Source organism: Myotis daubentonii, chromosome 10, assembly GCF_963259705.1.
Source record: "Myotis daubentonii chromosome 10, mMyoDau2.1, whole genome shotgun sequence".
NCBI lineage: Eukaryota > Metazoa > Chordata > Mammalia > Chiroptera > Vespertilionidae > Myotis > Myotis daubentonii.
In genome coordinates, this window is record NC_081849.1 from 40934487 (window position 1) to 41222844 (window position 288358).

The 288358-nt window shown below is 37.1% G+C and overlaps 2 protein-coding genes and 1 pseudogene across 3 annotated transcripts; 2 read left to right on the top strand and 1 right to left on the bottom strand.

The window, feature by feature from the left end:
- Positions 1 to 8574: 8574 nt before the first annotated feature.
- SEMA3E (semaphorin 3E) lies at positions 8575 to 237530 on the bottom strand. 2 transcript variants are annotated; one of them, XM_059712173.1, is made up of 17 exons: positions 236830 to 237530; positions 112806 to 112966; positions 101594 to 101653; positions 98771 to 98890; positions 61647 to 61740; positions 51194 to 51313; positions 49377 to 49519; positions 48264 to 48378; positions 47533 to 47602; positions 43862 to 44006; positions 41314 to 41536; positions 38647 to 38738; positions 36365 to 36406; positions 33936 to 34102; positions 29954 to 30021; positions 28440 to 28579; positions 8575 to 12758 (listed from the first exon to the last, which is right to left on the bottom strand). In XM_059712173.1, the coding sequence occupies exons 1-17, from the start codon at positions 236942 to 236944 to the stop codon at positions 12306 to 12308; spliced, it is 2328 nt and encodes a 775-aa protein (XP_059568156.1). In that variant the 5' UTR covers positions 236945 to 237530; the 3' UTR covers positions 8575 to 12305. The 2 variants fall into 2 exon arrangements, with proteins under 2 accessions (XP_059568156.1, XP_059568157.1); XM_059712174.1 differs by lacking the exon at positions 36365 to 36406.
- Positions 94841 to 96479, top strand: LOC132242892 (importin subunit alpha-1-like). The gene is given in 2 exon segments (XM_059712172.1): positions 94841 to 96436; positions 96439 to 96479. Coding segments are annotated over 2 exon segments (1587 nt in total). The 5' UTR covers positions 94841 to 94890.
- A 30731-nt stretch (positions 237531 to 268261) lies between the features above and the next one.
- LOC132211636 (U2 spliceosomal RNA) lies at positions 268262 to 268415 on the top strand (annotated as a pseudogene).
- The last annotated feature ends 19943 nt before the right edge of the window (positions 268416 to 288358 follow it).

Genomic DNA, 288358 nt, shown 5'->3' on the forward strand with positions numbered 1-288358 from the left:
TGATTCCCTTGGCCAGATCAACTCAATGATTGAGTGTGACAGGGACTCAGGGGTCTGGTCATTTCTCCCCAGTGCTGAACTCCCCATTGGGCTTCCTGAAACGTTTTTGGAGGTATACCACAGTCAGAGACTCTTTTTCCCAAATACTCCTTCCCTCCTCACTCTCTTCTCATAAATTTCAGACCTGTATCATCCTCTTATGGTATTTACCTGGCTGCTTCTCCTCTCTCTACCTTTTATTTTTCATAAGCATTACCTCCAAAACTTTCTCTCTCTTGCACTTCTAATTCCATCCTGGTTCCCGTTCCCCAGAGGACCTGCACTGACTCAGCTCCTGATGAATTTTTCAAGAGCTAGGTATGGAGGGACATTTGAAAACTATCTTCCCATATCTAAGGAAGATGCACCTATCCGCTACAATGTCTTACATTAAGGCGTTGATGAGAAAGAAGAAATATTTTATGTAAGGGAAGAGGAAAGAAAAGTAAGAAAAGAAAAGAAAAGAAAAGAAAAAAAAAAGAAAAGAAAAGAAAAGAAAAGAAAAGAAAAGAAAAAAGAAAAGAAGAGAAAAACTGTTCCTGGCATGGAGGATTGAGAACAGGAGTGAGATGTAGGAGACACTAAGTGTAAGGTATGTATATGAACCTTTTACTGGGAGAAGCACTTTGACATGGAACATAGTGTCCATGTTCCCGCTGGGTGTGGCAAAAATGCAAAGCCTTGACCGCACTTTCCTTGACCATTTCTCAGGGTTGTTATTAGTAGCTAGTAACCTTAAGAGATGCAATCTATGCTCCCAGATCAAAGACAAGCCTTAATGTAAAAGCAGCTGCTTCCTCAAGGTCTATGTTCTTCAGCTGTTAACCCCATTGTGTGCCATTTTGTGTCACATGCATTTAACTTGGGGGACAGGAGAAACCAGTGCCAGTGATATACTCATGCTGCTTGTGTTGTGAATAGTTAAAGTACTTTGTCTCTAATCCAGGGGCTTTGTGTCTTCTTCCAGTACCTATAAACTGCTATCTTATTACTTACAAGTAGGGGAAAATCTCAGGCTATCTTTTTAACTTGTAAGGAAGGCAAAATCTCTCCCTATCACTTGCTTTAAAGCCCAAAGCATGGGAAAATGGGTGACAGGAAGAGGTCCCTGTGGTTAGAACCCATATCTCACCTGGAAGAGTTAGAGTTGACTGCCTTACAGATGATCCATATAAGTACTAGGGATTAAGTTTCATGAAAGAAACCTCGTGGCACAGTGGGAGAGTAGGGGGACAGTGTCATGGAAATTAATTCACAAAGTTCAGATGAGTCTCCATAATTGACTTAGTTACCAGAAATTCTTATGCTCCTTGTGGATGGAAGTGATAAGTAGTCAAGGGTGTTGGCCAGTTGACTTACCAGATGAGGTGAAGTGGTGCACAGGTGGACTATCTGGGCTGAATATTTCATGAGTGTCCTAGCCAGATCCAGTGTCACCTTGCACCAGAGACTTTGGAGGTGAGTTTGAATCATCAAGACCTTGAAAGAAAATAAAATGCTTTTATGCCATTATAATTTAACTGAAGATTCTAGGAACCCCAAAACTCCTAAAGCAGGGCTTGAATATGAAGACACAGTCATTCACAATGACAAACGATCACATGGTTCTTCCTTACAATATACCCTTGGGCACTCGACTTCTTAGAAGATCTTGGGGGGAAGATAGCACATGGTCATCTGGAACACTGAGCTTTAGCGTCCCAAAAGGACTTTTGACCACCAAGAAAGAACTGCCAAAGTCATTTCATCAGAGCAAAATGAAATCAAAAGTGCTAATGTATTTTTCCTGATACCTAGATTCCGAGGGTGTGTGAGAAAGGCCCGGGCATTGATAAAGACAGTAAAGAAACAACAGCTTTTCTCTGCCTATCTCTGTAATGTGAGTGAATTTATAGCTCCATTTTATAACATGCCAGGAGTTGAGAGTATTAAGGTAAAAAAGTTTTAAAGACTAGACCAATTACAAAATATATCTATACATTTATACATGTATATGAAGAATTGGAAGGATAATGACATGGAGCAGGAGATTGATATTAAATAAAAGCCTGAATTGGAGCAGTCCCTTAGTGCAGATTAATTTTTTACATAATACGGGAGAGAGAACCTTGCACTGTACTGAATACACCATCTACCACCTGACTCAAACATAGTAGACCATGAACATATATATGTAGTATATAAAATAGTAATCTTAATAAAGTGTCTCAGTCTTTCACTTCAGATTTTCTGAAAACATTTTGTAGTATTTATTCTATGCTAAACTATATCAAAATGTGGTAAAATGAATGCAGTTATAAAGTCTACTGTTTAGAAATGCTTTGACTGCTAGTCTACATATAAAGCTGACAAACCAAAATAAATAAATTCACAGTGTTCCAATGTGTGCCTTCTTTAAATGGAATTAGTTGAAAAAAATGACACATTCTCACATTTAAAAATAAAATACAAGCTAATTTTCAGATTGCTACCAAAAATATATCTGCAATATCACTTCTAATAGAGTAAAAGTGATACAGTTAATATCTATTTATGCACAAGTTTTGGAGACTAGTTTATATTTGGCATATTATTCTACTTATTATAACAGCCTGGTTAATAAAGAACATGATAATCAAATAGCATTTCAAATTTTAGAAGATGACATTCCAATAAAATATATTAGCTCTAAGAATATTTTGCATACAATTAAATCTTTGAGAATGTAGATGACATTTATGATTAGGTAACACAGAAAATCCTTCCCAAAGAAACAACAGGTTTTATTCTTTGAAAACTAGTTTGGTTAGCTCAAAAATATACTAGCCCTAAGGAAATAATATTGTAAACAGCAATTGAATTACTGTGAGAGCCCCACAGGAGTCTTTTAAATTGATATATCCCTAAAGGACTTCATCTATATTAACTAGTCTGAGTTCTTCTTTGAAAGTTAAGACCACATTGGGCAGAAAGGAGGAAGAAGGCCTTGGCATGGAGGAACTCCAGGAGTGGCCGATAGAAATTGACAACAGGCATGAAGGGGGCTAGAGAAAATACTTTATTTTTTATTTTTTAATATATTTTATTGATTTTTTACAGAGAGGAAGGGAGAGGGATAGAGAGTTAGAAACATTGATGAGAGAAACATCAATCAGCTGCCTCCAGCACACCCCCTACTGGGGATGTGCCCGCAACCAAGGTACATGCCCTTGACCAGAATCAAACCCGGGACCCTTTAGTCCACAGGCTGATGCTCTATCCACTGAGCCAAACTGGTTAGGGCTAGAGAAAATATTTTAAAAGTTGATCCCTTTTCCCGAATAAAGGGCAAAACAAATATAGGAGAAAAATGCATGAAAAGGAATTTTACCTCCAATTCTATTTTTTTCTTATCCCTACGACCACATTCCTCCTCTGTTACTCTCATCTTTCAACCAAGTTTTGAACTTTCCCTAAAAGGCTCCATTCTAAAGCGAATTAATTAGCTCCTTCCCTTCTTCCCCTCATTTCCTTGCCTTACCTCTACTCTATCCAAAATGTCATTTTAACCTTTTCAAGTGGCCCAGATGGCTGTTAGCTGGTTGACTGGTTGCTACTGCTGTGTGAATTCTAACCCACTCAATTCTACAAGTTATTAGTATTTTAAAGAAGGTTCCTTAATAAATCAAAGACATCTTTATTTGATATAATTTTTAAGACTAGATTAAAAGGCTTTCACATATACAGAATGTTGCACATTTGGGGGCAGGGGTATCTCATTAAGTCTGGGAAGTTAGCCTGGATCAACCAGCCTAAAATTTCTATAGCTGATTACCTTTATCAAAAAGTGGCAAGTCAATTCAATGCAGGAACTGTTTATTTCAACAAGTGGTACCGGATTAGTGGGATAACCACATGCAAAGAAATAAATCTTGACACATACTTCACAGCATACACAAAGTTAATTTCAAATGGATTATAGATCTAAATGTAAGGTAAAGTTATAGAAGTTCTAGAAGAAAATACTGGAGAAAAATCTCAGTGACCTTGTGTTTGGCCAATATTTCTTAAACACACAAAAAATGTCAATAAATTGGATTAAAAAACACATATTTGCTGCTTATAAGACATTGTCGCCCAAATAAATGAAAACACTTAATGACTGAGAGAAATATTTATAAAATATATAACTTACAAAGGCCTTTTATCTAAAATATATAAACAACTCTTACAACTTAATAATGAGAAGACAGACAACTCAATAAAATGGACAAAATCTTTGAATACTTATGTCACCAAAGAAGATACATGGATAGCTAATAAGTACATGCAAAGATATTTAACAGCATTAGTCATCAGAGAAATGAAAATTGAAAACCACAATGAGAGATCACTATACACCTGGTTCAATGACAAAAATAAAGACGATTGAACATACCAAGGGTTGGTGAAGACATGAAGAAAATTGAACTCTCATACACAATTTATGGACTCTAAATTGTATAATCACTTTGCAAAACAATATGGCAGTTTCATCAAAATTAAATATACAACTACACAATCTAGAAATTCCTCTGCTAGAGAAATAAATGCTGTGTCCATACTTACACATAAATGTTCCATTTTATTCATAACTAGAGGCCCGTTGCAGGAAGATTCCTGCAAAAATAGGGCTTCCTGAGACAGGAGCGAAGCAGAGAAAGGAGCGAAGCCCATCGAGGAGGGCTTCGCTCCCTTCTCCGCTGCCTTGCTCCCTCCCTTCTCCGCTGCCTCACTTCCTCCCTTCTCTGCCACTTCGCTCGCTCCCGTGTCCGCTGCCTCAGCTCCGCTCCTGTCTCTGCTACCTCCGATCCATTCCTTTCTCCGCCGGGTGGCTCCCTTCTGCAGTGCTTGGCTTCCTTCTACACTGTCTTTAGTCTTTGCTGGGTGTCTGTGTATGCAAATTAACCGCCATCTTTGTTGGGCTAATTTGCATACTCTTCTGATTGGCTGGTGGGTGTAGTAAAGGTACAGTCAATTAGCATCTTTGTCTTTTATTAGTGTAGATAGACAAAATTGAAACAACTAAAATGTTCATCAAATTTTTGTATACCCATTATACTAGTAGTGGAATGGTACTCAGTAATAAAAAAGAACAAAGTACTGATACATTCAACAACTTGGAAGAATATATCCTATCTAATAATAGACAAACATGGTAATTAACTGTACCTCCGACATGCTTCCCATTGGCTAATCAGGGCGATATGCAAAATAACTGCCAACCAAGATGGCGGCCGGCAGCCAGGCAGCTGAAGCGAACATGAGGCTTGCTTGCTCCAGTGATGGAGGAAGCCAAGGTTCCCCGCCTGCCACAGCCCAGCTCTGAGCTGCACTCTAAGCAACAATGTTGCAATTATAGAACCTAAACAATCCCCAGGTACCTGCTTTCAGCCAGCCGGCCTTGGAGCTGGAGCCGCAACAAAGTTTCAATTACAGAAGGTAAATAAATCCCAGAATAAAAAAAAAAAGAAAAAAAGGAGAGATTGGGAAGTTCAGTTGCAGGCTTGGCCCGCTTGAAAACAGCCCTCAGCCCCTCATCCAGGCTGGCCAGGCACCCCAGTGGGGACCCGCACCCTAAAGGGGGTGCAGGCAGCTTGAAAACAGCCATCAGCCCCTCATCCAGGCTTGGCCAGGCACCCCAGTGGGGACCCCCACCTTGAAGGGGGTGTGGGCAACCTGAAAACAGCCGTCAGCTCCTCACCCAGGCTGACTAGGCACCCAAGCAGGACCCCTACCCTGATCCGGGACACCCTTCAGGGCAAACCAGCTGGCCCCCACCCGTGCACCAGGCCTCTATCCTATATAGTAAAAGGGTAATATGCAAACTGACCCTAACAGCAGAAAGACCGGGAAAGACTGGTCACTATGACACACACTGACCAACAGGGGGCAGACGCTCAATGCAGGCGCTGCCCTCTGGTACTCAGTTAGCTCCCACATGGAGGCGCTCTGCTCAGCCACAAGCCAGGCTGATGGCTGCCAGTACAGCGGTGGTGGTGGGAGCCTCTCCTGCCTCCTCAGCAGCGCTAAGGATGTCTGACTGCAGCTTAGGCCTGCACCCCGTTGGCAAGTGGACATCCCCCGATGGCTGCTGGGCTGCCAGTGGGATGTCTGATTGCCTGCTTAGGCCCAATCCCTTGGGGAGCAGGCCTCAGCCAGCAGATGGTCATCCCCCGAGGGGTCCCAGACTGTGAGAGGGCACAGGTGGGGCTGAGAGACCCCCCCCCACCCCCGAGTGCACAAATTTTTGTGCACCGGGCCTCTAATATATATATGCCATCAACCGAACTGACACTCAAAGCAGAAGCTGCCCCCTAGTGGTCAGTGCGCTCCCACAGCCAACCATCCACGGCCGGCCAACCCCCTGATGTCCCTCTCCCCCTGTCGGCTGACCCGATTGGCCCAAAAGCTGGCCAGGCCAAAGGACCCCACCCATGCACTAATTCGTGCACCGGGCTCTAGTCTGAAAATAATTATGCTGAGAGAGGGGAAGGGATCTCAGTCCTAGAACCACAAGGAACAGAATTCTCCCAATTACCTGAATGAGTTGATTCTTCCCCAGGTCTCAGGCAGCTGGTGGTTGATGTTGTTCTTTTGAGATCCTAAGCAGAGAATCCAGCTGAGACATGTTATGTCCTGACTTCTGACTTCTGAAAATCATGTAAAATAAGAAACTCTTTAACCATTCTTTCCCAACTAGATTGAATTGATGGAATAATCTGCAAGGGATCATCCCGTTCGTCACTAGTTTTTTTCTGCTGTTGTTGTGGTTGTTGAAAACAGTTTATAATTCACTTTTCTCCTTTCCTAGAAACTTATTCTGATTCACAGAGAAGAAATCACCTATGATTGAGAAACACTTCTGAATGTCCTGCCTAATTGATAATAAGCCAGCAGTCATAGCGGAGAGGCCACTTTTCATCACTTTTTCCAGATATCACTACTTACTACTTTAGATAACTGCAGATATTTTGGAATACATGTAGGATTATTTTTTTTTCTGATTGTGCTTAATATCTCTGCTTTTCTCTGTTCTTTTCTTTGTGCAGTAGTCTGCCCACACTATGAGAAAATACCATAGACTGAGGCTTTAACAACAAGCATTTATTTTCACAGTTCAGGAGGCTGGGAAGTCCAAGATCAAAGTATTGCTCTCCTGGTGAGACTCCTCTTCCTGTCTTGCAGACAGCCGCCTTCTTGCTGTGTCTTGTTTGTTTCTTTGTTGTTAAATTATTTTCTTTTTCTATATAACATCTATCATTGCTGCTCCTTTGAATCAAAGCCTGGCTTTTTGATGTCATCCTGACAAGAAGTCTCAAGATTCATAATTAGAAGTACCTTCTACAACATTCCAAATTTTGAAAAATATTTTAAAAGCTACACTCTTGTGTTTCATGCTGCATAAAGTAAAAAAAAAAAAATAAGGTTTTGAGTTTTTTCCAGTGGCAACTGTCAACAAATTCTTAGAACAAACGTAATTCAATTTTTATTTACCCCTATACTTAATGGCAGCATTAACAGTTCTACACTTTATAAAGCACCTGGTCTAGTGCCCAGCCTATGGTTTTTGAATAAAAAGAAAGGTGCATACTTTTGTGTTTTTATTGATTTTAGAGAGAGAGGGAGAGAGATAGAAACATCTATGAGTAAGAAACATTTATGTGGATTGGCTACTTCCTACATGCCCCCTGCTGGGGATCGAGCCCACAACCCTGGCATGCGCCCTGACTGGCAATGGAACTGTGACCTCCCCCTTTTATGGGTCAATGCTCAACCACTGAACCACACCGGCCAGGCACTTTGGTTCTCTTTGAATAATAGGTAAGAGATTTCTAGTCACCACAACTGTTTCTCTACTTTTCCTCGACTAGTAGTTAAATATGTATCAAAAAAGCAGTTTTAATGGGTTCATCGAATATTACTCTAAATGGAGGCCCTATATTATGAATGAATGCAAGTGTAAAACAAGTATAAACAGTTACCATTAATGGCATTGTCATATCAGAAAGCTGCCAGAAACACTATGCCAGAGCCTCGTCTTCCTTCCAAGCATTGTAATTACCACCATCTTACTTGAAAACAGCACTCCCCAAAGTGAGAATCATTTAACACTAAATCTCATTTAAATGACCTCTCCAACGTCTTATAATAACAGCAGATAAAACAATTAAGCTACCTTAAGAAAGAAGTTGAGGCTTGCCAAAATCGTAGACATCCTGCTGGTTACCATTCTAAAAGTTTCATTTTCACTCTTTCTTACCTGGAGAATGTGGTTTAGAAAGGAATCTGGCTGCTGGTCCTAGGAACATGATGCCTAAACATAAACCCAACTGCTGCAATGTAATGAGATGAATGGCCTTGTTCCTCCTTAAGAAAGTTGACTCACGTATTTACAAGGAAAGAGAACGGAATTGTTTCCTAACTTCTTAAGAAAGAGTGCTACTCTAGCATTGTACGGTTACATTTCGGCTTGACATGTTGTGAAACTTGAATTCAACTGGCAAAAAACTTAGAAAACACTCCTCAAAAAGCATGTAAGGATTTAGCAAATATTTATTTATCATCTATGTTAAACTAAATGGAAATTGTACATAATGGTACAGACGAATGATGCAGTGCACAGTGGCAAATCCATGTGACAGTCAATGGTCTTCGCAGCTTGCCACCAGATGATAAGTCTCATGGCTTATAATCCGTGAAAAGAAATAATATGGCACATGCTGTTATGGACCCGGGCAAGCACATAAAAGGAAGCCATACAGACAAGAATATGCCGATATAGTACTCTAGCTTATAACTAAGCCATTTAGACAAAGAGAATATATTTGGTTTACAATGAGAGCCAAAATATAATGCTATCTTCCCAGAAAAATAAAATAAACATGCCAGCTTAAATAACACACTACATTCAAAAGAGTGTTCGTGGAAATCTAGTATTTATATCTGATTTAAATGCAACAGTGCTGTCCTTAAAAATGAGCACTGCTTTTGAAAAATTATCTCGATGTGATACTCCGCCGTAAGAAAAAGAATGACTTCCCACTGCATCATAACCGCAGCACTTCTTTGTGATCTCAAATACCTACACAATGCTAAGTAATTTTCTTTATCAGGCTAAACACAACTCATTTTTAAGGACAATGGCTGCTGTATCTGTTTCATGCGAAACACCAACACTCAAAATGATTTATTGTATTTTACAAATTTTACAAATGTTCATAATCACTATGAAGATTTACAAAACCCTACACCCTATAGCAAATATTAAGCACAATAAAAACATCAAAAGTACTCAACTAATTTGGGGAAGGAAAAACTCTCATATATATGGAATTGCCACTTACTAAATAGGCAAAGTCTTTCTTCCAGAGCCCTCATTAATATCTATTTCTATTTTTAATCCCTGTTTCACCATGTTGATAGCCTTGTGCTGAAATATTCAGTAATAAACACAAAAGAAAAATTAGCGATCTAGGACGGTAGGCATGGAAGAGGCGTCGCAAATCACGACATAAAATACCTTCCAGTTGAAATCCTCCCTGCTAACAAACCTGCATCTGTAGCTCAATGGGTGATGTAGGTGTTCACTGTGATGTCAAGGCTCATCCATCCACAGGTACCCTCTCAACCGAGAATAACAGAATAGGCTGGAGAAGCAGGAGACAGTCCCTGCCTGGAGGTGCCCCATTTGAAACTAGGGTCGGTGGTGATGATTCTTTTTCAGCTGTCTTTTCCCAGAGGGAATCTTTCTCCCTCACTGAGTTTGTGTCTGGAGAAAATGAGGTGGGGTTGGGGCAAAATCTGAATTCTTCCAGGTAGTTAGGCATGCCTTTCCCACGTTCAAGAAAGAGGGGATAAATATCAATTCATTTGTGATTTTCCAAGCCTGGACATTTCTGCAATGAGATTCTGAATTTGAGTTTTAATCCCAGAAAAAACAAACAGAAGACCTGAAATGTGTTTTTGTGGTACATTTCAGATTCTCAAGGACAGAGCAACATAAATTGCTGGCTTGTCCTTTGAGAGGGCAATGCATTTTTCTTAAAGTACATCATGATGTGTGCGTGTGTGCACGTGGTGGGGGGAGTGATGGAAGTGGGTGTGTGGGGGGGGGTAGAGAGAAAATTGAAACAAAAAGCACATGTATATACATATACCTGTATATACATATATATGGAATTTAGTGCTTCCACTGAATTGTGTATTTGAGTCTTCAAAAGCTTATTTGGCTTGTATTTATTTTTTCAGAATCAAGTTTAGCATTTTACGTAAAATATGTCTCTTTTCTGGTTAATAGTTTTAGTTTAAAAGCATGTAGGTCCATTCAATTCTTGACACATCATAGAAAAGTTATTTTCCTCAGTTTTAGTTATCCAGTTGTCAAATATTTTAGTTCATAAGTGACATTGTCACTATTATTAACTGGTTGTATGTGTGGAAATTAAAATGATAACTACTTATGCCTTATCTGCCATAACTTTTTTCTTAAATTTCAAATACAGGAGAAAAATCCTGCTTTCCCTTCTCTTGTGTTAATGGAAGAATATTTTCAATAAATTGTGTTTATTGACTTATCTGTTCACTTGGAGTGTTTTGGACATAACCTTTGCTAAGGGTCTTGTAATCTGTGGTTATGGTTCTATTTTTCTACATCTGGCAGCTTTACTGAAATATATCTTTTTAATGCAACTTTCAATACAGTGTTTCCAGTTAATATTGGTGGGCAGCAATGACCTCCAGTGGATTCTTATGTACATAGCAACTGAGTTTTTCAGAGAATGTTTATTTTCAATATATTTGTATCGTTTAGACCTTTTGTAGCTGGGCATTACTGAATGAACTCTTTAAAATTTCTTGAAACATTTATGTATTTGGTAATTTTAGAATAAAATGGAAAGACATTACAAGTTATCAACACTTGGACTTTCCTATTTATACATCCTCTAAGCTAATTTTGAAAACTAAAATGAATATTATTCAAGATTAACATTTAAATAGTCATACTTGTTTTTATATGTAATCCACTTGCTTTTAATTTCTATTTAAATGAAAAATCTTAAAAATTATATTTTAGAAAGGTAATTGCTACATAAAAGAGAAGAAAAAACTTCAGGAAATAAACATTTTCAATAATAAAATCTCCTGATACTATTTATAAGAGAAAAGTAAAAGTGCTCTGAACATCTTGGGAGTTAGGCGAACTCATGAAATAATTTTCCATTTGTTAATATAAAATAGAGGAAAATTTGACATCTCAGAGCAAAATGCTTTAATATTTTTTTCAGAAATAAAGATTATGTTTCTGGAATATATTTTATATTTCAGGAAAGATTACTTAGAAGACATACAATTTAAGTTTTTATAGAGCTTCAGTGCTATAATATCATTTTTGTCTTGTGAGGTAATAAGTTATTAACATCTTAAAGCATGACATAAGCATTAGTGCATCGTTATTTCAGTTAGTTTTTTTTCTAAAAATGGATTAGATATACTACTGAGAAAGTTCCAAATCTTTACTAGACAAATTGTAGAGGAATATACTTTTCTACCAGAAGAGGGCGGCAAAATTTTTCAATAAGAGTTCTAACTGTACGTCCATCTGTTTTGACATTCTTTGAGATCTTTCTGAGAAGTTACCTTCACTTAATTCTTCTCTTCACTTTATGGTGCAATGAATGTTTTATGAAGGGCACAATTGTCAAGGTGACAACAATTTTTCTTTCATGGTTTACAATAATTACAACACACCTTGGCTCATGGCTTTGACAACACTAATACAATCATTTTAAAAACATACAGACAGTTAACATGAGAATATTAAACTATCTGATACTATGTGTGGAGGAAAGGCAAAATTCAGAAAGATTAAAACATTTATTTTTATTTTTCCATGATTATTTAAATCTCAAAATTTTCATCAATATTCCCATTATCTTACGTCTAGCAAGAAGAGTAAAGTAATAATTGCCTTGGAAAAGCAGTCAAGTACTCAAAACTACACCTATCGTCACTTTTTGATAAATATAATGTGAAACCATTGAACCATACACTTATTTAAAAAAAAAATTAGTTAACTTATATGATGTTTAACCAGTCAAATGAGTATGTAGAATAATTTATCATAAGACCTCTTAGTCATTTCTGTATTACAGAAATATCTTTTTAAAGTAATGCAAAGAAGTTGGATGAGTTCTCATTCTTTTTTTTCTTTTGCTTTTAGGCTTCAAATATAAATTCTTCAGAATCCAGTGGGTTGTTTCACCTCCTCAGGAGTCCAGAGTGTGCCTGGGCAGGCGGTAGTGCTCTGCTTTGGGGCGGAGCTTCTTTTCCTGTGGGTTAGCATACTTCCACTTGGACGGTGACATTTTATGCTTTTTCCTCTTCTTATCTGTGCACCACACCTTTTCACAGTATTCTTCCACTCTCTGGAAGTTGCTATAACCAATCAGCTGCAAGAATTCCTTATACCATGGCTTTGCTCCGTGCGGGATACTACTGTGAGCTGGACAAGGCATCTTGGGAGGCCTGTCCTCTTCGTAGTCTTTGTTAAACATTTCCTCCACGCGCTCCTCTTCTACGACCTCCAGGGTGATTTTGCGGACAGTGTGGACAAAACTATGCTCTACTGTCTGGCAAAAATATGTACCAGCATCCATTTTGCGCACCCTTAGGAAGAGTAAACCGAGGTCCATCTTAACCACTCTATCATCTGTCTTCACCTGCAATAACAAAAAAAAATAATGACACTGGACTATTATCCAGAAGAATATTATACCAACCTATAATGTATCTTTATTTTGTTCATTTTCATTATAACATGATGAAATAAATGTCATATATATGAGAGAGGGGAGGGGGCCTAATTAAATAAATCAGTTCTCCCTCTCTCTGAACTAAATTATATTTGAGGTCACTTTAAGGTCATTTTACATCCACATATTTTTAATATGTTTTTATCGATTTTAGAGAGCATGAGAAAGGGAGAGGAAGAGAGAGAGAAACATCGACGAGAGAGAACCAGTGATTGTCTGTCTCCTGCACATCGCTTACTAGGAATCAAGCCAACAGCCCGGGCATGTGTCTTGACTGGGAATCCAACCAGTGACCTCTTGTGCATGGGTTGATGCTCAACCAACTTAGCTACACTGGCCAGAGCCATCAATATTTTTTAAGAGCAAAGTGAGTGAGCTTTCAATTATTAGAAAAATATTCAGTTCTATATAGCACTCAAAGTTAAAGTGAAATGACAATTTGTAAAATTTGTTTAATTTCTTTTTTAATGGAAAGAATTACTAGTTGAGGAGTTCTTGTGTGTTTCATGTAAGAATGACAAATGTTACTACAAGGATTTCTATTTAGAGAGCTGGACTACCTTCACCCTCTCCCATTCTTAAAAAAAAAAAAAAAAATCTTATCTCTTAATTATTCACCTCTACATTTCCTTGAGCTAAAAGACAAACTGTTATATGTTTTCATGTGGCCCAGGATCATAGGATGCTGGTATAAAAGTGATTTACACTGTACTCTCTGATTTTCCCTTTGACAATACAAAACAAGAGCAGTATTCAACTTTGATTTACACTGTACTCTCTGATTTTCCCTTTGACAATACAAAACAAGAGCAGTATTCAACTTTGCCAATACAATAGGGCATAGCAGCCACAACCGCAACCACGTTGGCAGTAAAGGCCATTCCCACAAGCATGTTTTTGAGCCAGTAGTAGGTCCTGGCATGGCCCACCAGGCTCAGCTCTCCCAGGCCTTGGTCAGTTTGGCCATGTCCAAAGTTGCAATGTGACTGACTCATCATACATGATTACTCATGTGCGGTCATGTATATAATTGGTGATAATGTGGAAAAATGGCCTTAGTGCTAGAGTGAGAGTTTGTACCGCAGATGGGAATGTTAGTGATAAATTACAAGGCTCCCTGGGGCATTCTGTCAGCTGTGCAAGGTAAATTAATCACTCAGAAGCTTCAGAGTGACATAGTTGGATGACAAAAGGAGCTCCATATGTCCTTCATAGGTGCTTCCCTTGCCTTGGAAGGACCAGGCCTGGCAGACAAAACGCTACAGTCATTCACTCAAGAAGTTCTCCAGTGAGGGGCCAGGAAGAGCCCTCAAACCAAAGCTTTTATTGTACATGGAAACAATAAAACCTAAAAAGTAGGTTTTACTGAGAATCTAGCCTTAGCACCTGCCACAACCCATAACTCTTAAAGGACTTTGAGTTGCTCTGCTCAGTTTAACTGGGCCTTTTGCCAATTTTCCCTTCACCACTAGCTTTCTCCATGTATTGCAACCCGCCTATGACCACACCATGCTTCTCATGATACTGACTCTGAAGGACAGCATCCATTGTTTTTAAACTTGTGGCAGCATTTGACATAATGGACTGGCCTACTTCACTGTCTTTTTTTTTTTTCTGTGTAGTACAAGCCATTATACTGTCCTGGGACTTTTCTTGGTGTCTTCTATAGATCTCTCATTTCCTCTAAGGCACAATCCTCTGTCCTTCTCTGATCTCATGTTTTATTTGCATCCATTTGATAATTCTTCTATTTCCTAATTTCAATCAGCTTCTTTAAGATGGTACAACTTGCACATAGATAATCCATTGTTGTTGTTTTTTTGTTCCCTATAAATTAAGAAACACTAACCGAGACTTATCTGATCCTTCATTATACACCATTCAATGTCTTTTCACTTAGACTCCCCCCCAATTACTTATTTCCCTATTTCTGACAATTACATCATCATTCTTCTATAGATACTTCAGACAGTCACTCTATCTGAAAGTGTTTATCATATACAGGGTGTCCCCCCAAAATGTATACATACTTTAACAGCTGATAGCTCAATTTTGAAAATTAAATGTATTTTAATAAACACTGCCTTTATAATGATTCAAAGTCTGCACACATTTTTTGGGACACCATATATACTTCTCTCTCATTATTATCCTCATATCCAACAGATCTCAAATTCCCATCAACATTTCTTCATTGGTGAGCATCAGAAACACCCATTCCATTTTATTATTTTTGCTACAATGCTAGGCTCATACTTCATGGCCTGTTCTTTGACCTTATCTCATGGCAGACTCTCCCCAAATCTCCCTTTTTTTCTGTTCTTGCTTTCATGCCCAGCTGGATTCTGTTTCAGAACCTATAATCTTGTCTCTGTCTAAAGAAACATCCCAATGTCTGGCCTGATTCCTTCTCATTCAGAAAGGCTGACCTAAATGTTCCATCTTGAAACAGGCCTCCCTCACACCCCTATAAAAGTGTCCTTATTTCCTCCTTATCATCATTTCACTTGTTAACTTTTCTATGCCTGAACAAGCATCGTTATTTGCAAATATAAACAGCCCTTGCATTAATTTTCTTCTGATTGGTAGCTTTACCCTTTATTTCAACAAATGAGTACTATTTTACTCTTCTTCAAAGTTCACTTTCTTTTGTCACGCTCCTAATTGGGTGGTTATTCAGACTCTCTGTTGCTTGCCTGAGCAGGTGAGAATTGTCCAATTAACCAGATCCTGCCTTTGTAAATCTATATCCCAACAGCTCAAGATAGAGCTTCTCAGACTGGGGTTGGTGGAATAGTTGCATTTCTGAGATCAATGAGTTTTCTATAAGGATTTCTTAGATTAGTGTGATTATTTCCATTCTAATCAATATACATTTTAAAACTATATTTGGGATCATGTGGAAGATCCTAATTGTTAGTATTTGTGTTTATCATAGATCTGATCCACGTTCAAAGCTTTGAGAGTTTCCAGCTGCTAAGGAGGACAAAGATGGATTTAATATGTTAATGATATGTTCCAGCCAAATGAAAACCAAACAGCATCCTTATGTAGTAATGCATATAAAAAGTTTTGAAGTCACTTGAATAAAGTGTTAAGGGGATTGAGTCATCACATGGCACACAGTGCTATAGGCAGATGTTTTATATATTCACATACACACATATGTGGTAGTCTGCGTCCCATTTTACTTCCACGGAGATACCTCATTTCAGTGGAAAAAAAAAATCATCCAATTAAATATACATTCAAATGATGTATAAATTTGCTTATATTTTATTTGTAAATATGTTTGTTTTTTATTTGAATAAAAGTTACAAGTATATAGGATGCATTTCTGGTTTGATTCTTGTGAACATTTAATAAACATTTTAATACAAGTCATGCTACCGGCCCAAGAACAATGCTATAATTTATGGGCAGGTAGTGGGGACAACTTGCAGAATAATAGAGTCAAATCCTCCTCTTCATAACTCCTCCTGCTTTCAGTTCCCTGTCTTGTGATCTAATTTCCCACTTCCATGTCTTATTCCTTCTTCTCCTTAGTAAACTCCTTTCTACCGTTTGTCAATCCATTTTTAAAATTTCCTGCCAGGCTTACACTTTCACATCTTAAATGAGTACTTTCTTTATGGCCCAGATATATGTTTTGTTTCTTTTTGTAACTCAAAAGCATTCATATTTGTAGCATACAAGATGGTATTTATAATCCTCTTCAAATATTTTTTTCATGTAAGTTTCATCTCTTTAATACAGGGTGGGGCAAAAGTAGGTTTGCAGTTGTTCATGTGGAAAATAATACAATCTATAATAATATAAGCGTAATATGCTAATGAGACTGGACAGCAAAACGACCTTCCGGACTTCATTTCGGACGTCCTTCCAAACGAAGCCATGGTGGTGGGGGCCAAGGCAGAGGTGGTTAGGGGTGACCAGGCAGGCCAGCAAGCAGTTAGGGGAAATCAGGCAGGCAGGTGAGCAGTTAGGGGCGATCAGGCAGTCAGGCAGAGGCAATTAGGGGTGATCAGGCAGGCAGGCCAGTGGTTAGGGGTGATCAGGCAGGCAGGTGAGCAGTTAGGGGCGATCAGGCAGGCAGGAAGAGTGGTCAGGGGTGATCAGGCAGGCAGGCCAGTGGTTAGGGGTGATCAGGCAGGCAGGCCAGTGGTTAGAGGTGATCAGGCAGGCAGGCAGAGTGGTCAGGGGCGATCAGGCAGGCAGGCAGGTGAGCGGTTAGGAGCCATGGACCTGGGTTTAGGTCCTGACCAGCAGTTGGATATCCCCCAAGGGGTCCCAGATTGCAAGAGGGTGCAGGCGGGGCTGAGGGACGTTCCCCCCCCCCCCCCGTTTATGAATTTCATGCACCAGGCCTCTAGTAATCTATAATAATAAAAGCATAATATGCTAATTAGACCAGATGTCCTTCCAGATATCCTTCTGGATGACCTTCCGGGCAAAGACGGGGCTGTGAGGGAAGCCTGGGTCCTGGGTGCCTGCCGACGGCCAGAGGGAAGCCCGGGTCCCAGGTGCTAGAGGGAAGTCAGTGCTGGAAGCCAGGGAAAGGAAGGCCTACTCTTGCACAAATTTCGTGCATCGGGCCTCTAATTAATAAATAATAATATAAGAATAAACTCTGTTTACTCACAACTGTAAACCTATTTTTGCCCCACCCTGTATAATAAGTTTCATAAGGGCAAAGACCTACCTCTTAATTATTATGATTATTCCATAATGGGTAGAGTGCTATGAACATAGTGAAATGAAAACTTATTCATCTGTTCAGAGTATACTAGCAAGACAATGAGGTATACCAATAAGGATATAGTAATTCACCAAGTAATTCACCATTTCTATGTAAACCCAATAAGGATTTGGCTAGGAAAGAAGCAAGCATAATTTGAGGAACAGTGAGCAACTAGTGTAAAGGGCTATGTATGCTTCACAGATACATAGGACAAGCAGCTCTGGGAAACTGCTTCACCTGAAAGCATCTGCACACAAACACCCTCACTGGATATGATGATCCTTGGTTCTCTCTCTGCTAAATCTCCCGGGAGAGTGAACCACACAAGAGAAAACATAAAAGTCACCTAGCTCATATTCTGGCAAATAGCAATCAGTTCATGAAAGTGTTTTAAAATAAAACAAAAAGCAAAAGTGATATAAATACAAACCATTGATCTCTGGATAAGAGTGCTTTAAAAAAAATCTGTCAAAAAAGAAGGAATTTCTTCCATTATCAGAAACCCAAGCTTAAGAAACATAGCCTTGTGTGTATGTATAAAGTCCAGACGAGTTTGAAGATGTGGAAGCAAGATGACTATAATGGGAATTGTTCTACCTCATTTATTTGCATATTAGAGATAGGGCCTGTCTCAGAATTCAGGTCTCTCCTCCTGGTTACAGTGAACCATAAATTCAAGAATAAAAGTAGTGTTAATTCTCAGATCTGGATGATTGTACACTGTGTAGATTAAATCACCTTGAAAGTTAAGCTTGACTTCCGCAGCCTATGAATTCCTAGAAATAATAAATGACTTAGAGATTTGTATTTGAAGTCCTTCCACGATTTAATCTTTCCACTTTAGTTAACATGGGTACCTTCAACTTCAAACCCTGATTACAGAAGTGTTTTTCATCCAGTTGTTCTTTTTCTGCGTCTGCAGACCAGATTTACTTGGTCAATAAGATGGTACATAATACATCATTTTATCAAATATTCTTATAGGTAATATAAAAACATACAGAATTTCTTACTGGAAATGGTTTTAATATTCTTAGCTATAAAGATTGATTCAGTATGTTTCATAATGTCAAATAACAAAAGTAATTGAACAAAGAACCCTGCACATCTGGTAGCTGGTCAGGAAGAAGCCATGATTTCCATGTGTCTCAACTATATGGCTCCATACTTTTCATAGGCCTTGAACTGGTTTAGTTCAGAATATATTTAACAATGAAATCAGTTTCAGTCAAGAAATAAAGACTAACAATTTATATGTTTGTTTGTTTGTTTATCTGGCCTGTCTTCAATTCAAAAGATTTTTTGGTGGACTTACAGAAATATATTGTATATGACAGCATAAAAATAAAAAATATCTATTATTAAAAACACTTTCCAATATGAACCTGCTATATGAGAAAGATGATTACCCAATAGAGACAGGGTGAGTTCTTAATAGCTCATTTAAGAAATCTGTTTCACTATATAGAAAACAAAGTTGTATTTATACTTCAGATTAAAGATCCAAATGTGAAAAATTTATTTCTAACAAAAGAAGATGATGAGAGGAAAATTATCATAAATAAGAACTCAAAACCATACTGTGAAAAAATGTTATATTAAAAAACACCAACTATATCAAAGAAGAAATTTTAAACATTTATATTCAAGAATGGATTAAAATATAGAAGATACAAAGAATTCCTGAAAGTAAAGAGAGTTATATGAGAAAAATGGGAAAAAGTATATAAACAGGAAATTAAGAGAAACCCAAATGCTTAATAAGTATTCCAGTTATGTTCAATTAGTAATAGTAATTTTAGAATGCAAATTTAAAAATGATACTACCTTACACACAGAAGAAAGGAAAAAACTAGAAAATACTAAATATTGGTGAGGATGTGGGGAAATGGGAGCTTTGAGAGTGAAAATGGTGAAGAAATTCTGGAAAGTAAGTCAACAATAATTAGAGAAATGAAGGATTTTGATAGTTAATAATGCAAAAACTTACATGCTGATCTATACGTTATTATTTGCAGAGATGATCATTAAAGACATAGTAGTGGGAATTGATGACACGTTTGGTCCACTCTGAGGAGAATGGATCAATTAAGAGCAATGAATGCCTGCAATGTTCAATTAGTAACAGAAACAATGAACTAGAGACACACAACAAGAGTGATAAGCCATAGAAACACAGTGTTGAGTTTTAAAAAGTAAGAAGCAGCAGCATAAGATCTATAGCGTATTTATTTTTATGGCGCATGCAAACTCAAAATGTTATATACTCATTCAATATACAAATGTAGTATCGGATACCTTGCAATCATTACAATGATGTATCTGAGGAAGCAAGATGAAAGTGGAGAAAGGTGGCTCAAGAAAAATAAAATCAAACAAGAGGGGACTTGTGTGGACAGATCATGACAATGTGCTGTGAATAAAGGAGTATGTTTAACTAAACTATGCATCTGAAAGTAAAAAATAGGAACCAAAATGCAAAAAACAAACCAAAGATAAAAACAAACAACAACAAAAAACCCTTCAGTTGTTTGTAATGATTATCCTGGTGTGACAACCAATAAGTTTGTTTGTAATCTGTTCATGCTTGAGGCTTATACGGTCATATGATTATATAACTACTTAATTATATAATAAGTTTAAGGGTATTTTTAAAAAATTTTCCACAGATAAGAATGTCAGGATGATCAGGATGAAGGGAAAGTAGGAGGACAGAGGATAAAAGTAAAGCTAATGTTTGAAAAGAAAAATGCACATCATAAAGCACTAAACAGCTACTATCACTGGAGTACAACTTCAATTCTAAATTGCCTAGTGATCAAAGGCAAGAAGAAAGTATGATTAATTCTAAGATCTAAATGTCTCTTAAATATATATTTAAAATTATTCCTTATAAGAACTACATATTTTCCTGGCATGGAGGCCTGAGTGAAATCTCTTCTCTGTTTTCATAAAATGAGAGGCAGGCATCCAACCAACAGCACTACAATAAATTCATTTCCTTAAGATAACACCTCAGGGTCATGTGAGGACAAGGTTCCCAAGTACAGTTCAATCTGAGCTATTCTATGGGCCTAACAAATGTGGTACAGATACACAGTTCTAAGCTGCTATATTTTTATTAGAGTATATTTTCTGTTCTCTAGAAGACTATATGAAGTATAATTTACACGAGAACAAGAAGAATTGTTAAGTGAAAGGAACTAGTATTTTTGAGTAGCTACGCTGTGCCTAGCAATGGGTTTGCTACATTACCATGTTGCTTTGTTTACTGAGATGCCCAGAGTTAGAGGGGTTTCAGTAGGATAAAACATAGATCCACATTTGATTCCATAGATTTAGGAAAGTATGTTTACTTTTCAGAGATGTTTTGAATTCTCTTTGAATGTAAAAAGAAGAAAGTTCTATTTAAAAATCTAGATTCATTTCTATTTTTAGAAAGTTGCTTTATAGTTTTCATTTCATACAATAGGAACTGTCTTTGTCATTGTGAATGAAAAAGTGAAATTAATGTGTTATACAGCTAATTACTCCAGAACTAAAATATGGGTAAAAATACTTCTCAATGCTTCAAAATGTAAATTTTGAATATTTATCTGTAAAGAACTGTTAGTTCAGAAATGATGAGAATATTTTGGACTGAAATAGAAACATCAAAACTACTAAATATGTTTCGAATGAGGCAAATAGTTCATGCACTTCATAATATGAAAACAAAAAAACAAAATAAATTATATCAATGTGGAACAAACCTGATGCTTTCAGTACATGTGTATAAAGAAAAAAATGAAAACGTATGTCTGTCATTGATTTCTTTAGACTTCCTGTCATGTGTGAGCATTGGTGAAGGTCAAGAAAATATGAGTCATTTTAGCAAACAAGATTGTAAAATAAGGATGTGCTGACATAATACAACTGCAACATGAAAAGATGTAAATTGTATATTCCAGTTTTTATGTTTTGCTTTTACAAGAGAAGCTGTCTCCATAATGCATTGAATCATCAATAAAATTATGTTTTAATTAAAACTGTACACATATAGCCTGGATGCAATAAACACGAAGTTAGCTGGAAGGAAGTGCTGATTGTATGTGATCTGAAGTCAAAGTTGAGAAGTGACAACTTTTGGCATAGAGTTAAAAAAAAAATTGAGAGTGAAGTTGAAGTTTTGTAGATTTGATATTAACTTGCATTCAGTCTCCTGAATTTTCCATAATAAATATGCACATTTGTGCATAATTTAAGAATTCTATACAATACCTATAATTAGCTATTTTAAAGTGAGATACTTTATTTTTAGGACTCTTAAACACACAAATATATTTCCCTTAAATAGAGAATCTACAGTGGAAAGATCAATGGAGGACCAAGGGGAAATAAACTTTCCATGCTTACTAAAAGATAAATTATAATGCTGGTCTTAGGGACCAGAGCTTACTCACTTGCCTTACACTATTTCTTGCTGATATTTCTCACATATCGGGGGATGTCAGAGAGCTGGTTTTGTCCCGATCCTGCAGGCCAGGCTGAGGGACCCCACTGGTGCACGAATTTGTGCACCAGGCCTCTAGTCTTTTATAATCAACTAGAGGCCCGTTGCAGGAAGATTCCTGCAAGAATAGGGCTTCCTGTGGCTGGAGTGAAGCAGAGAAGGGAGCGAAACCCACTGAGGCGGGCTTTGGTCCTGCTCCCAGCCGCTCTGGCTGGGTTTCCCCTCCCGCCTCCCACCTCTGCAGCCTTGGCTCCGTTCCTGTCTCCACTGCCTCTACTTTGCTCCCTTCTGTAGCTCTTCGCTTCCACGTTGTCTTCAGTCTTTGCTCCCAGCCAGTATATGCAAATTAACCGCCATCTTGGTTGGGTTAATTTGCATATAGCCACTCTGATTGGCTGGTGAGCATGGCTTAAGGCATAGCAAAGGTATGGTCAATTTGTATGTTTGTCTTTTATTAGTGTAGATAAGAAAACTACCAACACTCCCTGAGAACAGAGGTTAAAAACACAAAAAACACAATTTACTAAAAAAATAAAATAAAATAAATGACCAATAAACAAGAACCCATGTTCAACTTCTCTAGTAAACAAAGAAACAAAAATTAAATCAAGATATTTTTAACCATCAAATTGACAAAAATTTAAAAACAATAACTTCCAGGGTTGGTTATAGATGAAGTAAATAAGTACCCACATTCATTGTTGGGGTGTGTGTACATTTCTACAGCTTTTTTTTAATGAGAGTAAAACATACTAGTTCAAACTCTGCATGCTTATATTTAACCCTTTAACATATTTATATGTTTCAGTCTATCAAATTCATATCTAGGAAATTCTCCTAGGAAACTATTTATAGATATGCACAATATGCACAGAGAGATAAATTGAAATGTTATTTGTAATAGCGAATGGCTTTAATCAACATCATGCCCAAAAAGGATTTGTTAAATTCATTGTCATGTATCCAAATGATAGAATATCTCATTTCCATAAAATAGTTTTAAATAATATTTAATATTAACACTACAGTAGATAAAAAGGCACATTTATGTGTATATAATATGATTCCAACTTTGTTAAAAATTTTGAAACACATACACTTACATGCTACCTCTCTATATTCTTGAATCATGAATACTCCACTATTGACCATCCAAACATCCTAACAATGAACATGTAAATCAATTTTATTGCTTTTCTTTTACTTCAAATATCAAATGCATTCAATGCTATTTCATAAAAATAAAATGTCTTTTCCATTCCTGCTAACACTGTTAGTTTTGGTAAAAAATCTTTCAGTTGACTATTGAAATACCTTCTTAAATGGTCTTCTTGATATCTAGCTTATCCTCCAAGCCTATATAGCAGTTTCTAGAATAATGTGTAAAAATAGATTATCTAAGGTGTTCTTATTGGCTACAGAGAAAGTGAAATGTTTCCTTGATCTCTCTACTCATTTCTGCATCCTATTCCCAGCCACAGATATACACATACCATACTGTTTCTCACCTCTACCACATATGATTATATTAGTTAACTTCTACTCATCCATTTGAGTAGACACGACTCAAATATAACCTCAAATATATTCTTAATACAATTACCAAAGTGATCTTTATGAAACCAATTTTTATTGTTGTTAATCCTCACCCGAGGATATTTTCCCATTGCTCTTAGAGTGGAAGGAGAGAGAGATGGAGGGAGGTAGGGATGGAGGGAGGGAAGGAGGGGAAGGGAGGGAGGAAGAAAGAGAAAGAGAGAGAGAGAGAGAGAGAGAGAGAGAGAGAGAGAGAGAGGAGGGAGGTGAGAGAGACACATCAATTGGTTGCCACTCTCATACACACCAACTATGGCCAGGGATCAAACCTGCGACCCCTCAGTGCATGAGCTGATGCTCTTAAAACCAAGTTTTGATCATATCATGGCTCTGCTGAAAACTACCCAATGATTTTCTACTTACCTTAGAGCAAACAATAAAGCCACTCTATAAAATGTTACAAATCCCTCCTTGAGCTGCCCTTTACCTACCCTATGACTCACAGTTATTAGTCTCCCTGGTGCTCATTCTCCTCCAGCCACACTGACCTTCAACCTGATGTTCTTGGAATATATCAGGTGCATTGGTACCTCAAGGGCCTTTGTACCATCTGTTCCCATTGTCCTAAAAGTTCTTCTCCAATGTGGTCATGTGGCCTATTACCTCCCCTCTTTCAAGTCTTCTTCTAAATATCACTTTGCTGGTGAGCTTCCATGATCACCCATTTAAAAAATTGCAACCTCTCCCTGCGAGTAATCTCTCTTGCATTTTCCTACTTAGGATCATCTGATACATTAACCATAATTATTATTTAGTAGTATTGTTGTTGGTTGTCATTATTATTATTATCATCATCTTTCTCTGTTGTCCAAAATACAAGTTCTATGAAAGCAGAATATGTGGTAGGTGCTTTATGGTAGATGTTCAATAAATAAGTTTCAAATGAATGAATAAGGCAAATGAATAAATAAACCCAAGAAAATGAGATAGAGTGCTCTGAGTTTTATATCTACATAGACTCAAATGATAGAACACACTTATTTTGACACAGAATTGTTCTTCTACTAACAGACATAGAGTAGAAGTCTGAAAAGATTAGAAATACATTGATGTGTATATCATATACTAATGACTCCTAGTATTAATGCTTAGAGTGGGAAATGTTTCGGTTAATGTGCCATTGAACATAAAGATAATGGCAGGTTCTCAGACATCTAAACACGGTGTTACTGGCTTTGCGCCAAAGCTGTAGCAGTATACACCACTAAATTCTGATGGAAAAAAATATAGCTATATCTATAGCTACATCTATAGTTACATCTATAGCTACATTTATAGCTACATCTATAGTTACAGCTATATATCTATATCTATATCTGTATCTATACATCTCAAGCTGACACCAGGAGCATTTTTTTCAGAAATCAAATTCCAGAACTTCGGCAGTAAACTGTTTTCCATTTGGCCCATGTCCCACAGCATCCCAAACTGTACTTAGAATTCTGATTTCAGAAGGTTGTGTGGTTTAGTTTAAAGAACATAGATACCTGTATTTGAATCTACTTTACTAGCTGTGGGTAATCAGGAAAGTCTGTGTCTCAATGACCTCATCTATAAATACATTTTTAGAATAAAATGATATAGTCTAAAAATGCCAGAAATACCTGGTCCAAATCTGGGGTCTGTCTTTGTTTATGAGCTATGGCTCTTTTAGTTTTGTTTACGAGCTATGCTTTGTTTCCAGCTATGTTTATGAGCCATTCTGACTGTTTATGAGCTCTGCTTCTTTTAGTTTCCGCATTTGTAAGATGAGGCTTACTATGTCTCATGTGCAGTTGTGAGATCTAAGGATAACCAGGTAAGGCACCTAGCTAGCATGGTTTCTGTGTGCAGCAGACACACATTAAAGAACAGCCCCATCTATCAAGTCTTTTCTGCTGCCTTTTCCCTCCGTACATCACAATGACTGACTCACCACGATTAGCCAGGTCATCAAGCCAAGGAAAAAATGCTCCTTTATGAAGTACTAATAAAGTAGACTTTCAATAAAAATTTATGAAATAAATAAAAAGTGTAGAGATTATGTTTCATATATGGTATTTAAGGAAGCAGGGAACTATAAAGTACATTTTTAAGAGGAAATTGCAGTAATCCAGTTTAGAAACTAGACAAGTGAATTGTTAGATGCTATCTAAAGCATTTTTAAAGATTCATTTCAACAGAAATATCCGCCTGAATATGTGTGTCTGTGTAACTTCAAAGGGCTGAAATTGGATTGCAGGCAGATACTCCAAACTCAAAATTTTAGTTCAGTAAAAGGAAGATGTACATATGACAATCGATTTTCACAGAGACTCTGATTTGACTACAAATAAATGCCTTCTCGTGGCTTACAGTGTGCATGATGAGCCTTGATGGCCACAGTCAGGTGCTCTCAAAAGCATTTCCAGGGTCAAGATTTGATAAAATAATTATCTTAGCTGCCTCACAGTAACTGTAATAAGTACAAAATGGTTTTATATACAACTCTGAACTCAAAATCTTTTTAAAAATACTCTAAACAGACTCTAAAATATTTAAAAGGTGCATCTGCTTGTGTATACAGCAGACACATTCAGTTTCTGTTGATGTCAATTTTGGGTGTTTTTTTTTTATTTTTTACTTTAGATTGTGAATAAATCAGATTGCTATGTCTATAGAAATTAAGTTCTATCTTAATTTCTTCTAGCTAAACTTTTAAGGAAGAAAGTACATTCAAAAATTTAAATATCAGTGAATATATCAGTCAGGGCTACTTAAATGTAGTTGAAAATTGGGACTAAAATATGGGTAAATCAGAAATTATATCAACAATGTGAGAAAGAAGCTTAAAAGTGAACATTGTGATGGATGCAGCATGTCAAAATTACTTGTTAAAGATTTCCAAATAAGACAGTTTATGGTGAATTCCAAATTAGAAACAGAATAATCTGAATAAAGAAAACTAGATGAAAAAATTGCTTCTCTGACTGCTGAAGCCATTCAACTGGATAATTACAGAATATTCTCAGGTCCTCTCTTGCCAAGTGAGTTATGATGGAATTTAAAAACCAGTTTCACCTCAAATTTGTGGAATGGAAAATACGTTAGTGCTAAGTCAATAATTTACATTTTTGGATATGCATTTATTCTTACGGCATTGTAAAATTTAGGGGGATTCTCCTTTTCAGGCTGCCTTTTTTTTTTTTTTTTTGCCAACTGTGTAACCACATCTTGAACTTTTTTTAAAAAAATATATTTTATTGATTTTTTACAGAGAGAAGGGAGAGAGACAGAGAGTTAGAAACATCGATGAGAGAGAAACATTGATCAGCTGCCTCCTGAACACTCCCTACTGGAGATGTGCCCGCAACCAAGGTACATGCCCTTGACCGAAATCGAACCTGGGACCCTTCAGTCCACAGGCCGATGCTCTATTCACTGAGCCAAACTGGTTACAGCCAGATTGCCTTTGTATATAATTTCTAGAGCCTTTGTTAAGTTGAGGCGACTTACTCTATAATAGCTATACTAGGAACCTGGGATTTACAAATGTAATCATGTTTCAGAATGTAGTGTATAATTAATCCTGTTGGATTTTTAGTTTCACAATAGGCTAGGGAAAAAAGCATAAAAAGTCAATGTATCTATATTTGGAGTCAATAATTTTGGCTTCTAATGACAAATGTTTGGTCTCTAGCGCCACAATGAGGTGGAAATTCCATTCAGTCACTCTCTCCATTATGCACTTATTAGCTCTCTCTTGTGTCCCACGGCAGGTCTCTAGAATTTCTTTCCCTTATTCAACGGGCAACCTTTTCTTTACAAGCACCACTTCTCCAATATTCACCAACATCTATTTTCCATTAATGTAACCAAATTTTCTTCTACTTTCTATTTTTATAACCTCACTTTTGTTAAAATTGAGCTCAAATCCTAAATCAACATCAACAAAGATTTTTTTTTTAGGTGAGGGGACATCAACAAAGATTTATCTGTTTCTCTGCTTCATGCCCTTGACCTCTTCCTATAAACAACCAGCTCCCTAGACTTGCATTCTTTTATCCAGTAACTACCTCCAGACTATTCTGTATGTATGTTTTCAATGCTGCTGTCCTCCTAAACGTTGCCCAAATTGTTCTTCACTCATTATTTAAATGATTATAGAAACATAAGCTCCGCCACTAAATCTGGTTAATAAAAAGAGCTGATGCCTTTCTTTTGTTGCCTGTGGACTACGGCGGAACCCCAGTGTCAATGTGTCACACAAGTTTAACAGCTTTATCAAACAACCAGTTTAATACCGGCTGCTATTGTTGTTGTTTCAATTTGATTATCCATAAGTCTTAGATACAGCGTCAATGGTGTTTAAGTTTGCTATTTTTCTAGAACATTGCCTTGGGAAGTACAAGTTAAGAGCATCATTTTGATAATATGGCACTAAAATCATGAAGCTATAGGTTCCTCCTGAATAAAAATCTAGCCTCCAGGATCTAAATTATATATATAAACATATGTATATGTAAATTATTTATATTATATTTAATTCAGACGTATATAAAAATCTATCTGTGTGTTTGAAATTGATATATAAGGGGAGGCCAGGGGATTGTCAAGGGCAGGGAAAAAAAAGGAAATTGATATATAGATATAAAACATACAATAAATAACCCCACTTTTTAAATGACATGTATAGCACAAGAAGACTGTTTCTTTCTAAGCATCCAATAAATAAGCATCTATTGGCTAATTGCTCACTATATGAAAGACACCATGGTGTGAATGTGCAGCTTTGACTTACCTCCTCCTTTCTTGTGTCATGTCCTTTCTGTACAAACCAGATCACTTTTGCTTGCAAAGACCGTGGAGTGCATTCCAGCAACGTACTGTTGTTCTCTATGCCATATGCCAGCCGCTCTTCAGTCTTATCCAAAGCATCCCCTACAATAGGAATGTTAAGATCAGCCTTGAGACTTGGATTTTATTGGTAAATAATATTTCTAAAAGATTATTCATTAGAGCCCTGAATAACTCTCATTTATTGCTAATTTCAACGCAAGGTAACTTAAATGAGTTTTTTAGAGTTAGTGGGATACCAAAATCTCGACATTAAAGACACAGCAGGATTTTGGGTGGGACAGGAGGAAGTAACTGGGAGTTTGGTTTCACAGGATAAGACAATCAGGAGGACAGTAAAAGGATGCATCAGTGTTAAATTAGTCATCAGTGTTAAATATATAGGAAATCAGTGGCAAGTGCTTAGCAAGGAAGGTAAGACAAGGTGAGCAACAAATGTTCAAGCAAGGCATAGGGCTCAATTCACAGTTACATGAGACAAAAGCAGACAGCAGAAATCGAGGTGATAGGGCTCTATGTAAACACAGAGTGAGTGGCATCTTGACAAGGGATTGTACTTTTCCAGATATCGGGCTCTTGCAGTAAGAAAAGGGTATGAAACTAAACTAAGGATTTTGTGAACAAGAACTTCTTGATTATAAACTTTATCTTGGATCAGAAGGGCTCCCACTGAACTTGAACCCAAATTTGCACACAGGCAAGTATACCTCACTGCAGTGGGGAATAAAAGCAAGTGGATTTAATTGTTGTTGCTTTAACCAAGGTCAACTTCAACAGCTAGATCCCAGGGCTTTTTCCCTATGCCTGTGTTCTCACCTTTAACACTGACCCCTACGTTTCTCTAAGATTAAGATCCGCTTTTCTCTAGCCAATATTCTCAGAGACTTACGTCCTGCACAAAATCCTGAGTCAGCTTAGGGCCCATCAAGCGACTACTGGACCACAGTCTCTAGAACTGTGTATAAACACCTCTGGTCTCCAACCTGGTGCCCCTTCCTTCCGTGACTTCCTGGTGAAACCGGTGACACTAAGCACAGCCCGTGCACCAACCACCATCACGGTGTGAAGAGCCGCAACACTGTTCCTACCTACCCCTGTTCCTCAGAACCAACATCTGCGCAGCCAACCCCAGCTCTCAGCTTGTTCTACTTCAGCGAAAGAATCACAGTTTTTCTACTTTATTCTATCCCAAAACTTAGTAGGTAACTTAACACAAGTTAGAGCACTCTTGACAAAAGTGGTGGTAGTACTAGTATATAAAACTTCATTTACTGAATCAGAAAAGATTATAGGTCAAATTCATATTTTAACTGCATGGAAGAAAAAAGAATACTTTCAGTAACACTGGGCTTATATATATCAATCACAAAGAAAACAAGGACCCTTTTTAAGAAATGTGCGATATCTCTTCAATGTACATTGTAAGTAACCCATAGCAATCAATTTCCTATGGATTACCGACAAACTGCTGGCCAAAGCACTGCTGAGCTGCGTTTCCATGCCGAACGTCTTGTCTGCGGAACCGCCTGAAAGAAAGTAAATGCATTTAGATGTTCAGATTTCCATTTTTCCAGACTTTAAAATAGAGCCAAGTGCGTGAAAGATTCAAGTAGCACTCTGCTACTGAAAGAAATTGATCAGTCACACAAAACAAGGATAAAATCTGAGTTTCATTGTTCTCAATATTTCCATTGAATGTTATTCACTGGATAAGATCCTTATAACATTATTCTTTAAGTGTTCACATCAGTTTGAATTCTGGATACTGAATCAATTTAAGAAAGCTCTCCATCTTATTAAAAATTTAGTTCAATAAGAAGTCTAATTTTAAATGAGTGTCTTGGGTGGTAAGGCATGTGTGCAGAGAAAGGAAGTAGAATTTGAAGCAGAGTATTTGAGTAAAAAATACATAAAACTCCTTTATAAAATAGTACATGTAAAAATGGTATTAGAATCCAAATACTTTGTTCTATAGCCATCATAATCAATTAGTCCAAACACAGTTGCTAATCAAAAGGTAACCAATAACATATTTAACTTACTCTTTTATTCAGACATCGTATATAGAAATTATATGCTGCTATTCAATGTGGTGGTGTGTTGTACATTTTTAAGAGGATATCTTGCAACTCTATTAGAATCAGGGTCACTTCTAGCATAGTTTCATATTTTACAGACTGTTTAGATATATAATTGAAAAATTATAACATTATATAACATTATAGAAAAATTCAGAATATATATATATATATCATGTTTTAACTTTGTAAGAAGCTTTCTGAGGGATTAAATAATGGAAATTATCATTATTAGTATTGGAATTCTAAAATAAAGATCTTCAGCATATTAATTCAGATTATAGATAAAACAGAAGTATTCCATAAAGGCAGAATACACCACTTTTCTAAAGCATGGCATTTCCCCAAAACTGTGGGGAGAACAGAAGGCAAAGCAGAAGTTTTACCCCAGAGAGATGGTGCGGTTTCCTAAGTGACAATGAGAAGCTTTAGCCATATGCAATGATAAAATTTGGAAAAGGGAACCAGATTCAAACCCCAATGCCACCGCTCACATGCTATACGATCTTATACATATCGCGTTCATTCTCTGGTCCTCTGTGCCCTCCTTTGTAAAACAAAATTGGTCTGACCTAAAGCTTATTTTAGTTTCAACTTCTTTTTTCATTCTAGGTTCCCTTCACTGCCTCTCCATAATGATAATGGAACATTATTTCAAGATATGGAGTACATTCTTACATGTGAGCTCAGATCTTAGTTGACAACTCATTACTTAAACAACAATTGTTTAAGTACTTCCCTATATTGAAAGCTAGAGCAGATGAACACTTCTAGTCATTTTTTAGAATTATGACCTATGTATAAACGCATGTTTTGTTTTTAAATAAAAATTGTTGATCAGCAAACCTTATCTACAGATCCCAGATTTTACAAAGTTAAGATTAAATCTGCCACATGAATTAATCTATTGAGCTAAACTGAAAATAAAACTTGACAAACAAGTAAAGAGCAAAAGTAAAAACTTTCATGCTTCTATATTAATCCCTACTAACATCCATAGCTATTATACAACTCGTGGCAGCTCTAGGTGAGATTTTAACTGCTTTTGTTAAGTGCTCACTACACTGAGTATTTCTTTGGTACTGGGAATACAAAGTGTTGTGAGCAATGATGGATGAATAATGGAGCAGAGTAAATCACTGATGTGAAAAATGGTTCCCACTTTGCAGAAATAATGATGTGTCATGTGTATTATACAAGTGACATGAAAATAAAGGAAACTCCAATCAGATAATTCTAGACAAGCAATGTCAATACTAACCATGCAAAAATTTCTTTAAAATCACTGAAAAAAATGCATTCTAAAAGAAAGATTTCATTAAGCTTTCATTCATTGTATACTCTCCTAATATAGCTGTCCCTTATTTCAGCACTTAAAAAGGAATGTAAATGATCAGGAGTTTTAGAAAGGTTATCCAAAGTTGCCTTTTATTCTCAAGGTTGCATATTTTCCTTATGTCTCTTGCCTCATAGAAACTTTTTAAGAGAACCCTGGAAATAGACAAATTACAAGAGCAAGGAGAAGAAAAAGACTTAGCTCTATAAATTTTAGTGTATTTTGGAAGACTATTTTAAACAAGTGGTTTTGATTGTATATCAATCTCTTTTTTTCCCCTCTGTTGACTCATTTTCACTCTATGAATAGAAAAGTATTTATTTTAGTGACCAGTTTTTAATTTCTGCTGCTAGTCAGGCCTGAAGCAAAATGATCTGCTATAAAAGCAAACTATGTTCCCTTCATGTGCTGGAATTTATCCAAAAAGTTCTCCTCCAGGGGTGAGTGATGGTTCAAAAGAATCTGACACCCCTGAAAGATCTCCATTACATGTCACTGAACTGAACTAATTCATTCATGAGCACGGCTCCTGACTCCAGCATTTCACTACTTCCTGCCTACAATTTTGCCCATTCATTTAATTTTTCTAAATGACTCTTTTTGTCCACTCCTTTTTAAATATGCTACCAAGCTTTTGGTTGTACCACCCTTATAAGAGGTACCATATACCAAATATGGTATATGGTATTTACCAATGGAAACGGTTCAGTTAAAGTTCTTCATCACTATTCAATGCCTAATAAAAAACCTTGTTACTCATAAGGATTTGATACAAGGTTTGTAAACATTTTTGTTGTTTACAAACCTTGTATCAAACCCTTATGAGTTGAATAATCCATTAAATAATATATTCAAATAATAACATGGCTATATCTGTAATAATGGTTTTCAAATATGAATAATACTTTTTAAAAAATCAATTAATTTGCTTGATTCTTTAATAGAGTTGGTAAATTATTTAGTTTATTATTTATTCTTCTGAAAGCATCTTTTCACTCTCTGTTAATCATATCATTTCATCTACTCATTGAAATGTTAATTTAGCTAAAGCCAAATTAACAAAAGTTTTGAATTAGTGACTAAGTTTTTTTAAATGAGGTTCTATTATATATGTGAACCTATAAAGAACACAACTATATTAATTGGGCTAAATTAAATTTTGAAAAAGGTTTAAAGAAAAGTAATCCAAAGTGAATGAGTAAGAATAATTGAAGTTTGTAAAAATTGCTTTTCAGCAAGGAAATTGTATATAGTTCTATGTTTTTGCTTTTTATTATCTTTGGTCACTTTATTAAGAGAAAAAGAGAATTGCTTGTTCTAAATAAAATAGAAATATTTTTCCTTATATTTTACCCCAAAGAATTTCATAAAGCTTGAGTGAAGAAAAATTTTTATTCTTCAAAATACTTGCTACACCTCAAGATCTCCTCTTCTAAGTATCTTGAGATTTACCTTCTTTAAGAAGTGGCAATGACCTTGCTGAACTGTAGGCATTAGAGTTTGGAAGTCTTTAAGTACCTTTCATTTGTGTTGAATTAAGTCACATGTTTCATTAATTATACAGGTCATGAATTTGCTTAGTAGTTAAAATATTCACTTTCAAAATGAAATAAATGAAGACCAGCTGGTTGAGAGGACATGGGGCAAATGCAGGATGTATTTTAGAATTTATTTATTTATTTTCCTTTTAAGTCTTTGAATCCCTCATGTGTGGTGGCCTGCCATTCCCACATTTTAAACTGGTTTCATGTCTTGCAGCAAAAGTTTCAGAAGGGGGAAGAGCTGATTCAAACCTGGGTAGAAAAATAAAAATCTAGTAGTATGCTCAGCTCCAGTTTCTACACAATATTGATGGGTGTAATTTTCGGGAAAAATTTAAGTTTTCAAACTCATAAATAAAATATGACTAAATGGTTAATTTAAATAAAAAACAACATAGTATTTTTGTGGAATGGGTTCAGAAGAAAAAAAATGTGTTAGAATGTTCCTAAACCAGGGAAGTACACATTCGAGGACTCTGTCTCACCTTTTTGCATGTGTGCCTGTTGGGTAATACCGGGAACAGGATATGCCATCCCAGGCACAGTAAGGGTCTCGAGCCAGGCAGCAGTCAGCACAAGCACTTCCATACAGGTCACACTGATGGAATCTGACTTGGGCCACAGCAGAAGCAGATCCAACATACAGCTGTTGCTATAGATTCAAAGAAGAGAGGCCACTAGCAGAAATTAATGGACAGAATTCTCACTGAGCTCTTACACCAAGATTTTCATATTCATACACAATTACCTCCTTGAATATTCACTTAAATGAATGCAATAGATAATGGAACATTGGTACTTTAATTTCGCCAAGATATGAAACTTAGACTTGGATGCATAACTAGCAAAATTGCTAGATTGATTTCAAAGTTCTCAAGAAGTTGACTGTTATTTTATCCATTGTCTAAGTAGAGAGACCCTTTCATCTCCTAACATTATAATTCTTTTTAGAAGCTCTATAGGAATGTTTTGTAAAAGATTAAATTAAAAAATGGACTATATTTTTTTTAAATCCTCACTGGAGGACATGCTTAGAGAGAAGAAGGGGGAGAGAGGTAAAGAGAGAGAGATAAAGATAGATAGAGATAGAGACAGAGACAGAGACAGAGACAGAGACAGAGATAGAGATAGAGATAGAGACAGAGACAGAGATAGATAGAGATAGAGATAGAGATAGAGATAGAGACAGAGATAGAGACAGAGAAATATCCATTTGAGAAAGAAACATTGAACCATTCGCCTTCCGTAGGTGCCCCAATCAGGAATTAAACCACAACCCAGGTATGTCCCCTGACCAGGAATCAAACTGGCAACCTTTCAGTGCCCAGGATGATCCTCAACCAACTGAGCCACTCTGTCTGGACAAAAATGGTATATTTTTGCATTTAAAAATTTTTGATATCATTGACATGTAACATTACATTAGTTTCAGGTGTGCAGTGTAATAATTTATTTTTATATATATTGCTAGTTGATCACCACAACAAGACTAGTTAACATGCCTCACCATACATAGGTACAATTTTTTTATTCTTGTGATGAAAACTTTTAAGATCTACTCTCTTAGAAACTTTCAAATATTCAATACATTATTACCTATAATCACCATGTTTACATTATATCCCCAGGACTTAGGTATTTTATAACTGGAGGTTTATACCTTTTATCACTTTCACCCATTTTGCTCACCTCCCACCCCATGCCTCTGGCAACCATCAATCTGTTCTCTGTACTTATAAGCTCTTTTTTTTTTTTAAATTTCACATCTAAGTGAGTTCATATGGTATCCACGTCTTTCTCTGACTTATTTCACTTAGCATAATGCCCTAAAGGACCATTTATGCTATTACAAATGGCAGGATATTCTTCTTTTATGGCTGAACCATATTTTTATGGACAGAACTCTCTAAAATGCTAACACATAGTGTATACCACATTTTCTTTATCCAGTCATCCCTCGATGGACACTTTGGTTGTTTCCATGTTTTGGCTATTGGAAATAATGCTGCAATGAACAGGGGAGTGCAAATACCTTTTTGAAATAGTGTTTTCCTTTTCTTCAGGTATATACCCAGAAGTGGAATTACTGAAACATATGGTAACTCTATTTTTAATTTTTTAAAGAACCTCCATACTTTTTTCTAAAGTAGCTTCACTAATTTACATTCCCACCAAGAGTGTACATCGACATATAACATTTAGAAGAGTGATGTAGACATACATAGAATGACATGGAATAAACTGAAAGATATGTTGGTAAGTAAAAAGGACAAGTAGCAGAACAATTAACATTGCATGTTCCCATTTTTCTAAACATAAAAGGTTATTTTACTAATAAATATGAAGAATACACGCAATTGTTTATGAGAAATTTATACCAGAAACTAGTATCAGTGAAATGGAGGGGAGGGCCTGGATTCCGTGGCCCAGTGGTTGAACCAGGAGGTCATGGTTCCATTCTAGCCAGGGTGCATGGCTGGGTTGCAGGCTACATCCCCAGTGTGGGGCATGCAAGAGGCAATCCATCAATGATTCTCTCTCATCACTGATGTTTCTATCTCTCTCTTCCTCTCCCTTCCTTTCTGAAATCAATAAAAATATATTTTAAAAAATGGAAGGGAGGTTTGTGTTTCACTGTACAAACCTTTTGTGTTACTATTATTTTTGAAAAAACATTAGCGAGAATATATGGAATAATGTCTTGTAATTGTATATGTAAATCTATTCAAGTCTACCTGTCTAAGAAGAAAATATATTACATGTGAATCACTATATATTTTTCTCAGAATAAAACTATAACTTGTTCAGATATAAGAACATGTTCAGATATAAGCTCTTTATCCTTTGACTTTAACTCAAGACATAGAACACACACACACACACACACACACACACACACACACACACAACTTACTCTCTTTGAAGAAATTTCCATAGAAATAATAGGAACTGGATCCTGAAAAATTAAAAAAAGTTTCCTTTTTCAGAAAGAAAATATAGGAACATACCTTACTATGGTTATCAATCACCTAAATCATATAATATGTGAGTAGTTCTATGTCAAGAAGTCTATAGCTTTCATTTTAGTAAATCGATAGACAAATACAATATTAAAATACAGCTTTCTATTTAAAAACTTTTCTAAAGTAGTGGGACAGATATGTAGTTGAGAAAAGTAGTGGATAATTTAAGCAGCTTACCATTTGTTCTTAAATGTACTTTTTATATTTGCATTTGAATATTGTTCATGCTTTGGAAACTCAAGTATCTTTAAATAGAACAATCAAGTCAGAGTGTTCTTTCTTATAAAAGTAGTTGAATCATTAAAAGTAAAAGTTATTATGTCTTTGAACAAGTGTTATTGCTAATAAGCCAAAAACATTAGTAAAAATTATGGAATAATGTCACGTAATTATAGATGTAAACCTACTTTAATTGACTTATCCCAAGCCTAAACAAAATACTTTTCAATTGGAGCTATTGTGGTTAATAATAATGAACCCAGAATACTTTGAACATGATGAATAACCTCTATGTTTTAGATTTGAACCAGTTAAAGTACGATCTAGAACATAGCTTTGAGAGCCTATGTGTTATTCTAGGGATGGTGATTAAGACTAGAGTGTCTTTAAGGAATACCAAAAAATTGATCAATTCTGCAAGTGGAGAAGCAATTGGCAGGTGTGTTTCACTCTGTGGATGATTTTCCTTAGAAGAATTATGTTATGAAAGAGAAAATTTCATGTGTCAATTTAAAAAAAATTTAAACTATAGAATCCTAAATGCATGTATGCATGCATTCAGGCAACAATATTTCTTAAGGTTTAATATGAACAAGATACTGTTGTGGATGCTGTTACTATGAGCATTATGGTCTCTAATGTGAAATGAATTCTTACATAGAGGTCCAATATGAAAAATAAACAATAGCATAGCTGAGCTGGTTGAAACAGAAAAATGTTTAGGTTCGGGTTTAGTTATGGGGAATCTAACCTCCAAGACAGCCAGGGTGAAATGAACTGTTTTTCATCCATAAAATATTTTGGTATATGTTCATTACATACATAGACAGCCAATCATTCTTCATTATGTATAGATTGTGTGTCTGCAAATTTGCCTACTTGCTAAAACTTATTGGTAACCTCAGTATCAATATTTGTGGTGTTCTGCAGTCATGGACCTGTGTACGCAGCGAGGCAAAAAGTTTGCGTTGCCCAATGTGCACAGTCCCAGCTGAGGTTGATCCAAGCTGCCTTCTAGGTTCAGCTCTCACATTGTAAACAAGCGTCCTTTTCATGGTTTATTTGTTGCCACGTTTTTCACATTTTTGTGCTTTCTGTTGGTGATTTCAATGTTTAAAATGGCCCCTAAACATAGTGCCGAAGTGCTCTCTAGGGTTCCTAAGCTCCAAAAGGCTGTGTTGTGCCTTATAGAGAAAATACGTGTGTTAAATTAACTTTGTTCAGGCATAAGTTATAGTGCTATGGGCCACAGGCTCAGTGCTAGCTTATCAACAGTATACACTAAATAAGGTGGCTTTAAACAAAAAACGCACATTATATATTGATCAGTTGACAAAAAGTTGTGACTGGAGACTCATGGGAACCTAATCAATATTTCCCTAGGAGCAATGATCAGTAGTTACTAATTCAGTGTTTACGGCCTCTTTAAAGAATATAACTGCCACAAATATTGAGACTTGACTCTGTGTGTGTGTGTGCGCATATATACAATTGTATTATCATGTCTAATCTTTCCATTACTATTTTGAATTTTTTCCTTTTACAGTAAATTCTGTATAATTGATATGCTATAATGTGCTTATCACACCACAGTGTCCCCAGTATAAAACCTACTGTTATGTTTTAGTTGTCAGTTTTTATTCTACATTTGTACAAGATGAAACTTTGCAATAATCATTCTGGAATTCATATGTGGTTTAAGCGTTATTTCTTTAAGTCACACTCCATGCATTAAAATTCTTCTCATGTTAGGTAATTACTGGCCTCTTCATTTGAAGTCTTTGAAAATAAAATAGATGCACCAGGATTTTAAATCATTCCTCAATTCAAATCACTCCAAATCCACAACGTATTTGTTAGAAAAAAAACTGACATAATGTCTTTTCTATTTACAACTCACTTGGAATTGTCTGCAATGGATAAATGTTGGCTGAATTATTTTTACTAAAAATACCTTGAATATCTGGAGTTCTTCTAGAATTACTTCTTCCATTGATTCTGTTTCTTGGTTGTAAATGGTGATTACTTTCAGCACAATCCCATTATCTGTTTGGGAAAAAGGGAGAGAGAGAGAGATAAACTAGAAGTTTTGTCACATTTCGTCTTCAAACAATTCAAAACCATATGTGATGAAGGAAAATTCATTACCTGAACCTACATTTCTGGTAAGAAACTTTACTTTAAAACTTTACTTTAAACACACTATGGAGATACACACACACACACACACACACACACACACACACACACTTTTATTAGAAAAGTGTCAAGTACACACTATTGAGAGTGTAGTATAAGGAGCCCTCCGACACTAATCATTTAGCTTCCATAATTATCAATAATTTTGCAAATTTATATTCACATTTTTAAATTATAGCTTATTTTTATTATTCCTGATATTCTGCACTCGTTGTTTACAATGAAAAAGCCAATACAACACTCCTTTGCCTGTAAAAATAATTTGGTGTAGTGCTGGAAATAAATCAGAAAAAAAAACCCACTTTGGAATTACTGATCTAAGAATTTCTGTGGTGCTTAACAACTTGTTCAAAACTTATCAACTCATATTTAGGTTAATAATATTTGATTAAAATAAAAAAAAATAATTACCTGTATTGTATACTAAAAGGAATACAAGTAATCATAAATTGTAAGGCCAAGCATATTCCATAAATACCCCACAATTATTACATCAAGCAAAAACAAAGATTAAACTCAAATTATTAATTTGCCACTAGTGATTTTGCAATAAGGACTCTCTCTATAGATAGATAAGTAGATAGCTAGAGAATATTAAAGCATGTGCCTGGGAAATTTTGGGGGGAATAACTATCATTTGTGGGCTTTTCCTCACACATTCATTAAATATGTTCTTTTATGTTGAAAAGCTGTGGTACAATATGATTACATCTGTGAGTTAAACATGGTTTGCATGATAACATAAGTACATTCCTGATATTTCTGAAATTCTTTCAAATAGCTTTGGTTAATCTAACAAGAAAGTATGTCTAAAAATGTTCTTGGACTACTTTCCAGGACATTTAAAAATAACATACTTTTTTCCATGATTAATTTTATCAAATATGATCTTGCTTATAGAATGAATTTTCTTTCTTTTCTTCCTCCCTTCCCTTCCCTTCCCTTCCCTTCCCTTCCCTTCCCTTCCCTTCCCTTCCCTTCCCTTCCCTTCCCTTCCCTTCCTTCCTCCCTCCCTCCCTCCTTTCCTTCCTTCCTTCCTCCCTTCCTTCCTTCCTTCCTTCCTTCCTTCCTTCCTTCCTTCCTTCCTTCCTTCCTTCCTTCCTTCTTTTCTTTCTTTTTTTCTTTTTTCTTTCTTTCTTCTTTTTCTCTGTTGGATGTCACTAAGACTGAATTCATGGCCAGGTAATTTTAAGTTTGTTAAAGAAATGTGATGCTTTGTTAATCTTTATCCCACAGTGCAGAACATATTATTAACATTACTCTCCTAAAATAAATGGATAAAACATAGCCAGCACCAGAGATCCATTTGTGGAAATTAGATGAATGTTTCCTTACTTAAATATTTGCCTTTTTAAAAGAATATGACTGCAAAAGCTCAAGTACCAATATTCATATCAGACCCCAGTTCCTGATCTGGTCATATGCAATGTCTCTTTAACATAATATGTCTTTGATTAGAGTTATGTATGTAGCATGCTTACTCTTCTAAATAGCAACTGCGGTAGCAGTTACTATGATGAGTATGAAAAAAGAAAGAATCGATTATTTAAGAAGCTTTTTAAATGACTATAGAATTTTAAAGTACTTGACAGAATTTGCTACATCTTACTCTGAATGCTAAAAGATTCCAGGTTCTCTTCCACTAAATCTAATGTATGGCATTAATTGTAATTTTATATTTACTTGAAATTTTACTTTTAGCATTTTTGTTCCAGTTTATTTTATGAATGCAGAATATTATAGCTTTGGTCTAAAAGTTTACTTCCATTATGAGTAACACTTGGCCTGTTTGGTACAAATGGTTGATTCTGATAGGGCCTGATAAACATTGCTGTGATTATAGGTTTAGGTGAAATGATTGTCCCAAATGTTTAAAAAATCTTGAGATGTTACCAAGCAGCCAGGTTGGCAACGGACCTGGGAAATGGCAAGACAAGCATCTACATACAGCCCTGACCTCCTCTGTGAGAAGTTCTCCTTGGAACCGGCATTGTTTACTAACACCGGTGATTTGTTCCTTCATGTATGCATTTGTTTAAATGTATTAAGTATTGACCATGCATCACAAATTAGGTGCTGTAACTGCCCCAAATCCTCTCTTCCATTGCCGCAAATAAGCAATGTGTAATAGGCTAATGGATCAAAAGGAGTTTGTTTTTGTTTTGTTTTTTTGATAGGTAGTTTAAAAAATGTTAGGTAGTGTAAAATTAATAATGTTTCCATGGCTTATGCATATATGCATATAAGTTCTTTGGTTAATCTCTTCCTGCCCTCCTTTCCCTCTGAGATTCAGTGTGTGTATGTGTGTGTGTGTGGGGGGGGGGGGTGAGGGGAGGTATATCTGTAATGCCGTCAATAATAAAGATAAATTTTAAAATATTAATAATGTTACTGATTATCTGAGTCTTTCTAATCGCTTTACCTGTCCCAATAAACAAGACATCATACTGGCCATCCTCTGCTACTACTTGATCCACGGCTATTTGTCTCAGGTTATATTTCCCATCTGTTTTCACCAGTATTGGCCTTTTATGGGCAGGTTTTATGGGCTGGTACATAAGTGGATGGCTTCTCGCAAATCGGATAGCGTCATCGGGATAGTCTTTCGTAGTTCCGTACCTCCCTCCATTCACTTTGCTGGCACACTAAAATACAAGTGGATGAGATTATTTTTTTGACCTTAAACCTAAATAGCAAATTTAAAATCAATTTATGAAAAGAATTAGAAAAACTGTATGTGCTTGATTAACTGCATTTAGAAACATTTAGTAAGGATATATTCTTCACTACAGAAATGAAATCTACATTAAAAATTGCAAGGAGATTCCAAATTACTTTAAACATACAACACTAGAAATACACAGAGAAGAGTGAAATCCTGGAAAAGTAAAGTATATTTAATCCTGGTTTAGTTTGAAAGTGGTCAAAATGTATAACATCATAGATATTGTAGTTATTGTCCCTGTTTTCTGAAATTAACTTTTTCACAGTGCAAATTAAATTTTGAAGGTAATATATCGTTCAGAGAAAAGCAAAAAATCTTTTTCTCCCCAAATTAAGGATCACAACAGCACAAAATAGCTTTCCCATTCTGGAGACTACGATGATATGATTGGTGATGGCTCCAATTGGCTCACTGACTATAGAATTTAGTGCTGTAACACAGAAACCTATTCAAATTCCATCATGATTGGTTAAGAAAAAAACCCTCTGTTCTTCTATAATCTGTATGAATTTGTATTATTTTGAATGGATTAGACAGAATAAATTGAGAAAGCCAGAAATATTTGCTAACACATGTCTCAGTTCCTTAATCACCGCCTCTAAAAATAAACGAACAGCAGCACCTTCGATTACTTCTTGGAATACCTTTAGCTGTTGAATCATGCTTGTCATTATGTGCTCCCTCATTTTGCATATTTTCCTCCAGAATCAGCAGCAATTGCAATGATTATCTTGATAAAGATTTTCCACTTTACAGTATAAATACAGTAGTTTAGTAATCAGATTCTGCAAAGAGGGCATTTTTAACGGTTTGTTTTAAAAATTGAGGCCACATTTCTTAATTTGGCCTGAATTTTTCACTTGAGTGTATACTTTCATGATAAATAATTGGAAACATTTTGGACCAGCCTGGAAGCGATTCAGTAACCAGTCACTTCCTCCAAATCTCCTTTAATACCATGTGGTTGCAAGAAGCATTTCCAGCAAAGCCACAGAAGTGGGTTTTCTCCATTTAAATTGTAATTTCAATCAATAGAGTGAAATAAAATATAGTTTATATCTTACTGGAAGCCATAATTTTAAGCTAGTGAGAGGGAGTGATTGAAATGGCAAAGCCTTACACTTGTTAATGGAGGTAAGGTTTGTTTCCACTTTGGATTTTGGCCCTGCAGAAAGATTTCTACTTGACTTGCAAGTACTTGTGGAATCAGCATAGTGAGGGGTTTTCACCAGCTGCTCCTAAAAAAACAGATTTTTGACTCGCTGACAAATTAAGTGCTCGGCATGGCTCACATCGCACATAAAACGATCATACATTTGCCCATCCTAGTTGCACACTGGATACTTGATACAAAAATCATCATCATCACCATCACCATTGCCATCATCGGTTTCAGATATGTGTGCAATTAAAAGCACACTAGCTGAATGGCTGGTGAGGGGGGATCTTGGTAGCACCGGTTCAGAGGCAGGCAGTGGAACTTCCTGTTCGCTACACCTCTTTGCATTGCCACTTTTTTCCTAGGAGCCAGCAAGAATGGTAAATGAGATGCTGAGGGTCCTGAAGAGGCAGAGAAAAAGCTACATTTAGATATGCTAATGTGAGAATCTAACAGTGGTTCTCAACCTTCCTAATGCCGCGACCCTTTAATACAGTTCCTCATGTTGTGGTGACCCCCAACCATAAAATTATTTTCGTTGCTACTTCATAACTGTAATTTTGCTACTGTTATGAATCGTAATGTAAATATCTGATATGCAGGATGTATTTTCAGGGGTCGCGACCCACAGTTTGAGAACCACTGATCTAGGAGAACATTTGGCCTAGGGAACTTAGAACCCAAATATTAGAATACAAAAACGTCTCCTGCTTGGAAAGTACATGTGGCACTAATTCTTCTGGAGAGGCTGGGAGGAATGCTATGCTCCTCTGATGGGATGTTTCTGTGTTCACCAGTACCCTTAAAAAGAAAATGTTAGTTGGGGTTACTTAGCCAAAATGTCCATGATAATACATAGTTCATCATCTTGCTAAGATGTACCCATCATAGATTCTTTCCTTTAAATAACAAGGACACAACTAGAAATAAGAAGTGATTTTTCTTTGCCATTAAAGTGGTGAAATGTATTTTAGGTGTAGATTTAACTGTGTGATGCAAAGTTTTGTAAAACATCTGAAACAGTGAACAAAATATTTCTAAAAGCCTTTAAAAAATAAGAATGCTCCATTAAATGCCCAAACTTACAGAACCAGGCCTTGGATAAGGAACTTTCCCTTCATAGAGTGACCAGTGGTATTCAGGTCCTTCCTTATGTGCATATGGTCCGTTAAAAGCTGCCCGGATGCTAGACATATGATAGACACATATAGCATGTCCTCGAAAGATATTGCTGGGGAAAAAAAAAGATGATTACTATCATGGAAGTGACTAGGAGGTCACCTAGTCAAACCCTCTAGACTACATAGATAAGAATGAAGTCTTTTGGTTAAGAAATGTCAATCAATTAAGCATAGAATATTCTAGAAATATTTACTATTGCAATATTTCAAGTATTAAAACTCTAAAACTTAATATTTCTATGCTTATTTTTATAATAAATTGAAAATGACATTGTTAGAATCATAAAAGTACATAGTTGTGTCACTTCGCTTTGTTATTATTAAATTTTATATTTTGTTTTATCATTTTTATTAAGAAAGATAATTCTTTGTTTTGATATTTAAAAGATTAATATTTTAAAGTTAATATTTTAAAAGATTCATTCCCAAGTTGAATTATTCATTTTAAGGTTTCATATCCTTGTATGTTATTCCATATTCCAAAACAATGCTAGAGTAGAAAGATGACTGGACTAAACTAGATTAATTTGTAGAAAATTATTTAAATTATATAGAGCCCAGATTCTTTACCTTCAAAACTAGCAGCAATTGAAATTATTTTCTAGATAAAAATTTCTACTTGCAAGTCATAAAGATAGCAGTTGACTAAGTATGACAAGTTTTATGGGGGGCACATGTAATAAAATTCAACAAAAGTACATTTTTAAATGATGTGCTTTAAAAATCTGGCCCCTTTCTTAGTTTGCATGACCTGCATGAATTCTCACATTTCCCCAGCCCCCTCATTGTGAGAATCAAAATAATGTTTGTGAAAGTGCTTTGCAAGATGCAAAGTTCTTTATAAATAGAACAGTTCCTACACTCTGAGACACCTGCAGAACAGCAGTTATGTTACTGTCTTAGGACATCAATTCACACCTTTTATAGCACACCTTGAAGCAATTGGAAATGCCTATGATAGTGATAAAAACAGAGATAGTCTCCCAACTCATGTGGCAATAAACCTTTGATCACCATGCTACGAATATCAACCCTTACATTAGGTAACAGCTGGGAAATCATTTTCTTTGATTTATGTATTTATTGAATAGTCAACATTGAAATTATGGAAGAAAATAATGTCTTATCTTTGAAATCTAGACAGATCTATTATGTTATCATTTAGGAAAGTAGCTTACAAACTGATCATACTAAATCATAGAAAACTATACTGATTATTCTATAGTTTGTATTTATCACATAAAGCCATGAAATTATCATGCAATGCATAAATTCTGCACTAGCTTAAGGGAGAAGATGAAGTTTTAAAAAGTTATGAATTTTCTATGGGCTGTGATAGCTACCAATCTATATTAACCACTTTTCTTTGCATCAAGGAACAATTGATAGCGAAATTGTTTCCATGTGTCTCTGTTGAAGAAAAGGTCTCCTTACAATAGCAGGAAACTTGTCCGAAGAGCTTTACTATTTATTTATTTTTTTCAAAGTGAGCGTATGAAATCACCTGCTAAAAACTAAATGAAAGCTTTGCGGAGAGACACTAAGCAAGTAAGTTAAACACGATTAGATCTCAGTTTAAGGCAAATGCAATGCAAAAAAAGAAACTATAAGTTATATCATCTGATCCCTTTCTGGAGAATTGAGGTGTAGTCCTTATATCTCATTCTAGTCATCTTACCTACACTCTGCCTTATTTGGAAAGACACTTGGAAAATTATAGATGAACTTTTAACCAAACTGATTCTAATATTTTTTCATGCATGTATCAGCATGTGTGAACAACTATTTGATTCATTTTCCCAGCACTCTTCAAATCATACAAAATATAAAAACATAAAAAAGAAAAATAATAGATTATAAGCCCTAAACAGGAGCAGCTTATTTAAATTAAAATATAGAAGGCAAATTTCAAACATGTGTTCTCTGTGACTCTACATAGAAGTAGGACAACCAGAGTAAAGGGTGAATAACGTGCTTTGTGATCAAGAAAGAAGGACTATTTCTTTTTTAAAAAATATGTTTTTATTGATTTTAGAGATATTTGAAGGGAGAAGGAGAGAGAGAGAAACTTTTATGTGTGAGAGAAACATTGATTTGCTGCTTCCTGCACGCACCCTATTGAGGATCAAACCAGCAATTCGGGCATGTGCCCTGACTAGAAATTCAACCAGTGACCGTTTGGTGCATGGGACAAAGCTTAACCAACTGAGCCATACAGGCCAGGGCACAAGGACTCTTTCTTGAAGGTGCAAATCGACAAGGATTGAAAGAGAAAGTTGTTTGAAGCAAGAGAAATGGATAAATAAAACCCTATGATGGGAACGAGTAAAGCAGACACTGGGATTCTGTCAAAGTAGCATCAGGGAGCTTGGAGGAAAGAGTTCCAAAGCTGAGTGGGTAACAGCTGATAGAGAGCTTTGAAAGTCTGACATGGAAAATTTTATATGATAATTAAAACAACTATTCTATTTGTTTCCTTGCCATTGGAATCAAATTCACAAAGAAGTCAGACAGAAAAAAGACAAAAACCATATGAGGTCACTCATGTGGAACAAAAAAGAAACAAATGAACAAACAATGAGTTGAAAACAAACTCATAGATACAGATAACCAAATAGTGGGTACCAGAGGGGCAAGGGGAGAGTAGGGCAAACTGGGTAAAGAGGGTCAAATATGGTGATGGGTGACAATTAGACTTTTGGTATTGAGCACATTGTAATGCATACAGATATTGAATTATAATGGGGTATACTGGAAACTTACATGCTATTATTAACCAATGATACCTCAATAAAAATGTATCCTAGACTCCATAGCAGCGGTTCTCAACCTGTGGGTCGCGATCCCTTTGGGGGTCGAACGACCCTTTCACAGGGGTCACCTAAGACCATCGGAAAACACATATATAATTACATATTGTTTTTGTGATTAATCACTATGCTTTAATTATGTTCAACTTGTAACAATGAAATTGGGGGTCACCACAACATGAGGAACTGTATTAAGGGGTTGCGGCATTAGGAGGGTTAAGAACCACTGCTCTATAGCATGGGACGCATATCTTATAAACTACATGACGAAAACACTTTGCTGTGGATCAGAGAGGGAAACAATTAGGATACTGTGCATAGGAAGATGCTGGGATGCTTCAAACAAAAACTAGTAAGGATCTGCCCTGGCTGGTTTGGCACAGTGGATAGAGCGTTGGCCTGTGGACTAAAGGGTCCCGGGTTCGGTTGCAGGCTCCTCCCCGGCCTAGGCCCTGGTCGGGGCTCGTGCAGGAGACAACCAATAGATGTGTTTCTCTCACATTGGTATTTCTCTCTGTCTTTCCCTCTCTCTCTCCCATTCTCTCTAAAAAGAAATGGAAAAAATATCCTCAGGTGAGGATTAAAAAACAAATCAGGATCTGGATTGAGATAGTGGCTTTAAAAATGAAATAACAATTGTAAACATAGGATAACAAAGAGAAATGAGAAAGACAACAGGTCAATCGTATTTCCAAGTAAGATACACAGCAAAGAGGAAGGCACGTTTTGTTTCAGAATGCTTTTATTGGCCATACAGATTTCTCACCTGGTAGTGTTGAAGAGTCCAAATATCAGTGGGTTCTTATGATCTCTGGTATGCAGCAGAAAAACATCCTCTGAAAAATTAAAGATCATTACATTACTTAGTATTTTTAGTCGTCTTTGCATGTAAAGAAAATCATTATAGATTGTATGATATAAATTTTCATGTACGGCCATACAGCAATGACCAACTCCCAACAGAGTGAAACACTTGGCTGTTCAGCATGACTTTGAGCTGAGCTTCAAGGAAGGACTAAGCAGTGCTACCCCGCTAATGAGAGGGTCTCTCTTTGGTCCTGTAACTCTGTAGAGCTGGCTAAAATGAAAAGAACAGAAACTTGCCCCTAGATGGTTTTCTCTATGGTTAGAGTATCAGCCTTTGGACCAAAGGGTCATGGGTTTGATTCCCAGACAAGGGCATGTACCTCAGTTGCAGGCTCATTCACTGGCCTGGGTCAGGGTCAGGGCACATGTGGGAGGCGACCAACTGATGTAACTCTCTCATCTCTCACATCGATGTTTCTCTTTCCCCACCTCCTCCCTCCCTTCCACTCTCTCTAATAAACTATGGAAAAATATCCTCAGGTGAAGATTTAAAATAAAAAAAAAGAAGAACAGAAAGGTGCTCTCAGATAGAAGTCAAACACTGCAGACTTCTCATCTGCGCTAGAGACAGTGAGGGTTATAGATCGGCATATACATCAATGAGTTAAATTTAATTCTCCCAATATTTACCTAGTTCGTCAAAATATGTATCAATTCCATTCAGTCCTGGTACTGAGCAAACCAGTCTCGCTTTTAGGAAAGTGCTCCACTTATTCACCAGTATTCTCTGGCCTCCCACATCATTCTGTGAAAAAAAAGCAAAAAAAGCAGGTAAGTGGGTACCTAAAGAGCTTTTAGCAACAACAGATTTTGCAGTATTAAACAAACCTATAGATTTTTCCTTTTCTGCGGAAACTTTAGCATAAATTTCAAATAACAGATGCAATTCCCCATAGTATTTTTTTTTAGGTTTGCACATTCTATCTGGTCAGTGTAGTTTCACGCTAGTCCTTTAAATATACTTTATAAATATTAAACAATGTTAATAGAGTGGTCTCTCCTAAATAAAATAGTGGCTTTTATAGTACAGTAATCTTTATTATTTTATTGAGAAATAAACAACTTATCACATAAACATAGAAGCATACATTCCTTTCTCTCCTTTAAAAATGAGAACTACAAATATGCACACATAAACACAAACACATAATATATAAATATATTTGTAAACACATACATCATGTGTATACAATGACATATATACAAATCTCTACTTAAAAATACTCATTAAATATCTTCTTAAATATCAGAGTACCTTCACATGTGCAATATTATTAGCATTGTCTCAATATATATTGCTACTTCAATTGGTTTTAAATGTTCTCAACCTATTTGAATATCCAACAAACTACAGATTTTTTTTTCTACAGAATCAACCAACTGCATGGTTGAAACATACTTATGTAAATTGCTTAGAATGCAGACTAAGAAAATTAAAACTACTTTGCTTAAATTATTTTTTTAAAATGGAGCTCAAACTTCCATGAGGCAAGAAGTACAGCTTAATTACAGACTATTTCTTTAGCATTGCTTTGAAAATGGGGAAATTATACAAAATGCAAAGCTCTCCTAAGAGAAAACTTTCACTAGCTGAAAAATAAAGATTAGATTGTAAATATAAATTTTAGGCAGCCCACAGAATAGTGGAATATATTTTAAAGTAGAAACCTACTATACCATTAACAAAGCCCTGACCATAAATTGAGATAAGCAAGCTTAATGAGAGAGAAATGCATTTCGCACCATGCAAAGTCGCCCCACTCTGGTGTAAATTGCATGGGCATTGTTTTCCGCCTCCAGGGCCTTCTCAGTAAAAAAGAAATACACTTTGTTGTCATCTCGATCTTCATTGTCAGGAATCATATATGAACCTACAAATTTTGGTTCTATAGAAGGAAAAAATAAAAGAAAATTGAAATAGTCATTACAACTAAATAAGTTATTTTAGTCAATAATATATCACATGAAAGCTTCAGTTTAACTTTCATTATTTATGAAGAAATGAAATATTTTCCTTAAAATTTTATATTAAACACTAAAAATCATGAAGATATTTCCATTTTATCTGCAATAAACTGTTTTTTTTTTTAAATTAGAGGACAATTTAATTGGAAAATAAAAGAGTCAAGGTGAAGAAAAATTTGAACACCATACATTATAGACTTGAAATGCATTCAAAGGACAGATTGGAGGCACCATGATGGTAGCCTCCATAAATAATTTATTCCCAGACATAAAAAGTGAATGTAAATATATGTAAATATTTTAGTGAATAAGTCTTTTCTTAAATTCATGAATTATATAGTAGTCTAGTTCATGGAAGACCATATTAATGCTAAGATAGAAAATTTGAGTTTTTGTGTTTGTGGTCTAAAAGGTGTGAGTGAATTGCCTGGTTGGCATGACTCAGTGAGTGAGCATGAACCTATGAACCAGGAGGTCACAGTTCAATTCCCAGACAGGACACATGCCCAGGTCGCAGGTTCGATCCCCAGTGCAGGAGGTAGCTGATCAATGATTTTCTCTCATCGTTGATGTTTCTATTTCTCTCTCCCTCTCCCTCTCCCTCTCCCTCTCCCGTCCTCTCTGAAATCAATAAAATAAATAAATAAAAATAAAAGATGTGAGTGAATTTTGATTGATATGGTAGGTCAAATATTTTAATAATAACATAGTGCTAATAATACTATGCACTTTAAACCTTAATAAAAAAGCTGAAAACAATGAAAACGCTCATCATAAAATGACATTTTAATCCCCGGGTGTACCACTGTGCCAAAGTATTCCTTACAAATAATTATGTGTGAATGAATGGCTAGTGATTTTCCTAACTTTTTGTTTCTCTCTAAAGTGCAATATAATCTAGTTAAAACAAACAAAGCAATCAAATCATCCAAAAGGATACCAATTGATAAAACAACTTATTGAGTAAAAGATTTTACTTTTCATATATCTGCTTTGTTTTCTCCATTTCAATCCTGATTTCTCAACACTGTTATAAATGAAATACAGATTTATAATAAAGGCAAATCATTCTGCTATAAAACAATTTACACATATCCTCTTACATAACAAAAAGGTAATATGCAAATTAACCCTCACACTCTCACAAGGTGGCTGCCTACAACCCGGTCAGCAGGGGGGTTCGTGAGGGACGAGCAAACCACTGAACAGCAGGCTGCGTGGGGTGACCAGGCCAGTGAGAGGGTGGGAGGAGGAGTTAGGGGCGACCAGGCAGGCAGGTGAGCAATTAGGAACCAGTGGTCCAGGATTGTGAGAGGATGCCGGCAGTCAGACATCCCCCAAGGGGTCCCGGATTGGAGAGGATGCAGGCTGGGCTGAGGTGACCCCCTACCCCCCTGCATGAATTTCATGCACCGGGCCTCTAGCATATAATATTTTAGTTCACAAATATCGCTGGTTTAAGAAATCCTAAATTTTAAAACCCCTAAAATCTATAAATTACATTTGGAGTTATTTTCATCACAATGGCAAATTCCCCATGATTTCTAGACTTGTGTTCAATTCCGATGGACATACTCTTTTCTCCTCAAACCTACCTTTCAACAGGCGCTCATCATCATGCTCGGTGCGGATGTGGGCCAGTCGTCCCATGCTCCGGAAGATGGCAGCGTCTCTGCCCCAGTAGTCACTGTAGAGTCCAGTAAACAGTTCACTGCCTACATGGAGACATCGGTGCAAAAGAGTCAGTGCTTGTTTCTGGATCTGAGGGCCGTGTGTAAGCCCCAATTACATAAAACCACATCTAGGTTTACTATGAATACAACCTTATGAAATTATTGTTATTGTTAAGGGCATGCATGGTATAGTCAGTCTGTCAGTTTCAATCCTGACTCTGCCACTTACCAGCTGTGTGAGCTTACGTAAGTTGTTTAACCTCTCAGTTTCCTCATTTATAAATGAAAACACTCAAAAGGGTTAAAAGTAAAGAACTTAAAAGAGTAACTGGCACATGTTCAGACCTGCATAAGCATTTCATAAATAACCTGGTTTGATCTTATTTTACTAACCTTCTTTTAACCTTCATATCAGGTTATTATGTTATTTATTATTATGATGATTATTATTGGTATTTTATGTGAGTCAGCTAACTCAAATCCATTTTGTAACAGGACATTGTTTCCATCAACATGATTTTAATGTGGAAACTGCCAAGTCTGACAAAGTTGTATATTATCCAACTAGTTGCCATTTAATTTGTAAGTTTGTTGCTTAGATAGTAAAGCTATGGAGTTCATAATTTAATTGATCAGTCAACATAAGGATGAAGTTAGCTGCGACATGTGGTGGAGGTTGCAGACTTAAAATCAGACTGAGGAATACATAAACGTATGCAGTATCTCAAGAAATGACAATGTGTCTTTGGAGATAGCAGGAAAGAAAGACATTCAAATAGCTTATGAGACGAGAAAGAAAAAGCTCAACAACTAGAGAAATAACGTAAGGATATAACTGGAACCCCGGAAAGACCACACCTTTCAAGCCTAAGGACTAGGAGTCCTCTTTTGCCAAAGTGGTAACAAAAGGTAATCCGTGTGCTCATCACTGATGCCAGAGGATTGGTCTGGGCCTCTGCAACTTTGATGCCCTTAATCTCTGATTAAGAAGCAACTGATAGCAGATCATTGGAAATAGCCACCTCAATTTAGGGTGCTAAAATTATTTTCTTAATGAGTGTCATATAACTGTGGTCAAGTATAAAAATACAGAGATGATGAATACACTACACTTAAAGTATTAATGCTTTTCTGTTAAATTTGGAATGTGTACACATGGCATGTAAAGTGCCTCAAAATTTAACAGAATTTAAATGAACTCTATTTCCAGTTTCATATATGTTAGCTGTATACTCAATTTTAGAATTTGGATTATTTAAGGAACAGGTACAAAAAATTGGCCCAAGTATGTAAACAAAGTTTGAAAGAACCTGAGTGTCACATTTATAAGTTTTACAATAAAATTTACATAATGTAAAATTTACATTATTTTCAAGGTGAATCCTTTAAAACTTTAAAAAACTTAAATAGCTTAAATTTATTTGTAAGATTTGAAAAGCAATCAACTAAGTTATAAATGGGACACTTTGTAAGGAAATTCATTTTCAACTTGAGTTAACTAGTATACTCTTTAAAAAAGTAAAGATTTTTGTTATACCAGATTTAGAAATAGAATAATGAGATATAAATTGAATTCAAAGACTTAAGACAAATAAGTTTTTATAAATGTAATTATAATAAACTGTTTCATTTACAAAAAGGAGAAGTAACTCTGTTTTACTGTTCTCAAAATTCATTATGGATACTTAAAAACTATATAGAATATAAATACACGTTTCTCACAAAGAAATTTACTTTCAAACTATACATACTATTTAAAAGAAAGATAGAGAGAGAAGCAACTGGGGTAGAACATTAATAATTAATAAATCAAGGTAAATGGTATACAGGTATAAATCTTATTCTCTTTCAAGTTTTCTTTGTATTTAAATTTTTTCAAGATAACAAGTTTCATAAAATAGCTATACTAATAGAGTTTACCCTGTATGCTGAGAGGTGTTTAAGAAAAATAAGAAAAAGTGAAAAACAAAGATGCTTTACATCTAGACTTAAGAAAATATAAATTGATAGAGAAAATTCTATCAAAATTATTTAGTCCTGGCTGGTGTTTCTCAGTGGTTAGAGCATTGGCCTGTGCTCTGCAGGGTCAAGGGTTCGATTCGTAGTCATGAGCTCCATTCTTGGGTCGCAGGTTAATTTCCAACCCCACTTGGGGCACCTGCAGAAGATAACCAATCAATGTGTCTCTCTCACATCTATCGCTCTCTTCTTTTTCCTCTCTCTCTCTCTCTCTCTCTCTCTCTCTCTCCTCCAACCTTCCTCTCTCCCTTCCACTCTCTTTAAAAATCAATGGAAAAAATATCCTTGGGCGAGGATTAACAACAATAACAAAAAGAAAACCTCAACTCTCTTAAACATATTCTTTGGTAATAGAAGGGGGAAGTAAGCAACATAATTTATGTCAAAGTAACTAGTGCTGTTTTCACCTGAAATTTTAAATCCAAAAGTGAAGAGAAAGTATTTTGAGATGAAATGCATTCAGTGGTGAGGGATATGAAGCATACGTGGGATTCTGCACTCCTTGAACGTGGATAAGAGTCATGCTGAATTCATTAAAAGGCCTTGGGCATCATCACCTTTATGGCATTAATGAATGAGTTGGCCATAAAAGAGTTAACTATTGAACCTCTAGAGTGAGAATTTTTTTGATGTAGCTTGTTTCTAATTATTATACTTGATTACATTTCTCATATAAAAATAAATAGGCCATTTTTTAAAATTTTCCTAAATGTCACTTATTTTTCTAATATGGACTGGGCTGAATGTTTAATGTATAAGGAGGACAAGCTTTCTTAAAAACCATGAGTTTTCTATTTCATAAGTTTTAAATATTTAATTCCCTAAAATATTCCTAGAACTTTCATACCTGAAATTGTTGTTATTATGGGAAACTAATCTTTATATTAGTTCTCGTCCATTTTATTGTACTCCGCTCAATTTCGGACATTGTTTCAAAGTTCTACTTTGAAAAAAAATTAAGTAAATTCCATAAAGTTAACAAACAAGTACCTCTAAGAGCCACTAGATGGCAACCCTATGATACCAAAAAATATTCAGGGCAGGTTTTCTGCACAAAGGAATAAAAGATGATATATTACCACTTTTACCCAATTTCCCTTTTTTGTATCCAGATAAAGAAAATAGTTTGTGAACAACTCGAATAACACAATATGAACTGCATGACTTAAACCTCAAAGAAGTTAAACAGGTGCTCAAATCTATATGCTATGTAAACCGAACCAAATGTGTTTCTACTAGAAACATTAGATTTTCCTCAGAAGGAAAAGATTCTCCTTTCATATCTTATTATCAATGTGAAGAACAAAATAAATCCATACTAACAGATAATAATGACATTTGGTCAAATACTCCCCTAAGAAAAAATAAGCACTCTAATGAAAAATAATAAACTAGAATAAAAGTTTAGGCCCAAATGTTACCTAACAGTAATTAAATGAGCAAAAGTATTCACCATCATTATAATTAATAGTAGTTATAATAAATATATAGTTTCCAGTTGAAAACTTTACTTTAAAACTATAACAATTTGGCATAATTTAGAGAAAATCTGTGAATCAATATGTAGATATTTTACTGACAGCAAAAATAACATCTGGATCAATCACATTTTCATGAATTAAAAAGAAAATAGTGCCATATAAATAGTAAAATAGGTTTTAGAGTTTCAATGATAATATCAGAACTACCCAAGCTTTGGTGTCCTATGTCTATAGAGACATGCTATTTAATAACTATTAGCTTAGCCAAAAACTGGCATATAATCTATCTTGATACTCTGAATATATATAACCACTTGATTTTTATGCCATGTTATTTTCCATTGTTAGAGTATGAGCTTCTGTTGGTAACTGCTGTTTTGTTGATTTTAGATGGTCAGGTGTGGTTATAATTAAAAAATAAAGCACATCTGCAGGGTATTTTGACAGGTGACTGTCACTTATCATTGTCATGCTCAACAATAGTCTCTATGTACAGAGACAAGAAACCTGGCAAACTAAGCCTCCAGCTCGAAATCTGCTGTTTGACCTTGGCACAACCGTTCAATGTCTCATGGTCTCAGTATCTGCAGGATCAGAGAGATCTACATGTGATTTCTTGAACTGCTAAGTTTTTATGGTCTCTCTGTTGCACACCTCCTCCCCCTTTTTTGTTTTGTCCTGTTGTTGTTTTTGCCTGAAATTCTTCACCTCCTTTCCTACTTCTTCTCCCAGTTACCTGGCAATTGCCCACTTTCTTCCTTAATCCTTCCATGACCAAACTTTTGTTAGTATCGTCTTAGCTTAGTATCATCATAGCCGGTGCCTATGTCCATCATATTGCTTTCTGACTATATTTTATTTAACTCCTTATACGTTTGACATTATGCCTCACTAGAATGCAGACTTCTTGATGTGTCTTATATATTCTTTTGTACCCAGTACCTTGCATGGTGTCTGGAATACAGAAAACACTCTATAAACATTTGTTGAATCAATGAATGGCATAATCCTATATAATAAAAGCCTAATATGCTATGTCCGACTGTTTGTTCCACTGTTCAACCAGTCGCTATGATGTGCACTGACCACTAGAGGGCAGATGCTCTGACCAGTTGGTTAGCTTGCTGTTGGGGTCCAGCCAATGGGGACTGGAGAAAACGGACTAGACACTCCCTGGAGTCCTCCTGCAGTTCCTCCCCGGCCTCTAAAATATTTCTTCTAATTAATTTCCTTTCAATGTGCATGAATCTGTGCACTGGACCTCTAGTGAACTAATAAATGAATATATCCAAACCTCTTTAGGTATTTAAATAAAGAAAGCAATGAAATACAATAAGAAAAACTCAGGATAACATTCTGATTTTTCAAAACTTCTTCAGGGGAAAATATCAAAAGAAAAAACTATTAGGTATTTATATGAGTTAGAGTTTTTCCTTGAATTTTTGCTCCTCAAGAGGCCTTGTTATTTAATTATTTTAATTCGTGAATATAAGGGTTCTATTTTCTTCTATTACTTGTCCCCAACACTTTCAGCCCCCCCAAAACTGTGTCTACACTAAATTGTTTATATGAACAAATGATACAGCTATCGACTCCTGGCAATATATAGAAACAATTCCACTGTAAATAATTATAAGTTGAAATGCATAATTAAAATACTTTTGTATATAATACTTTTTAAATAATACAAGCTCTATTTGAAGGGCTAGGTAAGAGTACTGCATTGCCTTAATATTTTATGGAACTTTCCACTTGCTTTGTTCGTGGACTTTTTAATCAGCCAATTGGAGACTTTACTCACCATATTGAAAATATCGATCTCAATTGTTTAGTGAGAAAAATTCACGGTAGTTTCTCATGCCCTCTTTATCTTCTTACGGTTTACTTAAGCATTTCTTCTATTTATGCTGTAAATGTCTCCAAATCTAATGTGAAATACATTTGCCTCATGGAAAGCAGACGGTTAAAGACTGATTTAACTGCCTCATTTCATAACTGAACTATATAATTTTGTTAGAAAATTATTCTACTTTAGATGCATTATTTTGCAGAATGACTATGACATGTGTAACTGCAAACAGAAACAAAACACACTCGGAAGATAAATACGGGTAAAAATGATCCACATAATCCATCATCCCAGTTCCCCCTCAATTTGCTTAGAATGCTGAAACGGGAACGAATGTGTTGTGTTTTGTTCTTCGTTATGCAGTTGCTGTGCAGGCTTCTTGTTTGTTTTCCTTTGGCAGGTCACCAGCACTAGCTATCAGTGTTAAGAAGGTGGCTCCTGAGGCCTGAATGAAGAAGGAAAATGTTCTGAGCCTCTTTATTGGCATCTGCCAGCACCCAAGGCAGTACCCTGAGATTTCTTGGTGGCAAACCGGTGAGATTGATACTGACATGGTCAAATGAGATTCCTAAGGGAGAGGATGTCAATGGGGAATTGAAGGGTGGAACTTCTTTTCTTATGACTTTTTATTTTGTTTTGAAGAAACTTTAAGCAAAGTATTCAAATAGGTCCTTGGGGACTCACGGTTATGGCCAGAAGCAACAGTGAGCATGTGGATACCTGGCATTCTGCCAAATCTGAGAGCAGCAGTCTGTGATAAGAAATTACAGATATTCTTTAGGGATGGAAACATGGTAAGGGAGCAACTTTAAGTCTAAGTTTCTATAAAGTTGCAATGAATTCAAGACACAAGCCAGCACGTTCACTTGTTACAATTATAGAGGCTGTAATTATGAAGACATATTTTACCTTCGTTTATTTTTTAAATTTATTTTTCTATATTATTAAGTTATATTTTGTGGGAAGAGATCCATTTATAACTCTGCTCTGAATTATATTTAAAATAAACATTTATGATTAAAAAGGTCTTAATGATATTAAGAGCTTGAAATAATCAGTTAATTTTTCCCTGCATGTATTCCACCTCCTTTTCATTCAATCAACATCTACCTTTAAGTAACAGAATTTGTAATGAGGAGACATATTCACGAAAGTCTCATTACTACAGATAAAAGTGCAGGAAGAAAATTTCAGTGGCTGTAAACTTTGGTCGATTTATTTCCTGAAAATACTAATACAGGACAAAAAAAAAAAAACATAAAAAGAAAATTTTAGTGAGTGTGAAATATCTTATTGGTGGTTACTTGTTGAAATAATTGTTAGCAAGTCTTTAATTTAAGGAGTATCTTAAAAATAGCCCAACCACAAAGTTCATACTTTCAAAGCAAAGTGGTGTTAAAAGGTACAGGGCAAATTAAAGTGGTCTATCCCCCCGAAAATAGTAACATGTAACATGAATGTTAGTACACCTCAGGTGTGGTAGGTATTAAGTTATGCCTGGAACTGACAATACAATTTGGCTCAGAATGAAATGCATTAAAAACATGGTAATAGAATGGACAAGGCAAAATATAAGAGAAATCATAAAGTTACCATAGATGTTATCAACATAAAAAGGAGGCTATTGCAACAATGCATCATACATCATTGATTAAAAGGGTCAGCTATTATTTTTCCTTCTGGCCAAAATAACATATAACATACAGAAAATGTCTCCTGAATTTTAATATTGTGAGTTACCAAACCTACAAATTTAGTAGCAAGTAAAACACTAAGTATCTTTGGATGATTTGAAAGGTATAGGCAAGTGATGTAGCAATTCATTTACTAAATATTCATTGTTTCAACAATCTTTTACAAACAAGGTTCTACTGTCTTGTATACTTAAAACTACTTTAAGTATACTATTATTAATCACAGTAGGGGATAAATGTGGTTAAACATTTAGAAATATTACTCCTAGGATATGAACTTATATGCCACCAAAATAAATTATATTAATACTGAGTGACTTTTGATGAGTAACCCTAATTAATAGATGCTTTCATTTTTCATTTTGATTGGGTTCTGAACATACAGAACATAGCTCAATAAGGAGCTTGTTTTACTCTTTAACTTCTGTTTCACAGAGAATCATTACAAGTTATTAACATTTTACTAATAAATTACAAGTTTAATGAAAATGTATTTGTTAACTTGTTTCACCTAGCAAATAATCTTCATTCTATATTCAATTTTACAGTAAGATTTTACTCTATGTCAATGGAATCTAAGGGAAGTGAAATAAAAAAATGTATGTAAAGTTAAGAAATTATAAGAATGTCTCTAATTTGCAAGCACATTTTTTTTCGTTGAGAGCCCTGGTAGTTTTATGAGTTTTGTTACAAATTCAAGTTGTTGTGTTTTCTTTTGTTTTCTTATCATGAAAGTATATCTTAATGTGAGCAGGCATTATATGCTAAGTTTGACCTATGACTAACAAAGAAACAAAGAAGGAGCAATGGTCTCAAGATGGTCATCGTTTTGCTAGCGTCTTGTCCTAACCCATCAGCAGCGAACACGTGTGGTCAGAAAATACCACATTAATGCATTCTTTCCCTGTCAGAGTAAGCTGCCTTGAGCTTGCCAAATTCCAACCCAGGTAGCTCCATTTTTTTTTCCAGCCCAAATTCCTGCTGCTTTTTCAATTAGATAAGTTATTTCTACTTCCTCTCTTTTTAAAGAGTTGCTGGCTGACACAGGTTATCAGGTTTCCATCCGAGTGGCTGCTGCATTTCCACACTGAGTGAATGATCTCTCAGAGGTACTTTGGGATGAAAGCTTGTGGATAAAATGTGAAGAATTATATTTTTACTTCTTCTCTTTGGAGGGATTATTCTATAACGTTCGTGTTTAGCTTGGAGGGCCCTTTTGATTTGATTTCTCTTCTGAATAAGTGAAACAGCCACCCAGACGGTAAGCATTTCACATTTCAGCAGAGTGTAATTCGATTTGGAAGTTCCATGAAACTCACTTGGAAAAGTCTCTGCAGTAATATTTCCCTCTTTAAAAAAATCGGTTTTAAATTTCTTGTTTCACGCATAAACAAGCTCCAGGGAGTCTGAATGGTGAGTGGAAAGGTGGGAAAAGAAATTACTTGGAACAATTTAAATAAATCATTAAAAACAAATGATGTTCTAATCTTTTGAGGATTTCACTATACAATTGCTGTGTAACTTTTTCAAAAAAATTCTTTTATTGATTAAGTTATTACATATGTGTCCTTATCCCCATGTTACCCCCTGTCTAACTTTTGACTTTCAATGCCATTTGTAACATTCTTATAAGTAATATCCTAAAATTTATTTTGTTTGTTCGCTTCTTTAGGAACCCCAGTGAGTGTTCCATTCGGTCAATATTTATAGGAGTCTTTTCTGTACAAGACATTGTATGGTAAAAGAAATGTGACAGTCTCTTTCATTCAGACATTCAAATCTTAAATAGCTGCAGCTAGAAATCAATAAAACATTAGGAAAAGTTGTATGAGTCTCTCAAATGCATGTAAATTAACTATATGCTGCTAATCTACTAGGAATTTCTCATATTTACAGAGCTGGCATTCTCGTTCCTATGGTTTTGATTCCTACTAAGTCTGAATTGATGTAGGCAACACTATTCCCATACTAAAAACCTCCCTTCTTAATTATTCTGTTTACTTACACATACTACACATGCACACACACACGCAGAGGTTAACAGAGGAACTCAATATATCTTAAAAATGTTTTCTTTACAATTTTATATTCTTTAAAAAAACACATCTCTTTATTTAAGCCCCTGATGAACTTAATTATTATGTGAAATTCTCATCTTACAGCCCTTTCAAATTGTGAAGCTGGAATCAATGAAATTTTCCCTATTAATTAAGGCTAACATAAGATGGAGAAATGTAGGACGTGATATAGAAAGCCCATCAAAATCTATTGTCTGGGATAAGTTCAGGCAACACAAAGCCTGTAGAATGCACAGAAACATCTATATCAGCTCTAAATCAAGCATAACATATTTTGATTAATCATCGGGGGGGGGGGGTGTTCAGTTTTACCATTTATTTCAAATAGGAAGTCTCTCCATGTTTTTTATACATTCTCATTTTCTGAAAATAGGCTGGCCTTACATTAGCATGTAACTCTAAGTGTTGCAAATGACATAATAGGAATTTGTACATCGTTCTATGCCTACGTCAGAACCTCTCAACACTGTAAAATCAGAATGATCCCTAATAGCACCTATGTGACCTGTCAGGGACCACCCTCTTCAGTCTTACAACTGGGAACTCATCTGTCTGTCTGTACCATCATAGTGCTGCAGTTTTTAAGAAGTGTGCCACTTTAAATCCCAAATAATATAAGAGAAAAAAAAATATTGTGCTGTGTTTTAAGTAAGGTTCTTCATCGAATTAAATTGAATCAAACTGAAATCTACAGACATGGCCAGCTTGTTCTATTATTCCAAAGTGGACATTTAGTGGTCATTTGAGCTGGTCAACTTCTATTGCTTACACTCTAGATTAACAGGAATTTTTATAAATAACTTTGAAGTTTTCAATTAGGATGACTTTCTGTTGAATTCTACTGAAACAAAGAAAGGCACCAAGAAAAGACTATTAAAAGGTCCCATAAAATCATGGAAAAACTAAAATATAAAGAATTAACATAAGTTAAAATAGTTTATCTGGCTAAATTTTTATAAAATATTCATATAATTGAATTTTGAACAATACGTGGTACAATACAAAATATCTTATATCAGGTGTTAGGTGACAATTTGTGTTTTCAGAATGAGACACCCATACTTCAAAGCTGTTGCACTTATTTTTACAATCAAATTAGCTCAAGTTAGCATGACTTGAAATTTAATATCATCACTCCCAGCACAAACAGATAGATATGACAAAGCAACATGCACAAGGAAATTCCAAAAGAATACAACTGAAGTTTCAAAATCGATAAGACTAGCATCTGATGTCTGCTGCAGCAATAGTTACCAATTAAAGTGGAGATGAAGGAGGAGTTGGGATCAAAAGGACACCTGCCCCTTCCTCTCTCAGACCTGTGTGATTCCAGGTGAAACAGGGGATCCTTGAAAGAAAACCAAAAATACCAACTTTAATAAGAATTGCTTCAATAAACATATTAACCTTAATTATTTACAAAACAGGTACTGTAAATAGGGCACTGGACAGTAACATCAAGTTATTTAGGAACAAACTTTATAAATAAATGCATGGGTTTTTGCAGTCTTATATGGGTTTTCTCACTCCTCCTAAAAAGTATGCAGGTGATGAAATGAATGAAATTAGTAGTTTTTTTGTTTGTTTGTTTGTTTTTTATTATTAGTTAAGGTATTACAAATGTGTCCTCATCCCCCCTATTAACCCCCAACCTCCCTCTCGCCCCCCCCCCGCCCCGCACACTCATGCTCCCATCCCCCTGTTGTCCATGTCCATTGGTTTGGCTTATATACATGTATACAAGTGAAATTAGTAGTTTTTATCACTTGATCAGACAGTTTTAATTATTCTGAGATGTGTCAGTTGAATATTCCAAAGGAATGAAAACCTGCTGAAAAAAGGTCACTAAAAAGAAGATTCAGTGATACACATGGAAATGGGCTTTTTTTCCACAAGACCATTATTGATTTTTTTTCAAATAGTCTGTAAAGGAAGTTAATAAAAATTTCCATCAATAATCTGAAATATTTATTTACAATCATTTGTATTCTTCATCACATATTCTTTGTATAGACATCTAAAACTTAATAATTTAGAGAATGGTTACTGCATAATTGTTTGAATATATTAGTGTAAATAAGTGTCACACTATGAGCAATATTTCAGTCTGGCTTTACACAAATGAGGTATTGAAATCAACAGTTCCATGAAAAACTACTACTTTATTGGTTCCTATTGCAAGCACATCACCACAGAAATTTTCTTGGAATGTTCTCAGATTTCAAAATTTTCAGTAGAAGATTTTTTTATAGTTACTCTCCATTCGTTGTGCTATAGATGGTTTGGATAAAAGAAATTCAGCTTGGGAAAGTGACAATAACATTTAATATTGAAAATCTGGTAGGAAAAAATTACAGTTGACCCTTGAAAAACGTGGGGTTGGGGCCTCCCTGCAGTTGAAAATCTCCATAGAACGGTAGTCCGTCGTCTTCATCCTCAGATTCCCAACCACAGGTCGAAAATACAGTTGGTGCTTGATTTTCAAAAGAAATCCAGGTGTAGGTGGGCCCGTGCAGTTCAAGCCTGGTCTACTCGAAGGCTAATTGCACTTTGCAATAGAATATTGGTGACCCTGCCCATTGTGGCATAGATGAGTAGCCTTTCCCATATGTGAATCATGAACCTATAAACAATCCTAGATTCCTGAGTAACCCCCGGGAATTGCACGCCCTTCTCACAAACTTGATCTTTCCTAGCCGCCCCAATTACCCCACTTTATTGTTTCTATCCTTATGTCACCATTCTTACTGGACATGCTTTCCTCTCTCTCTCGATGATATCTGCCTTTCCAAAGCCTTTCTGGTAAATGCAGCGTTCACCTGACCCCTGTAACCCTCCAGACATATCCTTGGAATTGAACCACAGCCTATAGAACAGATATGTCCTCTTGACCTAGAGTGTGACTAAACTGATATTTTAAGCAAAAAACAAGTGTTACCTCTTTAGACACTTTACATAAATTAGTAGAGTGCAAGAATCCTAATAAATCATTTGAGCCATTTTTGTGTTCACTTCCATACAGATAAAAATGTGTAATGACATGACAAGAAAACGTTTATTCAAATGAGATATAATTATTGGCCTACCCAGCTAATACCAATGCTGAAGGGCTTTCATTAAATTTGGGAAACAGACCCATAGCATTACACAGAGGAGGAAGGATCAAGGCTAGGAATATAACAATTGCTCGTCACTGTCACTATATAAACATTTGGAAAAATAGGTAAGGTATAGATATGTTCTAAGATAGTTAAATGTCCAAATGCTTGGATATAAAGCTGTTTAAGGGATATACTGAACATCTTTTCTTTTTCTTTTTTTTTTTTGAGCTTTTGTTGCATTATTTTAGAACAGTGGCTTTCTTTACCTCATTAAGCTGCATATGACAGAAAGACACACTGATCCAATTCACCTTAATTCCTAGGACTCAATAGATTATTTCTGCAACTTTATTCAACTGAGGTGTGAAAATTGTTAAAAAGAAGTACAAAGAAAATATTTACCATACTGAGTAGCACTAATACTATGATGGAAAGCAGGCAAATTCCAAACTTTTATTGCTTTATTTTGCATAGATCAAGATAACTTCAAAATTAACTACAAATTCAAATCTGAAGTTTCTCACATTATTTTGAAAGTTCAATGTGGTCTTAAATGCAGTATATAATTTAGTGCACAATCCAATAAAATACTAAAATGCGAGTAATATAATTTTCTTCCATGAAGTGGGATTTAGCAACCAAACCAACCAGAAAACCTGAGGCATGATGACACTGTCAATGACCCCAAAGGAATCGAGTTTATGGTTCAAATACTGTGTAATGTTGGTGTTTAACCCTATTGAGATTGTTGGTCACGACTTACACTGGCTTCCCATTATCTGTGTTTTAACAGCTGGAATTTCTGCCTGAGTTATGTGGCTTAAATTTACAAGACATCACTAGCATTAACAGCGTGGGCTGTGCTTTTTGTTTCGGTGTGATATGGAGACATTTTTCAATAGATCCTCCTGTGCTTGAGAGAAAGCAGGACATCTAGGTTACAAATGTTCACAGACACATGTGCTTTTCAGAAAAAAAAAATGTTTGTAAAGAATAAATGGTATTTCTTCCCAGGAGAATTTTCCCTTTAGGCCTTGAGGAAAGTCCTCAGAACTCAGCAAGCCTATAGTAAGTTATTTCCCATAGGTGTGAGTCCCTGTATGTCAGGTGTTAAATACCAGTAAAACAAAATGAGAATTTCCCATCTGTAGGATGTCAAAAGTACATTAGAGCATTACAAATACTAAAAAACAAATAACCACCTATTATATTAGCTATTTCTAATGATTAGAGAAAAAGTTAAATACACAAGGCTCATACACATATATCTGTCAACAATGAAAACAAAACAAAGATGCAGTTTTGGTACATAAATGTCTAGAATAAATAACCATAATATGCACTTTATTTATTATTATTCTTTTTAATCCTCACCTGAGGATATTTTTCCATTGATTTTTAGGAAAAGTAGAAGAGAGAGGGAAAGACAGAGAAAAACATTGATGTGAGAGAAACACATTGATTGGTTGCCTCCTACACAAGCTCCAACAGGGCCTGGGCAGAGGAGGAGCCTGCAACAAAGGTACATGCCCTTGCCTGGAATCAAACCCAGGACCCTTCTGTTTGCAGGCCGACACTCTATCCACTGATCCAAACCGGCTAGGGCCATAATATGCGCTTTAATTCTTAATTGAATAGCTATTTAATAATCTGTATCACAATTAAATTTTGAATATGATTTGCTTCTTTTTTTATTGTCTAAAGTTTTACATATGTCTCCTTTTTCTTTACCATTTGTTTTTATTTCACTTTTTTATGGCAAGCAATAAAAACATTTATTAAAAAAATATCTGAAACATGTCATAAACACTGAATAAACAAAGAGGGAAAAAGTACAAAAAGGGGATAAAGTTGTTAGTAATCGTTTTGCATTTTAATTTCTTTTGTTTTCACATTTTTTCTCTAAAAATAATACACTTTATTTTTTAATGCTTTAAAATTTAGAAAGCACTCTTGATGAGTCCCACCATCCAATCAAAACTCAGTAGCACAATCTGATAGATTTTCTTTAAAAGTTCAATACATGATAATACCCACAGCACTTTAACTACATTGTCCCTTTGGGAAAAGTGAATTCAATCTTCCTATGCTCTATAACACTAACTCCTACTTAATGAGAAAATGATGTTGAAAAATTATTTTGCAGATATTCTCCAAGACTCCTCCAGGCAAAGCTTCTCTCATGGACTATGCTATGCATCTTTCTGCATTATCCCCCACTGCACTGTGATTATGTTCATATGAATAATTCAACAAACACTCAAGAAGCCTATATGTGCTAAGTATCCAGCCAATATTGAATTTAAGAAGCATGATCCATACTACTTAATTTAAACCCCATAAAAATTAAGCAAGAAGCCTTTCTAATTGCTAATTTAACAAATAGCAAAGTCAAAATGAACAGGTCACTAAAAATAATTTATAGCAGTCTAAGTTTTTTCATTAATCAATTTATTAACTATACTTCAATATCTAGTAACTAAATTTTAAGAATTGAATTAGACAAATACATTATTTCAATGGCAGAAATAAAATTAGGTCTTTGATACTATTTTCTCTTAAACTGGTAAAAGGTCAAAGGAAGAAAAGAAGGACAATGAGAATAGGAATAGTAATAAGAATTAGAATAAGGGTCAAGATGTTTTACAAAGAGAGTTAATCCAAAATGGAGATAAGAAAGGTTCAGATTTGATCTTAGTTAAATGCCATAACTAACCTCTTTTAACCTCAATTTCATGAGTTATGACAAAGAAGAAATAATATTTTAATGTGGTATCTCCTATGACTATTGTGAGAATCATAGAAAGAAATGAAGATTAAAGGCCATTGAAAAACTACAAGAACTAGAAAATTTGAATATAAGAAAACTGATCTTTTAAAAATCCAAGGATTTGAAACTGGGTTTCACATAAAACCCAATGGTGCATAACATTGATTTCATTCAACATTTTGTTTTTGTTGTTCTACAATTAACTTTAAAATCTTGCTCTATATTATAAGAAGCCAATATGGTATAAGAGTGTACATTAATATGGATAGAATTTCAAAGAACTATGGATTAATGGTGGATTATTCAATAAGTGGGTGTTTGGACAACTGGAGTGCCATCTGTAAAAAAAGTTTGTTACCTCATGTCCTCTAGCCCTGTAAACAAATTTCAGATCAATCAACAATTTAAACATAAGAAATAGGATTATATGAGGAATAGAAAAAGGTATAAAAATTTTGCATATACTCCTGGGAAAAAAGGCCTTTTAAAATCATAAATAAAATCTGGAAGACATAAAATAAAGAGTGATAAATATTATGACAAAATTTTAAAGAAAAAAATACTACAGGGAAAAACAAAATTTTTCCCCCACTCAAATAAAAACCAAGGCTTTCTTTTTTGCTTACTTTATAATGAACTCATACAAATCAAGGAAAGACAACAAAATAAAATTTTTAAATGTTGTAAGGCCATAGATGTATAAAGTAAGATAGAAATATCTTTTCATTCTAGAAAGCTATCAAAACTATTAGGGTTATATCACAAAGGCTAAGATGTCAACTTGAAGAAGTATCTACTTTCCAAGGATGAGACAATTTCTTAATCACTAAGAATAATAACTGAAAGGGATCAAAATAAGCCTAAACAAGCCCAAGAATATAAACAGCTAATGCTGGTAATATTATTTAGAAATATCCTTTAAGGCCATATTAGAAAATATCATATTATAATAAATATCTGGTTCTAAGATTAAGATATGTATTTTAATTATTTGAAAGATGAGCACACCCAATCTTCTTATAATTATAGCAAGGATACTGATTTGATTCATTTACCTTATAATCATCGGTGTTTGATTTTGTAAAAAGTCAAGTTTAATGTGAGAGAAAATTCATCACATATAGTCAATCCCTTTCTGGACTACCTAGTTATTCCAACTTTAAATTTACAACTCATAGTGAGACTAAAGCAACATTTCATAACAAATTACTCGAGTTGCTTACTTGGAATCTCTTTACATAAATGATACACTATTCAAAGCAGAAGTATATGAAAGAAGGCTGACAAAAATAAAGTTGTGCAGTAATTGGCATCACAGTCTAGATTTCATAATTTCAGGTCCTGGTTAATAAAATGCCAACAATTTTAGTGAATATAACTATGTATGCCTATTTTTTGAACAGTTGTGAACCTGCTATCAAGTACAGATATTTTAGGGTGAATTTGTAGAACAAAAAGCGGTAGTAGTAAACACTTGTTCAATGTAAGCTTCTGATTTCCTATATATACTGTATGATAAAATAACTGGCACAGCGTGTCCAATAAGCAGTTGAATTGAACTGTACCTGTTTCATAGATAAAATATATGATTTAGATATTTTATTTGTATATGTAATTATATGTATATAATAAAATTAAGCATTTACTATGCAAAATATTAAATGAGATATTAATATGAAATTATTTACTATTAAATTAATATTTATTAAATATTAAAATATTAAATAGGAGAATGCTAGAAATAATGAACAAATATTTATGTATACTTTCAAAAATTTAACTGAAGAATGGAGGTCTTTAGACATTTATACATGGCAAGAAATGGACCATACTGACTCAAGTTAGCTTTATGATCGAGACTTCTCTTCTGTACTGCTTTTCCTGTCCACCTTCCCTGGGTTTGACTATTTTCACTGTTATTCTGACCACACACAATGAAACAAGAATCAAAATTCTTCTTTGAGGACAAAGCAGCTTTTTATAAAACTATGAATGTCTACTTTTCATGGGAAGGAAGTCATAGCGCCTCTTTAATATGCAGACAGCCTTCAGAGCTATCCCTCATTTCTGTGTCCTTGTTCCCTTTCACTTGGACACATTTGAAAACTCAATTCTATGAGTGTTCTTACTACTGACTGAGTCATATATGATCACAAAGGATCACAGTCCTGTGTGAGAAAGTAAAGAATTGGTGGTAAAAGGAAAAATAAATCCACCATCTGCACAGTGAGAACTGGACAGCTGCAAGGGAAAGGACACTTGTTGTAACAAATGATTTGCCATTCCCCCCTGGCTGGGACCATACAGCTCTTGGAGTTAAGTAGTATCAACAGAGGCAATTATGGAAAATAGGGTTATGGTGCAATGTCTTTCATGGTTATCAGAGGAGTCTGGGCTATGTGATTCCCGGCCTTTTCTCATGGAAAGAGTAAATATGCTTATAAAAAAATGTATCCGCACTGTGGTAACCTATGTAGTTAGAGATGAGTATTCCAGAATTATTCTCCAAGCTGATAATAATTAAACCCTTTCTGATTTTACATTGGCCAGTCTAATCTGCTGGATACTTGAAATGGGAAACCCCGCCCCCCGACCTGGTCCTCAGTATGACAGTGTGTGCGCCACCCTTCTTCTTGCATCTCAGTCCTCCCTTTATCAAACCACAAAAATTAGCTTATCACACAAAAGTAAAAAGGGATGCATGCATATCTTAGCATGTTTTTGTATGATTATTCTGGAGGCTCATGCCTGTACATATAGAATAAGTTAGAACTATAATAAAATTAAGAGACAACCAGCATGTTTGACGAGGACCACATGACCAAAGACAGCAGAATGCAGAATAAACAGTACCTAACATAAGCTCCGTATGACATCATTTCAGTGTGCACTTCAATTCAGTGTACGCTGTAGTCCTGTGTGAACAGCGCTGTGTTAGGTGCTGCAAAGGTAATAATTCATTTCTGAAGAGCACTTAACAAGCTACAAAATAGTTACCTAAATGTTCTTATTGTTTATGAAAAATCTTTAAGTTATGTATTTAAAGGTAGTGATGCTCCAAAAAACATCACAGGACAGGAATTGTGTCTTCTGGACTCCAGGTAGGGAAATACAGTTAGTACAATGAGTACCTCAATGTGAAAGGTCTTATAATGAGCTACACAGAATGAGGAGAAGAGGAAATTAGAACCTAATTCTAGTTTTGGGGTTAGAATGGTCTGGGTTGAGAGAGACAATGGTGATATTCTGGGATGTTTTTCTTAAGAAAACCAAAAATCAGTGGATTGAGCTTCATATTAGGAACACTACATCTCAAGTATTGTGCTAAAAACATTATTTAGTTGTTTATTTATTTTTACTACAACCTCATGAGACAGATAATTTTATCCTCATTTTACAAGTAAAGTTTCCGAAGCTCAGCAATATTAAACTTAGTCAAAGTCACACAGCTAGCAATGGGAAGATCTAATGCCAGTTTCTTACCCACTCTCCTATAAGAGGGCATTTTAGAGTTAGAACAAAACATTTCATTCAAGGCTTAGATGAAGGGCTGGGGAAAAAAGAAGTGAGTAGCTCTGACTGACTGCAACCAGACTTGTACAGGGGAAGTTTAATAAGCGGGAGGGAGAGAAGACTGAGGAAGTACATTAGAGCCAGACTGTGAAGGACACCGGCTTTCGGAGATAAGGCATTTAGACTTCTTTCAGTCGATGTGCAGGGGTAAATCATGAATACTTTAAAAAGGCCTATTGTTTCACAAGGTTCATTTGACAGCAGAGAAATAGCTGGATTGAAGAGCAATGAAAACTGTAAGGAAGTTAGTGGCGGTATTCAGGGATAATAATGGTTCTGGCAGGAGGAACAGAGCCGGAATGGGTTGGAAAGTTAATTTAAAGATACAGCTGAAAGGATTTCACCACTGACTCAACTTAGAGAAAAGCTAGGTTGCGGTAAGGAGCACAGTGAAAAGGAATGAAAGGAAAGGTGCTTAAGGAAACATGATAAATTTCATTAAGAATGCGTTTGACTAACAAATTTGGATACTTTTTAAATGACAGGGAATACCAGAAAGGCAATATAGGAGATAAAAAAAATGTTAGGACTAGGAATTCAGATTTGTGAAAGGGCATGTGATGGCAATTGTTGATGCCAATGGAGAAGATAAAGAAATCAGATGATGACAACGCTGCTGCTGGTGGTGATGCCGATAGCTGACAATTATATAACTCTTACTGTTTACCAGGCACTACTGTAGGTGCTTTACTGATATGAATCCAATCCTCGCAACACCCCTATACACGAAGTACTGGAACAAGCTCAGGTGGGAAGAGGAGGACTGACTTGCTCTGTATTACACAGTCAGGAGGAGACTGGGATTAAGCCTACAGGTGTGGAATAGGATAGTAGAAAGACAGATAGAGGTATACATAGATGTAGATGTAGATGTAGATGTAGATGTTTATTTACGAACCACTATCATCAGTTTAGGTTGTTTCTTTCCAGAAAGAGAAAGGTCTAAAAGACACAGTCCAAAGTGCTAGTGGTAATTTATTCTGGGGAAGGGACTGAAGTTGGGAAAATATTGAAAAAAAAAATTTGTCTCTGTATTTTGAATTCCTTACAAAGAAGAAGGCAATGACTTGTATGACTACAAATGTCTGAAATAATATCATTATTTACATGTTAAGTGAATATATCATTAAAGAGAAAAATGTAGACTATATAAATATAAAAGCTGAGAATAATGATTTTTTCATAATCTTACTATTAAGGGACAACCACTGTTGAAGCTATATTTCCTTCCAGTCTTAGTAACATTTTTGATATCTTATTTCATAGAGCTTATGTTGAGCTTTACTTGGGTGTCAAACAAATCTTACATTCTTTCTCCATTTCTTTTAAAAATACGTTTTAACCCCCAGGGCTATGATATTTTAGCTACAGAAACTTTCTTTAGCCCCAAACAGTCGCTGCTTTTAATGCGGATGTCACTGTAGTGAAGAGGTGTCCACCAGCTGGTTTGTGTCTTGAAACAAGGTAAGCATTCTCCACTTAACTATCACTGTGTCCCCTTGATTCCTGTCACTTTTGTCCTGTCACATATTTAGCTGATGTAAAATTTGTATTATCTCAACTGGGATTTGGTCACATGAGGGGAGAGAAATGGGGTCCTACAGAAAGTCCTGAAAGAAAACACCATTAACGCAGGTTTTGTTTACTTTTCTTCTTTCTTCTTGGGTTTGCCAAAGCTGCTACACTGGGGTTCAGTTTCTTGAATGTCTTTGTTTGTTTTATAGCCTTTTTGCACGCAACTTTATGTTTAGGCCGGCCTCTATATCATGTAAGTAACGCGTTGTCATTACTCGCCAGATGTTCCTGGCAGGGTCCTGAGAATCTGCCAGGAGCTTCTCTGCAGTGCGTAGGATCATCAAGCAGTGCCATTTGATCCTAAGCACCTTCCTCCAATCTGGTGGCGTCTTAGCTGACCAAATGTCCTTGGACTCCCTAGCATGTGGTAGCCCTCTCCTCCTTAGCAGCATACGCTGATACAAGTTTTCACTGTGGTAAAGTCCTTTTAGTAATTTCAATAGAAAATCAGCAAGTAGTTGGTTCTTAAGAAGTAGAGGGAATACATTATTATCTGTATAAATCTGGATCCAATCAAGAGACAAATTACCCTACAGTGAGTTAAACAGGGGCCACTGAATACAAACAAAGTGATGATAGGAGAGCAAGGATAAAGATGAACTGGAGCTGAGGAAGGACAGACTGGGAGGGAGATTCAGGTCTCATTGAAGAATGTGTGCTGCCTGCCACTGAATGGTGGAGAAGCTCGTGGTGTTGCCCAGTCAGAGCTAGTGCCCTGTCCCCAGGCCAGCGGAACAACCCTGGGCACACACAGAAAGTCCCCGTGCACAGGGCATCAGCGGAAACTTGGAGTTGACTAGGCCTCCCTCTGCAGATCGCAGCCTGCTGGTAAGGTGTCACGGGTGGGTGGCTCACTGGATGGCCAGCCCCACAGCCCGCAGCCTGTGCATGGGGAGAGGAAAGGGTGTGAGGAAGCAGCAAACTGCACGGTCTGGGGTACAGTACATCCCATATGCCCTCGGGCTCCTTGCTGCTGCTGACCAAATGGAAAGCAGCAGCCAGATGCTAGAGGGGTTTGGTCCAGCAGGCACCTCACCCTGAAGAACACCACAGGGGCTGAGCAGGGTAGTGGTGTTCCTCCTCATGGAGGAAGGGTACTGGATTAAGGAAGGAAGCAAAACTAGAAGCAGGCCCCAAAGGCTGGACTACAGTTTATAACAAAAACCCAATTAAGAGCCTTTTGGGGGCCCACTTAGGACAGAAAAAGTATGCAAGGTGAAGGTATCATCACATCAAAAAAAGTGCTGATATAAACTGGCATAGGTCATAAAAGAGCCATAAAAAACAGACTAGCTTAGCCCCATTACTATGTACCAGTCCTTAGAATAAAGAAGGCTTGCTAAATCCAGCTAAAAAAAAAAGTTTACTTGGACAGCCTCGGGTAGAAATAGTATACAATTGATGCCAATTGAGGTTCCGGAAGATTCCTGGAACTGAAATCAAAGCAGTTCACTATAGAGATTATATAAGAGGTAAAAATCTAAATGATGATTAAGAACTTAGTAGTAGAAAAGGAGAAACAGTCAAAAATAATTAGTCCAGAAGCTGGAAATGTATATCTATCTATCTATCTATCTATCTATCTATCTATCTATCTATCTGCCGGGGTCCAACCCCAGCGGGTCCAGGGGTCCCCAAAGGTGTGGATGGAGTCGGCGAAGAAGGAATGACACAGGGACTTCTCCAGCCAGGTTTGGTCGCCATGTTCTAGTCAGGTTCTCTTGCCAATCTCTGCAGTCAGGTTCAGTCCAGGATCCCCTGCCATGCTCTCTCGCCAGGCTTTGCCTCAAAGCTCCGAGGCCAGTCCCTGTCCAGGATCCTCCGGCATGCTCTCTCCAGCGAAGTTCTTCTGTCTCTAGAGAACGTTCTGTGTAGGTTCTGTGCCTAGGCTCTGTCTCTCTTGGTCCTGTCTTCCAAGCCCTGTCTGAGTTCTGTCTCTTGCTGTCTTGTTCTGAGTTCTGTGTGTTTCTGTCTTGTTACAACTGTATTTATACCAGTTGATTCAATCCTATCAATCTCTATTACAAAGGTTAGGGCGTTTCTTATCTCCATTCCAGGGAGAAAAGATTATGTAGTTTAAGCATGATTGTTCATAGTTAAAGGGATTAACTACCCGCCTGGCACTTAGTTGAGGGGTTTTATTCCCTCCCTAACTTCAGGGGAAAATCCCTACCTGGGGATTTAACCTTTCTCGGAGAGGTGACTTTGGTTAAAACACAGCGCCAAGAAGGTGAGCAAACATATTAAGAACCGTATGCCATATATGCCAGGTCCCTTGAAACAGCAAGGATGGACCGGCTCCCGGCAAATTCCCCCTTTTTTATTTTTTAAAAGCAAGCATTAAAAAGAAAAACCTGAAACGCTCTCTTGTATCCATTTTAAGAGTAGGATTGGCACTTTCTGCTATTACCTGAGTCCTGATCTATCACCTCAGGGAGAGCTTGCCAATCCTGCACTTTCCCGGGGTGGAAAGGCTGCAGTGGAGTTAAGGATAAGGCTCCTTGGGCCTACCTTCTCCCATGCCATTACATTTACCTTTCCTTCCTCAGAAAAGCATGGACATACTTCTTGTCTAAAACGTTCTGTCTGACTGGGAGTAACCTTAATTCCTCTGCTAGCAAGCATATATGTTAAAAGATCAATACAGAGTCTTTTTTCTTTAGACTCAGTATGGCACATCTTCTCAATCTAAGTTCTGTACTATCCACCTTCTTACCCTACTTATCCTCTATAGGGGGGTCTGTAGCACCCTGGTGGAGTCCTATCCGTCCCGAGTGTGGGGTTCTCAATGGGGGGGGGGGGCTTACCTAAGGGAATCCTGTTCCAGGGGTTCCCAAAGGTGTGGACGGATTCGGCGAAGACTATCCACCCTCTTCCTACGGTGGAGTCTGATCCGTCCCGAGTGTGGGGGTTCTCAATGGGGGAGGGGGGCTTACCTAGGGGAATCCTGTTCCAGGGGTTCCCAAAGGTGTGGACGGAGTCGGCGAAGACTATCCACCCTCTTCCTACGGTGGAGTCCGATCTGTCCCGAGTGTGGGGCGCTTACCTAGGGGTCCCTGTTCGGGCGCCATATGCCGGGGTCCAACCCCAGCAGGTCCAGGGGTTCCCCAAAGGTGTGGACGGAGTCGGCGAAGAAGGAATGACACGGAGACAGCGTTCAGTTGATCAGCAGCCTAGCCAGGATCTCCAGCCAAGTTCTGGTCTTGATCTCCAGAGAGGCTCTGCTTCGGATCTCCAGCGAGGTTCTGTAGCCATGTTCCCTCGCTAGGTTCTCCAGCCAGGTTCTGTCTTTACCTGGGTCCCGATCTGAGCTGGGCATGGGAAGCAGGAAGCAGCCATGGGGACAGGAGACCTTCATCAGAAGGGGCGAGTGTTCAAGCCCCTGCACCATTGGGGAGGGGGGTCTGTGCCCCACCTTTGTAACATTTAAACATTAAACTTATTTGAATATTTTTATCAATGTTTATTGATAACTCAAGATCATATATATACCTGCATATGTATAAGTCTATATAAATATAAATAGATAGATAGATAGATAGATAGATAGATAGATAGATAGATATACATTTCCAGCTTCTGGACTAATTATTTTTGACTGTTTCTCCTTTTCTACTACTAAGTTCTTAATCATCATTTAGATTTTTACCTCTTATATAATCTCTATAGTGAACTGCTTTGATTTCAGTTCCAGGAATCTTCCGGAACCTCAATTGGCATCAATTGTATACTATTTCTACCCGAGGCTGTCCAAGTAAACTTTTTTTTTTAGCTGGATTTAGCAAGCCTTCTTTATTCTAAGGACTGGTACATAGTAATGGGGCTAAGCACCTTCCTCCAATCTGGTGGCGTCTTAGCTGACCAAATGTCCTTGGACTCCCTAGCATGTGGTAGCCCTCTCCTCCTTAGCAGCATACGCTGATACAAGTTTTCACTGTGGTAAAGTCCTTTTAGTAATTTCAATAGAAAATCAGCAAGTAGTTGGTTCTTAAGAAGTAGAGGGAATACATTATTATCTGTATAAATCTGGATCCAATCAAGAGACAAATTACCCTACAGTGAGTTAAACAGGGGCCACTGAATACAAACAAAGTGATGATAGGAGAGCAAGGATAAAGATGAACTGGAGCTGAGGAAGGACAGACTGGGAGGGAGATTCAGGTCTCATTGAAGAATGTGTGCTGCCTGCCACTGAATGGTGGAGAAGCTCGTGGTGTTGCCCAGTCAGAGCTAGTGCCCTGTCCCCAGGCCAGCGGAACAACCCTGGGCACACACAGAAAGTCCCCGTGCACAGGGCATCAGCGGAAACTTGGAGTTGACTAGGCCTCCCTCTGCAGATCGCAGCCTGCTGGTAAGGTGTCACGGGTGGGTGGCTCACTGGATGGCCAGCCCCACAGCCCGCAGCCTGTGCATGGGGAGAGGAAAGGGTGTGAGGAAGCAGCAAACTGCACGGTCTGGGGTACAGTACATCCCATATGCCCTCGGGCTCCTTGCTGCTGCTGACCAAATGGAAAGCAGCAGCCAGATGCTAGAGGGGTTTGGTCCAGCAGGCACCTCACCCTGAAGAACACCACAGGGGCTGAGCAGGGTAGTGGTGTTCCTCCTCATGGAGGAAGGGTACTGGATTAAGGAAGGAAGCAAAACTAGAAGCAGGCCCCAAAGGCTGGACTACAGTTTATAACAAAAACCCAATTAAGAGCCTTTTGGGGGCCCACTTAGGACAGAAAAAGTATGCAAGGTGAAGGTATCATCACATCAAAAAAAGTGCTGATATAAACTGGCATAGGTCATAAAAGAGCCATAAAAAACAGACTAGCTTAGCCCCATTACTATGTACCAGTCCTTAGAATAAAGAAGGCTTGCTAAATCCAGCTAAAAAAAAAAGTTTACTTGGACAGCCTCGGGTAGAAATAGTATACAATTGATGCCAATTGAGGTTCCGGAAGATTCCTGGAACTGAAATCAAAGCAGTTCACTATAGAGATTATATAAGAGGTAAAAATCTAAATGATGATTAAGAACTTAGTAGTAGAAAAGGAGAAACAGTCAAAAATAATTAGTCCAGAAGCTGGAAATGTATATCTATCTATCTATCTATCTATCTATCTATCTATCTATCTATCTATTTATATTTATATAGACTTATACATATGCAGGTATATATATGATCTTGAGTTATCAATAAACATTGATAAAAATATTCAAATAAGTTTAATGTTTAAATGTTTGATCATACCTAATTTTGAATTTAAAAAGTCAACCCAACACTAGATTCTTTTCAGAAACAACTTTTATAGACTCATTTAAATTCAAAAAATAGATGAAGATCTGGCAGATAGTATGTTATAAAGAATTAGGTTAAGTAAAATGATGGGCCCTAGCCAGTTTAGCTCCGCATCAACCCACAGACTGAAGGGTCCCAGGTTCAATTCCGGTGAAGGGCATGTACTTCCGGTGCAGGCTGGATCCCTGGCCCCAAGTCAGGGCACATGTGAGAGGCAACCAATTGATGTGTCTCTCTCACATGATGTTTCTCTCTGTGTCTCTCCCCCTCCCTTTCAGTCTCTCTAAAATTCAGGGGGAAATATTCTCAGGTGACCATAAAAAATAAAAAAAAAAGATGAGCCTGTTTACATGTGCTCATATCTTTTTAGTGAATGATTTCAGTGACTACCATCAGGATTATGTTGGGCCATGATGAAACAGAAATAGAAATGGCAGTCTCTTCCCTAGAGACACTCCGGTATTCATATAGAAATTATAATTCATAATTAAAGTTTGTTTTTAAGTATGATGAAAATGCAAAGAGAGAGTAATTAACTTTACCAGGTGGCAGCTGAGATAAGCACACAGAGGAGATGATATATGAGCTCAGTCTTGAAAAATGAGTTAGGATTTTTCACGCAGAGAATACAGATGAGTTTGTTTTTTGTTTTTTTGGTGTGTGTGTGTGTGTGTGTGTGTGTGTGTGTGTGTGTGTGTGTGTGTTTTAAGTAAAAGATCAGCAAGAGCAAAGACATAAGCAAGTGAGAGAATACAGGAGAATACAGTATCTTGTGATTGCCTCCTTGGTCTCTTAGAGTAAGGGGAATCATGAAGGTAGTGTAGAATCTACCTCCTCTTTTTTTGTCAATCTGAATTTTAAAAATTTTATTATTAAAGAAATTGTTTTCTTACGATGTCTCTAGGAAGTTATTTTATGGATGATTTCCGATAGGTATAGGAAATACGAATGTAGAGTGCTATATGGAGGCGAAGACTACGGCTAAGATTTTTGAGCCAGCAAGTAGATAATAGAGAAAGCCACATGAATCAATAAGAACATCAAGGAAAGCTGGCACTGAAGGAAAATTCACCAAGCAGAGAATTTCTGCATCACCAAAATTAAAGGGTTGGAAAGGCAGACTATTCAGAACTTTAAAACTATTTAAAACATAATGGTCCTAAAAACTAAAAGAGGACAGCTTCTATATAAAAACTATACCACCAAATGCTGCAGAGAAGTATCATTAGTTGAGGAGTTAAAGAGATACTTATTTGGCAACTAGACAGTCAAGAGCAATAGAAGAACAGTGAAAGTTGAGGAATTGGAAATGGCAAATACAGACTATGCTGTGAAAACATTTATAGGAAAATTCATGGGAAATTCTAGAGTTAGCAAAATAAGGAAGAAGCTTATAGAGCAAATAGAGGTGAGGCTAAATTTTTGGTTTGTAATTTTTCTTTTTAGAATAAAGAAGTCTAAAAATTTTTGTGTGATGAAAGGAGAGAAAGAAAACATGTGGCAGATTAATCTAATGAAGAAGAAAAGAGATGATAAAGGGCATTGATGGAATAAGTAATCTTGGAGACAAGAGTCCAGTGGTGTCTGTATCTGAGACAGTGAAAGAATAGCATCAAATACTTAAATTTAGAAGTAAAAAGAGGGAAGGCTGTGGGTTTTTACTTTATGTCCTCCATTTGCTTTTCTAATAGAAAGTCGTTTCAAATGCTGAGAGTTAAGAACTAGGAACTCAACACTGGAGACAATATGGGGGATGGGGGGATGTTAACATTGAGTGTGCATTACTATGTACCAGTCCTTAGGGCATCTGCTTCCCCAGATAGCATATCTCAGAAAATCCATACAACTTTGGCAAGCTTTATATTAAAATAGAGACTTAAGTTTACAGATGAGGAAACTGAAACCTAAAAATGATAATAATTGACCCAAAGTCACACAGGTAGTGGGGAACAGAACCCATATTTGAAATTTCATCTGTCCAGTTTCAAAGCCTGTATACTTTTTGCTACATTATTTTACCTTGGAAAATTGGAGGAGAGTTAACAGAGGACTAAAACTATGATTGACTACATGTAAGTGGCTAAATAACAATGGTGACAAGCAACAATCCTTAATTGTCTCTAATTATAGGCAGTAGTTTGGGAGTAGCGGTAGAGAAAGCAAAAGATTTAAATGAACCAGGGTTAGTAGATCATAAAGGTGAATATACAAAGAAAAAAGTAGTTTGTAGTGATGTTTTTTAAATATCACTGCAGTGAGGTCTCCATTATATGAAGAAGGGAGTAAAATTTGGAGAGATGGGTGAACTGAGAGAATAGGAAGATGTCTACAGACAGCTGAGGAGGAGGATCAGTTTGGAGGAAAGAGTGGAAGAATAGTGGAAGGCATAGATTCATGCAGAAGATGCCTGCATAGACACAATTATTACCATCACCATTAATTTCTTTATATGGCACTTCATAGTTTATAAAATGCCCTAATGTATTCGTGCATATAATGGAAAGAATTTGGCCTTGGACAATGCAGCCCAAGTTTGGCCACTTAGTGTACAGCTTTAAGAAGCAAGGTAACCTCTTTTAATTTTCCTCTTTTGTGATATGAAAGCAATAATTCTTCCCTTGTGGGAAGTTATGAGCATGAAAGCACATGGAATATATTCAATATATGGTGTTATATTTATGAAGATTATTATTGAGATGATTTAATTCTTACAATAAGACCGTGAAGTATACACTATTACTTCATTGATATCGAATTTTAGATTTAGAAGATGGCTTCATCTCATTTTACAAATGAGGAAATGGGAGATTAGAGAGAAAAACAGACTTTCCCAAAGAGGTTGAATGATGATGAGGCTACAGCTTATTAATTGTGGTCCAAAATTTTATTCCAGAAATAAAACTGAATCTATATAGTGGTCAATATATATAGACTACCAAAATCTAACAAATGTTTCAGATATGTATAGACATATAAAACAATATTTAATATTTTAATCTTAGAAGAAGGAAGGCTATTGTTGGAGAAAATGGAAAGGTTGACACAGAAACTTCTTTTACTTGGAGTAATCCAAGTGTAAAAGAGAAAAGATATTTAAGAGAGAGAGAGAGAGAGAGAGAGAGAGATATTGGGGTATTTATATTCTCCAATGGCACTGAAGAGGCAGTGTAGAAAATGCTGAAGAAGAATGTAAAGTCAGTTATAAAAGGGGGCAAGGAATGGAAACAACCGAAGTGCCTTGCCAAATTATATTCCCCCCAATAGTCTATATAATAAAAGCCTAATATGCTAAGTGTCCGGTCAACTGGTCAGCCATTCAACCAATCAAAGCGTAATATGCTAATGATATGCTAAGGCTGCTCAACCACTCTATGACGTGCACTGACCACCAGGGGGCAGACAGTCAACTGGTCAACTAGTCACTATGATGTGCAGTAACCACCAGGGGGCAGATGTTCCAACTGGTAGGTTAGCTTGCTGCTGGGGTCTGGCTGATTGGGACTGAGCAAGATGGGCTGGACACGCCCTGGAGACCTCCCGTGGTCTCTGCAGAGCTGGCCAACCTCCTGTATCCCTCCCAGGCCCGATCGTGCACTGGTGGGGTCCCTCAGCCTGGCCTGCACCCTCTCTCAATCCGGGACCCCTCGGGGCATGTCAGAAGGCCAGTTTCAGCCCGATCCTGCAGGCCAGGCCGAGGGACCCCACTAGTGCATAGATTCATGCACCGGGCCTCTAGTTAGGATAATAAAAGGACTTCATTCTGCTTGAATGTGTTATATCGTTTTTCCTCATTTTCTTGTAGGAAAATGATGGTGATGAACAGCACATCAAGAATCCTGTATTCCTGCCGTAACCGGTTTGGCTCAGTGGATAGAGCATCAGCCTGCGGACTGAAAGGTCCCAGGTTCAATTCCGGTCAAGGGCATGTACCTTGGTTGCGGGCACATCCCCAGTAGGGGGTGTGCAGGAGGCAGCTGATCGATGTTTCTCTCTCATCGATGTTTCTAACTCTCTATCCCTCTCCCTTCCTCTCTGTAAAAAATCAATAAAATATATATTTAAAAAAAAAAAAGAATCCTGTATTCCTATTAAATTTCTATACTCTTCTTATTTTCCTCTGTCCAGCTATTTCATCTATGCAGATGCTCAAAATAAAGTTTTCTGGGAAATATTTATATACAGCTATTGAAGAATTTTAAAAGTTAATACAATAAATAAGGAAAAATATAGTTTACTTACTTTAAAATTTATTTTAATTTGCCTTTGGAAAATAAAACCTGATAAAATTCAATTTGCCAGACTGAAAATACATGTCATTTTAGTTAAGCCAATATTTTAATTAGACCACCAAATTTAACTATGTACATCTGTTCTATATCATGTTCATGAATTAGCAATAGCATAACATGTGATTGAATTTTTAACTAATTTAATTTCAGCACACTAATAAAATTCAAGTTAGTTTGCATGGAACCAACATACTCTTTAATCACCTAATGATACTCAAATGTCTTAGTGAAAATATTCTTGAAAACAAGAATGACCAACAAGGTTAACATGTTTTCTCCTTACAGTCATTAATTTTCAATGAATGTCAAATGTATTTTTAGAGTTAGAGAAATTTATTAACATCCTAAGGAATATTTTTTCAAAATTTCTCCTTACTTTCAAAAGAACATTTAAAAACTGAACTCATTTGACATCATTTTCAACTTAAAGCAGACTAATGTAGCTACTATAACACATCCACCATTACTCAATTGCCATCACAGGAGGAAAATAAATCATCTGGATGCTCCAGTATTATAAATGTGAAAATGTTAAACCATGATAACAAATTATTGACATGAGATACAAAAGTTCATATGTAGAAAGTCTCTGCTTTTTCTATGTAATGAACTTATGTTGTGATCACTGTCCATTATCTTGTTAATATACCTTATATAAACAGTTATATCAAAATATATCTCACAGCTCAAATACGGAAATGATAAAAGTGGTTAATTTTTATTGAGTACTTATGTCACTAGTGGGCTAAATTTTTAACTCATATATGATTTTATATTTTCATATTCAAATATTTTATACTTAAATATTACATATATTTATATCATTATCACTATTGACTCTATGAAGTCAATGTTATTGAAATCTTTGTAAAATATCTAGTTAAGTTACAGTGAAGAAATAAAACCTCAGATATTCCTAAATCCAAAGCTTATGCCTTAATGTCTCCACTCGTCCTTGCTAATGAGAACTATAAAACACAACATTTTCTCTAAACTTACTTTGTTGATAAGAAGGTCAATATCATAAATAGTAAATATTGGTTTTATTCTCCCTCCCTGTTCCTATTTTCCTATCAACCCTTTATATCCAACTGTTCTCTTCTATCATTTTTCCCAATTTTATTTTTGACCCTTGTTTTAAATTGTCTAACAGTTTCTTAAAGCAAAAGAAAGGGGTAACAATAGGAATTATCTTCTACTGAGTATTGTCTCTATGTTCAACACCACTGGATATTTTACATTTGCTTCTTCATAAAATTCCTAACAAACCCCATTTGGCAAATGTCAAGCAGCTCTTAAATGGGAACAGAAGACAACAACTCAAAATGACTTAAAATTTCTAAGGCTCAATTAATATATAAAATATGCTCAACCTTATTAGTCATCCGGAAAATGAAAACTAAAACCACAATGTGATACCCCTACACACACATCAAAATGACTAAAAAAGACAATACTCTGTATTGTCTATGGAGTAACTACAACATTCATACATTGCTGGTAGACATAAAGTTGCTACTATAAATGGAAAATAGTTTAGTAGTATTTGCCAAAACTGAACATATGCATCCTCTATGACATAGGAAGTCCACTCCTACAATATACTAAGCAAAAACTTGTACATATGCTAATGAAAGACACACACAAAAATGTTCATAGCACCACAGTAACAGAACAAAAACTCTAACAACCCAAGTGATCAGCAAAAGAAATATGCATAAATTGAGATATATCTATACAAAAAGTACTACACAGAAATGAGAATACATGAAGTATAACTACACACAACGTAGATTATTCTCACTATATTATTAATCAAAAGAAGCTAGACACACTCACACACACAAAATACGTGCTGTGTGATTCTATCTATGTAAAATTTTAAAAGAGACACACGAATTTATGGTGATAGAAGTCAGAGAAGTGGTTGTATAGGAAGAATAGTGACTTTAAAGGGGGAAAAAGAGATTTTGGGGTTCTAGTGATGTTTTCTTTCTTAGTCTGGATGCTGATTACATAGTTGTGTTCAATTTGTGAAAACTAATCATAGGTGTATTTTTTTGATCTGCATAATTTTCTGTATGAATTTTATAAGTTGCCAAAAAATACATATTTAAAGACTGTCTCTGTTCTCTATGCTATGCTGCTTAATTTATGTTCTTAAGACCAGACAAGTAAAAATAAGTATCTATTATTATGTTATCACCAAACCTGTTCAAGAGTTGGCAAAATCTACATAATTAAAAGAATTATGTGTGTGACAGGTTACTTATAAATTCTATCTTATAAACATTTTAACCAGTTTCTTAATTTGGATTTGTTAGAATCTTAGAGGTCTACATTAAAGTATCACTGTAACAACACTCATTCATTCATTCATTCATTCGCTGACTCATTCAACCTATGATTATTGACTAACTGCTAGATTCTAAGCACTTAAGGGTTTTGAGGAAGTTCATAACCTTCTAGTGCTTGAGGAACAGATGCAAATGCCTGTCAGGACCAGGCGGAGATGGCAAACTGGCAGCGGCTGGTGTAAGCCTGCATTGTGCTGTGATGGGGACTGTGGAATGTTGTTCATCACATGCCCCCTATTGAGGAGTGGGGCAGCAGCTACTTAGCACCAACTGATTCTTTTCACATCGGTCCCATGGAAATCACAATCTACTATGTGAATCCAACCGGTTTTCAAATGTAGGCTCTATAGAAGAAAACAAACAGGAAATTCTGGCTGTGACAAACAAAGCACATTTGTGAGCTGAATCAGGCATATGGTGCTAGTTTATAACATCTGATCAAACTGGAGACATGAATGCTTATGGGTCTACATTGATGAGCATCTCATTTGCCCTTTAGATGCTCAACAACTCAAGCATCAGACTCATTCTCTGCTTCACTGTACCCTCAGGATTAGTCGTTAAAAATAAATCACTTGATTACATATTATGGTTCATTCTTATTAAGAAACTAGGGGCCCAGTGCACGAAATTCGTGCACTGGGTGTGTGTGTGGGGGGGGAGTGTCTCTCAGCCCAGTCTGCCCCCTCTCACATACTGGGAGCCCTCAGGCGTTGACCCCCATCACCCTCCAATCGCAGGATCAGCCCCTTGCCCAGGCCTGACGCCTCTGTTAGAGGGGCGACCCCCATCTCCCCCTGATCACTGGCTCTGGCCCCCGCCCAGGCCTAAGGCCTCTGGCTCAGGAATCATGCCTGGGCAGGGGACCCCCATCTCCCTCTGATCGCTTGCTCCACCCCCCGCCCAAGCCTGACGCCTCTGACCCAGGCTTCAGGCCTGGGCAAGGGGACCATCATATCCCTCCCAATCCCCGGCTCAGCCCCCCCGCCCAGGCCTGACGCCTCGGCCAGAGGAGTTGACCCTCATCACCCTCCGATCACCAATCACTGGATCGGCCCCTTGACCAGGCCTGAGGCCTCCAGCAGAGGTGTCAGGCCTGGGCAGGGGACCCCCAGCTCCCTGTGGTTGCAGGCTCTGCCCCTGCCCAGGCCTAACGCCTCTGGCCTAGGCGTCCGGCCCGGGCAGCGGGGAGCTGCAGCGGCCCCGCGATCGTGGGCTCCACTTTAGGCCCAGGCAAGGGACCCCTAGCTCCTGGGACTGCCAGCTTCGACCGTGCCCAGCTCCCATCGCTGGCTCCACCCCTACTTCCTGCTATCACTGGCCAGGGCGGCAAAGGCGCCTGATTCTCTGATCATGGCTGGGGGCAGCTCTTAGCTCCCCCCTGGGTTTCTGATCACTGTCAGTGGCAGGGGGCTTCTTCCTGCTTTCCCTTTCGCCTCCCTGCATTGTGCCTACATATGCAAATTAACCACCATCTTGTTGGCAGTTAACTGCCAATCTTAGTTGGCAGTTAATTTGCATATAGCCCTGATTAGCCAATGAAAAGGGTATCGTCGTACGCCAATTACCATTTTTCTCTTTTATTAGATAGGATACTATGTAGCCATTTAAGTGAATGAGATAGGATTATTATGCCCTAACATATGCCCATGTAGTATTTCTGAGTAAAAATCATTAAAATAAGAACCTCAGATAGACTGTTAACATTTTATTATTATTATACAAACATGCACATATATCAAAAAATAAACATCAGATTATTAACAAAGGAGTGCCATGGAAGAAGTGGGCAAAAGGTGGTACTGGAGACTTTCATATTTTGTTTCAAAATTTTAAGTAAAAAAACAAAACCCTCATAGCAGAGCTCACTGCTCCCTAAGGATCTGAGCTGCTTTAATTAGTTACAGGTCTGGCCCGACTACCAGTACGCCTCTCCTGGTCCCTCATTCCCCAGGGGCCAACAGGAAAGTTGCTCAGCAACACAGTATCACCTGATTACTCTCTTCACCTGCTCTTATCTCACAGGCACCTTGCTGGAGAGCAAGGCTTTTTACACACACGCACGCTCGCGCAAACACACTGCAGAAGGGAGCTGTAAGTGAAGTGTGTTAAGCTGCCTGCCTTTCCAAGAGCTTTCATATAATTATTGTTAGACAAAAACCAGGACAAGGAATCCTGTTTTTCTTCCCAGCAGCAGTTCCTGCCACCAGCTTTCACTATTAAGATTGACAGGAGAGAAAAACGTGGAGGAACAATCCCTCTGTACTGAGGCCACTTTTAAATAACCCGAGGGGTTTGAAAAACCACAAAAATGACAGCCTGCAAAATGGGGAGAAAGCCATGCTCACCTCCCAGTGCCCGGGGATTATAGCACTGCCTTTTCTATCACCTGCACTGAAAAACATTCTTTTCATTTGCAGTAAAGAAAGCATAAAAACAACAATGTAATAAATGGCTGAGTGTCCAATGGACATGATATATCATTTCTCTAAAAATATTGGTTCAATTTCAGTCTTCTAAGCCTTCTTTACCAACTCAAAAGTTTTTGTCTTCTTTTTTAAAGGGCTACTGATATATTGTCTTTTTAGGTAGCTACTACATTAGTGCAAATAATTTCCTCTTGCACATTTAACATTCACTATATATCTCAATGAATAAAATATCTCCATTTTCCCTGCCTAAAAAAAAGAGTATTGCTGTCTGGCAGTTTCTATTTCCATTGATCATAATTTCCATTATATTTCTAATCAAAAATACATATAAACACCCGATCTGCAGAATGAAAAACTCATAGGCTGAGGGCAAAGAAAATATAAACCTGATTACATAGGGTGATACATTTTACCTTTTAATCACTTATTTGAAATGAGAATATAAAAAATTGCAAACATTTGAAAAACATAAAACATTTCTATATATTATTTTCACATAAATGGATCAGAAAATTACAGACCAGAGTTACCCTTTAAAACAGGTGACTTATAAGGTTTATAAAATTATCTTGGTGCAAATTATCATCTGGATATTTTTGTTAACTAGAAGCATATTTAATATATAAAAATTATCTGAGAGTATAAATATTGCTAAATACTCAATGTAAATTTTTATATATTTATTCTATTTAAATGGCTAACAGCCACCTAGATTTTTACACAATTATTTAAAAACTATTACTTTTAACATTTTTATAGGTCATTACAGCTAAACAGACATAAACAAACATGGACCTAACATAAACCTATTAAGAGAACAAACTTGGAAATATTTGGAATTTTATAGGTTTAGAAGCTAGGTGTGGCAAAAATTGACATTAAACAAAATTTGTGAAATCAAGATATGAGTATTTCTTTGGAAAAACACAGACTATTAAGTGCACAGCATATTAATCTCTGTTATGAAAAGAAATACTGCCCTGATTGGTTTGGCTCAGTGGATAGAGTGTCGGCCTGCGGACTGAAAGGTCCCAGGTTCGATTCCGGTCAAAGGTATGTACCTTTGTTGCAGGCACATCCCCAGTAGGAGGTGTGCAGGAGGCAGCTGATTGATGTTTCTCTCTCATCGATGTTTCTGACTCTCTATCTCTCTCCCTTCCTCTCTGTAAGAAATCAATAAAATATATATATTTTTTTTAAAAAAAGAAATACTAATATCAGTCATAAAACTCTGATGGGTTACTTCCCCCACCCCATTGATTTTTAGAGAAAATGGGAGGGAGTGAGAGGGAGGGGAGAGAGAGAGAGAGAGAGAGAGAGAGAGAGAGACATTGAAGTGAAACAGAAACATCCATTGGTTGCCTCCCTCAAGCACCCGACCAAAGGTCAAAGGTCTTGGATCAAACCTGCTACCCAGGTATACCTGTGACCCTTTGGTGCACGGGCCAATGCTCTAACCACCTAGCGACACCGGCCAGGGCCCTGCTAGGTTACTTTTTAAACCTCCTGTAACTGTTACTAGTTTTATTGGCTATCCCAATGAAATTTTTACTCTGTACTATAAGAAGAAACTAAGTTTTTTTAAAAATATATTTTATTGATTTTTTACAGAGAGGAAGGGAGAGGAATAGAGAGTTAGAAACATCGATGAGAGAGAAACACCGATCAGCTGCCTCCTGCATGCCCCCTACTGGGGATGTGCCCACAACCAAGGTACATGCCCTTGACCGGAATAGAACCTGGGAACCTGGAGTCCGCAGGCTGATGCTCTATCCACTAAGCCAAACGCTTAGGGCACTAAGTTTATCTACTAAGAAGCAAATATTAAGTACCTTTGAGGAAAATATATCTGATAAAAATCTATATATTTATAACATGTATGTTTCAATCAATTTTGTATACTTAAGTGTGATTGCCTGAAAAGGTATTTTCAAAATTTATTGAAAACAAAAGGTTCAAACTCTAAAGGATCTATATGGGATAGTATGAAAAAATATATGACTCTAAAAGGCAAAAATCCTATTATGTATAAATAGTCATCTTTGACTGCACATTACAAAATATTTAACTAGTGAATAAAGACAACTATAAAATACATCATTTCTAGTATATGAAGTAGAAATGTGAACTGACTTGGTAAGAACATTATTTGGGTATAGTTTCCAACATATTTTCAAAGGGATTTTATCCTGGATTGGGGTATGTATGAAATCTTATGATTGTATAGCTGATAATATTCCAACTTAAATAGCTGAGCTGCTACTTTCTGCACTAGAGGAAACTTGTGTCAAAACCATGACTGAAAATCAAAAAAGTGAGTTATTGCTTATCTTTGGTGCCAAGCTCCTTTGCATGAGTAATATATTCAACATATTTAAAAATTGATTAAAATAGGCTTTAAATTAAAATACACTGAGAAAAATATACCCTATACTAATTAAATATGGCAGTAATTTATAGTTAAATGCGTATGCCCTCAAGCATAATCAAATTTTTCCATCTTTGGTTAGAAAAATTCTGGAGCTGGCCCAAGATTAACATCCCATAATCTTTATGATTCTTGCATGGAGGAATGTAGCATTCTTTTTATTTTTCATTTTATTATATTTTTTTAATTTTTATTGTTGAAAGTGTTATGAATGTAGGATCCTTTTAAGAGCCATGAGCAAATTTAGAAAAGAATGATTTCATTTTTTACCCTTCACCTTGTGTGGCTGCCTTGCACCCCAAGAAACACCCTCTTAAAACACTAGTACTAATCCAATCCTCCTTTCATATGTAAGATAGGTAAAGGATAGTATTGCAGGCAGAATGCTAATGGCACTCAAGATTCCCACTCCACACAGAGATGTCCGGGTGGGCCCTACCAATCCAATAGGGTGAGAAATCACTCTCTAGATTTTAGTGCTTTATATGGCGGCTGTATTGTAGTTGTTCTTATTAAATAACGTTAAATGACTTCCTCATAGTACATCGGAAAGGCAGATTCTTTTGCTGGCCTTGAAGAAGTCTGCTGCCATGTTGTTATAGGGCCCCGTGACAAGAACTGCAGGTGGCCTCTGAGAGCAAGAGCAGATCCTGGATGGCATTAAGAAAACAGGGACTTGAATCCTACAACTGCTAGGATCTAAATTCTCTCAACAACCACAAGGACTTAGACTATGGCTCTGAGGTCCAGAAAGATCACAACCTACGAAGTACCTTGATTTCAGAGACATGGAAGCATGCGATAGACTGTTGAATATCAGAGGGAAGGGTTGGGGGCGGGAAGAGATTAACCAAAGAACTTATATGCATATACGCATAACCCATGGACACAGACAATAGTGCAGTGAAGGCCTGGGGTGGGGCAGGAGCTGGGTGAAGGGGGGCAAAGGGCAAAAGTGGGGGGACATCCATAATACTTTCACCAAAAAAGATTTTAAAAAAAAGAACTACCTTGATTTCAGCCTTGAGACAGTGGGGTCAGCTAAACAGTGCCTAGAATCCTGACCCGCAGAGACTGTGAGATAGTAAACCTGTGTTCTTTTGGGTATTTGATTTGCAACATAGAAATCTAATACAAATAGTAACATGCTAATATCATTGTGTTAATATCATTGTGTTCTAAGAGAAACTTCAATGGCTAAGTATTAAAAGTGACTTTAATTTTGCAGGAGTTCAAGACCTTGGTCAGTTCTCTAGAAATATATATTTTATGCCTGAATCTTTTTTTTTTCTCTCAGCCTCGACATTCAACACATAATTTCTATTTTCTTTGAATGATGAGTAAATTAGAGGTAGACATAAACTTGTAGTATTTTATGTAGTACTTTTATATTTGCATAGCATTTTACTATTTAAAAGGTACTCTAAGATGTCAGAAAGGATAGCAACAGAGGCATATATTCTATTCTCTGTAAATTCTCCCAGAAAACCATATGAAACAAGTAGAAATGCAAAACGAAAAGATCATTGACAATGCCTACAGCAAAACTAGCTATTAAGGATCTCCATGAGCCCCCAAGTACTGCGAATGAACTACTGGGAACTTTAAACCACGCAGAGTATTAATATCTTGCAGGGAGAAGCAGGGAGAAGGAACCAGTTTTGTCAAACCTGAGAAAAAAAAGAACTCTCAAATTCCCAAAACATATGCACTGAGAGTGTAGCGTCACTTTAGAATGACAGCTGAACCTGGGAGAGATTTGTGCTGCTTTAACCTGCGGGTGATTGCAGGGGTCTGGGGGAGAGATGAAGCCCTGCAAATCCTCAAAATGAACCTGCCCACCCCACTTCCAAGAACAAACTGCAAAACTTTTTCAAGAAAAAGGTAAAGAAGGTCAACGAAAAAGCAACATTCGGATAAAAGACGAAGGTATCAGAGATATCCTAACTCCAAGAAGCTAAGTGGTCATATCCTCTTACTTGACAAATACACGTAGTTTCTATATCCACTGTGCTAAGAAAACCTTCTTTCAACACTCCAACATTTTTATATCCTCCCCTATATTTCTGTTCCTTAACAAGTCTATTTCTGGATTAAATAGGTAATATTACTGCCTTTAGTTTGGCATTTTCAGTGATTTCTTAATCTCCTACATTCTAATTACTCACGACTTGACTAAAACTGCCCTCTTTGTAGCATTAATGATGTTGCCTATCATTTTTAAATGGTTTTTTTTCCCTTTTACAAGTGTGATTCTGAATTTGCACTAACCTGAGTTGCCTTATACTACTCTGTCTGCTCAGTCTGTTTACACTGATATTCCCATTCTACTGTCAACGAAATAATGGCATTTTCCAAGTTCCTTTGATAAAGTGTGAGAGGGAGAGACAGACAGAGAAAGCAAGTGAGAAAAAAATAAGACAGAGAGAGAGAGAGAGAGAGGGAGAGGGAGAGGGAGAGGGAGAGGGAGAGGGAGAGGGAGAGGGAGAGGGAGAGGGAGAGGGGGAGGGGGAGGGGGAGGGAGAGGGAGAGGGAGAGGGAGAGAGAAAATCCTTCAGGGACCATTAACTCCTGAGGGTTCAATAATTCAATCTATTGTGAGATTTAATCTATTCTGATAACATCTTCTCTCAGCTCCAGGATCATTTTTTAAAAAACAATTGCACATGGAAATTGAAGAGTTACAACTGAGAAATACCTAACATTTTTGATGTTCTCACAAAAGCCTACTCTGTCTCCTTAGCTCCCTCTTGCTGTTAAATACTTTGTTTTCCTAGCAGTAAAATGGAATTGGTTTTCAATTCCCTTTCATCAGCGACATCCAATAAAATGTTAGTTACATAAACTCCCCTGTTGGGCAGCTTCTCACATCAGCTCCACACTTCCTGTCCTTTTGTGACAACACTATTAAATATCCTTGCAATCCTCTAATTTCTCTCTGCCTTTCATCTCTCTCTGCTTGAATCAATCCAAAATATTACTAGTGCCATGTCAATCAAACACTGTTCAAGCTCCTTCGTGGTTCTCATGTTGTCTTTAAAATAACTACAGAATGCCACTGTCTAACATTAAAATCCTCCCTGATTTGTCCTAGCTCTGTATCCTGCTGTTTCTGAACCAACTAGACTAATATCTGCAAACCTATTCCATTCGTGCCTGCCTCTAACTTTTTAATCAAACTATTTGCCTTGCCTCTAATTGTTTGTAATTTCTCATTCTCTTGATAAAAATGGAGTACGGGGAATAAATCTCTCATTATCAGATGGCCACAAGTTCCTCTTATGTCATATACAAATGTTTTTCCAAAATGTGTTTTCAATCATATCTAATACCTATATAATTATATGAGAAAATAGTCAATATCACACATATGAAGATGAATTACACGGAGTCCCACTTCTGTTAATGGCAATGCAGCTTGTAATGAACTAACCCTCCCACAGATAATGATGACGAGCTAAGTAAAAACATATAAAAACATTATTGGAAGGCACTGGAGATTAGTTAAGAGAGACAAAGACTGACTTGTTTTTATTTTATTTTTGTTAATCCTCACCAGAGGGTATGTTTGTTTGGTTTTCAGTTTTAGAGAGAGTAGAAAGGGGGGAGGGAGTGGGGAAGAGAGAGAGAGAGAAATATCATTGTGAGAGAGATACATCAATTGTTTGCCCCCCACTCATGCCCCAACCAGGCCAGGCGATCAACCTGCAACCCAGGTACATGGCCTTGACTGGAATAAAACCTGAGACCTTTCAGGCTGAGTCTCCAACCACTGAGCGAACACTGTCCAAAGCTGACCAGTTTTAAATTTAAGGTAACCCACAGTTCATGTTATGAGAAAGGCTACAGTGATGGCAAACCTTTTGAGCTCGGCGTGTCAGCATTTTGAAAAACCCTAACTTAACTCTGGTGCCGTGTCACATATAGAAATTTTTTGATATTTACAACCATAGTAAAACAAAGACTTATATTTTTGATATTTATTTTATATATTTAAATTCCATTTAACAAAGAAAAATCAACCAAAAAAAATGAGTTTGCGTGTCACATCTGACACACATGTCATAGGTTTGCCATCACTGGCGCTAGAATCAAGCAGAGACTTTTTAGATTGGAAAGCCATAGAAAAGACATGTAAAGTACCAGATAAGATGAAAAGTGAGAAGATATAACTGGAAACTGAGTGAGGAACTCTGAAATCTGTGTGTAGATTCTCCCCCAAATCCTTGGCTGACACATGAACTGCATGTGCAAGCAGGCCATGAAAAGCAGTGTCTGGAAAATTGAAAGATTTGTGGCTGCTGATTATCCTAAAAGAGCTCTGAGTCCAGCTGAGTAAACTGCCTGCAAGAATAAAAATCAACTTTTTTCAAAAGATAACAGAATCCAAGATCCAGAATGAGAACATATGATCTATGATGTCCAGTTCACAATAATAATTAATAGACATGCAAAGAAACAAGAAAATATGATTCAGAGTCAAGAGAAAAAGCAGTCATTGCAAACTTACTTTAGGTTGACCCACAGTTTAAATTAGCACACCAAGATTTTAAAACAGTTGTTAAAAATATATGGTCAATCGCTTAAAGGTAAATATAGTCATTATGAATAAAAACTGGGGGAACACTTAGAATATAAATAAATAAATAGAGAAAGTGAAGATTCTAGATCTGAAAAGTACAATATCTATACGAACCATTAATGGGGTGGGCTTAAGAGCATATTAGGGATGTCAGAAGAAAGGATTAATAAACCTGCAAATAAATAATAGAATTTATCCAATTTGAAAAATAGAGGGGGAAAAAGATTGAATAAAAATGGACAGAATCTAGGGTCCCAGGGGATCAACAGGGCGGAGCAAGCAGTTATGGCTGCTCTTAGTCCTACCCTCAGAGGCCCCACTTCTCAGTGTTCCGGCAATCACTGCAAGCACCTCTGAGAGAAAGCTGCCCTCGAGTTCCGACTGATGCCAGACAGTCCAGTTTCTCCTGTATGAGTCTGGGTCTCCAGTGACTTGCCCGGAACAGGAGCTCAGAGCTTGAGACTCCCGCCTGATTGAAAAGACAACCATGTCCTCAGCCGCCAACCCTCTCTGCATGCACCTCTGTACCTCTATTTTACTTCCGCACCGCTCCTCCTCTGAGTCTCGGTATGCTTTTCTCTTTCCTTCTAGTTGTAGGATTTCCACTCAGCCAGCCTTCCTGTGGTTCTGGGTGATGTCTGTTCCGTCTTTTAGTTGTATTTTTGAAGTGGTTGTGCGAGGCAGCAATCTTTGGTGTTTACCTATGATGCCATCTTGGTTTTTCCGCTGTACCACAGTTTTTTAATCCACTTAGTTTTTTGGGCATTTGGGCTGTTTCCAGATCTTGGCTATTGTAAATAACGCTATTAGGAACATAGGGGTGCATATATTTGTTCTGATTGGTGTGCCTCATTTCACTTATTTGGCAATGTGTTTTATAGGTCTTTCAATGACAGCATTGCCTAGTATCAATGTGCCATAGTTGATTTATCCATTTATTTTTTGATATGTTGGTTGTTTCCTATTTTTCTTTATTAGAAACTCTGATAAACGGGTGGTTTTATTTCCTATTTTGTGCTTTTCTGAAGTGTCCAGCTTTTCTACAGTGACTTCTGTAATGTAATTTATATTCTCTTTCCTTGCCATTGGATCTGTGAATGAGTCCAGAGGTTGTTTTCTCAAAGTCCCTTTATTCTTACAAGGCAAAATTAAGTTCCAGAAAAGAAAATAATGGACAGCCTAGCTTAGGTCACATATCTGCTGTGGTACCATCAGTTAAGACCAGGAAAGCAAGGTCAAACAAAAGCAAACCTGACTGCTGGGACCCATATGTATAGATGGAAGAAAGTGGGATGGGTCCCAGAGAATGTTAAAGGTCACCTGAATCCCATTCTACTAAGCTGCATGCTTGAGTGGGGGATCTGTTTGGCTCTTTATTCAGCAAGTAGTTATTGAACACCTTCTATGAGCCAGGCACTGCTTTAGAATGCAGCCAAGCCAAGGAGGCATTAAGCTCACATTCTGGTAGAGGGAGAGAAACCATAAACTGCCAGAAGCCGGTCCATCCTTGCTGCTTGATACAGTTGCTGCAGGGAAGAAACATCTGTACAGCGTATGTTTCAAGGGACCTGGCGTACATGGCATACTGTTCTTAATATGTTTGCTCCCCTTCTTGGCGCTATGTGTTTTAACCAAGGTCACCTCCCCAAGAAAGGTTGTTTCCCCAGGTAGGGATTTTTCCCTGAAGTTAGGGAGGGAATAAAACCCCTTAACTAAGTGCCGGGTGGGTAGTTAATCACATTAACTAGGAACAATCATGCTTAAGCTACATAATCTTTACTCCCTGGAATGGAGATAAGAAACGCCCTAACCTTTGGAATAGAAATTGATAGGATTAAAAGCAACTGGTATAAATACAGATGTAACAAGACAATAAAACACAGAACCTGGCTGGAGATCCTGGACAGAACTTGGCTGGAGATCCTGGCTAGGCTGCTGATCAACTAAATGCGGTCTCCGTCCACACCTTTGGGAACCCCTGGACCTGCTGGGGTTGAACCCCAACACACCGTCTGAGAGCTGAGCAGCTGCTGTAGATATTCTCGCTCACGGGTCTCCTGTGAAAGCCTGAGCGGCTGTGTGAAGCTTCTCCCTTTGTCTCATAACCATGTCCACCAACGAGAATGCTAATCCGCCAGCTGCCCGCCTTAACAGATTCAAGAACAAGGGGAAAGACAGCACAGAAACGAGGCGGCACCGAATAGAAGTTAATGTGGAGCTGAGGAAAGCTAAGAAGGATGACCAGATGCTGAAAAGGAGAAATCTGAGCTCCTTTCCCGATGATGCTACGTCTCCACTGCAGGAAAACCGCAACAACCAGGGCACTGTAAATTGGTCTGTTGAGGACATTGTCAAAGGCATAAATAGCAACAATTTGGTAAGCCAGTTCCAAGCTACTCAGGCTGCAAGGAAACTGCTTTGTAGGGAAAAACAGCCACCCATAGGCAACATAATCCAGGCTGGTTTGATCCCAAAATTTGTGTCCTTCTTGGGCAGAACTGATTGTAGTCCCATCCAGTTTGAATCTGCTTGGGCCCTCACTAACATTGCTTCCGGGACTTCGGAACAGACCAAGGCTGTAGTAGATGGAGGTGCTATTCCAGCATTCATTTCTCTGTTGGCATCTCCCCATGCTCACATCAGTGAACAAGCCGTATGGGCTCTAGGAAATATTGCAGGTGATGCTTCAGTTTTCCGAGACTTGGTTATCAAGTATGGTGCAGTTGACCCACTGTTGGCTCTTCTTGCAGTTCCTGATGTGTCGTCTTTAGCATGTGGTTACTTACGTAACCTGACCTGGACACTTGTAAACCTTTGTCGCAATAAGAATCTTGTACCCCCATTAGATGCTGTTGAGCAGAGTCTTCCTACTTTAGTTCGTCTCCTGCATCATGATGATCCAGAAGTATTAGCAGCTAGCTGCTGGGCCATTTCCTACCTCACTCATGGTCCAAATGAACGGATTGAAATGGTTGTGAAAACAGGAGTTGTGCCCCAACTTGTGACGCTCCTAGGAGCTACTGAATTGCCAATTGTGACTCCTGCGCTAAGAGCCATAGGAAATATTGTCACTGGGACAGATGAGCAGACGCAGGTTGTAATAGATGCAGGAGCACTTGCCATCGTTCCTAGCCTACTAATTAATTCCAAAACTAATATTCAGAAGGAAGCTACAAGGACAATGTCAAACATCACAGCTGGCCGCCAGGACCAGATACAACAAGTTGTGAATCATGGATTAGTCCCATTCCTCATTGTTGTTCTTGCTAAGGCAAACTTTCAGACACAAAAGGAAGCTGTATGGGCTGTGAGCAACTATACAAGTGGCGGAACAGTTGAACAAATTGTATACCTCGTTCATTGTGGCATAATAGAACCACTGATGAACCTCTTAACTGCTAAAAATACCAAAATTATTCTGGTTATTCTGGATGCCATTTCAAATATATTTCAGGCTGCTGAGAAACTAGGTGAAAGTGAGAAACTAAGTATAATGATTGAAGAATGTGGAGGTTTGGACAAAATTGAAGCTCTACAAAACCATGAAAATGAGTCTGTGTACAAAGCGTCACTAAACTTGATTGAGAAATATTTTTCTGTAGAGGAAGAGGAAGATCAAAATCTTGTGCCAGAAACTACCTCTGAAGGTTATACATCCAAGTTCAGGATGGCACTCCTGGGACCTTTAACTTTTAGATTGTACAACTGAGGCATAAAGTTGTTTGTTGTGTACTATATTTGGTATAAGTATGTCTTACTGTTTCTCTACTAAGAACTCTTTTTAAGCCCTGACTGGTGTGGCTCAGTGGATGGAGTGTCAGCCTGTGGACTCAAGGGTCCCAGGTTCGATTCCAGTCAGGGGCATGTGCCTTGGTTGGGGGCACATCCCCAGTGGGGGATGTGCAGGAGGCAGCTGATCGGTGTTTCTCTCTCATCAATGTTTCTGGCTCTCTATCCCTCTCCCTTCCTCTCTATAAAATATCAATAAAATATATTTTTTTAAAAATGGACAGAATCTTGGTGATCTGTGGAACAATTATATATATATAAAAGCATAGTATGCTAATTAGACCAGATTTCCTTTAGGATGGCCTTCTGGACAAAGCCAGGTCCAGGTGCCAGAGGGAAGCCGGTGCCAGCAGCCGGGGGAAGGAAGGCCTACTCTTGCACAAATTTCATGCATCGAGCCTCTAGTGTGTGTATATTTCTTTGACTCAAGCAAACAGAATCAGTATTTCCAGTATATAGTCATTATTTTAAATAATATTTCTGCCTCATTCCCTCTTTCTCCTCTTCAGGGGGGATTTTTATGAAACCTGAATTCACACTAGGAAGAGATTAGAGGACAATAAACATTTTTAGATGCTGAAAGAAAAAAAATGTTACCCCAGAATTCTATATCCAGAGAAAATTTCCTTCAAAGATAAAGATAAAATAAAGGCTTTTTCAGATAAATGAAAACTGAGAGGATTTTTTTTTCCAGTAGATCTGCACTACGATGTATACATGTTGACTTTGTATATATGTATTATATGTGTTTGTATACACACACATATGTATATGTATATCCATGTGTATACTCATATATATACATATATGTACATGCATATGTATTCTTTGTATATTTGTTTATGTGTAAATATTCTGACTGCACTGGACCCACTTTCCTTCTATATCTTCAGCTAAAGTTTCCTATTATATCATCTGCACTGTCTCTTTAAAATAATTTAGTAAATGCACTGTGATGTGTTTGTGCATGCTACTTAACTTTAATCTATCACTAGCGGGGGGTTAGTTAACATTTAAAATATGCTAATCAAAAACCAGCCTACAAGGACACTTAACAGATGAAGTACCTCAATCAGGGCACTCTCCAGAGGCAGCTTAGAGCAAGCACTTCAGATATTGTTAATTATATGTGCACCTGAGTGTTCACTACGAAAGGAAATATCAGAAATAACTTTTCTCTAGAGAAATGCATGTTGTGCTTTATATGCGCTGGCTGAAAATACAGGGTGTCCCAAAATGTATATATACTTTAACAGCTGATAGCTCAATTGTTAAAATCAAATGTATTTTAATGAACACTGCCTTTATACTTATTCAAAGTGTGTGTATGCATTTTTGGAGATACCCCATATTTATAGTCAGAGCTGCCCTCTCATAATGGGGATATGAGAATCTAGAGCGTCCAGCTGCTCAGCTACAGAGTATGTAGAGCTCTGCTTTATCTGTGTCACATCCTAATGCAGGATTCTGCCTTTTGTCCTAAATGAAAGGACAAAGCAGATCCTGACATCGGAATATTGTTTAATACGCTTCAGAGTGGAACTGTGATGTAAGGTGTTTGAAATTGTGCCTAGGATAAATGCAACTTGAGAGCTTACCCAGTTTGTTAAGATAGGTTATATTTCAACCTATTTTTGTTTACTAACAAGCCTAGTGATGGGGTGTGGGAAATGAGACATATAGCTCTCACCCACTCATTCTTAATTTATCAGTTTGCAATCTCTCCCTACCTCCAATTCCACCTCCCTACCTCACTTGATGAAGGAACAATTACAGAATCAACAAGTCTTTTATAAAATACTATATGTAGTAATTGTACTCTTATAAATTTATTTATATGTACATGCATATATAAATCTATATATATGTTCATTCCAGTTTGGTGGTTACATTAATAAAAATTATATAACAACACAATAGAGAACATAATTTCATATTAACAAATACTTTTAAGTGGGCAAATTAAGGAAATGAAATTGTTCAGTGAGTGAATACAGTAAGAATTAACTGGCTCACAAATTTTACGGTTGACAACGATTTTAAAGGCCCTGAGCGATTATTTCTCTGACTCAAGCAAACAGAATCAGTATTTTCTAAATGCCTTTCTCTTTCATCAAAGGAAATCCCACAACTTTTCATTGAAAACAAATAATTCTCATCATTATTTTTATTGACAACAGTAAATGAAATCATCTTACCTCCATATGGTTCCCAACTCTGATGAAGGCACAAAGTGGGTCGAAAGCTCCGGTGCCACAGGTCAGGAGGTGTGTCCTGTTGTAGTGATGCAAAACCCGAACATAATTTGCACATTCACTCTGGAGCAGAAAAAAAAGAAGTGGCTAGTGGAATAAAAATGTTAAACCCTTTTTTATTTTTGCGTTTCCTAACCCCAGGAATTTAAGTCTTCCCTGGCTAGAGGAGGCAAAAGGTGCAGGTGAAAAAAAGACAAGGAGCAGAGGAAGAAGAGACCTGGGTGACGGATGAGCCTTTTTTGTTAGCAGCGATGTAGGACTTCCATTTAATACTGGGAGTGAATTATTTTCATGAATTCTAGTACGCACTGAGAAATTTTAAAAAAACACTGTTCGGAAATTTATTCAAGCGTGAAATTTGAATATGTTCCACTACGTAATTAAGTTAGTCCCAATGTTGTTATTTTTTGAAAGTACATATAAACAATGATTCAGCATAAAGTTAGAAAACCAATAATTAGAAAAAGCGTCTTTACTCATAAGAAAACAGATACAGACTTTAGAGCATTTACAGAGTTTTAATGTTGGGGAAATAAATCATATCTTCAAACATTAAATTACATAAAGCACTTTAATAGAGAATTTCCAAGTAAATAGAAAACTAGCCAATAAAAATAACATTTTATAGTGATTACAAGAAGAGCATAGTTGAGGGATCAGAAAACTTTTTCTACAAAGGATCATATAGTGGACATATTTAGTTCAATGGGGATCTGATCTCTACTACTTACATTGTGGTTGCAATTACTTATCTCTGCAGTTACAGCATGAAAGCAACCATAGACAATACACAAATGAGTGTGGATGCCTATGTTCTAATAAAACTTTATTTATGGCAGGCCACATTTGGCCCAAGAACTCCAGTTTGCCTCACTGGTAATCAACTGGAAGCTTTTTGAGAACAGAATGTTTATTTTACACATCTTTGTATTCCCCAGTTAATCAAACACAGTATCGAATACATATTACACTTAACAAAGTTCTAATACACAATTACTAGGAGAGTTTTATGATCAGTAAGCTGAATGGAAAAATATTTAAAATTGCTTCAAACCAATTTGGCAAAATTAATTCCAGCAAATACCTTGTTGACAAATTAGGTATTATTACTTCATTTAAAACAAATTATTAGAGAAATACTAAACCTTTAAATGGCAAATATTATTTTGACATTGATACATGCAATAATGCATTAATCAGTAGAGAGAATATTTTATGAGGACAGACTGTGGCTTTAAAGGCTCTGATAAGATACTGTTTGGATGAAAAGCCAGCAGAACCATCTCATCATAAATGATTCAGGTTATAGCATTACTGAACTGATTACCCAGGCACATATTTATTTCTTCAATTTCCCACTCATGTAGCATTTTATTCTATGGGTGACCCATAGAGTGGAATAATGTATTTTCCCCCAGGCGTGGAGAAAATATTCTAGTCTCATCTATATATACAAAAGCCTAAGCGACTGTTACAGCTGAGGGACCAGAATGACCAGCCGACCAGTCCCTATGATGTGCACTGACCACCAGGGGGCAGATGCTCAACTCAGATTAAAACATTAAAACCCTGGTAGTCAGTGTGCTCCCGCAGCCAACCTCCCATGGCCAGCCAACCTCCGCTGGTCCCTCCCCACCGCCAGCCATCCTCCTGTGGTCCATCACCCAGGCTGGCAGGCCCCAATCGGCCTGGCCCCAATCAGCCTGGCCCCAATCAGGACTGGGTGAGACAGCCCTGATAGGCCATGATCACCGGCCAGGCCTAGGTACCCCACCCATGCCTGAATTCATGCACCGGGCCTCTAGTATTGCTATAAGTGCCTGCTTTTCACCTGTTGAAACACCGACGCATCTTGACTGAGCCAATTAGCCCACATTCTGGCGCAGCCGGGCTTAGATTGACATAGCCTTAGAGTGTGTTCAATTCGCCAGCATCACACTGAGGACCAAGGCAGCAAGAATGTCTTGACTCATTCCTTGGCTGGGACCCAGTTACTACAGAGAACTGAGTTGGCATAATGTGTGTGAGTCTTTTGCTTTCTTCCTGAAAAACAGGATAAGCTAACTTTCAAAAGGAGATGTGCATGCCTTTCTCCAAAGGTGTGCATGGTGTCATTGGCCAGCTTCGCTGAGCAGGTGAAGGTCACTCCTTCACTCATGTGTTAGTGTGCTCCCAACTCTGACAGGGAGAGTGCTGCCGTCACGTGTCCCCACTCACGCACTGCAGAGAAGCTGTGGGGAAGTGGAATGCTGAACCTGTAAGCAGGAGAGACCCTTCAACAATATGTGAAATATGTGAGGCATATTTACTGCTTTTGCCTTCTTTCTTCAAACTATTTTTTCTTTCTCCTTTTGTTTCTGCATGTTTCTAATTTACTAAACAAAAGGAAATGAAATCTCCCAGAGTGTGCTTAGTTTTTCCTCAAATTAAAACACTACCTACAATTTTTTTTCCCCAAATACATAGGAAATAAACATTAGTATAAGGAATTTATAAAACTGAGTTGATTAATATAATAAAACAAAATAAAAACGAAGTTAGGGATGGCATCTCAACTCCTTTTATTCTAATTCTACATTGAAATTAATTTTTAAATATTGTATATACATATATTGTATATAATATAAGTATATATGTTTGTATATATATTCTTGAGAATAAATAGCATATATAATTTTTAAAGCAAAAAAAGTTAGGGATTCAGTCTTTTGTGATTGATGAGAGATATATTGATGATTTACTTAATTTGTAATGAATAATACTTACTGCATCTTTTCCTTTCATTATGCATTCTTCTATTTTTTGTGCTGAACTGGGCCAGTGTATCTGAAAGAAAAGATAATGTACGATTATGCAACTGCATATAAAAATAAACCACACTAAAAAACCATTTCCTTTTTTCTGCAATTTCACACATTTTCGTTTTGTTCTATTTTCTGAAAGGATAAAACAAGACAATCTCCTTTACATCATTATTTGCATAATAAAGACACTTATCTTTGCGCTTTCACGTCATGCTACACTATTATTTTTAACTGTTTGAAGGTTCACCTCATGTCTCAGTCCTTCGGAGCCTGCACACGCTTCAAGCAGCTGCTCTGTCCCTAACCTACCTCACATAACATCTGCAGTCCAGTCTGCCTCCTAAACCCGTCTGTCCCTTTAAGCCAGGCCCTCCATGAGTTCCCTTTGCATTTTTACCACTTGGCCCGGACTTGGTGTGTGCTGGACTCAGTAACAGTTGCTGCATGAAAGGATTAAAGGATTAACGACCCTACTTATTTATAACGTATCGCCTAATACACTACTTGCAGGTCTTTACTTTTTAAAACATTAACTCTGCCCGTTTCCCACTGGATTCAGGTATTTTTTCACTGTATTTCAAATTTATTCTTCTCTTCCTTGAAGAGAGAACACATCATCCATTTCTCTTTTTATCTACCATTGTACCTCGCACTTTGCTGGGGTCATGGGTAGCAATCCATTCTCAAGTCAACATTTTGGTGAAGGAATAGAAATTGCCCAGCAGAGTAGCCTGGGACTCTCAAGAAATTAGTTTGAAAAATAACCTTTTCTTCCTCAGGTTAAACGTCCTCAGGGCCTAGGTTGAGAAGAGTTCATGTATAGTTTCCTGGTACCCAGTGTCAAGGTTTCCTGTCAGTAGACTCTATTGTCTGGCCTATGCCAGCATTCCAGACTGTTTTTCCATGGTCATTTGTTTGTTCACAAAATATTTCTATTATCTCTCACTGATATCTCCTTCTGCCCTGCCCACCTCCAACCCATGCTGCATTCTGCTGGCCTGGAAGGCTGTTATGCTTATCAACCTACATATTTGATGTTGCTGACTGAATGTGCTTTTTACTTAGTGAGCGCACTACTTAATTATTTTTAAATTAGTACCCAACATTCAAAAATAAGGGCTTTTGCACAAAAACCCATCTTTCTGGTTTCTCTAGAAAAATGTGAAGACAGACAGGCAACAGGCTTGCATTCCGGTGTGGCAACATTCCTCTGGGGTTGAATGTCTGAAGTTTTCAATGGCACAGACACTCCGATTTGCTTCAGACTTTTCTTTTACCTGACTGGCCCCTGTAGCCATTTTAGTGTTTGAAATCTGATATATATGTTTTAATCCCATAGATGATCAAGATTTAAGCTTTTTTGATGCTGTGCCCCATAAGTGCCTACCAGGTTAGGCACTTATGTGCTAGAAGTGGAAGAGGTTTGTCATTTACCGCTTACATCATGTAGACAAATCCAGTCCCTGATACATGAAAAATATTGGGAATTTGTAAAAATGGGGACAACAGCATTTTATTATGATAATCCTTATATGATTACATTTATTATCATTGGCATACACACTCTATGATTTGAATTAAAGGCATATAATGTTACTTTTATGTTCTTGTTGATGTAGTAGCCCCTCCAATTTCTTACTAACAATATTCAGCAGAAGGTGTTATTTTGCTTTCCTAGTCCAGATTTTAAAAATATATGTTTATTGATTTCAGAGAGGAAGGAAGAGAGTGAGAGATAGAAACATCAATGATGAGAGAGAATCATTGATTAGCTGCCTCCTACACACCCCCTACTGGGGATCAAGCCTGCAACCCAAGTACTAGTATGTGCCCTTGACCAGAATCAAACCGGAAGCCCTTCTGTCCACAGGCCCACACTCTATCCACTGAGTCAAACCGGCTAGGGTGAGCATAGGAACTTTTAAATGAAAACAGGGGTGGGCTAGAAGGGGTCAATGAGGGAGGGGGAAGGAGGACATAGGTAATACTTTCAACATTAAAGGTTTTTTAAAAAAAGAAAACACATGAACTTTTATATTTACTAGAAGCCTGTTTCAGGAATATTCCTGCAAGAATAGGACTTCCTTGGGCCAATCTCGCCGCCAAGCCCTGGTGCGCAGGGCTGCACACGGGGGTCCCGGCTGGGGTTGGGGCTTAGGTGGCACACAGGGGCCCGGATGGCAGCTCGCGCCGGCCCGCCCTGCCTGCAGTATGCAAATTAGCCACCATCTTTGTTGGTGGTTAATTTGCATATCATGCTGATTAGCCAATGGGAGGCGTAGCAAAGGTACGGTCAATTACCATGTTTGTCTATTATTAGATAGGATGTTGTGACAGAAAAAAGACAAAGACCAAAAGTGGGATATAAAATAAAATCAACTAAAGAGGAAAGCCCCATGCATAAAATCCTAGAATTAAAGTTCTTTTTTTTTTTAATATATTTTATTGATTTTTTACAGAGAGGAAGGGAGAGAGATAGAGAGTTAGAAACATCGATGAGAGAGAAACATCGATCAGCTGCCTCCTGCACACCTCCTACTGGGGATATGCCCGCAACCCAGGTACATGCCCTTGGCCGGAATCGAACCTGGGACCTTTCAGTACGCAGGCCGATGCTCTATCCACTGAGCCAAACCGGTTTCGGCGAATTAAAGTTCTTGATTGTAGCAGTTAATCAATCAGTGGATCATGGATGATTTGGGAAAAATATCACATTAATACAACAATGAGGAGAGGCACTAACACCATTATAGAGCAGGGATCCTGGCAGTGAAGCTGAAGTTTACAAACTTTACTGAGCCATTATTTGGGGGGGGGGGGTGGAAAAGGGTGAATTTTGCACCAAGGGATAGATTTTCTCAGATAATTTTAAAATCCTTTCTAACTTGAGATTCAGTTTGGTTTTGAATTATGATTTTACTGTGGATGCATACATTATTCAAAAGGATATGCTAGAAAACGTGTGTGTGTGTAAAGAAAATACAAATTCATTTTAGGATCATCTATCATTGTAAAGATTTTCATGACTAATTCATTTAGTGCTATGAATAAATTAGAGAATACCTCATCTGTAATTCAGAATAATGCTTTATATTCTTAACATACTTAACTTATGAAATGCAGAGCTTTTTCTTCTTAGAATAGTATCATCCCTTCTTATTCCTTTTTCATCATCATAAAAATAATTTTTAAAACTGTATTTCCACAATTTCAACATATTATATAGGTTAACCAATAACCTGGGTATTATTTCGTCATTGAAAACCTATGCCAAGTTCAGGTTTTCAATGACAAAATAATATCCAGGCCAATAATAAAACCTCAACATGCCACCCCATGTTCTCCTACATCACTGCTTCATCATGATTATTTCCAGGACTATTTCAGTACACTGGGTAAGGACAATTCTCTATAGCATTTCTGCACATCTACTGACAGCTTTTGTTCCACACTATCTTTTCAAACAGCCTTGGAAGATAAAGATAGAACCTCCTTTCAGGGCAAATGAAAGAGTTGTTTCAGGACCAGGATAATAACAATAATGAATCCCTCTGGGCAGAAGTTGGGACAAGTTTGCTAGCGGTCCCTTTAGAAGACGGAGAGTTTCTAAGCTTGAGGCTGGTTAATTGGGTGTAACACATAGTCACTGTCTGTGCGGCATCTACCTAGGCTGCTCTGCTTCACGCCCGTGGAACCTGAGGGAGAAACGAAAAGCTCACGCTGCATGCTGTGCCGGGGGTAATAAAGTCCTTTGCCTCTGACCCAGGAGTCTCATGTCTTCTGCCAGTATCTGTGAAATGATGACAGGCTAACATGTCTTGAAAGAGAGATAAAATCGCAGACGCTTAGTTCTTGACCGAGAAGAGAAAGATACTACATAACATGATGGTGAAGAATTAAATGGCTTTTTTAGGATTGTCAGAATATGTTGTTTCTAGCAGCAAACCCAAGAATGACAAGTGTACAAAATCATTATTTCAGGTTTTGTTGGGAAACACATGAAATTCGTGCAAGGGCCTTGTCCCACCCCACCCCCCTCGCCCCCCAGGTTTTGTCCTGAAGGACATCAGGTCTAATTAGCATACTACACTTTTGTTATTATAGATAAGTTACAAAGGGCAAGACAGTGACTTCTTTCTGTATCCCTGCCGATGCCCATATGGCACAATGTCTTAAATGCAGCCATTGCTTATACAACGTCTATTGATTCACTTGTATTAACCACATACCTTTATCACATTCTTTGAAATTTACTAAAGGAGATTATAGTCAAGTTTGAAAAATAAGATTCAGCGACATGAAAACATTGTATTTAGTGTCAAATAAATGAGAAAATTAATTTGCAGTTTAATGAGGAAGGAAATTTGTAAGATTGTACCCATAATCCAGGCTTTGAAAGAGAGGTAGGATTTCTGAGGGCAGAGAAAAGGATCTTAACCAGATAACTCTGGGTAGATGAAAGCTAGGGAGAGGTAGAGATTATATTATGAACACTCAACACTGTAAAGTCCAACACATTGGAACTCTCCAAAAGAATAATGTAATTATAGATTTACTCAAGTTGTATTTTGTTGTTGTTGTATTGGTTTGGTTTATTTAAAACAAAATCTCACAGACTAGGGATTGCATTCAGATGTTCATTCAGGTGAGAAAAATGACCGAGAAAGACCTCACTGGAAATAGAGAGTTATTTTAAAGCCATCATGTACAAATGTTAGGAAGGGAAGATAGTAAAATAATTTTCTTCATTTGTTTTGGCAGACAGAATGTCTTTTGGTTCTGCTCCAGAGTTTAGCATCAACAAAACCCATAAAATTAACCTATTTGTTCTGCACAAGACATTTTTAAAGGCAATTAAACAACAGGGTATAATGATATTTCCACATTCTCTGCATCAAAAAAGGTACAATAAGCAAAAGGTTAAATATACATCATTTCATCACAATAGCCCAATATAATTTAATTGTTTCCATGCACATTAAGAGTCCACTTACTATTCTTGCATATCTCAAAGAAGAAAAATAAAATAAAAATTAAATTACAAAGTAATCTTTCCTGGACTCCCTATTGAGTCTCATAATTATATCAGGATTCAGGATTTAACAATTTATTGTTACAAGTAGTTTTGACATGCAAGATTTTGTAGAGCAAGAACAAATGAACAAAAAAGAAATAATTTCATTACCTAAAGCAGTGGTTCTCAACCTTCTGGCCCTTTAAATACAGTTCCTCATGTTGTGACCCAACTATAAAATTATTTTCGTTGCTACTTCATAACTGTAATGTTGCTACTGTTATGAATCGTAATGTAAATATCTGATATGCAGGATGGTCTTAGGCAACCCCTGTGAAAGGGTCGTTCGACCGCCAAAGGAGTCGCAACCCACAGGTTGAGAACTGTTGTCCTAAAGAAAGATGATCTCCTTTGATATTAAAAAATAAATTTATTTAGTTAATATGTCTCTTTTTATGAAATATATTTAATTGACTCAGATGCTATTATAATTATACTTAATATTCTCTTCCTAATTCTATTATTCTAATAAAATATGTTTAAATTTTAGTTTTTCTTTCTATACTTTACATATGTGTATAGTACCAGTGTCCATCAATGTATTTATTATGTCCTATAAATACCATTAAAATCCAGAGAATATATTTTAATAATATAACACATTAAGAGTCATAATAAATGGTAGCAATCAATGGTTTATAAATGGTAGTCTTTAATCTGACCAGTATTACCCTTCTTAGTGTTTATCCTTTTATACTTAATTATAGTGACTGTCATTATTCAAGTACTTTATATGACAGGATTGTAATATTTTGGATTATAGACACAATTTGTACTTGAAATGTTTATACTCCAAAGCATTTGAATTAAAACAATATTAAAACTACACAAATATTATTGGTCTGATGCATGTCCTTGTTAATGGATGATATTTACTAAATTGCCCTCAATATGTGAAATACCATCTTCCATTTATATATAAATTATAGTTTAACTAGAGGCCGGTGCATGAAATTCGTACAATTGGGGGGGGGGGGGTCCCTCAGCCCAGCCTGCACTCTCTTGCAGTCTGAGAGCCCTCAGGTGATGTCCTACTGACAGGTTAGGCCCGTGGGGAGTGGGCCTAAGCTGTCAGGTGGACATCCTTAGTGCTGCCATAGAGGCGGGAGAGGCTCCTATCACTGCACTTGCCAGCTGTGAGCCTGGCTCAGGGCTTCTGGCTGAGCAGCTCTCCCCCTGTGGGAGCTCACTGACTGTCAGGGGGCAGGTTCTGTGTTGAGCATCTGCCCCCTGGTGGTCAGTGTATGTCATAGTAACTGGTTGTTCCACCATTTGGTCGATTTGCATATTAGCCATTTATTATATAGGATATCTTTCTGTACTCAATTAAAAATTAAATTCTAAAATATATTTTTTTGCCTTTGGTGGAATCAAGTGAATAAATAAGAAAGTATAAATATTATTACAAACAAGTGTTTAACAGAGCTATACCTACAGGTATCCAAATTAACTAGTGTAATTTTAGCTTAAAATAATAGTGGAGAGAATTATTTTAGAAAAACAAAATTTGAAATTTACAAACAAAAAGTCTGGGGGAAAGTTTATTTAAAAAATTTATTACTAAATATGAACTATTCTATAAAGTCCCATAAAATATAGCTTAAATAAACAAACATCCACTTTTTCTTTCTTTGTGAAATAAAGAAAATATTATACTCCAAACTAGTTAATAATTGTGATTTGTTTTTTTACAAAGTTTTCATAATTCTCAAATGTGCACAGATTGCAAGGAGCTATACGGACAAAACACAGACAAGCTAATTTCTCATCTGTGGCTGCAGATAGAATGTCCTGGGCTCTCAACCTTTGTCATAAGAAAACAAAGGAGCTCCAGTTCCTCTCCTACTGGTCAGTGATTTTGTCCACCACTATCACCAACATCTAACTGTCCCACTAGTTCGTTAACCATTACTGAAGTGTGGTCATGCAAAGCTAATAAGAACTGATAGGAAAGAAACACCTTATAACAAAAGGCAGAACTAACGGTACACTCAAGACCAATCTGGGAGACATGAAGTTCACACCAAAGCAGTAGCCTGGTTCTCAATAATGTGACAGTGGAAAGAGCATAAGCTGCTAAGACAGATGGATGTGGCTTTAAATTCTAACTGCTACCTGGCTTCATGGCTTTGTACTCTTCTTCCTTCCATGTATCCGCTATGCTGTTGCTAAAACAATCACACTAAAGTCCACTTCTAAATGTGGTATGGGCATATTCAGACTCTCCCACTGGTTCCTGTATTGCCTAGAACAGTGGTTCTCAACCTTCTGGCCTTTTAAATACAGTTCCTCATGTTGTGACCCAACCATAAAATTATTTCCATTGCTACTTCATAACTGTAATGTTGATACTGTTATGAATCGTAATGTAAATATCTGATATGCAGGATGGTCTTAGGCGACCCCTGTGAAAGGGTCGTTCGACCGCCAAATGAGTCGCGACCCACAGGTTGAGAACCGCTGGCCTAGAAGATCATTTTCAATAGCACAGGGGTCACTATTCTTCAGGATCTGGTCACAACCACATTACTATCCTTAACTCTGTACCCTGTCCCCAACCACATGCCCTCACTTCACCTATCTACTTCCGCCAAGGTGAAGAGTCATCATTTCAAACTGCTCAAAATGTCTGTCCTTCTTCCCCTTTGCTCAGTCTATTCTCACCACCAATCTGTCTGAACCAAAATTCCAACTATCATTCAAAATCAACTTAAATTATATATCCTCCAGGAAAACCCCAACCTCCAGCTTTTGTATACTTTCCTAGCATTTTATTTGGACCATACATGAGTTACATGCTATCTATGAAATATATATATATGGCATATGTATACATATCTTCTCCATTACATTATAAATAATTTCTAGCTTATTTTATAGTCTTGAAGCTTAAGCTTCAGGAGTCCTTAGTGGCACCTAATCTTTCATGGTTCTGGGAGGGGCTTTAGCAATTATGAAATTTGTAAGTTTGAATTAATTATATTTCCTGAAGAGGTCCGCCAAATCATACACACTTCAGGCCCCACAAAAATGAGGATTCACCCTTGAGTACAAGGAAGTTATTCGAGTTAATAATCTGTGGCTACATTCTTGCTGGATGGCACCCTGAGGCTTCAATGGCCACACACTATTTTATTTAGCTCCCTAAGATGCAGTTCGTAAAACCTCATCACTCTTCAGGTCTCTTACCCTTACAGAGTTTTTACAGGTCATTTCCTCCATAAAAGCCAATCTTTCCAGCATTAAAGGCCTGAAGGTACAATTAGGCCAAAACAATAAAGGAGAATAAGTAGGCGATTCAATTTCCTCCACTCTAACGGGCAATCACATGCTATCTCTTGGTTTTTGTTCCACATAGGAAGAAACAGCTCAGGAAAATTGTTAAGAGATTGTGTGTACACACAGTCATCTTAAAAGCGTGTTATTCATGTGGATTCCCACTCTATGAGTTAGCTAATCCTGACCCAAGGACAACTACTTCCATAATGCAGATTCTTAATCTCTGGGTGTCAGATCCCTGGTGTATATCTTCTGGATGTGTACAACACACACACACACACACACACACACACACACACACACACACACACCAGTTCCTCAAATAATACCATTTCATTATAATGTTGAGGAGATGCCACAGAACTCAACTTTTGTGTCCAACAATTAAACTGATTTCATTATATGTCTTTCTCCACAGTTCCAAGAACCAACCGAAGGCATTAAGTGAGGATGGTGTGTGCGTGTGTGTGTGTGTTTTATGTGGAGAGAGAAAGAGGAAAGAGAGAAATCAATAATATTTTTTCAGAGCTACAGAGAAAATAAAATTAAAGATGAAGAAAAAAAGAGATTTGGAGATGAACACAATATGTGATTTTATTTCATTCTGATACTACTAAAACAAAAGTAAGAAGTCATAATTCAAAAAGGACAAACAGAACTTAAGTAGAGTTGCCAAAGAAATATCAGCAACAATTTGGAAGTTCTATAATATATAGATGAGTGCTGACTGGCTTTGCACACTAGAAAAGCTAAATACCTGTCCTGGCTGGTGTGGCTCAGTGGTTGAGCATCTACCTATGAACTAGGAGGTCATGGTTCCATTCCCAGTCAGGGCACATGCCTGGGTTGTGGGCTTGATCCCCAGTGTGGGGCGTGCAGGAGGCAGCCGATCAATGATTCTCTCATCATTGATGTTTCTATCTCTCTAACCCTCTTAACCTCTCTATCCTCCCTGAAATCAATAAAAATATATTTAAAAAAAAAAAAACACCAAAAATTTAGAACTGATGGGAATTGATGTGTTTTATTATATTGAGAGGCATATAAAAACTCTGGTACAGAGTTTGGGGAAAATTAAAAATATAAGCAAATGAAAAATAGAGGATAATATTTAATCCCAGGAAATAAGAAAATTGCAAAAAAAGAAAAAAGTGTGATCTATTTTCCTAATTATAATAATGTAAATAATTATTACTTAATTAAAACTTGTGGAATAGCTATTTTGCAATGGGGAACTGATGGTTGAGAGGTTGCTGGTGAAGTGGTGTACAATAACAGAGCCCAGCTCAAGGTACTGCAAGAGAAGAAAATTCACCTTCCTTAAGTTGACTTCTAGTAAATCAACAGGTAGCATCTAAAATCAATGATACAAAAAAAAAAAAAAACCCACAAAAAAACAGTACAAAAATTTTATTTAGAAATATGGGAGTAGGTACCAGAAGAAACAAAAAAATAATTTTAAGTGATTTCTTCTTGGGTTTAGGAACTGGAAGGGATGAATGAATGCTGCTTTTAATCATAAATTTTTAATAAAAATGACCTTCAAATATAAACATCAATCATTTTGACACACAATAATAAATAAGTGAATTATAAAGAAACTAGAGGCCCAGTGCATGAATTCGTGCATGGGTGGGGTCCAGCCAGCCCGGCCCCAATCACAGTGGATTAGGGCTGGGCCTGTAGGGAAGAGGAGTCAGTGAGAGGTTGGCCGGCTGGCCTGCCCTGATCAAGGCCCGATTAGGGCCGAGCCAACTTGGGGGAAGGGCTGAGGGCCATTGGCCAATGGGCCCCAGCCTTGAATGTGGTGGTGGGGGCCCATCAGGGGCAGGGCTGGCCAGGGAGAGGGGCTGCAAGTGGTTGGCTGGTCAACCCTGCCATTATTGGGGTGGGGCTGGGCAGGAGGAGGAGCTGCAGGAGGTTGACTGGCTGGCCCCGCCCCATATTGGGGTAGGGGGAGTGATCAGGGGCGGGGCTGGCAGGGGGGAGAGGCTGTGGGCGATTCAGGGTGGGGCGGGCCGATCAGGGGCTGGGCTGGCTGGGGGGACAGGCCACGGGAGGTTGGCCAGCTGGCCCCACCCCTGATCGGGTGGGTTCGCTGGCCTCAGTGGGCATCATAGCAACCGGTCCTTCAGGTCATTCCGGTGTTATGGTCGCTGGCTATATATATATATATATAGATGCTTATATTTATGCCAAAAAATACTATCATCTAAATATTTCTACACGTTTTATGTAAGTTTGATATGGGCCTGGAAAAAAAAACCCACTTAGCTCAATTTAACTTTGCATAAGTACAGACTTTAAGAGCTATTTTTCTTATCATAGCTAATAGTTTCTCAAAAAATGTTGGACACTTGCCTATTGTAATATTATTTTTAAATCTACCTGGTTTAAAGACCATCCACCTTTATTACTGATAGTACCAACAGAAGTACATGAGTTAGCTATATCCATATTTCTTAAGGCTGGGGTTTGGGGAGTGATAGAGCTTACAGGGACTGCTGATAAATCAGCATGTTCCAAACCCAAGTTTCAGGACAATGGATACGGTGACAAGGAGCATCGTGCAAGAGGGATGTCAAATGCACCAATCTGAGGTCATCTGGGAGTACAGAGATCAGTGTTAAAAAGTGTAATGTTGTATATCCTCAATTCATAAACTTTTCTCAAGGTGATTTCATTTTAATGAATACTTCATTTTTTCAAAAGAAGTATCACTTAGGTACTGAAAAAAAGAATCCTAGTAACACTCACGCAAGATAAGATCTCCCTCACCTCTTTACTTTCCCTCCTGAAATACAGTCTGATATTTCCATACCTCTCTATAGCCATTGCTGATTTGCTCCAAGCTGAGGGAATACACAAGATTCTTGCCTCCCACAAAGAGTCTCTCTTGATATTCATCCAGCAGCATTGTATGGAGATCAAGAAATCCAAAAGGACTATGAAAGATTGATGTTCTGTTTAATTCCAAGAGCTCTGAAATGCAAAAGGAAATGAATGCTAAACACAAGAGAAAACAAAAATACCTTTATAATACTTTTCTCATGGCTCCATTTTTTATACCTATTGGAACTGTGTAGCTTACATTCATTTTATCAGAAATATAAAGGTTGTAAAAAGTATTACTCAAAAAGATTAAAAATACACCGTGCATTAACAATTATATATTGTATATTTGAAAGTTCCTAAGAGAAAAGTTCGTAAAAGCTTTCAAAAGAAAAAAATTCTAACGATGTGACTTGTTGGAGGCTAAACTTCTTGTGGTAGGTAGTCATTTAGTAACATATACACATATCAAATCAATATGCGGTACACTTTAAACAACAATGTTATATCACAACTATATCTCCAAACTGGAAAAAGTTAAAAAATATTTGTGCATTATGTAAAAAATGGAGTGCAACTAGGAATATATTTTAATGTGCAGGAGTTAAAATCTTTTATAAGTTTATGAATCTCAAAACTTCAATTCAGCTTAAGGTATTTACCCTATGTTTTTAAATACAGAAAGAATTACTCTTCACAGTCTTTAAAATGCTGTGTGAAAAACTCCATTAATGACTTTTATATTTACTTCTTTTTGTGCAACAAACATCCCAAATCTACAATAAATATTCCCCTTTAATTCCAGATAAACACCAACTCAGAAATTGGTTTTGAAAGTCATGTCCAAAGTCAAATTGTTCAAGTCCGGAAAAGATCAGGTTTGTTAATACAATGAGGTAACCCATGGTAGCATTCAGTATAGGGGGAATGAGTGATAAACCCGGTGGGGATCTACTTTCTACCACTGTGTTTTGGCTACTGTTATGCATTCTTCCCAACATCAGAAATTACAAATTGTTTGTGTTAACTAACATACATGTAATTTAGGAAGTCAGAATCAGGGAAACACGTTATGTGTATACATTTGTTTGCTTGTTGAAGGTATTTAATTGCATGTAGCAGTTCAGTACTTATGATTGGTAAACGATATATGAGAGTCTTTGATGATGAGAGAGGATATCATCCCCAATACTGATACCATTGTAATTAGTCAGTTATTAATAATAGGAAAGGAGTGAAAGGAAGGTGACACATTGTAAACATGGTCACGTAGGCAGCTTCACTAGGAAGCTTCAATTTCATACTCGCAGGGAACCACTGGCCCATTCCCTACAGGTCCCTGAGGGAAGGGGTCCAACAAAGGGGAGATAGATGCATGCTCAGTGAAGTGGGCGTGACTAGGGAAGGTGCCTGTCAGTCAAACCTGGGGACAAAGATCATTGGTCAGAACGGGTAGGGCTACTGCAGGACCACAAAAATTTGGAAATACATAATCCCCTAAAGAAAAAAAGTGCTCTCTATCTCTATATCTCTATCTCTATCTCTATCTCTATCTCTATCTCTATCTCTATCTCTATCTCTATCTCTATCTTTATCTCTATCTCTCAGCTCTTCTCCCATGCTTTCTCTATAGCCATGTGGCCCTGTGGACCCCACATGCAATGGACTGCTGGGTTGCAACTAGGAACACAAACCAAGCTAGGCTGATGCTGGGCTGGACTGCTCCAACATGTAATGGAAGCTCCTAACATTGGCTTTGATTTTAGTCCGGCTAAAGGCAAAATGGGACTTCTTCCTTGGTGAGGCTGAGGGAAATGCAACCTCGGAAAAGGGACTTAATTATACGAAAATAAAAATCACTCATTCTCCCATGCAAGTCTCAGAAAATTCTTTTTCTTGGGATATCGAAAGAAGCCCACTCCCACAAGCAACAGGTGGGGACAAGGACCTCTTCCCTCCAATAGTAATACCAGACCTTGCAAGCTAGAGAATTCCTGAAGAGGGCTCCCTGGGAAATATTGACAAAATTAGAAAATGACTTCATTTTCTAAAGGTCAATGCCTTTGATAGAATGCATCTGATAGAATGTGGAATATAGGTGACCAGAACATTTCATCCATAGAACAATATGAAATATGACAAATCTACAGGATTCTGCACAATCTTATACTGTTTCTGAGAAAAGAGAGATGAAGTATCTTCTTTTCTCATCTATTACGGATGTATTCACTGTTTATATCTCTACTACATGGATACCCCAAATTCTGTGGAGTGGGGCTAACTTTTAATCTTTAGTTTAAAATAAGCAATACTGCTAAAATTAAATTATTCCTTATAAAAGTAAAACTTGTGGTACTGAGTCATTTGACTATCTAATAAAGAAACTTAGAAGTTCTGAGGAAGAGATGGAGAGAATAATTAGGTGCTTTATTTGGGGAGAAATAAAATAGAAATTTGAGAGATTTAGTTGTTCTTGAATCCTGAAAGACAAATTTGTCAAAATAGAATCATACTTTTTTCCTTCCTTACTAGACATTCAAAAATTGCAGAACATGTGCATTTTAGGAATCAATCCCATAATAAAAAAGCTATCCACTGCCTTTACATATACTCATAGTTTTATAACAGGACTGATAAGTGGATTCTTTTCTAAAAAAATGTTTTCCCAGTTATTCTAATAGGTTGCTAAAATTCCCCAAGTTTTATGCAGTAAAATCATTATCGGCAAGGATGCAATTGATCAAAAAATGGTTACGTATTATTTAACGTTAACAGGTTTCTAAACTCTAGAGTTACCAAATATACTAAGGTTCAAAGCTTAGGGAATAAGTTTGCTGGAAAATAGAGAAAGTCATGAATGGAATCAAATATGAGGATTCTACCCTAAAATGTTGCTACAGTGGATTAGTTCATCCCTAAATTAAAAAGCATGAATTGAAATGTAGAGGAAGCCCAATCAGTAAAGGAGGCACCCCATGAATGAATTCCATTTAGGGATGACCTTGCTTGTTTCCTAGTGATGTCATTAGGCCCTCAGTACCCTTGTATGCACAGAGAGACAAATGAGAGAGGAAGAGAGAGAGAGAGAGAGAGAGAGAGAGAGAGAGAGAGAGAGAGAAAGGTCAATTTCCACTTGATTTTATGACTTGCCAATTTCTGTTGTACTTGCTATAATTCTTATAATCTAAAGGTGGCAGTTCCTATTTCTTTTGTTAGAGCCCTGGTCAGTGTGGGTCAGTTGGTTGAATGTCGTCCCATGCACCAAGAGGTGGTTGTTGGTTCCAATCCCAGTCAGGGCACATGCCTGGGTTGTGGGCTCAATCCAGGAGGCTGTCGATCAATACTTCTAACAATGACTCTGTAACCTATTATATATAAAACTCTCTTCAGGAGCAACTAGGGAAAGTCTATTAGGGGGCTATGTATCTAAAATCAAATGCATTTTGTAGAGCCTCATAACTCCCATTTGACCCAGTGATCCCACTTCTAGGAATATATCCCAAGAAACTAGAAACACCAATCAGAAAGGATATATACACCCCTATGTTCATAGCGACACAATTTATCATAGTTAAGATTTGGAAACAGGCTAGGTGCCCATCAGCAGATGAATGGATTAAAAACTGTGATACATCTACACAATGGAATACTACACTACGGTAAAAAAAAAAAAAAAAAAAAGGAAGGCATTCTTACCATTTGCAACAGCATGGATGGAATTGGAGAGCATTATGCTAAGTGAAATAAGCCAATCAGAGAAAGATAAATATCACATCTTCTCACTCATTTGTGGAATATAATGAACAACATAAACTGATGAACAAAAACAGATCCAGAGACAGAGAGGCACCGATCAGACCGTCAAACCTTAGAGGGAAGGTAGGGGAAGGTGGGAGCAGGGGGAGAGATCAACCAAAGGACTTGTATGCATGCATATAAGCATAACCAATAGACACAGACACCAGGAGGGTGAGGGCATGAGTGGGGGGGGGGTAGGGGGGGATAGGGGGATAAGGACACATATGTAATACCTTAATCAATAAAGAAAAAAAATAACAAGATAAAATGGAAGGTTTTCCCAATATTCAATAGTTGGGCTTGTTATAGTTCAAAATAATTCAACAGCAATAACATCAACAGAAAAATTCAGTTTTATATCAATTTTAATTGTTATTAACTTTAATTCCTATTTTATAAATTGTCTCAAATAACTACAGAATTTTTCATGTTGCTTTCATTTATCAATTCGTGACACTTTCATTCATCTTGCGTTTGAGAAAATTAAAATATTTTTTGTTTCTTGGTGTATACTAAAGCCAAAGGAAGCTCGAGCAGAAAGCTTTTCTCCTCAATTTTTTTTCTCCTTTTAGTTTTAGAGCTAGCACTTTCAGTAATATTATTAGTGATCTTAGTTCCCAATTATAGTCCGCGGACTCGGCATATTTACTAAGCGATGGCTAACTTCTTTATCCCTTCAGACTGCTTCAAGCTGCTTACATGAAAGAATCAGCAAACATACAGGAAGAGGGGGACAACAGACACTCTAATCTCAGGTAATCTCCAGAAAACACAGTGCAAACAATGGACAGGGCTGACTCGGTTAAAAGGAGGGAGCTCATCTTGAGTTCTTCTTCCTCTAAAAATAACATAAATTACTTGGGGGAGGCAGTGGACAAAGAAACAAGACGAAACTGAGCTACACCAACTCAGAGTTCATCCGGAAATTTTCTCAAGAGGGAACTAATTATTATTGCTAAGCTGCATGCTAATTATCAGCTGTCAATGAAGACATACAGAGGATTTAGTCATTTCCTCTCCTGGCCTTTCTTCTTAACCTGCAAGGGAAATAGTTCTAAAACTCATTGACAGCAATATATTACAGAGACAGTTCTCCTCACTTTGTCAAAACATATTTAAATTCCACACCTCCGTGTGTAAATGGGGTGGAGAGAGTGCACATTTTTTTCGGTTCTCAAACAAAAACAGATCTTCAAGGGAGGGATGTTTCCTTCTTGAATGTACACTTCTTCCGCTGTCACCTGCAAACTAGTGATTTCCTGAGACCCATTATTTTTTAATAAATCCTTTTATTCAATGCATATCTTAAAGGGAAGCATTAATAACAATGGAATATGGAAATAACCATTAGAAATTTTCTTCAATTTCTTGATGGTTCAAAAGGAAAGGGCTTCTTGCAACATGCTTCACTGATTTTGACAGACCTGATCAATGATCACTAATGGCTTGTAATAGTGTTGAAACAGAGTAGTAAAGAAATAAGCAATTGACTTTTTTAAGTGCAAATAGGGAATAGTTCAATGATTTGCTGATTTGTCTTTCTAGCAATGGTCTGTGGCTGGTCTTTCATGAATTCTCTGAACTTTTAGATTCTATCTTTCTTACAAGTCAAAGGTCTACAATAGGCATTGGCATTGTGCTGCTCCAAGTTTTCATCATAAACTTCTTCAACAAAAGCAGAAAGACTTGGAATGTACATACGAACAGCCTACATATTAAATAGCCTTTTACTTCCTTGGTCAAGGAAAACAAAATAGTGTCAAAATTTTAAGATTACTCATTTCTGATATATATATATATATATATATATATATATATATATATATATATATATATATATATTAGCCAGTATTATACATGGTATTCTGGCTTACAGGTCTCTGAACTCCTCTATGAACACGAGGTCACCCTGGGCCACGGTTACACAGTATTATTGTCTATCCGTGTACTGTATGTGTTTATGTGCTTGTATTTAAATTATTGAACTAAAAATCATAGAATGTAAAATGTACTACCTAAACGTCAGTGATTTAACAATATTTTTGATTGCCTAATTGTTTAATTATAATTATATTCTAATTTCATTGGAGGACAAAGGAGCAAGTCCTATGTGAATAGCTTCCTAACCTGAATCTGCTTACCAGGGGTACCCTGAACTGGGACCACAATGGGTCATTCATTCAGTGTTCCTTTAGAGTCTTGTAAAGTGTGACATGTTATTCTAAATGCAATGGGAGGGCCTGCACAGGCTTTAAGAGCAATTCTATAACCAGATTTGTTTTTTAAATACCAGTTGGTTTTGAATTACGTAAAGGCCAAAGGGGGCAAAAGTTGAAAGGAGGTTTAAAGACTATTTTTAAAAACTCCTCATTGAGGATATGTTTTTGTTGATTTGAGAGAGAGAGAGGAAGGGAGGGAGGGAGAGAGGGAGAGAGAGAGAGAGAGAGAGAGAGAGAGAGAGAGAGAGAGAGAGAAAGAAACAGGGATGTGAGAGAGAAACATCAATCCGTTGCCTCCCCTACATGCCCCAAGTGGGATCAAACTGGCAACCTAGGCTTGTGCCCTGACTGGAAATCAAACCTGAAACCTTTTGTTGTATGGGACTATGCTCCAACCAGTCAGCCACCTGGCCAGGGCATTGCATAACTTAAAGGTATACAACATAATGATTTGATTGTATTGCAAATGATTACCACAAGAAGTTTAATTCACATCTATCATTTCATACAGTTTTTCTCTTGTGATGGGTAGCTTTAAGATTTACTTTCTTAGCAACTTTCAGATGTACAATAGAGTACTGTTAACTATAGTCATCATGATCTACACACATCCCCATGACTTATTTATTTTGTAACTGGAAGTTTTACTTTTTTAATTTCTTATTTTAAATTTGTTTTTATTGTTGACACTGCTATAGATGTCCACCATTTCCCTCCCTCTATGCCCACCTTCTCGCAGCCCACCCCATCTACTGGCCTTCACCACACTTGTCTGTGACCATGGGCTAAGCAAAATGTTCTTTGGCTAATCTCTTCCCCTTTTATCCACACCTTCCCCTCCCACACCTTCCCCTCGAATATTCCTGAGCCTGTTCCATGTCTCCGTGCCTCTGGTTCTATTCTGTCAGTTTATTTTGTTCATTAGATTCTACATGTAAGTGAGATTGTGTGGTATTTGTCTTTCTCTGACTGCCTTTGTACTTAAAAAAAAAAAAAATTCTCACCTAAGGATATTTTTTTCCATTAATTTTATAGAGAGCGTCCAGGGGAGGGAGGAAGTGGATATATAGAGAGAAACATTGATGCCTCCCACACACGCCCGAACCAGGGCCAGGATCAAGCCTGCAACTGAGAGGTATATGCCCTTGACTAGGAATCGAACCCATGATGCTCTAACATTGAGCAAAACCAGCCAGGGCATATAATGGAAGCTCTAAACTTTTTGAACATATTCACCCACTCCCCCACATCTAAATTTTTATGTTTTTGTTGAAATTCTGTATCTTTTTCAAACTACTTTATCATTGTTCTATAACACATTATATTTTCTTTAATAAATAATGTTACATAACAAAAAACAAGCAAATCAACTAAAATTGGAATTGCATTTTACTTTACCATATACTGATTCAAATAATACTAGTATTTGATATTTTAAATTGTTCAAAATAATATGACTCAATTTTTATATACTATATTGACCCCTCAAATCTATACTTTTTAAACCAAGTGCATCCTTGACATCGCCTTAATAAAGAAACTTCTCCAATTTAGAAAATGAAAAATTAACTCTGGTTTTCTACCCCTGAACCAACTCTGTCAGTCTTCTACTCTTAGTAAATGGTTCTTTGGATTTTGGCAAAAATCTAGTATTTGTCCTGATTCTTTTTTTCCTGAAGTCCACACTATCTGTCCTCAACATCTTCACTACAACTACTCAATTGACCAGAAAAAGAGCCTCCTATTTTCTTGCTTCTGCTCTCTCCCAGTTCCTCTTTTACCCAATCGGTTTACCTCACAGTAGCCAGTGACTTCCTTTAAAAATAGAAATGGGATCATGATGTTCTTTAGATAAAAACCCTGGCTCAGAGCCTGTCACACTCTGCCCTTTGCCCACCTCACTCAGATGTTGCCCCACTTTCTCCCTTGCTCACGCAGCTCCAGGGCATGGGCTGTAGAGCTTTGCCTGCCTCCTCCTTTCCGTCTGCTGTGCCTCCGGACCTCCACAGGGATGGCTCCTCTTGTCCTTTGGATCTTTCCTCTGTGAAGTCTGCCCAGTCTAAGAAACTGGAACTGTCACCTAGGCACTCTCACTTTTATCCTCGCCGTTAATATCCTTTATTGCCTGACGCATACTTGGTTTTGTTTTCTGTTTGTTTCTATTTTTCTTTACTTCCATATTTTCTTCCTCCTCTGGCAGAAAACAGGTTCCATAAGAGGAGTGACTTTTTTCATCCTGGTCACTGATATTCCCAGAGGCTAGACCAGTGCTCGCCATTTGTTTATTAGGCACTCAGTAAGGACGTGTGCAAAGAATGAACTCTAAATCTCAACTACATGTGTGAAGATGGAGATAATAATAACTAATTAGTGGGTTGCTGTAAGAATCAAATGATTCATAGTACCAAATGGATGGCTAATATATGTATATGGATTCCTTCCTTCCTTCCTTCCTTCCTTCCTTCCTTCCTTCCTTCCTTCCTTCCTTCCTTCCTTCCTTCCTTCCTTCCTTTTTTCCTTCCTTCCGTTAATGTTGATAAATTATTGGCCAATGGTATTAAATAAAAATCCCCCCTGCAGACACTGGTCTTTCTTAATTATATTCTGTCAAGTGAACATAGTTTCTCTGTAGTCTTATTACATAGGCTTACAGTAAAATAGGAAATTTTGCAGGTACACGATTACTATGATCAGTGTCAACAGCTAGTCTATTTTAAGTTAAAACCTTGCTTTCCTAACATCAGTAGATTGGAATAATTTTCTATTCTGTCTTTCAATCCACATCCATATCAGCTTGCAAGCGAAAATTAGTCTTTATTTTCTTAGAGAATTTCTTTTGTTTCTTTATCATCTACTTATTTATGAGCTCAATAAAAAAATGCATTATACAAAAACTATCTCCCCTCTACCCTTGACATTTAAATTCGAAGTACCAGAATAGAAGGCAAAAATTCTTTCAACATGTGTGCTGTTACTATTAAACCTTAAATTTCTACGAGTTTTCCAGTATGTAACTTGGTTGTTGTTTTTATAAGAACAGAGACGTCAATTTCTAGACAGGTGCATGGCTTGACATGGTGTTAAAGCATCACAGCTCAGCAGCCTAGGCGTTTCCCTCTCTTGACCTCTAACAAAGATCTTTAGTCTCAACTCTATGAAAATAAAGCCGTCGCTTAACCCATATAATTTAATCCTACAAAACATTCTTTCTAAGAAAAAAAATGACTTCCAGATGTACCAGGAGTTTACATTCTGACACTCTGACATACTGAACATTTGCACCTTTAAAAATATGTCTTTTCCAGACTGACGTATTTCCATAAAAAATGACTCAGGTGTAATCTGGACACGTTCTCTATTAACATGACATTTTCCTCCTAGGTTCATTACTGACAGAATAATAACTGAATTTCAAATCCAGGCAGAATGAAGGTGACTTTATAATCTTTTGATAGTCCATTAATTAAATGGAAGTTGAATCTACTCATCACTATAATGACAAGGAAAATAATACCGATAATACTGTTGATAGGTGTATATCTGGATATAGTAGGAATGAGGCTGTGCGTTATTTGCCATCATTTGATCAGTTTGGAAATGTTAGACAACCAATAAAAGCTCATTTGCTCTTAAATTACATGCCTCAATTACTGTAGCTGCTGCCATGTGAACCGGATGCCACTTAATAGGTAATAGGCCCCCTGGGTGGGTGGGTTCGCTTCAGATGTGGCTAACTAAGGGAAGCATGAAGAGAGGAGGCAAGCCCATGCTATGTGTACAATTCACTGATGACTTTCTTTCACAAAAAGTCGCCTTGGTGACTAAGCTGCTAACAAATTCTTCTTCTGTTTTCCCTTTCCAGCAGTCCTCAAGAAGCACCGATTCACTTCCCAGAAAACCCTGTTGTTTACAACCTGTCACAAGGCAAACAGTACCCAAAAAGACCACCCATGTGTTCTCTGAAAACTATGAAGGGGGGAAAAATTCAGATGAACAGAAAGGCTCTTGGGTGGTAGGTACCACATAAAAAATATCCAATTGATGTCATTTAATTTGCCCTTCACATCATTCCAATATTGAATGCACAATGCTGCCCATTTTATAGAATAGGAAAAGCTCACGGAGAAAGTTAAAACCTTCCTAAGGTCACGTACCATTTGAATGTTGATATTTTTTGGATTTAGTACATTATTTTGCTCATTTTGTTATTTGGCCCATAAACAGAGACTTTGTATAAATATACAGTTTCTTTGTTGACTCAGGTTAGTCATAGGGTTTCCGTACGGTAAATCTCTTAGGAGTATGTTACAGGTGTCTCCCTGACTTCATGCATTTATCAAATAGCATTTACCCATAATAAATGGTCACAGACACCCGTGGAAGTAGGTGTTTCTCCAGTCTGTACCTCAGTCTTTTCTCATAATTTACCCCAGACATCCCCAAGGCTATCTCCTGGCAGCCGTGCTTATGTTGTATAACCTGATTACAACAAACAGAAAAGAATGGGACCCGAAGGATCAGACAATACAGAGAACAGAAGGCGAAGAAAAGGAAACAAAGAACCTCTATTAACGTCAAATACGTAAGAGGAGATAATGTTCTTAAAGATAAAAATTAATTTAAAACATGTACAGACACCTGTGGTTGTTCCCAATTTTTCTGCTGAATATACAATTTATAGGAGATTAAGTTTCCCATTTGTAGGATGAGAAGGAGGAGTAGGTGAGAGTGACTAGCGAGGTTTCCTCTAGCTTCACGAACTGTATCTCATCATGAACTATATCATCTCCAGTTGGGAAAACACAAATCAAAAATATCCAAAGGATACTTTCTAGAACTTTTAAATTTGTAAAATTTTGCAAACCAATGAGAACTGCAGAATTAATTCTGCAGTACAAAGAGATAAGAATTAATGCTGAAGATACAATTTTATATCCGTTGAGTTCTTATGTCAAAAAAGTATGTCATTGTGGGACAAAAAATAACCAATTTATTGTTATTGATCTTCTCTCCTGTACTTTTTGATAAGCTTCAAATATAATGAGGAAGCTATAAATTAAATGTATTCAAACTTCATACTGGTATAACGCATTCATTAAGAAAATGAGAAAATATTAATTAGGTCATGCTAACATTAGGAAAATGAAAAGATTTGTCAAAACCTTTATAAATTATAATGTAATCACCTAAGCCAAAACCTTAGTGCTCAGGAAACAAGTAACTTGGCAAATGAAAACACCTTTCCACATGCTGAGAACAAGAAAACAAATGATAAATTAAAAATAAAAAGCATGGAAAACTTGGAAGACATTTTTATGAGATAAATTAAAATGTTTTTTGTAGAACTCACTGGAGAACTCCAAAGTATAAAATTAGCTCTAGACAAGTAATTTATTAGGATAATAAGATAAAAGAATGAGTCTGGTTGGTATGGCTCAGTGGTTGAGTGTCAACCTATGAACCAGGATGTCATGGTTCGATTCCTAGTCAAAGCACATGCCCGAGTTACGGGCTTGATCCCCAGTGGAGGGTGTGCAGAAGGCAGCTGATCAATGATTCTCTCTTGTCATTAATGCTTCTATCTCTACTTCTTCCTTCCTCTCTGAAATCAATAAAAATGTATTAAAAACATAAAAGAATGACCCATAAATTCTGTCATGAAATTCAAGATCAGGTCCTCATTTTATATTTTAGGAAAGGACTGCCCATCATCTCCTTTGGGAATAAACGGAATTTCTTAAAATATTTCTCCCAGCTGGAGGCAAGAGTAAAATGCAGTAACACATAGGTGTCCTATCCCAGCCCCCAACTTTATCAGAACAGATGCTTGCACCCACATAACTGGCCATCCATCATCAAGTCAAATGTGATTTTACATGCACTTGGATCCCTCTGGCAGGGTCACTGCCCCTATCTGGGGAAAAAATTCCATATGAAATTGGGAACAGGAGGTCAATTTTCTTGTCCTGTCATGGCTAAGAAGAGATAGCCTCTGCCACTGGAAAGCAGCAAATGCATTAACCTCCCTGAGTGGCAGATGCCCTTCAGAGTGATGATGCAATTTCTTAGAATGCTTAAGGTTAGTGACTGCGTTAGTGACTGCAGGATTTATCACTTTAAAACAGCTCTCTCTCTCTCTCTCTCTCTCTCTCTCTCTCTCTCTCTCAAAGACAGAGACAAAACAAAGAATGTGGATGTGGGGAGGGTGATGGTAAGCAGAGGCAAACAGGAAGTATAAAATCTTTCACTTCAACATTTTCTCTCACTTTGCAACAGTGGAAAGAAAAAAATGGTAATTAAAATTGAGATAATGTCAAGAAATGATAATTTTTGTTACAGTTCATATTGACAAAAATAATAAAACTTAATAGACATGATATTGAGGTATTTAAAGCTATCAAGCCCCAGCCTGTTTTTGTAGAATTTATCAATTACAGCCCTCAGTGAAACTTCTGATTTTCTATATACACTATATAGACATTTATTGCTATATCTAAATTATTAAATGCTTACAAATAGTTAAAATGTTTATAATGAGACCATTCCAGAACATTAAAGAAATTAACTAAACGATTGACCGGCAACATAATTTTATTTGACAAAGGCAAGGTTTCGAACTGTGGCTGTTATTCCTAAAAACTCAATTGCAGCATTTAAAATTCTATAGTTACTTCATTCATGTTTTTAATATCCATTGATACTGCATAGAATGTATGACATCTTATAAGGTATTTTATGATAATAAATGATTTAGAGTAAATTAAAGTTTTGGAAGGCAACTAATTAGCACGCTTCCCTTAGTAAATAAAGCATTTTTAGAGGTAATTACCATGAGTAAAATAATAATGAGCCAATTTCTAATGTAAGTAACTATCCTACTTATCTGACCAAGGAGACACCATATTTGGAACCAAAAGAACAAAAAGAGATTCTTTTGATCAGGTAATAGTGAGGTCTCTGAATTTACTATGAACAGAAGCTTAATGTTGTCCAGGGGGGCTGATCTAATGAGCAAGACTACCGATGTGGTATAATTTGAAGAAGGGTAATATAGAGGGCCCTTAGAGTCCAATTATGTAATCCTCTCCTAGTCATGCCTGTCATTAAAGTTTTACAACTTTGATATTTCTGGCCTTCACGAAACCCTATTAAAATTTTGGAACCTCTGGGAGGGATTATACCTTAAACTTTTATCAACTAATAACTTAGCTTCTTATGAATAATTGAACCGGGTCCTGGGTAAATGTAACATTAGATAAACCTAGAGGAGGGGTGTTTTCATGTGGAAAGAAAGAATAACAGCACGTTAGGGGGTGTGTGGGGGTGGTAGGGGTGCAAAGTTGACATCAGTCCAACTTTCATAGTGCTGCCCTAACAGGCCAGGTTTCTAGGTCCTGGCACATATCTTTGCCTTGTTGCCAAAAGAGGGACTCTAGAGCCAACTAAATTGTTCACTTTTGGCCTCGTTTTCTGGAGGCAATCAGACACACTCCATGACATACCAGGGTGTGTCTGAATGGTGTCACAAAAGTCTAAATAATTGGGTCAAAAATTTACTTTGGCACCCATCAACCTGACAGAAAAACATGATTTTAATGGTAAATTTAGTGCTCAGTGTGGGGGGCTGACTTTTTGCTGGTATTGGTGTTTCTGTTTCTTTAAGAACAGTGATTCTCTACCTTGGTTGCACTTGGAAGCTCTAAGAAAAGGCTGATTCCTGGGTCCCTCACCAAGAGAGTATGGTGTAAGGTTTGACATTGGCATTAAAAAAAAAAAAATCTCCCCCAAGTAATTCTAATATGACACAAAACTGAGAACTTCTGCTGTGGAATAATTCTGCTGAAGTTCAGCTATTAGGTAAGCTATAAAAATTGAAAGCATATAATAATCATAGGTTTGTGAACTTGTGGGTTGGTTAAAAATAATTGCTAGGATATCAAACTCGCCAAAATGTTGCAGTCATTATCCAATCTTTAGTCAATAATGGGAGGAAAATGAAACTAATCACTGCTTGGCATTACAGATAAGATCCAGAAGGGCTGAAAAGAACATTCTTAATTGAATATTATAGCAACATATTCATAATGGAAGCAAATATGGCTGTGCCTACATGTATATATATATATATATATATATATATATATATATATATATATATATATATATATATATTCCATGCTGTGTTAGTTGGTATTGAATGGAATGTCCTTCACCTGCCCCATAAGACACCTCTCATGTGATGAATCTATTTTGTACAATGTTCAAGAAAATAATTTTATTTAAGATATCACATATTTTGTATAATGGTTAACTTTGAATATTTCAGCTGGAAGAAAGTTTATTTTTAAAAGATGGTGCTTCATCTCTCAGATTTATGACCATTAAAAGGGGGATAAACTCAAAAATAAATCTCTGTGTTGAGTGCTACGAGTTTGATTTTGAGCAGCTTTCAACACACAGATTTCTTAATAAACTATGTGTGTCTCCTGTCATTTGTAAGGTGTTTAAGGCATTGAGGCAAGAAATCTAGCTGGTCGAGGCAGTGGGCACACGGTGCTGTGTGCAGATGATGTTTTATTGCATTGTACACTTGAAACCTGTATGGTTTTTTGAATTTATCACCCCAATAAATTTAATTAAAAGAAGAAAAGAAATCTAGCTAGTTTAAAAGACTTCATGCCATGTCTAACTCATGCATTGAAAAAATGTGGTGGGAAATTGTATGAAGAGCCTGTCAGTTTTAGAGGTGAACACTTCCTTTGGGTCAGGCGTAAATATGTTTATTTTATAGGGTGAAATAAAGCAGGTCTTTTAGGACACCATGACAGAGATTTGTCAGTGTTCTAATGTCATATTCTCCACTGAAAGGAGTATCAAACAACATTCATGATTACTCGCAATGATTGCCATTTTCTATTCAGTAAATAAGCATTTTTTTAAAAGGTCTGAACACAGCTAGTCTCTGCCTACTAGCAACTGAATGCTTCTAAGGGGTAAGGGTCTAATGAGATCTCCATTTGTCTGTTGAGGTCAGGGTCAAGGTAAAGGTCCCTCTCGCTTCTCTAATAGCAACATTAAAACAGCAAGAAACTGCTGCATATTCTGGTTATTGCAATATATGGAATGTGTTTTGTGAGAACGGAGCAGCATATGATATCAGGGTTACCTCAGTACAAAAGAGAAAGGTCACAATTTGCTAATTTCATTTGTTTTATCCAACAGAAATGGAAAAGAAAATTGTAACTGACTGGAAGGTGAATGCTAGGCACTGTTTAGGCCCATAAAGTAAACTTGTCCAAAAATCTTCTAGTACTAACATCTTCACCCATTTGATTCCCATGATTAATTTAACTGAAGTGGACATCCAGGTTTCTGATTTCTTCCACCTTCCCCAATCCATCCCAGTCTGTATTTAATACAGACTTCCCATTCAAAAAAGAAGAGTCTTTAGACAGGGGCATATAATTAACAGATCTCCCAAGCTGGCAACCCCCAAAAACTGCATGCCTACTGTTCAATTACTCGAGGCTGAAACCTTTGATCTGAGTCTTCATTTATCGGCCTCCACAAACGAGCAACCCCTGGAAACACGGGCGGTGGGGCACATTCATTTTACTCTGAGTATAGACATTGGCTAAAACAAGACAAAAGAATGGGCCTTCCATTCCAAAAAGGTATTATATTTGGTTCTGGTACTCTATAACTTCTAAAGGAAGCAAAAAGGAAAAAATCAGATATGTATATTTTAGAGATAACTGTATTTAATATTAATTTGAGCTTAATAAGAAAGAATAAAGCTTGTCAAATGTCTGTAACAAATGATTTTGCAATTATAAAACTTAGTCTTATTAAATGGTATCTGAAATTATTAATTTATCATCTGAGGTTTGAATACCCAAGGAATATGCTGAAAAGGAATTGGAACCATAACAAAGGCAAAAAATATTGTGAATTGGGTAAATAAGGTATTTTAAATATCCTAATGAGCTATTTCTATACTTTGTGACCATATAACATAATGTGTGCCTTCCTTTTAATTGTGGTGTAGTACAGTAATAAAGATAATATGCATTAATACTATATATATGATTTTTAAAACTTTAATATGTAAAAACAAAAATGCTCTGGATTCAAAGCTTCATTACTAATGAAAGCTGTTTTTGCCTTTCTTAAGGACAAGCTAGAAGAGGAGCTAATTTATTCATACTTTTGAAATAGGAATAGCGAATTTATATTTTTAAAATATCAAAGGGAAGGTACATCAATTATAATAGGAAAGTCTCTATTTACGGAGTGTTTGTTTTAATGAACTGCCATTCATATTTGGTTGTTCTCATTCTTTGTTTTGGGAGTTAAGCCCCACGCTCATGCTCACTCCTTTCCAATTAGTAAGATGTGTCCTGCTTGGTGCTAGGTGCTTACTACACCATAGCTTTCTAGTTTTCAGACTTAATTAAAAAAGTGATAGTGAGTCTTGGCTCAAAATCAAGGCTGTGACCCCTGCAACCATCACATCTCCTTTAATCTCCCACAGCTCTGCTCCCTGACAAATTCCCTGGACAGCATAATTACCCCTTCCCATAACACTTCCAAATGCTCTGCTGGATTCCCAGGGGAGGCAGCACAGAGGTGCCATAAACATGTTAAGGAAGAAGCAAAAAAATTAATTGTTTTTTCTAAAAATAATTATTTAATACAACAATTGTCCAATGTTGATTGCACAGACACATTTTAAAACCTTATAAAGTTAACTGTATATTTTATAGTGAAGGTGAACTTGCCACAAAACGAGTCTATGAGATCCAATTTAGGTTCTTTTATCATTAAAAGCAAAACGATCACTGGGTCTTCTTTAAAAAAATACATCTTTTACATACAACTTCATATCATAAGAAAAATGAATTAGTTGGGTGACCTTAGCATGCACTTTTAGGAAACCAATAATTGCATTGTGTTTTCAGAACTTACAAAATTAGGTTTTCAAATATCATTACCCAATTATATTTGTTTGAAATAAATGCCATACTATTTTGATCCAGCGGTCAAAATCTCTTTCAGGTTTTTGGTACAAATGTACAAAGGATTCAAATTCAGGATTTAACAAGCTTCTAATAGATCTAGCTCTATAACTTGTTGTTAGAGACTTTGTTTTCTTAAAAGTGAAGAAAAGTAACAAAAATTTATTGTCCAATGTAACTGCATGCCACATTTCTTATTCTAAGGAAGAAAAATGATTAATTGGAGGTTAGGTAGATTTACATGGTCATTATTAACTAGACATTCTGTAACAAAGTGTGAGCAATTAAATGAAAATATGCTGCTTTCACATGCAATTGTAAAGATTTTTTAAAAGAATCAGGATGGTTAGGAAGAGGGACAGAGAAAATTTGAACCTTACCTTTGGTAATGATTTAATACCATATTTACTTAGATGCTTCACCTGCCTACAGCCATGCATTTTTTCCCTACAGGTACATACTCATGGTAAGTAAAACAATGAAGAAAAATTATTTTTCCCATATATTATTCCCTCCTTCCCTTGCCAGGACAAATAAGAGATTAAATTAAACTTAGTAACAGCATTCTTCAGATCGGACAGTGGCAAAACAATTAGTTTGCAAGGCTCCCCCCATCTAGTGCCTCCGCCTTCCTGCCTCATCTTCTTTTCCCTCTCACTACTCCACAGGGGGCACAGCCTGTCCACAGCCTCCTGCTCTGCAGGTGTTTTACTTTGTGTAACACGTTTTTAACTCAATAAGGGTCTTTCGTATGAAAAGAAGAAACCCAATCCCAAGTAAATGTGGTCACAAAGCATGAGCTGTTCTTTTGTGTTAAAATGATCCAAAATAATAGTACAAACTATCAAGAAAATTAGCAGAAATGAAGCTGATTTCCTTAAACTATTGCCTCCTCCTTCATCCTTCCTGTACTGATTGGAAGAAGGAGTGGGGGATATTCCTAATGTGCATCCTCGTCCCATCACACAATGCTTCTGGAAGTCCAAGCTTTGCCTGTACCACGGTTGTTGATCCATCTGCTTAATCCTTAGAGTTTTCTTACAGAAATAATTTTATCAGGGATCTCTAGGATAGACCTCTCCCCTCATCAATGGCAAGGCCCTCAGAGTATTAAAAAAATTTGGATTTCATATGTTTTTTTCCAAAATGCTTATATATATATGAATTTCAGAGAGGAAGGGGGAGGGCGAAAGAGATAGAGACATCAATGATGAGAGAGAATCATTGATCAGCTGCCTCCTGCACACCCCACACTGGGAATCCAACCTGGGAATGTACCCTGACTGGGAATAGAACTGTGACCTCCTGGTTCATAGGTCAGTGCTCAACCACTGAGCCACACTAGCTGGGCCTGGTGTGCTTAGTCTTTACATAAAACACCTAGTTGTTAGTGATGCTCCTACATCATTAAATTGATATTATATAACATATCACTATCGAACATCATTTTTTCCATGTAAACTTAGTTTTATTCATTAACTTGAGTATTTTTATGCACAGTACTGATTTCTGGGTATCCTAATGTATAAAATAGTGAACCCCAGCTTCATAGAGCTTCCGTTCTCTATACAAAACAGGTTTCTCTTTTAAAGAGAAAATATTTTTCTTTAAAAATGTAAAGATATTTTGCTCTGTGTTTTCAACATTGATTTTACTTGGAAAAATTCACAGCAAGGCTAAATTATTTAGGGAAAATATAAATCTACCACAAATAAAGAAAATGCAAACTTGAAATCTCTCAGAATGTAATCAATGCTTAGCAAATCTTATCATGAAAAGGAATTTATCATTTGATTCTGACATTGCTGAAAGATAAAATTTGCTTAAGTAATTGAAGGGGATAAGTCAAAATTACGTAGTTTCAATAATTGATATAAATGCTTCTAATGGACAGAATATATCTATAATAATAAAAGCATAATATGCTAATTAGACCAGATGTCCTTTTGGACAACCTTCTGGACGTCCTTTCAGATGACCTTCTGGATGAAGCCGCTGCGGTGGGGGCTGAGGCAGAGGCAGCAGAGGCCCCAGGCCACCATGGCGGGCGGGGGCTGAGGTAGCCACCACGGCGGCAGTGGCAGAGCCCCTTGCACGAATTTCGTGCATCAGGCCTCTAGTTTACTATAACCACTAAAGTCAATGTGTTCTGATATCATCAGCACCTAATTTTAATATTCAGTGGACACATAGTGGTATGTTTAAGCAGTAGTAGGTAATTAACAGTTTATTTACCTACCACATTATTCTTAACAGAATGACAGTATCAGACCCACTTGAGAGAGTTGAGTTCTTAACGTACCTTCCAGTGAAGCTACAATAAATTTTAGCAAGAAAAGTAAGGATGTACAATAACAGACATCATATATACAAAGGGAATTTGTTACTATCAGAATATTGCATCCTTTCTATGGAATCTTTATTTCCTGGAATACAATTTTAAACTCAACAAACTTTTGTGACTGCCAAATGAAAGGAACACCACACATCTTTAGTGCTCCTATAGCAGGCCACCCCTATGTCTTTCAGGGTCTACAAGCACAAGCATTTAAGTTGAACATCTGCATTGATAGGAAAGACTTCAGCAATAGCCTGGATGCTGCAGATCATGTGTTTTCACAGCTGTCTTATGCTAGACAGAGCATGAAAGACGTCGCTCCATGGCTTTTACACTCTATTCTCTAAATAACAAGTTGGCTTTGTAGAGGAGGGAGAGTGAGCAATGAAGCACTGCCACTTCCAGAGCTTGTTCTAAATACATCAACAACTTCGCAGACTTTATTTACTCACAAGTTTAGAAAGAGAAAAACTATTCACATTTTGGAGTTTAATTGCAAGTGCACTCCAGGAAATGCCGCTTTTTGGTAATTGCTGCACTCCCTCCAACCGGTGACAGGGATGTATGAAAAATATTCATTTTTAAGTAAACAATTTACAATGCACAGTCTACCAGCTTCATCATCATCACCTCACCGTCTTCTAAGGAGACGGAATATGTTTCTTGACTAGTTATTCCCTTACCTTATCATGAAGAATGGAGTGAAGGTTAGGGAAAGGGATAGCAGAAACCTAGACCTTCAAAATTATAACAAACAGAACACAGGAAAAAGGAAAGTAGGAGTTGAAGAAAGAGAATCAACATATAAGTTAAAATACTTTTGAGATCAAATTCAGGGACCAACAGCATATGTCATGTGACGGCACCTCTTATGTGAGGAAAATAAGATTTTCTAGCTTTTAGGCACTACTGGCATCTGAGGAAGGGACACAGGTACATTTGGGGGCGGGTCTGAGGTAGATGACAATGTGTTTATACAGTAGTAATAAGTAAGGACCATTGTGGAGAAGAATGGTAAGAATGGTTTAGGAATTCTGAGTGAGAAAAGTAATTACTAGAGTTAATTCCATTAGGAGTTTTGAAATCCTAAAGTTATTTTTTCCATTAGGGGCACATAAATGTGTAGGGGGTTGAAGGGGGGGGGACAGAGAAAAATCTGCAGAAAGAATAGAAATTTGAATGAGTGCCCATGATGGCCTTGGTTTTCTTCATGAAAGGAGATAAGCATGACATCTGTGAGTTGGGGATGGACCTGTAGTTAGTATGTAAGGACTATAGTCTCAGTTTGAGAGGTATTTATGGGGAATAGATCACAGAATGGACAAGATGCATGTAGAAAATTGTCTGGAAAGCGCTACAAGGATTCAGCCAAAATTGGGAGGACATAAGGTTTCTGCCAAATATGTTCATTCGCCCACTAATAAGAGAAAAAAGATGAATGAGCATTTACAAACCATAAGTAAGGAAAAGAAAAGGTATAAAGAAATCTATAGTGATAGTGATGCCAGTGGTCTAAATTGGAGACTGGAAAAAGGTCAGATGACATATAAACAGGATAGAGACTTATAGATTGGGATAGCTGTATAGAAGCCAAACTTTTGTTTCGGTGTAACCTGAGTTCAAGTCTAAGCTCATCTTCTTACTAGTTACTTGATCTTAGTCAAATCACTTATCTTCATTTTGGTCAGTTTGCTTATCAACACAGTAATTATAGCACTTGCTAAAATTATTATAAGGATAAAATTAAATGATTATGTAAAATAGCAAAATATTATGTCCATTGATAAAAAGAGAGGATAAATGTACAACCGATCTCAGTGCATGCCAATGGTAATGCTAACCTCTATTTCTTCCCTTCCTTCGTAATGCCCAGAGATCCTGTTAGCCCAGACTCGAGCACGGCCCTCCTTCTCAGGTAAGCTCCCTACTGCTTCCCATTATGTCACAGCCCTAAAATGTAGCCATTGTTTCCACTGATGCTGATTTCTTTGCTTTACAGCACAATAAAACCCCTCACTGCAGTTCTTTTTTCTCATAAATTTCTAGCTTGCGTTAGCCTTCAGAGTTATCAACTCAAATCTTTCTCAAGAGTAAACTTTCTACAATCTGACTTGCCTAATATCCTACAACAAAACTGACATTTTTAGCATGGCCTGGCTCTTCCTATTACCCCGCCTTCATTCTCTAGCATGCCTCCAGGATCTCCCAGGGTAACAGATCTATTAACTTACATAACATTCCTCGAAGAGACCACATTTTCTCATGCTTCGGTGTCTTTTCTGCAATCCTCATCCTCTTGTCTCCTTGGTAAAGTCCTTCAAGACTCATACCAAAGCCTAACATCATCCCCGCTCTGCTCAGGCTGAGTAAGGCTGATACGCGTGTCACAGTTCTGGAACATACCTTCTGAGACAGCCCCTATCACTCCAATGATCATAATTTTCTTGTCTTCAGACTCCACCAAATTATGAAAATATTGGAAGCTTTGTCTTATAGATTTATGCATGCATAGAACCTGGCATACACAATAACGAAAGCTATTACATGTAAGGGCTACTACCAGGTGCCAGCCTCAATCTACACAACCACCCCATGGGATATGCATCTTTCTCATCACTGCCATCTTATAGAAGAGAAAACCAAGGCATGAGGTGAGGTCATTTGCCCAAGGTCACACACTTTCAAGGTGTATAGCTCGATCATGAAACAGTTTCTTTGATCTGTCCAGTCTTTCTAAGCACTACATTGGCCTCTCAATCCCAAAGCTGGTCGCATAGTAGGTGCTCAATAAAGATGTGAAAGATCAATGAATATGTAAACTATAGTTGAAGAAGGATTACAAGAAAATCAGCCCTGACCGTCTTTTGGCATTGGCACTGCTACGACACTCTCTTCTTTTGAGTGATTTTCTGATCTCTCTATGCAGAATAAGCTCCAAAACTATCCTGCATCAGAGAACTTACACTGATTTTAATATTTATTGAGTGCTATTTATAATTCTTCTTGCTAGCTATGCCTAAGGGAGTCCAGGTAGAAAATTACATTCACTAGGAGATTGGGGGATCTCAGAAATGGGCCTGACCAGACAGCTGCTCCTGTCTCAGTTACCAAGCCCCGTCACCAACGAAAGGACCTTGGAGACAGGAGTTTGGCTACAGAACCAATGTTAGCTTTCTCCATCCACACTCACCTCTCTCTTTATCAACCAGCACAAAAGTTCACCTCAGTTTCTCCAACACTCCCTGCCTCTCTCCCACTGTCATTGGACCAGTGGGAAATGAGACTCAGTGAGAAGGGTGGACTCAGAGAGGCAGGTGGGGATCAATGAGAACAAGCTAAGACTGACGGGCTCTGTAGCAGGAAGGGGGATGAAGCTCCCCGAGGAAAGAAATACACCTCCCTTGTCATTGCTAGATTGCTAGCCTCTATTTCATTTAAGAAGAAGATGCAAATTTAGCATTTCTAATTCGAATACTGTTTGGGGGATAGATGGGCTAGAAGTTATTGTTGAGTCAGTTGAAAGACATTGCCACTCAAAGACCATTTTAAGTCAAACTTAGCTTTGTTGGTCACAGGAAATTGGCAAGTTCAGATTCTTTGTGACTGGCCAGTTTCAGACACCCGGCCTCAAGAGTAAGCTGGCGAGCTGCCAGATCTTGCTGGCTGGCTCCCAATAGCAGCCTGCCTTGTTCTGTTTGGGGGTCCAAGAGTCTGGAGCATTAGGTGGTGGGGTGAGAGAGATGTCAGCCACATGGCTAGCTCCCTCTTCTACAGTTGCCTGCAAGCAGAATGTTTGTGTTGCAGTTAATAGGTGCTTTGGTCCCTGTTCTGGGAAGCACCTGGATCTTTTAAGATTTGTTTAGAACAGTGATGGCGAACCTCTTGAGCTCGGCGTGTCAGCATTTTGAAAAACCCTAACTTAATTCCGGTGCTGTGTCACATATAGAAATTTTTTGATATTTGCAACCATAGTAAAACAAAGACTTATATTTTTGATATTTATTTTATATATTTAAATGCCATTTAACAAAGAAAAATCAACCAAAATAATGATTTTGCGTGTCACCTCTGACAAGCGTGTCATAGGTTCGCCATCACTGCTTTAAAGCCTGTGCATGGATGCCAGTGGAAGTTTTATAGGGACCTATGGAGCACTTCTTGCCAAGGAATATTTTCTTTTCAAATCATAGTCCACTTGCAGTATCTTAGAGACCAGTCTGCCAGGGAGCCGGTTCCAACTTTCTAAGAATAGAAAGAATATGTTTACCAAGATGAGCAGGCAACCTTTAGGTTCATCCTTGAAAGGTCCAAGAGAAAATTTTGGCACAATTATATTCCAATTATGCACAACTTATAACAATGAATATACACACATTGCTTACATGCTGACTAAGAAATTGCATTACGGTTCATTAGCTAGAGAAAAGATGGTGTTAGAAAGAAAAAATTCTCTCTGGAATTTTGTTTAAACTTTGTTTTTTTCTGAACAAAATAAAACATGTTTAAAGAAAAGCACAGTATTAGTCTGTGTTAGTAGAAACGACAAAAGACAAAAGACTGTTTGGTTTAGATAACAGAAATGTGTTTCTCACAGTCCGGAGCCTGGGAAGTACCAAGGTCAGGGTGCTGGCCAACTCAGTTCCCCACGGGAGCGCTCTTCCTGGCTTGCAGTCACCTTCTCAGTTTGTCTTCACATGACAGAGAGCGATCTGTCTGGTGTCTCTTCTTAGAAGGACACTAATCCTATCAGGTACCTTCCTTATGAACTCATTTAACCTTAATTACAGAACCTTCCCCCCTTACCTGAGGTTTCACTTTCCATGGTTTCAGTTACCTGTGGTCAATCACACTCTGGAAATATTAAATGGAAAAATCCAGAAATAATTCATAAATTTTAAATTGCATGCCATCCTGAGTATCATGATGAAATCTGGTGCCACCCCACTTCATCCTACGTGGATGTAAGTCATCTCTTTGTCCAGCATATCCACACTATACATGCTACCTGCAAGTCACTTAGTAGATATCTTAGTTATCAGAAAAGAGAAATCACATTCATAGAATTTTATTACAGTATGTTGTTATCATTTTTCTATTTTATTATTAGTTTTTGTTAATCTGTTATGGTGTCTAATTTATAAATTAAATCTTATAGGTATGTATGTACAGGGAAAAACAATATATTTATTGAGAGTTGGTTCTATTTGTGGATTCAGGCATCCACGGATGTCCATGAAATGTATTCCCCAAGGATAAGGGATTCTACTATTTGACCTTATTCCAAATATAGTCACATCAGCAGGATAGGGCTTTTGTTTTTGTTTTTTAATCCTCACCTGAATATATTTTTTTCATTGTGTTTTAGGGAGAGCAGAAAAGAGGGAGTGGGGAAGAGAGAGAGAGAAGCATCGATGTGAGAGAGATACATCAACTGGTTTCCTCTAGCATGAGCCTTGATTTGGGCCAGGGATCTGACCTGCAACCCTGGTACATGCCCTTGACCAGGAATAGAACCCAAGACTCTTAATTGTGTGGCCAATGCTCTACCACTGAGTCACACTGGCCATGGCAGGATAGGGTTTTAACATATGAATCTGAAGGGGACACAATTCAGTCTATGTAGCAGGTACCTTTACAAAGTTATGAGTTACCAAATGTAATGCTACCAGAGCAGTAAGGGAAGAGACAAGAATTAGACAGATGTTTCTGTTAGTGTATTATACAGCTGTTTATACAGAAGCATTACAAAGAGGCTCTACTCAAAAGTGACCTACAGATGAATCAGAGAGATGTAGCATGCTTAATTTTTAAGAAATTATAAATTAGATTTCTCCTAAATTTCAATGTTACCTTAAGCAATAATTGTAGCCAAAGATACCTGTTAGTGTCCCGGCTATACCCTCTCAAATCAGTTTTCCACTTTTTGTTAGTTGTTGTGTGTTTCTCTAATTTGGTGGGCTTTTTTTTTTCTCTAACATCCTGTATTCATGACTGATGCCAGATCGCTGCCCTCAGCTACTGGAGCTGTTTTGCTAACACAGCAGAGAACAATGAGAATTGCCTGGAATTTATTTCATTAGCCAGCACTGTCCAGTATGTGAAAGATGCCTGGATATAGAAGCGCAGATCATCAGCTTCAGTCAATTAGGGGTTAACCCTTTAGGAGTTAATTTACAACTTAAAGTTCCATGTGGGATCAGGCTAAAGCTACCCTTATTTTTCCCACTTTATGGTCCTGATCCCCCCAACTTTTTCAGTCTTCCAGGGGACCACTTCCTTAATCAATCACTTGCGCACCAATATTCATCCTGGGGACTTCTGGGGAATACAACCAAGACAGCACTTGGGATAACATCTCTGGTATTATCAAGCGACACAATGGGGAACAACAAGATAATTAAGCGTTGCCATCTTTTAATATGGCATCCTTCTAGCTGTCTTCCTATTATTGATTAAAACGTAACCCCTCATCCTTTGGTTCATTGTATCACCCAGGACTTTTTCCCCCTTACACTTTGCTCAGCCTGCCTGAGACAGTCCCACCTGATTTCCCACTTTTTTTTTTTAACCCCTGTTACCCTTAATGAACCTCAAAGCGCAATTCTCAGGATTGAGGAAACAGTGCGGAGAAGGTGGGGAGGTGTCAGGCTGCAGTGTCTGATCAACTACTTACAAAGAATTGAACAGCACAGGTTAAGTATAACATCAGCATAAAGAGCAGGTGAATCCAAAGAAATAGACAGGAAGCAAGCAGATGGCAGTGGCAAAAAGAGCTAGAGGAAATGAGTCAATTATACAGGTGGTTATACAGAACCATTATAAAGATGCTCTCCTCAGAAGTGACCTCCAGAGGAATCAGACAGATGCATCATCTTAATTCCTAAAATCGCAAAGCTGCATGTTCAGGGTTGCACACACTATGGCGGTGGTTCTGCCTCTTTCTTACTAGTTGTGGTATAAGGACTAACAGGCCAAACTGCTGTCATCCCCACCTTGACCTTCAGTGAGCTGGAGACTGAACAGTCATTGCTGGTGATTTTCACAGAAAAGAGTGATTTCAAGAGAAAACTGGCTTTTATTCAGGTTGAGGCAGAGAGAGTTTCAGGAAAGAGGTCAGAGAATGGAGTCACAGTATGCCGTGGTAGGGGAGAGTGAGGGGATTGTGTTTTTTATAATGTAACACAATTCATATGATCGGCAAATTCACCACAACCTTTTCAGTCTTGCAAGAAGGTGATCAAACAACCCCGTTGTCAAGTTTACCGCTAGCCTCCCGTCATGACCTTCTCTCGCTCTGGCATTTGACCTGGTTCGCCATTCTGCCATCACGAACTCTGCCTATCCTGGGATTTCCTGATACTTTCTTGCCATCTTCTCCAGCTCTGGCCAATCACCCTGTCTCCTCGGTGGTTTCTTCCTCAGCTTTCTCACAAACAATGGTATTGTTAAGGCTATGTATTCTACATATTTTCCTTTGGTGTCCCTATATGACACTTATCATTTCAAATGCATTTTATCGAATTACAAGGAATAGTATCGATGTATTTTTCTGTTTTTAAGACTAAATATGCCATTGTTAGGGCAAGGCCATCTGTTGGCCTTGCATTTCCATTGCCTTAGAACTACAAGGTAACCAGTAAGTAAATTTTCAATTTGCTTATTTATAAATTTGTTAATTTAAGTTTTTTGCATACTTGAATAACTAGAATGCAAGCAAAAAAAAGTTCATAGACTCTTCTTTTGGAGAACTATTTTATAATCTCATCAAAAACTCACATAAGTGAATTATATAACAGTTTTGTTTTCTGTATTAATTAAAATACTGTTATCTAGTACTTCGTAAACTATGTGAAACCAAATTGTGTAAATAGAATACAGATTTGAGCAAAAAATACATTTTTAATTTGTACTTGGCTAAGTCTGACTTACAGAACTTGCAGGAATAGCTTTCCTTGTTCCTTAATAGAAAAGTCACATAGGTAGAGAAATTTACAAAATCCCTAGTGCATTAATATTCTGTGAATGCCCATGAAGTATATCAGAGGAAAGGATAATCTCAAATCTTCCACAGGAGGGTGAAATAAAAGGGCCCAAACTATTTCTAGGTAACTTGGACCTAAAATTCCAAAAGCTGAGAAATGTCTGATATCTTTTTGAGCACTTATTCAAAGGAAAAAACATTCTAAGTTGTTTCATTACTCACTAAGTTAGCACTTCCAAGAATGCAGGAACGCAATCTGTGCAGGAGCCACGCCACATTCCTGGAAGCAGGTGGTGTGTTTTGTGAATTTATGCTGTCATCGTACATAGCACAGCACTGCCGGTTCTTAGGCTACTAAAGTATTGTGACTTTTTAAAAACTTGTCTTTGAACAAAGTTATATGTAATAGGAAAATATTTAATTTCTTCCTGGTCTTCTTTTAATTATAGGATTTAATATTCTCTTGCTCTCTCTTTTCTTTTTCTATTCTTTTTTAAAATCATCGTTTTCTATGTACATATCACAAATTCAACCCAACTCTAGCAGTGGTCTAACTCCCCTCTCAGTGCTTTTAGGATGCATCTGGTAGTCCATCAGCTTCACTGCCCCGAGGAAACCACTTTTGGATCCTCTGCCCAGCAGCCTTGCCGATTGGCTGGTACACGTTCTCATTGGGAGGTGCCCCTTTCTCTTATCCAGGGGATTCTTTTAACTTCATGACCTGGCTCCCTTCTTCCTGGATCTATCTCTCTGTTGGTTCACTCTCCTGTTTTGGTGGGAAAATCCTCTAACGGTTTCCTAAGAAAGGGTGCATCAAAGTTAATTGTTTGAGAAAGAGCAAGTCTCAAATGTATTTAATTGATACTTTAACTAGATATAGAATTCTACAATGGAAATCTTTTTCCTCTGAAATTTGATGGCATTTTTTTTGTTGCCTCCTGGCTTTTAGTGATGATTCTATGAAGAACAAAAAGTCTAATCCCTGAAGAGTATGCAACCTGTTTAATTTTTCTGGAACTTCATACAATATCCACCCCCCCACCCCACCCTAGGATTCTAAAATGTTATGATGATCTACTTTGATATAAATTTGTTTGCATCTACTGTACTGGCCTCTTACTTTGGAAATAAATTTATTTCAACACTAAGAAATTTCTTTCAGTGACTGTATTGATGAATTCTCTCACATGCTCCTATTTTCTTTTCCTTCACACTTATTTTTTTGAAACTTCTGGATTGATCCCAAATATGCTTATGTTTTCTCAGTCATTTTTTTCCATCATTTTCCTCTTTTTTAAAAAAAAATAAAATCTACTTTGGGGATATTTTCTCAACTTCACTTTCCAAGACTTCTTTTTTTAAAAAAATATATATTTATTGACTTCAGAGAAGAAGGGAGATGAAGAGAGAGATAGAAACATCCATGATGAGAGAGAATCATTGATTGGCCGCCTCCTGCACGCCCCCCACTGGGGATCAAGCCCGCAACCCAGGCATGTGCCCTTGGCCGGAATCGAACCTGGGACCCTTCAATCCGCAGGCCGACGCTCTATCCACTGAGCCAAGCTGGCCAGGGCTCCAAGGCTTCTTTTCTGACTTCTATTTTTCCTCTCAGATGTTAAATTCAGGGAGATGTTTGATTTTCTGTTCCTCCTGAACATAGCACTTGATCTTGTTTCATGGATGCAATATTTTCTCTAATCTTTATGAAGATCTTTTCTTTTCCCCAGTATGATTTTTTGTTCCATTCAAGTTCGTTTAATTATTTATTTGGTCTCTATTTTTTTTTTTCATTTTTAAAACTTTCCTCAGCTGTTCAGTGGCCTTAGGTTGTATATTTATATTCAAGAGGGGGCTTAAGAATAGAGGCTCTAGGACATGAATAGGACTTGTCAAGTGAGACCGTTGGCTCTGAAGAGGGTTGGAAGATTGTTTCTTTAAGGAAGCCCAACATCACTATGTTTCTTTATACAGGTCATATTCTTCGGAGAAGAATATTCCAACTGTGTCCCTCGAGGGACACAATTTTAAAGCCTTAGGAGAAGATGACGAGGTAATTTTAAATCAGTAGTAGGCTGAAACTGTTAAGAAATTGGTCATAAGGGCTGATTATGTACCTATTTCCCCAACTTTAAAACTAGGGACATCAGGTTTATAGCTTGAAACTAGGTGTGGTGGTGCTATTAAAACCACTGGAATCAGCCAACTTTACAAATAAAGGTGCTGTTGTTTTTTTCTCCCCAGAGAGCTGGTTATTAAACATTTACCAGCACACTGCTGGCCTCAATATTTAATACTTTATCTTTCACCTGGTTCTTCTGTTTTCAGTCTAGTCCTTCTGTGCAGAGATGATCTGTTTTACCTACTCCAAAGGAAAAAAAAAATTAAGTTTTTACAGAGTAGACAAACTAGCAGGGTTATGTTGGATGAGGGTAGAGATCTGGGCGTCTAACTGCTTATTAAATAGACTTCCAACCAAAGTTCTGAATCCAACGTTACCTTCACTTCTACTAGTACTTGATGCTTTCAATTCCCGAAGCTTTGGGGGATTTTATGAAATAAATCAGGTTGTTTCTTGACTTGTGCCTCTCTGGGTTTAAGATTTGTCTTTCTTGATTCTGCCAAGTCAATTACACTCATCCATGTGCTATCCACTTTCCAGTATTAAGTTGCTCTGATTTTCTATGCCCTTCTTTTTGTACAGCAATTTGTGCTTTTAAAATCTCTTTATTTTTGTTTCAGGAGGGTTGGGGAGAATATTAAAATAAATGCACATAGGTTGTTATCTGTCTTTGTGCAACTGTATTTTTAATTAACCACCCAGAGTTAAAGTACCAGAATCTTGTGATGCCTCATGTCACCGCTGCCAGTAGATCAGCTCTGTTACCTCAACACCCTGTTGGGGGTGAATTGTGAGCCCCTAAAAATATGTTCAAGTCGTAACATTTTGTACCTGTGAATGTGACCTTATTTGGAAATAGAGTCTTTGCAAATATAATCAAGGTAAGATGAGGCATACCGGATCAGGGTGGGCTCTTACCCAGTGACTAGTGTCCTTACAAAAGGGAAGACATTTGGACATAGAGACACAAGGAAGAAGGTCATGGGCCAGTGGAGGTAAAAAATGCAGTGATGCAGCTACAAGCCAGGGGATGCCAAGGATTGCCAGCAACCACCAAAAGCTAGGAAGAGGCAAGGAAGGATTCTTTCCTGCTTCTTTCAGAGAAAGCATGGCTCTGGCAACACCTTGATTTTGGACTTCTAACCTCAAGAACCAGGAGAGAACAAATGGTGCTGTTTAAATACACTCAGTTTGTGGTATTTTGTTAAGGTAGCTCTAGGAAATTAACACAACCCCCAATGATCACTTGCAAGGCTTTGCTTTGTTTTTCCTTAGAGTGGATGGGCAAAGAGGAGAAAGGAAGCCTGGCACCAGTGTCACTCAGTGGTTGAGAGTTGACATATGAACCCAGAGGTCACTGGTTTGGTTTTGATTCCTGACACATGCCCGGGTTGTGGGCTTGATCCCCAGTAGGGGGTGTGCAGGAGGCAGCCAATTGATGATGTTTCTCATTGATATTTCTAGCTTTCTATTCTTCTCCCTTCTTCTCTCTCTAAAAAGCAATAAAAACTTTTTTTTTTTTTAAAGAAAGGAAGACTAGGCAATCAGCACCAATATAACCCTTTTGTCATTGCACACTAATCCTCTGGAGAATATGATGTTCAGGTGCTTGCTTCTGTCCACATCTGCTCAAATACCACAGCTATTCAAGAATTAACATTACAACTGCATTCTACTGTATGGGCCTCAGAAATAAATGTTCAAATATACTAATACTTAAACACTGAAAACCTACAGGTGGCACATGTAAAATAGCAGCATTGTGGTTTAAAGACCAGCCTTAAAATTTAGTAAGTTCAAACTTAGTTGGTACAAAGACCAATAATTTCAATGGTTTCTTGAGCTAAGACAGCATTTCCATTATAAATTTTTCTCAGAATTAGGTATGTTATCAATATTTAAGGAGGACTGCTAATGAGTTCCTTCATTTTTTATTTTTGTCATTAGTGATTCTTGAGGGGAGAAACTGTATCATTTATGACAATATTTATAAACATTACAGAGTGATTATATCTAGAACCCAAATTTCTGCTAAAATAATTGACTAAAGATATGAGTGCTCTTGCCTATGCCTATGATGAAAATGATTATTTAATTTATATTTAATTACTAAACTTATTTAATTATATGCTTGTATACAGTTTCTGTCATAATTCTTACCCTAATGCTCTCTTTGTTAAGACAGAAGTAATTGTCACCTAAGTTAGCCTAATGAAGGTATGGCATATAAATAAAGTAAAAAGATTTTCTATATGATAACCATTATAAGAACTAATCTTAACAAAGGAGCTATTAAGCATTTCTAACAAGGGGAAAAATAAAGAATTAAAAAAATTAAACATCAGAAACCACAAGTATAACACCCAATATTTTCATCTCTTTCTTTGAAGTTAGAATAGCAATACAATATTATCAGGGACTGAATAAAAGCTTAATTGGAACTGATGACATGTTTTGTTTAGGACTATCTGGAATATACACAGAGTGGCTGTGGAATTGGCTGAAGTAGTAAACTGCTAACTAAAAAACTATAAAATATTATCAAGAGCAAAAAGTATTATAGATCAATAATATTGCCAAACTTCCTTCCACGTCAATTCACTATTCATTTTCATATTAAGTACTTACTCATCTGTACAGGACCAAGAAAAAACAAACAAATAAAAAAACATGGATAAACAAACAAAACACATGGGTAAAAAAACAAACAAACAAACAAATCTGATTTCATTATAAAAGTTGTTCCTCCCTAAACTTTTGTTTTAACAATTTTGCTTACTAACTTCATTTGCAAACTATGACCTATAAACTAAAATATGTCATTTGATATGATTCAGCTCTCAAGTTCTTTTTTTAAACAATCTTTAAAACATATTTTCAGCAATAGAGCATTATAAAAATAGATACAATAAAATCCATTAGTTGCAGTGATTTATTAGTCTTCTCGATCTTCAGAGAGTCTTTTAGATTTTCTTAATGAACCATATTATAAGGGGTTTAAATATGTGAAAAATATCCTCAAGTGGAAAAGTAAATAGGTTTTAGATAATGAGAGTGCTATATCTTTACAAAAATCTTCCAGACAAGGTCTGAGATTAGAATATTCAAGATTCCTATTCAACTCACATTAAGCACACCGTGGTCATTGGAATGTCACATAAGTGTTTTAAATAGTAACTAAAGAATGCCATTACTGCCACAAGAAGCAGCTCTTCAAATGACTAAAAAATTGCATTCTTGACAAAAGGGAAGAAAGGCCATTTCTCTTCTACCACCGAGGAGTGTTACTGGCATATTCTTTCCCAAGAACATCATAGTTTAAGGGTAGTGATTGTGTCAATATATTTGCTTCTCTTTGACCATGACTTAGCTTTCCTGGTAAGGGTGACTTATGCAGAAGAACATAGACCGATGTGTAGAATAGTTAATAGCTATCTCTGTATACTCTAGGTAATAGGTGGAAAATTGAGCTATCTCTGTCCAAAACTAGCAAATATGTTTTATAAAATATTAGCATATGGTAAAATGATTCAGTTTCTCATAAATAAACTAGATCCTGCTTTCACAAAAATTCACTAACATCTTATGAACCAGGGTAGTCTATGCATACAAAGGGTTTTTAATTCTCAAATATGCTGTGGTTAGGTGGGTAACTGTTCCAAGTGATAGCAGCACTCATACTGGACCTTAGTTAGAAATCCAGCTAACTATAGATCTAGAATCGACTGTTACCTGGAAGGGGGTCAGGAAGAAGCTAAGCAGAGTGATGGAGACCTCACCAAGGTATCTGGAATCCATGGACCAGAGATGCTAGGCTGAGATACTGAAGCAAATATCAAGTATTGGTATTCTTTCAGTGATGGAAACTCACCTTTCATTGGACAAAGAATTTAAAAAAGGGAACTCCTGACTGCTAAGTATACTTGGGTATTTCTCAGAATCAAAGGAATCAAAGCTTCAGGGACTACATACTAATTTGTGTCCTTTTTCTAATACACACACACACACACACACACACACACACACACACACACACACACAAGCATACTCTTATAACTGATTATATTTTCCTCTCTCCATTTGTAGTCAAGCCCACTCAATAAGGTGGGAACAGCTAACAGAAAGACCAGGGCTGAACTGTATCTGGACAGGCCCCTTTCAACCAGGGAAAACTATACTTTCACCACCATTCCAGAGAATTAAAGGTTAGAACTCTGAATATTCTGACATGGGTCTGATGCTTACCCTCCAGGCTCATTCCTTCCTTTTGGCTTCAGTTCTGATGATGGGCACTGTGATTTGCACTTCTCCTTTAGGAAAATAGGAATATTCTCACAGTTATTGGGAGTGCTGGCAACAGAGTTCAGCTGTCAAACCTTTCAGGGATCTCAGCTAATGAGAGGAAGAGAGCTCAAGGTCAAGCTCATTCCCAGGATGGCCCATGTCTCATGCCTGATCCACGTGGGGGTACAATGCAGGATAACTCTGAAGAATGATCCAAATTTTACACCTTCAAATATCTATATATTTCTTTCATGTTTCTATGACATTTAATTTATTCATTAAAATTTAATTTTTTCAATTTAGAACAGACACTAAGTATGAAAAGGTATACATTTTAACACATTGTTTGTGGGCAGTTTTTATCGCGCTAACAGGTGGCGCGGGTCATTTTTGCTAATTTTTTGCGCAAATGGCAACGTTCAGTAAAATTACGATAACTTTAGTTTACGTATTTATACGTTACCCGCATTCTACCGCTAGTCTATAAAAAACGTATTAATATGTGTCCCGCGCTCTACTACCAGTCAACGTAAAACATATAAGTAAAACGTATAAATACGTTTCCCGCATACAATGTGTTAAGATACTAACACATTTTGTTGTAAAAATTATGAGGGAAAGAGTTGTATATTTTCTCTTTGATTAATTTGAACTACCTTAAGACATAAGATAGGCACCTTGAAAATAACTGCAATATAAATATTTGTATTCTACTGTTCCATATGGGCATCCTCTGGAGATGAGACATTTGGCTTTTGGCTCTCAAACCAACACATGATAGACGTGACTTTTTAAAATTAGCACATGTTGCTGATTGTTATTTCTGTTGGGTAACAGCATGTACAAATTAAGAAAATTTGAAAGAGCCTTTTCAATGCAAAATTTTAATACATTTGAATAACAAATGAGGAATTATTTTAGAATTTAAGGTTTATTCATTTTATCACATCTTTTATTTAATTTTAAAAATTTTTTTTTAACTTGAGGACATATAATGGAGTAAGAAAACTGTTCTCACATTATAGAGAGTAGGATTTAATTAATACTAACAGATAGGAGAACTTAGAAACCCATATTCAACTGCCTTTACTCTCCAGAAATTAATATTTTCAATATGATTTAATGTCTATCACCCCTACTAGAGCATGAACTTCATGAGGGCAGACACCAAGTCTGTCTCATTTTATTTTGAAAGAGAAGCACTCAGAGTGACTGGCACATAATAGGAATTCAAATAAGTAGTTTCTGAAAGGCTGAATTAATAAATATAAGAATGAACTGCATAATAACACATAGCAAGATGTAACCTCTTCCTTTAGGAAGCAAAAGAAGTTTGCTGTGATGGAAACAATCTGACCAGGCATCTTGAAACCTGGAATCTAGTTTCTTCTCTGCAGTTATTCTTTTTTTATTCTCAATGCTTCAGTTTAATCCTATATAATAAAAGGGTAATATGCAAATTGACCCTAATGGCAGAACGGCCACTCGAACAGTCACTATGAGGCACACTGACCACCTCTAGATCCCTTTCCCCAGCTGGCAGGCTCTGATTGCACGATGGCGAATGAGGAACTGGAGGTGGGTGGCAGGGGATGCGGGTGGTGCCAGGCCAAGGCTCTGCCTGCCAGTCTCGCCCCACACGCAGAGGGTGACCCACGATGGGGGCAGGACTGGTGAGCGGGTGCGAATGCCTGACCTCTTGGTCCCTTCCCCCAGCCAGCAGGCTCAGATCACCCGATGGCGAATGGGGAACGGGGGGTGGGGTGGCGCGGGGGGCGGGGAAGATGGCCCTGATCTCAGGCCCATGCAGAATTTCGTGCACCGGGCCTCTAGTAAGAAAATAAAATGAAAAGAGAATGATAAATGACTATGTGATTTTGAAGCTTGTCCCAATTTTTAGATATAGTCTAGGTCAGTGGTCGGCAAACTGCGGCTCGGCAAACCGCGGCTCGCGGCTCTTTGGCCCCTTGAGTGTGACTCTTCCACAAAATGCCGGCTCTTCCGCAAAATACCAACTTCTGCATGGGCCATGAAGTTTCAATCGCACTGTATGTGTGCGCCTGCACATGTATTTTGTGGAAGAGCCACACTCAAGGGGCCAAAGAGCTACATGTGGCTCATGAGCCGTGGTTTGCCAACCACGGGTCTAGGTGAAATTATTACCTGTTTGAAAATCAAAAATTACGACATAGATGAGACTTCAGTCTCGATTTGCTTACTTCTGTTCATCTGTTAATGAAGTACCTACCAGTGATCTGTAATGTAAGCAACACTCACCAGAGCATCTTTTTGTACCTTCAAAGAAAATGAACACTAAATCTGAACATAAATTAATTTTACAGTTTTCTCATTCACCCCCCCCCTACAAATCTCTAGGATTTCTCCATCTCCCAAACAAATATCTTAACTATAGCAATAAACCATTCCATAACCACTTCGTCTGTATCTTTCCCTCCTTCTCCTCTCCCCCCTCCACCTGTCTGTCACTACCTGAATTTCCTTAGGGCATCATGTGGGGTCCAAGGATTTACAAACTAAAAGGGAACCTCCCTTCATCTCAATTGTGTTTGAGTCACATGTGGAAGAAAAGAAGCAAGGCCAAGAGCAGAAAAAGACAGGAAAACACCTGCCACACAGATCCTTCTTCTGAGACAAGACAGGGAAGTGAGTAGTTTCAGGTCCCCTTGAGCCTCAGCCAGGATCATTCCACCCTCGGGAAGCCATCTGCATCTAAACCCTCCATCCCTTTGTTATTCTGCTTACATGAGATTTGAATAATTAAGAAGAGGAGGAAAAGTAGTGAGTTACTGGAAACATGTTGGTCGGAAGGCTCAGGCACTGCAGGTGGGTCAGCCCCCAAGCTGCCCCCAGCTGTGCGCAGCCTCCTCCCGAAGAGGAGCTCCTTCTCCTTGCTAATATCTTTGGTTGCATTTGTGCAAGGGCTCTTGCCTCTGAGTTCTTTCTATCTTCGGCCTACAAACAATTCAAGTATTGTTGTCTGTAACGTATTCCATGGTAAGTAGCTCCCATTTTAAGCCTATGCCAGTTCTAGATAATTTAGGGAGAGCATTCACACTTTCTAGACCACGCCCACAGGTAACAACGGATCTCACCTCACAGAAAGTATGTTACGGAGGATATGTGAAATCTTACACTATCCAACGAAATGACCTTCTTGATTAAATAACATATAATGAACAATGCTTCTCCCTGGGTCAGAACAGAATGTATGCCTTAAACAAAGGCCTGGTTTGTTATGCCTGCCATAAATCCTAACAGCTTTTTGTGAGCATATTACAGGAACCGGCTGTTCTAGATTCTGCCTAGGCTGGGGTGGCCTGACCACAAGAATGCAACTGACGCAAAGATCCTTATCAAAGGTGACAGAACCACTTACTGCATATCTACCTCTTTCCCTGCGCTTCTGCACTTCCCCTTATAAAACAATTCAGCTTGACAAGAGATGGTAAGATAGTTTTTAGTACAAAAAAAGAAGATGAGTCCCCCCAACTTTTCAGGTCACTGGCACTTGAATAAACTGCTTTCCTTCACATGAGCACCTATCTCACCAGTTTTTCTTTCACTGGCAGCTGAGCCTATGCTCTGTTTCAACTACACACATGAAAATATCAAATATATACCTGAAAACAAAGTTTCATAAAGCAATACCTTATTACATGCAATATACACGGATATTTTCTGATTTATTTTATCCTATATTTAAGAAAAAAACTGGCTGGATCAATTAAATCACAATGTCTTCAGGGTGAGGCTCAAGCATCAAGATGGTTTCTAGGGGTGGGCATTCCTCAGGTGATTCCCAGGAGGAGTATCTTTGGGAACCATCATTCTAAAGGGTTTTCAGTTGATTATCTAGGATTTTTGAGGACTATGGTCTTATCACTTGTAATAATAAATTTATCTTTTCATTTACAATCATATTTTTAATTTGTTTCTTTTTTTATTGTATTATCCAGAATTTTTGAAACAATATTAAATAGTGATACAAAAACATCTATTAAAAACAACAGCAGCCCTAGCCAGTTTGGCTCTGTGGATAGAGCGTCGGCCTGTGGATTGAAGGGTCCTGGGTTCGATTCCGGTCAAGGGCACGTGCCAGGGTTGCCGGCTCCATCCCCAGAGTGAGGTGTGCAGGAGGCAGCCAATCAATGATTCTCTTTCATCATTGATGTTTCGATCTCTCTCTCCCTCTCCCTTCCTCTCTCTGAAATCAATAAAAATATTAAAACAACAACAATGCCCTTATTGGTTGCAGTGCTGCGCTGCTAGGAGCCTTCCTCTAGCCATGCGGTCCAAGGACCCTGTGCAGTCTGTGCAGGTCACTAGAAAACTGCTACAACCTTGGAACATCGCCAACCAGGGGAAGGCCTCATCAAGGCGAATGGTCTGTCCCTGACGGAGCCGCGCATGCTGCAAAACAAGCTAATGGAACCTGTCCTGCTTCTGCGCAAGGAGCAATGCCCCTGCATGGATCCATGCGTCCGTGTGAAAGGTGCTGGGCAGGTGGCCCAAATTTAGGCACAAGGCCAGTGCCAAAGCCCTGGAGGTTATTAGCAGACAAACATGGATGAGGCTGAAGTAGGTGAAAGACATACTCATCCAGTATGACCAGGCCCTACTGGTGGCTGATCTCCATCCCTGTTAATCTAAATAGTTCGGAGACTGTGTTTGCTTATAAAAAATGCTATAGCTAAGTCCATCATGAGGATCTGGGATAATAAACCATGATTGTGGAATTTAAGGCGAAATGAATGAATAAATAAATAAATAAATAAATAAATAAAGGTTGTGGCCTCTAAAATTGACTGCTATTAAACAGTCACAATTCACAGTTTGTAAATCAACTGATGTAGAGCAGGAATCCCTGAAACAATGGTCAGTGGGCCCAATCAGGCCTGCCACCTGTCCCCCTGTTTTTGTACATAAAGTTGTATGACATACAACCACACCCACTTTTTAATGTATCATTTACGGCTGCTTTCCTGCAGTAGTAGCAGGGTTGAGCAGTGGGACAGAGACTGTCTGGCTCCCGAAGTCTAAGCTACTTCTTATCTGACCCTACAAGCTACTTCTTATCTGACCCTACAGAAAGTTTGCTTACCCCTTTTGTTTAAAGTACGCATTTTGCCTTAGGAAGAGCGATGCCAGGGTAAGAAGCACAGAGGTTAGAAAGGGAATCAGAATCTTGAATGAATGGTCTTGCCTTCCAAGGCAGGTTTTATCTCCAAGGGCATTAATGAGCCATTCCCCTGGAGGGGTGAAGCTCAACCGTCTCCAGCTAGGTTCTGAAACACTGGAAATGGAGCACTTGAGGCGGGGATGAGACTGTATCTTGTGCCTTGGGCATTTCTAGCCTCCAATACTGTGGTCCATGTTCCCTGTGAATCCACTCAACGTGCACTTAGACTTTGCCTCGATTTGACTAGGCAACTCCTGGAATTTATAACCTCCTGCCAATTATTGGGTAAATATTTCTGCCTGAGTCTCCTCAAAGGGTTTCATAACTGGACTTTATACGGTGGGCATTCTGGCTCCACCTCTAGGTGTCTCTTCCTTGTGCTCTAAGGATAGGTGGAGGGGATTACCCATGCTTCTTGCTTGAAGCTGCTATGCTTTTGACAGCACATAAATTAAGCAGCAAGTCCATTAAATTAAAGGTGGCCAAGAGACCAGTAAAAGAAAAAACTACTTTTTTTAAGGAGGTAATGCTTGATTTATTCATTAAGCTGACACGGTAAACATTTACACTATTCATCTGTCAAATGTTTGTTTTGCTTTAAGCAATCACAGCAGCCATAGAGTCCTTAATGGGCACTTGGATTCTATTCACACTTACTTCAAAGACAGCACTAGGTTGAGCTTGAGAATAATTATTGAGGCCATATTATTCTGAGGTTATAATTTAAAGCTTCATTTTTATGTCTTTTCATATTCTACAGGTATGGAAGAAAAATAGAAAACTATTTTTGAGGCAAAGGTCTCAATTATTTTAAGGTTTTATTTTATTTGCCAGGTGGGTTTTATTATCAGAGGTTAGAAAAATAGATCTTCACAAAATATAGTAGAGTAGAAAAATATATTTAGTTTAGAAATGAAGGTCCTAAAAACAGTTTATAAAAAGACTTCTAAATGAACAAATATCCCAAATGTAAATTAAGATTAAATCTGCATTATACATAAGAAAATAATAGTGGTTTCCAAAGAGAATGGTTATGTGTCAAAAGTAAGATGTGAAAACTGCAGAAAGATTAATAAAACCAAGCAGGATCTCATTAATCAAACATCCCCAAGTGGAACGAATGATTTGATCTGCCTTTGCCTCTACATACACCAATGATGGAATCTGCTTTTCTTGTGAAGCAGCCAAAATGTCAGCTTGATAAATGGGTTAATTCTTTCAAAAGTACCTACTCTTGTGTGTTGTTGTTTTTTATGTTGAGAAATGTACATAGTAAAACTAAGATTAATTATTTGCTAAAAATCTAAATAAAACTGTGATCATTTTGACTAAAATCACTTAAAATTTTTTGATAAACTGACCAAATGAAAACTTTAAAAGTGAATCTCTGTTTAAAGGATTGAATATACTGTAAACTAACCACAACATCCAGTTATTTTAATTTGCCAGGAGAACACCTCAGACCAACTTAAGCTAATAGCTGTTACTAATATCATATATACGGCTTGAACAATCAATAACAATTTATAAAAATAGTATAACTATCTATATATTTCAGGTTTGATATTAAAGTGCTTCTGGAATGATTTGAATACTTTTTCATTTATATGGCACCATTTATTCCAAATCACTTGAAAAATCTTTATGTTAAAAATCTACCTAAAGCAGCGGTTCTCAACCTGTGGGTCGCGACCCCTTTGGCGGTCGAACGACCCTTTCACAGGGGTCGCCTAAGACCATCCTGCATATCAGATATTTGCATTATGATTCATAACAGTAGCAACATTACAGTTATGAAGTAGCAACGAAAATAATTTTATGGTTGGGTCACAACATGAGGAACTGTATTTAAAGGGCCAGAAGGTTGAGAACCACTGAAGCAAAAGCAAGCAAGTAAAGCAAATAACCCCAAAAATCTTGCCTATGAAACAGCTCAGTTAAGATTTTTAATAAGCAGATATATTGAGATAGTTTTAAAAACCAAAGCTTACGATAACAGTTTGAAAAGATTATTGCCAAGTTAATATAAATATCCAAAACAACAACAAAAAACAGTATTCCCAGTGACCTCATTGATACCCTAGTAAAGAAATAACTTTAGTGGCTAATGTTAGCATACCTTTTCTGTAAATATATCCAGTATTTAGTTTGTATCTTATTCAAAGTCATACATTGCTATGGACTGAATTTTGTCGCCATCTCTCCCCACCCCACCAAAGTCAAATGTTGAAACCTTAACCTCCAATGTGACTGTATTTGCAGATCAGACTTTTGGGAGATAATTAAGGTTACATGAGCTCATTACGGTGAGCCTAACCCAATAGGATAGGCGGCTTATAAGAAAAGAATGCAGTCTCCCTCTCCCCTTCACTTTGAGAGTACGCAGCCAGAAGGCAGCAGACTAAAAGTCAGGAAGAGAGAGCTCAGCAGGAACCAAATCCTGACTGGACTTCCCAGCCTTCAGAGCTATGAGGCATAAATACATTTTTGTTGCTTAATCTCTCTTGTCTATGGTACCTTATTATAGCAACTCAGGCTAATAAGACCTGCTTGTTTACAATTTAAATAGTCAAATTGCTCTCCAAAATTTGTTATGAAAAATAGCCATGCCGCCACATCTCATCTCTCCCCAATTCCAATTCCCAATCCCTAGACAATGGTTCTTAACTAAGAAAACCAACCTCCCTAGGGTGGGGCATTTGGAAATGTCTAGAGTCATACTTGGTTATCACAAACGGGGGATGTGGGAGAGGGTGGTTATTGACTTCTACTGGGAAGAGGCCAGTGATGGCTTTTAAACATTGCACAATGCACAGGTCAGGTCCACACAGCAAAGAATAATCTGGCCCCAAATGTCAGTGATGCCCGTGTTGAGGAACTCTGCACAGAGGCAATTGCTTTTATGCCACCACTTTTTAATATTTATTTTAAATCTCTAAATAAGATGCTTGCTTTCCTGCTTTCTAATTTTTTTAATTGAGGTATAACTCACATATTGAACTCATCCATTTAAAGTGAATAATTTAATGGATTTCAGTTTATTCACAGATAAATACAACCATAATCACAGTCAATTTTAGAATATTTTCTTCATCTTAAAAAGAAACCCCATTCCTTTTAGTGTCACCTCTCTACTACTGCCCTCTCCCTTGTCACCCCCCTCCCCACCAGCCTTAAGCAACCATTAATCTACTGTGTGTTTCTAGCAATTTCCCTATTCTGGACTTTCTTATGAATAGAAGTATATAATAAATAGGTTTTTCTGACTAATTTTTCAAAACAGGCTTGCTTATTTATTTATTTATTTATTTATTTATTTATGTTAATCTCACCCAAGAATATTTTTTCCATAGATTTTTTTTTTTTAGAAAGAATAGGAGGGAGGGAGGAAGGGAAAGAGAAGGAAAAAAAGGAGAGAGAGAGAAAAATTGAAACATCAATGTAGAGAGATGCATCGAATGGTTGCCTCCTGCACACACCCCCATGGGGGCCAGAGATTGGACCTATAACCCAAATACATGCCCTTGACCAGAAATCAAACCCATGTCCCTTTGGTGCTTGGGCCAGTGCTTTAACTACTGAGAAATACCAGCCAGGGCCTGACGGCTTTTTTTTTCCACTTAGCACATTATCAATTTCTTCTCAATACACTAAAATAAATGTTATGCTCTGAAATAAATCTCCCCTGGAGCCACCTGACTTGCTTTAGGTCAGCTACAGAAATATTACTTGGGGATCTCTCTTCATAATCTCTGGGATTTCCCTTCCCTCTCCCTCATGTTGAAGACTGGTCTCCTAAATCCCTGACCTTCACTTTCTTGGTTTAATCTTGTCTTAAAAGAATACATCCTCTGAGGCTTCACGAGAATGTGTACATGGGAAGCAAAATTTGCGAGACGTTATGTCATCCTACCCTGCCATTTAATTGATCATTTTCTTAGGCCTAGAATTCAGGTTTGGAAATAATGTTGCCTCCGAACTTGGAAGAATTTTGTTTACTGCCTTTTACCTTAGTATTGCTATTGGGAAGTCCAATCCCATTCTGACACTTGGTATGAAACTTTGTTCTTTTATTTGGGAAGCTTTTGGGATCTTCTCTTGATCCTTTGAAGTGTAATAATAATGTGTTTTGGTTTGAGTTCTTTTTTCCAGATTAAAAAATAGTATCATTTTGCTGTTTCATGACTAACATGGTTACTATGATCTCTGAGGAGATCAATGAGTTTATTTTTTTGTTGTTGTTTAGTTTTATTGCTTCTGCATAACTGTTTTCTCTAACTTGATTTTTATAGCAATGTAAATTCTTTAACTTTTATTCTTTTTAAAAATTATTTCCATTGATTTCAGAAAGGAAGGGAGAGATAGAAACATCAATGATAAGAGAGAATCATTGATTGGCTGCTTCCTGCACACCCCTTACTGTGGATCGAACCTGCAACTGGGCATGTTGCTTATTAGCTATAGAGTATAAAGCACAGGCTTTCTGACTAAGGGACACCAGGTTCAGTTGAGAGGGAGGACAACTCTTCTAAAAACAAATCTAGAGATAAAGAGACGTCTTATTAAAATATGTTGAAATTTCAGCTCTCTTTCCCCTGGGCTCTCAAAGCCTGGCACTGGGCCTATACCTAACAGAAAAGACTAAAACAATCTTTTATGACGAATGAAACCAGCCCAAAGGGAAGGTCCTACACTTCCTTAAAAAGTTTCCAAGCAAACCCACCTACATGGAAAAATTAAACATTTTAATGAATGTGCTTTGTATACCCCCAAAGCCATAAAAAATGAGATGTTTGTTTAAATTTAACTGTTTGCTGAAGAAAAGATTTGGAAAATCTGTACCCATATGACTTAGAGGTCATTTTCATGTTATATCTTGAGGAAAGAGTTCAAGGAAGGAGGTGAGTTGCCTAGGTCTCAGTAAAAGGATGACTAAGTATTTTCAGATGCTCAGATCCCTAGGAAAGGGCTTAAATGATGACTGCGATCACTTTATTGAGGGTGGGGTTGCTGGCATTCGCTCTACCTCATTAGTTTATGGAGAAAGAATTCTAGAGTCTTAAAAACATGAATTTATACATACAACACTGACTTCCTGGAGAGCACAATGGAGCAGGACTCACCTCTCAAATATTCAAAAATTCTTTGAAGTCACTGTACAGGTTGTAATTAGTTTTTATACACCATGAAGGAAGGGATCATTTTTATCAAATTCAGCATCCGGCACCGTGTCTGCCACACACAGTACATATTTTTGAATGAATGAACTGACACCTGAGAACGGGAGGCCATAATACTAAGAAAATGTACATGTTGTATAGGGTAAATGCTACTGGATTCAACCATAGTCAGCCTTGTGGACCCAATTTTCTCCATAATTCTCTTCTCTGCTAACATAGAGATTACTGCCAGCTCATCGGAGAACCATTCTCAGAGGCCAGTGAACATGAACAAGATAATAATGGGAGATTATTGAAGGATATGATTTTGGCTTAACTTTGACTCCTTTTAGCAGAAAGGGGAAATTTGGTCACCCAGGAAAACTCAGAGCAATCATGAAGCCTATTCTTCAGAGAATCTGAAAATCTCTGACTCTGATATAAGACCTTAGCATGAGACCCTGGCCATGGTGGAAAAATATACAGAGTGATACGGTAGCCTCTATCAGGTCAGAAGGAATATGTAACCTATCATATTTCTAAGGAGTGTTCTTAGAAGGGAACTGCATGGGGAAATGTACTAAAAAAGAGGCCCTAGAAGGATTGTACTGAGGAAATAGAACGTGTGGAGAGCAGGTTGAATGAGTCTAGCATCTCACTGCTACAGTCAGCAGCATCCTAGGACCTAGCTTTTGAAAACTGTGTAGTGACTCAGAAAGGGCCAAGGTGGAAACAAAACTCTAATGACCAGAATTAGTTAAACTAACAGAGAACTTTGAGGATTTTAGAGAGTTAGTATTCGCAGTAATCATATGTTCTGTTGTTAATGCTTGTTTCATCTTTTAAAAGTCTTAAAACTTACATTTCAAATATTTTAATAAAAACAATTTAATTTTGTTTTCTATGTAACAGAACTAGTTATTATGTAAATATTATAGTTATATATTTTTATGTATACAATAGATTTTATGTGTACATTGAAATACATATTTATTTAATGTTATATAGATATACACTATATTAAATGTATAATATCTTTTGTTTTATATATAGAACTATTTATATGTAAATATATATATATGCATAAAATAGGATAATTTATAGAACTTTGTAGTCTTTAAATAGTTGAATGGGCAAAATAAAATCAATAGAAAATAAACTGACCCATTTGGAAACATGAAATGAAATAACATGTAATAATTCACCCTAGAAAGCAGACAGAAGATACAGGACTTTAGTTCCTGTATCTCACTGCTTTAGTTCCTGTCACAGAACTGTGTTCTTACCTTTTCATTATAGTTACTTGGTCTTATAATCAACTTAAATGCCTGCCTCTCTCATTGCACTATAAACTACTGAAGGACAGGATTTAGGTGGTAATTTATCTGTTTTCATGTGTATTTTTGCCTCTAATCCACTATAACTGGTATACAGTACTTACTCAAAAACTTTTTACCAATTTATTAAATAATAAGTTAAAATGATAATAAAAGAAATAATGGAAAAATTTGAACAGTAGGCTTTTTATAGTTTATAAGTCCAAAAATGAGAGATGGGCTTTATATATTTAAAAAGCTAACTAATCTTGAGACTTTGGGAAAGTTCCTTCCTATGTTAACATTGTCCTCAGTTTTCTCCTATTATACCTACTTATAGGACTGGTGTAAGAGACAATGTATAAATTCCTTGTACATAGTCTGTGTTCACCAGTGGTATTTATTATTATGGCTAGTCTTGTAACGGATAAGACACATGGAGGGACTGACTTTCAGTTTGGGTAAACTGAGACAAATAGGTGTAAAGTAATTTGGACAAGTTAGCCATCCCCCACCAAAAAACGAACAAACAAAAAAACAAACAAACAAAAAAACCCAACAACTCACCAACCTCAGTCATAGATATAGGAGTTAATTTTCATGGAATCTCTGAAATCCAAACTATGTTTCAATATTCAACAGAAATAATAACATAAAACTAAATGGATTTTTCTTTTTGTTTCTTAGGCAAGATAAAAAACCAGATCTGTTAGGGGTTACACGACTAAAATACCTCTTCTGTGATTCCAGAGAATGTGCGTATGTGTCTAGACTCATATAAACTCAAGTTTGTGTTTTTGGTTGCTCAATATGGTAAAGTTCCAACTCATATCATCCTCTTAATAAGCTCCTTTGTACTGGAAAGTCTGTGACGTAATGGCCGCAGAAATTTAAAGTTATACGTATTCGCAAAAAGGCATGTGGGGGAATCAACAAGCGAAGGCAGTTCTATTATATCTAAACAGTAATATGAATTCCTTCTGGCAGAAGATGAGGATGGGATGGGAGGGCAGATTGGTTAAATATGGCTCTTTTCCCAGAAGAGGTGTAACTTATTTCCTTGGACTTGTCCTGCATACCTACAAAATGATGCACTAAACAACATTGACTTCAGAATTGCAAATACACTCCCATTTTGCTAAGCTGTAGGGAAAAGAAGAAATACAAGCTGAAACCTCAATATCAGAGTGATGTTTATACCACTCTGATTTCAGACTTCTTGATTAATTTACCTTAATCTTTAAACTTCAATTAGGTTAATAATTCTTTAATCATTATATTCATCATTTATCCTGCCCTCCTAAAAATCCTCTTTAAATTGTTGCTTTTTCTTTCCTCTTTCATAGAGGTTTATTTTAGAAAAAAGATATTAACAAAAAAAATTCTAAAAATTATTTTCTAAGACTACATAAGACATCTTGTAAGTAGGCACATGTATTCTTGCCTTATAGAAGATAATAACACTTTATGGAAAGCTGGTAAAAATATGTTTAAGTAGACTCTATAAATTCTTTACATTGCTTCCTTTCTTACATTGCCATTTATTTAAAACCCTAATTACAGATAATTGAGAACTGTAGTGCTTGAACAGATATGAAATAATGATATTGGTTAGAAGTGATGTTATTCATTCGAGCAGATACACATATAAATAACCATCATTCAAGCAGCTATACATATAAATTTATAACCCCCAAGTTGGTGACTATTTACTGGTACAATTGTAGGAGACGACAGAGGTCCACTTGGGGGAGGTACAAAGCTTCATTGATAGAAGAGAATGTTTTCTGCTGTGGTAGGTTCCAAAATTCTAGTCGACATATCAAGTGCCAGATGCTAAGTGCCTACATGTGTACTTTGTCCTAAGTACTTGACACATATTAGTTTATTTAATCACCACACAACTCAATATGGTAAATATTAATTATTGTATTCATTTTATTCCTGAATTTCAGTAGTTTCCCAAGAACATACTGCCTATACCAGTGGTTCTTAACCTTCCTAATGCCGCGACCCTTTAATACAGTTCCTCATGTTGTGGTGACCCCCAACCATAAAATTATTTTCGTTGCTACTTCATAACTGTAATTTTGCTACTGTTATGAATTGTAATGTAAATATCTGATATGCAGGGTGTATTTTCATTGTTACAAATTGAACATAATTAAAGCATAGTGAATAATCACAAAACAATATTTAATTATATGTGTGTTTTCCAATGGTCTTAGGTGACCCCTGTGAAAGGGTCGTTTGACCCCCAAAGGGGTCGTGACCCACAGGTTGAGAACCGCTGGCCTATACATAAGAAGAGGTGGTATTCCAAGACAAGGATCTCTGAAAGCCTTGAAGGTGATTTTATCAAACTAAGCCAGTGGGGTTCTTGTGCTGTAGTTTCATAACATTTATATCTCAGCTATGTGGGACCCTTCTTCTCACTTCTTTGTAGACTCTTCTATTAGTTATGTGTTTTTATTTTTTTATTTTTTTATTTTTTTAATATATTTTATTGATTTTTTACAGAGAAGAAGGGAGAGGGATAGAGAGCTAGAAACATCGATGAGAGAGAAAAATCGATCAGCTGCCTCCTGCATGCCCACCAGTGGGCATGTGCCCGCAACCGAGGTACATGCCCCTGACCGGAATCGAACCTGGGACCCTTGAGTCCGCAGGCCGACGCTCTATCCACTGAGCCAAACCGGTTCGGCTAGTTATGTGTTTTTAAAACCAAGCTTTAATAGTTTCCTTGAGTTGGACAAAAGACGTTTTATTGATAAAATCTTAAGTTTCAATTTTTATTTCTAATTTACAGGAAACATTAGGCTAATGGATAAAAGCATTCTCAAACGTAACACTTCAGTGCTCTCTAATAATGCTACCAGTTTAAAAAGTGAATGAACTAGCATCATAAATACATTAATAGGAAACTCAGGATCTCCTGACCTTGCTAAATCCGGCAACTTAGTTATTACCTGTTACTCATAAAATGAATATCTGAGGATGTGCCATTACTATACATTGCATTCCCCGTTCAGTGCTGGGAATGTTCAGAAATGGGAGCCATAACTGAATAAACTCTAAGGGGGCATCGTCCATTTGGAACTATGTTCATTTGCTAAAATGGCAAATGTGCTTCCTTTTTCTTTAAACCCTCTGAAGTCAAGATAAACTTTTAGGACCATAGATTTACCAGGTTCCAGTCCTATCCATTTCAGGTCAGTCCTCTCAGGCTGCAGTGATCTTTATTGTACCCTTAAAATGACAAATGTCTACTCCCAATCCTCAAGTGATTTTACTTGAAAGCTTTTCAGGCACCTGTTAAACTTATAGTATTATATTTAGTATGTTACTCTTCTTTGGAAAAGAATTTTTTTCAACTATTAAGATCAAAACAGCTCAATAAAAATGGGGAGAAATGGCAGAAAGAGAGACCATAATGGAGAAAGTAAACAGATGGCCAGTAAGAATCAAACTGAGGCAAGTGCTGTGTAGACTGAACTTCTAGCACAGGTGACAGGGCTCTATTCCCTTTTCTGTGGATATGTGGATAGCCTAGGAGAAGGCTATATCTTAATGCCTCTTTCTAGCAGTGTGATGGAGATATATATGTACCAGTGACAAATAACACAATGCACATTCAAGGTATGTGTCTATCTATCACCTTCAAAATGCAAAGCAAACTAGTTAAAGTAAATGTTTCCAAATCTAAGGTCAAAATTCTATCGATAGAGATGTTTATCTTACCTGCAGTTTAAATAAAAAGTATACAACAAAATCAATTAAAAATGAAATTAAGCAAGCATAATGTCTGATTATGAAATAAGAATGGCAGCATTTGAAAACTATAAACAACTCAGAACAAGACTGAAAATGAACCAAAAAATGTTCCTTCCTAAAATTTCAACCAACTGCCTATGAGTTTTGAAAAACTACCAAATGTGAACTGGAAAACAAATTTTCTTGTTAAAATACTAAATTAGACTCTTAAAGATATTCTAATTAATATTGTAATCTTATTGTGAATAAATTATGTATAATATAACCTTATTAATCAAATAAATTAATAATACTATTATCTTATTTTTGAATAATTTATAAAGCTTACTTTTTTGTCAATTTTAACAAGTCATATTCTAGGTTATTAGTAATTAACACTTAGGCAGAGTCAGAAATCACAGTCTGTGGAACTGCACATTATTCATCTATAGCCACCACATAAGGTCTTAACACCCTGGGACTAGTTCATAAAGATGACAGCAGCAGAATCATTGGTCTATAACTTTCCCTTATTTTTCTCCAGTTTGCACAATTACTGCTAAAATTTTAGGAGAAAGTCCAGACTTTATGCAAAAATACCATCAACTCCAATATTCTGTATGGGTGTGCTTTCTCTTCACAACACAATCACTCATTCTGCCATTTGCACGGCAAATAAGGAACAGAACCCATGGCAGTTTGGTGTGACTGGTCTGCAGTGGTCAGACACACTTTCCTATAAACACCCCCTTTAACTGCCCCCTCCCCAAAGAATGCATGGTATTATTATATTCTTATCAAATCATATTTAAAGATTTATGTTTAACTTTAGAAAATTGGCTGCTTGCCAAAAACTCTTGGTGTCTGCTAGAGGGGGTGGTTAGTAGGTTTGTTTAATGCAAACACAGGCCAAGGCAAATTCTCTTCCACCCACAGAGTTCCAGAGGGGTATATCCTGCCTTTGGCTGCCAGGTGAGACAAGCTGCCAGATTCCAGTAGGCTTACTAAGGCAGACATGGAAAAATGCGCCCACTCTGATGCTAGAGTCATCATCAATCCTTCAACAGAAAATAAAACACACAAGAATGAGGAATTGGTAGCATTTCCCAGTCTGGATGAGACTGCCAGATCCGGGTGGGTGACCTTTGCTACCCTCAGTAGGATATATTTTTCCATGTCTGGCTCAAGTGAGTCCAAGGTGGGCTCACAAACTAGAGTTGTAGTTTTCTTTATTTCCTGTTTTTGTTCCAGGATTAATCTCTCTCTACTCCTCCTTTAATGCACTGTGTAGGCCCAAGCCTTCCCTTTCTCCATGTTTATACCTCTGTTTAAGAGCTTTTAGAGAAACAGAGAATGGGGAAGAACTTGATCACTTCTTACACTCACATTGATGCTGTAATGGTGCAGGCAATTAAAATCTTTAATTCAAGTTTGTTCCATCTTAGAGCCCCACTTTAAGTTTTGCATTGCTTGCTGGAAGCAAGTCAACATATAATGGTCTGTGATTTGCTCCTTCCCCAGAATTTATCTTTTTTATAGAAATTATTATTATTTCAGTACTCTAGATAGGTACAAAAATATCTCATTTATTTCAATAAAATGATATATGCCCTGTTTCACTAAACAGGGAGGAGTCTCAATTTAGTGCCCTATTGAGACTTCTTTTTCTACAGCGTCTCGAGAAGGTACTCAAGGTTTTTCCTACCCAGACACAATATTTCGTGGGCCAATTCTCTGCTCTTTGATCCACACTCATCACTTCTGAAAGGACCTAGGTTCCAGGCTGCAAAGTCCCTCAACATGTGGTCATCTCTTCAGTGTTTCCCAAACTTGCACATCAAGATTCTTACTGAGGCCGAGCATCCTAGTGCCTAAGCATACCACACGGCATTTCCCTCATGAACACCTCCATGGAGTGGGGGAATAAGGACAGTAAGTCCCCACTACTCCCAGGATGCTCCAGCTGCCTGGGCCCTTCTGAGCTATGACCCTTCTTATCCACAAATTCGACTCCTATCTCTCCCCCTCAAAACATAAACTCTCGCATTTTAGGTTTGGGAAAAGCCAGGAAGAGGGTTTATCTTTGGTAACTTCTTTCAGCCCACATATGCCCCCAAAACAAAGAATACTAAAAGCCTGGCTACTTTCTGGGAATTTGGAAGTATGAAAATAGAACAACACAGAAATTAATATCCCATTTTAAACTATATTTCTTTCCCACCAAATAATAGAAAATTTTGATATTAAAATGCATATTTTGTCACATAAAGACTCAATTTTTGAGTCATATAGAAACATTCTTATCAATATTCTGTACCAACTTATCCTTGTAAATCTCTTTAATTTATAAAATAGCCGAACCGGTTTGGCTCAGTGGATAGAGCGTCGGCCTGCGGACTCAAGGGTCCCGAGGTTCGATTCCGGTCAAGGGCATGTACCTGGGTTGCGGGCACGTGCAGGAGGCAGCTGATCGATCTCTCTCATCTCATTGCTGTTTCTGTCTCTATCCCTCTCCCTTCTTCTCGGAAAAAAAAAAAATAAAAAAATATTAAAAAAAAAAGTTATAAAATATTTTACCATGTTATCTCATTCAATCCTTCAGTAAACCATACTGTTCTCATTATCTCTAAACATTCAAGTGCTATGATTATATACTCTGAAGGATATACTTAAGTCTAAAATGGAATAGTTTATCAGATGGACCTGAGTTAGATTCCACAATTTATAGCCTGATAATCAAATCCAATGACTATTTTCCTATTTTTGACACTTGTCAGAATTTATTTTCCTTGAAATAATTTTAATCACTTAAAACATTTTTATGTTTTATTTTTATCCCATTCCTATTATTAAAAATTAATGGAAGTTCTGCTTTTATTTATTTCATCAATTCTCATCAAACCACTATTATCTCTGTATGTATACCTAATATCTAACTCACCTTTACTTAATTTCATATCCATAAAATATTTCCACCAATATGGCCATTAAAGATAAAAACAATATATTTAAATATGAAATTATTCACTCTTTTTCTATCTTCTGCTGGATCTCAGACAAATGCTTTATAAATTCTAAGTTTTCTCTTTAGTGTAAGCCACATGAATGTTTTGTCACTTTTCTATATACAGTATATGATCCTTGTGAGGTCAAATTCATTTCTCTTCACCCCTTTTCTCCTCTCTATTCCTTACCTTACCAATTTCACCCCAGTGATGAATATTAAATAATTATAATTAGGCATTTTCATTTTCAAAATCAAGAAGTTTTTCTAGCTTAATCACCCAAACTATTAACATTGGCATGTCAAAACGCCCTCCCATATTCTGCAGTAAATTTATTCATCCATTATTTTTGCAAAGTAAAGACCACAGTTTTATTTACACTGCTTGAGGTTACACAAGTGAATTCACAGAAAGTTATTTACAGTGCTTGAGGTTACACAAGTGAATTCACAGAAAGTATGTTAAAGAAACAGCCAGAGCCAAGAAAATCAACTGACTTCATTTATTTAATCCCCCTTCAATATTAAGCACATGTGGCTGTTGAATATGTAGGTCACCTATCAGTTGAAGTGGTGATACCTACATTCATAACTGTCTAATACAGATGATACGTGTGTTGATTTGAAATCCCTGCATTAAAGGACTGATCAAATTGTTATTATCTTAAAATGGTTATTCTATTCATTTACCATAGCCTAACTTCTGAATTCCTGTATGCTATAATATGAGTGAAATGCATATACATACAGAATCAGGCAATACATTTGAATCATTTCAGCATTTTATATTTATCCTTTCCAAATAGGGGGGAATACAGTTGTTGCTCTTTCTTCTTCACCTTTTGTTGACTATTTAAACATCATGACATATCTTTTCCAAAAGTTAAACATAGTACTATATTCTAAATGTGAACAAGAAGTTACTGTCTGACATTCCATTTATTTATCAAAGAAACACATGATTTTTAAGCAATTTTTGCATGTGTTTTATATTATAGAATAGCCACCAGTTTCGGTATCTCACTTTCTATTATTACATTGTGACAGGTTAAAGATAAAATATTAAAAACTAAGAAATAATATATCTCAAAATGGAATTCCTTCTCTTAACATTGTATTATCTACCCATCTGAGGATTATTTTTTTTATTAAGTTGTTCTGATGAGTTGACTAGTAGAAGCTCCAAATTTTGGGGGGATCATTAATCCCTGACATGGAATAGAACTAGTACATGTATATAAACACCTACAAACCAACTTAGATAAATCTAAACATCCCAATAGAAAAATAGGCATGACATATGCTTAGGCTTTCACAAACAATGAAATGTAAATGTCAATACAAATATGAAAAGTTTAACATAAACTGATGAACAAAAATAGAACCAGAGTCATAGAAGCATTGAATGGACTGTCCAACCTATGAGGGAAGGTGGGGGGTGAGGGGGTTAGAGATCAACCAAAGGACTTGTATGCATGCATATGAGCATAACCAATGGACACGGATAGGTGAGGGCATGTGCTAAAGGTTGGGGGCAGCTAGGGAGAGGTCAATGAGGGAAAAAAGAGACTTATGTAATACATTAAACAATAAAGAATTTAAATTTTTAAAATATGATAAGTTTACAATCTTATTAGTAGTAAAATAAAAACAGAATTAAGGCCTCAATGAGATATTTTTTAGACACATCAGGTTGGGAAAAAAATTAAGAAACCAGATATTACAAAGTGTTCATGAACATGTGAATTAAAAAGAAACATTTATACACTCATTTGGTAGGACTGTAATTTGGTATATCCTTTCTAAAAAGTGTGAAATTACCTAAACATTCACATATTCTATGACCCAGCAATTCCACTCCTAACTATATTTCCTAAAGAAACTTGTATTTATCCACCAGGAGGCATACAATAATATTTATAACATCATATTTCTAAGCCCCTAAAATAATGAAAATAGCCCAAATGCTTATCAAAAAAGGATGGCTATATGAATTTAGCATACACACACTATGTGGTAACATGCAGCAGTGAAAAATGAATAAAATATAACTATTCTCAACAGTTAAAGATTCTTCAAAATTGAGTGCCTAAAAACATATAACAAAAGAACACAGATTATGAGACTGCTTTTATAAAGTGCAAAAAAAAAAAGGAAAAATAAACTATTATCTAAGGATATTTTTAAGGAAGAGAATGAAACATAAAATAGAGGATAATAATTATCTCTTGGAAAAAATTAAATGTTGAGTTAGGGAAAAAGTATATTGTGTAGATGACATATAACTGGGACTGTTCTAGATATTAAATTGAATAATAGGTTTACAGGTATACATGTTTTGTAATTTATAATAAAACTACTCATACTAAAACATTCACATACATGAATGAATACCAGAGGGCTCAGAGCTTTGTTTTTTTTTTTAGACTTTTTAAAAATAAAACATGACCAATAATAATATCAGGGAAGAGTTTCTCTAGTATTGACATTTGCGTTTTATTTTTAAAAAATATATATTTTTATTGACTTCGGAGAGGGAGAGGGAGAGAGAGACAGAAATATCAACGATGAGAGAGAATCATTGATCACCTGCCTCCTGCATGCCCCCACACTGGGGGTCGGGCCCACAACCCAGGCACATGCCCAGACCAGGGATAGAGCCGCAACCTCCTGGTTTACAGGTTGACACTCAACCACGGAGTCACGCATGCCATTTCAGCTTTTGTGAAAGCTTGGCACTATTCACATTTTGGATTGAATGTTTTGTGTATAGTAAACAATATCAATATATGATGGGGAAAAAGCCTTGAGGTAAATACAGCCATTTAAATTTTTATTTTAAATTATCTCATTTATATGTGAAATCTATAAAAGACAAGCTCATAAAAACAGATAACAGACTAGTGATTTTCTGAGGCTAGGATGGAGAAATAGGTTAGAATAGTCAAAAGGTACAAGTTTCCAGTTATAAGACAAAAAAAGTTTTGAGAATGTAATATACAGCATGGTGACTATAGTTAACAATATTGCCAGGGGCAGATCTTGAGACTGCCAAGGCTCTATAATCACATGAGCCAATTCCTTATACTTATAATAAGTTTCTCTCTCTCTTCCCTCCTCTCCCCAATTTTCCTATTTCTCTGGATATCCCTGACTAATACATCTCCAAAGGCGCGCCATTCCACCTTGAGTAATAATTCAGGAAATAACGTATAAAAAAATACCAGCCTCAACGTTTCAAAGCAACATGTTTCATATTGTTTTAATTTCTAAGGTCTGGTACTAAGATTTTACTGAATAATTTTTTTGTGGTCCTTTATGCTACTGGCATTTGGTTTCAAAAGAAAACTGTAGGATAGTTTAAAGAACATTTCTTTAGTAATTTCCCTTTAAAATGTAAACTGTGACATTTTGGGGAGAGAAATTAAGTTATAAAAATATACTTTTATCCACTTTTTAAAAGGTGCAGTTGTCAAATTATGAAGTATGAAAAAATAATAGCACCACTAATATTAGCAGCGATGTGTTCCAGATGGGTTTCTTAAACCATGGCTACATTTCAGAGCCGAACTAAATATTTTAATACATTTTAATAAAAATATGGTTGAGAATCAAGCTGCCATGACAAACCACAATAAAACAAGATAATGATCCTTCTTTTATTCTCCTACTAAAACTGGAAGAATAAAACTCTTATCTTTAGTGTAATGAGAAATGACTAATCATACCATGCCATGCAAAAATCAAATTTCAATAAATTCACAGTATTTTCTTTAACAAAATAGACATACACCATAAATCAAATATAAGATTCTACATTCTGCTCTCCTTTTTGCTTTCCTTGAATTGGTAACTACAGGTAGCTCACCAGTTGAAAAAGATATTCTTTGGAACTTATTTATGCTCACAGGTTTTGAAGAAAATATACATTTACTAGTTACCTGGTTAATTGGTTATTGAAACCCACTGTGGTGTTTCATATCATAAATAAAATGCCAATAGTTATTGCTCTTCTTTGGTTGTATCACTTTTGATGTAGCAAAACAGTATTGGACTTTGAGCAATAGAGCAAGTCCAAACCCTCACTGGGGTGGCTGTGAGCTCTGGGACTTCAGGGGGATGTCTTCTTCAGCCTTAGTTTCTCTCTTCTAACAGGGTACCTTGCCCAAAGGGCATTTGGCAGAACTGAAATATATATATTGGCACTGTGCCAAAATAAGAGAAATCATTAATGGAAACAGTCTTGACAAGCTTCTTTTTGTCCATATTTGTTTTAATATTCTAAGTTTATTACTGTCAGGAAATAATACTTTAAAAGCAGGGAAAATTGTGGTGTCACATATAGCTCACATATTATATATGTACAATAATTTGGTAATCCAAATGATTCTTGTCCATAGAAATGCAAATGTATAGTCCTGACTATTTTGGCTCAGTGGATAGAGCATCGGCCTGCGGACTCAGGGGTCCCGGGTTTGATTCCAGTCAAGGGCATGTATCTTGATTGCAGGCATATACCCAGTAGGGAGTGTGCAGGAGGCAGCTGATCGATGTTTCTCTCTCATCGATGTTTCTAACTCTCTATCCCTCCCCCTTCCTCTCTGTAAAAAAATCAATAAAATATATTTTAAAAAAAGAAAAGAAAAAGAAAAGGAACTTCTTAAAAAAAAAGAAAAGAAATGCAAATGTGTATGATGTTGTGCAATTGATTATGCCTTGTGGATAGATAGGTTTTGCATCTATTTATAAATTCATTTCAAAACTTCTTATTCCCTATACATGTGGGTTCTTAGAATTCTCTTTTTAACTGTTTATAATATCTTACTAGTTCTCTCTTTAATAGGTTAAATTAATATTTAAAATGTGTTCATATTAACTTGTTAATATTTAACAAGTGAAAGCCAGGACTTTGACTTTTAAAATTTATTCTTTAAAATGGCTTGCTATTTTTAATATTGTATTTCTTATATACCAATGAAATTTGCACACTAGGAGAAAATTTTTCAGAAGACTACTGTGAGCATAGTTTTTTGTTTCTATTATATTGTTTTAACTTTCACACTCAATAATCTTTTTGAAGTGTGTAACAGAGTTTTAAACTTATGGATTGGAGGTAACCTATCTTGTCAATTATATAATACTGTTTTCTAAAGTGTAGTTTTTAAAAATATATAATAAAGATACATGATAAACTTGGATTTGATTTGGTAGAATTTCTTAATCTAGAAATCCTTAAGGAATCTATATTTACTAATCTGTGCACAAGGTTGTCTGTGTGAAAACAGAGGATAAATTGAAATTTAGTCATAGATTTTCAATATGACAGATGTGAGAACTTACCTTGATAACCAAAATAACAATCCCTTTCAAGTGAGCTTCAATATTCCTCAAAATAAAATAGGAGTTTATTCAAAGGAAAAATCACCCACCCCTCTATTTTTACTTATGATAAATTATTTCCTATGGGGTTCTTCTCTGATTCCCTGAGAATTTTGACTGCCTACTTCCCCGTTGAGCTTAAAAATAATTTCACGGTAGAATTTTCAGGTTTTTGCAAACACTCTATTTTCTCATTTCTGTTTTTCAATCTTGCCTGCCTCCTAATCTCTGATATTCTTTCCTCTGGTAGGCAATGTCATTCTTAACACCCTACCCCTCAAGAACTCAATTGCTGCTTTGAATTAAGCTGCTTTTTGAAAGTATTTGCCCTTCGCAAGAGCCTTATTACATAGTCTCCTGAGCTCTCACAGTAACTGGCCGATAGCATTTTCAATTCACTCTGGAAATTGTGTGCCAATCTCACCTGCAGTGGCATAATGACAAACTGAATTTAAAAGTTAACCTATTCATTTGGGCTAAGAATTCCATCAATATGCTAACAGAAGCAATATTTTCTGATACCCTAAAGCTCATGTACATAGCATCACTGATTTTATAGTAAATACAATAGAAAATATAGACAGTTTAGATAAGTGGGGAAGCATGCTAATTAATATCTGAGGATTTAATTTCTAAGTGTTTAGCCCTAGAACTCCTCTTGAAATAAAACTGTACAAAAATACCGATACCGTCGAAGCTTACTGACTTGGGGCCTGGTAGGGAGGGGACATGTAGTCCATGGCTTTTATCAGGCTCCTATGTACACAATATGAACAGTAGAACACCAGGGAATAACTCAGCATATTAGTCATAATTCATCAGTCTGCCATTCAGCATTTTAGTTAGAATTGAATATGCATATTTGAAATGAAAATCTTCCAAAGAAAATATTTGGAAAGCATGTTTTTAAAAGAATAATCTAAAACCACAGAGTTTCCTTGATCTTAATTTAAAGTTGAAAACTTTATTTTGGAGGACAATTTCTGATTATATATTTTTTTTCTTTTTTGGTTGAGAATTTTAAATGGAAAAGGCTTGAGTTTTCTGAGCCCTGACTATGAACTGCATTTCTACAGTGCAATTGAGAGTGAAGTTGTCGGCATATTTTCCCTTCTAGTTCTGGCTCCTGCCAAGAAGCATTCAGAATCCCAGATTTACATCCAGGGCCATAGGCAGTGGCAGCCGAAGTGGGCTTTCTAGAATCTCCTTTTTCAGTTGAATATATAAGATGATCACTATAGCGGGAGCACCATCTTAGAAAGACACATTCTACCCAACTATTCCTTGAAACTCACAGATACTGACATTTAAAACAGGGTATCCAAAGGATCTTCCTTCGAGAACCTAGTCCATCTGCAGCAAAGGGAACTGGGTTGGTTCCAGATGGCAAAAATGTCTTTTGCAACCTTTACACGTAACTATTATTTGCAACCTACTCCAAGCAAAGAAGCCTTTAGGTTCTAGAGTGAGCTTCTGGCAGCATGAAGCAAAGACATATCCAACCTACCCAAAAGCGGGGAGAGAGAAGGGGGTAATTCTATAGATGTTGTAAAATCAGATAATAATCCAAGAAGAGGAAATAAAACAGAGCTAATTTCCTTGCCCAGGAGAGTCATCGGAAACAGACCAGTTGCTCTCAAGGAGGGTGTCACACCTTCTCAGCGCTCTCCTCCTCTCTATTTTATGACTTCCTGGTTTACTCCTGGTTTCCACTTTCTCATGATTTTGGTGAAATCAGTTCACTTCATAGCTCCAGTTTCCACTGGACAGGCATCTTCTCTGTGTCGTCATTCAGATTCCGGAGACTGAGAATCTGATCCCTAGACAGCCTATGGAGGGAGTAAACTGTAATCGGGGACAATGTTACAGAAACAGATGAACAAGAGAGGCAAAGTCCTTGGCCTCATGGAGCTTGCAGTGCCAGGATTAGCACTTTTAATAGGGCATAGTCATTTAGAGGCAGCAGGGGTGTAGGAAGGGCAACTTTTTTATGAATGGGCAGGATGCAAGCAAAGAAATAAGTCCCTCGAACACACTTTCTGTAGCTTTTTCTTTGCTCATTGTTTCGCCTCTGCCACTATCAGCTTCGCTTTTATTGTTTTGATGACTTTTCTACTCAAAGGCTACTCACAGACATACGCCAGTGCGTTTCACAGTGTGGTGCGACAGCAACATCTGGGAATTTACTAAAAATGCAAGCTCTAGGGTCTTACCCCAGACCTACCTAACCAGAAACTCATTTTCACAACATTCTGATGCAAGGCAATGTAGAAACTCTGCTCTGTGCCATCAATCCAAATATGTCTGTCTACTTTTTCTACCTGCCTCTTAATAACTTCAATGATTTCTTTGTTTAATTTTCTTTCAATACTTGAGCCATATAAAAGTATAAATACATAACTGTTTAAAATTTCCTCATCTTTATTTAGCCTTTCTTTGTCTAAGCTCAACAAAACTCATCTATATTATTTTTCCTCTTGCCCACAGGAGTCACAGATGCTAATTAACTCTTACTTGGTATCTGGAATTGTGCCTAAACTTACCAAAAAATAAATGTAATCTATCAATCTTAAACCTAATATGACAGCAATCCAACTAGATTCACCATTTTCCCCTTCATTTTCAACAAATCTAACCTTTGTATGATAACACTGCCAAAATAAAAGCTGTCAAACTTCCTAGAACCTTGGCAGTATAATAAAATACAGGATTAAAATATTATTTCTCAATGGGTGGTGAACAACTTCCACTAAAAAGCCCTTGCTTTATATAGCCTCTGAAAATATATTTTGCAAATAAAGCCATTTTTAAAAAATGAAATATAATCTGGAGGAAAACTATATTGCAAGGAGCTGTTTGTTTTTGAGATTCAATTGTTACAGAAAAAAAAAGTACATTCATAAGACTGCATTCCTGGGATGCCATACCCAGGTCTTTCTGGGTATTCTCTACACTATACTATTGTTAGTATATTTCAAAAGGTTTCCCATTAATATATCACTCCCATCTTTATTAAAATATTCTTTAGTAAAGGTTTTTCTTCTTTAGTCACTATTGTTGCTTAATAATTGCTCAATTAATTATTTATGCAATCCCCTTTCCTTCAACTGTCACCTCCATAAGAATAGGAAATTGCCTTTTTACCTGATATCACTTCAGCACCTGATTCAGTACCTGGTCCACATTTGCTGTTCAATATGTTTGCAGGAATGATGCAATCAAAAGGTAATAATTTTGTGGTTGGCAAAAAAGAACCAACATTCTAATAAAAGGCTTAGAAATCATTGTGAATTCAAAATATTTCCCAGGGATGGACAGCAAATGCATAAAGAATGTCTTTTGTGGCCTGGCCATTTGGCTCTGAAGGGTTTGATTTCACATTCCCCAGCCCTAGTAGGGGCACGTGTCCTGTGGGAGGCAACCAATGGAAGTGTCTCTCTCATGTTGATGGCTCTCTCTCTCTCTCTCTCTCTCTCTCTCTCTCTCTCTCTCTCTCTCTCTCTCTTCTCTGTCCTACCTTCCATCTCTCTCCTTTCCTTTCCACTCTCTCTAGAAATCAATGGGAAAAATATTCTTGGGTGAGGATAAAAAAAAAAAAAAAGAATGTCTTTTGTGATTCATTATCAATGAGTGTATATAGGAATCCAAATACATATTCGGTATCTGAACTTTAATATTGCTTCTGTGGGAGACTTGGCGAGCATTGCTGCTCCAGCTTTCTTGCCCACAGGCTACAGAATATCTGAACAGAACAAACGGCTGTCAGTGTTTTTCTCTCTTGCCAGGGGCACATTTTATGACCTTCTTTGGAATTCTTCTTGCATTTAATCTTCTGAACAGGAAAGAAGTTCCTCCTTTTACTGCGGTAAAATAGTTTCTCTACATCATTTCTTTTAAAAAGTTGTTTTTCAAAGAATTTTTTCTTATATTATTATTTATTAATCATTATATTATTTTCTTTTTTCTTGAACTTTTAAAATGGAATTTATTGCCGTGACATTGGTTCATAAAATTATACAGGTTTCAGGTAGAGAATTTTAAATATTACTATCATTCAGTTTTGTGAACACATCTTAAAGTTGTTTCTGATTTATACACTTCCTTACTTAACCAATGTTTTCACTTTTTTTGTGCTAAAAAAACTCATTTCATCTTTCCTCATATGCTATATTTACAACCTTATAACCAATCATGGATTCTCTTTTGGACTTTCTCATGTTTTTTAACACATGGACTTACTATTTTATCATGTTTCACACACATTAGCTTTTGGCCCATCATCTTATGCAAGCTCAAATATGACCAAATGTGGTACTGACTTCTTTCCCTTCAATAGCAGTAAAATACTGGCTTGTTTTAGCCAGCTGGTCCAGGAGGACCATCTCCTTCCATTGTACCTTAATAGCTATCCTGCAGTCTATGTTGGTAATGTTAATTATTTATCTCTACATATTTATCTTTTCTAAATTCTACTGTGTTTTGAAGAACTACTCTCCCCTTCCCATTCTGCCAATATCATTTTCTATTTATCTTGGCTTTTCAGCATATTGACATACCTCTATATATAAAAGCTTAAGCAACCATCTGACCATTCGACTGTTTGACCATTCAACTGGTAGCCATGATGCACACTGACCACTAGGGGGCAGGCGCTCAATGCAGGAGTGGAAACCACAGGCATGATGCATCTTAGAGGGAAGTGGGGAGGGGGGAGAGCAGGAAGAGATTAACCAAAGATCTTATATGCATACTAGAGGCCCTGCCCTGCAGGGATTGAGCCAAAACTGGCTCTCCAACATCCCTGAGGGGTCCCAGACTGCAAGAGGGTGAAGGCCAGGCTAAAGGACCCCACCAGTGCAAGAAATCTGTGTATCAGGCCTCTAATCCTATATAATAAAAGCCTAATATGCTAAGTGTCTGGTCAACCGATCAGCCATTCAACCAATCAAAGCATAATATGCTTTTGATATGCTAAGCCTGCTCAACAGCTCGCTATGACATGCACTGACACACTAGGGAGTAGAAGCTCCAACCAGTAGATTAGCTTGCTGCTGGGGTCCAGCTGATCGAGGCTGAGTGAGACGGGCCAGACTTGCCCTGGAGTCCTCCCATGGTCCCTCCCCTACTGGCCAACCTCCTGTGTCCCCCCTGGCCCTGATCGTGCACCAGTGGGGTCTGTCGGCCTGGCCTGTACCCTCTCTCAATCCAGGACCCCTCGAAGGATATTGGAGAGCTGGTTTCAGTACAATCCTGCAGGCCAGGCCAAGAGACCCCACTAGTGCACGAATTCATGCACCAGGCCTCTAGTATACTTATATAAACCTTGCCTAAAAATTTATTTATGGCAATCTTAATTCTCCATACAGTTACTTGGGGCTCTTCTAATGTGGGTTTCAACACTCTATAGCTATGTAATATTGGGCACATTAATGTCTTGATCTCAAAAACCTCATTTGTAAAGGAATAATAGCAATATTGTGAGAAGTATGGATAATATACCTTAGGTACATAATAGGCATTCAGTAAATGTTGGCTATTTTATTTTTGAAATAGTTTTCAAAATTGTAGGAGCTACTCAGAATTGGTTTCTATAAGACATTATGCTAAGAAAGAAAGTCATTGTCAATAGTTATTGCCTTTAAGCATTTTTTATTATTTTAAAATTAATCAAATTTATACTTTCATTGACTATCCTACATAATAAAAGCCTAATATGCTAAGTGTCCGGTCGTCCGTTCAACCAATCAAAGCATACTATGCAAATGATATGCTAAGGCAGCTCAACCTCTCGCTATGACGTGCACTGACCACCAGGGGGCAGACAGTTGACCAGTTGTTATAACATGCACTGATCACCAGGGGGCAGATGCTCCGACTGTAAGGTTAGCTTGCTGCAGGGGTCTGGCCGATCAGAACTGAGCAAGATAGGGCGGACAAGCCCTGGAGCCCTCCTGCAGTCCCTCCCCAACTGGCCTACCTCCTACATCCCTCTCCAGCCCTGATTGTGCACCACTGGGATCCCTCAGCCTGGCCTGCACCCTCTTGCAATCCAGGACTCCCCAGGGGGGGCACACTGACTGTGAGGTAGTTCCATCTGTATAATAAAGCCTAAGTGACCATTATGGCAGAACAACCAGAATGACCGGTCACTATGATGCACACTGACCACCAGGGAGCAGATGCTCAATGCAGGAGCTGTCCCCTTGTGGTCAGTGCATTCCCACAGGGGGAGCGCCACTCAGCCAGAAACTGAGTTCACGACTGGTGAGCGCAGCGGCAGTGGCAGGAGCCTCTCCCACCTCCACAGCAGCGCTAAGGAGCAGCGAGCTGAGTGGTAAAGAGCGAGCAGACAGGTGGTAGGGAGCGAGGGTCCCAGACTGCAAGAGGGATGTTCGACTCCAGCTTAGACCCCGTCTTGGTTGGGTCTAAGCTGGCAGACGGACATCCCCCCTGGAGTCTCAGACTGTGAGAGGATGTAGGCCAGGCTAAGGGACACCCCCGCCCCCACCCTCAGTGCACAGATTTCATGCACCAGGCCTCTAGTATTTAATAAAATTAAAAGCCATACTGCATGTATCAGTGTATGGACATGTACACAAATGTTTAATTTGTCTTAAGATAAATTTTATCATAGAAATATTGATTTTTTTCTGGCAAAAATTGAAATTCTGAGAATGGAGGGAAAAATCTACTTTGTTGCTGTCACCATTCTAAAATTGTCTGGTCAGTTATAAAAATAACAAAAGGATAAAAACATTTTGACTTAAGCACAAATAATGAGCATATGTTTATTATTTTCTTTTACCTTTGCAATTAAATATAACCACTATAATTAGGGAATTCACCTTATTTAATATCTAACGTCTTAGCTTCCTTTATCTCTTTAAGATAACTAAATAGTTCACCATAAATAGAGACATATACATATTTATGGTATCCTTTTTAATTTTGGAATAAATAATAAAAATAGCTGCTTCTTCTTTATCAGATACTTCAGTGTTTTGGGGTTCTTATTTTTGTGAGAAAAAAATAATCTCGAATAAGACTATCTTTTAGCATTTTATAGAATAAAATATTTTTTTTTAAATAGATCTAATCAGTTTTGTTTTGCTTCTGTAAGCCAGTAAAAAAATTTTAAAGGTCTGAGTAAGGTTTTCAAAATGGAGTAATATTATAAATTTTAGAACTATAAGCTCTCCTTCCTATGATCAATATTCAACATTTTATATATAAATACCAAGACTGTAGCTTGATCTTCAAATATTAACCTTGACTTCTTCTCGAAGTTTTTCACTAAATAGAAATGCAAACAACACCCTCAGGGACTTGCATTAAAAAATCTAGTGCATAATTTTCATCCTGAAGGACATCTCAAGTGTGTTCCTAACACCATTTACAATTTTAGACAAAGCTATAGAAGAGAAACAACTTTTATTTTCTAGAGCTAGAACAATCAAATTGAATCAAAATTTTCCCCAGTAAGAGAAAATGGGAAGGCATAGTCTATCATAAAAAGACTTCATATATGGATGGAACTGGAGAGCATTATGCTAAGTGAAATAAGCCAGTCAATAAAGGAAAAATACCACATGATCTCACTCATTCATGGACAATAGAGACCATTATAAACTTTTGAACAATAATAGATACAGAGGCAGAGCTGCCTCAAACAGATTGTCAAACTGCAGCGGGAAGGCCGGGGAGGGTTGGGGGGCAGGAGGTAGGGGGATAAGAGATCAACTAAAGGACTTGTATGCATGCCTATAAGCATAACCAATGGACATAAGACACTGGGGGATAGGGGAGGCTAGGGGACTGTCTAGGGCGGGGGGATAAAATGGATACATATGTAATACCCTTTGTAATACTTTAAGCAATAAAAAAAAAAGACTTCATATAATGAAAAGTAGAGGCCTTATTCTGAGGAAAAGAGGAAGAAAAAATAAAGTGTCTTCCTTCCTTCCTTCCTTCCTTCCTTCCTTCCTTCCTTCCTTCCTTCCTTCCTTCCTTCCTTCCTTCCTTCCTTCCTTCCTTTCCTTTTTAAGAGTGAAGTAGATTGCTAACAAAATAGTCACAATTACCTATTTCTGCAAGTTTGGGTAATCCTCACCCACATAAACCTGTATTGGGCCATGTGATTTTCTTTGGCCAATAAGAGCAAACACTACACAAGTGGATACTTCAAAGTGTTTTCCTACTGAGATTTCCTCTCCCTTGCTGTGTAAACCTTATGAGACAGCCCACTAAGCCAGGACAGGCTCATAATTAGTCTGTTCTCAGTGATAATTAAATGTTATTCTAAGCTGTGGGTCAATTTCTTTCTGAACAACAAAGGTATATGCCATCTTCTTCCTTTGATTTTTCTACCCCTTGAATAATTGAAGAGATATTTTAACATTTTTCCTTGTGTCTGTGGGAAAAATACCATTTGTAAATTCTTGATGGAAGGACAAGTATACACGCTGGCACCTTCAGATTATAATTTCATCAAGCCCGTAAACAGGTAGATATATTCAGCTACTTAGAGCACTATGAAAAAAGTTTTATTCATATAGTTAGGCAATGGGTTGTTAAGTATTATTCAGTTGCACAGCTTAAAGCCTTCAAAGAATGTGTTAAGTTTTATTAGTTTACAAAGAAAAGAGAATTTACAGTGAATGATGTCATATTACCATCAAAGAATATGCACTGAAATATATATTAGATATAAATCTATTGGAAACATATGTATGAAAGCATATTTCATGTTAAGAATTATACAAATGATAATATTTGTTTCTCATAGCCAGCATTTATTAAATTTTATTAATAAATTTAGTCATCTTGTTAAAATAATTTAAAACTTTCATTTGCATGTGCTAAATACCTTGTTCATTCATTTTTCAATTTACGTGAGTATCTTTTAGAAGCTCATCTGTATCTATTGGGTTATAACAGTTAATACTTTCAAGCTTTTATTGGAAAATTTCAGACAATAGCATATAAACTATAAGGGATAATGTAAATTGTGGAGTTTAAAATGGGTAGCATTAGGCCCAGCTAAAATTTGGGATTCTTTTTTTAAAAGGAAAGAGGAAAAAGTCACAGGATAGATAACATGAATGAATAAACCTTACCAAGGCATTTCTCATTCATGTTCTTTTTCTGTAAGTAAATTTGCTATATGAATGTGAGTTTTTCAATATCCCAAATGAATGTAAAATGTGTTATGCTGAAAGAGTATGACTAATCTATATTTTAGTTGTTATTAGCTAAACATCCAACTAATTTCTATGATAGTTATATTTTTTTATATCATTTCAAGTTCTATAAATTGGATTTAACATTTTCTTGCTGACATAATATCTATAATAATAAAAACACAATATGCTAATTAGACCAGATGTCCTTCCGGATGAAGCCAGGCTACGAGGGAGGGTCCTGGTTGCCAGAGGGAAGCCGGTGCCGGCAGCCGGGGTAAGGAAGGCCTACTCTTGCATGAATTTCATGCATCAGGCCTCTAGTGTTTTATATTCATCTCACTTATATGTATCACTTATCCATCTAATCATCTAATTCAAAATACCAGAGAGATCTAAATTTTAAAATAATTATGTGAAAATTTATGTATAAACACATGTATTACATGATATATATTGAAGATATACATACATATATATATATATATATATATATATATATATATATATATATACACACACACATACACACATATATACTGAGTGGCCAGATTATTATGACCACATGATGTTTGTAGGCAAATTAGCCTTATTTTCACACTAAAGTTGCTAGAGGGCCAGACCATTATAAATAGGGAAGCAGGCTGTTTACCACGACAGAAGTGATTTTTTTTCTGAAAATATGGGTAAACAACGTGATTTAACAGCCTTTGAACGTGGGATATATATATATATATATATATATATATATATATATATAGAGAGAGAGAGAGAGAGAGAGAGAGAGAGAGAGAGAGAGGCCAAAGTATTATGACCACCCCATCAGTACTTCGTTGGGCCACCTTTTGCCTTTAGTACTGCGGCGATTCTTCTTGGCACTGACTCCATGAGATGTTGAAAAATGATGCGAGGAATCTGACACCATGTCTGATGAGTAGCACTGTCCAGTTCTGTGAGATTTGATGGTTGTGGAGCCAGCTGCCTGATGGCTCTTTTAACTTTGTCCCACAAATGCTCAATTGGATTGAGATCTGGTGATTGTGGGGGCCACCTAAGCAAGGTAAAGTCTCCCTCATATTCTTGAAACCACTTCTGCACAATACGAGCACCGTGGCATGGCGCACTGTCTTGTTGGAAGAAGCCATCTCCATTGGGATACACCATCAACATGATAGGATGAACTTGATCAGCAACGATATGTAGGTATGTTGTGCTATTCAGACATTGTTCTACGTGAATTAAAGGGCCCAAATCATGCCAGGAAAACATGCCCCAAACCATAACACTGCCCCCACCAGCTTGAAGGGTTGTATTCATGCATGTGGGGTGCATGCTTTCATGCTGTTTCCGCCAAATTCTCCCTCTGCCATCTGCATGATGCAACTGGAAACATGATTCCTCAGACCACATGACTTTTTTCCAATGCTTGACTGTCCAATCCTTGTGTTCCTGTGTGAATTGGAGATGTTTTATCTTGGTAACTGCAGACAGCAAAGGTGTTCGAACAGGCCTTTGGCTTCCATATCCCATACGATGCAGTGTATGGCTAATTTGGCTACAAATGTCAGGTAGTCATAATGATCTGGCAGATTAGATCAATAGATGATAGATGATAGGTGATAGATAGAAAGATAGATAGATAGATAGATAGATAGATAGATAGATAGATGATAGATAGATAGATAGATAGATGATAGATAGATAGATAGATAGATAGATAGATAGATAGATAGATAGGAGAGAATTGGGACATATTCCATGTAAGACTCAGGAAAATTGAAGGGTAAAGAATAAGTTAATAAAAATTAGAAAAAACACACAAACATAGCTCCTTTATCCAATGGGACCAAAACTTTGAAGAACATTTTTTTAAAAGCCATATGTTATACTAGTATATCACACTTTGTTGTATAGTTTAAATTTTTCATGCTCATTACTATTTTAACTTAAGCTAGAATTTAAACAATAGGATGTCATTAACTTGCCAAGACTCAAGATGTTATTCTAAAAATACTAGGTAATAGTGCAATATCCAACACATACCCTGGTAGCTACAGAAGGCACATACAAGGTAGGACAAAAGTAGGTTTACAGTTGTGAATACTTGAAACAGAGTTTATTCTTGTATTATTACTTATTTTACTATTTTCCATAGGAACACCTGTAAACCTACTTTTTCCCACCCTGTATGTTTTGCAAGTAGTCACTTGATCAGTACTGCATTTTACAGGTAGAGAAAATCATTGTAATGTAATATGCAGATGTGTAATGCTTTGCCTAAAGCAGTTACAGCCTAATAATTCTCTAATATGCATAAGCTAGATGAAAATGAAACAAAGAATAAAGAAAGTGTTGGCAGATTATCAACTAATTTTTATTCTAGATTAAGCATGTGATAGATAACAGCAGGTTTAAAGCAAGAATAGACAAAAATTGGCTCTAGGGTAGAGAATGTAGAGTGATATGTGTTTTAATTATAAAAAGCAAAATAGACCTGAGCGGTTTGGCTCAGTGGATAGAGCGTCGGCCTGCGGACTCAAGGGTCCCGGGTTCGATTCCGGTCAAGGGCATGTACCTTGGTTGCAGGCACATCCCCACTGGGGGATGTGCAGGAGGCAACTGATCGGTGTTTCTCTCTCATCAATGTTTCTGACTCTCTATTCCTCTCCCTTCCTCTCTGTAAAAAATCAATAAAATATATATTTAGAAAAAAAAAGCAAAATAAAAGGTCTCAATTGAGAGGATTAGAAATAATATTTTTTTATTCTTTTATATTTATCATAAGTGTAAGTAATCTTAGAGAATTTATATGTTAACAACCCACAGGGAACAGTAAAAATGTCTTTATATTAAATTTATCTCAATTTGAAAATCACCTCTTTTATCTTTAAATAAAGAAACCTAAAATACATTGATTCTGAGGAACATGTGGAATCTAAATAACTGCCAGGATTTGAAAAAATCTAAATATTATCTCAGAATGTTGGCATATGTAAGAAAAAGGATATGACCTCATAAGTCGTACCTTTATAAGTTTTTGTGAAAGAACATTGTTTGTACCCAATTATAACTGTGACAACTTTCTCATAAGAAACATTGCAATGCAATAATAAAAATAGTTTGCATACTTCCAAAAGTGTTTTCTTAGGTTCTGACATTTAATTTATTTTAATGGCTATGCCAATGATCTTTCATAAAGTTGTAGTTATGAAAAGATAGACTCCATAGTTGGACTATTAAAAGAAACCAGATAATACAGCAAACTGTTTTTAGCATTGATTATAATTCATAAAATAAATGAAAGACTATTATTAAAATTAAGGTAAAGAATATTTATTTTCTTCCACAACTATTCCAAATAAACTCCCACTCAAAATAGAACCAGTTATAACTAAGGAGAGAAAACCCACAAATTAAGGATTCACTATAATAAAGAGCAGATGACTTCAGAATAAAAAATGCATTATGCCTAAATTTGATTAAATGTAGACATAACAAAGACAGTGTATTCAAATATCAGCCCTTTAAACTTGTGGAGCTTTGTTAAATCCTTGAATATTAAAAGTTACAGAAGTTATGGAATAGTTAGTAGCATTATTTGAATTAATAAGAAATATATAGAAATTCATTTAACTACTCATACTGTATTTAATATATAAAGAGCTGTTTGATCATGCTTTATTAAGATAGATCTTAAGCCTTAGCTGGTTTGGCTTAGGGGATAGAGCATCAGCCTGAGAACTGAAGGGTCCCAGGTTTGATTTCAGTGAAGGGCACAAGTCAGGTTGTGGCCTCGATCCCCCATATGGGGTGTGCAGGAGACAGCCAATCAATGATTCTCTCTCATCATTGATGTTTCTATATCTCTCTCCCTCTCCCTTCCTCTCTGAAATAAATAAAAATACATCCTAAAAAAGACATATTTTAAAAGATATAATTTATCCTATTATAAAATTTAATGATTTGCAGATATATGTTGAAGTGTATAGAAATTTTGTTAGGTTTTATTGTTCATAGTTGAATGACATGTTATTTAATTACACTTCAATCATTAGGACAGAGATTTCTTTTAAACTAAAGCTATTGGTTATTCATTATGCATAGCTGTGTACTATATAATAAACTATGTAAATGTTTATATGTTTTAGTTTAGTGTTAAGGAATTATATGTTTTAGTGTAATAATCTCAGTTTGAATTAGAAGAAAATTTTTGATTGTTCTTTTTAAAAATTATAACCAAATTTCAAATTAAAATGTAGAATTTGAAAAATAAAAATATCTTAGAAAAAAAAATTTTTAAAAGAAATCAGTCTATCATTTGTAACACATACAAATAAACAGAATTTAGAGTTGCATAAATTCTTGGAATAGTTAGTATAGATCAAATTATGATTAAAACTGGCCCTTTATAATGGCAGTTATTTCTACATATCACTTGTTGCAATACAATCATTGGTATATACTGAGAAAATCTACACTAATAAAAGACAAAGATGGTAATTGACCATACCTTCGCTATGCCCACCAGCCAATCAGAGTGACTATATGCAAATTAACCCAACCAAGATGGCGGTTAATTTGCATATACTGCTGGGAGCGAAGACTGAAGACAACATGGAAGCAAAGTGCTACAGAAGGGAGCAAAGTAGAGGCGGTGGAGACAGGAACGGAGCCAACGCTGCGGAGGCAGGAGGCAGGATGCAGGAGGGAAACCAGCCAGGCGGCGGAGCGGGAGGGAAAGCAGGAGCGGGAGGGAAAGCAGCCGGCGGCGGAGCGGGAGCCCTATTCTTGCAGGAATCTTCCTGCCACGGGCCTCTAGTGGAAATATAATAGAAATGGATAATAGAAATCCTGGGTCAATGCAAAATGTTTTGTATAAATTTTCAATTAATAGATACATTGGAGATTTGAATAAAAACTCTAGGAACAAGTTTTAACTTCCACAATTATTTCTTTTTCCTTTCTTAGTTTACGTTTGCCACAGCCAATTTAAGATTGTCTAGCTAGAAAAGTAAGTTACTCTTCGCTCTAGCCCCAAATCCTGGCGTGTTTTTGTGTTTGGAAGACTAGCAATGAATTAGCTCACTGAAAGAGTGAGTCATTCTTAGGAACATGATAAAGATTCTTGCTTTTGCCCAGGTTAGTTAACCAAAGCACACTCTTCTTTGTGCCTAAACTACCAATTAATTTAGTTCTATGAGTCAATTCCATTTAAAAAAAAAATCATCCACAACAGTAATAAAATTATCAACTTTGGTAAGGGGATAAATTTGACATTTTAAATACCTTTAACCAAACTCCTTCCTAAAACTCAACAGGAAGGATTATAAATAGGTAGACTGTTCTGATCTCTTTATTTCCTATTTTTAAAATGGAAAATTTCTGGCTTGCTCAAGAAATGTTATCATTTCTTAATTGCTCTCAATTTCATTCTCCTGACACTAATCACTTCTACTGCAAATTAAGTAAGGGGCACATAAGTTCATTCACCATTATCACCACCTTCATTATGGCTGAAATCGTATACTCAAATTTAGTCATTTTAGATGCTTTTCTTTTAATCAGTTTGCTCATTTCCATTTTTTCATCAAATCTGTATGTTCTATCCATTTACTATCTAACCTGGTCGTTCCTTCCTATTTACCTTCATTGATCCTTCCTCCATTTAGACTCTGATTATTTCCTTGTATCTTACTAACTGAATGACTACCAGTTGTCTGGAAGGCACTTCCCCAGCTCTCCTTCATATAGCTAATTCCAACTCTTTCATCAACGATTTCACCAATTCTTTCATCCAACTATTTCCTATAGATGATTCCTCTGTGGGAGGCCTTCTTTAGCTTTCAATCTGATAAATGTATTTTCTTCACCTCCTTAATCCTCTCTAACTCAGTATTTATGCCATTGAACTATATTTGTTAATTTATATAACCCTCTGCCCTTTGCCTTGAAGGCAAGGGCTACATTATTTTCATTTTTGACACCTGTTCCAAGCAAATATGAAACACTAAGTGTGAATGTTTGTTCAATGAATACAGTTGCCAATAATTTTTTTTTAAATTCCTTGGTTCTTGTATCTATTAATATATGGAATTCTGTGTCAAAAATGATAATATCAGATCTTAACTATTACATAGTTTATTATATCCCCTAGATGTTGAATTTGGATTTTAAGAATAAAGTTAAATTATTTTTAAGTAGTCTAAAATGTCTTAAACTAAGCCTTGTATATATCTACTCTAAAACTAATTTATTATACTGGCTTTCCAAAAGTAATATCAGAATGCTAAAGTCATTCCACAGGGCATTAAATCTGGAATTAAGACTTAAAATTTCACAAGATTCAGCATCTTTCAAGGATTCATATCATGACTGAGATCCTTAACTCCTCAAAAAAAATTCTTTTTAAATAAAATTCAATAGATATTTTCTAAGTCTCAACCATTGTGTATTCTTTCACTCTTAAAGATTCAACCTGTTTTGTTTTTAATGTCCCACACATGGCCTGGCTGGTGTGACTCAGTTGTCCCATGCACCACGAGGTGGCTGTTTTTATTCCCGGTCAGGGCACATCCCCAGGCTTCCGGCTCGATCCCCAAATGGGGGCACGCATGAGGCATTTTCTTAAAAAGCCCAACATACTCTTAACATATATATTAGAGACTGGCGATTTTTTAAGTGAATATTGACAGATAATTTTTAAGTTCTCAAAGCCTCTTCACTGTTCCCTCCTCCTCCACTCTTGCCAGCTTCCAACCCATGCTCCATTAACAACAAAAGCAATCTTCCCAAAAGGAACTCAGTTACTTCATTTCCCTGCTTAAGCCCTGCGGTGTTTGCTGAATACATCCAAGAAAAGTCTTCACTCCTTCCCTTACCTTGCACAACAATTGGAATTCTCTGGCCCCTGCCTATTTCATAGTCTGTAACACTCCCATACTAATCACTGTTTTCAATTCTTTGAAGACACTAAGTATTCTTAGGCCTTAAGTGATTTGCATATGTTGTTCCCTCAGCCTACAATGTTCTTTCTTTGCTCTCCTCAAGGGTAAGTCGCTCTTTATGCTTCTACCTCAGCAATAATGCCCCATTCACAGAGATGCTTTCCCTGGCCATCCCACATGAATGAGGATTCCCTCCACTGTTCCCTAAGAGCCTCCCATTGCTTTCATAGTACTCACTAAAACTAGCAATCACTCTATATATTTGTCTTCTCATTTCTTTGCTGTATAGCTCTCCCACCAGCATGTACATTGGGACTGAGACAATATGAGTCTTTTTATTTTTACCACTAGAGGCCCAGTGCACAACATTCATGCACTGAGGTGGGGGTAAGAGGGTTCCCTCAGCCTGGCCTGAGCCCCTCGCAGGCGGACATCCCCTGAGGGGTCCTTAGTGCTGCGGCAGAGGCAGGAGAGGCTCCTGCCACCACCGCTGCACTCAGCAGCCATGAGCCCAGCTTCTGGCTTAGCAGTGCTCCTCCTATGGGACCACACAGACCACCAGGGGGCAGCTCCTGTGTTGAGCGTCTGCCCCCTGGTGGTCAGTGTGTGTCATAGCAAAGAGACATTCTGCCCTTTGGTTGATTTGCATATTAGCCTTTTATTATATAGGACTAGAGGCCCGGTGCACAAAAATTTGTGCACTTGGGGGGGAGGGGGGGTCCCTCAGACCGGCCTGTGCCCTCTCGCAGTCTGGGACCCCTTGGGAGATAACGACCTGCTGGCTTAGGCCTGCTCCCGGGTGGCAGAGGGCAGGCCCAATCCCTAGGTGCAGCCCCTGGTCGGGCTCAGAGCAGGGCCGATTGGGGAGTTGGAGCGCCGCCCCCTGTCATGCACAGAGCAGGGCAGATTGGGAGGTTGCGATGCCACCCTCAGTCACGCTCAGGGTAGGGCCGATTGGGGGGTTGGGGCACCGCCCCCTGTCACACTCAGGCAGGGTCAATGGGGAGGTTGCGGCGCCACCCCCTGTCACGCAAAGAGCAGGGTCAATCAGGGGGTTGGGGCGCTGCCCCCTGTCACGCACAGAGCAGGGCCGATCAGGGGGTTAGGGAGCTCCCCCCTGTCATGCACAGAGCAGGGCAGATCAGGGGGTTGGGGCACCGCCACTGTCACACTCAGGGCAGGGCCGATGGGGAGGTTATGGCTCTACCCCATCACACACAGAGCAGGGCCCGTGGGGTGTGGGGGTTGGGGCGCCACCCTCTATCACCCACAGAGCAGGGCCGATCAGGGGGTTGGGGCACCGCCACTCTCACACTCAGGGGGGAGGTTATGGCTCTACCCCGTCACACACAGAGCAGGGCCCGTGGGGTGTGGGGGTTGGGGCGCCACCCTCTATCACCCACAGAGCAGGGCCGATCAGGGGGTTGGGGCACCGCCACTCTCACACTCAGGGGGGAGGTTATGGCTCTACCCCGTCACACACAGAGCAGGGCCCGTGGGGTGTGGGGGTTGGGGCGCCGCCCTCTATCACCCACAGAGCAGGGCCGATCAGGGGGTTGGGGCACTGCCACTCTCACACTCAGGGGGGAGGTTCTGGCTCTACCCCGTCACACACAGAGTAGGGCCCGTGGGGTGGGGGGTTGGGGCGCCGCACCCTGTCACACACAGAGCCACAGGGCGATCAGGGGGGTGGGGAGCTCCCCCCCATCAGGCACAGAGCAGGGCCAATCAGGGGGTTGGGGCACTTTCCCCTGTCAGGAACAGAGCAGGGCCGATAGGAAGGTTGTGGCCCCGTCCCCTGTCACACACAGAGCCGCAGGGCGATCGGGGTTTGGGTGCTGCCCCCTGTCACGCTGATCCCGGTGCCGGGAGGCCTCGCGGCTCCGCTGATCCCGGTGCTGGGAGGCATATTACCCTTTTACTATATAGAATAGAGGCCTGGTGCATGGGTGGGGGCTGGCTGGTTTGCCCTGAAGGGTGTCCTGGATCAGGGTGGGGGTCCCCACTGGGGTGCCTGGCCAGCCTGGATGAGGGGATGATGGCTGTTTGCAGCTGGTCACACACCCTTCAGGGTGGGGGTCCCCACTGGGGTGCCTGGCCAGTCTGGGTGAGGGGCTGAGGACTGTTTTCAGGCTGGGACTGAAGCTCCCAACTGCTTCTTTTTTCTTTTTTTTTTCTTTTATTCTGGGCCAGCTTTAGCTCTGAGGCTTGGCTCCAGCTCTGAGGCCTCAGCTGCTGAAAGTAGGTATCTGGTTTGTTTCGGTTCTATAATCGAAACTCTGTATCAACTCCAGCTCTGAAATCCCAGCTCGCTGAAAGCTGGTTTCTGGGGTTTTGTTTAGCTTCTATATTTGTTACTATGTTTCTTAAACTGCAGGCTCAGAGGCCGGCAAGGCAGGCGGGGAACGTTGCAGTCCTCCGTCACTGAAGCAAGCAAGCCTCATGTTCAGTTTAAGCTGCCTGGCTACCAGCCGCCATCTTGGCTGGCAGTTAATTTGCATATCACCCTGATTAGCCAATGGGAAGGGTAGCGGTCATACGCCAATTGCCATGTTTCTCTTTTATTAGATTAGATTATATCTTCAGTGTATAACTATTTTCTGGAACTCCATAAATATTAAATAAGTGAATGATTGAATGCCCATTAAGTAATACAGTGAAGATTTGCATACATGGGTATTAAAATACAATATACAATGAATGTCACATGAGGCATTTATAATCAGCCTCACAATCAGGGTATTAAGACACCATAAATTGATAAATGGCTGGGTCAATCTGCTTCCTCTCAATAGTCTTAAAAATGTATATATATATATATATATATATATATATATATATATATATATGTCTCTTTATTGTGTTTACATTCTTTTTGTACCTCAACTATTTGTATACATATATTTCCTTGAGCTCTGAAATTGCTCTATTCATGCCATTTCTTTAGAACCAGACTTTAAATCACAAAGTCTGAGAGGACTTTAAGAAACTTTGTTTTATTTTACTCTGGGTAACTAGTTAAGCTCTCTTTATTAAGCCTTGAGCTGTGAGAAATATGGGCCTAAAAAAGAACACCACTGACTAAGCTTTTGAAGTCTGGTTGTTAATTAACTTCTGTGGGTCTCAAGTTTTTCATCTGCAATGGGTACCCTGCTACCTACTTCACAGTACTTTGGTAAGATCGAAAGAAATAATATATTTAAACCACAGATGATCAATGATGGTAACTGTAGTGGTTTGAATGGTACCCCCAAAACATATATTGACATCCCAGAACATGTGAATATAATCTTATTTGGAGATACATTTTCCTTATTAAGAAAAGGGGTTTTGTGGATATAATTAAGAATCTCAAAATGAGAGCACTCTGGTGGACCTAAGTCCAATGACAAGTGCCCTCTTATAAGTGATACACAGAGAGAAAAGGAGAAGGAAGATGTGAAAATTGAAGCAGAGAATGGATTACCGAAACTCGAAACTCAATGTAAATTACAAAGATTAAATAGATCACTGCACATGCATATGTAAACAGGTAAATGCACTCATTTGAACACAGATCCCCATGTCAGCATCTCTATCTTGTCAAATCATTTTTATTATCGATGAAACAAACAATTGCATTGGATCAGATTAGAATTTGTGAATCTGATTTTATTGGACCTTTGGGTCACAGGGCCGTCTGAGTCCCTGCCAACAGCAGATGTTGCAGTTAGAGCTAAATGTACCTTCTTCTAAGAAGAGCAAGCACAGCTTTCATCAGATCTCCAATGTGTTTGGGACCACTGAAAGAGTAATCATCTCAATTCTGGAGAATCTTAAAGGTCCTAGCTAGTTGTTATATTGATACAATGTTTTAGGTTTATATCACTTTAAAGCAGCCAAAGAGATTTGGCATGCTATTTTAATCGTTAAGATCCTATCTTTAAAGACCAAGAAGAAGCCAAAAAAGAGGCTATAATAGAGGTTGCTTTTAAGTAAACGTATCTTCCTTGAAACATTATAATAAAAATCTACAGGTTTCCGTTTCTTTATGTGCAGTCTGTCATTACCCACCATCCACCAGCAAAGGAAATAATCTCTATAGTCAACAATATAAATACAGACTCCAGGTTTCCTTGAGCTCTGAAATTGCTATATTCAAGCCATTTCTTTCAGCATACAAAACTTCAAGGTCATTCTTACTGGAACAGCCATATTTCTGCATTTTGTACATTGAAGGCTATAAAATAAAGGTTAGGATGAATATGTATCTGAGAAAAACTGGATGCTATGAAGTTCTTAAAATTCACTGTCTCTCTTTTACTCCTTTCTAAAGTTTACCAAACAAACTGAAGTTTGTGCAGAATATCATTGCATGAAGAAAATGTCAACAATGCAAACATGTCAAGCAATTTTTTTGTAAAGAAATTATGTAATTTCCCATCTCTTTCAAATTAATAGAATTTTAAGTCATTTGAGGTTTGTAAGAAATATATTATGAATTATCTGGCAGCATCTCTTGAAAATTAAAGCAAACTTAATTTTCAGCTTATTCACTATGAATATATGTGAATAATATGGGGAATGCAAACAATCAGATTAGAACACAGTGTTGTAGACCTGGCATAACAGTTCTACAACATGGACAAGAACCCCTTTATTATTTGAAAAATAAAGAAGTAATTATGTAGAAAAGTCTTCCACTTAAAAGTCATCAAATCAGTTTTAAAATTGTGCCTTTCAAGAGTGATTGCTTTCCCCTCAAAATGAACTTTGCTGTGGCTTTTAAAAATAGGTTGGATTAACTGTTGAGTGAAGCAATGGTGAGTAGTGGTTAACACTGCAAGCTCTTACACCACATTTCTGGGATTCAAGTATTGTCTCCACCACGTAGAAGATGGGTGATGTGAGCAAGTTATTTAACATATGTATGTCTCAGATTTCTTTTCTCTAAATAACTAACTCTTAGAGTAGTTTGGGGATTAAATGAGTTAATACTATACCTTACTGTGAATTTAGCAAATTCATGGAATATAGTAAGTGTCCAATAAGTGTTAACTATAATTTTATTTAAAATATTATGAAAAAATTTTTTTTATTAATGCATACTCTCCTGAGGCTAAGGCTCAAAGGCTTACTAATATCATGGCATTGAGGTTTATAGGAAATATATTCCTAATATATTACAAATAAAGTTGATCACTCATTCTTGTGTTTAACTTTCAGATATTTGGAGTATCTGATTGAAAAATACATAGGATATACTACTAATTCCATTTTACATATAATATTTCAAATTCTGTTTTAAATTTAATATGTCTCATAGAAATAAATCTGGGTTAGTTCAGAAATCCAATTACATGCCTGCTATTTATTGTCTGAGAATGTTAGTTTTAATGCAGCTGACCTTTAACATGGGTTTGAATTGCACAGGTCCACTTAAACATAGATTCATTTCAATAAACATATGGTCAGTCCCCTGTATCCTCAGTTTGTCATCAGCAGATTCAACCAACCCCAGATTGAAAACAGTATTTTCCATCACCATTGGGAGTCTGTGGATATAGAAGGCCCACTGTACGTATGCATTGATCGATGCCATTTTATATGAGGGACTTAAGCATCTGTGGGTTTTGGTATCTGCAAGAGTCCCGGAACCAATCCCCCATAGATACCAAGGGACAACTGAAGTTTTGGGGAAATCAAAAGTTATATGTGGATTTTGGACTACATGCAGGTCAGGCCCCCAAACCTCATGTTGTTCAAGGATCAACTGTAGTGCCCATAGGGAACAGTTTACCCTTTCTTAATTAATCACACCTGTTGCAGGTTAGTACTTTGCTATATAGTTTCTATTATCTTTTTAAAATATATTTTTATTGATTACAGAGAAGAAGGGAGGAGAGATAGTAACATCAATGATGAGAGAGAATCATTGATTGGCTGCCTCCTGCACGCCTCCTACTGGGGATCAAGTCCACAATCCAGGCATGCGCCCTGACTTGGAATCCAATTGTGACCTCCTGGTCCAAGCATTCCTGTATAGTTTCTATTTCTCTTCAGTTACATCTATGCTGCAACTTGCTAAAAGATTCACTTTCTTACAATTCAGTCTTAATCATGGTTCCTTTTTTCATGTTGAAATATTTTAAGAAATCATTATTACCAGCTGACACTCAGTATTTATTTCAAGACTATTTCAATAATAATGTGATGTATCTGTATTTCTCTTTCAAGACATTCTATATCTATCCTTGCTATTTTTTTGTTTATTCCAGTTGTTCTGTTCAATTGTACATACTGAATAGTATGCTTTATTCAGCATACTAAATACTTTTCATCAAATTAATTCTATATTTTTCAAATTATTCTTTAACCATTTAATTTCATATTTGAAAAATAACAAGTTTGCCAATCTTTACTAAAGTCTTTTATAAATGGCAAAATAAAAAAAGATCCCATTCATAATGTACAACAAAACTCCTTCCTGTCTTCTGACCTCATTTATACAGAAGCTGCCCAGATAGATCTCTGTCTTTTCTCCAAATGTTTAAAAACTTCCTTCCCTTTCCAGCCTTTATAAATGTGTCACTTTTCTCATTCAGAAATAAAGCTGTCCTTTCCAAGGCAGTGTAGTACTCCTGGTATCTGTTTTTTTCCTGCCTATTACCCTGATTAAACCTAGTAAACACCAGGAGCCACGCTGGCAGACTCATTTTTTTTTTTTTTTAAGCAGGTGAGAAAGGAAAGGACTGTGGGTATGCATATGCTTCTTCCTTTTTTTGGACGCGTTACTCTAAAATGTGTCTTCAGATATTAATCATAGGGAATTAAGAAGAATTCGTTATAATTTTCAGTAGAATTTGCTGAGTTCCCATCTTTGCAAATGGAATGCAGATCACTTAGATTTTTAAATATACAGAGGTGGGCAAACGTAGGTTTACAGTTATAAGTACGTGAAACCACAGTTTATTCCTGTATTATAATTTATTCCTGTATTATATATTTTTCCATATGAACAACTGTACTACTAAATGCCGATTTATCCAAGCAATGTATCTGCACATATGTTGGGTAGTTGCTGCCATCCTGTCATAGTCACTTAGGGATTCCTGATTCCATTTTCTTTTAATAGCAGTCACATCCTATATTCCATAATATCTATCTGATATTTTTTTGGCTTTTCCCCTCAATCAGAAATACTGCTTTATCTCAACTATATATTCAGTTCAGAAGTCTATCCGTTTGCACCCTTAATGGAAGGCTGTGAACTGGTACCACCACACAATCCACTCACTGACCTGGGGTAAGTTTCTTACACTCGTTGGACATGGTTTCCTTCTATGCAAATGGACATGATAACACACGTGAACCTCTCATATTTGAAACTCTTGGAAGCTCACATACTCTAGACTAAAAAATAAAGTTTATTTCTTCTTAAGTAAAGCAACTTGCTTTCTTCAACTTTATTGAAAGTTATTTTATACTATTTACTATGTTTTGACTCTGCTATGAACATCTAAGCAGCCTTTTAAAAGAATAACTAGATCTAGATGTGCTGATACGGGAAGATTTTCAGATATATGGTTGATTGAAAGTCAAGTTCCCAAGTATCCTATTATTATTTGGTATCAGCCCATTTATATAAAAAACAGCTAAAAGCCACACATAGGTATATAAAAATGTATGTCTATATGGTCATGTAAATATATATACATGTTCACATAATCATAAATAGCATATTTGTAAATAACTGAGATTACATAGAAAAATGTTTGCAAATATACCACAAATATTTTTAAATATTACTTATATAAAAGGAATAGAGATGCATATGGGTTGTAAATATGTATTTGTTATATGATTTTTTTTAACTCAAACAGGTATTTGAGAATTACTTACATAATTAAAACATTTAAATGCTTCTCTAAACAGTAATGCCTATATTTTTTTTTTGTCTTACATTTAATCGATCAGTATTACAAAGTGTTCATGCTACATACAACCTCATTAACATCCAGGGGTGTGGGTGCCTATAAAAGGGGGGACTCCTGACCTCTGTCCTACAGGGGGGCTCGCCGGCCTGGCCTCCTGCGAGGTCAGGGGCTGTGGACGCTTGACCCGCAAGCTTCCGAGTGCTGAGCACGGACCCGGCTGCTCCAGGCCTTCCCGTGAGCTGCGCGTGAGCCTGCGTGGCAGGTGGGACTTTGCAGGCATGGCCGCGAGCAGGCACACGCCACGGGAGAGCTGCCTCAGGGGCTCGGGGCCTGGCCTGGGCTCAGGCGTGTAGGCCCCGCTGCCTGGCAGCCAGAGGCGCACAGAGCGGAGGGAGGAGAACGAGAAGTATCCCCGTGGGTAGCACAGAACATGAGTGACTGGGGAGGGAGGGACACAGAGAGAGCGCGCGCAGCCACAAACCAGCAGGCAGCTCAGAGACCAGGGACAGGTAAGGCCTGGGCACTTGGAGCCGGGCGCTCTCGCGGGCCAATCTGCCAGAGGCCGAGGGGGGCGCTGCAGGCAGGTTCCCGTGGGCCCTGGGCGGGCTCATCCCCTGCCGGCCGCGCCCTCCGGCGGGGGTGGCAGACAGAACAACAGGGCTGGTAAAAAGGAACACAGAAGCATGGACGTCCCCACTGCAGGGCACAGGAACAGGAACCGCAGGACCACGCGCGGCTTGCGCTACGGGCCTGGCAGCTGCTCAAGGACCATGTCCTCGACGCCACTGATCTCGATGTGGTACACGATGCGCCAGAAGCTGGAGTCGGAGGCGCGGTACCGCCTGCCAGGGTAGAGCTGCCACATGAGGGGCAGCATGCTGGGGGGCAGCCGGCTGGGCTGCATGGCCTCCCCGCGGGAGACCTCGATCTGGCGCATGAGGACTTGGAGGCTGCTTTCTGTCTCCATGATGATGGGCAGCCAGGTGCGGTCATTCTCGTCCACATACACGTTGGGCCGCCAGATCCACAGGTGGTCGGGGTGCAGGCTCCTGCACGCGGTGAAAGGGCACTCGCTCAAGGCAGTTCTGCCGCTCATGGCACCTCCGCGGTGTGGGAGCGGGTGTGGGAGCGGGAGCGGGAGCAGGAGCGCAGCCTCGCAAAGCCTCTTGCTTCTAATGCCTATATTTGTATAACCTTTAATACTTCAGTTATCACTACATTAATTTGATTTTCATATATATGTTAATTATATTTGATTGGTATAAAAGTGATGATTATACTAATAGACATTTAGTAGCTTATTTTTATTGAATGTCTCTCAGTTTTTATGCTGAATATAATAATTGATTCCCATATATTTAAAGAAGCTGAAAAGCTGTTTATTGTAAAAATAAGAATTGTGAAAACCTCTGTAGTTGAATACCTGGGCAGATGAACATTACGAAACTGTCATTTAAAAGCAGCCAGGAATTTCTCTAGGTAGAGATATAGAGAGAAAGAGAGAATGGCCAGCTAATGTGTAAAGTCACTCGTAATTAATTTGAATATCAAATCACTGTTATCCATTAGTGCTCCAAGCCAGTGAAGCTGATGAGAAAAAGTCACACATTATTATAGATGGATTTGCTGACAGATTAAAGTTTAATGGTGTTAGCCCTTTCCCTCAATCTGAATGGTCTTTAGATGACCATTACCTTCTAAATTGTAATCCACACTCGCCTTAGGTCACATTAGCATGCGCAGTAAGCAAAGGTCCTGATCATAAACACAATCAAACATGAAGCCTTAGCCACAGCCCCATTAGTGTCAACTTTGCAAATATTGTCCCCAAATAGGGCTACTTCCTGAACCTCGTGGGGGAATCATTCAACTACAGGCTCCTGCAACTCAGGTGTCCCAACAGAGATGACAAGCCTGTGTCTCTGGTGACATCCTCTACCTTCCAGAGATGATGCCCTCCTCCCTGCTCGTTCGTCTTTGGCAGCTCACCAAGCCGAGGTGTGGGCGTTGGAAACTGGGGTGAAAATCCTCTTCACTCTCGTGTTCTATTCCATTGCTAAGTCTGAATCAGTGCACCCTCAGCTCTCAGAGTACTTCCCGCCTCAGCCAAGTATCATTTTCTTAGGTTCACTGTAATTTTACTCTGTCTTTATTATGACTAGTCCAGAAGGTAAGCTGACTGCCAAGATTTTCTGTTACTTTCAACACTATTTCTTTCCTCTGGCTTTTAACAAATAATCATTCCTTATTTGGTTAATACTGCTTTCTTCTTTCTTCAGAATGAGTTTCTTTCCAAGCTAAGATTATTATTTATCGTGATTCTGACTAGATTATAATTATATGAGACTAAAACTTGCTCTTATTCCTGAGAGACTTAAAGATTTGAGATTTCAGTAAATTTCACTTTAATCCCAATAAGTCCGGCTACTGGTATTTATGTGAGGGTGCTTAGCTCTCATACAACTGAACTCTAACCATCCCTCCTCATGAGATGTCTTAACCAATGCCGTACAACAGAAATAGAATGCAAGTCACAAATGTTAGCCACATATATAACATTACATCTTTTATGAGCTAAGTTTAAAAAATAAATAGGAATCAAGTGAAAATAATTTTAATAATGTATCTTATTAACCTAATATATCCAAAATGTTATTTCAATTTGTAATTGATATAAAATTTGGTGAGATATTTTGTTGATATTGAGTATGTATAGATCCTTGCTCAACCACTGAGACACATCGGCTGGGCTGTGGATAATGATTTTTAAAACTATATTTGAATGCTAAAAAGTAAAAAATATATATATTTCACATTTGTTAATAGCTGTTTGTGTCCTTTCTTTACAACACATTCACTCTGTCAGTGGTATTAGTATTCATTCATACTATTATTACATTAATTAGTATTCACTAGTATTAGTGACTGAGGTTTTTCCATATAGTAAAGGGTGCCAATCTACAGAACTTTGCCAGCTTATTCCAATTAAAATTGTTCTCTTTAGAGAACATGGAATATTTTTACTGCTCTGTCAAAAGATACTCTTTTGTTTTGCTTTTCATATAAAATTTATGTGTAAGCAGGTGAGGAGCTGTGAGAACAATTAAAATTTGTTCAGCCAGCAGAAAGCTTATGTAATTCTTTGTTCCTTAATGAGAACACCTGAATCTTCAAATGAAAGTACCATTTTTCCAGGTGCAGGTGATCAAATTAGGGATGGCAAAGACACCAAATGTATGTAAACAAAATAACTATTTCCAAGGATGCTGATGGAAACAAGTGGAAATGGGTCGGACTAATCATGATGGAATTAAAAGGACTAATAAGTTAACCTACTGGGTCTCTCCAGATTGCTGAAATAATTGTAGCATTGCTGTAAAGGATGAATGGAGAAAGCCTTCCCAATTTTTTAGAAGGGTGTGAATTTCAAATATCCTTTTTTTGTTTCCATTGTAAAATATTTATTAGTACCCGATAATGTGTACAATTTTTATTTTGAAAAATATGTTATATTGGACTGTTTCCTTGCTTCTTAATAATCATGTCCTCTTCCTGAGAACCTGATTTTAGTTCACCTAAAGTCAGCTCCACACAGCTCGTCATCCCATCCTCAGCTCCTGGGTGGGCATAGAAGTTTAAACGCTGTGGCCAGTTGCTTTTAGAAACCAAGCCTATGACAAGTAGTCCAAATGATTTTGAACCTGCAATTAACTTAGAGGGTTCAACCCAATTTATTTCAGTTAGATCTGTGGGGTTGAAGTTTCCCGGAAAATTCTGGGAAAGACAGCCCCTTACATTTTTAAAGACAGCCACTGCAATTTGCTCCTCACTCTGGACACGAGTGATCAGCCTAGAACTCCTGTAGTTTTTTCATTACAAGGATGAAGATACAGAGATTTATGAAAGAAAACTAAACTTTAGAGAATATAAGTTAAGAAAAGCCAGATTCCTCCTTGGTTCTATCAATGGTCCTTTGATTTACCCCAATTACAGCTTGCCCATGTAACCCTCAGCACAATGACCACACTGTTCTTAATAAGTCTATGAAGTGATGTATAAACCAACTGGACAGGTGGTTGCCTGACACTTTGAGAAAGAACAGTAATACTCAGCTTATAGAACCATGAGCACAATTTTATGGATAGCACCCACATATTTTATAGTCCTGGCAATGGACACATGTGCCAGAGTATCTCTTCTGACATTAACACTGTGGTTTACAAAGTCTTATGGCCACAGTGTGCCAGACTAGACAAGGGAAAATACACCTGAAATCATGACTTAAGCCCCATGGTCTTGGTCATGGAGGTCTCTGGTCTTTGTAAGATTCAGTCCCCATGTGAAAAACAAAAACACACACACAAAAAGACCTTGATACTTCTTTATGATAGTTATATCTCCTAACCAAAATGCGTCATGGCCAACAAGAGCCTTTAGTGACATTCACCCTGTAATCTTCCATCTCTATGAACTCCCTGGTAAGAATGCATCAGATCAATGCACTGCTTAGCATTCAGTTCTTTATGTCCATCCGTTTTACTATTTGACTGTGTTTTTCTAAGCACAATTTCCTATTTACCTGCTTTTACTCCTTGTTTGTGGCTTCCATTAGCTATCCTACCTATTAGAAAGTGTCCTATGAACACATTCATACAATGTTACAGTTTAGCAAGCTTTTAATTTTCTTGACTATTTCCAACCAGTAATGCTACATTTTTATTGGACTATATTCAACTTTATCCCACTATAGGTTAAACACATATAAGGTAATATACCATAACTATACTTTTCTTGTTTATTGTTATGTTAAAATAATATGAATTCATGAAAAATTCAGTCAATAGATAGTATAGGGTCAAGTTGTTGTAACATCAAACCCAATTTTGATACCTCACCACTATCTCCTTTTTTTTCCTACAGAACTAATATTCCATACTTTGATATAAAGAAATAACTTAATAATTTTAGTAGAAAAATACATATACAGGTACAAAAGAATATATGTGAGGGAATATGTATGAGTATTAGAAATAATTAAAAGAATGACCAGTTGCATTTAGTGGTTATTTCTGGAAAGTGAGAGGAAAAAATATTTGAAAGGCATTACAACTAACTTTGTACTGTTTATCATAAAGCCTCAGATGGTCTATAAATTATCATTTCGAAAATGTTCTCATATATACTCTATTCTCTCATGAATATGGAGCATTATGGTATTTGGCTCCACTGAAGCTTGGAACACTAGAGCACAGGTGAGCTAGATCCACCTGCAGTGGCAGGTGTTAGGGTGGGTCATCCAGATGGCACAGGATTGTGCCAAAACTTAAATGCAGTGAGATCCTAGATCTAGCATTTCTCCAGTATCTTTCTGTATACTCCAAGTTTTCATAATATAAAATGAAATTGTTCAGAGAGCCTCTAAAAGACTATAAGAATGCCACCATGATAAATGATGTCATTTTCTTCTATTGGTCAACTTCAGTAAATGAGTTAGTGAATTAAAGCACTGAAGTAATATAAAGCACTGAATACCAGTGGCTTTTATAAAGTGATCTTGGGTTTTATTCATCCATTTTTTGCTTGCCTGATAGATAACTGAGTCAGTGTTTATATATAAAAATCAATGGTGATTTGATGCTATTATACAGGCGAGAGTCCTCCCTTTGGAAATATGCTGCATTAATAATGCTTGCAGTTTGCTGCTCTGAGCATTTGCAGAGCTTAAGCTGGGAGAATTCCAACCCTCTCTTAAAGGGACCAAAAGCTCATAATCAACAGGCTCCTGACTTATCTACAACATAATTTACTTCTAGAAAACCTTTTGTGACATCCCGCGGTCCTTCCTTGGCACCTCTACACGTCTTTATCAGCACTTATCCCATTATGTACTATACTAGAGGCCCGGTGCAGGAAATTCGTGCATGGGTAGGGTCCCTAGGCCTGGCCGGCAATCAGGGCCAATCTGTGGGGCAACCGGTGGGGCGATTGGGGGGGGGGGGGGAACCGCTGGCATCCGCCTTGGCTGGCCTGGGGCCTGCAGGCTCGGGGCAGCTCCTGGGTTGATCATCTGCCCCCTAGTGGTCACTGCTCGTCATAGTGACCAGTCATTCTACCAGTTGTTCCACCATTCGGTTGATATGCATATTAGGCTTTTATTATATAGAATGCTTAACTGTATATCAATGCTATTATTAAAATAAAATGTATATGTTGTATACGTTTATATCTCTAACACTTCATATCTTGATACAGCTGCATTTATAAATATGTAGCACTTAATAAACATCAGCTATGTAAATGACTAAGCTGTAAACATTATGGAAATTTTTCTTTATAAACATAGTCACTAGGAAAATGTTGGTAGGCAAAAACAGTTCTGAGATAAATTTGCTTAAATGACTTATCATACTTCAGAAAATTAATTTCAAACATGAAAATTCTAAGAGCTCCAGCTCTTAAAAGTAAAAAATGGAATTAGATAAGGTTCTATGGTTTTGAAAATTTTAGTGAAGTATTAAGGACACATTTTAATTAAATACAGAATGATGTCATTGTAAGCCACTAGTTTCTAATACTTTCCACTTCTAGCCTTTTCTAAAATAGTAAATCTAGAGGAAACATTAAGTTACACATAACACAATGTCCCTTTCATTAAAAAACTATGGGATTACTTTTTTCCCTTCTAGAGGGTAAAGTACTTTGTGGTTAAGCAAAAGTACAAAACTTCCTATGTGAATGTGAGACACAGGAGAGAAGCAATTTAATCATTTTAATCTAATGGGTGCCAAAATTGTTCATTTATACAGTGAGCTTAAATTCAATAACTCAGTTTTGCTCCAAGGTTGAACATACTAAAATGTTTCATAGTTAGTTGGTCCTCAATGTCTGTAAAATTAAGCTGAGTTTTGTTAACATTAATATGAATAGTCTACCCAAGATAAATACAATAAGAATTATGTATATGACAACTGGGAACTTACTGCCTAACAATTTACATATAGAATACTCTCCACACTTTGAAAATCACTCAATACTATTAAAAATAATTTGAATTACAGAATGAGATAAGAAAAATAAACAAACTCTTGTTCAAAGGTGTATGTCTATAGTGCTCTAATCCTGTTCTATAGCCAGCATTGCATGAGGTGCTACTAATGTGTTTGTAGGTGAATGAGTGTGTCTGTCTACTCTAAATAATAATAAATAGTACAATTTTTTAAAAAACCTTTTCGAATTTTAAAGTTAGAACCCATGTATATGTAAAGAATGGCAAGCTTTTTTAAAAAATGAGCATTTTTCTCCAATATGAACACATTTTTAAAGGAATGGATTTACAGAAAACTTAATTTTGAGATGATAATTTCCCCATCAATCATACCACATAATTAAACTACTGATTAATTTGAAAGCTTCCAAAATACGATTCCCAATTCACTTCCCTCTCTCATCCTTCCATCAAGTGTTCCCTACAGGCCTATTTTCTATACCAGGCATATCTTGCTCTGTGCCTTTGTTCATAAAAATCTTTCAAAATGAAATACCCTCTCTTTGCTCTGACATCTCTGTCTATAAAACTTAAAGCTTTGACTCAAAGTCCATCTCAAAAAATGGATAAATTACAGAAGAGGAATTACCAAAACCAAAAAATATTTATTATTGGAAGTATGACAGAATATCAAGTAATGTAAAAGTGAAACAAAGAAAAATAGTTTTTCTTTCTTTTTTCCCCCTGTCAAATAGGGTCATAATGATAGATAAATAAGAATAACTAGAAATAGATAAAATGTGAAGTTATAAAAAGATTAAAAGATAAATTCCAATGGTAATACTAAGTAGAAATGAGAGAGCTATGGTAGGATAAATAATGGTCTCCCCAAAGATATCCATACTCTAATCCCTGGAACTGGTGAATGTACTACCGTATACAGCTAACAGGACTTTAGGGATGTAAAAAATTAAGGGTTTTAAGATGGAGATAATCTTGGATTATCTAGGTGGATCAAAAGCCATCACCAGTGTTCTTACAAGAGGAAAGCAGGAGGATCAGAGTAAGAGAAAAATGTGAACAGAGGTTGGAATGATGCAAGGGCAGGGCCATGAGTCAAGAAATATAAGTGGCCTCTAGAAGCCATAAAAGGCAAGGAAATGCATTCTTCCTAGGGCCGCTAGAGGAAGCATGGCCCTTCCAACTCACGTAAGAGTTCTAACATCCAGAGCTGTAAGGTAATGATTTGTGTTGTTTAAAGACCCTAAGTTTATATTAATTTGTTACAGCAGCAATAGAAAACTAATACAAGCATCAACACAATTCAATGAAAGCTACTTGGGCTTTAAACACAGACAAAAATCTGTGTCCTAAAATCCCATTTTGCTATTTATTTCCTGTGTGAACTTGGCAAATTCCCCTCTTTGATTCATTCAGATACTGGAGAATGCAGACAGTATCTCTTTCTCCAAGCATTTTCTCCCATGTGTATTCTAAGTGAACTTGACTCTACAGCTAAAGTTCTTTGGATCAGTCTTACATACCTGATCCAATCTCTCAAAGTCAAATTTCCTTCCCTAGGAATTTGGACCCGGGCTTGACAGATGGCCGTTAATGTTGGCCAGCCGCCTGAAGCTGCAGAGTGGCCACCTATCTCTAGTCATGTGACATAAAAAGAGAGGAAACAGAGCTACAGATGTACGGGAAAAAAGCAAAGAGAAAAAACTGCGAGATCCTCCTTACTGAGTTCATATATAGTCAGGTCCCGATTCTTCTCCGTTCTTGAGGCCTGAATACACTGTGGCGCTTTGGGTCATAAATCATCCCCCATCTTATAGCAAATCTGCCATGTTTCCTTAATTTAGTACAAGTTATCTTCGTTTTCTGAAAAAAAATCTGACATAAAAATGTAACTTGAAGTAGAAGTGAAAGGATAAATGATAGCGTAATTAATGTTGTTAGAATAATTCTGGCTTGTTTGTATACTACCATTACTACTATCTCTACTATAAGGAAGAGGAAGAGGAGGGGAGAAGGAGGAAAGAGAAATGTTTATTAACTCTGAATAGTAGAGAGGATTCCTGTCTGCTAGGTTACATTGGGAATGGGATGAGTGGAAATTTTCTCTCTCTAATTCTGTTTCAGGATAGGAACCTAATCCAGTCCAACCTAATCATGAAAAGACACAATCATTTTAATGACACCTATGTCATAAAGTTGAAAATGTGGGGGGGAAAAAGCCATATCTCTGTAGCATTGAGGTGGTCATAAATTATGATCCACAATCACCATAAAACCTTCATAAAACCTTTCATAATCTTTTATCTAAAAGTCCTTTTCATATAGTAAATGTTCAATAAATTTCAAACGTGCATGCCCCTCTTCATGGCCCCTTCCCCTCTCAAAAAAGATGTGCTCTCATTTACCTTCAGGGGCCTAAAGCACCTGATACTTAGAAGCACTTTATCTGTCTTCTTTTTTCCTAGATGAATGTTTAAGTTTAATAGATTCTAATCTCATGGTATAATTTGAAATATGCCAGTACTAATAATATATTTTGGGGTTTCATCCAGGAACCCAATGAAACATTGGAAAGAAAGTAAAACATTCCTGACTGTATCAACTTTAATCTCAGAAAGTAAAACTATTAAAATTGGTTGTTCCAGCCTAATTGAAACATAAACACTGTTAAACATCAGTTTCATTTTTGCTTTCATGACTCTCCCTACCTTTTGTTTGTAATGTCCCCATGCAACTACATTTGCCCATGTCATTCATACTTGTTTACACATGTTATTATTCCCTTTATAAGTCCCTTAATGGCTAAAAGTACACACGGCCCTTTTGAGTATCATCGATTGCATAAAGTAGATCCTCAACAAATATTTATGAAATAAAATTAAAGTAGAAATTTATCCCAGCAAAATGTGCAATTCTATATTGTTTTATGCATAGGTGCTTTCATAAGACAATGTAGTTATATTGTATAGTATTTCATCAAAAAGCTTCTAATCCAACATTACTATTACTTCATGAAATACCATTAACCCACTGGTCAGAGTCCCCTACTATGAGAATAATAAAGCACTTAGAAGTATAATATGAATGGGTATATCATTCTCTTCCATTCAAAAATAAATCCCTGAAGTTCATGTGTTAATATGAGTGTTGGGTTGGTTTTGTTTTTTTTCTGGCCATATTAGGGAGATGAGATATAAAAAAAGAAAAAAAAGAATTAAAAAACACAAAAATTTGGGGCGAATATTTTCTGCTTTATATCAGGAATAAGAGTATCTGAAAGTTATTATCAGGTAGAAGGACTGAGAAAAGAAGATGAGGTTTTGTATTCTTATGACATTAGTCCTAAACTATTTAAATAACTCATAATTACTCACATAGAAAAATGGGGCTCCTTTTCAGAACAAAATTAAATATTGCTGTAGGCATTTTATTTTTCTGTTTGTTTTTCATTTTTAAATTTTTTTCTTACTGCTGTAGGCATTTTATTATGGAGATCAGAAGGGAGTCTGTCCCTAATGTTAGTTTAAGTTTAGTTGTTTAACAAATTAATTGCAATACCAACAGTGAGATGGTATGATTTATGCTATTTAAAGCAGGGGTCCTCAAACTTTTTAAACAGGGGGCCAGTTCACTGTCCCTCAGACAGTTGGAGGGCCGGACTATAGTTTAAAAAAAAAAACTATGAACAAATTCCTATGCACACTGCACATATCTTATTTTGAAGTAAAAAAACAAAACGGGAACAAATACAATATTTGTATTTGCATGTGGCCCGCGGGCCATAGTTTGAGGGCCCCTGATTTAAAGTATAAAGGAAAAGACCAAAAGCATATATTTTCTCACAAAAGCAAGAATCTTCCGATCATTTTATTGCTGTAGCCCTTAACATTCTTCTAAAATATGGCATAAAAACCTACCCATTTCATCTTTGGGGCTGTCTATTGCAACACAGCAGTACTTATAACAAGTATTTATACAAACACTTGCACACTTTTCTTTGAATTTGGCTATTCCTCTTGCACGTGTCACTGTTTTTTAAAGGCTGTAAGAAAAAAAAAATTAAGTTGCTAAAAGTCTGAATAGGAAGTTAAATTTGTGCAGAGCTTATCCTGCCAAATCATCTACTGTCAGAAATGTCTTCAGGTGCAGAGAGTAAAAATTCCCCCTAATTGTATGGTTCCGGCAATGAACCCAACTATAACCACATTTTTGGAAAGTGAAAACTGTTCTAAGAATGAATAAAGAACTGCTTCTTTGTTCCACTGTTAGAATGAAGTGCATTAGTGCATTTGCAAAGCAAATAAGTTAAAGGAAGAGAATAGAGAAATTTCATCCCTGCCCCTGAAAGTGGAGCAAAATTCGTTTAATAAGAAGTCCTGCGTGTATACTCTGAATCAAGTCCTCTACAGTTTATAAAAAGTCACCTGGCTTGATTGGGGTCTTCCTGAATTTAAGTAGAAATAATGCCATTTTTGTGGGTTTAAAAACAAAACAAAACTCAGTGGTCTTCTCCTAACCTTTTAAAATATAAATATTTAAACCTTATATATTTAAACTGTATATATTTAAACCTTATATGTATATATACATATTACTCTATATAATAAAAGCCAAATATGCAAATCAACCTAATGGTGGAACTACTAGCAGAATGACCAGTTGCTATGACCCGCACTGACCACCAGGGTTCAGACGCTCAATGCAGGAGCTACTCCCTGGTGGTCAGTGTGCTCAGCCAGAAGCAGAGCTCCCAGCTGGTGAGCGCAGCTGCAGTGGCAGGAGCTTCTCCCATTTCTGCGGCAGCGCTAAGGAGCAGCGAACCAAGTGGTAAGGAGTGAGGAGTCCAGGACTGTAAGAGGGCGTAGGCCGGGCTGAGGGACCCTTGCCCGCACCCCCCGCCCCCCCCCCCCCAGAGCACAAATATTGTGCACTGGGCCTCCAGTGTATAATAATATATAATTATTATACGAATCCTTATATATGTAAGGAGATATGGTTTAAAATTAAGAATAATTGAAACAACTAATAAAGATTTCATATCCAGATGGTCTAATAAACATTTTGAAACCCAGCATCCCTTTGGTGAACCCCTATCATTGCATATCTATTTGGCATTCAGTAGCGTCTGATAACTACTTGACAAGGACATTGAAAATTGCAGGTTGCTGCCTTGGATGCATCTCAAACTGCAAAATCTTTGAAAGTCTTGATTTTCAGCCCTAGCTGGTTTGGCTCAGTGGATAGAGCATTGGCCTGGACTGAAGGGTCCCAGGTTCGATTCCAGTCAGGGGCATAAGCCCGGGTTGCGGGCTTGATCCCTAGTAGGGGGCGTATAGGAGGCAACCAATCAGTGATTCTCTCTCTTCATTGATGTTTCTGTCTCTCCCTCTCCCTTCTTCTCTAAAATTCAATGAAAATGTATTTTTTTTTAAAAAAAAAAAAAGAAAGTCTTGATTTTCAGAATACAGAGAACAAAATGGTTAATGATTCTTCTTGGTGTGATTTTTAAAAGCCATTTAATGGATGATTTGTTAATCTTAATATTTTAGTAGCTCATCCATTTCCTGGACAATTCACATGAGATTTTAAAAAAAGTCAGGTTAGAAATTATTGTTTTAAGGAAATAAATGTATTTTTTCTGTTTGCATATTACATTGTGACCAATATTACATTACAGAATAGGATCTATTAAAGTGAAGCTTCCAATAAATATTTGCAATTAAGGTTAAAAATAGTGTAATCTCATGATCTTTGTGTTGTATCTAGGCTATCTGAAGCCTAAAACAGGATGTGATATATATTCCTATTCCTTGGTCCACAGGCATGATGCTATGTCAAATTGTACCAACAATTTCCAGTTGGTGCAACTAGAAATAGTTCAGGAAGACTGAACTTCTAAATGAGCATTCAGGAGTACTGTTACAACCTTCGAGATGATGCTGAGATTAGCTCCCACTGACCTAATTTGTCTTTCCTCTGAACCCCCCAATGTGCAGTGACCTAAGACATGTGGACAAAAAGGGGCCACATGCTAACTGGACAAGCTCAGGGAAGGCCTGCACGGTAGCCTTGAAAACTCAGAGACCTAAAATAACCACAAAGGATGGTCTGAAATGAAAACTTTTTTACTAAAAGCAGTTTACGGATAGTATCTTCCCTGACAAAAGTCAACCTGTAGCTTAACTGAGCCTGCCTATTGTGTTTTGCATCTATGGTAACATACCTGTGGGATGTCAGGGTAACTTCCCTTTTTCAGGACACCTCAGGACACAAGGAATGCACCACAGCAGAGACCACAAATCCTTTGTTATTTTTATCCTGTTAATTGTTTACTATTAACTATTCTGTACTCACCTATGAAAAAGATTACATGTCTATCATTTTACCTTTTTATCTAATCCCAGAGCCCCCCACCCCTGCTTTCTCATGCCTCCCTGGATTTAATGTAACACACTTAAGTCTTCTCTTTTGATTGCAATATATTAAACTAGAGGCCTGTTGCACGAAGAGATTCGTGCAATAGGCCTTCCCTTCTCCTGGCTGCGGGCACCAGTTTTCCTCCAGCACCCAGGACCCAGGCCTTCGCTCTGGCCGGAGCGACCTTCCGTTCTCCGTTTACGCGGCCCCGGCCAGAGCAGCCTTCTGTCTTCCCTCTTCGCTGCTCCAGCTCACCTTCAGTCTTCACTCTGCCGCTTGGAGCCTACGTATGCAAATTAACTGCCATCTTTGTTGTTGGTTAATTTGCATATCGTGCTGATTAGCCAATGGGAGGCATAGCAAAGGTACCGTCAATTACCCTGTTTGTCTATTATTAGATAGGATAAGGTGCAAAACTGCCATTCTCTGGAACATTATCTCAATCCATTGAAATTTTGCTTCCCAGGAACTGTTTAAAGTTTGGCTCAAAAATACTCTCAAAAATAATTCACAGGTTTGAATGTTTCTTACATTGACAGACAAGACAGTACTTACATAACTATAAAAAAGTACAGACTAAATTAGTCAGCTATCTCTCCATATGACAACAGGTAATATATTTAACTCATTTTTTTTCCAACTTAATTGACTTTCTTTTTCTCTGAATGTACAAAAATAGCTGGAAGTTTTGGGATCATGTTATCAGCCTAAATTTCAAGAAATAAACTGTCAGTGTTGCAACTATCTTCTCTACTCACTGAGCACATTCTTTACCTGGTCATTTCATTACTGGATTATCTGGAAGAGGCCTGCCTGGACTGTCTATAACAGTGGTTCTCAACCTTCCTCATGCCGTGACCCTTTAATAAAGTTCCTCATGTTGTGGTGACCCCCAATTTCATTGTTACAAATTGAACATAATTAAAGCATAGTGATTAATCACAAAAACAATATGTAATATGTGTTTTCCGATGGTTTTAGGCGATCCCTGTGAAAGGGTTGTTCGAACCCCAAAGGGGTCGCGACCCACAAATTGAGAACTGCTGGTCTATAATGATTAAATTAGTCAGACAATTGCAGTGCTTAGCCATTGGTTTTATCTGTACAGTATAGAAAAAACTCCATGTTTTTTAATATTTTTAATACTTTATAAAAATATGTACTGGCCTGTGGTTCATTATCTTCATTTTATTTGACAGTTCATTTTAGTATAATTTAAAAATTTTTAGTCAAATAGAGGGGAGTCTCTGGCTTTTTTCCCCTTACTTATTGTCCATAATTATTTAATATGCAATATTTAATTGTATTATGGCAATGTTTAAAATGTTAGAAAATAAAACATACAAACATACAGCACATTATCTAACTATAACTTAGAAGAAAATCTGTTATCTGGTCAACCTAGGATATTTGTGTGATTGCAGATAATAAAGTAATAAGCAATTAAGTCCTGTCAAAATTCCTTTTTATTGAGACCAAGTCATTTGTAACTCAAAACTCTCCAATAGTTTCCCATTCACACAGACTAAGTCCAAACCTGAAGCATGGCAGACAAGACCCTCAGATCGGTTCCCCACCTACCTCACCGAGTTCATCTGTCACTATTCCTCTCCGTTCACTTCACTCTTAGAATGGACCAATGGCACTCTAGCTTCAGTGCCTTTGCATGTGCCCGTCTCTCTGTGCGTAAGTTTTCCTCCCAGATTTCCACATTCCCTGCAGTTCTCTACAGAAATGTCACCTTATCAGAAAGGCGATACCCAATCACCCTATGTAAAACAGAATCCCCGACATGCTCTATCCTCTTTAACCTACTGTATTTGTTTTTATTCTGATTATTACTCAACATTTATGCACACACAGGGTATACATTTCATGGCTGAAGCACAATAAATACTATAGTGACCTTCTTGCTGTATGTTTTAATGCTCTTAGCAAATACAATTTTAAGCTTTTACTATAACAGACACTGTGGTTTAAACTTTTAATAGAATATTCAAATTAATCAAAAGAACAGTCCTAGGCAGGAGATGGGTACATTTTACAGATGAAGGACTGAAACTTACATAGCAATATACCTGAGGCCACACAGAATTTAACTTGTTTTCAATTGATGAGAAAAATAAGCAAACCAAATACCTGTCTAGTCTCCACTGCCCTCCTAATGCTAAGGGTAGATTTTGAAAATTATATGCTTGTCAGTTTAAGCCTCCCTTGCCTAATTTTAACCTTGGGTTTTAAAGAACAGAGAGCTCCAGTATTAGCAGGGATGAGGTAGAACACATAACTGTCTATTTCTGGGATAGGTGTACTCTTACCCTGAGGAGCAAGTTATTTGGAAACTACGTTTCAGAATTCATATAGTAACTCCCCGACAAGATCTCTCCATACTTAAAACATAGCTATTATAAAAGCTAATATTTCATGTAGAAAAACATAATGAAGTTTAATCTATATACCATTGGGAAAGACAGTCTAATATACTAAGAGGAAATAATCTTTCAAATCCCATACCCATAATTCAGCCTATTATATTAAAAAAATACTGACAGGCACTGGGTTCAAGCCCAGTTTTATCATTTGATAAATACATGGTTTTACTTGGGTAATGAATTTAAATAATTGAGACTCTTTTAGCTTATGCATGAAATATGATAATACTATAAAGCTACTTAGAGGATTTGAGATGATACATCTAAATCATTGGGAACATAATAGATACTTTAAAATAATAATTTTTATTCATATTGGAAGAAGCAGTTTGACATCATAGCTATTCGAAAACCTGAATGCATTTGAGGCTATTTGACTTTTAATGTCTCCCAATGACCCTGCTTAACCCATCTTGACCTTCTTACCCCCAATAATAATAAAAAATAATGTACAGAAGTAAATCTAAGATATATAGAAAGAAAACATGGGAGGGAAATCTTTATGAATCAAACTGTTTGACTGCTTAAAATAGGCCCAACAATACTGTGCTGTTTTTAATGGAGCACTGTGAACCACAGAACAATATGAAAGAGCGACTGTTTTCATAAAGCACTCTTTTTTACTCATTTCGTCAAATTGAACTAACAAGGAGCTCTATGTATCAGCTACACGGAGAAACAGGCTTACTCAAATATCGTATGAGAATAACAATTCAGGCCTAAAATTAATCTATTAATAAGGTTAACAAAGCTTTTGAATTAAGATTAGTACGAAGATTAGTATTAATATTAAATTTCTGCATTTAATATTATTTTGTATTCTATAATGGACATTTCCATTTTTATCATAATTCTTCAGTCTTACCACCAAGATAGTAAAACTAATCTAAAAGTTAAGAATAAACTCAAAACAGTACTCTTGAGGATGCTGTAAACAGAAAGCAATTCTTTCAAAATAGTATTTTTTTATGTCTCTCTTAGTTGCCACTAAACTAAATATTTCATCTTAATTTCCTACTTATTCCCACTAGAGAGAAGGAAATTAATTTTCTTTATAATCATTTACTGAAAAAAATGCTACAAAAATGACTGCTAAGGATGCAACATCTTTTAAAGCATTTAAAGTACATAATGATATTCACGTATAAAAGGAGAACAAGCCGAAACCGGTTTGGCTCAGTGGATAGAGCGTCGGCCTGCGGACTGGAGGGTCCCGGGTTCGATTCCGGTCAGGGGCATGTACCTGGGTTGCGGGCGCGTCCCCAGTGGGGGATGTGCAGGAGGCGGCTGATCGATGTTTCTCTCTCATCGATGTTTCTGACTCTCTGTCTCTCTCCCTTCCTCTCTGTAAAAAATCAATAAAATATATTAAAAAAAAAAAAAAAAAAAAGGAGAACAAGATGCCCAGGAATATTGTGGAAACTCTCAATGAAGCACTCACTAAGTATGTGGGATAGAAGAATGGAAATAAGGAATACTTTCTGCTTTCAGCTTTCTTGCTGCTACTAAGAGAAATAGGATTTGCTCTGTTTGCCCCTGAAAGTCTCAGGTGATTATTTAACAATTATACCTGTCACAAGTCGTCATACTATACTTTCCTCACTCTATAATTTCTAATGCATAAGAAGAGAGAAAAGGGAGTGTGAGGTACAATAATATAGGTAAGTCTAGCTCCTCACATTGCTCCTAAGTGCTAAAATTCAGGAGCTAAACAACCAGCCAGATTTGATTCCCGATTCAGCACTGTGGACAGCCAGCTGGAGCTGTTTTCCTGTTCAAATGTTAAAAGATGCTGTGTTTCTTCCTTGTAAGGAAAGAATTTCACCACGTGTAGTGTAGACAAAGTTGGCATGGCACAGTCAATTCTGCGGAGTGACACCTGAACATAATGTATTTGTATGTGGAAAAAAATAGTTTGCTTAGTCATGTCTAGTAGCAAAAATGTTTTCTTTACAGATAAATGTGTTGCCAGTTGTCAGTCAAGAGAGTACAGGTTATGCTGCTATAAAAACAACCCCTAAAATCTCAGTGGCATGGAACAACAGACATTTATTTCTAGCTCGGGTTATATATCCAAGGCAGGTCTCCGAGTGGAACCCTGCTTAGCAGGTACCTCTGGGACCCAGGGTAACAGAGTCTCCATCTTAGCAAGTGCATTTGTGACTGCTGAGTCAGCAATAGGAAGTGTGACAAATCACACTCTCAGTCTCCTAGCTCACAGCTTCTGCACAGAAGCGGCAGTTGTTAATTCTGACCTCACTTAATTGGCCAACGCAAGTCACAAAGTCACGCTAACTTCCAGGGGGAGGTAGGGCTGTGCAATCCTGCATGTGCCCAATGAAAATTTAAAACATTCATATACAGTTCAAATGATACTTCACAATAATTTACATGTTTAAGGAATTTCCTATTCATCGTTCTTAAATAGAGGATTTTCCTGTTGTATCAATACATATTAATTGAATATATGTATGACTCTATATGTATTGAATATATCTGTGAATAGGACAAAGCACTATTTCCATGCAGAAGGTAAAAATGAATAAGATACAAGTCCTGCTCCATTTAGACAATATATAGACAATACCACCACCACCATCATCTTCATTATATCTAATAAGAGAAGCTAATATTAATTAAGCACTTTCTCTGTGCCCAGCACTATTCTAAGGGCTCCTGTAGCACCTATATACCTTATATCTCTATAATTGACCTGAAATTATCACCATTGTTCTCCTTAACTTGGAAAATTTGATTCCTCCAAATAGTGCTAAAATGTGAATGTACTATTTATTCAGTTTATGTCATAAATAGCATTGGATTTACATAGGTTGTTTTTCAACCTTACGTACCAGACAATGTGGCACAAGGGACCTGGAGACTGAGCAAAATGCAGATGATAAGAAAACTTAGGGTAAATGTAAGAAATTGGATGATGACCCGGAGAAAAAAACAGATTCAGACAACATGGGCGGCCACGGGTGAATATGAGGGCTCCTGAGAGCTGGCATGGGAAGAGTGATATTTCTATTTTTAAGGGAAGGTGATTTGTAAATTAAAGCTACATGAAACTTCTAAGGTCATAAAAATAATATTAATAAGCCACACTTTATTTTTTCCCCATCATTGTTTTAATCAGAGAGAGTTTTGCACACATACATGCACACCTTCTCACCTGAAGGCAGATTATAGCAACTCTAAAGCAATTCTATTGCTGAGTGAACCACACACCACCAGAAAGAGTGGCCTTAAGTGGAAGAAACATGGGGGAGTTACCTCAGATATAATAAAGAACTGGTTTTCATGAAGCTTTCAAAACACTTACCTTCACTAAATACTAGGAGCTGTTGTGGAATCTCACACTCTCCAGAGAGCTGTATTTATTAAATGGATTTTTTCTATCAGGAAAGGTTTTAAACAATCCTGCTTAAAGTTAGTAAGATGGATTCAATTGATTAAGAAAAGAAAAATAATGTCTTCGGCAGCACCTGTTTGTGGCGGGTTATATACTTGAGAAGGTTAGACTATGAACTAGATACCTGTTTGTGTTCTTTCCAAATATGTATTTTAGTTAGGGGTAAATAGATGCTGTTAATAATGTGAGTCTCTTTTCTTAACCTTTTGCTAAATGGGATATTTATACTGCAAACATATTTTGGATTATGGCAGTAATTATGATGCATAAGAGAAGAATATTTGGATTATTACAAAACTTAACCTAGCTAGGGCAACTGTTGTTCCTGTTATGAACTCTTACATAAGACAATACTTCTTTTTTGCATTTTCTACTTTTCAGTGCAAGTACACTATAGATCAAATAGAAATACCATACATTTCATGTAAGCAATAACTGGTTCTGAGATGGGACATTTTGACAGAATAGAAAAATAAATTATATTTGACTCTTTATTTGTATAAGAATCACTATTGATCACACTTCAATCTTCTAGTAAATAGAAAATATTTGGCAAACTGGACCGAGTCTACTTATTCACTGGAATTCCCTGCTCTTTTTTAAAAGTCTGGCTTTCTCCTAATTGTGCACTGCAGTGCCCACCTCATTCTTGCCCTTTGGCATCAGCCTGCAACGCCCTCCTCCTAGTTCTCTTTACTGAGGTTCTACCATCCTTCCAGGCCCAGGTGAGATCCCACCTCTGCCAAAAAGCAGTCTTATTCCAATTCATAATCTTTACTCTCTTCATTTTAATACTTAATTTGGTTCAGATTCCAAAATATATGTTAAGAATTATTATTTTAAATAGAAAATACAAAGTGCAAAACATATTTTAGCATAGTTTTAGGTATTTTTGTGGCCAACAAATTCCTTTTCCTCATTAAAGTATTTGTAATGATTTATGTTCCTATAAAGTCTTTGTTTTGCAATGGTATTTATATATAATCCTCCTTTGAGAGTGACTGATTTTCATTTCATATATGAGTTCTAATAAATGCCCTAAGGAGGTTAACTATAAAGGGATGAGACTAATCCCACCAAATATTTTTCCATAACCATGTCACAGAGTATAAAGAGCCTCCACTTCCTTTACCAGAATTTATAATTTGGATACATTATTAACTAAGTGATATGTGAAGGAGGAAATTATAAATCACTGTTTGATAGGCTTTTAAGGGATCACTTCATGTACTAGATCTTACCAAAGATGCTGATCTGGAATTCATACAAAGTAGTGTAGCACTAAAAAAAATATTTCACAACAAAAAATAATATCAACCTAAATGCTTAAGTTTATGGATAATATATTTCTGAATGATTCTCAAGTTATCTTTTAAAAAGCTATTTCTAGCTCTACTAAGCTAGATAAAGATGCCTTTGTGTCACTGAAGCATAGCTTTCCCACATTTCTTGTACAAAATGGGAACCCAGAAAAGACCAGTTGACCAGGGCACAACACATTTACCTAGATATTTATAGAGTTTTTACTTTTGTTAGGTATTGTGGTATGTGCTTATGATATAGTGACACATAAAATATTTCCCCTACTCTCAAGTTTATCCTAGTAAACATAATAGATGAATAGACAATTACAATACAGTACAATAATTATAATTATAATAAAGTATGCATGGAGTGCTGCTGAACTTAAGGAAAAATAGGTAAAGACACATGTCTAATTCAAGTCCTAAAAATGAGCAGACATTAACAGTAAGCAGAGTAGAAAGGGGAGATGGAGACAAAAGGATTGGACATTCTAGGAAGCAGAAGAATGTATAAAGGCTCGGAGGCAAGAAAAAGCTTGATTGTCTCTAGAATGTCATGGTGTTTAGTACCACTTAAGATTGGAACTCAACAGAGATATATAACCAGGAGGAGGGGAAAAGTAAACAGGATTAAGATCACAAAATGCAAAGGGGAAAAAAGGGATCGCCAATGCCTATGTACCATGCCAAGAAGTATGCATTTTCTCTAAAAAGCCATGTGTATACTTCCATTAAAGTTATTTTGGGGAGTGAAATGAGTAAGATTTGCATTTTTAATGATCTCTCTGCTTATAGTATGAACAGTAGATTGGATTGACAGTAAGGTATTAGTCAATTGCAATAAAGCAGATGGAACACGAAAACATTAGTGGGCACAGAGAGATATAAGTTGATTTAAGAAACAATAAATATGTAGTGTTCATGGACTTGATGACCACCTGACTAAATGAAGGTAGCTGGGTTGGTGGTGGTGAGGTCTGGTAAGAGAGAGCGCAAGATCAGGGGTCACTTACCTATTTGTGACTGGGCCAGGTGGGTTAATGCATGTACGACTCTCTGCTATAGGAAACAGAGGGGGAAGAGCATGAACAATGTGGAAGACAGAGAATTAAATTTTGGACACGCTGAGGATTAAATTTCGGATAGAGAATTACATGTTGGATTGCTAGGGAAGGATCACTAGTACAGATTCTTAGCAAATAACTTGATACACACAAGCCTGAAATTCATGAGAGAAACCTGTTTCCTGGGGTGTGCCATTCACATTTCTTTTTCTTTCCTCCCCTCTCTAATTGACGTCTAGAACTGAAAGGTGGGGAGGAGTGATAGCTCTTCACCATCCTCTTGCATTTTGCTTTACTCATCACCTACCCTGTACAAAGTGGGTGGTAGGTGACAGAGAGATGATGCCAGCCAGGGAGTGGTGAAAAGTCAGAGTAAGAAGGGTAATGAGGACCTGATGGAATGAACATTTGTGAGTGCCTACTGGGAATCACAATTTTACCTATAAAGTGGGTATTATCCATTTCAACTTCAGTTGAGAAATTTGATATTGATGGAGGATAAGGAATTCCCAAATTCACACAGTCAGAAACGAAGAGTTGAGGTTAGACACTGTATAACCTGTATCTTCTCTTTGGCCTCATTATGGCAGCTTAGCCTTAGTGACAAGGCTGCTGATTTTAGTTCTTGATTCTATAGATACTACTTAATTCTGAAAATTGGGTTATAGAAATGTATATTTAATGGCCTCAGCCACTGTGTCTTCAGCTATCCATGTTATAACCAGCACAGCCTTACTAATGGGATGAACTATACAAAATCTGTCGGCCTAAGTTTATTCTCATTTGGACAGTGCTTGGCTAAATATTGGTAAAAATTTTCTCTATGGCCTTCTTTTCTCTAGTCTTTGATGGATGACTAGCATTTTAAAATGAAATAGCTTTATGGGCATTCTAATTATAAATGTTAACATGGAAGACAATTCAACTAGATATTAAGGAGAAAGTGAGCATTTGCTGCTACCCAGAGATAAATACAATGGGAAATACCATTTTTCAGAATTTTTTCATGCTCATACATATACAAACATGAGATTATGTTATAGATAATGTTTTGTCAAAGCCTTATATTTTACCATAAATTATGTTGTAGACATGCATACATACACACACACACATATATATGCACATATACATATATACTTTCATATCAAGTGATTCAAAGATAATTCAAAAACGTTATAAAATTATCTTTTAGAAAACCCATGACTCCCTCTGTTGGACACATTCTTTTCTTTTAATATGAAAACACCTTATGTCATAAGACTTGCAGACCTTGGAGTCATTTAGTTTCTTTTGAATGCTCTTGCTTGTTTTTGTTCTAATCCAGTGGTCGGCAAACTGCGGCTCTCGAGCCACATGTGGCTTTTTGGCCCCTTGAGTGTGGCCACGAAGTTTCAATCGCACTGTACGTGAGTGCCTGCACGTGGTATTTTCTGGAAGAGCCACACTCAAGGGGCCGCAGTTTGCCGACCACTGTTCTAATTTATCATGTGTTAAATTCATGGTGTAACCCTCAGTTGGTCATTTGATTTCCTATTCCTGTGTTTATTTTCCTAAAATATAGATGAATCATACTTAGATTTTTCAAATTTATAAAAAAATTAAAATTTTCATAAAAACATGAACTATATATGTATTTATATATTTATGTCTCTCTTTAGATATATCTATATCTATATCTAATCTATATCTATCTATATCTATATCTATATCTATATCATCTATATCTATATCTATCTAGAGAGAGAGATTCCCTTGCAATATTTAGGATATACCTGAACTAAACATGACTTGTTGCTCACTGAAATTTGTGTAATTGAGTGTTCTGAGTTTTATCTGGAAACCACAAGTGTAAGCCCTCAGCTTACAAAGACCCTTTATTAACCCATTTCTGTCATTTCAAATAGTCCAATGCATGTATTTGTTTCTAATAAAAATGATAAATAAATAAAATAATAGCTCACTTGAAGCAGTGTATTAAGAAAGATTCTGAGGCCATGTCTAGTCTCAGAACTAAAGAAAGACCTGTTCCATGTCTACTATGGATGTACTAAGAAGAGGTAATCACACTTGCCCTGAATTTGTCACGTGTGAGAAAATACAGCTTCTTTCCCTATTTGAAAATTATATTGAAAGGGAAGACAAAGCAAAAGTATAAGAAATAGAAAAAAATGTACTGCTGTTAGAAAAGAGGATATAATATTATTAATTGTGGATGAAATATAGCAGAAACTATGTTATTTTATCTAAACGCCCAGAAATATTATATCCAAATATGCTTAAAAGTACATGAGAATGATTTACTGATAATAACTACAAAAATACTTCAACATACCTTACAAAGCTAATTTAATTTATGGTAGAGCGGTGAATCTGTTTGTCATTTATTATCTTCTGAGAAAATACAGGTATTCTGTTTATTATAGTATAAAGTTTTGAAACATTGTCAATTAGTGTTAAAAAAAATTGTTGTATGCAGAGATACATAAGATAATTAGTGACATACCATGTAACGATGACAATGTTTTACTATTATTAGAGTCATTCTTCTTATACTCAAAATCCCCCCAAAAAGTGTAAAGAGCTCATAAACTAGTAATATAGCAAAAGAGAGTGGATAAGTTTAATCCTATGACAAAAAAAAATAAAAACTATAAATAAGTTTGGTAAAAATATAGATTTTTAAAATTTAATTTTAATGATGCATATTTTTTAATATAAAGTTTTCTGCAGAATTATTTTTTTAGAACTTACCATGTGACTTACAAGGAGTTAATGAAAAATATTATTCTAAAAAATCATATGATTATTTTTAAAGCACAGGATTTTCTACAAATACTCAGAGAGACTGGCAAATCTACAAAATGAGAGCCAATTAAAGTTACAAAATTAAGCAATCACAGCTTTGATGGTATTTTAATTCTGCCATTCTGTTGTGGTGACCATTCCAGATTCTTTAAAAAAAAAATTGTTAAGACATTCAAAACATCTCCTGTTTAATTTAGTTGTGAAGGAAAATTGTATTTTATTTCTTCATATTAAAGAATTTCAAATTATTTTCCCATTTGCTATAATTATATAAATTATTTTATAATACTTAGGAAAAAATCAGCAATGCTATTTATTGACCTACACCTTTCCTGAATGCCAAAAGCATTTATTTTATGTATTCTAATTTAAAATTCTTTTAGATGTGTGTTTAACTTCTAAATACTGACAGTTTAGGACAATGATGGCGAACCTTTTGAGCTCGGCGTGTCAGCATTTTGAAAAACCCTAACTTAACCCTGGTGCTGTGTCACATATAGAAATTTTTTGATATTTGCAACCATAGTAAAATAAAGACTTATATTTTTGATATTTATTTTATATGATTAAATGCCATTTAACAAAGAAAAATCAACCCAAAAAATGAGTTCGCGTGTCACCTCTGACATGCGTGTCATAGGTTCGCCATCACTGGTTTAGGAAGAGCCTCCCAAATCCTAGATAATAAAAGGCTAATATGCAAATTGACCAAACAGCAGAATGACCGGTCGCTATGACGCGCACTGACCACCAGGGGGCAGACACTCAATGCAGAAGCTGCCCCCTGGTGGTCAGTGTGCGCCCACAGGGGGAGTGCCACTCAGCCAGAAGCTGGGATCATGGCTGGAGAGCGCATCGGTGGGCGGAGCCTCTCCCACCTTGGAGGCAGCGCTAAGGACCCCTCGGGGGATGTCCGCCTAAGCCGACAGTTAGACACCCCCTGAGGGGTTCTAGATTCTGAGAGAACGCAGGCTGGGCTGAGAAACCCACTCCCCCCGCAGTACACAAAGGTCGAGTACCGGGCCTCTAGTGTATATTATAAATTTTAAAATACTTTAAAAGAATTTCTACAATGAATGCAAGTTTTATCATTTCTAATTAACTAATTTCCTAAAAACCATAAATATGGAAACTGATGTTAAGAAAATTAAGCAAGAACACACAGTGGCAGACATTGTCTGTGCAAATAGGAATTCTCACTCCAGAGCTCCTTGTTATCCAGTGCACCACATGCTGTTCCTATGCTTATGACCCACATTCTAGACTGAAGGGAGTGGGAGAGGGTTATCCTTAACTTCAACAAATACTAAACCGCATATGTGAAAAAAAGGAAAGAGCTGGCTTAGGGTCCGTCTGAAAAACCCTTGACAGCAATCTCAGCATAAACCAATAGTGGCATATTTGCCAAATAAGCTGGTGTCAACTCAGGTGGCTTTAATACATAAAAGTCACCAGTTAACAGTAGCACCACGCTGTGACCCAGGCAGGCATCTCTTCAGTACTGACTGGGGAGCTGCATTTTACAGGGGATATTGTCAAAGACCAGGATGGTCAGGACACTGCCGTAGCCATGGCGCAAGGAATAGGCACCCTCCACAAAGGGGCATGATGACTATCTTTAAACCTTGGGAGGGCTGTCAAGACTTATGCCCTGCTGGCACCAGGGCAAAGAACTAAGACTAGAAAGTGTAAGATACCAAGTTAAGTCCTATTTGGGGTTAGGTGGGTAAATAAATACTTCCTTTCCTCCTCATTAGAACATCCAAAATGGAATGCACTTCCTTGTTAAGTAGTGATTTCCCTTTCCTTGAGAATGTGCAGGTTAAAAATGGTAAACGTGTCTGACCGCCTGCCTAGATGCCATGGACTTGATTTAAATCACTCAAATTCTGACTTCAAAAAAAATTCTGTGGTCTGTGTAAAATTCCACAAGTTTTCCTAAACTCTGATTTTTTTTTTTCTATTTAGTGGTTTTGGTTGATGATTTGGTTGGATTAAGACGTATAACATGCTAAGTGCGTAACATCCATTATTGCATAAGTGCCATTAATGGTTTTTCCACACCCCAGCAGCTATTCCTCCTCCCCTCCTCCCTCTCGCTCCGCTCTTGCTCCGGTGTGCTCTTTCCTGCTCTCTTTCCGTCCCTCTCTCTCTCTTTGACTTCCCTTCTATCAAACAATCAACACTGACTAGGTGCCAGGCACTATTCCAAATGCATTCAAATGTTCTTTCTTTGAACCCTTATCACAATCAGTGGCATAGGTGCTACTATTATTCACATCTTTGAGCCAACAAAAGGTTTAGTAAGTGTCCAAGATCACCAATGTGTTTCTGCTACATTGGTTTTCCGAAGGGTGCTTAAGAGTGGAAAAAATAACAGCGTGGGCAGTGAACCAGTCTGTTTGCCATGAGCAGCCAGGTAAGGCGAGTTGCAGCCAGAGCGGAAAAACATTTTGGAAAACAGCATTTATCTTTTTTTTTTTTTAAAGTTCAGCAGAAGGAAAGATTACAAAATTAATTGAAATAATACAGTTAGGAATGGACCCACCCCAAATGATTTAGATGCCAGAGTAAGCCAATCCCAGCTGTTACTCTGTGCTCTGACTGCCATCGTCAGCCAGAGCGGCGTGGGGGAGTGTGGGCAACCGGCTGCAGTAGCAGCTGGGACTATTTGTTAAGAGAAAAAAATAGTCAGTGAAGACAAAGGGAAATTTCAGTGGCTACCAGTGTGAATGGCAACTGGGAGCCTGGCTGGGGGAGCCTTGGGAGCGAAGTGCAGCGGAGCTGTCAGCAATGAATTCCGGGTTCCGGACAGCCCTCGCAGGCAGAGCGCGCCCTATAGCAATGCCTTTGCTGGCAAGTTTCATTCTCGCCAATGGCCAATTTTGTATACATTTTCTCATGCGCCAGTATTCTGGGCATTTAAAAGTAAAGTAATATTTAGGACTCTTCTAACTATGCAGTCGGTGTAAATTAGCAGACTGGAAGGACAAATGGCATTTCTAGTCTAAAAATATGTATATTTCTGTTATAAGATGTTCACTGAGATAGAAATGTAAATGCCTGGTAAACGTAATTATGTATTCTAAAACGTAACTGTATATAGTAAAATCCTAGTATTCTATTTTTACATCCCCTGAGACCAATGTTACAGAAGGCATCTAATGTGCTTCTGAGTGGCTGCTGCTTTATTCGCACACAGACTTTCTCATTGGTATCAATTCCTCAATTGTATTTTTCATTTTTATTCTTGTCCAATTTCACCGATTTTTAAGTCTTAGGGACTTCTCTCTATATACTCCCGATAGGGAAAATTCTACTATTCTAAAATAAATCAGATTTCAGTTGGGGCATACACACTTAGGAGCAAGTAAAAAACATTTGGCAAAAAAATCTGTCAAAAGCAGTGCCCAGTACATAACTTTTGTCTTAGCTCTGAGAAACATAATGACAAAGATATAATTACATTCTTTTAATTGTAAGCATAATTGACTTAATGGTAATATTTTTCTTCTAGGATTATCTATGAATTATTACAAGGGAATTTTACTTTGGGAAATTACTAGGAAACCAAAGCATATTAGTGTGTTGAAGTTTAAACATTAACTTCTCATAACTGTAATAACATAGCAAAAAATGGATATTTTTGCCCTGGCTGGGTTGCTCAGTTTGTTGGAGCATCATCCCATACATCAAAAGGTTGCAGGTTCGATTCCTGGTCAGGGCACATATCTAGGTTGTGGGCTGAGCACTGCAATTGAGGCAACCCATTGATGTTTCTCTTTCACACTGATGTTTCTCTCTCCCTGAAAAATAAATAAAATAAAATAAGAACAAATCCTCAGGTGGTGAAGATTTTTTAAAAAACTGATATTTTTTGGTGGCTTGTAAAATCCATTGCAGTATTTAATAATCCTGTCTTCTCTTTTCTCTTTCTTCATTCTGGACAAATGAAAAGGCAATATTTTCTGTTCCCTTATTAATGGGAAGATGCAATTTTCTGGATAACTGAGTACATCAAAAACTAAAATTATTTAACTTTGAAAATATATTTTTTCTTTTGGTTTAAATTTTAAACATGGGTGGTATGGCTATTCTAAGAACACAACATATGGTTAACTCAAGTTTATGCAGACCCTAAAACTGCCAGCAAGCTCAGGATTCTAGTACTCATTCTAAGCAATTATAAAGTATCTGTCATGTACCATTCATCTGACCAGAAATGTGTGTGATGTTTATGATTCCAAACTTGAAATTTATTTTTTCCTTCCTTTTTTCATTTTTTGCTTTTGATAAGGAAATATAAGATATTTAAGTTTCATCATTAATGATACAGCTATTTCCAAAGAAATCATTTTTATTTTCCATTAGTTTTCCCATTTTCTTGAAAATAAATTGTCTTTGTCTTGTTCAGAATTATCAAATTGATCATATATTTTATGTAGACTTCCTGACTTTGGTTTCTAAAAATAAAATAATCAAATGTTTCCCATTTCCATGTTTATTTACTCCTTCTAATAGTAAGGGACAGTGACAAATGTGTGCATTCTCCTGAATTAACTTTACTTTTGACATTTCTGTTAATGTCCATTAATTTCCTCTTTCATGTTAAGTGTTTTATAAATATATATAGTTCATCTTCACCTGTGGATATTTTGCCCATTGATTTTGTTTTACAGAGAGCTGAAGGGAGGGTGGAAAGCGGGGGTGGTGGAGGGGGGAGGTGGGAAGGAGAGAGAGAGAGAGAGAGAGAGAGAGAGAGAGAGAGAGAGAGAGAAACATTAATGTGAGAAAGACATATCAACTGGTTGCCTCCTGCATGCACCCTGATCAGGGTTGGGGATTGAACCGGCAACCCAGGCATGTGCCCTTGCCTGGTAATCAAACCAGAGACCCTTGGTGTACAGGCTGACACTCTCACCACTGAGCGAGCAACACTGGTCAAGGATATTTGATTAATCGTTATGGTGCTAAAAAAAACCCCAAAAAAACAAGGATACAACATTTCAAAATATAGTGTCAATTTTATAAGGCTTATAGGTAAAAATAATCTTATTAAGATAAAATGTTCATTGGTTCTTTCTCAATTAACTTATGTTAGAAAATAAATTAAAAATACTTTTCATAAACTATTATTCATAAATTATTCATAAAAACAACCTTCGCACAAGGACAAACTGATAAAAGCAAAAAACAGTCTTGTTTTGGCCATTGAAAGCACTCCTCTAAAACAAAGGTTTTGGGAAAGTCATTACGCTTTCATAGTCCTGCCTTTGCTTTCTGCTTTGCCGCCGATTACATGCATCAGTTGTTTGTCTTTCTTCAGTTCATCATTCTATAAATGAATGAGATGCTACATTGGACACTAGGAGATCACGACTGGATCAAATGGGAAGAAAAGGTGATTGAAATGTGCACTGACTATGTAATGGCCCTGATAAACTCAAAGCACCCTTTGCCAAAAACTCAAACTATATCTTTCAATAAAATATGGATATTTTCTGAATAATTTTAAAGCAGTTCTGGACTTCAATTCAGAGCTTTTGTAATGGAAGACCTAAAGCCAAACTAGCGCCTAACATTTTGGAGCAGGGACAGAAGAAAAGCACTCTCAGCCTTTTTCCTTGACTTCTGCATGCTCCCTCGGCCCGTCATCTCATTTTCTGAGATCTTTATTCAGAATCTTTTACATGTAGCATTTGACAAAAGAATGAAGACTGGTAATACTAATGTGAATAGAGACAACAATTAAATTGTGTACTTTAAATTCAACAGATAAAATAAATTTATTAGATTCTAAGGAGTTAACAATAAAATGCAAATTACTTGCCTTCAAAAATTTCCAAATTTACTTGTGGATTTGCATTAATGATATATGACTTATACAAAGTGAGAATTCCTTAAAGACATGTATAAATGGGGGTAATTTAATGTAGCATAAACAAAGAGCATTTGTGATACTATTGTGTGTAGTAGAGCTATGAACATGGGTATCCAGTTAATTAAATATGCAAGGGTAAGTGTATTTCAGGGAGGACACAGTGCATTCCATCATTATATACAGTAGAATGGAGGAGGGAGGATGGCAGGAATGGTAGTAAGACAGGATAAGACACATAGACAATTTGCTCATTGCTTCTTGCCCAGGCTCCTCCTACTCGTCTCTAAGACTGAGCTCTGGTTTTCCTTCAATTCCCAACTCCATGCTTCCATAGCACTTTGTGTTAACTTTTACTATAAAAAAGTCCTGCTTTATCTGAATTGTCTCTTTTTACAACTAGACCTTATGCTTCTTGGGAAAAAGGTTTGGGCAGAGATGGTGTGTGTGTGTGTGTGTGTGTGTGTGTGTGGTGTATATCCTATATAATAAAAGGTTAATATGCAAATTGTTCCCATGACCGGGAGTTCAACCAGGGGGCGGGGCTGGCTGGCCAAATGCCCATGGCCCCTCCCCTGGCTGGCCCTACCCCCAATCAGCCCCCCCACCCCAACTGGGGGTGGGACCAGCCAGCCAACTGCCAACGGTCCCCCCCCCTGGCCAGCCTGGCCCCATAGGGCCAATCGGGGCAGGCCAGCTGGACCCCACCCATGCATGAACTCATGCACCAGGCCTCTAGTGTTTTAATAAACTTCTTAATTTGAATAGTTTAAGATATAAAGAAAGGTTGTAAAGATATTGCAAAGAGTTCCCATACACCCACACTCAGTTTCCTCTATATTAATAGCTTACATTAATATAGTATATTTGTCACAGTTAATCAGCCAATATTAATACATTATTATTTATGTATTAAAACACATATTTTACTCAGAGTTCCTTAGTTTTTACCCTAACATCCTTTTACTGCTCTAGGATTCTACCCAGTATACACATTACATTTAGGAAACTTTGAAGAAGCAGAACTAATAATCACAGAATAGGTGAGTGACTGAATGAATAAATATGTCTCAAAAAAGACACAGATGCTTCCAAATCCCTGAAGAAAAAAATCAGGATGTAGAGCAAAGAAATGAAGTGGACCTACTTTCACTCCTAGTCCAAGAAAAATTTTCAGGGCTGACAGATGAAAGCATTCTGAAATGTTACAAAATGCTTTTTCACAGTCAACCAGTATTAGACGTTTTCTCATCTGAACCCAATGATAGTACAATGTGTGACATCTTATATCATCAATAATAATTAAAAACAGATTAAATTTGCATGTTAAAAGATCAATAATTATATGTAAATATCTTTTCTAATCTATATATATAAAAGCCCAGCGACCAGAACAGAGGAGTGACCAGAATGACTGGTGGCTATGACATGCACGACGGCAGCCAACCAGCCTGATACAGGCCCCAATTGGCCCCCAAAACCCCAATCAGGGGCGGGGCTGGCCGGACCCACCTGTGCATGAATTCATGCACCAGGCCTCTAGCATAAAAAGAATAGGTATAGAATGATATAATAGCTAGATATTTATGAATTTAAGTATACTTATCAAGACCAAGGCTGTCATTTGGAAACTTGAATAAATTACACCCTTCACCTGGGTGATGGAACTGAAGGGGGGAAAAATGAAAAAAGTAACATGAAAGTGAGGTTTCCTTTATAGCATCATCCCGAACACTTAGCCCATGTTTCTCATGCTGAGGTGCATTAGGAGGCACCTGCAGGGCCTGTGAAAAGCAGCCCCAGGATCACTGATCCAATAGGCCTGATCCAGCGGCTCCCAGGAGAGGCTGATGCAGCCGGTCTGGCCACTTTGTAGGGCACTGGTTTAACCCCAGCTTCTATCTCCTCTCTGCTCCTAGTTTGAAGAGGACCAGAGAGAATCAACAACAACATCATCTCCTCTGCAATGGAATTCTACTCAGCCTTTCCTCAGGTGGCTTATGTAGCAGTGGCTCTGCCTATTAAAAAGTAAAATAAGCCTTTATAATTTTGTCATTTTGACCATAACATGGAAGCCAACAACAATAAGTTTTGTTTGGCTTTTATTAAGAAGATATTAAACACCCAGCCTTTAATTATAGGCTTTAAAAATGATCTGAATAAGTCATTTTATTCTGTCCACAGGATCTTGCCAAAAATATAATCCTTGCCCTCAAGGATCTTAAAATATATTTAAAGACAATCACATAAATTAGAGGATATGATAAGCCAACACAATATCATACATCTCCATGATACAGCTACATTTTCTATAACAATCACATGAGGTAGAAAGCCAGTATTCATTAGCCTCAAAAGTTCAATGATTTAGCAAGAAAAATACAGCATAAAATAGGAGACGCTGTGGATTCAAACCAGGATTTTAAAATTGTGTGCCCACACTCTTTCCACTAGAACATGCTAATAAAATTTCCAGAAGTGTTTTGGACAAATTAGTCACACTGGGAGGTCTGGTAAGGAGAGGAAAAGAGCCCCACTTTTCTAGAATTGAAAGGATCTCAGAAATCACATAGTCCATAATAAACTTTTGACTCAGGGTTAGGAAAAAAGCAATCAGGAGACATAAATAGCTACACTGCAATGCTGTCAGCCTCTTTGACTGCAGTTCCACAGTGTATCTTGGGCTCTGAATTTAAAGCCCTCCTCAGTTCCCATTATTTCCTGGGAGGGAACTGGTCAGGAAGGAAAGAGTCAGTATCCTCAGATGACCTCTATTTTCTCCCTCTTTTATTCCCATTTCCTTTGCTGCTGTTCTTTTCTGGTTCTGAAATTGGTCCAAACACCTAAAATCGTCACTGTGACTTAGCCTGAAGGATACTATTCCTCTACTCCATTCTCTGAATAAAAACCCGTTTCATTTTGGTTTCGATGAATTAAAACTCAAAACTCAGGAAAAACAAACCAAAACTGCATAGAAGTAGACAGGTTTACATAAATAATATTCCAGCTTAACTCAGGTATAGCCGCAGAGTGGATGGCAGGCAGTATTCCCTCCCGTTCCGTACCCCAATTCCTTCCCTCTCCCATTCCCCACAGGCCCACGGTACCCGGGAGCACCAGCCTCGCGCTAGAGACCTAGGCCAGACAGAGGACAAGTGCCAGGTAGCTCCTCAGCTATTCTTTCAGCATTTCATTTCCAAAGTCATGAACTTCAACAAATTTTGAATGACTAATGAGTGCAATTAAATTTTAAGCATCACATGTTCTATTCATTGAGTTAGACAACAAAAAATAAAACATTGAAGGTAAACTGAGGACAAATATATACATATCATTCACTGACAATATGTTTTCTTTCCACTTCTGGTTTAAGACGAGGTAGGAAAAAAATATCTGGAAAAGAAAGTCGGGGAGGAGAAAAAGAGGGGAAGGGGGGTGGTGACAACACAGGTGGGTAATCAAAGAATGAGGCAATGGAAAAAAAAAGGAAGGGGGAGTGGTCATCACCCAGGAACAATAAGTGTATCAACAAGTAGATTTAGATCAGTCATTGTCAGGGTTGGTGGTAGGTGCTAAATGGATGGAGCCCAGAGGCTTTTTACAAGGGCAGTGAAAATGCTCTGCATGATACCATCAAGATGGGTACACGTCATTACATATTTGTCTGAATCTATGGAATGTACAACACCAAGACTAAACCCTGAGATAAACTATGGACTGTGGGTGATTAAGATGTGTCAATGTAGGTTCCTCCATTGTAACAAATGTGTCACACTGGTGGGGGCTGTTGATAATGGGGAGGCTATGCATGTGTGAGGGCAGGGGTTATTTGGGAAATCTTTGTTCCTTCCTCTTAATTTTGCTGTGAACCTAAAACTTCTAAAAAAAAAAAAAAGTCTTGAAAAATTGGGGGGCAGAGGGAGTAGATTTAAAAGCAACCACAACAAAAGAACACCGATTACAGATGAGAGAATATGGCTGGTGTGTCGGGAGGATGTCTGGAGGCCCCCCGCTTCGCTACAATGGAACACTGAGGGGCATGATGTGAATAGGCGGAGAAAGCCCTAGCCTGTCTCCAAATGTATGTTTTACCAAGGGAGCCATAAATAGTTGTTTGGAATTCCTTAGTTTCCTCGGTACTCCTCACCCACCCCCATCAGATTTCCCTGTGAAGACACTGCTCGAAATCATTTGTTTTAGTCATATACCCACTTAATAGCATTGACTGAACACCTACTAAGTGTCAGGAACTGTGCCCTGCACCAAGCATCTTACCTGTTTGTCAGGGGGGAAGGTAAGCCCAAAGCGTTCTTTCACTTTCAAAGCAAACACCACATGCTGGGCCAGTAGCTGTAGGCCGCTGTTTAGGTTAACTTTTTACAGGGTGGTCTGGCTTTAGTAATATTACTTCTTTTGTGCTTCACAAAGCAGGGCCTACAATTACCTTTGTTAGTAACTTGTTTACTTTGCGATTTTGGTCTGCTGTCTCCAAGGTTCCATCCAAGTTCTACCTCTCCTTAAATTATCAACAAAATTCTACAGTAACTGAAAGCCATGAGAGATGCCAATATCCCTTGTTCTTTCTAGTTAGCTATTAACTAGAAATCCAGGAGCTGGATTTCATAAAAGAAACATCTTTGCTTCAAGTAAAAAATCTGATGATGAAGGATCTTCCCTTATTTTAAATTACAAATTAATAATTAACTCATGATTGCTTTCTAACTAAAGAAGGAGAGCAGAGCAGGCCAATTCTCTCCGAACCTCTTCTGATTCATTGAGTATCTTAAGAAAAGCTTCCGAAGGGTTAAGTTTTTGCCACAGTAATTTGCATTATCTCATGTAATCCTTTCAGGGTGCTGCAAGTGATATATTTTCCCATTTTAAAGATGAGAAAATTACACTCAGGAAAGAGAAGTAACTTGCTCAAGCCATAGAGCCAGAAGCAAGATTCACATTAGGTATGTTTCATCCAAAGTCTAGAGTTTTTAGGCATTGAAATTAGAATATGAGAGTGTTTTGTCCGTAATACCTGGACCTAAACTAGTTTTCTACATGCACTTTGCCAAGGCTGTGAGCTAAATCTGTGAGCAGAGAGCAGTGATATCTGAGAGTTTAGTTACCAGGGATAGAAGTGGAAATACATTTCCAAACCTCAGAAATCAGGCAAATCATAGATTTCTCTCTCTCCTTTATTTTCCCTATACTAACAGTTGAGACAAGATTACCAGGAAATGGGGCCACTTAGTGGGAGTATTCTATACCAGCCATTAGAACTAAGGCAGCTGAAAACTTGAGTCATAAATTGCCTTAGCCACCACCATGGTCCTATGAAATCAAGTTATGAATTCCACGGACATTTTGGTTCCTGAAATCACCACGTTCTTTGACAGAAAATGTTCTCTCAGTATCAGAGACTGTCACACTTGGCTCAAATGTGGTATTAACATATCCTTTTCATTCATAGTCCAGAAAAGCCAGCCTATAAAATATCCAGTATTATCATTATCAACCTTATCCCGAGTATAAAAAATACTGATATTTATAGTTTATCTTATACTTCAGATGTTATTTAAAACCCCACTGTGAAAAAAAATCATTAAAATAATCATCACCCTTTGTATAATTTATATAATATTCCAAAGTGTCAGGCGTTGTACTAAAGACTACTAGCAACTGTTGGCCCTGTCTATCGAAACCAAGAAGACAATCTTAATCCTCACTCTGCACCTTTGGGAAATGTTTAAGTGGTATAATTTCCGTTATGTTTTATTTTATGTCTTTGAGAATGAACTCACAAGAGCGCTTTAACACTGCAGTGGCTATGTATGATGGGGCATGCAAAGTGCCATTTCTGGATTCCTGCTGACTAAATTCCTCTACTAAACCACTGTCTAGCTTTACACAAAAAGATGAAGGAGTCAGTGCCTGCATGCTCTCCCACTAAGAACTCCCAATGATGACTCCAGGAGATAGTTTTGATGAAATACAACTGGCTCAGCTGATGGTTAACAATCATTCTCACCAGCAATGACCAATTTGATGTTTGGAGCCTTTGTTGTCATAGAACTGAGGCCACCGAGTGATCTCATCCCATACAGAAAGAGAGGCCCTCCCCATGAAGTGCTCTTAGGCTAAGTAACAAAGCCAACAAGGACAGCAAAATAATAATATGGCAGCACAAATTTTTGACAGAATATTTCATTGTAACAACATGATTGTTGCATATATTGGTTAGTCAAAGAAGTATTGGTTCTTTATTATATACTAGAGGCCTGGTGCACGAAATTCATGTAAGGGCCTTGGCCCTGGCCCCTGCCTGCCTCTGCCATGGCTGGGGGCCTCTGCCACCTCTGCCGTGATCCCTGCCTGCTGCGGCTTTGTCTGGAAGGAAGGACGTCTGGAAGGCTGTCCAGTCTAATTAGCAAATTATGCTTTTATTATTATAGATTATTGTTAGTCCGGAATTGGCCCAGTTCATTTATAAATTCCACTTACTGCTTTTCTTAACACTGACCTCCCCTCACCCTGTGTCTATGCTAAAGGATAATTGTTTTCCCAATGTAATACCCAACATCCAAATAAGAACTAAATATATAATAAAGCCATTCAGAGCCTTTTGTATATCCAGAAACACTTCTGTGATGCACAGGCAATATTTTTCTGTAACAAATATAAAAATACAAAGAACAGCACTATCTAAATTCTTACATAGATTTCTTCTACAGAATGTATATTCTGTGTAAACCAAACTCAACAAAACATATTGTAATGTCTTTCATCTTACCCAGTGGCTTAAAAAACAAAACAAAACACCAAAAAGCTGTTTTCTAATAAATACACTGCTTAATTCTCACTGATTCTCCCTAATGGAGATCTGGGCGTGAACGTTTATATTTACTCCTGGGTCCTATTTTAATTACTTTCTTTATGAATCATGCCTTATGACCAGTTTTTATTTATTAACCACACAGAGATGTGTGACTAATGTCACTATTGATACTACCTCCTTACTGGCTGAAGAAACAAAGCTATGAGCTGGGTCAGGAAAAACTGGCTCAGTCACTGCCTCTTTTTTATTTGCCCTAGATATACAATACCACAGCCTTCAGTGTGATCGTTCAAAACATATATATATATATATATATATATATATATATATATATATATGCACACACACACACACAATTGTCCTCTTCTAAAATTATATCTCAATTTTTCCATATAAACAAAAAATTCTAAAACATATTGTACAAAGTGAATGTGTATAATAAATGAATGTACGCACACTTTTAAATATATATATATTTTTTTGTTGATTTCAGAGATGAAGGGAGAGGGAGAGAGAGATAGAAACATCAATGATGAGAAAGAATCATTGGTCAGCGGCCTCCTGCACACCCCCCACTGGGGATCAAGCCCTAAACCCAGGCATATACCCTAACCAGAAATCAAACCATCATCTCCTGATTCATAGGTTGATGATTAACCACTGAGCCACACTGGCCAGGGTATGCACACTTTAATAGTAAAAAAAACAGTGGCTGTGAATCTTGCAAAAATGCACAGGTGATATAATCATCTTCTAAATTATAACTAGAGTTCAAAGGGATGGAAAATGGAATTTGGGGTGAATGCAATCTATCAAGAGAAACCATACATTTTATGCTCATTAAGACCAAGTTCTGTCTTCTATATTAGCATTATCTTTGCACTTATTTTTATTGATTTTTTTAAGAGAGAGAGGAAAGAAGAGGGAGAGAGACAGACATCTTTGAGAAATATCAATCACCAATAGGCTGTCTCCTGTATGCCCCCTACTGGGGATCAAGCCCACATACCAGGCATGTGCCCTGACTGAAAATCCAACCAGAGACCTCTTGGTACATAGGATGATGCTGAACCAACTGAGCCACACCGGATATATTGATATATCCAAACTCATGCCATTCCCAAAGGTTTTTCTCTGTCGGACACACTTCTTTTCAACCTTCTCAGTTTATAGCAGTCTTCAGGAAATATTAATAATGTAACTTTTAGATTATAAATTGCTTTCACAGATATTGTTGCTCTATTTAATTCTCTCAGAAACCCAGTAAGATACACAGGGAAAGTATCATCACTATCCCTATTCTCAAATTAAGGAAGCTGAAGCACAATTACCATTAGTATAAGTGGAAGGAGTTGAGCTAGAGTGGAGATCTCTGACTTCAAATTCTGAGCTCTCTGAGCCACGAGAAATCTGTATTAATTGCTTATAATATCCACATACACTAACACTCGCTATGGCACTTTTGATAGGTATGGATATATATGCGATGCTCAAATCTACATTCATAATGGCTGCGTATTTCAGGAATGACCTCCTGCCATATCCATGCCTTTATTTAGCTATCACTTCATTGAACTTCCGGGGAGAACACCCTCTGCTTGAGCAGCCACTCTCCCTTGCCTTCTGTGATTGCGTTGTTCCTTCCTGGGGCTTTGAACACCCCCCCACCTGCCAACCTCCCTTGATTGAATTTCTGGGGCTTTCCGTGTGCATTGGGATCTCTTCTACGACAGGCAGCTTTGCTCCTTTGTTGTTTTCTTCTTTGAGCTCCATTATCAGGAAGGTTATTTTTGTCTTCCCTGTAACCTCATTAATGCAGGATGGTGAAAGATAAGGAGAGAGCAGACATCAACAGAGGGAAGTGGCTGAGTCCACCAGGACTCTTCTCTCTTTATTCCTCTTTCCTTCATTTTTGTCATGGGGATCATAGCTATTTTTCAAGGAAATTCTTGGGGCAGAATAGTATAAATCTATATTAATTACATCAATATTAGCCTCTTTAGGGTATGTGCTATAAAGTTGGCTATAATGTTTAAATATTCATAAATTTTTAAATGCTTGCTGTTAATCTCGCTCACATCTTTACTACTGAAAATTCTTACAGAGCAGGACAAAAAATCCTGCCATTTTAATCCTTGCTATGTCTTTATTTGTTAACTCCATTTATCTTTTACCCATACAATACATTAAAAGATATATGGCCCTCGCCGGTTTGGCTCAGTGGAGAGAGCATCGGCCTGCAGACTGAAGGGTCCCAGGTTCCATTCTGGTCAAGGGCACATGCCCAGGTTGTGGGCTGGATCCTCAGTGTGGGGCGTGCAGGAGGCAGCCAATCAATGATTCTCTCGCATCATTGATGTTTCTATCTCTCATTTTCCCTTCCTCTCTGAAATCAATAAAAAATATTTTTAAAAATAGATATATGCAATGCCCCAACAAGAGTAAATATCTCATCTTTTAATTCACTAGCCCTGCCCTATTTTAGCACATTTACTGAAGAGTTGAGTAGAGGGTATATGCAGTAAGAAGAGGGAGGAATTTAACTTCATCCCACTGTGGGCAGAGGGCAGTGGGAAGTAAGATAGGAGATGCTTCATATCTGATGCCAACTTTCTGCCCTGGCTCCCGCATTCTTTGCCTTCCCCCCACTTTAGTCCTCATGGTCTCTTCGCAAGCTCTGTTTAAGAACATGCCACTCTCAAAGACAGAGATGGGTAGAGAAGAGAGAAAAAGAGAATTCTTGGGCTTGTTTTCCTGAATATATTTTCATATAATTTAACTCAAGCTTTGTATATGACTCTTCGGGAAGAGACACTAGGCTTGTGGTTTCAAAAATCATCTTGAATGAAGGATACAAGAAAAATGCTTGTCCTTCTCGCACACGGCAGAGACCACAGCTATGAAGTGAATCCTTAGATTAACCCCGTAGGCCACCCCCAGGCAGGTGGGGTCAGGCAGCAGAGCAGAGGTGCTACGTTCCTTGTATCTAGTGCCTCTTGTGTTGAAGGATCATGCACCTGCTTATACTATTAACCACCTAATTCATCAACTGCTGAAATGTTAGCATTTTATATCATTTAAGATAGCAAGAGATTATACTACGGACTATCCTCCCCTTAGCTTTCAGATACTTCTAAACGTCCATCGAATTCCAGAGTGTAGACAGGTAAATGTGCTCTTCATACTTCATTGATGGGACTGCATATTCCTGCTCTGATCGTTCATTGGCTTTCCCTCTCACAGAGGCACCTGTGGTGCAGCAGGCATTTGCTGCTGCATCCTCAGTGTGATCTCACAGCTGCCTTTGCTAACTAAACTGCACAGGTGAGAACAATTCTATTTTCAGGCAACCTTACACTGTCTTTGTATAAAAGCACAATATTGCACCTATTCAGCTAGTGTCAGTAAAGCCAAAGGGAAATCTTGTAGGAGTTTTCAGTCTAGTGTGCACATAGATACTAGCAGTTCTACTCCCACACCATTGAAAACAACTCATACAATAAGTTTCAGTTATTCCTTTGATTAGGAGAGATTGAGTGAGGGTGAGCCCAATAACTATATTATGCATAGCATTTCATTGCATTAGGGAGTTTTGGTATTCTCTGACCAAATTAGTATCCCTCTAATGAACTATTATAATGAGATTTCTTTGAAAACATATTGATATTGATCTATCAAAAAATAAGAACCCTAATAATGAAGTTAATTCCAGGCATAGCAGAAATGGTAGCTTGCCAAAACTGACAGCTTATCCACTTGTTTACATAAGAAAAATAATCCATTTATTATGCTTTTTTCCTGACATCCTTACTTGTTCATATTCCATCACATCAAATTTCTACATGTGGATATATTTGACCATTACTTCCTAGAAATACGCATTTTGATACATACCATGACACATCTACCCAAATCACATGAGGCATACTAATGCTAAACACTGTATTTTAAATAGTTTACAAATTTAGTGTCAATGTGTCTCTTAAATTCATATTACCAACTGGAGAGTGATATAGGAAATCTATTTAAACTAAAAAAAAAAAAATCCACAGATTTTAGCTATTCTAAAAATGAGAAATTTCTATAGTCAAAATTAAAAGACAAAAAGATCAATCATGTCATTTAAAACTGAGACAGGCCTTCCTTTTTGTTTCTCCTACTGATGAACATTACACCTTTATTTTAAAAATACAGATTTCTGTTCTTCCTACAAGGAGCGGGGGAGGGGGGGAGGGGGGAGGGGGACAGGCAATTTGAAAGCTTACACAATTGAAAAATGGTTCTTATGTAATTCTTGTTGTTGCATCTATTATCTGCCTCAATGGTTGGTAATAATAAATACTTATTTTCTGAAAATTTATTCCAAATTTCTTTTAAGTCAGCAAAGTCACTTTCTCAGAGTGTGGGTTTTGTTTGTTGCTTATTTATTTGTTTCTTTACAGGAAGAACCACCAAACTTATTCATGACTGGCTTTTACTGATCCTGATGCAAAAGCTGTTGTTTGATCATTTATTTATGACTAAAAGCTGCTTTAAAAGACATAGTTGCACAATAAAATATTTAAGCACTCTGATAGATCAGCAGGGAAGCAATATGAACTTACATTAAAAAGAATAGATATTAATGAATAGTCTCTAATATTTTAACCAATAGGTATCGGTTTACAAGAATTGCAGATAAACTCTGGATTTATTTTTATTTTTTTTGCCACACACAAAAAAATTCTAATAATTAATTTAACAAGAAAGCTAATTTATTTCAGTTGTTAGTCATTTTAATTACAGCACTTTGTTATCCTGAGTAAGAAATCATTTTGCTTCTCAGGAATGTTCTCCCCATTACGGACAACACCAAACAACAAAACCAGTTGCACCTCTGTTTCTAAAGCCCTTGCTTCCCATAAATTGGTATTTAGATACCAACTAATAACTTGGTGGATTCAGCCCCTCAAGGCTATTGACAACCTGATTCCTCCCCCTTCTGTTGTGTCTGCTGGAGAGTGAAGTTCTCACTAACAAAACCTAATACTTACAAGACAAAAACAACAGCTGGAAGTTGGCACGTGATTTTGCACTGCCTTCCCTTCAGGCCCTGGCAAGTGTGACAGACGATTGATCAGTACCTAGAAAACCAAGTCAGGTTTGCAACCCTTGCTCAGGTGCACGTTAGGGTCTGTGAAACCAGAGATCTATGTTGAATGACTTTAATTTTATTTCTTTTGATCGAAAGGATCTGAAAAGGCGACCTACCTTTATGGGTCAGGCGTAACCGGGGCTGAGCGGTGTCAGCTGTGTGCCCTCCCGTCCAGAGCTCCAGTAAGTCAGCCCACAGGAGCCAGGTGAGAAGGGAGCCGGGCGATGCCATGCTGCCGCTCCCCCTGCCCGTCCTCCGATCCTCAGTGGAAGGCGGTCTGAGTTTCACTTAGGACTCCCCTCCGGGGGCAGCGTGGGAGAGGCTTTGTCAGAAATCGCACGCCCTGTCATCAGAAAGCACAGTCCCAAAGTGCCATTTGTCGGGCGGTATTTGGATATGCAAAACCTTTCTTTCCCCCCGGACAGTTGTTTATAAGCCCGGAGCAAGAGGACATTCCAAGGAGCGAGTCTTCAGAGCCATGCCCTGCGCTCTCTCCGGGAGCGACGCGGTCGATCCGGAGAGAAACTGGGGTTTGCAGTCACTTCTGCCAGCAGTTGGTTCAGCCAGGAGCCCCCGGCACACGCACTGCCTTCCTCCTCCGGGGAGCGCGCCTCTCCGGCTCCCCGAAGCCGCTCGCAGCCCGCCTCTTGCACCGACTTGCCAAACAGCTCGTTTTCATTCACCTTTCACCCTGCTAATTAAAAACAAGATGTGCCATTCCCACCAGGAGTTGCCGATCCACCCTGCAGGGATGGGGAGCTGTCAGCGAGCCGAGCCGGGTCTGCGGGGAAAGTTCAGGCAGGGTTGAGCGTGCTGGCTGTTTCTAGGAAGTGTTTCTGCTGCACGTGCCCCGCTCCCACCCGCCCTCCCGGTGTCAGGCCCGCGCCACGCCCTCCGCCTGGAGCAAGTCCGCCCAGCGATGGGGAAGGGGGTCGGGAGGGAGGATGGCATAGAACAGGCGGACGATTTCAGAATAGGTCACAGAAGAGGATGCTGTGTCAGGGAGGGCTTTTGCATGCCCAGTCACCAGGAGTAACCCTTGGATAAATACACATTCACGCTAAGGCCTCCATTGGTCACCATCTACTACCAAAATTGATTTTTTTTTAGGGTTTCCGCTGATTTTTTTTTTTTTTACATTTATGGCTTTTTATATTGATGACATCTTACAAATGTTACTTTCAACTCTAATCAGGGAAGTGTGTTTCAAGAACCTGAAAAAAGAAAATGTTCTCTCTCATAGATGTGCAGGAACGAATTATTTTGCTGAGGCAAATTCTTCAGATCAATTTAAAGCAAATCATACATTTTATCTCCAATTTAAGAATAATTCAATTATCAAGTACTTTGCTCCTAGATAAGGTAACTATGGTAAAGTTGAGATTCTCTAACCAACAGACCCCCCAAAAAGCAGGTATCAGGAAACTCAGGATGTGACATGCCATAGGGTTCAACTGCTATGCACTTTCAGAGTTTATTTTCCTAGACACTACTTTGTGTAAATAAGCTTAACACAATGGGTCAACTTTACAATCTACTTTCAATCAATCTCAAAAAACGAAACCAAACACTCTCTAGCTGTTGGCATGGAAATGAATGGGATTATTTTGAGATACCAAAAAACTTAAATAGATATTTGATTTGAGAGTTGAGAGTTAAATGGTAAACAACTTTCAACTATGATTACTTTTTTTTCTTCTGCGTTTTAAATGATAATGATTAAGGAGACTTCTTTGAGAGGTATGTTTTTGTTTTTTTAATCATGTGTTACCCTGATATCTTGCATTCTATACAAGCAAATGTAGAGCCTGGCATGCTCTACCCATTTTCTTAAGCATGATATAGTCTATTAAAAAGCAGAGTATATTTAGCAAAATGTAAATGTCACTGGGTATTATAAATAATTAGATTTTCCAGATCTACAAAAGATTACAAACTCTAAACATTATTTAACAGTAAAGAGACCATGAAGCATTTAGAGACTTTTAACCTGGGGTGGTCTCTGTAGGCACTTGCATATTTTAAAAGCCAGTCAGATGAGCTACAGAGCTAAAGGCTGTCGTAAATGTGATATACCGTACCTTTGGAATCCTCTTTCATTTTCTTCCAGAATTAAAGTAACCAGAAAATAAATAGCAGTTTTACACATATTATCTAATGGTAGGATTCTGGAAAAGAAAATATGATGCATATAACTTTTATTACAAATATATGGCTGCTCTCATAAAATTAAATCCTACCTAAGATTACACAGTGCCTGTCCTAAATCAGTTATGGAACAGAGGCAATGCAAGATGTATCCCATTTCATTAGGATACAGAATTCACACCATCAAATATCAGTGCAGGAATAAATGTTACAGATGCCAGTTATATACTAGTACATACAAGCTCTATACCAAGATTCATCTTCAGTTTCACATGTTATCCTTCATCTTAAGTTAGCAAGACAATGTGTCACATGCCATAGTAACGAGTTCCTTTGGTTTTCTCAAAATGTGCTTTGGTTTATCCTCTGTCATCAATGTCATTGCTTATTCCCTTTAACTCCTTACTATATCCTTCTACCTTTCTCATTAACCTTTAGAAAACACACAGATGATACCAAAAAAAAGTGACTATTAAAAAAAAAAAACACAACCAAAACTAAACATCCAGAACTTTCCATGTAACTTTAGCCCCTGGCAATGAAATGAAGAGTCTTTGACACCAAATCTGTCATTCACATCATAAAACAAGAACCTTCAGAAGCAGGGTAACCATATAATTTGTCTTCCAAATAAGGTATGTTTGAGAGTAAAAGAGCCTTCTAGTCATAATTACATGCAAACTAAGAATATTATAAATAAATCAGGATATCTAAGTCACCCTACTTGGCAAAGATTACTCGGTATCATTGGAAAATATGGAAACGAAAGAACAAAACAAAAACAACAACAAACACTTGATACCACCATCAGTGAATGAAGAGCTTTAGTGATCAACAGAGCTTTGGTACTAGCAACAATACCTGTTGATATTATTATAGTTGATTTGGAAAGAGCTAGACTACCAGGTTGAATACATTAGACAACATAAAAAAAAAAAAAGGCGTGGAGGGAAGTGGCAATTCTGAAGGTATTGCCTGACAGGTCAAATGTCTCATCCCAAATCTTAACCCTTTATTGCTAGTGTCACATGACCCTCTGAAGGGCAGCTGGGTCTGGCAGTAAGAGAAAAAGGGGAATGGAGTTCTCCTCGGGAGTTCTGGGCTCTCCCGTGGTGGCTTCTGTCACTGGTCTCCGGATTGTACAGGCAGCTGGCCTCTGAGACCATCCCCCACAGGAGGTGGCCCTACACTGTCTGCTGCTGAATCCTGTAGGTACTTGTTAAAAGACGAGATTCCTGTGCCCAGCCCATATTCCCGGAGTGCCAAATTGTATGTTCTAAAATTTGAGTTTGACTATGATTTCTTTAGGTCAGTGTTATTCGAACATTTCACATCTGTTTACCACTTTCACCATTTTTATCATGATAGTGTAGTATCTGCAATTAAAATTTAACTTAACTTAAATTTCCTCATAGGCTTGTTGGCCTACTTATAGTTTTCAAATACATGTGAAAAACAGCAAAAATTGTAAAAGGTTATCTCTCTCCCATTTAAAATGATCTCACATACTATGGGAGACGGTACTAACTAATGGCCTCAAGAATGGCCATTCCTTCTTTCCTTACCCAGAAAGATGGGAGATTATATATATGAAATTGTACTTCCCAGCCCCTTGGCAGCTTGTCTAATTTTGACCCAATAAATGTAAGCAAAAGTGGTGTGTATCACATCTGGCCTGAGGCAGATACTTCTTAGATATACTTCTAAGTAATTCTTCTGTTTCTTTCTACAGCAAAGGAGTAATCATGAAATCTAAGCATCTTGGATGATTGAATCTCCACATTAGGGACAGTGCCTTGGAAAGTTACCCAGGCCCACAGCCAACTTTATATGAGCAAAAACTAAACATATGTTATGTTAAGCTGTTAGGTTTATTTGTTACAACAGCATAGCATAGCCTCTTCTGACTAAATGCATACATTGTACCTACTGTGCTTTGGGAAACGGGCTCTTGGGCACACAGATAGCATGAACAAGTACTGATACTGTATTCCTTCCTATCTGTCTTTAAAACTACTTCAGCAGAAGTGTCTAAGGCAGCCAATGATAGATGTGGATACTTGGGGGCTATGTAAAAGATAAAGTGATTCCCTATGTCATTTCTACAATGGGATGGGATATGCCCTTGGATTTTCCCTGAACATCGTGCACAAAAATGACGTTGTAAGAAGTATTTATAGGTGAACAACATAGTACTACACCTCAAGAACATTATGATCAAAACCATTAGTATACCAAAGTATCACGATAGCAATAATGAGGGTTCTTTTGATAACCAAAGATAAACTTTATCTACAGCAGCCATGGCATTTCAGGTTCACTAATCCTTCTTCTACTCCTGCTAGCCCTGCAACATCTCAAATGTCCCAGGATGGCCTGCTATTGCTGCCGTGGCTGCCATCACTACTGCTGGGTTTTGCAGGCAAGACTGCTGATGCATTTTTGGGTCAGTCAGTTCAGATGCCTTGTATCACAGACTCTGAAAGGGTTCTAAAAGTCTGGATTGACTATTTCCCACATTCGCTGATTCAGGAAGATGAGGAAAAATAGATAATTAGTTCACTTCTGATGTGTTTGTGTGCGGCATCCCATCAATCAGTACCATCCAGGATCCAATCTAGTCACTTGCCTGAAAGAGATTTGGCTGATGCCATTGTGATGTCGTCATTTAGGTAGCTAGCAGCTCAATAAATGTGCCTTATATTTTTCCATTTTGATCATCCATTCATTAAATTTGAGCTAGATGTATACTTTATAGAATTTCAAATTTTTTGTTTCTGACTTACACTAGGTTTATTCTAATTTTCTTTTTGGTCCTTGACTACAAAAAAAAAAAAGCAGAAAAAGCATTTTGAGCATTTTATGCCAAGTGTTGGCTTTAATTGATTTCAATCAGAGAGCAGCGATGGTTCTCATGCTCTCTTTATTGAAAAATAAAATTGTTATATGTGTCATTAACACTGAAAATCCTTTAATTTATCAGTCCTGAGAGGTTTCTCTATATTCCTCCTTATAAGGTTATAGAGAATTCCTAAAAAAGACAGAATTCCTATCACTGGCTTAAAAAATGCAACAGAAACCTCCATCACATACTGTTTTTCATGTCTGTTGTAACATATATTTCTGTGTTATTGGTGCCACCAATGCTGAATTGTTTATACTATACTAGAGACCCGATGCACAAAATTCATGCAAGGGGCTCGGCCACTGCCACCGCCTGCGGCCGCCTTCTTTGCCTCAGCCCCCTACCCGCCGCAGTGGCCGCCTCGGCCCTAGCAGCCCTGGCTTTGTCCAGAAGGTCGTCGGGAAGGACATCCAGTCTAATTAGCATATTATGCTTTTATTATTAGAGATGACTAGTATCCTCAAAACCTAACACCATATATCAATCTAATGGAATGAAAATAATGATTAGTGTTCATTTGTTGTTTTCTCTTTGCTGAGCACTGTGAAAAGCACAATTATACAAAATTCAGTTTAACCTAGACACAACCCTATGCAATAGATATTATTTCTATCGCCACTTATACATAAGAAGAATCTGGAACACAGATATTAAGTAACTTGTCTGAGGCAAAATGCCTGTGAGCAACAGAACTATCAGTTTAAACCCAAACTCTAGGGCCTGTGCTCCAACCCATACACTTGCCCTCTCGGAGAATATTATTTACATAAAACTTCATGAGGACATTTTCAAATTAATACACTAACAGAAACTTATCTTTAATAAATTTTAATACAAACTGTAGATGGCTTTAAAATAAAAACCTTTCAAAGCAGTCATCAGTCTCTGTGATTAATCTCACCAGGTAAGTTCTCCATCCAAGGTTGTGTCAGATGGTTGAGAATACTCTTCATCCATTTCAGGTTATAGACTGTCAGCTGCACAAATTTTAGAATGTGTTTAGTTGACCAGATACTGGCCCTTGAAGGCTAGTAGGTCTGATAAGAGTCTTCTTAGCTTGGTAATCAGGCACAACACTGGAGCTAAATGCAGTAGGCAAAATTATTAAAGAACAAATTTCTAAGAGAACTACGAAAATAATTACTTTAAGAAAAATTGCCAGGTAATCATAGTTACTCTTATTTGTCGAAATATATGTAAATACACACACACACACACACACAATTTCTAGTTATGGTTAGAAGAAAAAAGTTTCCAAGAAAGAGTTTAAGGGTAATAAATCACTTACAAATAGTTACTAAATGTTTATATTATTTTTTCCAAAAGATTCTAAGATTTTCAAACAATGTTAATACTAATGCATGTAAAATAAAGGCAGCATTTTATACTCAGTCCACTTAATAAACAGACTCAGTATGAGACCAATAAGTAAAACAGACACCCATCCATGGGATTCATTAATATCATTCTAGAATTTAAGATTACATATATTTTTTGTCTTCCTGGAAAAAAGTGATCTAATTCTTTCAAGGTCAATTTGTGGATTATTTACTTAAAAAAGAAAAAAAAAAAGGAGAGAAAGAAGGAGGGGGAAAATAAGAGATAATTCAATGTAACTAATTTTTTTTCTTTAAATCCTTGTTGGTTTTCTCTATGATCCCCATTGTTTTTAGATACAACTGCTGAAGCCAGACTAGTTGGCAAGGAGTAATTTATTGTATGATATTATTGAGGGTGTGATATTTGTGAGGCACTCTGTATAGCTTAAGATGTTTAGAAACCCCAAATCAGTTTCCTCTGTTAACTATTTGAATCATTTCTTTAGCTGTTCACTTTGTCTTGACAGAGGGTATATGTCCAAGGTGGAAGCATTAAGTGAAAAAAAAAAGTGTCCCATTATGAAAGAAAAGAAAGGACTTAAATAAAGCCAATGTGATTATCCATCAGTCAGTTGGCAAGAAACTAAGCAAAAGAGCCAAATATTTTGCAATATATTATAGCATCTTCAATTGTCATACAGTTGGCAGAAAGATATAAAATTTTATACATCATAAAGCTGCCATCAACTCAATGAATATACCTGTTTCACATTAAAGTAAATGGAAACAAGTACTAACTTTAAAGTTTTGAAGCATCTGACAAAAAATCAGAATATTCAAAATAAATCATATTTTGGCTATGAAAGTGAATTTCAGAGTTCAAAGGAATCACAATGACCAAGGGAAAAAATCTGGCAGAAGTCCTCCAAAGCCTCTTCTCCCCGCCTGGACTTCTTTTCCTTAATACCCTTCCAAATAACCATTTATGGAAGAGAGGATATCATACATAGAGAAAAAGAATGTGACGTTGAACCCACTGGTGAGATCGCAAAGATGAAACAAGAAAAACCAAACTCGTTATTTCACGTCACCTTTCATTTAGCTTTACTATAATTTCCACACATGATTTGGCAAACCTATTATTGTGCATGAGCCAGATTTTTCATAAGGCAGGACTGCAGGTATAGTGCCTTTTCTTTTGAATCTGTTGTTTCATTGTTGGAATTATTTTTGACAGGCAGTGTGAGTGGTTACTTTGTATTCCCGGGTAGTTGTAGTTCTGGCCTGTTGTGTCCCAGTACATAACACTAGCACCATATGCAGGCCAAGACTGGAACTACATGTTTTCAGTTGTAAACAAAACCACATTACAAATCTGTTCATGCTCACAATTTATTTCTTATTACAAAATAAAGAATGTGCTTTATGCCATAATAATGTGGTACCTTATGTTCTGAGCATAGCCCCTTTTCATGGCTGTTAGAATGGGTCTTGTCAGTTAAGGGAAAAGGGATTTAAATCTTCCTTGTAAAAACTTCAAGATAAGAGTTTGAAGATTTCTGTTCAAGAAAAAAAATTTTTTAACAAAAGGCTTAGAATTTTGAAGAGAAAACCATAAATGTGTCAGAAACAAAGGTAATAAATATGAAAATATGTCTTGTGAGAATGTGTTGATTAAAATTTAGCAAACTCAGTTGAAATTTTGATAGTTTGGAGAACTCTAAAATTAATCATCCCTGATTTTATGACTCTGTGTCATATACCTAAAGCATCTGTAATATTATTATTATTATTATTATTATCAGACAAGGATACCATTTCATATAAATATGTTCTCTTCATATTATCCTATGTTTTTAGGAATAAGAACAGAAACGATCAGCTACTCTAAACCTCAACTTCACTCCACTTGCTTGTCCAAATAAATAAATAAATTAATTAATTAATTAATTACAGAAACAATGTCTTTCCCCAGAGAACAAAACACAAAAGGTATATTTCAAGCTAGAGTTTCACAAGATTAAGAAATTAGCATCTTTATAAGGATAAATTACTTTTTGTGCATAGAGCTATGCCATAAATTAATTGCATAAGAATTTCAACAAATTGCATAATGATCTAAAACAGCTGTTCTCAACCTGTGGGTCGCGACCCCTTTGGCGGTCAAACGACCCTTTCACAGGGGTTGCCTAAGACCATCCTGCATATCAGATATTTACACTACGATTCATAACAGTAGCAACATTACAGTTATGAAGTAGCAACGAAAATAATTTTATGGTTGGGTCACAACATGAGGAACTGTATTTAAAGGGCCAGAAGGTTGAGAACCACTGAAAGGTAGATCAATTACCATTGCATAAAAAGTATAAAAGTGGAATTGCAATAAAAACTGTATAATTTGAATGAAATTTTAATAGCTGAGCATGAAAAGTTAATTGATGTATCATCTATAATAATAAAAGCGCAATATGCTAATTAGACCAGAGGACCTTCTGGATGAAGCCTGGGTCCCGGATGCCAGAGGGAAGCCACTGCTGGCAGCTGGGGGAAGGATGGGCTACTCTTGCACGAATTTCATGCATTGGGCCTCTAGTATACTTGTAGTAAACTTGATAAGCTTTATCTAGGACTAAATACAAGAAACAACAATGTGTATTGCAAATAAAGGTGAAAATCAAGTTAAAGATTTAAGCTTTAAAGTAAAAAGTCTACTTTACCAAGTATTTTCAACAAAGTAAGCTTTATAGCATTAAAAACATAGCATATCATCTATTCCTTATTACCTGATTAAAAATCATGCTAATTTGCTTAAATTTAAGAAATGCTATTTACTATAGTTTTTAACTATAACAATATTAAGAGCTAAACGATATGAAAATCAAATGTAATTTTACCTTCTGAATAAGTAGTCAGGTAAACTAAATGTTTCTTCTAGAATTTTCTGTTATTCTCATTATTTAGTTCACTCTCCTTGCATCAATTTTATTTTTTTCTATAGGTTCAAATAATTCCTCTCTATTGAATAATCCCCAATCTCATAGAAAAATATAGTAATAATATTTCCCATCTTAAAATTAATATCTCTCTATTCCCACTCACTCTCCAGCCAGAGAGCCAATTTATAGTAAATATCTTCAAAATCTGAGTTCCAATTTATAGTAAATATCTTCAAAATATTGTCTATGCTCTGTTTTCATTTGTTTACCTCTGATTTTCTCTTGAATCCACTCTATTAGTCTGAAATAGCTTTGGTTGTGGGTAGTAAAAAAAAAAAAAAAAATGAAAACAACAGTTATTTAAATACTAGAGGCTCCATGCATGAAATTCGTGCAAGAGTAAGGCCTTCACAGCCCCACCAGCTTCATCCGGACGGTCATTCCACTGTTCGGCCATTTGGTCAATTTGCATATTATGCTTTTATTATTATAGATGACAAATTTGATTTCTCCCTCTTATAAACCCTGTCTAGGGGTAGGTCCAGGGCTGCTGCTGCAGAATACTGAACTCACTAATGAATAACTAACATGAGCACCTTCTGTCTTGTGTCCTTCCTCAGTAGGTGGCCTACATCTCACAGTCAAAACTTCAGCTATAATACCCTCTTTGCAGCCAAAACAATAATTATGAATTAATGAAGAAGGACATGCTCTCTTTATTTTATGATACTTCCTTGAAAAACCTAATGTTTCTGACCACTAACGTTTTGAGTGTCAAAGGATTCAGAGCTATAACCACATCTCTTCTCTGTCTTCCCCTGTGATGGATTTGCAAGGTGTCAACTTGGCTAAGCTGAATTACCTTTTCCAGAATTTCCTTTCATATCTATTTCTAGTTAGGTTGAGCCAAAAGGGAAACTCCTGGAGGAGTGGGATGGTGGAAGGAAAACAGAAGTCATTTTGTAACACATACATTTTCTTTTATTTGCATCTGCAACTGCTCCACCTTCCCAGGAACCTCCTTCAGCTTATCTGTTTCCTGGACCAGGTGTGTGTGTTTAACTTCACCACTAAGGACCCTGGCTTCTGCAGGACACCCACAGCATCAAGGTCAGAGACAACAGCTGCTGACATGGGTTTCAGTCTATCTATCCTCATTGGGTTCAGGTTCATATTGGTGGGTTCCAGCTTGTTTTTCCTCTCCAACTTTACAACAACCTTCTTCTCTTCCGACTGTCTGCTCTGTGTACTTTGAAGTCTAGCATCAGCCATGAAGATAAGAGCTTCACAGAGACTTGTTAACCAGCTTCCACAAAAGTATAAGGTTAAATTTCTATTACAAATCCATATTTGTCTCCTAAAAGTTCTACTTCTTTAATTACACCCTCTAATAGTTTCATCCGAGTCCATAGCTTTTCATAACATCTGTGTGCTAAGGATGCCAAATTTCCATCAATAAAGTCAACCCCTCCACTAAACTCAAACATATTTGTATATCCAATTGCCTTCTAGATATTTCCACTTGAATTTTAATAAACATCTTTACTTTAACATGTTCAAAACAGAACTGTTGGTTTCTTACTTTCCTTTGCCCCTCAATCTGTAAGCCTATTTCCCCCACACCAGTAAATGGAAATGTTTAGGTTTCGTCCCACCAATACTTTTCTGCTCCATATCAATGAGAATAAAAGTCAAATTCTTATAGTGAGTCTGGCCATTGTGGCTCAGTGTTTGAGTGTTTGACCTATGAACCAGGAGGTCATGGTTCCATTCCCAGTCAGGACACATGCTTGGGTTGTGAGCTTGATCCCCAGTAGGGGGCATGCAAAAGTCAGTCAATCAATGATTTTTTCTCATCATTGATGTTTCTATTTATCTCTCCCTCTCCCTTCCTCTCTGAAATTCGTAAAAATATATTTTAAAAATTCTTAGCATGATCTGTGAGGTCCTTTTTCACCTGGTTCCTGCCATGTCTTGCACCTTATCTATCATTCTTCTTCTCCCTCATCCCACTGGAATCACAGGATTTCCTTGATAGTTCTCAACCTGGTAAAGTGCGCTCCCACTGCAGAGCCATGGCCCTTGATGTTTCCTCTGCCAAATCCATGCACCAGGCCTCCGACATTTCCTGAAGCATCCTGGATTGCAAGAGGGTGCCGGCCAGGCCGAGGGACTCCACTGGTGCACAAATCTATCCACCAGGCCTCTAGTAATTTATAATGCTAAACACTAATTTCTTATATTTCAACCATCTACAAATATCTACTGTGATGTTTTTATATGAAAGAATTATTTTCAGACCAATATTTAGAATGAAATGCATGTTTTAAATCCTGCTTTAATATTATGTAGCTGGGTGCCCTTAATCAAAATATTAACTTTTTTCTGAGCATTGTTTTCTAACATCTGTAATGGAGATAGTTACAATAAGTAAGCTTAAGTAGGATAGTTATTTTGAAACTGCTATGATTATGTTCAAAGCTTTAATATACAAGCATTTCTATAACTTTTCTATATTAGCATTAACATTTTAAATTTTTAAATAAATAAGTCTATTTCAACATTTTTGGGGGATATAAAAATCTACATGAAGTTCTCTAAATGTGTTAGCTTTATTTTCTCTCTATAATTTGAACAATGAGTTAAAGTATTTTTTATTTTTTAAGAATTCTCTCCTATCGGGTACTTCTGGAAATAACATTACAAAAAGAATAATTGATTTTTTGAGATTTAAATAACTTGGCTCTTGTCTAATGTTCCGCATATGCAGAGGAATTGCTGTAGATATGGAGTGTCTCTTGTGTATGGTTGAAGAGATGTAGGTACTAGCAACCTAATACCTCTCCATTCCCATTAATGAAATGCATGACCTTCTCAGAAAGACAATCTTCCTTCTCAGAATAAAAGAGAACTAATATCTTAAAATCAATACAGGAACAGCCTTTACCACATTTTCAACAAGGTCAGAAGTTACTGGATTATAAAATGCTCTTGAAAACTATGCTGAACAACTTAATCTGCAGAGCAAAATATTTATAACATTTCTCTTTTAGAGTAGTTTCATTTATTTTAGGGATTTGCTTCTTTGCAAAAATAGACTCATTAAGAGATTTTTAAAAAATACTCATCATTTAAAAATTTTCATTACTTACATGTTGGGAGAATGATATTTATTCTGACCAATATATACTCCTTGATTAGGTGACATTACCATTACTGGCCTGGGCATATACTCAGGGCAATGTCCTCTTGCTGAACCCCAATATCATGGTCACAACTTAGATATTTTTACTACAAAATCTCTCCTTTTCCAAAAGCATTCATTCTGCAACCACCCTCAGAGAAAAACCTCCTATACCTCAAATTTAAGTTCTCAATTATTCGATTTCTAAACCTCAGGTACCAGAGAACAAACATTTTTGGTTTTGCACCCATTGGGGCTCTATTCAACTCTGCTGTTACAGTGCAAAAACAGTTGCAGATAATATGTAAACAAATGGGCATGGCTGTGTTGGAACTTTTTTTAGTGGACACTGAAGTCTGAATTTCGTACAGTTTTTACATGTCTCAAAATATTATAGACCTTTGATATTTTTTTCAACCATTTGACAATGTGAAAAGCTTGTTTTAGCTGCAGGCTATACAAAAACAGGGCCAGGCTAGGCCTGTGGGCTGTCATTTGCAAACCCTGCTATATCTCATCAGGACCTTTACTCACCTTTTGACTTTCTTCCAATTCATCACCCTTCTCCTGTTTTTACTTTCCTCTTTATCCTGCTTTGATTCTAAAATTGCCCTATTTTAATAATGCTGTCACCAATAACCTAAACCCATTAGTCCCTCTCTTTTATTCTCTGACCATCTGGCAAAACACCAGCCTTGTATTAACCTGATTACACGTTTTCTCCATGACTAGCTAGCTAGGCGCTGCTGCAGAAAGTCATGGCAAGGAGGAATGAGGTTATACTAGATACAAACACTAACTCAACTGGGCTCCCTACACTGCCAGAGCTGAGGTCTCATCTCAGTTATTAGGAAAGGATCCACTCAGATTATTGGTAAAATTCAGCTTATTGTGACTGTGGGACTGAGGACTTCAGGTTTCTTACAGGCTGTCCATGAAGGCTGCCCTCAATCCTAAAGCTCCCTCCACCCCATAGATTCTTGTCATATAGGATTCCTCAACATAGCCACCTGCTTCCTCAAAGTGAGCGAGGGAGAAAAAGACTCCAACAAGATAGTACAATCTCATATTACACAGTCACACAATCAACACACATAAACATGTATATCCCATCGCCCTTGCCATGTTCTGTTGCCATATTCTATATGATACATAAAATTATATTACCTATAAGATGGAAATGCACCTTTAATCAAGAAAGGCAGATTGTAGTTAAAGGGAATTTTTGAATGTTCATTTCATGGTATGTGAATTGCCTCCTATCTGACATTCATTCTATTCTTTGCACAGCTGTTTTGCTTAAGTTTTCAATGATTTATCACTTAAGATGCACTTTTCATTTTAAAGGGCTCCTAAGCAGCTATCAGTGACCTTTTGATGAAAAGATGTAATAAAAAGGTAATATTAATATCTATGCATGTTCAAAAATAGATTGGTCATATTTGCTTTGTCTTTTTAAAAAATTACTTTTTTGAGGTTGTCTCTATTGAAAACCAGTTCCGTAGCCTAGGCAGTTTGCTATTGTTTTTTGTAGGTAGATTCTAACCAAGTTGTTATTAAAGTTACATCTGCCCTAATAGTTTGCTGTTTTCATAACTATAATGACACTCTTTTGTAAAAGTATTTAAACTTGTACCTTGGATACCATTGTAGACTGTTAGATTACCAAGTTATTCATCTATATGGCAATACGCACAGAATAAATACCAAGAATAGCTTTATAATAAAGAACAAATAATACATATGTATGCTTGCATGCAAACACACACTGTCCCAACATATTCAAAGAATTTGAAGAAAGTTTGAAAGAAATGCTTATAACTTGTTAGATTAGAAGAAATGCTCACAATTTATCAGTTCTATAAAACAATTAGATTTTTGGAGTTTAGACAATTTAAAAATGATTAAAACCTAACTAATATTCTATTTTTAGGTTCTTTCCATCCCTAAATTGGAAAACAACAAATTACTTTTCTAATAATAAGAAACATTGTTATGATATCTTTCACTCATAACAATAAGTGAGGGAAAGTCAGAATTGCAAATTCTGTTTTCATCAAGAAGCCAACACAACTCCCGCATGCATTTCTGTGTTTTTATATTTGATGTATCACCTTTTGTCACGATGTTGCTATAAATATTTTTATTGTTTTAAAACAGGAGGAACCATCCTATTCACTTTTTTTTGGTTTTCTTCATGCAGGCAATGTACAATGAAGGTCTTAGCCAGCACTTCAGTATGACTTCAACAATTTCTTCTTGTCTTGAATTATGATTACAGTAGATTGGAATTTGCTGTCCTTTGTCTTGGTGTGTAGAACTTCTTTTGTATTTCTGGAACATATTCAGAAGAATTAAGACTTTTCAAATATCTTTTGTGGATTAAAAAAGTTCTTTTAAAAATATCCATTAACTCTACAACAACAACAAAAATACTAGTACACCCAGGTGTCTTCCCTTTATGTATCCAAGTGCCCACCTTCTGTGAGGTGATCCTTCAATTGATGTTTTTATTCATCTTTGAAATCTATAATTAAGGTAGGCCTGTAGCCATTGTTTTTTAGGTTTAGCAGGTTTAACTGAGTAGTCATTAGGCATTTGCCAAACTTTCAGTCATCCTTACTGTGTTTTCCACTAGTTTCTTAAGATACCAAGCCCTAATAAAATGTGACACACCCTTATATAATTAGACTATTAGGCTGCCATTTAAAATCATCGTTTTCGGATGCTCATTTACTAACATGCAAAAAGCTTATGAAATGATATTCGTGAAAAAATTAGAATATAAAATTGAATAAAAAGTAATGTTTGTGTGTATACAAAAATATCTGGTTAAATTCAGAATTTATCTGAAGAAAATGGTTTTCATAATTTAAAATGTCTCCTTTATAATGTTTAATAGATTCTATAAGCATATATTACATACATAATAAAGGACAGTTTCTTTTCTTTTCATGATTGTCTTACTTTATTGTCTTTTATTTTTGTCTTTTAGTATAATTTGCAGGTGTTTGAGACTAGAGCCATTGTATTTGCAATTCCATACTTTGCTTCTCAAATATTCTCTTACTTCTAATAAAAAGTCACCTTATGGAAGTTCACTATGTCTAAGTCACTAAAATTATAGCCATGGGCTAAGGAAACCCACAGTGAGCTAAGAAGGGTTTTACATTTTTTAATGGTGGGGGAAAAAACTAAAGAATAATATTTTATGATATGTAAAAACTAAATTAAATTCAAACTTCAATGTTCATAAAGTATTATTGAAACACAGCCATACACATTTGGTTCCATATTATCTAGGACTGCCTTTACACTACAACTGCAGGGCTGAGCAATTGCAACACAAACTAAATGGCCCACAAAGCCTAAAATATTTACTATTGGTCCAGGTACAGAATGTTTGCTAATAATGTTTCCTAATCTATAAAAATTATTAGGCTAACTCTTGATCAAGATCTTGGCTTCTCAAAATTTTTATGCATGTAAATCACAAAAAGGACATTTTTAAGTATGTGTTTTGATTCTGTGACCTAAAAGTCTGTATTTTAAAAAAGTTCCAGTGATGTTAATGCTGCTGATCCATAAACCACACTCTAAGTAGTAAACTCTGGATTACCACTTTATGTGATATGTGAAATGTACTAGCTATAAAATATAATAAAAAAACCCACACATCATTTCCAGGGTATTTTTTTCAGTTTTGTGTGTGTGTGTGTGTGTGTGTGTGTGTGTGTTTATGTGTTTGTGTGTATTTGTGGGACCTCAAATCATCTTTTCATTGAACTAAATAATAATAGAATTGGACAGACTGTGAGTAGGGATAGAAAGAAATGTACAATGGGGCCTTGACTTACGAGTGTCCCGACTAATGAGTTTTTCAAGATACGAGACGAGCCTCTCTTGGCCGATTTTTTGCTTTGAGTTGCGAGCTAAAATTCGGGTTACGAGCCAGCTTCAGATACCCCACCGCTAGCTGGTGCAGCGAATGTCATAGTGAACGCCACAACATCAGCCCAGCATCACATGTCTCACTCATTCACTTTTTGATTTGACATACGAGTAATTTGAGTTATGAGCTTGGTCATGGAACGAATTAAACTCGTAAGTCAAGGCCCCACTGTATAATAAAAGAAATAGTTACAGAGCACTAATGTACAGTCCATTTTCAGGGGAAATTTTCTAAATGCTTTAGCCTATATAAAGTATTTAATACACTGACAATACAACAGATTAAATTTTCTGATATAAGCATGCATGTAATAAAAGAACAATTAAATATACTATACTCCCATAAATATTAACTTATTTGATTCTAACATACTTAGTAAAAGTGCATATAAAATCTATAAAAATTATTAGGTTATAATTGCTTAATTATGTCCCCTTTTTGAGAAAGTACTTGAACTATTTTTAAAATCACAAAGAAAATGGCTCTGATAAATTCCTGTAAGTATTGGCTATACCCCATAGGAGTAGCCCCAGAGCCTCTCTTTCTCAGTATTGATAGGATGACACAGTAGGCCAGTGATGGCGAACCTTTTGAGCTCGGCGTGTCAGCATTTTGAAAAACCCTAACTTAACTCTGGTGCCATGTCACATATAGAAATTTTTTGATATTTGCAACCATAGTAAAACAAAGACTTATATTTTTGATATTTATTTTATATATTTAAATGCCATTTAACAAAGAAAAACAAACCAAAAAAATGAGTTCCCGTGTCACCTCTGACACGCGTGTCATAGGTTTGCCATCACTGCAGTAGGCCATTGTGTGAGAGGAGCTTACCTAGGACACAACTAAGGGGTTACCACCTGTGCTGTGTGAAGTGCTCTCTGTTTGGATTCTCCCCTCTTTCTAAATTGCTTCCTCTCCGCTCAGGCTGGTATGGTAAGGATGAGCTTGCGATGATCTTCTCTTGGGAGGTCTCCTTGTCCTTGTAAAATTTAGCAAAACCAGGGCACGAAGCCCTGAGGCGGCCAGTTTATAGCAGCTCCTCTCTAAACTTTAGGAAGAGGTACTCTTCCACTTGGGTCTAGATTCCTTGCCTCTGGTTAATAGGGAGGATGCTCTAGGAACAAGATCAGAAAAGCCACCACTATGCCTGAAGTCAGGTCCAAAGTGGATTCCCCAGAGCCAGCAAGGAGGACAGCCAGGTGTCTCAGCACCCGGGGGCCTTTCCCTCTGGGCCAGCTGCAAGCCTTCTGGCGTTTTGCCGTTTTCTCCCATTGGACAGAGCAGAAATTGGATCTGCAGATTTAAAAAAATAGTAAGAAAAAAGAATACAATTATGTATCATTTAATATCCATATGGGCTTATCTACCAGTTACTTACACAGTCTACTTTGCCTATCTCATTCTGAACTTGGTTAATAGCTCATTTTCTTTCTTATTTCATTCATCTACCAAGCACAGTGATTACTTTATAAATCTGGGTTAGCTTGCCAGTCAGCCAAGATTATCTAATTACTAGAGGCCTGGAGCACGAATTCTTGCACAAGTGGGGCCCCTTGGCCTGGCCAGGGATGGGGCCGATGGGGGATATTTAGTGGCCAGCTGGGGGGGGAGGGGGGGCGGGGACTGCCGGAGGTTGGCTGTGGGAGCTCCTGCATTGAGCATCTGCCCTCTGGTGGTCAGTGTGAAGTCATAGCGACTGGTTAACTGGTCATAAAGGTTGCTTAGGCTTTTATATATAGAGAAGTTATCTATAAGATAACATAATTGAAATTGAGCCCCCTATTTCCCCTTAATGAGTATATTCTTATTCTATAAATCCAGCATTATTAATTTATAGTTTATTTCCACTAATTCTATGAAGATTATAAATTTCATGCATCTAAAACCCTTCTGCACAGGGAAAACACACACCTACTGTTGGCACCTGGTCTTATTCCGTTACCAGTTTAAGTAGATTTCTCTTTGAAGATCTGGTTTAAATTTCAACTAAACATGAGACACCTGCCTGGGTAGCATAAGAAACCAATTATGATGCTTTTCTTTATAGATAATATATTTTCTGGGAAATAAGCCAGAGTCTGATCTAACTTATCTCTAGCACTTTAGCACTTTTACTCTGCAAATGCTAATAAAATATATTCTTCCTAAATAAATGCATTTTCATTTAAATATGTTTACTAACAATTCTATAGAACTGTCTGTTAGCATTAGAAGAATTTTAATTCCCATTTTTTCAAGTCCTAAATTGTGTGTGTGTGGGGGGGGGGAGGGAGACTTATTTGAAAAGTTACCATTCTTATTGCAGTTAGTGTTTTTCTTTTCTTTTTCCTCAATGTTAGAAAGTGCTGCTAAATCAAGAGTCCCAGTGCAAGGGTGGTTTCTAAATGTAGAGCTGGAGTTACTTTTTTCCTTTTCTGTAATTTAGGATTTGGCTCCCAGGTTGAATCATAAGTCTAAAAGCAAAGCAGAATTTATTTGGGGCTCTTTTAAGGTAGAAGTCACTTCAACACATTTAAAAAGCACTATAAATGGCTACCTTTGACTCAGGAGGTTCTCTCAGCTGTGGAAATGAAAACAGCTGGACTGGTTAAGTGGTGGTGATTCAGCCTGAGTCACAGGCCCACACCCAGGTGGAAAATGCAAACCCTGAGGACTTTAGGGGATCCCTGAAGGCTGGAATCCCCTCTGGGATCTATCATTGTGTCTGGACCTCCCTCAACAGAGAGTATTTCTCATGGTTCCCTATCTCTTTCATCATAATTTATAGGTTCTTCATTTCCATTTTCCAATAAGTACTGGTGAGTATGAGTAATTGCAGAATAAATTAAGATATGCTCAGCACATACTTGAGAGGACACAGCCCCAGAGAAAACACCAAGCTGCCCATACCTTCCTTTAATCTGGAAGCCTGGAGGAGTCCAGATGTGTCTGGAGTCCCCAAAGGCAACAGCCCTTCATGTCTAACAGGCTGGCAGCAGAATTAATGAGATATGGGTACAGGATAAGCATTCCTACTTTACTGCCCACCTAATAGCCAGATCTTATAAGTACTCATATATTAAGTGTTGGAGATTTTAATTTTTAGATAATTAGAAAACCATGCAGTCCTTGAAACATTTTAAGGAGTCTAGGTTAACTCAAGCTAAGATGGAAATAAAATATATTAGAGTATTAGGAACTGGCCTCCAATAGGGACTTTGGCTTGAGGGAGCTATAGTTTATGTTCATTAAATTAATCACCCATCCAGTTCTGACTCCAACAACCCCACAGCCTCAGTAGAACCTACAGTCCTTGGTCCTACTGTCTCTACGCTGTGCCAGCCCACCATTATTGTATCATTCATCTTTTGCTCAATTACAGTCTGTGATCAATCTCTGTGATAATTCTGCATACTCTATCAACTCCCTTGCCTCTTTCTTTCATCATCATATTTTCTTACCAAGACACCTAAACCTGCTCCACCCACCACTTTCCATATCTTGGCTAATAAATCTCCAATCTTCCAGATGCTCAGGCCTGACTCAGCTATTTACCTCAGACCCCATATCCAGTTGATTAGCAAATCCCATCAGTTCCATCTGCGAAAATATATCCAGAATCTAAATCATTGCCTCCCACCTTCAATACTGTCTCTCTGGGCCAAAGGACCTTCATCTTGTTCCTGAAATATAGTTAGCAATCTCCTAACAAGTCTTTCAGGCTGATCACTCCTTCCTCCTCACTCAGTCTGTTCTCAATTTAAAAAGCCAGAGTAATCCTTTTAAAAACATAGGGCAGATTATGTCCTTCCTCTGCTTAAAAAACAGTAGCTTCTATTCTCATCAGAGTAGAAGCCTTCTCTGCCTCATATTTCTCAGGTCTTTCATCTCCCATTCTTTGCTCTTGCTTACTCTCCTACAGCCCACAGATCTCCTTGCTGTTTCCGGATCATTTTAGCAATGCTCCCAGGTGCCTCAGGGCCTTTGAGCTTATCCCTTTGGCCTGGAATGCTATTTCCCTTGGATATTAAGTTGGATTGAGGATGGAGAAGGCCTTGCTTCCTTACCTCCTTCAGGTCTTTAATTATCTGTAATTACCACCTTCTCAGGAGAGTATTACTGACTAAATTTAAAATTTTAACATCGTCATAATCCACTCTCTTTTCCTAATTCCCACCCCCCTCTATTGCATTTATTATTCACCACAATATAATTTATTTACTCATTCATTTTATCTTTATTATCTTTTCCTCCCTTAGGGGATGTGTAAGCTCCATTAGATCATTTGTTTTTTTCACTATTGAATTCTTTAGTAACTAGAACAGTGATTGTTTAATTATCCTTTTTTTTTTTTTGGTTAATCCTCATCTAAGGATATTTTTCCATTGATTTTGAGCGAGAGTGGAAGAGAGAGGGAAAGTCAGAGAGAAACATCAATGTGAGAGAAACACACTGATTGGTTGCCTCCTGCACAAGCCCTGACCAGGGCCTGGGCTGTGGGGGAGCCTGCAACCAAGGTACATGCCCCTGACTAGAATCGAACCCAGGACCCTTCAGTCCACAGGCCAATGCTCTATCTACTGGGCCAAACCGGCTAGGGCTGCTTAATTATTCTTGTTATACAGATCGAGACTTCCACAGTGAATATGCTTTTTTCTTAAAATTTAAATTATTTATTCAGGAAAAGAAGTACAATTAGTGTGTATGTTTTTTTAATATACTTTTATTGATTTCAGAGAGGAAGGGTGAGGGAGAGAGAGACAGAAACATCAACGATGAGAGAGAATCATTGATCGGCTGCCTCCTGCATGCCCCACAGGTATTGAGCCTGCAACCCTGGAATCAAATCATGACCTCCTAGTTCAGTGGTTCTCAACCTTCCTAATGCCGGGACCCTTTAATACAATTCCTCATGTTATGGTGACCCCCAATATCATTGTTACTAATTGAACATAATTAAAGCATAGTGATTAATCACAAAAACAATATGTAATTATATATTTGTTTTCCAATGGTCTTAGGTGACCCCTGTGAAAGGGTCATTCGACCCCCAAAGAGGTCGCGACCCACAGGTTGAGAACCGCTGTCCTAGTTCATAGGTCAATGCTCAGTCACTGAGTCATGCCGGCTGGTCTGCAATTGGATTTTAATCATCATAATCCGTAAGAGCTTGGGCTCTGGAATCAAAGATGTTGTGTTTACATTTTGGCTCCACAAATTACCAGTTGCATGACCATAGGGATGATAGCAATGTCTACTTCACAGAGTAGTTGTAGTATATTAATGGAGAGCAAGCATGCAAATTTGCAGAGTTTTTGGCCAGAGTAAATACTTGTCACTGTTAGCCATTGTTTTTATAGTATTTATGACTTTTCAGTAGGATGTGGAAATTTTTTTTATCTTTTTTTCCTGTTATTATAAAGGATCACACAACATTCTGTATTAATAGAACTAATGTCACATTGTAGGACAGGGAAGTTGGATTGTCACCTCCACATATGTTCAAATTTGAGATGCCAGTTAGCTCCCCTTTCCAAAATATGATATTCCCAGCCCAGTGAAATACTTACCATCATGCCTGTTTCTATTGTGTATTCAGAGACCCACTACTATAAAATCTATACATTACTTTTGAGCTATTGTATTCTAAGCAGAGGAGGGACAGAATCTGCACTATGTTTTTTAAAGGATTATTCTGGCTTTTTAATTTTATTTATTTATTTATTTATTTATTTATTTATTTATTTATTTATTTTTATTTTGAGAATAGACTGGGTGAGTAGGGAGGGAGGAGTGATCAACCTGAAAAACTTGTTGAGATCGATACCTTTATTCCAGGAACATTATCTAATCATAAACCTGAAAAGTCACAGAGACAACAAGTATTATCAGATGTGCTTTGCTGGACTTATGGAAAGAAAAAGATCTTGAGAAAGGGGGTTGGCCTAAGGGAGACTGGGCCAGGTAAAGTCACAAAGGGACAATATACTGGCACTTTGCACCTATCAGTTGAAATACTACTTTAGAGGAAAGAAAGACAACTTTCCACTTTAAGAATTAACAATGCACTGACACTTGTGGTAATGCTTTTGATTAAAACACTGCAACTATAGGATTCATTATATGATTAAGATTTTGTTTTTCAATTTTTTTTTTGAGAGAAAAGGCTAATTATATAATACATATAACAATAAAAGTCTAAAAAAAGATTAGTGATTTGTATTTCAGTGGAAATTATTTTTTTAGGGAAGAAAACAACATACTGATTTAATTTTATGTAATCAGGAAAGCAGTGTAAAGGCCAAGAAAACTTGGTACTGTGTAGAAAAATGTTATCTCTGCATTATTATTACAGTATCAATAAAATTATTTAATGTAGGCAAGAAAATACATATTTTAAATGGGAGAATTTCCTTACTAAAATACTAGGAGCATATAATATGTTTTATAATATGTTTATCTGTATTATTATATTATATTACAAAAGTATTATCACATTCTCTTTCTTTAGATGGCATCCTGACTATCAATGTAAATTTGGGTTTTGAACAAGTCTATTATATTTCCATTAGGATAAATTCCTATTACAAAATAAGACTTATCTATTCCTTACAGGTAAATTTGCATACTATACAGACATTCCGTGTACATCAACTCTCAATAATAATGATAATGATGATGAGTCAGGAACTGCTCTAAACAGTTTCTGTGTATTGTACAAACTTGAGAGAGGTTACATTATTATACTTATTTTATAGACAAAATGTCCAAGACAGAGAGATGTCAAAAAACTTGCCAAAGATTGCATAGTGGGCAAGAAACTTCACATGTGGTAAAAATATATGTGAAGGTGCCAACATGGTCAGATGCCTCAGACAATCCATTTTTTAAAAGTCTAAAAGTTATTGATTGGCTTCCCTACTAGCTTCAGTGGGATAGAGTAATAAAAGCCAGATTCTGGTAGGCTAAGGACTGAATTGGAAGTCAGAAAGTGAACACAAGTATTTTAATAAAATGACAGATACTATTTAATTGTATTGGTGATTAAGGATATAAATTCCTGCTGGGCAAGGAAGTGGGGAACGGATCAGAGAAGGCTCCCAAGAGGAAAAAAGGCCTTTCTTGAACTTGAAGGACAAGTAGGAGCTTACTAGAAGATGAAAGTCTGGAGGCAGCAGCGAATCTGGGCTCAGGGAACGGGATGAGCAGAGAGGACAGGCAGAGCTTGAGAGGAAAGGGGAAGTGGAGAAGAATGAAGCTGGAGATGTAGAAAGAGGTAAGATTAGGGAGGCCTTGGATGGTCTGCCAAAAAGCTTTAACTTTATCCACTATGTAATGGGAGGCTTTTGATAATTTAAAGCAGAGGCACAATATGTTTAGATTTGGTTTTTATATAAAGCACCTTGACAGCTTTGGGTAGGATGTATTTGAAAAGGGGAAATTTGGTATTAGTATGATCCAGGAAAAAAAAAACACACATATGATTTTAAGGGAAGTGACCATGGTGATTAGAAAAAGGGAACACATGTATAAACATGTAAAAGATAAAATCAGCAGATTTTAGTCTTTATTTAGAGATGAATAAATAAGAAGTCATCATCTGCTGGGTTGTTGTTTTTTTGTTTTGTTTTGTTTTTGCTTGTTGGTATCAAAATAAGGTAGAAAACACAACAGGAAGGACATAAGGATGCATTAAATTCTGGACAAGTTGAATTGAGGGCACTGTAGGACATACAGTAGGGATGTATAGCAGAACGTGGGATGTGCAAGAATAGGTCAAGGAGTTATGGACTGGAAGGTGTTGTTTGGCAGCAACTAGTTTGTGGATTCCAGTTAGGACCTGAGATTGGAGCTGTGAGGATGGATGCAAATACTTAGCAAGAAAAAATGCAGGAACAGAAGTTGGCTGAGGAAGTACCTCAGGAGAGTAACATATAACTATCAGACAGGGGAAGAAGAGTGCAGGAAGAATAAAGAAACTGTAGCCCTAGCCAGGTTAGCTTAGTGGATAGAGCATCTGCCTTTGGACTGAACAGTCCTGGGTTTGATTTTGATCAAGGGTACATGCCTGGTTCTGGGCTCTATCCCCAGTGGGGGTGCATGCAGGAGGCAGCTGGTCAATGATTCTCTCTCTTCATTGATTTTTCTATCTCTCTTTCCCTCTTCCTACCTCTCTGAAATCAATAAAAAGAAAGAAAGAAAGAAAGAAAGAAAGAAAGAAAGAAAGAAAGAAAGAAAGAAAGAAAGAAAGAAAGAAAAGGAAAAAGAAACTATAAACCGAAGGTAAAGCATGGAAGAGTCAAGCAAGGAGAAAGAATTTCAAGAAGGGAGCACAAACATTTTCAATAAAAATACTAAGTAAAACAAGAACATTTGGCTTTGACAATAGGCCTGGTTTGCTTCATGGTGCAGTCACTCTCAGTTGACATAGAAGCCAGATTATTGTTGCTTGAGGAGGGAGTAAAAGGTCTAGGATCCCATGAATCTCACATTTCCCCAAATGATGTTCACCTTGATCCTACGCAGTAGATGGCTATCTCTAGTTTCTGTGGTAGAAGGGAGGTTCATGATTCCTATCACCATTCTCAGCTGTTTCACAACCAAAGCTTTTAAACTTAACATGCAATATAACTTGATGTTGCAAATGTAATGTGGTAATTTCTTATGAATTGGTAGTAAACTATGATATTGTTAAAAACAGCATTTAATAGAAAAGGATGTATAAATTCAGGCTCTGTAATATCCACCACTAGGAGACAAGAAAAGTTAGACTACACACTTAATTGTTGGATTCTTTATTAATGTACCATATATAGATTTCACAAAATAATTTTCCCTACTTATTTAAGAAAGGCAGTCCTGTGACTTTTTGTTTTTGATCCTTTAAAATTATTTAAAGAAGGTGATTATGTCAGGTTCTGCCATTTTTATTGTCTTAGAAATAACCAAGGCTTCACTCTATATTGTACAATTTTATTTTATACTCTGAGGATGTGACTATTTGCATATACTAACAAGCATTATGAACATTTAAAAGACAGCAACCAGAATCTCTCAAAGATGAATTGTTTTTATAATTCCTACTAGGAAAACGTCCAGCTCAAAATTCAGCCACTATGTGTCCTTAAACTAGCCATGGGGAGATTGAGAGAAAGTCCGGGGGTCATGCAAGCCTTAGAACTGTGACTTAGGGAGCAGTTTACATTACATAACATCAATCCCCCTTTTAAAGAAAAGCCCTCAAGAACATGTAGTCATAATTTTCAAAAACTAGTCAAATTTTCTCCATATTTGGTGAAAGAGTTAGAAACTATAGTTACTTCACTGCTTTATACTTTTACACTTTGGAGTCATCATTAGAAATAGGGGAGTCCTGATGCTACCCATCTCTATGTACTAAAGCTGATTCTGTCAATGTAAAATCATTTAATATTGCAATGATATGAGTCATTGTGTTATCAGTGGGGTGCCATCTGTGTCCCCACCTGTCACTGGTGAAAGTGGAGTTCTTGTGATGTTGCAAGGAAAGGGATTTCCTGAGACTCTTTATTTCCCCGGAATTGAACCCCTGGTTTTCCAATGTCCTGTTTCCCTCCACCCGCTATGGGAAAGTCCAGCTGTGTCTTCAGCAGGGCTAGAATTAAAGCCACTACCCTGAGTTTCCGCTCCATATCAAAGCACAGTCCAGTCCAGCACCTGGCTAGCTTAGCTTGTGTCCGCAGCTGTAGTCCATTGCATGTGAGGCCCATGCGCCTTGGGGCTGTTTAAGACTACATGGTGGGTGTGTAAAGGTCATGGAGCAAGAGAGAGTGAGCGTGAACGAGCAAGCAAGCAAGAGAGCAAGTACTGTTTGTCTGGGGCTTATCACCAGGAACTCAACTAAACCTCCAAGATTTCATCTGCTTGCCTAGCCTTTGTGGCTTAGTGGTTGAGTGTCCACCCATGAATCAGTTCAATGCCCAGTCAGGGCACATGCCCAGGTTGCAGGCTTGATCCCCAGTAGGGAGGCATGCAGGAGGCAGCTGATCATTGATGTTTCTCTCTCTCTCTCTCCCTTTCCTTTCCTCTCTTTGAAATCAATCTTTAAAATATATTAAAAAAAAAAAAAAGATTTTGCCTGCTTACAGTGACTTCATGCCAATTATCTTTTTCTCAGGTTAGACTGACGGGCAAGCACCTTCCCTAAGTAACCCAACTTCACTGCACATGCCCCCATCTCCCCCTTTTTTGATCCCTTCCCCCCAGTGATCTGCAGGGAATGGATTATTGGTTTCCTGGAGAGTGTGAAGCTGTAGCTTCCTTGTGAAGCTGCCCATATGACCATGTTTATGTCTGCTCTCTCTTTTGCTCTCTTCCTATTACTAATATTAATAACTAATTATGACAATAACAATTGAACTAAGGAATCATATTTCTTTAAAAAGTTTAATATTTTTATAGCCTATAAAAATATTTTCAAGTGCTCATCTGTGTATTTTATTTATTTATTTATTTTTTAAATGTATTATTATTATTGTTATTATTTTTATTTTTATTTATTTATTTATTTTTTTACAGAGAGGAAGGGAGAGGGATAGAGAGTTAGAAACATCGATCAGCTGCCTCCTGCACACTCCCCACTGGGGATGTGCCCGCAACCAAGGTACATGCCCTTGACCGGAATCGAATCTGGGACCCTTGAGTCTGCAGGCCAACGCTCTATCCACTGAGCCAAACTGGTTAGAGCTCATTTGTGTATTTTAAATAGATTTGATTGAGAATAATTGCCTGCTTATATAATGTCTCAGGAAAAAAATCAATTCATCTTAGCTGCCAAACTATTTAAAATTCTATAGTTTCCACCACTGTGTGAGTTAGTGGCTATCTTGATAAAATATACAGAACTTCTTTAAGAATTATGGGAAATCACACTTTTTGTCACAGTTCGATGCTATTAGTATCTGCTAGACTTCAAATGTCTGGAAGTCTGACCCAACTGAAACAGTAAGAAACTGGGTGGAGAGTACTCGTTTGCTTCTCTGTGAGAAATGTGGTCAAATGCCCTGAGTTTCCATCTGATTCAGAGAAGGGAACTTGCAGGGAAAGGAGCAGGTGAGAAGGTGAGATCCAGGGTGGAATCTGGGGTGGGGTTTCTGAACTACCAGATCTAGAGCTGTGAGAATCTCTCTGTGGTTTGATCAGTTGGCTCTGCCTGGAAACTGACAAGCTCCCCCCCTGGGAGGAATGAATGGAATGTGGATTCTCCACTTTACCTTGGGCTGTGAAAATACAAGGAGCTCTTTACCTCAGTCAGTGCAAGGCAGTCAGGACTCATGGGGAGAGGGTCCAGGGTTTCCCCATAAATCAAAGTGAAGACTGCAATATTACAACCCACTGATCATATTATCCTGGCATTATTTCAACATATATTTTAAAAATGAAACCAAACATGCAACACATTGAGGAATAGGAGAGGAGGTAAAAGAGTACTCTATCTAAGAGCCCATCTATTAAGTTTGGCATGGGCCAGACCTTTGACTCAGATTATGGTGTTGCATAAAATCGTAGTGTAATCTTTAAGGTCATAAATAACTTAAGCATGTGTAACATCTACTTAATTATTTGGAATGAAAGAAACTTAAAATGCATTATGGAATCACAGGACTGCCACGGGCACTTACTAATATGAGCTGCATAATTGGTGAGATAATTTTACCTCTCTGGGCTTCAGTTTCATTATCTGAAAAAAAATGAATAAATAAAGAAGAAGTTAGACCAGACATTTAAACTTTAATTTTTTCAAGTTCTTGATTAAAAATAATTTGCAACCACTGTTCTATTTTAAATATTATAAACATCACATGATTCAAAATTGTCATTTTATTTTAGTTTTCTAAATAAAAATAATTTATGCTCTGCAGAAATATCCAAGAGCTATTAAAAAATTAAGAAAACCTATAATCACATCACCCTGAGAAACCACAATAAATATTTTTGTGTTTGTCACAGCAAGTTTTTATAACATATATATAATTCTATATATACTACTGTTAAAAATCAAATTTCAACTGAGCAAATTTGAAGATCTAATTGGCTTTATCAAACATTCATGAATTAGGTATCTAGCAACTAGAAGGGCCCTCTAGGGGTTGCACAAAATGGAAGGTTTTATTAGGAAGAAGGTGGGGCAAGAGCGCTATTAACAAAAGAAAAGAAAGGATTATTTTTAGAGGAGGACAATCTTTTAGGCCAGGGGTGGGCAAACTTTTTGACTCAGGGCCACAATGAGTTCTTAAACTGGACCGGAGGGCCAGAACAAAAGCATGGATGGAGTGTTTGTGTGAACTAATATAAATTCAAAGTAAACATCATTACATAAAAGGGTACAGTCTTTTTTTTTTTTTTTTTTTTTTTTTTAGTTTTATTCATTTCAAACGGCTGGATCTGGCCCTTGGGGCCTTAGTTTGCCCACCGCTGTTTTAGGGGGAAGGAAATGTTAAGGGTTTTTATCATGCAGATGGCTTCTTTCAGTGAGAGATGGAGAGAACCCAAGCAACAGATTACTGCTGCTTGACCATAAAATTAGACTGGTTCATTAAGATTATATTTCTAACCTGGCTAGTGTGGGTCAGGGGTTGTGTGTCAACCCAGGCACCAAGAAGTCCCTTGTTCTATTCCCAGTCAAGGGCACATGCCCTGGTTGCTGCCACGATCCCCAGTAGGGGGTATGCAGGAGGCAGACAATTGATAGGTTTTCTCATCGATGTTTCTATCCTTTTCCTTTCCTCTCTCTCTAAAAGTCAATAAAAACAACATATAAAAAATAAGTAAGAGATTATATGTCTAGAAAATTTTAAAACTGCAACTAGATATACTAAATCTAGGTTTTGTATCATGGGCTTTTAGCATGAGTGCTGCCATTTTGGGCCTGTAATTCTCTCTCTCTCTCTTTTTATTTTTAATATATTTTTATTGATTTCAGAGAGGAAGGGAGAGGGAGAGAAAGATAGAAACATCAATGAGGAGAGAGAATCATTGATTGGCTGCCTCCTCCATGCCCCCAACTGGGCATTGAGCCCACAACCTGGGCATGTGCCCTTGACTAGAGTCGAACCCGGGATCCTTCAGTCTGCAGACCAATGATGCTCTATCCAGAGTTTAACACTATACAAACTGTCTTGTTATTTATATATTGCATATATTTTGGATGATTATATTAGTTTTTCTAAGCACTTTAATGCTGATTAATATTATCCTATATAATTAAACCCTAATATGCAAATTGACCAAATGGTGGAAGACTGGTGGAACGACCAGTCACTATGATGCGCACTGACCACCAGGAGGCAGATGCTCAATGCAGAAGCTGCCCCCTGGTGATCAGTGTGCTCCCACAGAGGGAGCGTTACTCAGCCAGAAGCTGGGCTCACTGCTGGTGAGTGCAGCGTTGGTGGTGGGAGCCTCGCCTGCCTCTGCTACAGGCGAGTGGTAAGGAGCGAGGGGTCCAGGAAAGCGAGAGCCCTGGACTGTGAGAGGGATGTCTGACTGCTGGCTTAGGCCCGATCCCCTCAGGGGTCCCAGACTGCGAGAGGGCACAGGCCAGGCTGAGGGACACCCCAGTGCTTGGATTTCGTGCACCAGGCCTCTAGTATAATAATAATTGTATATAAAAATAGTAAGTAGAAATTCCATTTAAAGTGGAGTGTTGGTGGGGGGAAGGGTGCTAGGTGAGAGAATGTGCTTGCATGTATCACTCAACAGTCACTATTGATGCCAACAGGAAGAGATGTACCTTGCATCTGACAGGAAATGATACTACTTTTCAATCTTAACAGGAGGAAGAAAAGATTCTTTAGCCCAGTAACAACTCAGCCAATGGGAGACTGCCATAGCTCAGCAAATGAAAAGTCATTATGATACTGTTGTGATTAACCCAGTTATTAAATAACAGGAAAAGAACAAAGGGAAGGCCAAATATTATTATCATTTGTGCAGCTTTGCCAGGAAGCTGCAGTTTAATACTCCCCTGGTCTATTCCCCTCAGATGACTGGGGGAAGGGACAGGATAGGGGCAGAAGAGAGGGGTGCCCAAGAAAGTCTGGGTGAAATAGTGAAACAGGAATTTTAGGGGAATATAGGCAGGCTAAGGGAATTTTTAGAATTGGGGTCCATGTAAAAACACAGGGCTACAGACTGGGTGAAGGTACATTTCCATAACACAAGGAAGCCAGGCAGTTATATTTCCATAACACAAGGGAGCAGCAATAGATACATCTCCATAACACAAGGAAGCCAGGTGCAGCTACATTTCCATAAGACAACTGGAAGTAGCCAAAGAGGGTCTATATTTACAAAATAAAGAAAGAGGAAGAAAGCCCAAAAGGAATGGAAGGACAATGAGGGAGGAGGGCCTCAGGAATCACTATAGTAACCAATTCGAAAGGGAATATTGACCAATCAGAGGGGATATCAGGACACAGGAACTGCAGCCTTTATAAACCATGAAAACAGGAAGTCTGTGGGACCCTTTCCCCCTCCCCACATGGGAGTCTGTACTTGTTCTTTAATAAATCTCCACCTTTGCTGTACTACCCTCTGTCCGTGGATTCATTCTTTGACTCCAGTGGACAAAGAATCCTGGTTCCAGTCCAAAAATTCTGCTTCAGTAGGAAGGTACTTGCCTGGGGACAGATCATTGGCCAGAGGAGGCATGGCCACTCCATGCATGGGAAGATTTGGAAGATATAATCCCCCAAACAGGAGTTCACTCTCTTGCTCTTGTGCTCTTGTGTTTCAGGACTCTTTCTTCGGACCCTTGTTACAGGGTGTGAGCTCTGTTGGCTCTCCTGCATTCACCCACATGGCTCACGGCCATGTGGACCCCACACAATGGACCAATGGACTGCAACTAGCCTAATGCTGTATTCGCCCCAGCTCCACCAGGGAAAGGAAACTCTGGACTCTGACTCTGCTTCTAGCTTTACTGAATCCCCAGCTGCACATCTTCCAGGATTAGAGTAAGGGAAATGGGACTTGAGAAACTGAGGGATGTAATTCCACGCAAATAAAAATCACTCATCCTCCCATGAGAGTCTCAGAAAATTCTTTTTCTGGAGATATCATAAGGTACCACCCTCATCGCTTCTCGGCCTTTTGGCTAAGATCAAGTGTAGTATCTGTTCTTATCAGTTTAATAAGGTACCACCCTCAGCACTCAGTGGGAAAGAGATACCTCATTTTCACTGATAATAGTTATACTTTGCACTTTCATTTTCCTCCAGTGGACTCTTGTTTACAATAGTCCTTAAAAAGGTATCCCTCTCCTTTGCGTCTCTGCATTTGTTTGAGTGGTTTGCCATCAGAAGACATGTCCCAAATGGTACGTTTTTGTTGTTCCTGAAGAATCCCACTAGCTAGAGAAAAATCTAGCTGTCTATTTAAGGTCAACAATAATCTATTGATGAACCTTTAAATCGCTTTTTTCTTCTATTGTTTATGTTTCACTAGGCATATTTACACACTTCTCTGAACATTTTCCTAAGATAAATTCCAATAAGTAGAATTGTTATAATGAAGAAGATGTGTTTTAATTTGACAGCTATTATTTTTAAATTAAAGAAGACATGGTAAAAATTTTGCAAAAATGTATGAAAATCATGGTTAGTCATAATTTAACATTATGTTGAACTTTCATGAAGTGATTTTTCTCTGAATATAGCTTTTAACATAACTAAAATTAAATACATTTGCAAGAATACATTCTGAAAGTAACAGCATGTTCCCCACTCTGCAGACAGGTTTTAAGAATGGAACAAGTGTTAAAATCCAATATTTACTAAGCCCTGGGCTCCTCACAGGGCAATTAGCAGAGAGACATGTACTGCACAGGCCCCTTACTCTGGAAACTGGCTTCGAAGGCAGTGAAAAAACAGGCGTTGCTGGTTCTGTGAGCTCATACGAAGTTGGTTCTCCCTCTTTTTCACATGGTATGGTAAGTGATCCTAGAATTTTAATAGTCTAAAGCTATAGAAGTAATATAATTATTTTACCATGTTGATTGGTACCAACCTAGACATGTCTATTTAGTTACAAATAGGTCCAAACTACTTTTTTGGGGGGTGGGGGGAGGCATGGGGAAACACACAACCTTTGATCAGACACCATGCTCTGTGCCTTAAAAGCATTTTCATTAATCCACAAAAAGAAGAAAAAGAAAGAAAGAAAGAAAAGAAAGAAAGCTGTAATTTAGGTTCTGTCATACCTGTGGAAACTGAAGCATAGGATCCTATATAATAATACCCTAATATGTAAATCGACTGAACTGCAGAATGACTGGTCACTATGATGTGCACTGACCACCAAGGGGCAGATGCTCAATGCAGGAGCTATCCCCTGGTGGTCAGTGTGCTCCCACAGGGGGAGTGCTGCTCAGCCAGAAGCCGGGTTCATGGCTGGTGAATGCAGCAGCAGTGGCAGGATCCTCTCCTGCTTCTGCTGCAGGTGGGTGGTAAAGTAAGAGGTCCCGGACTGCAAGAGCTCTGGACTGTGAGAGGGATGTCTGACTGCCAGCTTAGGCCCAATCCCCGGGAAGATTGGGCCTAAGTCGGCAGGCAGACATCCCCCAAGGGGCCCCGGACTGTGAGAGGGTGCAGGTCCCCCACCACCCCGCCCACGCACGCCACCCCAGTGCATGAATCTTGTGCACTGGGCCTCTAGTTATTAAATAATATGCCAAGATCAAAGAACTAGTAAATGGAGGATTGAAGCTAGGTCTGAGGCACTCATGACCCAATTATTGTTCTTAAATCATCATGTTTTATTTATAGTAAGTTTACTGAACATCATAAATTCATGTCAATAGAAAGATCACCACTTACAACATGAGTGAAGATTATATTCTTGCTTTTCTCATAATGTTTGTTTTAATGTCATATTTGCCCAGTCTAAAGACATAAGGTTTGCTTTGGAGTGAATTCTATTCCTTACCTTTGTCCTACCAATCCTGGGATGCACGAGTTGCTCTAATTTGCTACTTTCTCCCCATCCCTGTCCCTAGTTTTTTAAATAAAGTGACATTACATATTCCACTCTTATTCACTCACTTATGTCACTATTTAACATTTGATCCCTTTTTTTAAGAGCCCAAAACTTATCTCAACATCATTAATGATCAGACAGTTATTTTTTTTTCTTAAAGTTGATGGGGAATTTGAGAACTACTAAGTAAGATTATATTTTTGTTTTACAAAAGATGCACTCATATCAAATATCTTCCAATATGTACATCCTAATATTTTATAAAACGTGTATATCCTCTCTGAGACATATGGGTTATTTTCCCCTTCTTAAATAGTTGAGAGAACTGAAATCACGAAAGCATATTGTGTGACTTCCCCAAGGTTATTTAGCAAACCAGCTACAGAATTGCAGAGTTCAAACCAACTAAAATTAAAACACGAAGAACCTTTTAAAAATTCTGCTGTAGAGACTTTAAAATAATCAGCAGAATAGATTAAAACTACTTAATATATGATAAACAATCAAAGAGATTGTTTTATTTTTAATAAAAAGGCAGATACTCTAAAAGCATGTAACTGATCTTGAAAGACACTGAGTTTTCAATCGTAAAATATCCTCAGATAAATCAATTTCACACAGGGGATTAAATCCATTCAGCCCTGCTCAAGGTTATGGAGCATATGTAATAGAGAAAAGCTTTTAGAAATCTACTTGAGTAAGCCATTTTGATCTTTTTATCTTGATTGCTCTTTATCTCCTGATAGTTGACTTCTCAGCTTTAGTGTTGGGTTAAAAAAAGTTGGCCAGTCTTTACTTTGTGCTTGTCTACAGGTTGTAATGACGATTCTGTATCTGTAATATTCATTCCAAAGTACATTGTATATGCTCTTTGTTTAAATGGTTAGTTCCAGAAATATTTAAGAAGCTTTCTCTACCTAAAATAAACATTTTGAAGGTCCATTAAAGAATAAGAGAGATGATGAGTGGTGTGTTTTGTGTTAAGCATGACTGTGGCTCAAAGGGTGAAATCTTCACTAAGTTGTAAAAATAGTCTCAATTCCTCTTCATTAAAACAAATAATTTGGTTGCCTGAAAGTCTAGGATACCCATATCATCCAGACAAAATCCAAGGGCTGAGATATGTGTGGCATTTGTTACTTGAATTCCTACACCTTTCCATGCTAGAGTGATAACCAGCAGATATATTGTGAAATGCAATCAAATACAAAGCTTAAAATAAATTCAGATCATAAGTTGAAATATTTACAAGTTGATATAATATTAACAAAGTCTTACTGAAATTTTTATGACATTTATTTAGTGCAGAAGAGAAATTAATCTTACTCTGAATACCTAACACATGTAACTGATTATTCTATAAAAACCTGATCCTTTAATGTGATGTCTTAATATTTGAATTCTTCGAGTAGAAAAAAAAGAAGAAATATCACATACACTAGAATACTTGAGATCAAAAACAAAATTAATCAAAATAATGATTTTAAAAATGATCTATCATCCTTTGTTGGTACAGTTGACATAGCAGTATTAAATAAGCACTAACTTATTTTAGAGCAACATACCTTAAAACTCAAAATTTCTTGACTCTCATTCCATGGTAGTGTTCACTATGGAATTCTGGAACATGAAAAATAACTTATTAAAAAATCAGGCTTAAAAAAATGGGCCAAGAAAACCTGGTAGTTCCATGACTCTAGAGATACGCAAATCTATATAACCATATGTTTGCTTATGTGCATGTGTGTGTGCTCTAGAGAGAATTCAGTTGTACATTCAGTTTATGTATGAACATGTCCAGAGTTCATAATTGGTAACTTTAAGATCCATTTCTAAAAAAAGTCCATATTATATTGAGAGGACATGGTACTGAAATTAAAAAACAAAATTAAAAATGTATAATTTGGATCATCACATTAAGTTGAAAATCAGTGTCAAGCTTTATAAAATCAGGTAAAAGTAGGTTTTGGTTTATATTATTATGTTCCAAAGCAATAGCCTTCAACATATTCCCTTCAAAAAAATAAAATAAAGACAAAAATGTGGTTACTATAAAAACTTAATAGGAAATAGTATAAAAACAATAGCTCTAATATTTTAGGAAATTTCTGAGCTTATTGACTAAAAGCTAAAATTACATATGGCAGAAAACAAAATCACAGCTGACAATAACAGCACAATTTCTAACTACAATGTAAAATTACCAATTTTCATGCAGCTGCAACATTTCACATCACATGTTCCATAGATATAATTTATTTTCAAGTGAATATAATGAATAGAATATTTACTGTCATACTTCTAACCCCATTAGGTTAGAAACATGTGGGGAATTCTTAAAGCCAGATTTTTCAATCAGCAAATAAATGTGAATAGAAATTATACCTTAATTATCTTAATGTCACTCTCAAAGTAATATAAATGTCACATTAGATCTAATGTTTTTCTTAGAAAATTATTTATTGAAATGTATATTATTGTGATTATTAAAATAGTCAATTTAATGTTATCATAAGTTTAATAATATATTCATCAAATATTTTTAGACATCTATTATTTGCAATTCTCCGTAGGAATGAATGTTACTAAGAGTGAGAAGATAAGAGATTCAGCCACTGATATTGTGTTGCCTTCTACTCAATCACTTGTTCTTTACTGTCCTCATTTGTGAAACAGATGGTTTGGAGTAAATAATCTCTGAAGTCCCTGGTTTTATTTTAAAAGGCAAATGTTTAATAGCCTTTTGTTTTAGGTACCTTTATACTTTAAATTTTTCTTAGCCATTTGCAATTAATCTTTTAATGAAGCTATTATAGAATTTTGAAGCCTTTGGAGCCTTCTGCATACTAATTAGAATAAGTGCCCCATTCTGTTTATGTGATTTAGGAGCCTTGCTTTTAAGTGCACTTCTTAAATGAAGTTATATATTTGGAACCTTCATCAAATTGGCCATTACGACTATAAATTATTTTGGCTAAGGTGGTTCATTTTATTACAAAGACACAAGAGTTGGGACCAAAATATTTGTATATTTAACCAGCTGGAGGCCCCAAGTGAGGAAGCTCTTAGGAAGACTTAGAAACTGAGAGTCCCTATCTGAAAAAGTACCCCAAAATGTAGACTACCCACCAAGTAAGGATTAAAGTGCAGTGGTGGCAAGTCAATATGGCAGGACAACCATCCCCTGTGCAGTCATCCCCAGATCCCAAAGAAAGCTGATGACCTTGACCAAGATACAGAAAAACACACAACCAGACTTCCAGTTTTCACTTGCTCATGCCACAAATCCGAATGCTACCTGATGATCATGTTGCATTCCCCAGTATATTCATGATCCCAGTTTCCTGGGCCAGTGATTCACCATGCTTGGCCCATAGTCCCCTGGAAGTCTCTATGAACTGTGCAGGGATGTCTGTGAAATCAAAACTATTTTCATAATAATATTGACATGTAAGTTGCCTATTTCACTATGTTGACATTAGTTCCAAAGTTACAAAAGCAATAGAGGATAAAATTTGGTTTCTTAGCACAATCAAGGTACTGGCACCAAACATTAGTAGTAGAAGTCATCAAAAAACACTTCCAGTTTAAAAAAAAAAAAAAAAAAGTCAGCTTCATTTAAGAATGTCCTAGAGGAAACAGTAAAACTATTAATATTAAATCTTAACCCTTAAGTGTATGTCTTTATAATATTCTGTGTGACAAACTAAGCATTGCTGCTGCATAGTAAGGTATGATAGTTGTCTCTAGGAAAAGCACTTGTGCTTTTTTTCATGGAATACCATTTTTATTTGATAAACCAACTGACAGACAAATTATTGCTATTCGTAACTGAGTATTTGGCAGACATTTTCTCACAAATGAAGAAAGGGAGTCTTTCACTTCAAGGAAAACAACCGATACAATCTGTTGCCAGTGATAAATTTCAAGCCTTCAAATGAAAATTTTGATTATGGACAATTTGTATGTGCCACCTTAATGCTTCCTAATACTCAAAGGTTTTTCTGATGAAATGGGGGATGCTATAAGTGCAGGTAATATTTTAAAATAGTGCATAATAAAATATATCAATGTTTGCATAACTCAGTGAGCCAATGTTTCCCAAATGACCAAAATATGATGTTATAAAATCATGCATGAATATAACATCCAAAGTACAAGATAGATCTGCGGACCTCAATGTAACAGTATAAAATGATTATTGATATGTTTTCAGGTTTCTTATTGCAACTAGCCTTTACAAACCTGCAGCTTCCTGCTCTGGGATGTAGTGACAAAGAATAATAACCACTATTAATTATAGGAAAAAGTGATTTCTTCCTTTCTAAAAAAACACAGCAGCCCATGACCCTTCCTTCGTGGTGACATACTGTGAGCTCAGCAAAGTGCACTCCACCGGTGTTTTGCAGGTGGTCTTCCCTCCTCCCATATCTATTTTATGTTTGCACTTCAAAAAAATGTTTGCACCTGGTTGTGCAGGGTAATCTGCTTTTCTCTATGACCACAGTCAACTTGCTTCAGGCCTTTCTCCTCTCAGTCTCATCGTGGGGAACCAGAGTGATCTTGTAAATGACACAAAGCAGATGATGGCATGCCTCTGCCTTAATCCTCCCATGTTTGCCAACTCATTTGTTCTAAAAGCTCTAAAACCTCAAGTCTTTAGTACGACCTAGACATCCCACCCAGAGGATCTGGCTCCCTGTTAACTTTCTGACTTTATCTATTGATTTCTTCTGTGCTTATCACACAGCATCTGCACTAGTATCCTTGCTCTTTTGAACACATCAGGCAGACTTTTGCTTCAGGGTCTTTTCATTTGCTGTACCCTCTGCCTGGAACGCTCCTCCTCTGTATTACCACCTGGCTATCTCACTCTTTTAGATATTTATTCAGACAGAATCTCAGTGAGAAAGTCCATGACTACCCTCTTTGAAGTTGTAACTCTCCATCTTTTACTACTATTCTTATTCACAGACCTATTTCTTCCATAGCATTTACTAATATCGAGTGTACTATATTTTCACTTTTTATTATAAGTTTTGTTATTTTAGAATGCAACTCCCATGAGGATTGGGATTTTTCATTAGTTTGTGTGCTGCTATAACCCATTACCTTGGGCAGTGCCTGACAATGAATGGGACTCAATTATTTTGTATTAATTGGGTGAACTGAATAAACATCAATGAGTGTATATCACGTATAGGCACTGTGTCTGACTCTAGAATCCAAGTGATTAGCAAGACATAACATCGAAAGAGCTCAAGTATAGTTGGGAAAGAGTTAGAGGATATAGACTGTGTAGTGGGGAGAGAATTAGATAAAATTGATTTACTCTATGTTACTTTATTTTTATTTAATATTTCCCATTAACACTTGAAATGTACAATGCTATCCTAAATGATATCCAGTTTGACATATCTTTATGATAAAAAAATCCATAACCATACTCCCAGGAACATTTATAATGATGTCTGACACATACAATCATGTCAATATACAGAATACACAAATTATTTTCAATAGAGTTACTTATAGAACAGTGAGCTGACATTAGCATTATTTCAATTAAGACTATAATGCTATAAAGCAGCTATTTGGGACAGAAATTAAGATCTAAACCATCAGCATCTGCCAAGGTAGCCCAAATCAAGGAAATGTGCCTGTTTGGAAAGATAATTCCATTGACACATTTAATCCTTCTAACACATTGCTCAAAATTATGTGTGAACTATATATGTAAAGCACAAATGACTTGGCTTAAGGATTTAAAATGCCTTATTTTTTAAACTGCAATATGCTAACTGTGAGAACTACACTAACTATTATGACATTGTATATATTGAAGTGAGTGTCTTAAAACAAAGTTTTGGGGAAACTATATCTGAATGTAATACCCAAAACAATCCTGTTCTTTATTAAATTATCCTAATAATAAAAGGCTAATATGCAAATTGTCCCCTCAACCAGGAGTTTGACCAGGGAGTTCAACCAGGGGGCAGAGCTGGTTGGCCAACTACCTGCGGCCCCTCCCACCAGCCGGCCCCACTACTGATTGGCCCTCCACCCCAATTGGGGGCGGGGCTGGCTGTCCAACCTCCCACGTCCCTTCCCCCTGGCTGGCCTGGCCTGATCAGCTCCAATTGGGTGGGCCGCCTAGATCCCACTGGTGCACGAATTCATGCATTGGGCCTCTTGTTCTATATGATAATAAAAGATTGCTAAATATTGAAATCCATGTGTACCAATACAGGCAAAGAAACAGTGAAGAAAGTGTCAGATGAACAAAATTAACTGGAAGATGTTCATTCTTGGCTAAAAGTCCACAGGAGAATGGTAAACAAATTGTAAGAAAGTTATTAGTGATTTCTGTCTCTTTCTTATTACCTACTCAGGATCTGCAAATCTTTAGAACTTTTCTACATTTTCCTATAAGGTATTTTTAACCTTTGCTTTATTTCAGTATTTTAATTGAACTTTTTTTTTTTATCAGTTCTCACTACTGAATTATTTTAAATTTAAAACATATGTATATGAGTTAAGTATTACAATTATTCTTTTAAAAATTTTTAAAAATTTTTTTAAAAAATTTAAATTACAGTTTACATTCAATATTCTTGTATTAGTTCAGTTGTAGTGGTTATTCTTCACTTTAGAATTTGGAAAACATATCCTGAATCTCAAGTTTAGAAGATGTGTTTTGTCTTAGATTTCTATTCCAGAGGATTAAGTTCTGCTATTAATTATCTTTTACTGCTTTCTAATTACACATACATCTTCTGTGACATAAATATTTCATAAAAATAACTGAAAAGTATCGACTACCCCATGAAATAGCTTAGATTTTTAGGGAAGGGATAGGAATGCGAATTACTAGTGGGACTGGTATATTTTCCTATTGATTTCTCATCACACTCATTAATGTTTGGAGGTTGATGTGTGGTAAACAATTTATTATGAATTGAATGGTTTTCTCTAATTAAAACATATATTTGATTATGAATGCTTATACGACTCCAATATTGTAGTAAACAAATAATATCAAAAGCAAAAATTTATATCAAAAAAGTAGAGTACTGCCCAAATCTCACATATCTGAGCCCTTGTACATGTCAACTCTTCTGACTGGACTATGTTCTTGCCCCCTTCATATTCCTTCTCACCCTTCTTTTTCTTTTTCTGTTTTCCACTGAAACCCAAAATTAATTTTATTGAAAAGATACTGTTGTATCTTATGAAAGTCAGAGCTGCTAGGCTTGGAAGCAGGAGGGAGAAAGCCATCAGTAATGTAGCAGTGCTTGCTTTTCATTTCTTATCTCTGCTTCTCTCTTTTATCCACCTTCCTCGCCTGGCTCTCTCAGCCTCTGCATATAGATAACAGATGATGGCAGATCCATAATTTCTGAATTTACATCTCTCAGTGCAAGTTACACCCATCTAGATGGATTAAATCCAAATTCCGAATTCCTAGGAGAGAACATCTGGAGCAGTTTGGGTCCCAGGCTTATTTATGGTCTAGTCAGTTGTGGTAAGCAGACAGGATCTAATAATAACAGTCTGCCTGCCAAGGGCAGATCCCTGGTGAAGGGACTGGAGAAGCGAAGGATGATTCTCAGAAATGTACCTTCTTCTTGGCTAACTTCCTATGAAACTATCAAGCCTAATTTTGGTGTCATCTTTTCTGGAAAAAATCTTTCTACCACCACCACTATCCAATTAATAGATTAAATTAATAGATTTTAGTGCCACTAATCCAACACTCGTCTTGTCTCTCTCATCCACTGACAACCACTTTGTCTCTCAATTGTATATACCTAATCCTGCTTTGTATTAATCATTTTATGGTACCTCAGAAATGTTTATTGAATAAATATATCAACATATGAAGGAACAAAGATTCATGCTTGAGTGTGGTTATTTGCACTCTTTCATAATAAAAAAATGTAAATGATTGGGAAATATATAGTCTAAGATTTTTAAAGACAATGAACTCTATCGTCTCTCTTAAAGAAACAGCTGTATTGAGATATAATTCACATGTGATACAAACTGCCCATTTTCATGTACAATTCATTGGTTTATAATATATTCACAGAGTTATGCAATCCTCACTTCACTTTTTTAGAACATTTTAATCATCCGGAAAGAAACCCTGTACCCATTAGCTGTCACTCCCCATTTCCCTCCATTCTCTCAGCCCTAGATAAGCATCCATTTACTGTCTTTCAGTCTCTATGGATTTACCAATTTTGGAACTTTCATATAAATGAGATCATACAGTATGTGGTCTTTTGTGACTGGCTACTTTCATGTGGCATAATGTTTCCAAGGTTTAATCATGTGTATAGCATGTATCAGTAATTCATTCCTTTTTGTGACCAAACACTTTTCTATTGAATAGATATACCATATTTTATTTATCTTTTCATCAATTGATGGACATTTGGATTGTCTCTGCCTTTGGCTGTTATGAATAATGCTACTATAAATATTCATGTACAAGATGTTTATGTACTTTTATTTCTCTTGGGTATGAACATACCTAGAGGTGGAATTGCTGGATCGTATGGTAACTCTATGTTTAACTTTTTTAAAAAAATGTCCTACTGTTTGCTAAAGGGCTATACTGTGGTTTTTTTAAAATATATTTTATTGATTTTTCACAGGGAGGAAGGGAGAGGGAAAGAGAGCTAGAAACATCGATGAGAGAGAAACATCGACCAGCTGCCTCCTGCACACCCCCCACTGGGGATGTGCCTGCAACCAAGGTACATGCCCTTGACCAGAATCAAACCCGGGACCCTTGAGTCCGCAGGCCGACACTCTATCCACTGGGCCAAACCGGCCAGGGCAGGGCTATACTGTTTTATGGAAGGATCTGGAGGAACATTTGTTTATAGAATAAATACAAATTGCCAATAAGCGCCTGAAAAACACTCAACATTATTATTCATTAGAGAAATACAAGTTAAAACCACAATGGGATAACCCCTTTACATACCTAAGAAGGTCCTAACTTAATGACAAGTTCATAAAAATAATAAGTTCATTAAGTTTGGAGATTTGGACTCTTAAAAGGTTAAGAGATACCTGCGTACATTTTGCCTGTTTTTATCTCCTTTCATAAATCCAAGACATAAGAACTATTGGTCATTTATCAGGAACAAAACACTATTAATGTTACACACAGAGATCACTTAAGAGGGAGAAAAAGGAAAGATGGTGGGTGAAGTCCTAGGGAACAGTCACATTGAATGATTGTATTTATGGACAGAGATGTAAGATACTGAAAAGCACAGGAAACCCCCAGAGGAGAGTTCTAAGCAACACCACCCTGACCCAGTCTTTAGGTCACCGGAAATCACTGCCTTTTCCCTTAGAGTGCATGACACATTGCCTTTTGCATACCCAATCCTTCAGGTCAATACATGTCCCTCCATAATTTTCCAGTCCCCTAGTAATGTAAAATCAACCCATCTTGAGTTTCATTACCTCAGTGCACTGCTGGATGACTGGATAATTAATGTTTTCAAGAAATTTGAACTACTGGGTTAATGATGTGCCAGATAATACTTTTATTGTAGCAACTGAACACTCACAAAGGAGTATTAATGTCAGAATTCAGGCCTCTCAGCAGGGTCCCTTGGTAGGAGGGCATATCTTGACCTCTCTCAAATTTTACCCAATAAATAATGTTACTTCACCCTATTCTGTTCAGATTTCATATTATCTCTCATTGTTTTGCTCGCATTGAAAATATTTTTTAATTAGTTTATGTTGAATTAAACTCTCCATTCATACCAAGATGTTCAATTGGAGATTTATAGTTTACAGCTTAATTTTCACATCTCAGTGCAGTGATTTATAGTTGAAAATCCCATTTTTAAATGGAACTCAAGTACATGAGAAAGATATTTAATCTATACTTAGAAAACTTATAGTTAGGGAAGAAGAATTGCTGCATTCTTGAGATAAGAAAATGATACCTGGAAGTCCACATTACTTTTTCATCAGTTAATACAAAAATATTATTAGATGATATTTACTGTACAGTTCTTTGCATCTCATGTTAAATGGCTGCTTTTGCTTGGCAAATCTTATATTTAAAAAATTTTTTAAAAACTATTCATCATTAATTTAAGATTACCAAGTACAATTCTACAAGATGTCTTAATCTATCTTTCCAGAGTCCCTAAAATTATTTGCAGGTTTTGGTAAATCTTGTCACTTTATATATATTGCCCTTTAAAAAGGTTTCTTCCTTAAAGTTATATTTACTTTAAAATAACATTAATCCCAAACAAGCAGCATAAGATTAGATTTTGAATCTCATAGAATATATTCATTTAATTGGTCAAGGTAAAATATTCTCACGAATTAATGCAAATATTTTCTCTTTACAGCTAGTTCCCAACCTACTGTTATAGGACGTCTACAGTTTTTGTGAGAATTTTTTGGACTTTTGATAAAATTTGATTGACATTTTCCATATCATATTTTCTTATTAATACTATAGCCAAAGCCGGTTTGGCTCAGGGGATAGAGCGTCGGCCTGCGGACTGAAAGGTCCCAGGTTCGATTCCGGTCAAGGGCATGTACCTGGGTTGCAGGCACTTCTCCAGTGGGGGATGTGCAGGAGGCAGCTGATTGATGTTTCTCTCTCATCGATGTTTCTAACTCTCTATCTCTCTCTCCCTTCCTCTCTGTAAAAAATCAATAAAATATATTTTAAAAAAAATACTATAGTGCTTAAAATTCACTGCTCAAAGTATAAATATATGCCAACAAGTGTTTTGATACTAAAGAGTCAATTTCTGAATTTTCTAAAGATAGTAATATAAATTTCTTAGAGTATTATAGGAGATTAATCTCACTCTTGCTCTCACTCTCACCTAAATTCGTGTTTGGAATGATTACAATGATTATTTTTATGGGAAGTGGAATACACATTTTATCTTCTAAGCAATCATGACTGCAGCTGAGAGTGTCTTACTGCTGTATAAGAGTTTTCTAAGGTTCATAGTCAGGGTATTTCTTGTGTCATTTGAGGATTTAGTTCCTTCCATCTGCTAGTGCTATTAATATTAGGAACTAAAGCAACTTTAACCTAGGCTATTTTATTCAATAAACTGAAAGGCCGCTTAAAAGAGCAAACAGCGAATGTTGTCTCCTAAATGTTTAAGGAAGATAAGAATAATTAATTTCATTAATTCTCATTTTCTTTTCATCAGTTTTCCCCCGGGGAATGTCAACATATTTTCTTTAAAGAAAACATGTAAAGTATCTATGTATGGTTCTAAAAGTGTAACGTGTTTTTTAAATTTTTTTAATTAAGATTTTAGCTTTTAGAGCAGTTTTAGGTTCACAGCAAATTGAGGGGGAAGGTATAGAGGTTTCCTATGTGCCTCCTACCTTCACACATGCACAGCCTCCTCCATTCTCAACATCCCCACTGGAGTGGTACATCTGTTACAGCTGATGCACCTACATCGACACATCATAATCATTCAGAGTCCCTAGATACATTATGGTGTTGTATATCATAAGCAATGAACACATTTTTCCCACCCCACCCCCACTCACCACACACACACACACACACACACACACACACACACACACACACACACGCTCTTCTAGGGAAGCTCTGGTACCTTAAAATCTCTCTCTTTTTCTCTAGGTGTCATCGTGGGGCATTTCATGCATGCACAATTTAAGGCGGCCTTCAGCCACTGTGCCCCCGCACCCACTCACTGTGGCGAAGGGCTGATGTTTGTGCTTGCGGTTCCCACGGCAGTGCCAGCCTCCCACTGCCCTGCATGCAGTTGCCCACGTGCCACCACTGTGCTACCACTTCAGACTGGATGCTAATGAAGAGAAGGAGGTAGCCCAGCACAGGCTGGGAAAACATGCTGGCGTGTGCGCTCTCAGAACGCTGGGCTGTGAGAGCCATGTGCCAAAACCACAACGCGTGATTCATCACAGTCAGGAGGCTACGGCTCTCACTGACTTTGTGCTCAGCCTCCAGATAGCTCACACTGATTTTTGTTTGAAAATAACTCTCAATCCTGTTATTTATAGCTCCTCTACCCTTAAATGCATATGACAAATCTTGGGAAGCTTGGAACAGGATACACACTACTGTGAATATTAGTGCGCCATATTCAGAATTTCCATTGCTGAATACTATTATCCATTGATGGAGGCTCCACAACCCAAAGGTTCTATGTCTCTGTTAAAAATTAAATTCACTCAGCCAACTTGGGTAGTTAAGTAAGCTCAAGCTGGGCCCAAACTAATAGGAAATGGTAGCAACGTTACTTTATAAGAAGCTGTTGGCTGTAAAATTCCCCAAACTATACAAGAGGGTATATTGCTCTGAACAGAGACATTCTTATTACCTTGGAGAAACTTTGGGATTTATTACCATCATGATTTCTTACTATTTTGCAAAAAGTAGATCCCAATTAAATTCCTCTAAAGTATATGTGCAATTTAATAAATGTTTTTACCAATGTCATAAATTTTAACATGATTTGGCCTTATTTCTAGGGCAAGACAATAGTTAATTTCCTACTGGAATGAGTTTTTAAATTGGTTATTACTGATTGTTAAATGAAATACTAGCATTCTGTGAATATTTAATAAATTACAAAGTTTGATAAGTAGGTTATAGGTCATTTAAGAAACAAATAATACACAAGTTAGATTACAGTATTGAGGTAATACAAGTCTTTAACTTTTCATGTCAGGATTTTAAAGATTCTGTTTTTTCAACCTTTGGTTTATGACATCACAGATATTTTCAATGAAATTAGAGCCTTGTAATTCTGTGCAGGGTGTATGTTTTCACTGCATAATAAATATAAAACCTGTACCTGTACCTTGGGTCCTTTTGCAATTCAGGGAGGGGGATAATTGTCCATACAAAAACTTAAACTGTTTAAAGTATTGAACCCTTTAGAGTGCTTTTTGTGTGAGTAATAAAACTAATTGTGAAACTGAGCCAGTGAAACTTACTATGTATCCAGAGCAATGCTGATGTAAAGCTAATCATTTGTTACCATGAAAAGCCTATTTGTCGAACAGCCAATAAAGTTCAAAGAACTTGTTTTTTTCAGTCCAGCACTTTCTCTATGGAGAAAGGTGTTTACTGCTGACTGCCTTCTCTTTGCCAATTAGCACCTGCCAATGATTAAGAGTCAGAAGACCCCTGCCAAGCAAAGTGTTTGCCTAGAGTTTCCTTCTTGCTGATAAAATGGAAAAGGTTACATAAATTTTGTATTGTGTTTTTATTGAAAATGATCCAGTCATAACACTTTATATAGAATATATATTGGTTAAAAAGAAATGAGTTTCTCTAAGTTTTCATTAATTTTTTTAACATACTGATCAACTAAAATGTTTGCAGACGTTTTAGGAACACTTATAATTTTTTTAAACACAAAATTTTTATGATTTCATTGATTTCTATGTTGATATCAGTAAAAATGTAATAGCAGCATGTTAAAGTGCACTTAATTGTCATTTCAATGTGAAGTATTCCAAGTCAATGTTTGCAATGCCAATTTCCTTAGTCTTTTAAAAAATTTTACTGTTAATCTCTAACAAAATAAATTTTTCTTTGATTTGGGTTGAAAATATTTTAGAAGGGCCTGATTTCTTCAACATATATCATTATATGTTGTAAGCAATATGTATAATTCTATAGTTATAGAGTAGTAATTTTATTCAATAGTATATCATAAATCATAACCATGTAAGAACAGATTTTAGTGCTTATAACCGTGTTTTGTACAATATTTTGAATTCTGGAATAATAAAGTCTGTTTAACAATGAGTTATATAACTGGGTTCCACTGTTTTGCAACCACATTCACTGGGTTGCAGTTTCCATTTCTTGCTTAAGAGATGGCTGGATTTCAACTGTAAAAGAGTGGCATTTAGGTGATTTTTTAAAAAAGAGATATATAAGTCTACCAGATGGAATCAACATATTTTGGAAAGTTCTGATGATCATAGTCCAAAGTAATGATTTTTTAAAAAAGAACTAAATTTAAAATTAAATGCATCTTCCTTCAAAGGAACTTGTTAACTCTGCAATCACATTGAAACATATTATCATGAATATAACTCTTTAAAGGGCATATCAATATCTTGTAGTCTATACCATATATTAAATATTTAATATGTCACATTATAAAGAAAGATGAGGAATTTTTTGTTCAATTGCTACTCTATTAACAAAATATGATTCCATTTATTTTGTTTTGTAGCTTTACTAATTTTGTTTGTCTGGTTTGGACTTTCAGGTATATGTTACTACCTGTCCAAAACTTCTGCCAAATTTTGGATGGTAGTGTAGAGAAATTATCAATATTACCATGGAGGGTTTCTAATGAGAGAAACCAGAATAAGTTGGTAGGACTTAAATGTATCCTAGGCCCACCTTATCTGCAGGAAATATGTTCTAAGACCCCCAGTCAATACCTGAAACCACAAATAATACCAAACCCTACATATACTATGTTTTTTTCCTATACATACATACCTATGACAAAGGTTAATTTATAAATTAGGCACAATAAGAGGTTAACAACAACAATGATAAAATAGAACAATTCTAACAATATACTGTAATAAAATTTCTGTGAATGTGGTCTCTCTCAAAATATTTTCATATTGTACTCATCCTTCTTGTTGTGAGGATGTGAGATGATACAATACCTACATGATAAGAAGTAAGATGAATGGCATAGGCATGGTGATGTAGCATTAGGCTTCTCTAAGGTTTACTTGAAACAAGACCTGTATCTGGATAGCCATCTGATAAGAAAGCTGGCCACTACGTGACTAGAGGGCAAGTAATGCATACAACATGGAGATGCTGGAAAAAGGATGATTCATGTCCTGGGTGGGATGCAGCAAGGCAGTGAGAGATTTCATCACACTACTCAGAATGGTATGCAATTTAAAATGTTCATATTGTTTATTCCTGGAATTTTTCACTTAATATTTTCGGATAGTGCTTGACCACAGAAAATGAAACCATGGATAAGAAAGAACTATAGTAATGTTGATTGCTGTATTTCCCCCCTGGATTTTCAATGCAGTAAGAGTAGGTTTTCCATAGAAAACGAATCTAGTATTCTTCTAAGATTTTTATGGTTTCAAGTCTAACATTTAAATCTTTAACCCATTTTGAGTTTATTCTTTTGTATAGAGTAAGAAGGTGGCCTAGTTTCATTTTTTGGGCACATATCTGTCCAATTTTCCCAACATCAGTTATTGAATACACTATCCTTACCCTGTTGTATGTTTGTGCCTCCTTTGTCAAATATTAATGGACTGTAGAGGTGTGGGTTTACTTCTGGGCTCTCTGTTCCATTTCGTTGATCTTATGTCTGTTTTATGCCAGAACCATGCTGTTTGATTTCTATAGCCTTCGTTTGATGTCAGGTAGTGTGGTTTCTCCAGCTTTGTTGTTCTTTCTTAAGATTGCTGTTGCTCTTTGGAGTCTTTTGTGGTTTCATATAAAATTTTGGAATTATTTGTTCTAGATCTGTAAAATACGCCATTGTTATCTTTGAAAGGAATTGTGTCGAACCTATAGATTGCCTGGGTTAGTATGGACATTTTAATTATGTTAATTTTTCCTATCACGAACATGGTATATGCTTCCATTTATTTGTATATTCTTCAACTCATTTCTTCAGTGTCTTATAATTTTCTGAGTACAGGTCTTTTATATCCTTGGTTAAATTTATTTCTAGGTTCTTTACTATTTTTGAAGCAATCGTCAATGGGATGGTTTTTTTAAATTTCCCTTTCTGATAGTTCATTATTGCTGTAAAAAAATGGAACTAATTTCTGGATACTTATTTTTTATCTGAATTACATTTTATCATAGCAATATTTTTTTTTCTGATATATCTTCTTGAGTGAGGGAAACAAAAGAAAAATAAGCAAATGGGACCCATGTTTTAGTTTAACGTAACCCCCATCAAACTGAAACAATTTGCACAGCAAAGGATACCATCAACAAAATGAAAAGACAACTTTTCAAATGAATGGGAGAATATATTCACCAGTGATACATCTGATAAGGGGTTAATATCCAAAATTGATAAAGAATTTATACAAGTCAACACCAAAAAACAAACAATCTAATTAAATAATAGGCAAATGTTTTTAAATTATTATTTTTTTTTAATTTGTGTTTGTTTTCACCTTTATATAACCTTCCTTTCTGCCTACTTCCATCTCCAACAGACACGTCACATATTTCCTCTAGGAACAGCCATCTAGTTGTGTAGACCTAAGGTCACGGGTTCATTTAAACTTATTGCTTTAATTGTGTACAAAACTTTTTTTTGTTTTGTTCTTCTGTGACTATTTAAGAGTTACTTAACATACCTTTGTGGAATGGTCCCTTGGGGATATGTATGTCTATGTTTTCAGCAACATTGTAAAAATAATTTTTGTTTACTTTCCAAGTGTGTGAAATCTAAGGCAGGCTATTAAGTTAGAACATTATTTTTTTTATATATAAATATAGTGATGACTGAAAGAGGCAAGAGAAAATTAACACACGCTCTGTCCCCGTGAAAAGACCATTTACAGATCAAAGTCCTTTCCTTTGTGTTGAATAAAGCTTATCCAGTGTGAGAAATAAAAATGCAGCTATTTCCTTAAGTACATTATTATAACTAATTAAATTAGTACTTTCAAAGCTTTTCACCAGTGACTTCAAAGCTTTTTGAAGTGTTGCTTTGATGTATTCCACTTTTAACATCTTCTAGTGGCATTTTTTTCTTTATTTAAAATTAATTTATGATTCATATAGTAAAAAATTGATAAGTAGAATAAATTGCTATTTAAATATGGAGTTGTTTTCAATTTCATGTTCAGCTTATATTTGGGTCAGTCAGACTCTTGAAGACTATATTGGGAAATAGTAATAACTCTTTCTTCTGTTGTGTTGTATTCATGTAGATGCTAATATAACTAAAATGTAGACTCTAAGTAAATATTTTTGAAACTGAGCATTTTTCTTTGATTAATTGCCCAACAAATAGTCACCCCAGCTTTCCCTAATATAAAAGCTACATTTGTATCAATAACAAGAAGGAGAGAAAAGAGAAAGCGGTGGTGGTGGTATTTTTTACACTTTTCCCATTCAGTCTAAAATATGAGTAAGGTATTTTTTATTTTATTTTATTTTATTTTTATTGTTTAAAGTATTACAAATAGTAGTATATATGTTTCCTTTTTCCTCTATTGGCCTCCCCCCTCCTCCCTCCCCCCGCCCAAGCCCCCTCTCCCCCTCTCCCCCTACACATGCTCTCCCCCGTCCCCCCAGTGTCTTGTGTCCATTGGTTATGCGTATATGCATGCATACAGTCCTTCGGTTGATCTCTTAACCCTGAGTAAGGTGTTTTTAATGAGGAAAAAAAACCCCAACCCTGTAAATTTAAAGAATTTAGCTGAGAAAAGTACTTTGTACAAATACAGTATTTTAGGGCTCCTAGAAAGAGGCAGTCATGCTGCACCTCTGAGTAAAGCCCTACATACAGTAACATCCTGGGAACTTGACTCTACCTTGAGCTTCCTGAGAGAATATTATTGATCTAGCTTCCTTGCTGGGTTAGTTTAGAAAACTAAAACGGAACCATTCCATGTGTAGCAATTGCCCACCCTCACTGCAGTTTTCAATTTGCCCAACACTGAACGGGACTTAGATGCCTAGGAAAAACATAAATAAAACACTGAAAGGACTGCTGATTGACCGGGCTTCCTCAGCTTGCAGCTCAGTTTTGCAGAAAGGTGCCTCTAGGCCTCAGCAGACCTGCATACACCTATAAGTGAGCCAACTCAGTCCCCTACTACAACACCCAATTGATAAAATGCAGGCTGCCCCGGGGAACCACTATCGAAAGCACAGATAAAGCCCAAGACCTACACAGATGAAGACATGTAAGCCATATTATTGACAGGATATTCTGTGAGTAATCATATCAATTCGCCCCATAATTATCTATAAAAATATAATAGAATTCTAATTTTTCACAGAGACTGGTAAATCATTCTTAAATCATACAGAATATTAAATGTCCAAATGTATAAAAAAAACTCCTGTTCCAGTGAACGTAATTTTTATTTTGTGAACTTCATGGTAGATATTTGGGAGTGTTTACTTT

Excerpts from the sequence above, each read along its gene's own strand:
- SEMA3E (XM_059712173.1), bottom strand. The coding sequence starts at position 236,944 with ATGGCATCGCCCGGCTCCCTTCTCACCTGGCTCCTGTGGGCTGACTTA. Across the intron at positions 47,603-48,263 it reads TACATATTTTGACGAACTAG|AGGATGTTTTTCTGCTGCAT; the intron begins GTAAATATTGGG and ends TTAATTTTTCAG. Across the intron at positions 30,022-33,935 it reads ACAGGCACACATGCAAAAAG|GCGGTTCCGCAGACAAGACG; the intron begins GTGAGACAGAGT and ends ACTTTCTTTCAG.